Source organism: Mustela nigripes, chromosome 6 (assembly GCF_022355385.1).
Source record: "Mustela nigripes isolate SB6536 chromosome 6, MUSNIG.SB6536, whole genome shotgun sequence".
Taxonomy (NCBI): Eukaryota; Metazoa; Chordata; class Mammalia; order Carnivora; family Mustelidae; genus Mustela; species Mustela nigripes.
The window spans coordinates 45,719,016-46,007,373 of NC_081562.1; the positions used below are offsets into that span (position 1 = coordinate 45,719,016).

At 39.1% G+C, this 288,358-nt stretch overlaps 3 protein-coding genes, 2 long non-coding RNA genes and 2 pseudogenes across 8 annotated transcripts; 4 read left to right on the forward strand and 3 right to left on the reverse strand.

Moving 5' to 3' along the window:
• Nucleotides 1-673: 673 nt before the first annotated feature.
• Nucleotides 674-14,601, reverse strand: THAP2 (THAP domain containing 2). The gene is made up of 3 exons (XM_059402460.1): nucleotides 14,054-14,601; nucleotides 6,735-6,930; nucleotides 674-4,907 (listed from the first exon to the last, which is right to left on the reverse strand). The coding sequence occupies exons 1-3, from the start codon at nucleotides 14,122-14,124 to the stop codon at nucleotides 4,518-4,520; spliced, it is 657 nt and encodes a 218-aa protein (XP_059258443.1). The 5' UTR covers nucleotides 14,125-14,601; the 3' UTR covers nucleotides 674-4,517.
• A 178-nt stretch (nucleotides 14,602-14,779) lies between these two features.
• Nucleotides 14,780-69,443, forward strand: ZFC3H1 (zinc finger C3H1-type containing). Its single transcript, XM_059402459.1, has 35 exons — nucleotides 14,780-15,605; nucleotides 20,607-21,023; nucleotides 29,457-29,521; nucleotides 32,467-32,665; nucleotides 32,906-33,129; nucleotides 34,929-35,052; nucleotides 36,978-37,075; nucleotides 38,464-38,673; nucleotides 38,857-39,021; nucleotides 40,218-40,355; nucleotides 40,963-41,084; nucleotides 41,670-41,819; nucleotides 44,710-44,884; nucleotides 45,176-45,307; nucleotides 45,678-46,220; nucleotides 46,306-46,415; nucleotides 48,406-48,537; nucleotides 48,633-48,754; nucleotides 49,797-49,898; nucleotides 50,202-50,321; nucleotides 51,153-51,336; nucleotides 52,868-53,054; nucleotides 54,634-54,822; nucleotides 55,446-55,683; nucleotides 58,601-58,706; nucleotides 58,790-58,988; nucleotides 59,533-59,627; nucleotides 63,323-63,433; nucleotides 63,708-63,812; nucleotides 63,942-64,107; nucleotides 65,159-65,259; nucleotides 67,376-67,477; nucleotides 68,104-68,143; nucleotides 68,377-68,439; nucleotides 68,569-69,443. Exons 1-35 carry the CDS (start codon nucleotides 15,011-15,013, stop codon nucleotides 68,704-68,706), a joined length of 5,967 nt encoding a protein of 1,988 aa, XP_059258442.1. The 5' UTR covers nucleotides 14,780-15,010; the 3' UTR covers nucleotides 68,707-69,443.
• LOC132020932 (U2 spliceosomal RNA) lies at nucleotides 24,431-24,574 on the reverse strand (annotated as a pseudogene).
• LOC132020940 (U4 spliceosomal RNA) lies at nucleotides 39,181-39,329 on the forward strand (annotated as a pseudogene).
• Nucleotides 69,444-90,314: 20,871 nt separating the features above from the next.
• Nucleotides 90,315-213,656, reverse strand: LGR5 (leucine rich repeat containing G protein-coupled receptor 5). The gene is made up of 18 exons (XM_059402461.1): nucleotides 213,112-213,656; nucleotides 157,109-157,180; nucleotides 144,097-144,168; nucleotides 133,981-134,052; nucleotides 117,643-117,858; nucleotides 115,710-115,781; nucleotides 112,746-112,814; nucleotides 111,320-111,391; nucleotides 107,526-107,597; nucleotides 107,307-107,375; nucleotides 107,095-107,166; nucleotides 103,594-103,659; nucleotides 102,610-102,681; nucleotides 98,533-98,604; nucleotides 97,447-97,572; nucleotides 96,210-96,355; nucleotides 94,556-94,639; nucleotides 90,315-93,004 (listed from the first exon to the last, which is right to left on the reverse strand). The coding sequence occupies exons 1-18, from the start codon at nucleotides 213,321-213,323 to the stop codon at nucleotides 91,917-91,919; spliced, it is 2,724 nt and encodes a 907-aa protein (XP_059258444.1). The 5' UTR covers nucleotides 213,324-213,656; the 3' UTR covers nucleotides 90,315-91,916.
• Nucleotides 114,058-144,359, forward strand: LOC132019416 (uncharacterized). 2 transcript variants are annotated; one of them, XR_009404757.1, is made up of 6 exons: nucleotides 114,058-114,351; nucleotides 114,915-115,014; nucleotides 128,468-128,599; nucleotides 129,511-129,594; nucleotides 130,725-130,770; nucleotides 131,199-132,312. It is a non-coding gene; the product is annotated as an uncharacterized LOC132019416 (long non-coding RNA). The 2 variants fall into 2 exon arrangements; XR_009404756.1 differs by lacking the exons at nucleotides 129,511-129,594; nucleotides 130,725-130,770; nucleotides 131,199-132,312 and adding exons at nucleotides 140,431-140,517; nucleotides 144,099-144,359.
• LOC132019417 (uncharacterized) lies at nucleotides 212,555-222,121 on the forward strand. 3 transcript variants are annotated; one of them, XR_009404759.1, is made up of 5 exons: nucleotides 212,555-212,672; nucleotides 215,310-215,505; nucleotides 220,207-220,402; nucleotides 221,610-221,690; nucleotides 221,957-222,121. It is a non-coding gene; the product is annotated as an uncharacterized LOC132019417 (long non-coding RNA). The 3 variants fall into 3 exon arrangements; XR_009404758.1 differs by lacking the exon at nucleotides 212,555-212,672 and adding an exon at nucleotides 213,719-214,066; XR_009404760.1 differs by lacking the exon at nucleotides 212,555-212,672 and adding an exon at nucleotides 215,032-215,114.
• Nucleotides 222,122-288,358: the final 66,237 nt, after the last annotated feature.

The following is a 288,358-nucleotide window of genomic DNA, read 5'->3' on the forward strand; positions in this document are numbered from 1 at the left end:
GCTTTTGCTCTCTCTGTCAAATAAAGTCTTAAAGAAAAATAAAACTAAAAAATCACATCTTATTTCCTATTTTGTCATTAAAATCATGCTTTGGTAATTGTATTTACAAATAAATCTTCGTGTAAGCCTCTGAATTATTGTTGGGAGAGACAGAATTTTTATAGCCCTGTATATTTGGTTTAGATTGCATAACCAGTATGAAACAGTGCAGTGGCACAGGGTGGCTCAGTCAGTTAGTTGTCCAACTCTTGATTTCGGTTCAGGTCATGATTTCCAGGTCCTCTGCACTCATCGTGTTGGGCTCTGTGCTCCGCACTTGGCCTTCTCCCTCTGCTCTTCACACTCCCACCCTGGCTCGTGCTCTTGTGCTCTCTCTCTCAAATAAATAAATAAAATCTTAAAAAAGAACAGCAAAAGCAACAAAAAAACCCCCGAAAAAACCACTGCAAACAAACTATAATGCATGCTTAGATATAACTTGAGCTATGAAAATAAAAATGGTAATTCCTCTTCTAGTCTTTACATAATCCCTATTCTGTTTACAGTTTGCTTCAATTTAAGGTAAAGGATTTCTACAGAAATATTTTAGTGGGTCCATGTAAGGAAAAGACTTCCACAGAGCTAGTCAGGTGTCTTTTGTTTAAAAAAAAAAAAAAAAAAGTCATGACAGTAATTTCCTTGTAAAAAAATTTTTAATAACATTCTCAGAATACAATAGTAATTGTTTAATATACATTATAAAATGATTAATTTTAGGAAGTTTTCAACTGTCTAAATACCTACAGAATCCCATATTCTGGCATAAAGATGAACTATTTTCTCTATTATACCAACATTAAAATTTACCCGTATTCTAACATTGAGAACTGAGATAATTTACCAACATTATAAAATCTACCTAGAAAAGATCTACAGTGATTTCATAGATGATCTTAACTACATATGTAAAATTTTTTATTTTAATTTTCTGAGACACACGACTTGTCCTACTTTAGTAACATGATTCATATGTTGGATGGGAGTTATAATGTGGAGGGCAAAGCAAAGGATTTGAAGGCTGAAGACCATTGCTCAATCTAGGGATTGCACTTCCTAGATTGCTGGCACTTCTATCCTTTGTGCCTCTTGGCACATTTTAAACATCTAAATAAATAAATAACATTAACAAGGATTTCTTCACTTGTAAATTGGGAGATAATGCTACTTACGGCACAGAATATTTGTAAACAATAAGAGATCAAATGGATGCCATAGTGATTTGTTAACCTTCAGACGCTGAACTAAATTATTTGTAAAAATCTTTTAGCAAAGTTTGTTATTTTATAAAAATATCAAATGTCAAATAAACTTGAGTACTTGGCTGATACAGTATTTAGTTGTATTTTCCTGTTAAAATGATACCATTAACAATTTGTTCAGTGTTCATTTTCAAGTTGAAGTTGAAAAATGTCTTATAACTCATTAAAAGAACACTGTATATAATTCAGGTCAATTCTGATATTCTTCTGTCTCCTTTGGTTAAGTCATAAGAAGAAATCAGTTTTGTTTCAGGGGAAAAGTTTTTTGGAAAAAGGTCTAAAGTTTATATCTTTTAAAATTCCAATTCAACAGCATTTACCAAAGCACTTCACGTAGATTTCTTTAATAGCATTTATCATATTGTATTACAAATATATATTTTTTTCTCAGAAGACTTTTGAGGAACTTAAGGGCAGATAATCATGTCTTCTTTGAGTCATTAGCCCTTGTCTGGTTCTTCATAGAGGTTAGTGCCTAGCAGGCATAGAATGAGTAGCACATAAAATGAACAGAGGATATGTGTTGGGTCCAGCAGAAGAAAAAGAGGTGCTTTATTTTTATCGTAGGTGGTCAAACTGATAAGTTTATCAACAACAGAAAACAGGATTTAAAAAGATTTAGGTTTTTCTCTATGAATGAGACTAGTTTGAAGGTAGACAGATGTATGTTTGTTAATGAAATAATTTGATTCAGGGAGAATTTGGAGCATGTTATCAGGACAGTAACGTGAAAATGACAAGGAGAAAACACCAAAAAAATGTACTTTAATATTACTTAGTGGTAGTTTATTCAGTAGTCTCAAATAATAATGAAGTCTAGTTAACTTTGCTAAAAGCTTGTATTTTATGTCTTATTTTTGTGATTTTTAAAATGTTATATTAAGATATCAAGATACTATTGTAGATGGGAATGAGCCTGCATTAATTAGTATTTTGTTTTATATAGGGTAGAGGTGATGAACCACATGAGAGTTTATACTTGGGAAACACAGTTTAGGTTTAGATGATTATTTGCTCAGCTTATTTTGAGGTATAAAAGCTATGGTCAGTAAGTGAAGAGATATTTGACACCATATTAGAAAAGAAAGATGGAATGACAATTTCAAGGAGCTATGTCCAATATTTGGGAAAAAATGACTTAAGGAGGTTTATAATACTCACAAGAGGATTTTCAAAAATATTTGTTTAAAGTGCCCCAGGATAACCACACAGACTTTTCTTACCTTTGCCTTTGTGAATCTAGTTGCTTGGGAGGCATTTGTTATGAAAAGAAAGGGTGCTGCGGCACCTGGGTGGCTCAGTAGGTTGAGCCTCAGCCTTTGGCTCAGGTCATGAATTCAGGGTCCTGGGATTGAGCCCCACATGGGGCTCTCTGCTCAGCGGGGAGCCTGCTTCCCACCCTCTCTCTGCCTACTTGTGATCTCTCTCTCTCTCTCTGTGTCAAATAAATAGATGAAATCTTAAAAAAAGAAAAAGAAAGAAAGGTTGCTAATATTGTAAAAAGACTACCGATAGGATCCAAGCAAATGTCACCAAAAACAAAACAAAACAAAACAAAACAAACACAACCCAATCCTCCCTCCCCAAAATTCTTTATAAAATAAAACAACCATTACCTTAAAGGAAAAATTTCTAACAATTTTGGTTCAGCATATACATGCTGCTTTCATATGGTAGTGTCAGAAGCTTGAACTAAAACTGAGTAACTTGATTATTGCGCATTAATAATTTTAATGTGATTTGCCCAAAGCTATTTAAAGGAAAGGATTCTTACTAAAATTAAAAATTTATCTGGTGAAATAAGGTGAACTCTTTAATTAGTTCAAGTGGCAACTATCATAGTTCTCATATTCTTTTTTTTTTTAAAGATTTTATTCATTTGACAGAGAGAGAGAAATCACAAGTAGGCAGAGAGGCAGGCAGAGAGAGAGAGAGGAGGAAGCAGGCTCCCCCGTGAGCAGAGAGCCCGACGTGGGGCTTGATCCCAGGACCCTGGAATCATGACCTGAGCTGAAGGCAGAGGCTTTAACCCACTGAGCCACCCAGGTGCCCCCATAGTTCTCATATTCTATTTTTTAAAATAATTAGCATTTTCATAGTTTTATCAGACACATGTATTTTTATAGAAAATACATTTCCCTTCCCTTATGAGACACAGTTGTTCTATTTGACTTGTTAAAAAAGGAGATAAAACAAGCTGATAGGTACAATAAATTGATTCTGTTTTAAGTTATAAGTTGTGAAGATAAAATTTGGTAAGTGCTTTTCTGTGATAAAATCCTAATGTGGACTTTTGGGGTTAAAAAAAAGCTTACGAGTTTTGGTATGTATATTGATACATACAATATTAATGGCGGTAGAGGAGGTTATTACGAACATGGAACTTTGCATCACATTGCCTAATTAGTGGACCAACTTTAAAATTGAAAATGTGGAATTTTTATTATGAGAAAAAAGTAATATAAATATATCTATTTGTTTAACTAAGGTAAAAGCTAGATCACAATGTCTACATTATTTCACAACATACAACTGGCTATCAGTTTTTCTAGTCTCAGTTACTTGAGGCCTTACCTTGCTTGGATGACTCAAGAGCATTTCACATTCAAAATATTATATAATCTGTTTTAAAAGCTAATATTTTCATGAAGGAGGCCATGACTTTTATCACTTTTGTTAGTGAGCAGACACAGAAAGTTTAAATAACAGAATTTTCCTTGTACCTCAGACTTTTTCCTTATAAAATTTCCCAATCACAGTGCCAGTAATAGTTCAATTAATACAAAACCCAGCAGTTTTAAAGTCATATTTAATGTTGGTTAATTCTTACTTACCATCCTATTTAGAATGTAATATCCCAACATTGGTACAGGAAAAAAAAATTTCTATTAGAAATTAAACATTGTCATAGACAGTTCTTTAAAAGTAGTTTTAAAAGACAAAAACACAAAACACCTTGTAAACATACAATTTCCTAGCAAAATTTTTAAGTACATAATTCTCATGTAAGGCACTTCCATTCTTTTTCAAATATAAGTTTCATAGAAAGTTTCATTTTTTTAATAATCAAGTCTTCATAAATTATACAGTAATAATGGTACTTCAAGTAAAACTTTATTAAATACCCAATTTTGGCATAATTTCCTTAAATATTTTTACCTTTGAATAGAATGAAGGATGGGCATCAAGTTCTTTGTGGGCTACTCTTAAAGGAATGTTTTATAGAATTGGTAATGTTTTATCTTGTTGATCAGGTTCAAGAATCTTGAAATCTTCCAAAGGAAGACTGCTTAAGGCAGTTGGTAAAATGTGTTCTGATGTGCCCTTAGGTAATATGTTATTTGCTTCCAGATTCTTCACCAAGCATGTGGCTTTGATCCATCTTCGTGTTGCTCTGCGTTCTTTTTGTAAGCAAGTTTTCATTTTCTTTCTTAAACTTGCTATTTCTTTTTCCAGTTTAATTATCCTCTTTTTTGCCTCCATAGGATTCCTAAAAGCATAACTGTGTTCAAGTAGTACTTGCTGGCTACTAATGTTTGATTTTAAATTAGATGCTCCTGTTGGGGTACAACTGTTGTTTTTCTTCAAAAGATTCCTTGACTTGAGTTTCTAAGCCAAATAAAATTAGAGAGTCGAACATAAATTATGGAATATCACAAATAAGTAAAATTTGTCCAGTTTTTTATAAAAGTAATTAAACTGCTCTTTTAAAAACTGATTTTAAAAGTTTGATAGGAAACATCAGCTGCCCATCTCATGTAGTCATGGATTCAAGTTCCTCAACTTGTTGCATTAGCTCCTGCCACCTTATTTCATTTTATCATTTCTCTTCAGAGGGATACAAACATTGTTTGTATTTTAGGGAGATTTTAAAAATCTTTTGCAATTTTCTCACTAAGGCCAATGTAATGTATTTAGACATTTGGTTGATCTCTGATACTGATTTAATCTCTTTTTTAGGTAAACACTATTCTTTCAATTTGATATTTCAAACCTGGGGTTCTATTTAATAAAAAATTATCCCCAAGTTATCAAGCTCCTGAATAGATTTACCTATTAAATGTTCACAATTAAATCTTCCATTCTAAGATTTAAAATCTGGCCAGGAACTTTATACCCAATTCTGAGGACCCTGAGGACTTTCCCCCCTTTATCTCTTTTACTCAATTGTCCTCAAGTCCCATTAATTCTACCTCCTAAGTATCTCTATCATGAATCCTTTCTTCTCCATCACTCTTTTTTTTTTTTCTTTTTGGTTAAAGTGTGTTTCTTTTTCTTTTTTTTTTTAAACTAACATATGATATATTATTTGTTTCTGTGATTCATCACTCTTACACAATTCACAGTGCTCACCATCACGTCCATTATGCTTAATGCTACTGCCCACATCAGGCCTGTATCATACCTGGCTTGAATATATTAAAAAATTCTTTAATGATGTCTACCTCATTCTGACCCTAATTCATATTCTGCCACCAAAATAATTTCTCTAACAGATTTGATGTTTCTGTAACTGGCTAACTTTCTCTTTGCTTTATTATCTAAAGACAAAAAAATCTTTACATAGCAAACTTACAATACAGGATCTCACCCCATTCTGCCATTCACCATCTTGATTCATACTCCCATATGAAATCACCTTCCATTCCCAGATTATGTCTTAACTTCCTAAATGTGCTTCTTTTATTGATTCAGCAAATAGTATTAAAAACACAGGAATTCATTTTTTGACAAATAAATTTTCCTCTCTGATCAGATTTTTATCTAGATTCCCAACTGGATAAAATATTGTTTTAATACATTCATTATCTACCTTAATTCTCTCCTTCCTTTTACGTATCACTTGCTAACATTTGATTATTTTCCACTTAACCCTCAACCCATTGACTTCTGTTCTCCTCATGTTGTTGTAATTGTCCTATGCAAGGTTAAGAACCCTCTCCTAGGTTCTAAACTCCAAGCTCAACTCCAGCACAAAATCTAAGCTAAACTTCTTAGCTTGATGAAGTTTTCTGTAATGCCCTCCTCTGAACTTATATTCTTTGTTGTAACTCTGGTATTCTCTGTGCTGTTCTTAAAGCTCATCACACACATTTTGAATATTATCTTAAAATCAAGAACAGAATGATGCTAGAAGTATCATTGCTCATGATTTCTCAGTTTTACCATTGGTTCAGTTACTGATAATAACTGGAAGTAATGTAAAATTCCAATATAGTAAAATCAGTTTGGATTGCGGAAAGAATACCGAAGTCAGGAGACCTGAGCTCTAATTGTAGTATGTACCTTTCCTGCACAAGAGAAGTTTTGTGACTTACTTGAGGCCCAGTATTATATATGAATTTTGATATATTCTGAATTGTTCTAATTTGTAAACAAAAAAGAATGGGTACCAAAAATGGTAAAAACGGATAAAAGAAAAGTAATGTTACCTACCATAGACTTTAAATGGGTACAAAAATCAAAAATGGTTGGAACAGCATCCATTTTAAGTCGTCGAGTTTGTCCTGTTAAGTCAAAACAGGAGGCTTCAAAATGCTTTGAACAAAGAAAAGTGTGTTTTCCTGGCACAAAATTTTTGCGCCTAAGCAGGCGAATCCATTCTTTTCTTCTTTTAGGATCCAAAGGAAACCTTTAAAAAAAAGAAAGAAAAGGCAACTCATATTCCAACAATTACACTCTGGTTGCACCTTAATGGTTAAAAGAAATTTTAAAAGATGATGATTTAAAGTGTCTTCCATCTACATAAAAAATTACAATATCCAGACATTGGAACAAAAAGCAATTCATGCTATTTTTTATAAGTTGCAAAAAAATTAATGAAAAACTGACTTGAGTGTTTTTATTTTTCAGGGTTTTAAAGAGATCTTTCTTCTCAACCTGGTTCTTAACATGGGCAGTAAAAATAAACAAGACTATACTGATCTAGATCAAGGTTACATAGAACCATTACGCGCACACGTAATTCCCAGTGCTATGATCTGCTGATGTATGTACATGGTCAAGAAAAATCAAATATCTGCAGATTAAATTTTATCAAGGAAAGCCTAGACACAGTCTTGTATTCCTTCCTCTGTGTTCCTTCACTGTGACACTTACCACATTCTTTTATAATTTTTCCATTTTAATAAATTTCCAGTGAAATAAAAATACAGTGTAAGTTTCTTGAGGACAGGGATCATTGTATCATCTGTTTCTTAGCACAGTGCCTTTCAAACAGTAGGGGCTCAACAAATATTTGCTTAATTGATATAAAAATATATAAATTAACAATTCACTGTATTAATTCCATGTAAACTGCATATATTTTTAAAAAATGAACTCAAGGGGCGCCTGGGTGGCTCAGTGGGTTAAGGCCTCTGCCTTCAGCTCAGGTCATGATCCCAGGGTCCTGGGATCCAGCCCCACATCGGGCTCTCTGCTCAGCGGGGAGCCTGCTTCCTCCTGTCTCTCTGCCTGCCTCTCTGCCTACTGTGATCTCTGTCAAATAAAAAAATAAAATCTTAAAAAAAAAAAAATGAACTCAAGCTATGTAGTACACTATAAAGCATAATTATTTCAAAAAGTAAAATGCTGCTGACAAGGAAAGCAGGAATGTTATTTCTTTCATATTTATTTTAAATACAAAATATACTGGTATGTACAAGTGTATACCTGTTAAGGAAGAGAAAAATATAAGGGACTGCCCCAAAATTCTAGTGGTAAGTATGCTGACTTGAAAACATAAGAAATCAACATTCATAGTTATTAGAGTTGAGCTCTTCTTTAGTTTGATTACTTTATCCTTCACATATTATGAACTAACTCGGATTTAAAAAGAACTATTCAAATCATGTTAAAAGATAATGTGACTCTGAAACCCAAGTGAAGCTTTACCAGGTAAAGCTTTTGCTAGACTACATATAGTAGGTTTGCTCAAATTACCAGTAGTGATGGGCACAAATGAAAAACCAGATTAACTGGTAAGTAACCCCATTTCCTGTCCCTATTACTGTACCTAAACAAACCCTAATCTGAAAATAGTAACATCTGTATGTCACTCTACAGTTCATGTTTTCATATATATAAGTTTTTTCTATTTCACTAGAAACTTCTGGAGGATTTATCTACTCTGCCTAGCCCTTACTTGTTAATAATAATGTATTCTCATTTCAAAGATCTCTGTTCCAATATTTAAGGGTTTGGAAATGTTTCCTGTGGCCTCAGCTAAAAGTCAAGCTTTTTACAAGCACATTTCTCTTTTGGGCCTCAATAAAGATGCAGAACAAATAAGTATCATTGCCATTATCATTGTTATAAGAACCTTCAAATATATGACAACTGTCAGATACTGTTTTTCAACTTTTTTTTTTTAAGATTTTATTTATTTATTTGACAGAGATCACAAGTAGGCAGAGAGGCAGGCAGAGAGACAGGAGGAAGCAGGCTCCCCGCTGAGCAGAGTAGAATCCCAGGACCCTGAGATCATGACCTGAGACGAAGGCAGAGGCTTTAACCCACTGAGCCACCCAGGCGCCTGTTTTTCAACTTTATTTTAGCTCTTTGTAGAAAACTTGTTTTCTTCCTTTGCAGAAACTTTGTTATTTTTTGGATTTATTATTTTTTATTTAATTAACAAAAATGTACTATTTGTTTCAGGGGTATAGGCCTCTGATTCTTCAGTCTTACACAGAATACCCAGCACTCACCACAACATATACCCTCCCCAATGTCTATTAAAAAAAATTTTTTTTTAAAACAGCATTTTTTTTTTAAGATTTTATTTATTAATTTGACAGACAGAGATCACAAGTAGGCAGAGAAGCAGGCAGAGAGAGAGGGAGAAGCAGGCTCCCCGCTGAGCAGAGAGCCCGACGCGGGGCTCGATCCCAGGACCCTGGGATCATGACCTGAGCCGAAGGCAGAGACTTTAACCCACCAAGCCACCCAGGCGCCCCCCCCAAATTTTTTTTTTAAAGTAGGTTCCACGCTCAGTGTGGGGCTTGAGCTCGACCCCAAAATCAAGAGTGGCATGTTCTTTCAATTGAGCCAGCCAGATATCCCTAGCTCTTTTTTTTTTTTTTTTAATTTTATTTATTTATATGACAGAGATCTTAAGTAGGCAGAGAGGCAGGCAGAGAGAGGGAAGCAGGCTCCCTGCTGAGCAGAGAGCCCGATGCGGGGCCCGATCCCAGCACCCTGGGATCACGACGTGAGCTGAAGGCAGAGGCTTAACCCACTGAGCTACCCAGGCGCACCCCTAGCTCTTTTTAAAACTCATTATGAAACCATTGCCTAATTGAACCTTAACCTGAGCCAATTTTCCTTGCTTATTTTAAGATTCAATTTAGGAACCCCATATTCCTAAGGAAATTCCATGGATTAGACTAGATGTTCCTATATCATATAGAATACCATTGTATTCTAATTGTTTACTTTTCTATTTCCACCCCTAGATCATAAGTTTCTCCTGTGTATGAGCTATGGTTTTCACTACTTTATCCTGTGAAGTAAGCACTCAATGAACTTTCTCAGTGAATCAACGAATGAACAAACTAATGAGATTAGTTTGGCATTACTAATGTTTACCTGTGTTGAAATAGAATAAAAATAATCATTTTAATTTGAAGCAATGCTTTTATACAGCCTTTACCTTATATTTTGTTTTTCATGAGTTTGGATTTTTCTCAGCATATTCAACAGGTGAGAGATGTAGCCCATAAACTGAATTTAAGTAATAATAAATCCTCCTATAAATATTAAAAAATTAACATGGTGGTTAACTGATGGATTTGTCTACCAATAATAGAACCAAGCTTTCAGAAACATTAGATGCTTTGGAAAATAATGCTACTTTGCTTGAGTCTTTATTAATAGCTGAATGCCTTTTCTATTCCAAGACTGTCCTAGGTGCAGAAGACATAGTGGTGAACAAAACTGACCTACCTTTATGCTTTAGGGTATCTACTTTTTACATGAGGATATATTGTAATGGGAAGGACAGAGAATCAAATGGCTTGATGCAGTTAGAAAGGATGGCTGAGAACATGGTCTTTGGAGTCAAACCAAGGTGCCAGTCCTGGTTCCCTCAGTGTAATACCTGAGTGACATTAGGCAAACTGTTTAGTTTTAGGGTTCAGTTTTATCAGTTATACAGTGGAGTAATATTTGTACCTAGTAGGATTCCAGGGATTCAATGAGATAATGTAAGTAAATAATTCACCCAGTGCACAGTACACAGTAAATACTAAATAAAGGCTATTTATTAATATAAAAGTAATTACAGATGCCATGAGTGTTATCAAAAGGTAAATATAGGGTGGCAGGGGATCATAAAATAGGAAGAGCTAATCTAGTCAGGAGGTTTTAAGAGAGTAGGCATTAGCTAGAGAAGGTAGGATGGGGGTGGCAAGAGTGTTAACTATCACGGGGACAGTGAAGAGTGTTAGGACATGAAATGATGCTGGAGGGGCTTCTAAGTTAAAGAGTAATTTTGAACTCATCCAAAATGGTTTAAGAAGTCCATTAAAAGGCCTAATTTAAAGAACTGATTAACATAAAATTTTTTAACAAGCTGTTAAGCACAGCCATTATTAAAAATGTACATTTGAAATGAAATGAAGACCAAAGATAATAAATACTGAAACCCATCATTTCATAATTACTTTACTATTATCTATAATAGTAAATAGTATCTGAAAATTATTTGTCTGTTTTGTGTGTGGTACTGCACATTTCTTCCTGATTGTATGATTAGTGATGTCATACTGATAACTTGAAACTAGCCATGGTAGAGAATTGATATTGTGGAAATTGGGCAATTGCTACAGATCAGTGCTTTCCCCTTTCCCTGGAGATCCTGCTGTTAAACCTGTTAAGAACATACCTTTGATTATCACTGAGCCACCCAGGCGCCCCCAAACCATTGATTATAGAAGAGAGGCTAGGAGTGCCATCAATAGAAGCAGTGAATCTGTTCAGAGGCTGTTGTAATAATCCAATTAAGAGGAAATATGGGAGGGGCACCTGGGTGGCTCAGTGGGTTAAGCCTTTGCCTTCTGCTCAGGTCAAGATCTCAGGGTCCTGTTATCCAGCCCACATCTGGGCGTCTGCTCAACGGGGAGCCCACTTTCCCCGCTCCCTCTGCCTGCCTCTCTGCCTACTTGTGATCTCTCTGTCAAATAATTTTATATTAATAAATAGCCTTTATTTAGTATTTACTGTGTACTGAGGCACTGGGGAGTCAAGGGAGGATGACCTCCCACTTTTGGGGTGGATGATGTTTTCATTTACTGAGAAAGGGAATACAGGGGGTGAGATGGTGGTAAGAGCAAATTCATTACTATAAAATTTTGATACATTGAGCCTGAGCAACTGAAGAGAGACTAGGGAAATACTAAGACACCAACGAGTTAAACTGAGACCACAGGAACAGTTGAAATCATTTTGGCAAGAATAATAAGACCTAAGTCAGAGGACTGAGAAGGGAAGAGGCTGGCAGAGAAAACTGAAGACAGGTCAAAGAAGATGAAAATCACAAAATTAGTGTCAAATAATTCAAAAGTAGAGAGTATTTCAAGGAGGAAATGAAGACATGCCATGAAAAGAAATACAAGAGTGATAACTCATAGCAACAGCAGTTTCAGAAGATTATTGGGGGATTTAGACTGGAGTGGGCTAAGAGATAAGAAAAATGGATAGTGAGTTTAGAGAACATAAATTGTACACAGGGATAAAGAAGTTTATCAACATCCTAGGAAAGAATTAGTCAAACATTGTATTTATGAAATAGGAATGTAATTTATTATAATGTTAAGATCTAAGTTTCCATAAAAAGGTTACTTTCATAGGAGGCAAAAGGTCAAGTATGCATGTTACTGTATCACTGTGTATCTCTTAAACATTCAAGATTATTGGTGCCTTCAACTCTTCCCTCTCCCTCATCTTCCATATCAAATGACCATACAGTAGTTTCTACTCAAACATTTCTTAAATCTGTTCACGTCTTTCTATCTCTGTCAGTATCACTCTATTCCAGGTTACTGGTAGATGCTCCCTTCTTTTACTCTAAGTTCCAGTTTTTTCCCTACTAACTCTCACCTCTTCCAATCTAGTGCTGGTTGTGCCAGCAATGAAGTACATAATTTAGCTTAGTTGACACTGTAGGAGAATTTCTCTGTGAAAGAAGTGGTAGATAAATTAATATTGTGTAATAAGCTCATTTTGAACACTTTAAGTAACACCGTAATTCTCCACACTGCTGCCAGAGGGCTTCTTAATATGCAAATCTAATCAAGCTGTTCTTTTAAAAACTTTTGTGTCTTCTCAAATACTCACTGGATAAAAGAGAAAATCAGTAAAGTAGCATACAGGACTAAATCTATGTCATCCTTTAGTATCATCTGAAATTTCACATCCTTTTGAGAAATATTCTTTGACTTTACAAGGCTACAGGCTAGGTATTGAGGTGTCTCTTCTGTGGCACTTAACCATAATTATCCTTCTTTCTCACTACCTACTAAATTCAAGAAGTATAAGAATTTTCCGGGGTTAGGGGGTGGGAGGGCGCCTGTGTGGCTCAGTCGGTTAGGCCCCCAACTCTTGATTTTGACTCAGGTCATGATCTCAGGGAAGCGAGTTCTAACAGCCAGGGGCGCTCCCCACTTGTTGGGATAGGCTCAGTCGTCTTCTCCCTCTGCCCCTGCCCCCGCTCCTGCATGCTCGAGCTCTCTCAAGTAAATCTTAAAAAAAAAAAAAAAAAAAAGAAAAAGAAAAGAAAATTTTCTGGATCGCTGGCACAACGTCAGGCAAATTAGAACCCTGTACACATTTGATGGATGAATGAATGAAGCACTACATTTCCATGAAATACCTGAAAAACAAACATCACAAGGATTTTTTTTTTAAAGTAGCGGTTTTTTATAAGGGATCATTTAGTCATAATTAGGCAAGGAAATAGTTAAGGATATAATTTTTTCCCCACATTCTAAGATCGTACTAAGTTGCTAGATATAGAAAATCAGAACTATTTGCACATAGCTTTTTTTTTTTCAATGCTTCTTTTCTTCAGGCACAGGGCAGGCACTTGCACAGAAGGTAAACATTTACCGAGTACTTACTATATTTCATGCAGTGTTCACAATGTTTTCAAAAGTTCTGATTTGACAGGACTAAAGACTTTTGACTGCTCTTCCAACAAACGGAGGAAAAACGAAACCTAAGTTCTTTTCATTCCTCTATTCTGGGAAGAACAGAAGGCTCATCTTTTGCACTTTCATTACCATCTCTTCATTCCATGGATACCAATGATGACTCAACTCCTCCGCAATAACTGTATGTGACTATCAGAAATCTAAATGCTTCCCATGTCAATTTAGCTAGTGAGAATTTCCTAATATTGATGGGAGCACAGCAGGCTTTTAAGGCGACTGCTGACTTGAACAGGAAGGTTTCGCTTCCTTTTAAGGCATCATTCAGGTCAAGACCCAGCCTAACACAAAAGAATAGAAAATTAAGATGTTCTTTTACTTTTTCTCTAAGGCGTAACCACCATACAGAACTTGGATTTCTTTGACAAAGTGAGTTAACTCTCCCCGAAGAAGAAAAAAATTGGACAGATTTGAGAAATACACACAAAGGGCAGAACTGATGCTTCCTTGCTACTACCTAGGTAGTGAAGTCATTAGAATTAATAGGATCCTCTTATTCCTTCCACACAAGCGACACCCAATCTAGGAACTCCCGTTTCCGTCACCCCCACTCCCTGCCCAGGTTACCTGTGGAAGCTGATGTTAATGTGCTTGTTGTAGGTAGTAGCACAGCCCGCCGCGGCGCAATTGGTCGGCATTTCCCTTTCCCCCTCATTCGGCGCTGCCTTAAGCCTGTTCTGAGGCGCCGGCTGCTACGCTTCCTTCGGGCAAACGCTAGGCAAGCGAGGCAGGGGACGGGCCCACCGAGAGGAGTCGTGAAAGCCGAGTGGGATAAACGGGTTTGTCAATGGGGGGGTGGGGTGGGGGGGTGTCAGTCCTCCCTGTCTCTTTATTAATATGGCGGACTTCAGCCAGCAAAGCAGACAGTCCTGGAACTCCGGTCGCCTACGTTTACCTTCACCAACATGGCGGACACAAGCCGCCCTCTCCCGGCTTCCAAAAAGGGAGTGGGACTACTGCGTCTCTTTGGCAGCGGTCCTCGGAGCAATGAAAAAAGTGTCTCTCCCCCACCCCTCTGTCACTATGAAACTCTTGCGGCCAAGACTAAAAATGGGACCGCCCACCCCGCCACGCACCCAGATATCTCAATCTGGAGTCGGGGGTGGGTGTGAGATAGAGGTTGGAACGACAAACCCGAAGACAGAGGGGGAAAAAAGACTACAAGTCCCACTAAGCATCGCTTTGTCCTAATTATTATCGCGTGAACTGGACGCTTGTTTCCTGCGTGCCGCAGGAAGTGACGTCACGGGCCGAGCCACTTCCAGAGGCCCTTTCTCGCGAGGCGGAAGAGCCCCGATCGCGGAGGAGCAAGGGGGCGCTAGGGAAGGGAACTGGGTTGCGACGGTCCGGCGAGAAAGAGCTGGGGTGCGGGGAAGTTGGGGAGCAAAGCCCGCTAGGTGTCCGAGTAGGGTAAGGCCGCACCGACCGGGTCCGTTAGAAAAGAAGGGAACCGGGGAGGAGAGCAATTGTCGGGCGGATCCCCGGACGGAGGGCTAAGGTTGTGTGGAAGGCGCTGCTCCCGGGATGGCGACCGCAGATATTTCGGCCCCGGCCTCCAGCGGCCTCTCGCCCAAGGAAGAAGGGGAGCTAGAAGATGGGGAAATCAGCGACGACGATAACAACAGCCAGATACGGAGCCGGAGCAGCAGCAGCAGCAGTGGCGGCGGGCTGTTGCCGTATCCGCGGCGAAGGCCTCCTCACCCGGCCCGGGGCGGTGGATCTGGCGGAGGCGGTGGCTCCTCCTCGTCGTCGTCCTCTTCTCAGCAGCAGTTGAGGAATTTCTCACGCTCGCGGCACGCGTCGGAGCGGGGCCACCTCAGGGGACACAGCAGCTACCGACCCAAAGAGCCGTTCCGGTCTCACCCGCCCTCCGTACGGATGCCTTCGAGCTCACTGTCCGAAAGCAGCCCCCGGCCGTCCTTTTGGGAACGGAGCCACATCGCCTTGGACCGTTTCCGCTTTCGAGGCAGGCCTTACCGGGGTGGAAGTCGCTGGAGTCGGGGGCGAGGAGGGGGTGAGCGAGGAGGCAAGCCGGGGGGCAGACCTCCTCTGGGAGGAGCAGGATCCGGATTCAGCAGCAGTCAGAGCTGGCGAGAGCCCTCTCCACCTCGGAAGAGTTGTATCCTTAACGTGGCGGTCCGCCCTGGGTGTGTCACTTACTAAAGTTCCCTTTAGCGTCATTATTAGGTCTATGAGATGAGTAACTTTTCTGAACCATCAGAACCGCTTATTTGTCACTGTGTCAGTATACTTTTAAGTTGTTCTTTGGTAGTCTCCGTGTGTCACACTATATAGACCTGTTTCTTAAGATGTTTTTGTGTGTGTGTGTGTGTGTATTGCTTTTTAACATTAAGGTATTACGGATTGGGGACAGGTTAGTGAGATCAGATTTGCAATAGTACATCGGAAAGCCAGGTTTCAATAGTATTGACTTTCACCGGTACAAGAACTTTGTTTTTAATGTAAGGTTGACTTAGATTGTTAGAAGGAGAGAAAGAAATCATAAACGATTTGGGGAATACTGTTGCTTATACAGTATTGAACTTTGACATTGAAAATTGTGAAGTTCCATTCTACATAATGCTATAGTTTTTATTCGTGATTCTGCTTTTACCTTTCCTGATTAATTTTTACACATGCTGCCTTTTAAAGTGGGGGAGGGGAGAAAGATCCGTATCTTTACCAACTCTGTTGAATTCATACAACCTTCTGCAAAACTTTACCTCCTTCTTTATTTCTTATGTTCAGTTTTTGAACATTTTATAACTCAAATGTAGGTTAGAGAAAGATAAACACTATTTTAATTTCAATACATTGAAAGCCATGGAGTGTATGAAAGGGTGAGATTATGGGGAGGTTGAAAGGAAAATAGCAAAAATATCTGATTTTTGTTGTCTCTAATCCCATTATCTGTAATTCTTAAGTTTACTTAAAATTTATACTGGGGAATCAGTCATCTGAAGGTTTGCTAGGTTATGATGGGTTTTGTAGACCTAGGTTTTATTTCATGATAACTGCATAAAAATCATAAGTACAGTTATTATTGGTTGTAATTTCTATGGTATGTTGATTTTTTAACATATTATGTATGAAACTTAACATGTAATGACATTTGTTTGGGAGACATTCAACATTATTTTTATAGAATACTTAGGATCAAATGGTCTTTTCCAGATGACAGAATAACAAATGGGCAAGAAATGTAAGTTTAGGTACAAAGTGGCAGTTTCTGGTGCTAGTGCCCCGAAAAAACTTAATTTTGCAACCAAAAGTTGGATTAGGAGCACCTAGTATTGTTTCAAAGAAAATCAAGTAGGGATTTAACTTTTAAAAAGGTAAATGATGTTCTTTCAAAAGAAGAACTCTGCCCAAGATATTTTTTTAATGAAGGATTTGTTAGTTGTTGATTCTGATTCTAAAAAGAGGCTGCTTCAGCACATATATATATTTTTAAGAACATAAAAGAGGAAGCTTAGAATTTGTGTTGGAGAGACAGATGTGAGTAAATATAGTTTAATAAATATATAGTTTAATGTAAAAACTTCAAAATGAGATACGTATAAAGTACTCTGGGAGCAGAGTTTTTTCTTCATTTAATCTGTATTAGAGAAGGTGGTGATGAGGGAATTTGCTTAGCTCCTGCCTTTGCCTTCTTTCTGTCCATTCATTCAATACCAGTTCGGTCTTTGCCATATGTATACTTGTTAATTGTTAAGCTTATATGTTTCTTTTAATAAACAGGCGTATGATGTGAAAAAAGTACAGGGATATATCTAATCCGATTTCTGTAGTAACTTAGCAGAAATGAGCTCTCTTGCTCTTTCTTTTCTATAGATGCTGCACTTGAGAAAAGGATGGTTGTTTTAATCCTCTGCTCATTTAATCCATCCTAGAGGTGGTATTCTTTGTAAGAATTTGTGAAGGAAAACATAGTTTTCAGCTACTCTTATATAATGTGAGCTAACAAAATTTGAAATACAAAATTTTATTAATTTAAATTCCTTAATACCAAGACTGTATTCAGGCTTATTCGTATATCCACTGTGCACTTACAATAATGACAGTTTTATTTTATAAATAATTATTTTAAGAAAGAATAAGAGTTGTGGGGCACCTGGCTAGGCCAGTCAGTAGAGGATGTGACTCTTGATCTTGGGGTTGTGAGTTCAAGCCTCATATTGGGGGTGGAGTTTCCAAAAAAAAAAAAAAAGAAAAGAAAAGAAAGAATAAGGGATATACTGTGGTTCATTTCCATAATCTAGAAGTGAAGTAACATGGGTAGTAGTATTTGTTTCTTTGTTTTTTTGTTTTTGACTTATTTTTCTGTAATGATTAAGGTAAGCTAGGTGCAGCTTTAAAGAAATAAAATGAACCACTCAGGACACCTGGGTGGCTCAGTCGGTTAAGCTGCTGCCTTCTGCTCCGGCCGGCCATGATCCCAAGATCCTGGGATCGAGGCCCACATGGAGCCTTCTTGCTCAGTGGGGAGCTGGCTTCTCTCTCTGCCTCTGCCTGCCACTCTGCCTCCTTGTGCTCACTCTCTCTCTGACAAATAAATAAAATCTTAAAAAAAAAACAACCAAAAAACAGATTCCAATGTGGCACTTATTTCCATTATCATTCATTTAAAATTTTTCTTAGTGATAGACACTTTGTCATCCCCTCTTAGCATATGTTTCCTTTGGTTGATTACTGTTTTAAACTTTCTAATATGAGAGGTAACATAATTAGGCCAGTGTCTCTCATCAGTAGAAAGTCATTTTCATCTGCAGTTGGAAAGCGTTTTTTTTTTTTAAACCAGATTTCACTTAGAAATTACATCTTAACTAGTTTAAAATTAAATCTTCTCTAAGTGTTGGTTTCATCCTAGTTGTCCTGTATTAGACAGAAATAGGAGATCTTATTTAGCCTTGACAGAGATTAGTTACAGTTGTAACTCCGTTGCTTTTCCTCATTTATCTGTCTTTTCTGTTAGTGTATTGAATCTTTTCTCTCTACAAATCTTGTCAAAGTCTTCAGTTTTATTTTTTTTAAATCACTGGTTCTGCCTTTCGATGGCTCCATTGAAAAGTGATGTGTAGATGAGGATAATTGCAGAATTTATGTATAAAGTATATAATGGTGAGGGGAGCAAGTAATGCTCTGGCTTCAGATAGAGGTTCATTTGAATTTTAGATTGGGGTCAGTTTGAAGAACAGAAAAACCTAAATATAAAGCTGTGCATAAATTGAACAGGGGAAATGTGAGATTGGAAAGGAAGTACAGGTCAAATGAAGGCATTGTATGCCATTGTAAGTATTTTGGATTCTGTTCTTAATGAGATTTAAACAAGGGGACAGATCTGATCAGATTTGTCTTCTAGATACATTAGTTCAGCAGCAGAGTAGGGGATGGCTTGTGGAAGATAAGACCCAGAATATCTATGATGAGGCCAAACTTCTTGTATTACGTAAAATACAGGAGTGCACTAGAATGCTCAAAAGGAAAAGTGAAAGAGGCTAAATAGTGAGAACACCATTATTATAGGAGTTGGAAAGGAGTCATGTCTTAAAGGAAGATAGAATGTAGGGAAAAAAGAGTGGAGTTAGAAAAGCCAAGAGAGAAGTTGTTTGCAGTGTCCAAAGCTGCGGAGAAGTCAGGTAAAATAGTTTGAAAACATGGTGGATAAACAAACTCAGCTGGCAGAAGCCAGATTCTGTTTGGTTGAAGAATTAAGACAGGTTATGAGAGACTGACTAATACTGTTTCCAGAAACTTGCCTCTGAAGAGCTTAGGTCACAGAATCAGAGGTTTACTAAAACAGTTTTGTTGCAGAACTGGTTTCTTTTTTTTAAAGATTTTTCATTTGTTTATTTGACAGAGATCACAAGTAGACAGAGGCAGGGAGAGAGAGAGAGAGGGAAGCAGGCTCCCTGCTGAGCAGAGAGCCCGATGCGGGACTTGATCTCAGGACCCTGAGATCATGACCTGAGCTGAAGGAAGAGGATTAACCCACTGAGCCACCCAGGTGCCCCATTGTTGCAGAACTGTTAAGATTTTCAGTTGTAATGCTAGTTTAGTTTCTGGAGTTAATGGTGGTGAAAAAAAATTTGGTGGTGATTCCCATTCTTTCTATTAGTCATCAGGGAAATTTTAAAATATCTGAAGGTTGATTGGTACTGTAGGTTGTTAAACAGAGGAACCATCTTTAGGGAACTGTAATGATATCCTAGCCAGTTTCCATAAATGACATATTGTCACATAAAGTACTTGTCTTTAAATCTTGTTAATTTGTAGGCTGGAGAAGTGAGGTGTAACAATTTTTGCCAGTGTGAATTATTTTGAGTAAAAATTATAGTTTGGAATTTTGTAGCCATTTATTTCTAAGGAAAAAGTTATGTTTGATGTATCACTGTGTTAGAGGAGGAAAACATTTTTTGGTAGTATTATTCCCTATCTTCAGAGACAAATTAGTTTATAAGATATACATTTTGAATACTATGGAAGTTACTTTTTTAAAAATAATGTAATTCCCTCGTTTTTTGTTGTGCATATGTTGCATATTAGTATACTTGAGCTTCAAGATTCTTAGGTATTTGGTTTTTAAGAAAATGCTTCCTATTTATAAACTAGTTTTAACTATTAGTTGTCAGTGTTTTTACCTTCTTTTTTTAAATTTGAGACTCGAGAAGAAATGAATTCCTCCTCATTATTTGAAATGTAAATTACCCATATCTGACAAACCATTCTATTTCTCCTCTCTTCCTTTAGAAAGGAATCTTTAAGATACAGCTTATATAGGCTTTCCTGATAACAATAGAAGGAATGCTGCCCTAACCTAATTAGGTGGAATACCTGTAGGTACTGCTGATAATAACTGATACCAGTGATTTTCTAAGTGGATTGTTCTGTATGGTTACTTGTTAAATTTGAAATACAGGCACATGTTACTTGTTAAATTTGAAATACAGGCACATTAAGAAATTGGGCATACAGTAAATGTAATTTAGTAATTAAAAATACTAACTCGTCTTTTTTGAAATACATGCTAAAAGGGAGATAAGTCATCTATAACCTAATGAGTTTTTATTAAATTTACTGGAAAATCTGCAGAAGCTGGTTTCCTTAATATGCTTTTCAGCCAAAAGTTTTGGAAGATCTCCATCAAGAAAACAAAATTATTCATCAAAAAGTGAAAACTGTGGAGAAGAAACTTTTGAAGACTTACTTTTGAAGTATAAGCAAATACAGTTGGAACTAGAATGCATCAATAAAGATGAAAAACTAGCTTTGAGTAGCAAAGAAGAGAACTTGCAGGAAGATGCTAAAACATTGAACTTTGAGGACCAAACAAGCACTGATAATGTCAGTATTACAAAAGACCCAAGTAAAGAAGTAGCTCCTGAGGAGAAAACACAGGTCAAAACTTTTCAGGCATTTGAATTAAAACCACTCAGGCAAAAATTGACTTTACCAGGGGATAAGAACAGGTTGAAAAAAGTTAAAGATGGAACAAAACAGCTTTCCCTGAAATCTGACACTACTGAACCTAGTCAAGGTAATGAAATTAAAATTTTCAGTTAGTACTAAGATTCTTCTTTCTCGACGAGGTAACTAGTTATTTTGGTAGTGTGCTTCATTGAAATGATTTTAATACTTTATCTGTGAATTCTTTTTGCACTTTCTACATTGACATATTCAGTAATGATAGATTTAATTTCAATCTGATCTTTTTGTCCTTCTAATACAATTTTTAACATGTGTATCAGTGGACCTTCATTTCTTAACTTACAAAATGCTTTGGATATTTGTGATGTTAGATTTTTTGGAGGTATCCTTTGTTGGGTAGAAAGTTTTTATCCTTCCTTTTCCTTGTTTGAGATCTTCAGGATGAATGGATGTTGAAGTTTATCACATCTTTTTTCTTCATTGAGAAAAACATCTTATTTTTCCTCTTTAAATGTATTAGTGTAATAGATTGTGTTAGTTAATTTTGTAGTGTTAAGCTACTCTTGTGTATTTAGGATAAATCCAGGTAGTTATTATGTCATTTTTGTACATCATGGATTTGATTTGTTAAATTTTTTCCATTTTTTATGAAGGTATAATTTATATGCAGTAAAATTTACCTTTTTTAGCATGTAGTGCTTTAAGTCTTGATAAATGCAGGCAGTTGGGTAACCATTGCCAGGCACCTCAATTAAGATCTAGAACAGTTTTGTTAACTCTCACAGATTGTCCATGCCCCTTTGTAATCAGTCCCTTCCTCCCTCACCCCACCATATAATTACTGATTGTTTTCATTCTCTATAGTTTTGCCTTTTCCAAAATGTCGTATAAATGGAATCATGCAGTATTATTGCCTTTTGATTCTAGCTTCCTTCATTTAGTTAGCATAATGTATTTGAGATTCATCATGTAGTTGTATATATCACTAGTTCATTATTGCTGAATGTGCCATTGTATAGTTATGGTACAATTTGTTTACCCATTTCCATTTGAGGATATTTGAGTTCTTCCAGTTTGGGGCAGTAAAAAGTCTTCACAAATAAAGATTTGCTATTTAGAATTTTTTTATCTGGGTTAAGAGCCTATAATTTTTATTCCTTTTTCCTTGCCAAGTTCTAGTATAAGGTTATGATGATGGTCAAAATGAGTTGGGGAATGGTTTCTTCTTTATTCTCAAGAATAAAGTTAAGAATTGGTCCTGGATTATTTGGTAGATATTATTGGTAGAAGTGTCTGGGTCTGGATGGAATTTTTTTCTGAGGAGGTTTATACTATTAACTGTTCATGCTTTTTATTTTTGGTTAATACAGTTTAGATAAATTTATTTTTCTAGTAATGTGTCTGATTCCTGTAAGTTGTGAAATTTATTTAAAAAAATTATTATTATTATTTTTTTAAGATTTTGTTTGTTTATCTGACAGACCGAGATCACAAGTAGGCAGAGAGGCAGGCAGAGAGAGAGGAGGAAAGCAGGCTCCTTGAGGAGCAGAGACCCAATGCAGGCCTCGATCCCAGGACTCTGGGATCATGACCTGAGCCGAAGGCAGAGATTTTAACCCACTGAACCACCCAGGTGCCCTTATAAAAAAAATTCTTAAGAATCTCACTTTTTGGGGTGCCTGGGTGGCTCAATTGGTTAAGTGCTTTTGGCTCAGGTCATGATCTCAGGGTCCTGGGTCCCTGCTCAGCAGGGTGTGTTTCTCCCTCTCCCTGTATCCCCACTTCTCTCTCTCTCAAATAAATAAAATCTTTTTTTTTTTTTTAAGATTATTTATTTATTTATTTGACAGAGAGAGATCACAAGTAGGCAGAGAGGCAGGCAGAGAGAGAGGAGGAAGCAGGCTCCCTGCCGAGCAGGGAGCCCGATGCGGGACTCGATCCCAGGACCCTGAGATCATGACCCGAGCGAAGGCAGCGGCTTAACCCACTGAGCCACCCAGGCGCCCCGTCAAATAAATAAAATCTTAAAAAAGAAAAAAGTATCTCACTTTTCTATTATTTGCAGCATTTATAAATTATATCCCCCAGTTTTTAGTTTCCCTAGAAATAAGTACATAGCTTTTAAAACTGGTGGTGCCTGGATGGCTCAGCCCTTAAGCTAATAAGCCTTTGGCTCAGGTCATGATCCTAGGGTCCTGGGATTGACCCCCCCACATTGGGCTGGCTCCCTATTCAGCAGGAGACCTGCTTCTCTATCTCCTCCCCCCCCCCGCTTGTATTCTCATTCTCTCTCTCTCTCAGTTAAATAAAGACATAAAACCTTAAAAAAAACAAAAACAAAAAACTTGTTAGTTTTCAGTCTCTCTCCTATTAAGATTGGTTTGGGTTTTGAAGTTTTTACTTTAGCTGTTTGTGATATATAATTTTTTCCCACACATTTCTAAATATTTCCTAATTTTTGTTTTTCTTTGACCTGTAGACTATTTGGAAGTATGTTTCTTAACTTCCAAACATGAAGCTTCTTTATAGTTTTTGTTACTGGTTTCTAAGTCAACCATACTGTCAGAGAAGGAGCTATTAGAGAAAGAATGAGAATATAGATATTGTCATATTTATTTGAGACTTGCTTTATTGTATGGTTGATTTTTTATAAGTGTTCTTTGTGTGTTCACATCTTTATTCATTTTTTGATCTGATTGATTTATTTCTGAAAGGTTTGTTAACATCAGCCACTATGGTGGTGGATTTATGGTTTTCAGTTTTTGTTTTAAATACTTTCAGGCTGAGGATTGACTCATTATTCTCTAGTTATGTTTCTGACTGAAAGACTTATCTTATGCCAATAGTTAACACCATCTTTCTTTCAATAAGTATAAATGCCTTGAATATTATTTTCCATTCTTTCAGTCTTTCCATATTCTCAAGTCTCAAATGTCAATTGTATATAGTATAGAACTAGATTTCTTTTGTAACTTAGTCTGACAGTCTTTGTCCTTTATTATAATATAGCTCATTTGCATTTATCATTATTACTGATAGTTGGATTTTTTTTGTTTTCTTTTTCTTTCATGCCTCTTTGGTGTTCCCTCCCCTCCCCAATTACAATTTTTTTTTCCTTTTACTGGTTTGGAAGTTAGATATTAAGTTTCTTGTCTCATATTGTTTCCTTTCAGAATTGTAACATGAATTTTTCTTATCAGTGCTTAAAATTAATCAAGGTCTTTATCCTCTCCTGTACAAGGGCCAGTAATTTGCCTATCTTTGCTCATAATTTAACACTTTCTTCGCTCACTTTTCTATGGCTAGAATTTTTATCCTTAAAAGACATCTTTTAGAATTTAGATGTGTCTGCTGGATAGAAAACTTATCTGTTTGCCCTTTCTTTAAAGATAATTTTCTTTTCTTTTTTTTAAAGATTTTATTTATTTATTTGACAGAGAGAAATCACAAGTAGGCAGAGAGGCAGGCAGAGAGAGAGAGAGGAGGAAGCAGGCTCCCTGCTGAGCAGGGAGCCCGATGCGGGACTCGATCCCAGGACCCTGAGATCATGACCTGAGCCGAAGGCAGCGGCTTAACCACTGAGCCACCCAGGCGCCCAAAAGATAATTTTCTAGGGTTGGAATTCTACACTTGATCTTAGCCAAAAGGCCGAGAGGCGATCTAGGTTTGGAATTCTGGATTGGCTAATTATATTCTCAACATATTAAAGATATTTTCTGGCTTCCATTATTGATTTTGGTGAAAAGTCAGCTGTTGGGCTTAATAGTTTCTAATTTGAAGTTAATTTATCTTCTTTCTCTGCTTGCTTTAAAAATCTAATTTTTGTTTCTGATATTCTTTTTTTTTTTTTTTAAAGATTTTATTTATTTATTTGACAGAGATCACAAGTAGACAGAGAGGCAGGCAGAGAGAGAGAGAGGGAAGCAGGCTCCCTGCTGAGCAGAGAGCCTGATGCGGGGCTCAATCCCAGGACCCTGAGATCATGACCTGAGCCGAAGGCAGTGGCTTAACCCACTGAGCCACCCAGGCGCCCCTGTTTCTGATATTCTGTAGTTTATGATGTGTTGATTGTGATTTCTTTTTATTCAGAATAGCTTGCAATTTGTTGTGCTTCTTATTTTCATTGATTCTGAAAGATTGTCATCTTTTAAATGTTTTCTCATTCTCTTTTTTAGAATTATGTATGTATATCAAATCATCTTACTTTATCTTCCATTTCTCTTAATTTCCTTTAAGTTTATATCTCTCTGTAAATCTGCTCCATTCTAAATAATTTCTTCTGATGCATCTCTCAGTTCATGGATTCTCTTTTTAGCTGTGTCTGATTTGTCTTAATTTCACCTATTGAATTTTAAATTCAGTTACAGTTTTTATTTTAGCTTTTTTTTTTTTTCAAATTACTTTGGTCAATTTTAGATTTTTCTGCTTATTTTTTCAAATTTATCTTTATTTCTTTAAGCATGTTAACCATAGGTTTGCTTTAGTTGTTTCTTTCCCTTGTTTGCTAATTTTCAGTAACTCAGTTTTTTATGGGTCTCATTTCTGGTTTCCATTTTTGATACCTTTTCTTGAATGCTTAGTGATTTTTTTTCTTTTCTTTTTCTCTTCCTTTTTTGTTTCTTAAGGTGCTTATTTTAGTTTCAGTTTTTTTTGTGGGAATTTTTTGAGGCCTGGGACAAAGATGAATTTCCAAGAGAGTGGTTGCTTTTGCCACTGCCAGGCTTTATATTTTTGCTCTGGGACCGCTTTATATTTGAAGTTTTCAAGGCCTTCCATGTGTACATTGTATTGCAAACCTGAGTGGTGACTGTTTTTGGTTACATACTCTCAGGAACATGTTTTTTCTTCTTCAGTTTAGCACCATGATTCCAGGTAGGAAATTTCAAAAAGTATAACTCAGTGGGATAGAAAAAAAACACAAATAACTATTATAGAGTATAAGAGTTATGTATGAAAGCCTGCAGTAATACAGGGAAAGGATCAAATATGTCTCCCTGGGTTTAGAAAGTTTTCATAGTGATGGAAATGTTTGATTTGTGGCTCAAAAAATTAGTCTTTTCAACTTGGGAAGTATGAAGGAAACAGATGAGCAGATAAAAAGCACAGAGAACTTTTAAAGGCTAATTGAGATTGATCTGAATTGGGGGCAGTGTGGGATATATGGTATGTTTCTTGGAGGAGTTGGATATAAATTTATAAAAGGGTAGATTGAAATCACATTGCAGAGGGCCTTGAATGTCTTGGCTAGGGAATATAGATTTTCTTAAATGTCAGGTGGGACATCAGATATTTTTAAATAGGAAAATTATGTTATCAGGTATCTGTTTTAGAAATGTAACTGACAGCAGTAAGGAAGAGGAGTTGGAAGAAAACCGAAAAAGCTAAAATTTTATCTCAATAAATTATATTGGTTAGTTTCTTCATATGCATCCTCTCCACCCCCTACTGTATGCTTTCCCCAGTCCTCAGCAAGACTCTCAGCTCTGCCATCAAGCATTTAAACTTTTAAGCATTTTTAGGAAATGCTTTTCCATTTCTTTCAACAACTCTTCTAAACCTTATTATTTTTTTCAGGCTTTTACTCCTATTCCTATTATTCCTATTGTTCAGCCTATGGGTGTACCTCCTATTTCAGGTGATCTGACTCAGCTATCAGTTTCTCACTTTTTTACTGTAAACTTATAACTGTATCGATTTTCACTTCATTTCATTTTTGTTTATGGCCACTTCGTATTAACCTGTATTCCTGGCTCTGACCTCTACCTTCTCTGAAACCTTGCCCCGTCTGTTGTTTATTTTGATTCATCTTTAACCACTTTCTCTTAAGGGGTTCTTAGTATAAACATATTTGCATTTTCCTTCCCAAAATGTAATCACTCTCTTGGATTTCTCCCAGTCTGTAGTCTCCCTTAACCTCTGTCTTTTCAACCAGACTCCTTGAAAAGCTGGTCCAGGCTGACTTTCCACTTTACCTCTCAATCCAACGCCATCTGCTTTTCTGCTCTTCACTGAAACTAGTCAGGGCAGAGTTACTTTGAAGTAATTACAAAATTAATTTTAATTTTCCTTCATTTTTTTATTTCATTCTTCCATTGATTCAGAAATTGAGCACCTTATTTCAGGCTTTGGGAAATCTATCCATGAACAGATTAGTAATTTATGCCTTCATGGGTTTGTGTTTCAGAAAGGGGGGAGAATAAATATGATTAGTAAAAAACAGTTATGGAAAAAAGTATAGCAGGGTAAGTAGAGGGATGGCAGATATAGATTGCAGTATTAATTAGTAATAAGGAGAGGCCTGAATTTGAAGGTGGGATTTTTAAAAAGGCTTTGAAGACCATGAGGGAATAGCCAAATGGATATGCAAGGGAAGAGCTTTCTAGGCACATAATAAATAGCTAGAGTAATGATTTTTTTTTTTTTTTTAAGATTTTATTTATTTATTTGACAGAAAGAGAGAGTGAGAGAGGGAACAAAAGCAGGGGGAGAGGGAGAAGCAGGCTTCTTGCTGAGCAGGGAGCCCGATGCAGCCCTCAGTCCAAGGACTCTGGGATCATGACCTGAGCCAAGGCAGATGCCTAACAACTGAGCCACCCAGGTACCCCTAGAGTATTGATTTTCTCACTTTGGCCCTTGGACCAGCATTACCTGGAAACTTGATACAAATTCAAATGCTGGGGTGCCTGGGTGGCTCAGTTGGTTAAGCATTCCGTTAAGGCTGCCTTGGGCTCATGTCCTGATCCCCGAGTCCGGGGATTAGCCTGTCATCCTTTGTCTACTCAGCCGGAAGTCTGTTTCTCCCTCTGCCCCTGACCCCACTTGTGCTAGCTCGCTCTCATGTGTGCGATCTCTCTTTCTAGCACATGTGCGATCTCTCTCAAATAAATAAAAATTGTTTAAAATTAAAAAAAAAAATGAAAAGAGAAAAATGCAAATGCTCAGGCCCTATCCTAGATCTACTGAATTGGAAACCCTGGAAGTGGGGCCCAAGAATCTGTATTTAACAAGCCTTCTTGTTGATTCTAATACCTGGTAAAGTTTGAGAATCAACAAACTAGAATAACTACTGTTAAGGCAGAAGAGTACCTGCCATATTTGAGGAATAACAGGCCTTGTCCCTAAAGAAAAGAGAGGGGGGTGCTGAGTAGTGGAAGACAAGAAGTCAGAGATGATGGGTTGGGTAGATCACATAGAGGTTCATAAGAACTTGGTTTTTTATTCCAAATGAAATGTGAACTACTGCAGGATCTTGAGCAAAAGAACTGGTATAATTAATTTATATTCTCAAAGGACCATTCAGGCCACAATGTTGAGAATATTCTCTAGGGAGTAGACATATCTACTATATTTAGTGATGTTCTTCTTGATAAATATGAAATTTGGGGGTTTCAATAATACCATACACATCTAGAATTTCTTACAACCTTCTGATTTTCCCTTTTTTTTTTTTTTTTAAAGATTTATTTATTTATTTATTTGAGAGAGAGACAGTGAGAGAGAGCATGAGCGAGGAGAAGGTCAGAGAGGGAAGCAGACTCCCCATGGAGCTGAGAGCCTGATGTGGGACTCGATCCCGGGACTCCGGGATCATGACCTGAGCCGAAAGCAGTCGTCCAACCAACTGAGCCACCCAGGCGTCCCCCTTTTTTTTTTTTTTTTTTTGAAGTTTTCCTTTGTATTTGCTCAACTGTCGAATGCCCTCTGTTCCATTCTCCAAGGGTGTTCTTCATTACATGGTTTTTAACTACCACCTGTGTCCTGATGATTGTCTTTAGCTCAGTTTAGAATTCTGGATAATAATTTTTTTTTTTTTTTAAAGATTTTATTTATTTATTTGACAGAGAGAGATCACAGTAGGCAGAGAGGCAGGCAGAGAGAGAGGAAGGGAAGCAGGCTCCTGCTGAGCAGAGAGCCTGATGCGGGACTCGATCTCAGGACCCTGAGATCATGACCTGAGCCGAAGGCAGCGGCTTAACCCACTGAGCCACCCAGGCGCCCTGGATAATAATTTTAAAAATACAGCATGACTGCAAAAACCAATTTTGATCTTGGAAGTATTGAGTCAGAATTGAAATAACTATATTGTAGAGACCCATAACAGTGGTAGGACAGTGTCTAACTACAAGTTTGGTGAATTAAACAATTACCTGCTTTTATAGACTTTGTGTAAAGTTAGATTTATAGTCTGAAATTTATGGTTTATACTTGTTTTTTAAGGTAGATTTGTGCTCATAAGGTGCTGCCAACTTAATGTAAATTTTGTTATTGAAATAATTACTTTTAATTCTTAGTCCTTTTATCAAAGTACAGTTTTAACTTTTTTAATATTTTGAATCATTTTGCCTGATAACTTTAGAAATGAGGCTGATATGAAAAGTCAGATTGGTCAGATTTTCATTCTAATAGAATTCTTTCCTTCTTAGTGATTCTGAAAACGAGAGACTTCTTAAAATAATTACTACTAAATATCATACAGCATTTTATTTTAAATTGATGATAGCTGTTTTTTGGAGTATTGAAAGTATGCTGTTTTATTTTAAAGGATTAGAAGATAAAGAACAAAATATAACAAGAAGAATTAGTGCCTCAGACATTCTATCTGAAAAGGTAAGATTCTGCTTTCTGGAATTGGGTGTCTCTGTAAGACTGATTCTTATATTGCTTTACTCTGTTCTTTTGAAAGAAGGTTCTGTCTTGCTTTCTACTCATTTCTTTTATGTCATTTCTTTCATCATTACCTCCATTTGGACATAAATCTTTTTTTTTTTTTTTTAAAGATTTTATTTATTTATTTGACAGAGAGAAATCACAAGTAGTCGGAGAGGCAGGCAGAGAGAGAGAGAGAGGAGGAAGCAGAGCAGAGAGCCCGATGCGGGACTCGATCCCAAGACCCTGAGATCATGACCTGAGCCGAAGGCAGCGGCTTAACCCACTGAGCCACCCAGGCGCCCTGGACATAAATCTTAAAGATAAAATTTGGAGAGATGTCCTTCAGTATCTTTGTGCTGGGTTCAGTTAAATTGAATTTAATTGAAGTGTTTTTTATATATATCCATAGATGATCTTTTTTGTTAGTTTTTTGAAACTTTTAATTTTCACCCAGAGAGTTTGTTTTCCTGCTTTTGGGGGATTATCCTGTATGGGAAATCTTTGGAGTTAGACCTTCACCTGCTCTTCGGTTCTAGCTCCTCTTAATAGCTGAGTGTTCTTTGCCACTTTGCCAGCTCTTTGCCTTTGCTTGCCTTGATTTCCTTTTCTACAGAATGAGTGTGGTATCATCTGTTCTCTGGATTGTGGCCAGGTTGAGCAGAATAAAGTACAGAGGCACCTGGCACTGTGTTTGACATGTAGTAGGTCTCAATAGCCCAAGCCTTTTCTTTGTTGAATTAGAGATCTGAAATACCTTCAGTTCCTTCTTTTAAGATTTCAGTTAGTTTTTATGAGTAAATTAAAATGAAGCAAAGAGCCTAGAAGCTTTAGAAAAGAGATGATCCTGAATTTAAGATTGATAATACAACATATACCCATGTACACAAAAACACACACACACATGCATATGTGTCTGCATGTATATATATTTTTTAATGTCCTTAAAATAACTTCATAAATTAGGGAGACATTATTTGGTTTACAAATGAGGGAAGATTTATATGGATAGGTTAAGTGAGTTACCTGAAGTTATGTAGGACTTAAATGTTAGAGCTAGAAGTTAAATGGGGTTCAGTAATCTTGCTGATCAGGTAGCAGCTTTAAGTAGGATATAGTTGTATGACTAAACGAGTAACTTCTTTCTTTTATGCCAAAAGGAGTGGTTGCAAAAAGTAATCAAAGACTTTTAAGTCTCCATGGAACAGTGATGATCTAGCTTTATTTTAAATGCTTTCGATCAGCACTATCCTATTGAATTTTCTACAATAATGGAAATATTCTTTATTTGCACTTTTCAATATGGTAGCTATTAACCACATGTGGCTTTTAAGCACTTGAAATGTGATTAGTGTGGCTGAGGAACTAAATTTCTTATTCAGTTTTAGCTAATTTAAATTTAAATAGCCACATGGGGCTCATTGCCACCATACTGGATAGCACAGTTCTAGAACTACAGGACCAAGTAGTAGAATTTGGTATGTTTAAGTGACTTAGAGTTAAAAAAAGATAATTTTTTTCAACTCGTTTGTTACATATATTTCCCAGCAGTGGAAAGGGTACTTATAGCCTGGTTTGGATAAACTGAAATACTGAAATATGTGGTGGCAATTCAGTTAGGCATTTATAATAGTTCATAGTAGAGTGAAACCAGTAGGAAGTACCCACTGTTTTCTTTATGGTTAAGGTATCTTAAGAAGTTAAGTAATTTAATTGGATATTAGACAAATGTGATTATAATTCATGTGTAAGCAAAGATTATTAGGTAAGTGAGCCTTGATCTTTTTGAGTCTTAGTTTCTTAGTCTCTTCTGATTCCCTCCTTTTTTATACATATGCATAAAAGAAAAACAGTTTTGCATTTAATTTCAAAGGATGGGGAAGCCAGAGGACTCCCAAATATGTCTGTCCCCACTATATCCATGTACTTCAATTAAAAATCTGTGCTTAGGGGCTCCTGGGTGGCTCAGTGTGTTAAGCGTGTGCCTTCAGCTTCAGCTCAGGTCAAGGTCTCAGGTTCCTAGGAACGAGTCCCACATCCCCGCCTCAGGCTCTCTGCTCTGCAGGGAGCCTGCTTCCCCCTCTCCCTCTCCTTGTCTCTCTGCCTACTTGTGAGGTGTCTCTCTCTCTCTCTCTCTGTCAGATAAATAAAATCTTCAAAAAAATTATCTGTGCTTAGTTTACCTGACATTTTAAATTATATTTTAGCTAAAATGTAGAGAATAGATTTTAAAAATTACCTTAAAAAAAGGTAGGGTGAAAAAAATTTAAGATATTTCAGTTGGAAAAAAGCTTCCAAACATTTGTCCTTAACCTGTTTTCCTGTTTTAGCTTCCCTGTAGGAAAGTCTTGGGAGTTCAAAATAGTTTTAGAACATATATTGTTTAAAAGTAAGTAAATCTAAAGAATTATAAAATACATATTTTGTTAAAAAGTTTGCAAATTTCAATCTTGACATTCAGTGTACCTGTTCTCTGTATTACTTGTAAAACAATAAATCACATGTTTATGGAACCACTTCATTCTTCATTCTTGACCTCTTCTGGGTGGATTTCTTTTTGCATTTGCTGTAATCAGATTTTTACTTTCTTGCTTGGGAGGCTCAGTTAAATGCTGATCTCTGACACTTAACTTCCCTTTTGCATCATACTATTCCATCAGTTGTATTCATCCCCTCTAACTCTTTTACATATACACACACCCTCCACAGGTTGATCTGTCTGTATTATAGGGATTGGAGGTGTAGGGCTGTGGTAAATAGTGCAGTTTCCTTATTTTACTTATATTGCTGTTAAGTATTTGCTTTACAACTAAATTCTGATCCTTGGAAAGGTTTGACTTGGTGAGATGTTTAAAGTCAAATAATAAAACTAAACTAAAAAGTTACAACTATTTCTTTTTTCAAAGAAACTTGGTGAAGATGAAGAGGAACTGTCAGAACTACAACTTCGTCTTTTGGCTCTTCAGTCAGCCAGTAAAAAATGGCAACAAAAAGAACAGCAGGTGATGAAGGAAAGCAAAGAAAAGTTGACTAAGACGAAAACTGTACAGCAAAAAGTTAAAACCAGTACGAAAACACATTCAGCCAAAAAAGTTAGCACTACAGGTGATCATTTCTGTCAAATTCTTTTGATTTCATATATCAATACAGTTTTGATTTTAATTCAGAAAGTTTGGAGTTTGGGAACTCTAGGGCCCCGAATGGGGGACAGTCCTATATAAACAGAACTTGGAGGAGCATTTGTATATTTGATTTAATGACAATGAAAATAAATTATAAAGCTCTTCTTTTCTTTTATCTAGAAAGTTCTAATAGATACCAATGTTTCTGTATTTTTATTTAAAGCTAAACAAGCATTAAGGAAGCAGCAAACAAAAGCATGGAAGAAACTACAACAACAAAAAGAACAGGAAAGACAGAAAGAAGAGGATCAGCGGAAACAAGCTGAAGAAGAAGAGAGAAGGAAAAGAGAAGAAGAAATCAGAAAAATTCGAGATCTCTCAAATCAGGAAGAGCAGTACAATCGATTCATGAAATTGGTTGGTGGGAAGAGGAGATCAAGAAGTAAGGTAAAGAGTGTAAAAATATAAAGTCAAAACATTATTCAAATTTTAGTGTCCTTATTATCTTCATAAATACAGTCAACTAAGAAAAACTGTAGAGTTTTTGTGTTCAATAGAACTTGTTAACAACTTTTGGGGGAAAGAGGGAGGTTTGATTATAATTAAGAATGAGTTTTCTGGGGCGCCTGGGTTAAAGTGGGTTAAAGTGGGTTAAAGCCTCTGCCTTCGGCTCAGGTCATGATCCCAGGGTCCTGGATCGAGCCCCACATCGGGTTCTCTGCTCTGTTCTCTGCTTCCTCCTCTCTCTCTGCCTGCCTCTCTGCCTACTTGTGATCTCTGTCTGTCAAATAAAAAAAAAAAGAATGAGTTTTCTATTGTTGTAGATACAAGAAATAGAAGAAATGAAAAATAAAAAGTATGGTTAGCGAAGTCTCCTTATGGCTTTTTCATCTTTCTCTTTAGATGAAAGTAGGATTACTGGGGCGCCTGGGTGGCTTAGTCATTAAGTGGCTGCCTTTGGCACGGGTTGTGATCTCAGGGTTCTGGGATCGAGCCCTGCATCAGGATCCCTGCTTGGCCGGCTTCTCCCTGCTTGGCCCTGCTTCTCCCTCTCCCACTCCCCTGGCTTGTGTTTCTTCTCTTGCTGTGTCTCTCTGTCAAATAAATAAATAAAATCTTTAAAAAAAAAATAGGATTACTAAATTGTAGTGAGGACTTATCTGGAAAATGGCCATACCCTAAGTATAGGGGCAGAATTTCTTTTTTTTCTTTTTTTTTTTTAGCATTTATTTAGTATTGTAGAATTAAAAGTGTGTCACAACTAATTGGTATGGACTATTTTAAAGAAAGTTAAGTCATCATAGCATTAGTGCTTGTGCTTATTTTAGTTACTTATTTAGCATTTGTAAACTTTTACTAAGTAGTGTCATTGATAATGATTGTCATTGTTTATTATGGATGGTGTCAGGCAGTAAACTGGAGATTTAATAATTAATCTTGTGATATATTATCAGTGACAAATTTCAGGATTTTGAGATTTGAAATTATGCTTGTGAATGAACTGTTGAAGAAGAGAGGGATATTAAAAAATAAGAGCTCTTTAATTTTAAGGAGTTAGAAATTAGGTTTGCTTAAGCAAGCAATTTATAATACTTGGAACTTCTAAAGAGTACTTTGTTAGAATCTTTTTAAAGAGAAAAGTATGTATTTGCACATTACTCTTACCAATCTGGATAAGTTTTGTTAGCTATAAACTGTCTCTGAATGAAATGTAAGAAATACAAAAAGAAAACTACACACAGACACATCACCTAAGAGTTTCTAGTTTTCAGCTGTCATCAGTGTATTCATAACTAAGATGTTAATGTATTTTTTTCAAAATACTTTAAAATATAGGGTTTTCTAAAAAAGATTTTTATTCATTAGAGAGAGAGAGAGAGAAAGTAAGGGAAAGGGACAGAGAATCTGAAGCAGACTCTGCACTGAGTACAGAGCCCAGTGCAGCGCTTGATCCCACAATCATGAGATCATGACCTGAAACCAAGAGTCACATGCTCAATCAACGGAGCTACCACGGAGCCTCTAAAATACAGTCTTGACGGCAGAAAACTTGAATTTATTCATCCAGTTTCTCATACAGAGAGGCTCTAAGTGTTCAGGAACTTGGTGTCATCTTATTTTATAGAGGAATATGATTTTTGATGCTGTTACCTAGAGGATAACTGTCCATTGTTTTGTAATTTCTAGCCTAAGAATAGACTAAGACAGAAAATGATTTGAAACTGAAAAATATCTTGTGTTATTAGTCTTCAGATCCTGACCTAAGACGATCCTTAGATAAGCAACCTACTGATAGTGGAGGTGGCATTTATCAGTACGATAACTATGAAGAAGTTGCTATGGATACAGACAGTGAAACCAATTCTCCAGGTATGAGCCCAAATTGGAAACATTCACATATTCACAAGTTTTCATAAATGGACAATGATCATAAAGCTACCCAAAAGCTTGAAAGAAATGTGTAATGAAAGTGATGTTAGTTGGTGAATTGGGTAACCGTAGACATTTAGTGGAGATACTTTGAAAGCAAACTTCAAATATATAATATTAACCTTTCTTTCAGGTGTTTCTTTCTAGATAGCATTTAAATAAAAAGGCAGTGTTTAAAGTCTGCTATTAACTGTTTGTTCTTAAAAATGAAGATTGTGGGAAAGATGAGAACACTGCTTTTAAATAAAAAAAAATTTTTTTTCGTCTCAAGTTATCTTTATATCATAGACAATTTCTGCTTTAGTGGAAAAAAAATCTTCCGTGTTCTTGGGTTCCTTTCTCCTTCCAGTGATGTTACTTTGTAGGAATTTGGAAATGGTAAGTGGTACTACTAGTGGCATCTCGGTAGGGGCTGGTTAGAACTGCTCAGAGCAATGTTCAGTTAGATTGCATATTGTAGGATGTGATTCTTCTTGAGGGCTGGAGACTTGCTTTAGTTGCTATTCAGGGGTGATTCTGTGGGAGACCTATTTTCTCACTAATTAAAACATGTAAAACAAGCAGATAACTGAATGCAGTTGGCATTCTAGGAACTGGAACACTTACTTGAAAGATCATATCATCAGTGTTTTGCTCCCTGTGGTCATATTGTTAGAACAAAACAAAATGAGAATCTTACTTTAGTGTGTCTAGACAGAAACAGAAAAATCTATATGATTTGGGTTATGTTTACCAAAAGTGTTTATTTTTTGGTTACTCTTTAGGCTTATGTTTGTTTCATATTATGTTTTGTTTCAGAATATTATGTTTCGATTTCAGAATTTAACTCTCTTTGGTCAGTATTAAGTTTTCTTGCTTCCAGGTTCTTCAAGATATTTCATTGTATTCCCAAGTATTAACAATATTATTAATACTTTGTTTCTATAAAATAATTTTACATACTATGCTTTCAAAAACTTTTGTAAAAAATTAGTAGAGAATGTACTCTTTACTCACCTTTGTCAAATTATAGCTTTTTGCTATATTCACTACCGGTATTTATTTTTAAGAAGTAAAATGTTCTAAAGGCCAATTGAATTTTCAACTAGTATCATACAGGCACAAGTTAACCATATAAATCATGTGGGTAATGACCATATTGACTTGTGAGACAGCTAGGATAAAGAAGCATTAGTTTTTTTACCTGAGGATTATAGTTACTGGGTAGCAAGAGTAGTTTCCAATCTGCCGTATTTCACTGATTTAAGAAACCACTGAAGGTAAAATGCATGATTATTTTTATCTGCTACCAGGGAAGAGAAAAATGCTAACAGTTTCATTGAGAGGCATTGATTCTAACTATTTCAGAATTATTAAATGTGACAGAGTGTACATTTAATTGATAAATACAGCAGGAAGCAGTTCTTTTCATTCCCGCAATTTGCTTTCTATACAACTTAAGTAGTTCATTTTTTCATTCCACATAAAGGGAGGAATGGAATTACCACATTAGTGGTTTGTTTTTTGTTTGTCCTTTGGTTAGAACACTTCAGCAAATTCAGGAATTTTTTGTTTTATTATTCCTTTAAAAATAGTTTGTAAAAAAGAAAAAAAAAGTATTTTTCTTGTGTTTCTTGTTCTCTTTCCTGAAGATGAGTGGAAGTGGAACAAAATGTTTTAAGGCACTAATTGTCAACTTAAGTTGGAAGGCTGGCTTTCTGATGACAAGGGACACTATTGAATGGGTAGGGAGGTCTCATGGAGGTTAAAGATACTAATTTGCACTCTGTTTAGATAGATGTATTTGTATTTCTTCAGGCATATCATAATCTTAATTTATTCCTTTCAAAGTATATTTGTTTGTAAACTCCTAACATTTTTTACAGCCCCTTCACCGGTGCAGCCACCATTCTTCTCTGAATGTTCCCTGGGGTATTTTTCTCCAGCACCGTCTATTTCTTTGCCTCCACCACCTCAGGTTTCTGTAAGTGTGAATTGATGTGATTTTTAAGAAAATTATTCTGTTGTTTTGTGTCTTTTCTAACTTGTTTTGAAAAACTGGTATGTAACTAAAAGTAGTTAATACTTAAAGAGAGCTTAAAGTAGAATTGTTTACCAAAATTTAGTAGCTCTGAAACCTATAGAATAAATAGTTAATTAAATATTGGCAGGCTGTCCATTTGGAGATTTTTTTCATAGCTAATTTTTAATCTTATGTGTACTTCCTTTCAGTACTTAGCATGTTTCCATTTTACTTCTCAGCTGGTAGCTATTCCAAAAACTTACTCTAAAGCAGAATAAGATTATCTGCTGTTTTGCATTATCTTCTTTGGCATTTGGGCTTAAGTGCATTAGGATACTTTCAGAAATGAATTCTTTTCCTTTTTCCTCTTTTGATGAGTAGTTATTTTTAATTTGAAATTTCATCTAAAGAATGTTACGTTGTATGTAGAAGTTAGTTTCTTTTTCCCCCAGCTTCTTTTTAAGAGTACAGCAGGCCCTCATTTAAAAAAGAAAGAAAGAAAAAAGTAAGTGGGAGAATCATAAAGTAAAAGTTTTGAGGTTATTTCTAGTTGGAAAGAACCTACAGACCAAGTCGGATCTCTCAGTAGGTTAATGGGTTCTTTGTCATTTCACAGTTCCTAGGTGGACATCTGGTGTCCTCCTTGGAAGCTTAAGGTGAGGGGAATCTGAGAGCACAGAATGAAAAAAAACTTTTTTTTCCCCTTCTTGCTTGAAATGTTTCCTTTTGGGAAATGGAAAATAGATGAACTAAATGGCGAGAGAAATTCTGGCAGTTCTTTGGAACAAAAATATATCTGAACTCCGATATTTGTATAAATTTAGTTTTCTTCATAAGTACTTTCTAAGAAACCATTACTCAAACATCTAAGAGATTCTTTTGGATAGTTCTTGAGATACTCTGGACTCTTTCCAGAATTCCTTTGGTGCCTAATTTTTTTTTTTTTAACTTAAATATCTATCATATGTTTTGGTTTTCAGTATCCTCACTTGTTTTCAGGTAATTATCTAGAGAAGAGACCCTGTAAACTTTGATTTCTGTCTTTTGGAAAGCTGAGTGAAAATAAGAAGGGGGATGGAGAAGTTTGTATAATTACCCTGAAGTTCATAAATTAGATGTTTCAAAAAAAATTTTTTTTTTACTTGCAAAAATTACACTTTTTATGGTTGAATATTGAATTTGGTTTAGTTTTAAGATCTACTAAGTGACACTTAGTTCACTTATGCTTACAATTAAAGTAGTAACCTAAAGTTTATCTTTTTTAAATTTAATGTTGCTCCAGAGATAAATATTTGAAATTTATAAAATTTGGCTGTAATTACTATTTTTTTCTCTTTTAAAAAAACTAGTCTATGCCACCTTTGAGCCAGCCTTATGTGGAAGGCTTGTGTGTTTCTCTTGAACCTCTACCTCCTCTACCACCTTTACCACCTCTCCCGCCTGAAGATCCAGAACAGCCTCCAAAACCACCTTTTGCAGATGAGGAAGAGGAGGAAGAAATGCTGCTTAGAGAAGAGCTCCTTAAGTCTCTTGCAAATAAAAGAGCTTTTAAGCCAGAGGTAATTTAGGTGCCTGAACCTCTAGGTGGTGCACTTGAACCTAGTTTTAGCTTTGCTTTTCTCTGGGTTTCATTGGGCCTTTCAGAGTAATGATAAGTCTGAAGCTGATTTACTCAGGACATTTCAAGATGACAGAAATTTCTTTATTTAGTAATGTTTCATATTTCTTTTTTCCTCATTTAGGAAACATCCAGTAACAGTGACCCACCTTCACCTCCAGTTCTGAACAATTCACAGCCTGTGCCAAGAAGCAATCTATCGATAGTCAGTATTAATACAGTATCTCAGCCTAGAATACAGAATCCAAAGTTTCACAGAGGACCTCGTCTTCCACGAACTGTGATCTCGGTAAAAAAAAGCAACATAATTAATTCTGTTAAACAGTTTGTGAGAAATTTTTATGAAATTTTGCTGCTGTCTTATACCCTAACTCCTAGTTCATTTGAATATGTTACATATATTCATATATAAGTAAAAACAATTTTTATTTATTAATAGTGAAATGGCAGCTTGGCGCAGTGGCAGTATCGTAGCCAATGAGGTTTATCCGAGGCGCGATTATTGCTAATTGAAAACTATTAATAGTGAAATGGGAGCAGTTTCTTTGCTTGAAAACTATTAGAGTTAGCGATAATGTTTTGGAGAAGCATTTTCTTTTTGCCTTTTTTTTTTTTTCATTTTTTTCTATATAAATTAATCCACTCAGATTTTCTTTGTTCTAGAGTTACTTTTAGTTTTTATTTCTTTCACCTTTGTTTATGTTTGCTAGTATTTTTTTCAATTATTGATTATATTGTAATGGCAGGATTTATTTACGATGTTTACTGATGTCCATTAAAGAAATTGAAATGACAGTTTCTTTTTACCTTGTTTTTCAATGGTTTTGAAATAAAATAATTGGAGCCAAAGCCAAGTTGAAATCTTGCCTCAGTTAGGTAAACCAGTTTTGGCTACTTACCCTCTCTATATAACCACAAAAGCCCCAAAAAAGTTTTGTCAGTAACTATATAGAATTATTAATTTTTTGTTTGGTTGGTAAGATAGCTAACTTAGGTGGCATTATGGTTCTTTATAGAAAGTTGGAGAAAATAGGGTGCCTGGATGGCTAGTTGGTTAGGCATCCGATTCTTAGTTTCAGCTCAAGTTGTAATCTCAAGGTTGTGGGGTAGAGCGCCTGCTTAAGATTCTTTCTCTGTCTCCCTCTGCCCCCCCTCCCCTGCCCCAGAGTAATTAAAGAAAAAAAAGAAAGTTGGGGAAAATAAAACTTAATGGAAAGGTGATCATAGGAATTTCTAGAAATATAGAAAATATAGAGTATTTTATGTGGTGGGTAAATAACTTATATTGGTGAAGTGTGACTAAGTTAGATATTCAGCATAACCATAAGAAACCATAGACTGTCTCTACTTGGAGTCCATTATTTTTAGGAATTGAAATTCAAGAGATTAAATGACTTGTCCAATGCAACACATCTAGTTGGGGGTAGAACCAAGAAAAAATAGTTACTTTTGTCATCAGAAGAAACAAATATATTATTTTTGCAGCTTCCAAAGCATAAGTCAGTAGTTGTAACACTGAATGATTCAGATGACAGTGAGTCTGATGGAGAGGCTTCCAAGTCAACAAATAGTGTTTTTGGTGGATTGGAGTCCATGATTAAAGAAGCAAGACGAACTGCTGAGGTCAGTGCAATAATGAAAGATTAAAAGGTGATTTATTGATAGTCATTAAAGGTTTCTTTTCCTCCCCCAAAAATTAGACCTTAGAGGTCTAGATTTTTAATATATTGAATTGTGGAAATATTTTAAGTATTTGTGTTATTTAGGACTTTACAGAGTGAAGAATATGCAAATTTAATTAGATTTAACTATCAAAAATCCGTTTTTTTTTTTCCCAACTGACTAGTCCCTTTTTCAAACTAGTAAAAATTGAGTGGATAATTGTCCTCTGTACTAAAGAAATGTATTGCTTTGAAAATTGTATCACATTACCAGAAAACAGTTTTTATTAAACATAAAATCTAAATATAACTTTTACCCCTACTTTTACTATATGTATGTAGGTTACATATGATTTAGTTCAATTATTTTAAAACTGTAAATTTAGTGGATCATACAGTTAAGTTGTTGCTAACAGGCTGCATTGTTTTAAGAAAAGAAATAGAAAATAATTATGAAGTTATTCAGTTATTTCTAACTACATAAATGTGCACCGGGTTGTATTGTGAAGTATAAATCTCAGTGGTTCTTTTGGAAGCTGTTGATCTGGTTGACTTTAACTATTTTCTAGCAAGCTTCAAAACCGAAAGTACCTCCAAAATCTGAAAAAGAAAATGATCCCATGCGAACACCTGAAGCTTTGCCTGAAGAAAAGAAGATTGAATATAGATTGTTAAAGGAAGAGATTGCCAAGTGAGTAGCATTTTTTGTAATTAGCTTTAAAGGTATGTGCTATTTCAGTACTTAACTTAGTCTTTATACAGTTTATTGACATTGGGAGATGAGTGGTGCTGGTTTTATCCAAGATCCAGACTTAATGTTTTTATAACTCACAGAAGGGGGAGCCAGATAATCATTTATAGACTTGAATACAGTGGTGCACTGAGATATAAACAGCTTAGAGAAGAGATGAAAGCTGTTATAAAAGAGAACTACACTAAGTCATTTTTACACTTTAAATATATCATTTTGTCAGTTATACCTCAGTAAAGCTGAAAAAATACTTAGTAGAATCAGCAGTATTCTTTTTTTAAATTAAAGTGTAGTTGACACATAATGTTGCACGAGTTTTAGGTGTACAACATAGTGATTTGACAACTCTATACTCAGGCTACGCAGACTTTCAACTTTGAATGCCAGCTTGGTCATGCATATTGGTCATCATTATTAGTCAATATGATTAATATTTTTATTTTATGAAATAGAATAGAGCTTTGAAGATAAATAATTTTAATTTATTTCTTGGTATAATTCTTCTACCTTTATTGGTTATTTTAGTAGAGAGAAACAGCGTTTGATTAAATCAGATCAGCTGAAGACAAGTTCATCATCCCCAGGAAACTCTGATGTGGAAATTGATGGGATTGGCAGAATAGCAATGGTTACTAAGCAGGTTACAGATGCAGAAGCAAAACTTAAAAAACATAGGTGAGCCTCTTTATCTGATTAAATATTGGTATGTATTTAAATGTTCCTGTATTAGAATGATGTATTTTTGTGGCTGTATGTCATAAAAAGTATACTATATGATTACAGATTCTTTCATACTTGGTAAAACCATAGAAGACTATCATTTTATTGAATTGTATGTTTATATAAAATAATAGTATTAATATTTAAATGAAAATTTCAAGACTTCAAAGGAGATTTGTTTCCCTTCAGATATACACATGGCTTATTCATTGCTAAAAACATGTATGAAACTCTTTGTTTTGGAATTTTCTTTAAAACTTTGACATCTTTTTGAAATACCTTCATTGGAACCATATTGTTGTTATTAAAGGTGGGCTGCTTTGTTGGAGAGAGTCATTACCCAGTCTGTTCAATAATACACATCATCAAATATGGTGTTATGTATGTGTGAATATTAAGTTACAATCCTAAACTTAACACGTTTTGTGAAATCACTGTGTTTTGAGTGGTGTTTCAAAACTTTGAAAACATACAACCTCGGGGCGCCTGGGTGGCTCAGTTGGTTAAAAGCCTCTGTCTTCAGCTCAGGTCATGATCCCAGGGTTCTGGGATCGAGCCCCACGTCTGGCTCTCTGCTCCATCTCCTTCCCCTCCTCTTTCTCTGCCTTCCTCTTTGCCTACTTGTGATCTCTATCAAATAAGTAAAATCTTAAAAAAAAAAAAAAATAGAACCTCACAAGATGAACATAATGAATCCTAGAATTCATTCACATATTTGGGGAAGTTATTTATTCTGTTGAGGTATAATTGACATATATTATTATATTAGTTTCAGGTGTACAACATAATGATACGGTATTTATGTACTGTATGAAATGATCACCACAGTATAGTAACATCTGTCCCCATATATAGTTAAAGATTTTTTTCTTGTGATACGGACCATTAGCATATATTTGATAGAAATGATTATATTTGATTATGGCTATACATCTTTTTCACTCCACCCACCTTGAAATCATGGTTGGTGAAGAACAAAGTGTTAACATCAATACTTGTGAGTTTTCCGCTAGTCCCCCTATAGGTTTACATATGTAAGGTGGGGAGTTTCTGTTCAAGTAAGACGTTCCTTATTCTGTTGTTACTAACTAACTGACTTGTTCTTAAACTTCAAAGTTTGATTGTAAAAGTTGATCACAGTGATGAATTAGCAATGTATAAATAATTTAATGATTTTTAAAATAAGCTTCAAAAGTTCATCTACCCACAGTTAATGGAAAAAGGTAGAAATTTATAACCATCTTGGTACTCTTTATTTTTTTAAATCATGAAAAACAATGTAATTTGAAATGTTTTGGTAAGGCACCATAGATAGCTCAAGGACTTAGTGACTGGAAATTTTTTATAAGTAAACAGAAATATGTTCTGTTTTTCATTTCATTACAAGACATTGGAGATTAAGTATTCTGAACAAAATAAAATACATTTAAAAATAGTCTTTATAAATGTTTTCAGCATTTTATACATCTAAAGTATGCCATTATTTTATGCACTAAGAAAACCTGCTGCTAGCCAAACTATGATACACAGTGATGCTAAGACATTACTGATACTGAAGATCTGAAAAATGTGCTTCATAAATGAAATGCTGTGGTGACTGTAAATCTCCAGTGTTATCAGTATGAAATGATATTGTGTGTGTTTTAAAGGAGATTAAAATACATTCACTTAAGTTCCATTTATTTAGTAGGTTCAATAAAAAGTGAAATAAGGTAGGGGCGCCTGGGGGTGGCTCAGTGGGTTAAGCCTCTCTACCTTTGGCTCAGGTCGTGATCCCAGGATCCTGGGATCGAGCCTCACATCGGCCTCTCTGCTTGGCAGGGAGCCTGCTTCCCTCTCTCTCGCTCTCTGCCTGCCTCTGCCTACTTGTGATCTCTCTCTCCCTCTCTGTCAAATAAATAAAATCTTTAAAAAAAAAAAAAAAAGTTTAAAAAAAAGTGAAAAGGTTTTCAAAAATTTTTTGTCTTTCTGTTCCCCATTCCATCACATATTCTCTGTCTTTATGATTCCTTCTAGATATCAGCTGTTGTGATTGTTGAAATATATCTTCAGGGAAAGAGCCATCATTTTTTTAACTATAATATTTAGTAGTTGAGAAAATGAAAATCTGTATCTATAAATTTATTTTTTGTTCTGTTTTTATTCTCATTTCCAACTTTACATCTGTATATTGTTTAAAAATTTAGACTTCCTTTTCCCCTTGCTTGCCTTGCTTTAGATAAAATGAGTTAGAGATTTGAAGTGTGCTTGATTATGTTAATCAGATGTTTATTTGTGTGTATATTAAGAGCATTATAAATGATGTTAAACATCGCAGTTTTCTGTCCAAAGTCCTCATCTTTTAGGAGTCTTGTATGGTCAGATTCAGTCATATCTAGTAGTGGTTTTTCAACTGTAATTCACATTACTCAGACTTAAATGATTTTTTTTTTTAAGAAAAAGATCAGACTCCTCGTTTTCATAAAATGGAATAATGTTTATTTGAATATCTGTGTGATTAGTGCATATGAAAATAGCCATCCTTTTAATATCAGTATATATGTTTTTAAGATTATCTGAGAGAATGTATGTACACATGCAGTGAGTAGGGGCAGAGGGAGAGGAAGAGAGTCTTAAACAGACTTCTTGCTGAGCACAGAGTCCATCGTGGGCCTCCTATCTTACCACCCAGAGATTATGACCTCAGGAGAAACCAAGAGTTGGATGCCTAACCTACTGTTCCACCCAGGTGCCCTGTCAGTATATTTTGTAAATCAAGCTATTGCTTTGTAAATTTTTTATTCTGATGATGTTAGCCTACTAGTTTAGAAAGACATTAATAAGAGTTTTGTTATTTCTCAATTAGGATTCTCTTGATGAAAGATGAATCTGTTTTAAAGAATCTCGTACAGCAAGAAGCTAAGAAGAAAGAATCTGTTCGAAATGCTGAAACAAAGATTACAAAACTTACAGAACAGCTTCAGGCAACAGAGAAAATTCTCAGTGTCAACAGAATGTTTTTAAAGAAGCTTCAGGAACAAGTAATGTTCTTTTTTTACATTAAGATACTGTTTTTTTTTGTGTTTTTTTTTACCTTAAGATATTGTAGTCTCATGTTTACTCTACATTTTTATGGTCCAGATTTTTTTTAAAACAAAACCTTAAACCAAAGACCTCAAAATGTATAACCTTTGTACTGTTTTCCATTGTGACATAATATTGGCATATTTTTATTTTCAGGTGCATACCCTAAAGCTGCTCTGTGTTTAAGAAGGTATTTCCTCTCTCCTAAGGTTTACATTTACATTTCCAGAAATATCCTGTATTTTCAGATTCACAAAGTTCAGCAACGTGTTACCATTAAGAAAGCTTTGACTCTAAAGTATGGGGAAGAGCTTGCGCGGGCAAAGGCAGTGGCTAGTAAAGAAATAGGAAAACGTAAACTGGAACAGGATCGCCTTGGAGTAAGTTGTTTGTAGGAATATTTTATTTTTGCAAAGGAAAAAGTTTTCATGATACTTCCGAGGGTAAGAGATGTATAAAATAACTCGGGTTTTTTCCTGCATATTCACACAGGCTAAAGCTTTGTTTTTAAATGATGTCCACATTTTTGGAAGCTTTATTTTATAGTTCTTGTTTTGGCTTTGTCTTTTGTTTTTCATAGATTATAGATTAACTGGCATAACTATTGGGGAGTTTTGTCAAACTATTATATTCTTGTCAATGATTTAGTTTTTTAATATTGGCACTGTATTGTAGGGGTAACACATCTTAACCAAAAAATTCTTATGAAATCATAGTGATGTAAAATATGTATATCATTTTTTTCTCCAGCCAAACAAAATGATGAGACTGGACAATTCTCCAGTATCAAGTCCCAGAAAACATTCAGCAGAACTAATTGCTATGGAAAAAAGACGATTACAAAAGCTAGAATATGAATATGCCCTGAAAATTCAGAAACTAAAAGAAGCCCGGGCCCTTAAAGCAAAGGAACAACTAAATATTGCTCCAGTTGTGGAAGAGGAACCTGAATTTTCTTTACCTCAACCGTCACTTCACGATTTGACTCAAGATAAATTAAGTCTGGACACTGAGGAAAATGATGTTGATGATGAGATTTTGTCAGGTTCAAACAGGGAACGAAGAAGATCATTTTTAGAGTCAAATTCTTTTACTAAACCTAACCTTAAGCACACTGATACGCCTAACAAAGAATGCATCAACAAACCTACTAAGAATACAGTAGAAAAACCAGAACTTTTTCTAGGGTTAAAAATCGGTGAATTACAAAAATTATATTCAAAAGCTGATAGCTTAAAACAGTTGATTTTAAAGACCACTACAGGCATTACGGAAAAGACTTTGCATGGTCAGGTAACTGAACATTTCATACGTTTTATAAAGTCTAGGATTTACCCTAGCTGTCTTTGCTTTATGCAATTACTGATTTCTTTTGCAGGAGATTTCTGTGGATGTGGATTTTGTGACAGCACAGAGTAAAACAACAGAAGTGAAGCCGTGTCCTTTTAGACCCTACCATAGTCCTCTTCTAGTTTTTAAGTCCTACAGGTATGAAAGAAAGACTCGACAAGCTTGAATTTCAGGACTGCTCCTTGATCTTAATGACAGTATAATCTTGGCTAGTTCATGATAATGAAAAAAATAATTGGCGTCATGGTGACTGAAAAATGAATTGTCCTTTTAGGGGAAATGAAATTGTCTTATTGTCAGATTTGAACCTTATCAGGAAGTAAGGTTTAGCTCATACTAGGTTTATTCTTACCAAGTTCTAATTTCTGGTTATTGGGGGAATTGTGGAGAGCTCTGAATTATCTCTGGTAGGGATTTTAGGAAAAATGATTAGAGTCAAATAAGAATTATTTTTATTTATTTTTTTATTTTATTTAATTAATTAATTAATTTATTTATTTTAAAGATTTTATTTATTTATTTGACAGAGAGAGAGAGAGATCACAAATAGGTAGAGAGACAGAGAGATGAGGAGAAGCAGGCTCCCCGCTGAGCAGAGAGCCCAATGCGGGACTCGATCCCAGGCCCCTGGGATCATGACCTGAGCCGAAGGTAGAGGCCCAACCCACTGAGCCACCCAGGCGCCCCATTGAATTTTTTTTTTTTTAAAGATTTTATTTATTTATTTGACAGAGAGAAATCACAAGTAGATAGAGAGGCAGGCAGAGAGAGAGAGAGAGAGGGAAGCAGGCTCCCTGCTGAGCAGAGAGCCCGATGCGGGACTCGATCCCAGGACCCTGAGATCATGACCCGAGCCGAAGGCAGCGGCTTACCCCACTGAGCCACCCAGGCGCCCCCAAGTAAGAATTTTTAAGTTTAAAAATAATTTTACCATTATTCTAAGTAATGCTTTGGCCAGCTTCCATAAAATTGATTTTATGGTTGATATGGTTGAATTGATTGATAAAGATGGTGACTTTATTGAGGTTGTCTTTTTAAAAAGATTTCTACTTCCAGAAGGAAGTTGTGAGACTGTAAGTGGGTGGGATAAAATTGTAAAACGCATATCAGGTACTATAGGCTTTTCCCTTAGTTTTTTTGTTGGCTGGTAACGTGCAAGAAATACCAGTGTTGGGGCACCTGAGTGGCTCAGTGTTTTGAGCGTCTGCTTTTAGCTCAGGTTGTGATTCTCAGGGTCCTGGGATCCAGCCCCACATTGGGCTCCCTGCTCAGTGGGGAGCCTGCTTCTCCCTCTCCCTCTGCCTGCAGCTGCTCCCCTGCTTGTATGCTTACTCTTTCTCTCTCTCTGTCAAATAAATAAAATCTTAAAACAAAAAACAAAAAAGCATGGGACCCCATGGGTGGGTGGCTCAGTTGGTTGGACGACTGCCTTCGGCTCAGGTCATGATCCTGGAGTCCCGGGATCGAGTCCTGCATCGGGCTCCCAGCTCCACGGGGAGTCTGCTTCTCTCTCTGACCTTCTCGCTCATACTCTCTCTCACTGTCTCTCTCTCAAATAAATAAATAAAATCTTAAATAAAAAAAAAAAAAAACAACAGAGTGACACCAATATCCCTAAAAATGTAAAAACATCATTTAAAAAAAACAAAAACAAAAAACAAAAAAACCCCAGTGTTATATACCATTTTATTATGTGATACAAAACATTATTTTTAAGGATTTTATTAGGGAGTGAGACAGAGAAAGAGAACACGAGAGAGCACAAGCACAGGGAGGGGCCAAGAGAGAGGGTGAGAATCTCGAGCAGAGGGAACCTGCAGCAGGGCTCAGTTCCACAACCCTGAGATCATGACCTGAGCTGAAACCAAGAGTCAAACACTTAACCAACTGAGCTTTTGAAATACAGGGTTTTTTGTTGTTGTTTTCTGTTTTGGATATTCTGTGTTCTAGACATAAAAAAGTTGTCCCTGTCATTGATATTCTGGTTATTTAGAGTTCACTTTGATATTGTTAGATAAATAGTAAACCGAAAGCTTAGAAATTTTAATTAAGAAAAATGAAAAATTTCCCAATTTTCTAGGGAATGTTTGTCGAGTATAATGTCCTTGTCTACCTTTCTTCTCCTTAGATTTAGTCCATACTATCGAACCAAGGAAAAACTTCCCTTAAGCTCAGTATCATACAGTAATATGATTGAACCGGATCAGTGTTTCTGCCGTTTTGATTTAACAGGAACATGTAATGATGATGATTGTCAGTGGTGAGTAGCTTTTATTTGTGAATATTTTATAATTTGAAAGACAGTTTGGTTTCATATTACACGATGATCTTTTGTGTGTTGTCGTTTTGTTTTAGGCAGCATACACAAGACTATACACTTAGCCGAAAACAGCTATTCCAGGACATTTTGTCGTATAATCTATCTCTGATTGGTTGTTCGGAGACGAGCACTGATGACGAAATTGCTGCTGCAGCAGGTATTGAAAGAGTTTTACTGTTCTCCAAGAGAAAATTTAAATGTAGGCAATTAGATTTGTTTAGTTGTTGAGTCTTTAAGGAGTTGTAATAATAATTCAATACATTCACCTATGGCATTTTATCTAGATTTGCTGTAATACAGTAGTCACTAGCCATATCTTGCTTTTCAAATATAAATTAATTAAAATTTCTTCCTTAGTTGCTGTAGCCACATTTTAGGTGCTTGATAGCTGCTTTTGAGCTCAGTAGCTCATTAGTGGTTAAGTCCTTACCAGTAGGATAGTGCGGATAGAAGATATTCCATTGTTGTGTGAAGTTCTTTGGACAGAACTCATCTTAATAGTTCAGTTTATTTAGAGGAATATAGTAACATACTTGTTAACTATTATTTTTAATATTAATATTTAATTTTAACTATTTTCTTATTTTAATAACTATTATTAAGTAACAATTTTATTATTGCTTTTTAAGTAGAGCCCTATTTTTATTCATTATTGTTTTAATAAATAGAGAAGGATTGGAAATTGTGGTTTCAAATTCTACAAAGAAATAAAAAAGACTTTATACACCTTGATATTATAAAAAGCATAGATTTTTATGGCATTGTAAGTAAATACTGATAAGGTTTTTTTTTAGATTTGTTACCAAATATCCAACCTTAAACTGCAAGTATTTTAGAAGTAAAGGAATTGGTTTTTATTAAATTTAGTGTTTACCGCAACCCAGAGTGATCATGAAGTCACTGAATCTATATAGTCCTTCTCAATTTGGGACTTTAATTTTCACTTGTTTGGTTTGTTTCAGTAAATACTTTTTTTTTTTTGAGCCCAGCTTGGGTGCATGATGTGGTAAGATTTGCCATAGTAGTTAAGGTAATGGAAGCCTTGCCTTTTAGGAGGCATATATGTTTTTGACTGGTAACATAAACTTTATTTTAATTTTTAAATTACTCTTCTCTTTATATTTTTTAATTGGCTTTGTCTCTGTAATCCATGTTTTTTATGCTTTTTATAAATAAAGATAATATTCTTCTAATTTCAGAAAAATATGTTGAGAAACTTTTTGGAGTAAATAAAGATCGAATGTCAATGGACCAGATGGCTGTTCTCCTTGTTAGCAATATCAACGAGAGTAAAGGCCATAGTGAGTCTCTCTCTCTCTCTCTCTGGCGCGCGCGCATACACGCACACACAGACACACACAAGGACCGTGTAGTTTCTTTATGATAGCAAATTTTCTGATGTTATGTTTTCCAAAATAAATACACATGTGTATATATATGTATGTAACATGCTCAAAGAATAGAATAACCATCTTTTTCTGTAGGGCAGAAAATACATCTGTATGTCATTTCTGACTAACAATAATTTTAGCTCATTTTGAGTATTGTTTGGGTACCCTTTTAAAATCTAGTTATATCAGGTAATAATCTCCTATCTACTTTAGCACCTCCATTTACAACCTACAAAGATAAAAGAAAGTGGAAGCCAAAGTTTTGGAGGAAACCTGTTTCAGAGAATAGCTTCAGTAGTGATGAGGAACAGTCTACAGGACCAATTAAGTATGGTAAGAAGTAATTTAAGGCCTTGAATCATTACATTGTGGTGTTCTATCTTTGTCTAACACAGTACTAATTTTTTGGTGTATCTGCTAGCTTGGGCTTTTTGTTTTGTTTTGTTTTGTTTTTTGTTCTGTTTTTGTTTTCTTTTTTTTTTTTTCTTAGAACAGTGACGCCATTTGGCATTTAATGCTGTTCCTCATTGTGCAGGATTGCCCATTGCCTGGCCTGTGTCCTTGAGGGCAGGTGTAGTATTTTATTTTGTTTTTAGTCTGTGCTTTCTAACATGCAGTGGGATCACAGAATGAATAAATAATGAACAAAGTGAATATGAATGAGTTCTGTATTGTCAAGCACATCTTACATTATTGTAAATTTGTGTTACTTATTAAAGTTTGCAAAATTTGTTCACTATTTGTGGATTTGATATCTAATAGATACATGATCCCATGAGCTTTTTACAGTAATATAGTACTTTTTCTTTAAGTATAGTGGAATAAATTATCTTCATAAATGATAATTTTGTTTATTTTACTGTTTAGTGAATGTGAATTATTAGGTGAAGCCACTTACCTTCGAAGTAGGGAGACCATATTTCTGGTTTGCCCAGCAGAATCCTGGTTTATATTTGTTATCCTGGTGTAGTTTTTAATAACACCCCCTTCACTTTTAGAAGTGTCCGTTTGTAAATTATATTACAGTCTACTTTAAAACTATGAGCTGATGTGTTTATTTTGATTCTTTAGATTTTTAGATTATTTTAAAGATGAAGCCAGTTATTGTTTTCCTCGGTCTGTGGATAAGAGAAAGTATAAAGCTAATGATACTTTCCCTTCCAGCCTTCCAGCCAGAGAACCGAATAAATGTTCCAGCTTTAGATACGGTTGTCACTCCAGACGATGTTAGATACTTTACAAATGAGACTGATGACATTGCTAATTTAGAAGCAAGCGTGCTTGAAAATCCTTCTCATGTACAACTTTGGCTCAAGCTTGCATACAAGTACTTGAATCAAAATGAGGGGTAAGTCTACTTCTAAACTTTGTGTCATCTGTTGCACAATTATATTTTTATGTTTGAAGTTTGTTTCATCTATGGTACTCACGTTTCCATCATGGTATCAATGAAGTCTTTGTTTTTGACAAAGCCAGGAGCACTTTATTGTTTAAAAGCTAGTAGAAAAACTCTAAATCTTGACTGGTTTGCGTGGTTCAGTGTGTGAGTAATAAATTATCCCCAGTTTTTAACTCTAGTAGGTTCTTATTTCAAAGTAGGATTAGTTAAAACAGTAAATTCTGATGGTATAAAGATTGATTATTGGTTTTTCTTTTTAAAAGGCAGGTTTTGTTAGTAGCATTTTTTTTTTTTAAGATTTATTTATTCTTGGAGAGAGAGAGGACACATGTGTGCAAGCACACCTGAGGAAGGAGCAGAGGGAGAGGGAGAGAGAGTCCTAAGCAGACTCCGAGCTAAGCACGGAGCCCTACACAAGGCTTGATCTCATGACACCAAGCTCATGACCTGAGCTGAAACCAAGAGTCAGCTACTCAACTGGCTGTGCCACGCAAGTGCCCCAGTAGTGATAGTCTCTTAAAATTATGATAAAATCACAATAGAACAACTTAAATAATATGTTAGTTTTTTTATTTAGAGATTTAAAGCTTGTATAGGAACATTAAATTCTGATGAATTGACTTTTTTTCTGTGGGTGGTATTATATGCCTTCAAATAAGGTAAATAGTAATTTTTCTCACTAACCTATTGCATTTTCTGACTCCTACTTTTTGATAGTATTAGCAGGAATAATCTTTTATTACTAGGAATAACCTTTTATTACTATGATTTAAAATTATAAATTAATCTTTGAAAAAAGGCCTTCTGAATGTCTGTCTGAAAACTTGGTATAAAAGCTTCTTCAGTAAGGCAGCATATAGAATGGTAATATATCACACATACCTGAGTATGGTGCTCGTTTAACTTGCCTTGTGTGTCATTTCCATGTGGGATAAGTTACACTGTTTTCTTTTCTGACTCACTTACTGAGTGAAGGCCAAAAGAACTGTATTATTTTATGAATAGGATCATGAGAAACAATTATCTTCTTCAAGAGATAGCAAGCTTTTGACCGTTGAAAAAACTGTTACATTGAAAGCTTTGATATTTTGTGCTGGCAGTAGCTGGCCTTGAGGGGGAATTGTTTAACTTTTCCCATTCCCAGACAAGTGTAACTCATAAAAGGTATTGCTGAACATGGACATAAAGTGCATTTGAAGTTGATAATCTAGGGTTTTATAACATTGTGTTTTTATCTGGTAAATGCTCACTGAATATCAACTTAAAAAGGAATTGTTAGGTCTGTGGGAAATTAGAACCCTTTGTGGACTGATGTGATTTTAAAATCCTAATCTATTTTTGTCATAGGCGATTCTAGCTCCTCAGTAGGTTCCAGTAGAAACAGAACTTTAAAATGGACTCATTACATAATATCAGCCTGATTTAAGAATATTTTAAAACATTAAAAAAAATGTTCTTGTTTCTTCTTTTATACATATAGGCTTTGTTCAGAGTCCTTGGATTCTGCTTTAAATGTTCTGGCTCGAGCTTTGGAAAACAACAAAGACAATCCAGAGATTTGGTGCCATTACCTCAGATTATTTTCAAAAAGAGGAACCAAGGAAGAGGTGCAGGAAATGTGTGAAACAGCTGTTGAATATGCTCCCGATTATCAGAGTTTTTGGACTGTGAGTAGAAAAGATAACATAGTTCTGTGTGTGTGTATGTGTGTGTTTATAATTCTTTGGATCATCTTAAGTATTGTTATGTAACTTAAGTCATATGCTTAATCTGTACATAGATACAAGAATTTTTCATTGTCGCATAACCTCAAAACCACTCCTGGGTCAGGATTAAATTCAGAATAAACAAGAAGAAAATATTTAGTGAAGAAGCAATTTTTCTTGTTAACTTTAGAACATTTTAAAACATTCTATACTTACTACTCAGAGGCAGTTTTAAAGTTTGGGCGAAAGTTAAGTGAATTGTTTCTTGTAAAGCACATGAAAAGAATTTTTTTTTTAAAGTTTCTTATGTTTATATAACATTTTCATGAATGTTGAGAAACATTTTGTTTTTATTATCTGTTCTCATTACTTATGAAAATAATCTATAATCCATACTAATATTGAACTTGCCAAAATACAAAGATTTGGTGAAAAAAATCGTTTTCTTCTTTATTTTTTTTAAATTTTTTTTTTTTTAAGATTTTATTTATTTATTTGACAGAGATCACAAGCAGACAGAGAGGCAGGCAGAGAGAGAGGGGAGGAAGCAGGCTCCCCGCTGAGCAGAGAGCTCGACGTGGGGCTCGATCCCAGGACTCTGGGATCATGACCTGAGCCGAAGGCAGCGGCTTAACCCACTGAGCCACCCAGGCACCCTTCTTCTTTATTTTCTGAGATAATGGGGTGTTTCCTACCCATGCTTAAACATAAAATTATACTTGTAAAACAAGTATTCATTAATATCTGAATTTTTGCCAGCCAAACTCAACAACCATAAGATTTAGCTAATCTGTTACTGTCAGATCCATCATTTACTTGCTAACTGAAATTCAGAACCAATAGATTTGGATAACATGGTATTCCTTACTGAATGAACTTGCCACTCTCTTACTCTCCTAACTCAGGTATGGAAGTGAAAGGTGCTTGATTTTTTACCTGGAGCCTTGTGCTATAGTTAATGCCAGTGATCCTCGTAAGATTTTATAGGGTATAATGTTTTTCCTCAAAGTTGTTTGGTCTATAAAGGATCTCTTAATTTTTTAGGCTCTTTTGTTTTGCCACATATATTTAATTTGTATATGTTCGTACACCTAAGCAATATAAATTGTATGTGATCATAAACCTGAACTTTAGAAAATCTGTCGTGGTCTTACTGCCATTTATTTGATGATTCAAGGAAAGGAGAGATGAAATTGCTTCAGGGTTATTCTAAGAATACATCTGTATTAGTTTCAATGGAGTCTATTTTCCAACTTGTAGAAAGGGAAATACGGGTTATAGTACTGGAAGATGTGTGTTGTTTTAAGTGGAGCTCTGTGCCCAGCATGGGGTTTGAACTCATGACCCCAAAATCAAGAGTCTCATGCTCTATGGACTGAGGCACCAGACAGATGCCCCAGGAAGATGGGTTTATACATATTTATAATTATCCTTCTTGCAGAAATTGAAGATTTAATAAAACATTTAATGAAATGTGGAAAATCTGTAGCTTTACAGTTTATTTTTATGAAATATAATTATATGAAACCTCTTTGGGCAGTTTCTCCACCTAGAAAGCACCTTTGAAGAAAAGGATTACGTATGTGAAAGAATGGTGGAGTTTCTGATGGGAGCAGCCAAGCGGGAAGCATCAGATATTCTGTCCTTTCAGCTCTTAGAGGCCCTCTTGTTTAGAGTTCAGCTCCACATATTTACTGGAAGATGCCAGAGTGCACTTGCAGTTTTACAGGTAAACATTTGTTACAGCGTTTAGTTACACTTTAAGAGTTTTGTAGAGGTCTAAAACACTATAGGTTAGCATTGTTTAATAAGAACCCAGACTTCAGATTTGAATCCTTGTTTTGCCATTTACTAGTAAGTTGGGTCAGTTTATGACTGTTTTTCATTTGCTTAGTGGAGATAATGCGTTTTTAAGAGTGTTCATGAGGTTTAAATGAAAATAATATATGAAAAGTACCCACCAGAATAAACTTCAATATTTAGACATATGGGAAAATAATCTATACTGAAAATCTCCTCTGAGGGTATCGGGGCCTTTTTTGATTTGTTCGTTTCACTCTTTTCTTTTTATCTTACTAGATTTTGAATGTCAAGACACTTAAAATGTACAAATAAGTTGAATTTTTTTCACAAATTTTATTATAAATCTTAGCACTGTGAAAATCTGGTATTGACATGTCGAGTTTTTTTTTATTAAAAAAATTGTTGACTGTCACTATTTTGACTAAGGTATTTAAGAAGCACTCCAAAGAAGTAGGAAGTTTGCATTCTTCTTTGCCTTCACATTTGAATCTTAGGAGAAATAGGAGTCATTATTTTTAAAAAGACAGATTATTTTTTCATTTTACCTAGAATGCTTTGAAATCAGCTAATAGTGGAATAGTAGCTGAATACCTTAAAACAAGTGATCGATGTTTGGCATGGCTGGCCTACGTACATCTTATTGAATTCAACGTTCTCCCTTCAAAATTTTATGATCCATCTAATGCCAATCCTTCAAGAATCGTTAACACAGAATCATTCGTAATGCCATGGCAAGCAGTTCAAGATGTCAAGACTAATCCTGACATGTTGTTAGCAGTTTTTGAAGGTAAGTGTAAATGTTTAGAAGTTATTTAGAACGTAAGCTTATCCCTTACTGTGAGTCTTCATAATTAAATGAAACAGATCTGTATGTATATATTGCAAGTTGTAGTTTGACACATTATTATGTAAGTGCTTGGAAGATTAAGGATCAAAAAAGAAGATGATTAGGAATTGAGCCATATAAGTTATTAGACATTTGGTATATATGAAAGCCAGGAACTGTGCTACATTACACAATTTTTCTGATTATGGTAAAAAGATACTTGCTAAATATGTAGGTAATAGAGATTCTATATAGGTTTAATGAGTTGATTAAATTAGAGAATGAGGTAGTTTTTTTAAAGCAGTGTATCAAGCTGAACATTTAAAGATTATATCTTTTTTTTTATTTTTTTTTTTTGTCAGATAGAGAGAGCGAGCACAGGCAGACAGAGTGGCAGGCAGAGTCAGAGGGAGAAGCAGGCTCCCTGCGAAGCAAGGAGCCCGATGTGGGACTCGATTCCAGGACGCTGGGATCATGACCTGAGCCGAAGGCAGCTGCCTAACCAACTGAGCCACCCAGGCGTCCCTATATCTTATCTTTTCTAATAACTAGAAAACAGGAAGGTGTAAAGCCTATTTTCTCTTTGTAGGAAGTATATAGCCTATTCAGAAGATAAAATCTATACATTTGATATAATTATTAAATTATGAGATCATGTAACTGTATTGGTATATAGTTTAAATTCTGTGCTTACAGAAGAAGCCAAGATCTGTTATTTATAGAATTATATCGTACAGGTCATAAACTCAAAGGAAAGAGGTTATTGTAGGTTGGCATGATGAAGGAATTCTTCATAGAAGAATTAGGACTTGGAGCTGGACTTTGAAGCTTGACTCTAATGTGACATATATGGCTTGCTTAAAGATGGAATCCTTGTCTTACTTACATCTGTATGTCCCAAGGACCTATAATGTCTGGCAGCATACTAAGTGCTTAGTAAATACGTATTGAATAAACCAGTGAAGAAAGGAAGGAAAAGAAGGATATTCCTGGTAGAGGAGCTAAGTAAACAAAAAGCAACATAGAAATTGGTATAGTGGACTTGAAGGGAGATTAGGAGAAGGGAGAGTCCTTACCAAAGTCAGAGTTTATGCTGGAGAATAGTAGGAATTAAGCTTGTTAAGTAGAATGATACCAGATTTTCAAGAACTTTGTAAGTGTGGTAGACTTGTTGATGGTGGTTCTTGAAGAAAGGGAGAATGCGGGCGCCTGGGTGGCTCAGTGGGTTAAGCCGCTGCCTTCGGCTCAGGTCATGATCTCAGAGTCCTGGGATCGAGTCCCGCATCGGGCTCTCTGCTGAGCAGAGAGCCTGCTTCCCTCTCTCTCTCTCTGCCTGCCTCTCCATCTACTTGTGATTTCTCTCTGTCAAATAAATAAATAAATAATCTTAAAAAAAAAAAAAGAAAGGGAGAATGTGCCGAAGAGGAATGATCGCAAAGGTATGAAAACAGCCAGAAGCTGATGGCCAAAAGTGAAGCACAAAAAAAGTAACCAGGAAAGAGGGACTATTTATTGGAGCTATTTGGAGTTTATCACATAGAGATGTGGGGACTGATTAAATGTCAGGGAAGAAGAGAAGAAATAGTCAAAGATGATTTCAGGGTTTTGAGACTTGGAGAAAGAAAGTGTATGGATAGAACACAAGTAAATTTGGGAAGATTGATTTTGGTAGTAGGAGTAGTATTTGTGGTAATTGGTCATCCAAGTGGAAATGCTTGTTTGCAGAGGAGATAAGTAGACCTTGGACCTTAAGTGGGTGATTATGGATAGAGAAATGATTTGAAAATTACTAACATAGGGAGTTATTGTATTAAAAAATGCTTTACAGTTTTTAATATGCTTTTGCAAGAAATCATTCCATAGTTGAAGCAGTGAGATATTTTCTCTGAGGTGTAACAGGCATTTAAGAATATAGCAGTAAGAAGTTGAAAGAGAGGAGTCAATGAATGAGACCAAGAGGACATGAAGAAGAAGAACATTATCAAATGCTAGTCAAATAAATGGAGAGCTGGGCCTTTAGGTTTATTTAGATGATTTTTATAAGTAAACGTCAGAAGTGCAGTTTCAGAATGACATTCACTTTTAAACTCTAAATCTGGGCAATCTTGATACCACTGAGCAAGGAGAACATGGTGGCAGTTGTTTGAAACAGTGGCCCACTTTCTGAGATGCAGAGTGGGGATTTTACAAGGGGAAAAGAGTGTTTTTTGTTTTTTGTTTTTTTTTAAGATTATTTATTTATTTATTTATTTGACAGAGAGAGAGAGGTCACAGGTAGACAGAGAGGCAGGCAGAGAGAGAGAGGGAAGCAGGCTCCCTGTTGAGCAGAGAGCCCGATGCGGGACTCGATCCCAGGACCCCGAGATCATGACCTGAGCCGAAGGCAGCGGCTTTACCCAGTGAGCCACCCAGGTGCCCGGAAAAGAGTGTTTTGAAGGAGTATTGAAAGATCTAGTTTAAGGGGAGACATTTAAATGGCTGTAGAACAGAAAGCAGGGCCTCTTGAATTGGGTGAAAGAAAGATGAAGAGAAATCATTGATTTTCTTTTTTGAGATCATTTTTAAGGCATTTAGGTAAATGCAGAGACACTTTTTAAGTGAAAATGTTGATCCATGCGAGAGCTTACATAGCATGGTTTTATTACTGGGAATGTGAAGGTAAGAGATGAATTTTAGGGAGTTTGGAGATACCTGAAAATACCTCCTTCAGGTAATAAGTAAGTTCAGTAAAGATAGAGTTCAGTAAAGATAGTAAGATGATAGTCAGGCAAAAGGAAAGGGTAGGCCACCATATTTCATTGGTCTCTTAGAATTGAAATAACATAGTCACATAATTCGTTTTATGTTTTATTTCTGTTATTGTGATGTTTTTCGATAGATGCCGTGAAAGCTTGCACAGATGAGAGCCTTACTGTTGAGGAGAGAGTAGAGGTCTGCGTTCCACTTTACACAAACATGATTGCTCTGCACCAGCTTCTAGAGAGGTAAAACTTAATCGGCAAGCAGTTAACCTTGTGTTAAAAATGATTTTTACTCATGTGTTTAGACCTGCTTTTTTCTTACTAAGGTACGAGGCTGCAGTGGAGCTTTGTAAATGTTTATTGGAAACCTGTCCCATGAACTGCCAATTGTTGGAAGCCCTTGTTGCTTTATATTTGCAAACAAATCAGCATGATAAAGCCAGGGCAGTGTGGCTTACTGCATTTGAAAGAAATCCTCAGAATGCAGAGGTTTTTTATCATATGTGCAAATTCTTCATCTTACAGGTAAAAAGCCTCAATTCTTAAATATTTTTTTTGTGTTTCACATTTTCTTATTCATTCTTCACGATGTTTCAGACATCAGCCTCTCTAGGAAGCTTTTCCTAGTCTTTTTCCCTTTGGAGACTGTGTTAGGTATTCCTTCTGTCTTTGCTAGAAATACTCTGTGCATAGTTCTACCATTGTACTTATTCTGTGGCTTCGTAGTTTTATTTGTAGCTGCTTTATATAATGTAATAACGACTTTGTGAGGGCTAGGACCATGTCTTAATCAGATTGAGAGCCCCCAACAAACCTAGCACCAGCGCTAAACATGTAATAGAAGCTTATTAGACAGTTGTTAGATGTGGCATATTGGGTGCTAAACTGTTTAATGGTTGATTGGATTTAATTGGAGATCAGAATATAGAAGTTATCTCTACCCCCATCTATTAGAGAAACTTAATTTAATCAGTAGGGGGCAGTTAAGGGCTTTTTCCTCCCTTGAAAGATTTAATTAAACATTGTAAGTCACATTAATGTGTATCCTTCATTTCTCTTTTTGAAATAGAATCAAGGAGATAATCTTCTTCCATTTTTGCGGAAATTTATTGCATCCTTCTTTAAACCTGGGTTTGAGAAGTATAGTAACTTGGATCTGTTTCGGTAAGTTTGTTGAACTCTTGGCTTTTTTTTTAAAAGATTTTGTTTATTTATTTGAGAGAGAGACACACAGCGAGAAAGGGAACACAGCAGGGGGAGTGGGAGAGGGAGAAGCAGGCTTCCTGCCAAGAGGGAGCTTGATGTGGGGCTCGATCCTAAGACCCTGGGATCATGACCTGAGCTGAGGGCAGATGCCCAATGACTGAGCCACCCAGGCACCCCTGAACTCTTGATTTTATAGAAGAAAGGGACAGTATAGTTTAGTGGAAAGATTATAGATTTTTTTTTTTTTTTTTTTTTGTGGGAGGATTACATTTAAGACTAATGTAAAAAAAATACTTGAAAACTCTTACAGAACTGTTATGAGGGCAGTAGAACTGAATAAAAACAGAGAAAAGGTGTAATATGCTTTGCATTCTTTGGATTAAAGGCACTGACAAAGGAAGAAGGCTTGTATTAACATCATGGTGACTCATTCTGCTTTTAATTCATTTGTTATTGTTAATTTTAGCACTTAATACTATAGCAATTATCTGAGACAATCTCAAGTAAGTTTTGAAAAAAATGAATTTTAATTTGATTGTTGACCTCAAAGGGATGTAAATAATACACGTTTTACCTTTTTTAAGTCTGAAGAGAACCACTCTAGCCTCTGAAATACAGAGTGAGAAGTTTTCAAGCAGTCTTTTCTGGGCATCATTTTCTCAGTAACTTATGTAAAGCTCTGTGTTTACTGCCTTTGTTTGGTTGTGAGTTCTTACTCTAACCAGAGAACAACAATAAGAGGCCACAGAAAGTCGTAAAGAATTATTTGGGGGTGGGAGGGGGGGTTCTCTTTCCTTCTTCCCATCTTCCTGTAGGCATCAGCGAACTTTTTCACTTAAGGGCCAGATAGTAAATCTTTCAGGCTTGCAAGCCATATGGTCTATCACTGACCATCACCTATGCTGTTTCAGGAAGAAAGTAGCCAGAGACAACATATAAATGAATGAGCATGGCTGTATTCTAATAAAACCTTATTTATTCAAAACAAAACAAAAAAAAAAACCCACAAACCTTATTTATAAAAATAGGCATAGTCTGCTGATTCCAGGTAAAACAGCATCAAAAGGAAAATACTTTATCATTACATACTTTACTTTTTTATGTTAGGAAGAACTAGGAGAAGGAAGGCCCTGGGGCACCTGGGTGACTGTGGCTCAAGTCATGACCCTGGAGGGGATTGAGCCCCGCCTCAGGTTCCCTAAAGTTCCCTGCTCTGTGGGCATTCTGCCTCTCCCTCTGTTCCTCCCCCTGTTCCTCCCCCTGCTGATGCTCTTTCTTGGTGGTTGATTCTCTCTCAAATAAGTAAATAAAATATTTTTTTAAAAATTAAAGAAAAAAAAAAAAAGAATGGCCTAGGCTGAATATCTCCCAAAAATTTTTACTGTAGAAAATAGTACAGATAACATTTTGGTTTTATATATGCAAGTCTAATATTTAGAAATAGTTTTCTTAATTTAGGTGCTCACTCAGCCTACCCCACAGTGTAGCAGTATTACATAAAAACAGAAGTAATTCACATTTTGTTAATTTGGTACTCCATCTACCCTAGAATATTTTACGAACATTCCAGTTTTAGTTTAGATTCGGCAAAAGTTGGAGTCACTGTTTTTTCCTAGACTTGAGTGTTTATGTCTGTCCTTAATGATAACCAGTTTATTGACATAGTGATTTTAGTACTGTTTCTGAAATTCTTTCTGCTCTCTAACATCTTGGTTAATACCTTAAAGTTAATTACAAAAGAACAATTTAAAATACAGATTAATGGAGAAGAATTAAACTGTTCTATAAGAAACTTAGAGATTGTTCAGCTTCCCCATGCTGACTTTGTCCATGTTTAAATTAGAGTGCTTTAATGTCCCAAACTTAGGCACAGGACAGATCCAAAGCTGACCTTTTTACAGACTTTGCTGGTTCTGATCATCCCTTGGGCATGGAGGTAATTGGTTTAGCTTAAAAGATGCTGCCAGTGTCTACTGTGGTAGCTAATCAAAGATCTTCAGATCTTCTGGATGTCAGCTTAATGAAGCAGACTAAATAACTGTCAGTCAGAATTTGGAAATGCGGTGCTTCCATATAATCTTCTCATTGTTTACTAAGTCACTGCTTTATTCAGATTTTCATGGGAATAGTCATAATTCACAGTGTACTAAGAGCTGACAAAAAGAGTCTCTTGTGCTTAGTTTATTTAGACAATACTGAAGACCTTATTCATACAGAGTGTGCTTTTTTTGTTAATTTAGGAAATATTTTTTGAGTCAATTATTGGAAAATGAGAATGGCGATAGGTGAGAGAGTTTTTAGCATTGTCATATTTCTTACTGATACATATTTTTTAAAAAAAATTTATAAATACAGCCAAGGTTTATTAATGGTGCTGGTCAGTGCTCTTACTAGGGTTAAAAAAAATTTTTTTTTCAACTTCATAAGTAGAAACTGTAAAGCAAGATGCTTAGAACCTTGTATGTATTGTAATATTTACCTAGAGTTGGATTCTGTCATTTCCCGTGTAACATTTAGTGTAAGGACAGAGAGGAGGAGAGGTGTATGGGTGTGTCAGTGGTTAAACCTTCTGACTCTGGGTTGTGAGATGGAGTCCTGTGATAAGCTCTACATGTAGGGTAGAGTCTGCTTCTCTCCCTTCCTCTACGGTTCCTCCTTGCCACCTTGCATTCTCTCTCTGTAAATAAATAAATATATCTTTAAAAAAAAGAAAAACTAGATAAGGTAATTTTCATGCATCTCAAGTCATTTCGAATTTTAGTAGATAGCTACAGAAGTTAACTTTGGGATTTTTTTCATTTTACTGAAGTTAGCCTAGGGATGGAGTCCTTCATTGATTAGATTTGAAGTCATCTCTTACATCATTTTGCAGGTGACAAATCTAGTATCTTTAGAAGTTAAGTGATTAGCTCATGATTCCTGCAGATGTTAGTAAATGCTGTACACACAAAATCAGATACATTAGGGAGAAATCTTAATTAGTAAGAGTCAAATAGATTTCTTTACTGATTGACTTCATAGAGCCTTTAATATCCTATTAAATATCCTACTGTGGCTTTTTAAGAGAGGGCTGTAATTTTCAGTATTTCTCAATCTTATTTGATCATGGACCTCTTCTGACAAGTGCCTATGGACCAGTATGTTACAGAATATACTTCGATATCATATCTAAAATGAAAACTATCATGGTATGTATGTGTATGTATGTATTTGAGAAAGATTGTTTTCAGATGTCAAGTTTCATCAAGCTCTTAAAGAACTTTTTTTTTTTTTTTTTGGTGAGAAAGTATAGATGTTGTGGGGAAGTTTTAGAGACATGGTAAACCCATTTGGTGTTCTCTGTTTTTAATTAGATTTAGTTAGATGATTATGGAGTTTGTTTAATTTGGGGGATAGAATAAATTCATTTTTGAAAAGGAGTTACTTATGTAGGTATAAAATAATAGATTGTGTGATGCTAGAGATGTGACCAAAGCAGTATGGTATACATGTGAACACAAAGTCTCAAGACTCAAAATATTTAAAAAACATTTAAGTTGAAGCAGAGGTGTTTTTGTTTTGTTTTGCTTTTGTTTTTCTTAAGTATTAGTAATCCATGTGTGCATAGACATAATTTCAAACAGAGGGGGTTTCTTGTTTTGTTTTGTTTTCAGGTATCTTTTAAATATACCAGGACCACTTGACATTCCAGCCCGTTTATGTAAAGGGAATTTTGATGATGAGATGTTCAACTACCAAGTTCCTTATTTGTGGCTGATTTACTGGTGAGACATTATCTGCTGTGGAGAGAAATACTGCATATTAGACTTGTATTTATTATTTATTACTGAGTTACACTATATTAAAACTAATTTGATCTTAAAGTCATTGAAGCAAAATTGAAGGGATGCTAAGGTTTATACATTATTAAAGAAGAAACCTCAAAAGAAGGATTCCATTGTAGTAATACCTGTAATGTTTAAAATAATACTTTGTCATTCCTTTACCTAATTGAATTGAGCTGTAGACATACAATGTTTTCCTTCATTTTTTAAACAGCCTTTGTCATCCTCTTCAATCAAGTATTAAAGAGACAGTGGAGGCATATGAGGCAGCATTAGGGGTGGCCATGAGATCTGATATAGTGCAGAAGATTTGGATGGAGTAAGTTTAGTTCCTCTTAATAAGAATGGGATTTGGGAATAAAGGGATATGGTGGGGAAAGGGCTGATCAGCTTTCGGAGAAAAACACTGCCTTAATTATTCTAAATTACAATATTTTTCTTTTGGCAGTTATCTTGTCTTTGCCAATAATAGAGCTGCTGGATCCAGAAACAAAGTCCAAGAATTCAAATTTTTTACTGATTTAGTGAATAGATGTTTGGTTACAGTCCCTGCCCGATACCCCATTCCTTTTAGCAGTGCTGATTACTGGTCCAACTATGAATTTCATAATAGGGTAAGAACTTAAACTTTTTTTCTTTTTATATTTGCAAAAGAAAGGGACTTCAAAAATGACAGCCAAACAATTTTTTATATCAAGAGAGCTTTTCTTAGGACCACTTTTGTAGCATCTAATGTTATTCTTGACTATGTTTCCTACTTAGGACTTAAATCTAGGAACAGAACCCTTTAAGTTAAGATAAAATGTGCATATTGATTATTATATTTAAGAACATTTAACGTTAAGTAGAATTGAAGAGATGTTAAGGTTTAAGACATATTAAAGAAGAAAGATCAAAAGAAGTAATTATAGTATCAGTAATGTTTTTCTTGATTAGTTGGAAATTTTACTCAATGAAAAATTCCATAATGTACAGTGTAGCTACTTCTTTTGGTTACTGTTTTGTCAGGTGAATATTAGCTATACACTGAAATTACACAGTTTAGATTTTTAATAGTAGAATATGACTAATGTATTTATAAGGTTATTTTCTTACAGGAAGGGAAGCACAGGTTTGGTTTTGTTTATTTTCAGAGACACTTTTCATTCAGTGCGGTGCAGGCTAAGAGCTCCAATTAAAGCTCCATGTAGACTAAAACATAAATGTGTTTTATTTTCTTTTTTGGTGGGATGGTTTTGTTGCATTTGGGATAACCAATTATGCTTTGTACTTCTATGCCATTCTTTATCCCAGGATCTCAAACCACATTATGGACATTAAGTCATTTACACACGGGCATTCCATGAGCAAGATGTGGCAGGTATTATTAGTCTTATGACTTGCCCAGCTATACAGCAAGTAAAGGTAGACTCAGGAATGTAAACCCGGACTCCTGGCTTCTTGCCAGTGTTCTCAGTCCATGGCTGTCATCACTAGATCATATTACCTAATTCATATTTGGAAAGTCACTAATATAATTAATGGTAGGAACTGTAACTCACAGCATCATACATTGTTATAATTTATACATTCATGTCTTAAAGACCATTTTGGTTTTCTCATTAAAACACATAGGTAATTGGATTTCACATTTTGTTGCATTCATCCCCCCCCCAACCTTTACAGGTTATTTTCTTTTATTTGAGCTGTGTTCCAAAGACTCAGCATTCCAAAACCTTGGAACGGTTTTGCTCAATTATGCCAACTAATTCTGGACTTGCACTGAGGTAAGAAAAAATAAAATTATTTTTGGTCTCAGCCTACTAGTATATAGCTCCTCATATAAAATTATTCTTAAACTTGATAAGATTTGTCTGTTCTTTAGCCTTTTCTCATTGATACATACTACTTCAGTTTCAGAGTTGTTGAGCAATATATACAGCTGTTCATGTAAGAGTATAAATATCTGGTCACTTTAGAAAACTGCAGGTTACGGGCGATTCACAGACCTGTACCCCTGGGGATAAAAATATATGTTTATAAAAATTAAAAAATTTAAAAAAAAAAGAAAAGAAAACTGCAGGTTATAAGGGGCATGTAATTCAAGGAAAGTTCATCTGCATTCACTAAGCACACACTATCTGTCCTTGGCACATGCATTATAAGCAATGATCATGTTTTATATAGCAAAGGAGTGTTACTTAAAAGGTTTATGCAGTGTTCATGGAGATAGCAGCTAACTATTTATATTTTGGTTACTATGACTTGTTTTCATGTAGATCAGTCACGCTCAAGTATTATTATGCATCAGAGTCTCCTGGGATACCCATTTAAAATACAGATACCTGGGGGCACCTGGCTGGCTCAATTGGTAGAGTGTGTGACTCTTGATCCTCAGAGATAAGAGTTTAAGCCCTATGTTGGGCATTGACCCTACTTTAAATGTCAGTTTATTAATTAAATAGAATACAGATTCCTGAGCTTGAACCCTCAAATATATTTGAGAAACACTTATTTAGGGATTTCATACATTGAATTAGAGGGAGATTTCTGAGCATTTCTTTGCTCTGACAGAGTAAACTTACTCTCACCTTCAAGAATTGAGCATTTTAATTCAAAACAGTACCCTCCATGCTAATGCTTTGGCTTCTAATTGTGCAGTCACTACCACTGCATCAGTTGTGTCTTATGTTTCTAAGTTTGTTTTGTGGATCATAAGGTACCTAAAATACAAGTATTTCCTTGTGTTCTATTTACATTCTGCTTAGCATGTATGTGGGAAAATGGTATGAGATTGAAAAAATGGAAAGGCTTAAGGCTATGGCAAGAATAGTGTTTCATAATAAAAATTCTTAGTAAGCATTCCAGTCTGCAGAAGCTAATGTGGAAATTTCTATTACAGAGCATCACCTTTGCGGCCCCTGGGTGGTGGCTTAGTTAAACATCTACCTTTGGCTCAGGTCATGATCTCAGGGTCCTGGGATTGAGCCCTGTGAGCAGGGAGTCTACTTCTTCCTCTCCCTCTGCCCTTCCCCTGGCTCGTGCCCTAGCATGCTCTCTCCCTGTCAAGTAAATAAATAAAATCTTTTTTTTTTTTTAAGATTTTATTTATTTATTTGACAAACAGAGATTACAAGTAGGCAGAGAGGCAGGCAGAGAGAGAGAAGGAAGCAGGCTCCCTGCTGAGCAGAGAGCCCAATGTGGGGCTCGATCCCAGAACTCTGAAATCATGACCTGAGCCGAAGGCGGAAGCTTTAACCCACTAAGCCACCCAGGCGCCCCAATAAATAAAATCGTTAAAAATAAATAAATAAAGCATCACTTTTGGTAAAACATGAAAACCTGAAAATGTCGTATTTTGACTATTATGACTAGGATGGGCATTTAGGAATACAAGTTGTTTAATTGTTGGTTTTGATGGTATAGCTCTCTTTCTGTGTTCTGATAGTTATTTCCTTGTGGTCATTCTTCTCTTTTTCTCCACCCCCCTCCCCAGAATAGAGAACTTAATAATTAGTGTGCTTACATTTTAACCCAAGAAACATTTCATATTTACTCTGTTTAGTAAAGAAAAATACAAGGAAATTGTATTAACATATCAAGTCATTATTTTCAAAAATTTGTGCGGTGGGAAGCACATGGAGTGAATGCTTTAATGGGAATATACGGACCTATTTTAGTTTGTTGAATGTGGCATGGGCCTTGACTGGGCATCTTGATAGTTTGCCTATTCCTGTCCCAGGGCAGTTTTTGTAAGAGGCATTCTACAGTCTCTTTCTGAATGACCTTGAGGGAATTAAACTGTTCAAAACTTAAACCTCAGCAGACATTCTGCTCATAGAGCACATTTGGGGTTCCCTACACTTGCAATGCTTTGTTCATTTTCCTGAATGTACTTTGCAGGCTACTTCAACATGAATGGGAAGAAAGCAATGTTCAGATTCTGAAACTTCAAGCCAAGATGTTTACATATAATATTCCAACATGCCTGGCCACCTGGAAAATGTAATGCAGCAATCATGTACATGTTTTTATAGCTTTTGCTTTTATTTGTAAGGTTTGCTCCAGACAGGTAAATCTGAAATGACATCTGTTTTTTTTTCCTGGACAGATCTCTACTCTAATTTAGATTTATTTTTGGCATTTGCTGAGCTTTTCTCCTGAGAGTAAGGGCATGCTCATTAACAGTTGCTTCTAAAAGCAGAGTGGATGAAGTTTTAATTTTTTTGAAGCAGAACATTTAGATAACAGTATTGTTATCAAACAAATCATTATGCACATTTTAAGACCATCTTTTTTCTTAAATGCGGGGTTTTTCCCCCTCTTATAGTCTGATGTACTCTTTCTTTTAAAGGTATTATTAGTGTCAGGTGTTTTTACTAGTAATTATTTTTCATGAACGTTATCTATGTTCAAAACACTGGTCTGCTTAATTCTTGTAAAGTTGATAAAAATTGTTGAATTTTTCTTTTCACTATAGGTTACCCTCCTTGGAAGTTTAGCCTGTTACTTTCAGGAAGTTTTGTACTCAGATTCCCACAGTCAGTATTCTGCCAGTGGTAGTATCTCATTTCATTCAAAGATATATAAATTTTTCTTTTCCCTTTTCTATATTCCTTTTTTCTTCTTAGAGCCATTGCTGCTGAGATTGTTCTAAAGGGACAAAGAGAGGTAAGCTATGATTGATTTATCAGATGGGTCATTTTATTTTTAAGCTGTTCGGCCCCTTTTGTTGACTTCTCAGTTTGAAAGGATTAAAACAAAAACATTTACATGCTAAGAACCTAAATGTTTGGAAACTTGAAAACCTGTTTTGTATATTATGAGGTCCCAGTTAAATAATTAGGATTATAAAAGTGTTTTTCATGTTTCCTGATGGAATTGTGTATATATCTATCTTATAGGTCCACCGTTTATATCAGAGAGCCTTACAGAAGTTACCTCTTTGTGCATCACTGTGGAAAGATGTAATGCTTTTTATCTTTTATTTCATCTTGAAGTTTTCCTATAAATTTTCTGCATGTGCCATATCCATTGATGTGGTGATGCTCAAAATCTAGCTAAGTCTTACTTCTGTGCTTCCCTGTCTTTTACAGCAACTCTTGTTTGAAGCATCAGAAGGAGGTAAAACTGATAACCTGAGAAAACTAGTTTCCAAGTGCCAAGAGATTGGAGTCAGCCTAAATGAGCTCTTAAATTTAAACAGTTACAAAACAGAAAGCAAGAATCACTGAACACTGGGTGCAGTCAGTTCTAAGTCCTTATAATAATTGCCAAAATTATTTGAATGATCCTTCAAGATTAGGCTGATCCCTGGCTAAGGTCTGCGTAAGGCAGACAAGCATTACTGATCATATCAAGTCCCCTACAATATACTATTCTCAAAACCGGAAGCAATGAACATGACCCTCTTCGGTTGGATAAATGAACTTCCTGTTTGGCCTACTTCTGGGCCCTGCCAGATTCTCATAACATCATGTACGTAAGTATAGTTCCTCAAAGTGACTGACATTTATTTTAATTTTGCTTTGTTTTTGTTTTTATTTTTATTTTTCCCCTTTCTTTACGTTGTGCTATTCCTGATTCACTTGACACTCTCTGATGCCTGAGAGATTCTTGTTTGGGATTTAATTTCCAGGGCTGTGTTTACAGTAAAATGCAGGCAGTCCCTTTTAGTTCTTCTTTAAACCTTTTGAGATTCTTCATTTCAGGATTTAAAACTTAAGCAGTCCATCTTAAGGAAAGTGTAACTGCCATGGCCACAAGTCTGCTAGTTGCACTTGAATGCTCTAACAGGGTTGTTAATTGCCCTTTCTACGTTCTGGACTCCTTGCCGAGACTGTTTAACTTGAAGATTAAAGAAACTATTGCAAATGCCAGTGCATCAGAACCTAAGAGTGGTCAAATATTATGTGCAATTTTTTTGTAAAGAAATTTTAATTTATAATAAAGTTTAACAGTTTAAAGAACAGTTAATATTTGAACTGCTTTGTATTGAAATACTACTTTGTAGTATTAAAATTGTTTATAAACAAAATATTTTTAATATAAGTTAACTTTCTAAAAAATGTTGCTGTCTTTATTCACTTTTCACACTGGTGGGAAAGGGTTGAAGTAGGAAATCTGGATTTTCACTGTAACTATATCCTAACCTGCTTTCCTATAAAAACAGTCTTGTGACTTTTTCATTCATGACAGGATAGGTTCTGTTCTGTTTTAAGGACAGTGAACACATAGATTTGCATTACTATTTCCTCATTCTCAAGACCCAGTGTTTAGAAAGTATTTCCCAATTGTAGTTTGAATGATTTGTTTAGTGACAGGCTTTCTTATATTCACTATCAATGTGACCAAATACAAAGAAGACCTTGCACTTTTTTTTTTCTCATCTCTAGTCCATGGTTTGCACTTGGTAGAAAATTGGTTAATCACACACACACACACACACACACACACACTCTTCCACAAATCTGTTGTTATAGCCACAATTCAGTCTCTTTGAGGCAGAGCAGCAACCCCCTTGAAATAGCAGGCAAATTTGTACATCTTGTACATTTGTATAATGCTTAGTCAAAATAAAACCATGTTTTGAGGCCCCACTGTGTGCCAACCAGATGGTACATATTTGGCGAGTTAGTGCTGTTGGGTGCAGTCAGGAACGAAACCCACTTGTCTAGTGTTTTTCATTAAATCAAAAAGAGGCTGATTGATTTTTCTCTAAAACCAAAGAAAGTTGGGTAGAAGATTATATTCTTCCATTTTATGCATTTAACTATTTAACCTTGAAAGCTTTTCCTGCTCTATTATTTGAAAGCCATTGTTAGGTGATTAGAAAAATTTTTCCAGTCTGTTCCCACATAGGGTAACAGCTTTGATGTTAGTAGCTGAAGTATCTCAATAGTTTTTTGTGTTTTTTTTTTTTTTATTGAGACAGTGCTGATTTTTGAACTTTTATATATTCTTAAACTATCATTTGTTGCATTAACAACTCATCAGCAATAACTTTTACATCTTTTTTAAAAAGAATACTTTACGGGTACCTGGGTGACTCAGTTGGTTAAGCATCTTCCTTCAGCTCAAGTCATGATCTCCAGGTTCTGGGATTGAGCCCTGTGTTGGGCTCCCTGCTCAGTGGGGAGTCTGCTTCTCCCTCTCCCTCTTTTCTTCCCCCCTGCTCATGCTTAGTCTCTTTCTCTGTCTCTGTCTAAAAAAGAAAAAGAAAAAGAAAAGTATACTTTGGGGGCACCTGGGTAGCTCAGTCAGTTGAGTGACCAACTCTTGATTTTGGCGCAGGTCATGATCTCAGGATCATTGTATCAAGCCCTGTGTCAGGCTCTGCCGTGGGCCAATAGCCTGCTTATTATTCTCTTTATCCCTCTCCTTTTGCCCCTCTCTATCTAACTTTCTCTCCCTGGGGGGCGGGAGTGGTGGTGAAGAACGCTTTGGTGCATCACATCTAAGGTCCCCCCATGCAGGCTATACACTATAACAACTCCAGGGGTCACCATCACATACTGTGCTTAGTCATGCAGGCAGAGGACCTAGCATATGTTAGTTGTTATACTTAAAATCAAGAAGCTTGGGGTGCCTGGCTGGCTCAGTCAATAGAGCATGCTTGATCTCAGGGTTGTGAGTTTAATCCCCACTTTGGGGGTGGAATTTACTTTAAAAAATAAAAGTATTTTACATAAATAAATCAAGAAGCTGTTATATAGAAATTCTGTTCCTTTTAAGATACCCTCTTATGTCACCCAACCTGTCATCTTACAAATCCACTTCAACCTCAAAAAAAAAAAAAAAGAAAAAAAGGTAAGCACTTCTTATAGGTGAGGTATATGTATATGTTTTGGTCATCCTTCCATATTCATTTTTATCTGTTTAAGTGCTTTCAACATAAAATAATTAGAATATTAAAACTTGGGGTTAAAGTTGATGAAGGTTCTGTGGTAGGATAAATATATTTAAGATGCTGTATGACTTAAAAAGTCTTTGGGCAGAGAAGTGACATACAGTGAGGACAAGTTAGTCATTGAGGACTGCAGTTCTTTGCACTTCCTTACTCCCACCGGGGGTGGGAGTGGGAGCAAAATACAAAAGAGGGATTTTAGACTTTGGGGTTTTATCTCTGGTAAAGAAAGTGGTGGGGCATATTGCGGTGTATTTTTATGTGTTTTCCTTCATTTTAGAGAACAGCTTAATATTTCTATTTGCCTTTTAACGGAAAGTGGACCTTGTAACATTGTTGTCACTGGATTATCTAAGGCGGTTTGCTTTCAATTAAAGGGCATATAAACCTACATCATAAAGCAAGCAAGAATCTCCAGGTGCAACATCTAAGAGCTAAAGGCACTAAGCAGACAAGCAAAAGGTGATTAAGACTGACAACAAATGTAGGGAGACTTTATTGAAGATTGTAGTTCAAATATTTATTTTTCAAGGTTGTTGAAAATGTAGGAACATGTGGCTATAATACAAAGCAGGGCCACTCTTCTTGCTTAAAGTTGTCATGTGTTCACAGATAAATCACAATTTCCTTAGTCCGCATCCATATCTGTGTGTTCACATCAGTGTGAGGGAAAAATGGGGAAATGCAATTTTAGTAACCTTTTAGATTTGGGTATTATGCCTGCAAATGTATCCTGGCCCCTCAGTACAAATTAACAGTAATTATACAGAGCATTTTGGAATAACAACTGTTAAGAAGGCAGACTTCCAAGGAGCACTTTTGACATCGTTTCTTTTTTGTCCAACGTCACAGTTTCACAGTTGGATCTCTTACCTTTGTCTTCCCAAGCTGTGGTTCCTAATGTAGGTGGTAGACCTGAGCTGGAAAACAGTTTTTCTTTTATTTTTTTAGGCTGTATTCCATTTACCACCAAGAAGTCTTCCTCACTTTCTGCAGGTATTCTTCAGTTGTGCGTTTATTATTTTGGGAGACAGTGGATAGCCATGTAAGGACATTGCTGCCCTGCCTTCATTCCCATGCCCCGCCACCACTCACTCCGCCTTCTCAGTAACAGTTATGCTGCACTTTGTGAGCGACATGACTGAGGTGTCTGCAGTCAGTGTGAAAAGAGTTTCTTTTTTATTTCTCTGGCATCTTTGAGGTAGATGGTAGCTGTGTCTGTCTTTCATGATAGTAAAATGGTTGTAGAATTTGTCTCCACTCTTCATTTCATTCGATCTTCACATGAGGGACCATACAAGTTTTCAGAGACCTCACAGAACAGAATCACATTTTTTTCATTTCAGAATCAATTTGAGGGGCACCTAGGTGGCTCTGTTGTCTGCCTTCTGCTCAAGTCATGGTCCCTGGGTCCTGGGGTTGAGCCCTGTGCTGGGCTCCATGTTCCGCAAGGAGCCTACTTCTCCCTCCCTCTCTGCTCCTCCCTGCCTCTGCCTCGTGCTCTCTCTCAAATAAATAAAATGTTAAAAAAAAAAAAAAAATGCCTGGATGGTGCAGTCCATTTAAGCGTCTGCCTTCAGCTCAGGTCATGATCTCAGTGTCCTGGGACTGAGCCCCGCATCAGGCTCCCTGCTCAGCGGGCAGTTTGCTTCTCCCTCTCACTCTCTCTCTCTGCTCTCCCTGCCCCCCCCCCCCAAATCAATTTGAACTTTGTGCTAGATATACAAAGATGAAAAAAGAGGCCACTAAATCTAACAAGAGTATGTGCTAAGGAAGCATCTTTTTAAAAAAAGATTTGACTTATTTGTGTAAGAGCATGGTGGAAGAGGTGGGGAAGAGGGGGAGGGAGAAGCAGACTCCCCTCTGAGCAAGAAGCCCAATGCTGGGCTCTAGTCCAGGATGAGCTGAAGGCAGATGCTTAACCGCTGAACCCCCAGGTGCCCCAAAACCTGTACCATTTTTTTAAAAACTTTCTAAAAAGCTGCTTCAACTTTGTACTAATTTATTCACAACTGTTTGTTAGACATGACAACAGGTAGGACATGTAAAACTCCATACTAACCACATCTGTCCATTTTGGGGCATGTTGTGCTTTCAAATTCGCATAAACATGCTTATCAGGCCCAATTTAAACAGCCTCGATGTGGGGAGTCTGGAATCAAAACTGCTGCTACTGGTTTCCTTTTTTCTTTTTCTCAACTCCTTCAGTAATGTATGAATGAAATGTTACTCTGAACAAAGACTAGTATCTGCGAATACTGCAGAGCCCGGTTCCAATCCCAGTCAAGGCTACAAAGCTCTGCCATGACTGTCTTTAAGACTCACTGCTGTTTTTCTATCTATAAAAGAACTACCTGGAGATAACCCAGCTTTTAATGGTTTAAACTGATTTTTCCAAATGACACATTTTAGCCCAACACAGGAACTGTTTCAGTCAGCGTGAAACTCAGTAATGCCAGGAATGAAATAGTTCAGCTGGGGAGCAAAAAATTTTACATGAGCTTGGAAGAAATATGTGCTCCCTGGTTTTCTTCAAGAAAGCAGGAGATCTGTACTACTGGAAGCAAATTTAATTGGTCTTAAGTGTTGTGACTTCGATATGAGTGCTGGTGGGCCGGAATTTTTTTCCCTCCCGTTTAAATGTACAACTTACTGCATAGAAGACAGTGGAGAGGGGCACCTGGGTGGCTCTGGGTTAAAGCCTCTGCCTTCGGCTCAGGTCATGATCCCGGGGTCCTGGGATAGAGCCCTGCATTGGGCTCTCTGCTCTGCGGGAGCCTGCTTCTTCCTCTCTCTGCCTGCCTCTCAGCCTACTTGTGATCTCTGTCAAATAAATAAATAGAGTCTTTAAAAAAAAAAAAAAGTGGAGAGAATATTAAGAATGTGTGTCAGCTGTTTCACAAACACCATAGAATAACAAATACTTTACTTTTATGGAAGATGTTAATAAATTTGAGGGGCCACCCAAAATATAGATGAATGCGACTCTTCAAAGGGCCATCTTCTATGAATTAAGTAAAGGCCTAACTCCCCATAAGAAAACTTCGCACAGCTCTTCTAAAAGAAAATGCTGCATTTGCCCTTGGTAATTTAAAAACTTCAGGATTATCAACTGCAGCCAAAATCAAAAGTAGGTTCACAATATTGTTTGGTCAGTCAAGCAAATTAAATCTTGCAGATGTTCTTCTTACCTAGTGATGTAAGCATTATGAAAGAGAATGGTAGCCAGTTGCCTGAGGGAGCTGCACCAATTAGGAAGAGTGAGAGGACTGGGAGCTGTTTCCATTAATGGAGGTAATCAGGACATCTGTTGCCAAGGCCAAAACAAACACTAAACTTAGAACATCATACACTCAAAATTATGACTGCCTGTGGATAGATTTGGCATTTCATATTGGTCAAAATGGAGCTACAAAGAAATAGTTTCGAGAGTATTAACCAATGTGAGTAATGAAAAAAAACACATATCGAAAAGATCTGGATGTGATTTAGCTCTACCATTAACTAGGGGCGTCATCATTGACAGGTCATTTCATTTCTTCTTGTCTGTCTCCACATGTACAAAATATGGAAGTATGTGCATTTACTTCAGGGGTGTTGAGAGATTATATAGTAGAAATTATCTTTTTAAAAACAAGTAATATTTTGAGTTTGGGATCATTATCCAAAATTTTGAGGGCACAGATGCTACAAAATAAGTTTGCCTTTTTGGACGTAATTTCGTTACTGTCCGTTGGAGCATGTGACCATACAAATACTCAAGTATGAGTTAGTTGTCTCTAAGCAACACAATAGAAAGCACTACCATTTAAATTCAGTGGTGTTACTGCCCAAAATAACAGGTTAAAAAAACTATCCATTAGCAAATGGTCTTTACTTCAGGTTAAGTCAGAAGAGATCAATATGAAGATCCTGTCCTTTTCGGTTTTGAGGTTTCTCAGCATGCTAGCGGGCTTTTTTGGTGGTGTAATGGGGGATAAAGACTACTTAATTCAAGACCCTGTTTTCACTTCTTGATCGGTGTAGAACGAGCATTCACTGCTAATTTAAGTATAGTTAGCTAATCTAGCCACCTTCTACTTTTTATTGGAGTTGCCTATGAAGGCCGTGGAACTAGTGACCAGTTTCAGCTTACTTATTCTTGCAGGCCAGGAGTAATAAAGTGACCTAATCAGGCGAGAGTCTGCATGATCCCCAAGCTGGGGGATCCTCCAGGAACATACTTTAAAGAGAAGGGAATGGTCTTTTTTCTTTGACCATAATTTTACCCTCTACTGTAATGAACCCAATCCTGGTGGAAGCTCTGGTCCCAGTAGTGGAAAGAGGAAAAAAAAAATCAGAGAATGTGTAACAGAGGGTAATTGGTAGCATTCACTTTAGGCCATTGATAAATGCACTACCAAATCAAAGCAATGTGATGTAGTGGGGTAATAAAAAGTATGAATCAAAGTAGCCAAGAACAAAATCCAGGACTTTCAATATGTTGCAAATGAGCCTTCTGCGTCAGGACTGACAAAAATGAAAATAACAGCGACTTAAGTAGAAATTTCTTCGGTAAAAATCCAAGGAGATAGGCTGACAGGTGTGGCACTCTATGGTGATAGAATCTTAGACACCTTCCTTCTTGCTGCTTTGTCCTGTGTGATCTCCATTTTCAAGAGGGCTGCCACATGTAATTCTGCTGGTCATTTCCTGCACATGGCCAAAAGGCTGAAATAATAGGGGTTGGAATTAAGCCATGGTCAGCTTCCCAAGCATCCTAGGGCACTGGCAGAGTCAGCCTGGAGAAAGGAGGACCTTTTTCTAATTCACACAAAGGGATCAGCTGGACCCCAAGTTCTGTGGGAAGTTGGGCCTTTTTCTAAACTGGGTAGCAGCACTCCAGGTGGTGGTCTTAATTCAAGATGGCTTTTCCAGTCACAGCCCTTTTGTTCACATTACGTGTAGCAGGAAAGAAAAACAAGAACAAACTTCCTATCTTCAGGGTACTTCCCAGAAGTTGAACATAACCACATCTGCTTCTATCTTATTGTTTAGAACATAGACGCTTGGCCACGTCAAGGGAGGCTGAGATATTCAAGCATAAAGAACAGAATACATATTTGGGGACAGCTAAGCATCTCTGCCACACCACGATGAAAGAGTAAACAGACTATAGGATGAGGTTAGTGACTTTCTAATGGCAAAAACTGTCTAGTGGCAGACCACTAAAATCCCTTCCGGTTCTACAGTCCTACTCTAAAAATCTTCAGTTTGGTATAGAAAAGCAGAAAGTATGTTTCCCAGACTTAGCTGGTCAATGTACGTTCAGGGCATTCAATAAGAACTAATGGTTAACTGAGACCTTACTTCGTTAAGGGCTTGAGGTTTATGAACTTTTTAAAATTCTCACAACCCTATGAAATACTGTTACAATCCCCATTTTATAGATGATAAATAAAGTCAAGGGAGGTTAAATGACTAAGTCACCAACACAGTAAATGACGAGTCCAGGAAGGTAGCTCCTGAGTACGTGCCCTTAACTTGCAATTGAAAGCGATAATGTGAATTTAGTAGGTCCCCTGAGAAGCAGTCTTGGTTGGAGCCTTTGAGGGAATTATTGAGCAGAGATCTTTCTTCTTACTACTAAGCTAGTAGAAAGTAAGCCTGGAGCTGTGATAGCTACCTCAGCACAGCACTGTGAGGGCCCACGGGGAGTGAGGGCCCAGAGGAAGTCTGAGCTGAGGGTGGAAAGAGAGCTATTCGATGTGCCAACAGGATTCACTGTGCCTGAAACTGGATACCCCTGGATTTTTCAGGTATTTAAAACTTCTCATTCTCATTTCCTCCCCCACTCCCCACACCTTTTTAAAATGAACTTCTGAAATTCAGTAGAGGTTCCCTTCCTCTGACAACAGCAGGTTAACCAAATTCAGCTAAGCGCTTGTGAACCTGTTCCTGGAAAACCTAAGTAGCATCACTGATTAAAAACACTGAGGACAGAAAATAGAGTAGGTTCACAGCCACATGAATGAAGCAACTTAAGCAGTAACTTTATGTTGAAGTTGAGGGCTCCGGAAGAATGGAGAGCCGGAGATTTGCATATTTGGAGATGGAGGGACTGAGGGTGAGAAGACAGACTCTTCAGAGAGAAAATTATGTCTTAGTGTGTAAGATCTCGGTACTCCGAATTCAACACCCAGCGACATGATCTTGGGAAAATTCACCTAACTCCTCTAGGCCAACATTTCTTCATTTGTGAGATGAGATTGATACTAGTAGTGATCTTACTTGGCTCATAAAGATAATAAGATCATACAGGTTAAGAGCTTAGAACAGTGCCTAGAACACAAAATAATAGCATTAGCTAGCCAGAGCAGATGTGATTTTAGAGTCAGTTTGAAGAGGAAGCCTCAGCAATGTGGGGTAGGGCAGCAGTGCAGCATAACAAGAAGGCAGCTTGTGTGTATGTGTGTGTTTGTGTGTGTTGGGGGTGGTCTAATTACTTGATAAAACTTCCTGAGAGTAAGGAAGATGTGAAGAGCATATTGGGACAAAGAAAGTGGAATAATGAAGTAAATTACTATTATCTATATTATTATTGTTAGGTTAATTTGGACCTATTTATTTGGCAAAATAAAGTTCTAATGAAGGCTTGGAAACAAAATGGTGCTGACGGATGGGGCTGGGACTTGCAAAGAGATGAAAAGAAAGCACGGCTTTTTCAGTTGGAGATTCCCCAGCATGGGAAAGGTACTAAAGAGATTGCAGTGATCCTCAGTGTGGTTCTAGATCTAGACCATCAGGAACATCTGGGAACTTGTTAGAAATGCAGGATCTCAGGCCCCACCCCAGACCTACTGAACTAGAATCCGTATTTTAATTAGAAACCAAGGTGATTTTATGTATATTAAAATTTGAGAAGCACTGCTCTAGGGTAGAGAGAAATTTACGTATTTTTATCTTTTAAAATACAAAATAAGAAATGTAGTCAAATCATTGGAATATCTATTTAAATATCTGGAATATGGTGGCTGCAAGTTGCATAGTTTTCTTCAGGCTCTGTCATTATGAGGTGTGTACCTACCAGGTTTCAGAAAACAGTACTGACCATGGATGTACATCGTCATCAGTGCTCTTTTCTAGAACTTGCTAAGGAATAATTCTGGCTCCGCTCTCTAGAGTACTTAAATCTTTAAGTATTCTAGAAATTTAAGTGAAAGAGAATTCCTTGTTTATTCACAGGAACATTGTATTAGCGATGTATTGCTATGCAACAAGTTACCCCCAAAGCAAGCAGTTTATAACAACAGACTTTTGTATCATGGTGTCTCTGGATCAGGGGTCCATCAGGACCTAGCTGGGTGGTTAGGTGGTTTGGCTCAGGGTTTCGTAAGAAGTTGGACTGAGCTGTTGGCTGGGGCTGCAGTCAGTCATCTGAGGCCTAACTAGGGCTAAAGGATCTACTTCCAAGCTTGGTCACACAGTTGTTTGCAGGCCTAGGTTTCTTACCACTTGAATGTCTCCATACACTGCCTGAGTGGCTTCATGCATGGCAGCTGGCTTCCCCAGAATGAATGATCCAGGAAAGAGAGTGACCCACAGAGACAGAGACAGACATGGAAGTTGAAGTCTTTTATAACCCAACACTGGAGATGACGTGCCATCACTTCCGCCATATGCTATTGGTACTAAGGAGATTGCAATCTCTTTAGTACCACAGACCAACCTTGGTGCAGTACGGAGGGGATTATCCAAGGGTGTAAATATCAGCAGGTGAAGATCATTGAGGGGCCATCTTGGAGCCTGGCAACTACAGTGGTGAAGGAAGTTCTTCCGTATGAGCAGTGAAACCCATCAGTAGCTCTGGGTACAGCTTACACAACTAGGAGCCTCTGCAGTCTCCATGGATAGGAGAGAGCACAAACAATAAATGACCTGCAGATCTCACACCCATGTTTGAACTACTTCAAGGGCTACTGATTCAAGCACAAATGGATTTTTGTCCTAATTGGACGGGGAAAAGAGGGGTCTATAGAAGCAGAGAACACCTATTCAGTTGAGACAGCCTTTACATTCCAAAAAATCTGGATCCAGAGTGGTCCCAGCAGTTCTTTAATTCATAATTGTATCAAAAAGTGGGGAGGAATGTTTTACCTGAAAATAGCCAAACTGATTCCTCCAAATAGGCCATACTCATCATGCATAATGACCTTCCCACATCAAAGGTTGGCCTTTTTGATCTAGAGCCAAAGAAGCATTGATTGATGAGTATAACCAAATGGAGAAACTTCTGCAACTCCTCTTACCAGCAGGCCAGCATATGAGAAAAAAAAAAAAAATGTCACTTTGGTATCATTTCCCTTTAAAATGAGACTATATCCTTTTGCTTCAGGTGATGCCACCTCCTTCTTAAGCAGCTTTGTGTATCTTTCTGCAATCTCCTACATTGGACCAACCATATGATCAACTCAACTTACTTTATATCCCATTGTCCATAAACTGTAAAAATTAAAAAAAAGCTTTATAGAGGAGCTATTGTCCATCTCCACTAAATTTTGATCAGGATATATGCCTCTAGACACACATGACAAATATTTAAATATTTAAACTTTATTTTTCATTACAAAGGTGTTCAGAAGAAAAACGGGATATTCCAGAGATTGTAGCAGGCAAAATCCACTACGCAATCTTTTTCTAATTATAACAAAGCAACACATCAGGAATTTTTATTTTTCCATTGGACACCTGGGTGGCTTGGTTGGTTAAGCGGCTGCCTTCAGCTCGGGTCATGATCCCAGGATCCTGGGATCAGGCTCCACATCAGACTTCTTGCTTGGCGGGGAGCCTGCTTCTCTGTCTCTCTCTGCCTGCTGCTCTGCCTGCTTCTGCTCTTTCTCTCTGTCAAAAAAAAATTCTCATTATTCTAATTTTTCCATTGGAAAATAAAGTTACGTTAATCAGAAACAATGACAATTTGGTCTACTTTAGATCAAAGGCCCCTCCATAACCCAGAGGGCCAATTCTACTCTTGTTAAGACAAAAGCCTTGGGTAAAAAAATATGAGAGTGTTTTTTTTTCTTCTTTTTTGTGGATCATTTCTTTATTGTGGCTTCCAATAAATCTCTCAGTGGTTAGCAAGTTTTGACCAAAATGTCAAGCAAGGTCTTTTTCTACTGTGGAATGGAGATTTAAACTTTGAGGACTTAATCAGATAGGTATCAGATCAACAGGAGCTGCAAATCCCTCCAATGAAAACAACTTTTCCAATAATGAATATAGCTTTGTGCCCCATTTTACTCTCGATTTTTACAGTTAATCAGAAAATGCACTTTGTTGACAGATGCACTATACTGTGAGTATTTTATTAACCCCATTTTTTAGTGAGTAGTCTTGAAAGTGAAGAAACTTGCCCACTATTAAGCATTAGGGCTGGGACTTGCACCCAGGCCCCCTGGCTTCAGGATCTGAATGCTCACTTTGCTACACCACTCCTCCACGTGGCCACTCAATGCATGGTTCACTAAATAATTGACTTAATGTGTGCTACACAAATTCTTTGTAGACAAATGTTAAACAAAGGATGAAGATGTCTATAAGGTTTTATAAATATTTCTCTTAGTCAATGCATTAGCCAACATTTTCAGTCACTTTTCTTTAATTTGAAATAAATTTTCTCCTGTCTGCCTCTATTACTCCCCCTTTCTCTGCACTCAGGATAGCTACTTTCCTTTTCCTTTTGTTTCCCATTCTCCCTTGCCCTAGCAGTGATCGTTCGATTCCCCCTAAAGACCTAGCTCCCGTGGGCAGTAGCGGGTGGTGGTTCTCAAACGTGAGCTTGTGAGCCTGCATCAGAATCACCTGGAAGGCCAGTTAAGACACAGATGGACGGACTCCAGGCCCAGAGTTTCTCATTCACTTGGTCTGGGGTGAGGCCTGAGAATATTAATTTCAAAGTTCCTAGAGACCATACTTTGAAAATCACTAGTGTAACTATTCAAAGAAATACCTCTGAGACTTATCTTTACTATATATTAGGCAAGTGATCAAACCTTTGTTTGATCAGAACTTTGTGGGGCGCCGGACTGGCTCATCTGGTATAAGCATGGGACTGGATGTCAGGGCTGTAGGTTCAAGCCCTATGTTGAGTGTAGATTACTTATAAAATAAAATTTAAAAAACCCAACGACTTTGTACTACAGTTTCCTCATCTATAAAATGGTGATAACAACAAGACCCATCTCATAGGCTTATCTCCTAATTAAATGAGGTATTATACTTAAAAGTACCAAATGCTGCCTGGCGTAGTCGGGTCTCCAAAAATAGTTAACTATTGTTACAAGCCGGCTTTTCCAGATGTACTCACCCTTAAAACACATTTAATACTAAAATAATAGTTGTTAGCAATTAAAAAAATAAGTATTTCTTGATAATTCTCAGTAGGGAAGTTTTTTTCTTCTGTCATGATCCTGGCCTCTCAGCCTACTTCTCTCAGGAGAGTAGGAGAGATAAATCTTACTGGAAAGTCCAGGAGAGGCATCTGGCCAGCTTGTGTAATCCCTTTCCTCTCTTTTTAAAAAATTTGGAACTAGTCTGTCCAGAGGAACCATCAGTTCTGCTGCTCCCTGAAGTAATAGAAAACCTGTTCTCCATGTGGGGAGGCTGTGGTCACCCAGCGCTGCCTGTATCTGGGAAAAAAATATGGCTAATTCTAGAAAGCTCACTTGCTGAGATTCTTAAGACACATCTGCAATATTAAGTTTATTTTTAAAAACTGTGACAGATTGATCCATATCTGCTTTATTTTTTCTTATTTCTCACTTCCTTAGAACTCAAGCTGAGAGAAAGGGTGCCCTCCTTGGAACTCTTCAAATGCAGTGTGAGGGCTGGGCCTTTAGCTACGTAGTGTTTTGGCCATGGCCCCATTACCAAGGTTCATCGAGACTGTGTCTATAGACAAGTAAATGTTTTTATGCAGGCTGCACTGATGTTAAGCAAGATGGGGTGTTTGAAGGCTGAGGAAAGCCTGGTCTTTTGGAATCATGGCATCACAGAGCCCTCTGGTTTCTGCTTCTGTTCCTGTTGGTCCTGGGACTATTTCCAGAAGCTGTGCTTGCCATAGGGGAACAGCTTTGCAAAGGTGGATAAAACTGCCCAGCTACACATAACTGATACCCTCTCCTGAGGGTACCACACGGTGTTTTTGGTCACAACCCTGCTGATGAAGCCAAAAGGACTGAGTTAAAAGAAATGGTGAAGGCTGGGTTGGGGCTGGTGGGGGATCATATCCTAAGCCCCCTCCTGCCCTTTCCTTCCACATGCAGGGAGTGAGTGGCACGAACAGAACATACTCCTGGCAGCCTTCCATCCTCTCACTGCCTTGTCCTGGAGGGAGGGTAAATGACTTAGCTAGTAGAACTTATGAGATCTCAGTCTTTTCTTCCCTCAGCTAGTGCCCTCAAGAAGGTTCTGCTCTTCCGTGCTTTTATTTCACACCCTCACGTGAGGAGATCGGTGTCGGGCCAGTATGGCCTGTGACTCCGTGGACAAGTCTGAACTAGGCGGGTATTAGGAAGTATTAGGAAGCCTTAGGTATTAGGAAGCCTCCTTGTCTGCAGATGAAAGCCCTGCTGTCTTTCCTCAGCTTTATCAGCAATAAAGGTGATGTTTGACCTTCAGCTGCCTTACTCCTTGTCCTGGTTTTCAACAGGTTCCAAACAAAGGCCAGGAAAAAGGTTTCTATTTATTGAAACTTCCCAAACACCAAACAATAGTTAAGCATTTATGGAGACCTTATGAAGTACCAAACACTTTGTGCAACAGCAATTCCTCAGAGTAAGCTGTGAGGTAGATGTTATTATTATCTCTATTTTAGAGATGAAGAAATGGCTGTATAGAAGAACTAAGGAATATGCTCATGATTAATTAAAGAATATGCCCATCCAGGATGAAGTAATATGCTCCTTTGGCTGGTAAAATGGCAGCACTGGCGCTCAGGGGTGGGACAGTCTGGCCAGGGGCCCTGCCATTCCCTTTGTCCAGACTTCCTATTTGAGAACAGAAAGGCAGTTTAAAAAATATGGTTTAGAGTATTAGGCAAAAAACAAACAAAAAAAACCCCCTCTATGTAATATATATATGTTTTATGTAAATGCAGGCTTCATTTTGGAAGTTATATAAACATAACCAATAAACCAGTGAGTAACCAAATGAAGTGGAAAATAAGGATCTGTGGAAGGGTTGGTGGTTCACTGCTGTATTTCCCCCTGTGTCAGTGGAACCTGGGGAAGGTGGTGGAAGATCTTTGCTAGGAACTTAGGAAAGACAATCCAGCTGTATTTAAAAACATTTTGGATAGCGAAGGTAGGCATTTTAGTTGGGGAGGGCTTGTGTGTGAGAGATGGGAAACTAGCTCAAGTGAAAAAGGAGGTTAATTGAGAGGACTACCATTTCGTGGACATCTAAAAGCAGGACAAAAGGCACAATCAGGCCATCCCGGGAATGGAACTTTCCAGAAAGTCAATCATTTTTTAAAAATTTAATTAATTATTGATCTCAAGGTATAAAATCTAATAGAGTTTTTTTTTAATCTTTTTTTAAAAAAGATTATTTATTTATTTGACAACAAGACAGGGACAGAAGGAACACAAGCAGGTGGAGTGGGAGAGGGTGAAGCAGGCTTTCTGCTGAGCAGGGAGCCGGATATGGGGCTTGATCCCAGGACGCTGGGATCATGACCTGAGCCGAAGGCAGATGCTTAATGACTGAGCCACTTCTTTCCCTTTCTGCTTACTATACCAGTCTTTTGTTTTTCTCTGCAAAGTGCCTTTTTCTTCTTTCCAAAACTTAACCTTACATATGGTTTTGACTTCTTGGGGTGCCAGTGCTAGCCAAAATTCTGTTTGAGCTTTCAGTTCAAGCGCCCATCCCATCATCATCTGACTTAGACTGTCTTAATGTCCTAATTCTAAATTCTTTGGAAAGAGCATCTGATTGATCTGTCTTGAGTCAAGGAGAATGTGATAGGGGTGGTGACTGGGAAGCAATTGCAAACATGGTTCATGGGCTGGACAAGTACCTCCAATCTCTCTCCCTTTGGAAGGAAAATAAAAATTTGTCACATCTATAGAACAGGCCAATCAGGAGCCCCCCAGACTCTCCTAAAAGACCCATCTGCCCATGGCTACCCAAGAGGGAGGTGACTCTGGCTTGTTCCTTAAGTACTGATGGTCAGGGTTTTGAACATGTGACCCTGGCTTTTCCTTATCACTACCATGATTAATTGGGTCAGAAAGGGTTACATGATCCAGAGGCATCATTTCCTTCATCTGGGTAGTGATCTCTGAGATTGCCTAGCCCTCAAAGCTCTGCTCCACAGGGACAACAGTGATCAATCTTTACCTTGTAGAGTAGGAGTGGAAGACACAGAATGAGCCAAGGCAAGGAGAGCAAGTGAGAGTCCTGAAGTGAGACCTAGGGGATGGTGGGGTCTTCTTGGGAGATACTAGGCTGAAGTCATGAATGATCCCAAGTTATAAATAACCAAATTAAAGAGAACTTACAGACTAGAGATGGTCAGTTGGTAACAATAGAAGTAGTTGAAGCACAAAGACTGGGTCACTTTGAAGGTGAGAGATCCATAAATTTAAAGAGTAACAAGAATTTCCATTCCTAGAGCTGAGTTGAAGGTTTCTAGTTCTCCAACACCACACTAAGGTTCTAAAGCCCATTTTTATTGTCCCTGTGCTCCTATGAGATTCCGTTTTTTTAAAAAAAAATATATTTATATATTTGAGAGAGAGAGAGAAATAGTGTGGGTGCACGGAGGGATCAGGGACTGAAGGGGAGGGGAAGAGAAAATCTCAAGCAGACTCCCTGCTGAGTGTGGAGCCCAATGCGAGCCTCACAATCCTGAGATCATGACCCACGCTGAAATCAAGAGTTGAACACTCAACTGACTGAGTCACCCAGGCGCCCCAAGACTCCTGCTTTCCTTAGAGTCACAGGTGTCCTCCCAACTACTCTCTATTCTCCCTCATTACATATGATCGAAAGAGCCTAATTTACCACTATCGCTGACTCTGTCACCTCAGTATTTTCATATGTACAGCTTAGGGCGAAAATACAGGGCAGGAAGAAGAAAGACAAAAAGGGAAGTATAAGGACTTGAACTAACTACAGAGAGAATTTGATATGTGATGCTTCAACTTGGTGACCCATGATCTTCAGGCTGGTACATTCTGGGACTTTGTGCTGTGGCTCTCTGGCTTATTTGGCCTTTACCGGCCCCTCTCACAGGCTTCAAACCTACTTTAACCTTGGGGAGTTGATACTGTTTCATTAGTAGTTTGAGGAAGAATGAGAGACAGTGAAGGGCTGGAGAAATTAAGAGATTTGCCCAGGATTCCATAGCAGGTTTCTAAGAAGGCACTTTAAATCCCATGTCTTTACTCTTCATCGTCACTAAATGAACGGTCTGAATGTCCATCACTCATGACATAGAGCTATGTACTCTAGGTTTCAGGATGTTGATTTAGGATCTCACTGCCTTCCCCCAACAAATTCCTAAGTCTCCAAAATATCCTCTACAGTCCTGACACCAATTCCCATGTGTGGGTTTCTTTCCAACAACCACAATTCAACCCTCCCCCACCCGCTGCCCCCTTGGTTCAGATGCCAGTTGCAAATCCCAGGTGGTTACCTTCTGACAAACTTCCTACAAATGGGATGTTTCAAAGCCACCTCCTAGAGTTCAATTAATTTGCTAGAGCAGTTCATGGGACATAGAGGAACATTTTACCTAGGTTACCAGTTTATTATAAAAGGATATAACTCGGGACGCCTGGGTGGCTCAGTTGGTTAAGCAGCTGCCTTCGGCTCAGGTCATGATCCCGGCGTCCTGGGATCGAGTCCCACATCGGGCTCCTTGCTCCACGGGGAGCCTGCTTCTCCCTCTGACTCTGCCTGCCACTCTGTCTGCCTGTGCTCACTCTTGCTCTCTCTCTCTGACTAAATAAATTAAAAAAAAAAAAAAAAAAAGGATATAACTCAGTAGCAGCCAGATGGAAGAGATACATACAGCAAAATATGGGGAAAGGCACTTCTTCCATGCCTTCTCCATGGGAGCCACTCTCCCCAAATCTCCATGTGTTCACCAACCTGGAAGCTCTCTGAATCCCATCCTTTTGGATTTTCATGGAAGCTTCATTACATAGACACGATTGATTAAATCATTGGCCATTGGTGGTTGAACTCAATCTCTAGTCCCCTCCCCTCCCAGGAGATCAAGGGCAGGGTCAGGGCTTGGGGTAGGGGATAGAAGGGGGTGGGAGGGTGGGGGGAGTACACAGAAAGCTCCAACCCTCTAATCACAGGGTTGGCTCCCCTGGCAATCAGCTTCCATCCTTAGGTGACCTAGGGATCTCCCCAAAGTCATTCATTAACATAGAAACTCACACCTACATGGTTTTCATCACTTGGGAAATTCCAAGGGTTTTAAGAACTCTGTCGGGAATGGGGAACAAGAACAAATACATATTTCTTATTATAAATCATAATACCACACTTTCCAAGAATTCATCTAAAACATTGAGAATTGGTTAGTTAACCATTATTTAATCTAGCTTCTCATTTAATGTAATAGACTTTCTTTGGTACCCAAGACATCTGATGAAGTGAATCTTCCTTAGGTTAAGCCCAATTCTGTCTCCCTGAATAATCTGCCAATTGGTCTTTCTTCTCTAAAAAAGTAATTTGGTTCATCCTGTGACAGCCTTTCAATTGCTATTAAATGAAACCCAAGTTTTAATCATAGCTCCTCATTTTTGATCTTAGGGATTTGCTTCTCACTCTGACTCTCAGTTTATCTACAGAATAGCAAGTCCTGCTTTGCTTATGTCATAGGGCCATTAGGAAAGGGGGAAAAGACAGCAATCATTTATTAAACATCTGCTCCATTCCAGGTGCTGCGATGAGAGATTTAATACACTGAGCTATTAATACTTCCAGTCATATGAGGCTGATGATATTTTCTCATTTGAGTGAGAACAAAGTAGAGGCTAAGAAAAATTAAATATTTTGCCCAATTATAATACAAGTAGTAATAGAAGTAGGATTTGAATGCAGGTTTGACTAGTGGCAAATCCCTGGGCTTAACCATTCTATTTGGACTGCTATGACTTGGTACTTAAGAAAGCACTTAATAAATTTCAATTATTCAGAATTTTCAAGTGTCTTCTTGAGCTTTCTTTTCTCTGGGGGAAACATTCTCAGGCTTTTCTTTTTAAAGATTTTATTTTTAAGTTCTCTCTATACAGTACAATGTGGGGCTCAAACTTACAAGCCCAACCAAGGTCAAAAGTTGCATGCTCTACCTATGGAACTGGCCGGGCACCCCTGTTCTTAATTTGATGAGCTATCATTTCCCTATCCCATATCATTAGATTCCCTGTCCTCATGGATTAGGATGGTTTTTTGTTTTGTTTCCTTTCTTTCTTTTTTGTGAAAACAAGAGGTAGTACTGACTGCAGGTTTTTAACATTCTACTTAAAATGTGGTAAGAAAGGGAATTCATGTCTTAATGTGGCTAGAGTTGGAAAACCCAGGTTGCACAATGCTTCTCCAGCGTATCACATTCATTTTCTTCTAGTTTCTTCATCCAGACAAGCTAAAGCTTTGTTATCACCTCCCCAACAAGCTTCGAGGATCAGACATGCTGGAACTTGGGTTTGAGATGAATGAGTCAGTGTCAAATCTGAGTCCAGCATCTTTAGAAATGTTCATAAAGGGGGTCACTAAAGTGGGGTATGGTTACAGAGCCTGACTTGCAAGGAAATGCCACCCAAACCTAACTATATTTTCGGGCCTCTGAGACCTAAGAAAGAAAATTGTCAGTGTTTAGTGGCTTGGAGGGGAATGGTCTCTTTCATCTACATAGTTCAACTGTAAAATACAATTTCCAAATACTGAAGAGCATGAATGAAGCCAGTGGGATCACAGGGAGCCCCGTCTATTTCTTGGGGACTTATTCTTTTGTTGGCGAAGGGGCCCCTGAGCTACATGTAGTGATAAGATAAAGAAAAAGAGCAAGACACTTATTTTTTTCAGTTGTTGAAGCTTTTCAGGTTCTAAATAAGCAGGCTGTTGCTAATTTTATTACTTTTTACTACCTTGTTTTTCCACTTTTGGCCAAAACAAAATGATGCTTTCTGTTTTGTATGAGAATGATTCTCTCTAGTAACCATTCTAAGAAAAAATTATGTGCAGTAACAGCCACCTAATATATTTGTATATTAAAATGTCATCTAACATGATTTGTTGTGGGCGACATAGGAAGAGGAAAACTAAAGATGATGAGTTTTTCTGATGGAACTAGTTGAATGCTAAAGCAAAGGTAACTCCTTTTTGAATAGTATTTTAGTTTAAAGGTGCCTTTCCAGAGAGAACCTTTCTTAAGCTCTGTGTCGCAAATAACATGCTAGTCACTCCTGCCACGCTCTTCAAGCTTCCTTTCCTCCATTCATGTTTCTGTCACGTATTTCCTTGTGTAGATTTGCTTATTGTCTCTCTCTCCTTCACGAGTGCAAATTCCAGTCCATGTTTTGCATAGAAACCCCCAAGTATAGAACACTGCCTGTATACGAGGCACATGGTATTTGTTGAATGAATGAATGAATCCATTTTGAAAACGTAAAGTTAACCACTTACTCTAGGCTAGCCCACCAGTTTACAGTCTTTTGGTTTTTGTTTTCGTTGTTCTGTCTGTTGAGCTTATTATAGCCTTTCTTCTTCTCACTGTAGGTTTGTTTATTATTGGATGTAATTCCAGCCGTTCTGACTTACTGTAATACAGTGCAGAGCATTGATCAGACACTTAACAAAGCAGTGTTTGCTGTGAGGTGTATTATAACCAGGTTTTGCTAATAAAGGAATAGAGTTTGTGGATTTTTAAAGAAATGCATTAGAGTGGATTTTTTCCCCCTTTAAAAAAGTTACATCACTGACTTGTGCTTTCTTGAGTGGGATAGAAAGAGGTGGGCTGTCAGGACTCGTTCCTAACTTTAGGTACCCAAAAGCAAGTATGTTGAGAAGGAGGACTGAGATTCATTGTTCTAGAAGCAACTTTTGTATCCACTATCTGGGGTCAGAGGAAGGAGATCGTGTTAGAGCCCTTGTTTCAGCTGAAGACAAACCAAGGGCGGCCAGCACAGTAGCATCCTGGGATGCCTGTTAACTCGGTTAGGTTGAAGCATATGGTTCTAGCTGATGAGTGGGTGATGATCTCAGTGCCAGCTACCCTGAGGGTGCTCAGTAAGTATGGGTCCTCTTAACAATAATGCTGGGCCTCCAACCAGACTTGACAGTTTCATTTTGTGACCTGTATGGGGACAGCAGGAATCACTGCTGAAGCTGCGAGGGTTTGGCACAAGATGTTAGGAAAATCATTTCTTTTCTTATGTTTTGGGGGATGGGAGCTGAAGGGGAACAGTGCATTTCTTTGTGCCCTGAGAATTGCATGTCCTTAGAAAACGTTTTGGCCTTGACATGGTCATGAAATATGGTTTAGTTAAAGGAAGAATTTATAGAAAACTCATGTTCATGTTGAATAATTTTAAGATTGATTTGTTATTTATATATTTCTTTCTAGTTGCAGAATTTTTTTTCTTTTTATGTTGCAAAAGAAATAGGTTCTGGCTATGAAATCCAAACCCTCACTGGGGACAATAAACTTTACCAAGTCATTTGCATTGACAAAATGGCTTATTAGTCCTACTTAACACAATCCAGGAGTTGGTAAAGATATTTTGGTTTGTTCTTGTGACGTGTTTACTTCTTATGGTAAGTCCTAAAATATTGAGGTGAAAATACTTGAACAGCAAATGTACTTATACATTAGAAATAAAAAACACTTAGGAGACCATATATTTGCCTGTGGGCTCAAAAAAGAGCTGAAGATACTTTGTTTTATAGTCACACATTTTATTACAAATTTCTTTTATTTTGTACCCAATAGAAAAGCAAGTTTGGAATCTATTTACAAGTACTATACATTTACACATATTATATACAGTTAATGAATTTAAAGAAAATGGGCTGAGAAACACAATATATACGGAAGAATATGCCACTGTACATGGTTTATTATCATGGTCCTTAGTGTTACTGAATCTTTATTGTAGTAATAAATACAGTTCTATATTTACACATCTTATAAAACATCTCATAAATGTATTTTTTTCAATTCCAAGTTAAAACATCTGATCAAAATAAACATGCTTATATAAAAATAAATCTACCTAACAGTCTTTTGATTTGGATGTACTGAAGCTAATGTAGTATATAGAAGATACAAATTAATCCTTTGACCTTTAGTATTTAATAATTTTGCTTCTTAAAATACTTAACACATGTATTACATATGGAATAAGCACAGAAGTCATGTTCCTGACATCACGTGGGTTGGTCCAGAGACAACACAGCTAAAACCAAGCTAAATAAACAGGATATGTTACCAAATCCCTGTTGAGTCCAAAGTGGTTTCAGACACTGTTGCTAGAACTACTAGAGATACACATGTGTGAAGTGATTATGCCTGTGCATTTAATTTATGTCGGTCTGCATTTGATCATTTCCTAAAGATGCACATTGGTTTGAATCGACTGAAAAGACCTCCTGCAAGAAGTGTGCACTCACCTGAAAACAACACAACAACAACAAAACAAACAAACAAAAAAACCCCAAAACCTCCCAGATTGCTCACCATCTTTTCTAGGTATATCCATTGCCAGCAACGGACTTTTCTTCTGAGTGCTGGACAGCAAGGAGTTAACAATGAATTAGACAAAGCAAACTTCACGTCTACATGATTGCCTTCATGCCAATTTAAGAGTTTAAGTTTATTTTCCTTTCAAAATACTTGTAGGCAGTTTTACTTCACTGAAGTGGAACCATCTCATGCTGGTACATAAAAATCTGGCATGTCTAGAAAGGATGTGAATCTAACTAGGAATGCCCTACATTATCCATTCAGGAGGGGACTGGTGACTGGAAGGATCCTTTGTGAGGAAAGGTGAAGGAAGGCTAAAACATCCACATGGTCATTAAAATGAAATCCTACTGGTCACAGCCTCGACTTCATCATGTAGGCCATTTAGAACCCTATTTTCCAAACATTTCACCATTTTTTTAAGGGGTTTTCAGGTTTAAAACCTCTTTTGTAAGTGAGTAGTTCTGCCTCTCTCCCCAAATAATTAGATTGGTGAGTTGAAAAAGAATCCGGTTGAAATCATGGAGAATCTTTTTTTGAACATTTCAAATCTGTTTTTTAAAAATCTGGGCATACCTAAATAGTGTGACTGATCTTTTATATCTGAATGAGTTATACAAGCAGCAGTTAGACTTACTTTTCACTCTCCAGTATCAACAGGTTTTCAGCTTTTTCCACACTGAGAGATACCAAAAACAAAGTTTCCACCAGTCATTCTTAGTTATTGCTCTGATGTTCCCACTCTCATGTTTTTGGGTTTTCAATGTTTAAAAACTTTTTCTCCCACAGGTGATTTAGAGACATGGGACAAATGCCACAGATGAAAGGTGACAGCTTTCGGTCACCGGGTAAGCTGGTGGTGACACGGAATTGGAAGGCAGGTCGTAGGCGATGCTGGCGCTGGTGAAGGTTACCAAGGCTTGGGTTGAGTCACAGGACTGCTTCTCGACATCATCAGAGTTAACAGACATCAGGCTTGGGTTTCTCGATCTGGTCCAGAAGTGGGATTGTTTTCCCAGGCTCCCCAGATCTTCCTTAAAATGGGGATTGAAGAGGATGTAGAGAAGGGGATTGAGGCAGGCAGGAAGCGGGACAATCACCAGGAGGATAAACTTAATTACTTCAGGGCTGATAAAGGTGAGGTTTAGTAAGGAGGAGAAGGACAGGAAGGCCACGGGACAGTAAAGGATACAGTTGGTGAAGAGCAAGAGAGCAATGTGCTTCACCATAGAACAGTCCCACATGTTCTCTAGGTCTCCCTTTTCCAAATTGCAGTAGAGCTTGGTGTAGGCAATGGTCATCACCAGGAAGCAAAGAGAGTTGAGCAAGACAAGCGCAACCATGTAGCCCGTGGTGCTGGGATCGCCAAAGGGCAGGGGGAGGCAGAGCGGGGAGGCGCTGAACTCACTGCCCCCTAGCAGCGGAACTGTGGCGATGGTCAAGGCCAGCACCGCGCAGAGCAGAATGACTGCTTTCAGACAGGAGAAAGGAGTTTTCCTTTCAAATTTTGTAGAGCATCTCACAGAGAAGCCACGCTCCAAGGCCGCCAGAGTGAGCAGGAAAACAGATGATTCCGAAGCAAAAATGGACAAAAACCCGACGACTTGACAACCGACCCCCTGTTCCCACCACGCCCCATGCTGGGCAAAGCTGCCAAAAGTGAACGCATCCACACCCGCCAGCACAGCGCTGGAGACCCCCATGAGCATGTTCACAGCTGCTATTAACCCAATTAACAGTTTTATGGAGGAAATGTACAGAGGGGCTCTGAACACGGTCGAGGTCACCAAGGCATTGCAAGTAAGCGCCAAAATGGCGATGGTCCACACTCCAATTCTGATCAGCCAACTGCCAAACAGGTACTCACAGAGTTTGAAGGGGCCTAGAAGTCCAAGGAAGAAAAAGACTGGGTATCAAATCAGGGTTCACAACTTCTGCCACATTACCTTTTTGTTTCTCTTCTTAGGACGCCGAGAGAAAGGCCAGTCACAGCAAGATTAGCACACAGTTCCCCTGTGGAGTGTTCTACTTTCTTTAACTACTGTGAAAACATGAACAGCAGGTGCTCATATTTTGAACCTAAACACACAGAAACGGAGATGGGGAATTTCAATCACTTGATTATGTTCCCCCAAATACAGTGGAGTTGGGGCCAGGTGAAAAGCCAGATCTCCTGGGCTTTTCATTATGTAGTTTTCCAGAATGCTTCAAAAATGTTCTGGAAGCAGAAAAAGAAAATCCCAGGGAAATACTCCATAATATTAGAAGGGGAAGTATGGGTATGATGAGAGTGCATTTCATGGAAATTTCATCTTAGGTTTGATGTTTGAGAGTAACAGAATCCTACTGCTGAAAATAAAGTATCAACCCTTCTCCGCTGCCTTCCACCCTGCACCCAACTCCCATGCCCCGAGCTGGCCCATCCTGTTGCTGGGAATGGGACAATTACATGAAGTCAGTCTACACCTTTTTACTTGTCTGTATAAACAATTATCTGCTTTAATCAAATAGCTCTTTAGGAAAGAGGAAATTTTATTTTATTTTAAGATTTTATTTATTTGACAGACAGAGATCACAAGTAGGCAGAGAGGCCGGCAGAGAGGGAGAGAAGAGGAAGCCGGCTCGCCGCTGAGCAGAGAGCCACCCAGGTGCCCCGGAAATTTTAAAAAATAAATGATTACATGAAGCAAGACTTCTATGTACTAGTTAAGGCTAGATTGCTGATATCATTTAAAAATTGCCTATATAGGGGCTCCTGGGTGGCTCAGTGGGTTAAAGCTTCTGCCTTCGGCTCAGGTCATGATCCTGGGGTCCTGGGATCAAGCCCTGCATCAGGCTCTCTGCTCAGCGGGGAGCCTGCTTCCCCCTCTCTCTCTGCCTGCTTGTGATCTCTGTCTGTCAAATAAAGGAATAAAATCTTTTAAAAAAATTGCCTATATAAGGGATCTGGGTAGCCCCATTGGTTAACTGGACTCATGGTTTTGGCTCAAGTCATGACCTCAAGGTCATGGGATAGAGCCCTGAGTCATCAACGTCGCTCAGCAGGGAGTCTGCTCGAGAATCTTTCCCTCCCCATCTGTTCCTCGAGAACTCCCCATCCCCCCACCCACAGCCTGTGCATGCTCCCCCACTCAGGTAAATAAAAAATTAAAAATAAATACATAAACACATAAATAAAATCTTTTAAAAAACTGCATGTGCTTGATTGGTTCTTCAGTTTTCATTAATCTTAATCGAGTCTTTCACAGAAACCCTGTCTATGAGGGGGGGACCAACTCTAGAGAATGGACATTTCTATTTTAAAGGTCCCCACAGGGAGGGATATAAGAGCCTCAAAGGCAGCACAGATTTTGCTTTGAAGGGTGACCAGTATGTCACTGATGGCCTCAGAGTCAGCGTGCGTCCGGACAGCCCAATTGTGCACCCTTCTCACCTGGGGAAGGTGAACACTGCACCGAATGAAGGACTTTCAGGTCTTCCTCAACGTCCAGCAGGAAATCTTCAAGATCCCGCTCATCTGCAGGAATGAGAGGCCCTGGAATGAGGTTCTGTCTCTCCTTCCTGGGGATCACATCCCAGGACCACATCCTCAAGACATGAAAGGTCACAAAGGGAACTGAAGCCCAGACGTGCCACTTTTTCTTGAGCTCCGGCTTTCTGGCAATGTATTATAAAGTTGCTTTTGGATGTTCTACTTGAGCCACTATGTGACATAGTATTCCAGATGAAGTGGGGGTGAGGAAGGGTAACCCCAGGCTCCGGGCCATGACACTTTAGCTCTCTTATTCTGTCCTTGTTCCCTGCAGCTCAGGATGGTCCCAAATTGCACTGACCTAAGCTGGAGAGAGGCTGTGGGCCTCTCTTTATCCAATTTTCTAGCTTAGATAGCTAGAGAGCCCAGGTTCTGGGCTGTGTTCTCTGAGCACGAGAAGAAGAGTAAGTTTCTATCTTTACTGGAGATTCTGCTTAACAAAGCACAAATCAAGTTACCGCTTAGTGCTCAGTGTAGCACCTATTTATGAAACAGGAGTTTAGTGACCTAACATACAGAATTACTGCCCGTAAAAAACATGAATTCCCCGAAGAACTTTGTCTTTCTTGTCCATTATGTTCCTCCTGGTCCATAGTAGGCACTAATTTTTTTTTTTTTCCCTGAGTGAATGAGTATAGTAGAAATTAACATGGATGAAGCAGCGAGAGCAAAAACTAAGGGAAAAACAAGAGCCAGATACATGCTGTGACCTCAAACAAAAAAGCCAAAGCTAACATATCAGCTCTTGAAACTCATGTGTGTACATACAGAGATGGTAAGTTAACAGTCAGACAGACAGAATCACACTTGCCTGGGAATCAACAAATCATTAGGGCCCAAAGGAAGAGAAGCCAGTCTGCTTAGACTTTGTGCAAACTTGCAGGGTTGGCAGGGAAAGGCAACTGGGGGCTGCCATGGCGTCTCCTCATTACCACAGGTGTGGTTTCAGGGGCATTGCTGTCAGTTTAAGTAAGGTCTTACTTCAAGGAAAGCCAAGTGCTTTACAGACATTATCTCATTTCACCTTCCTGACAGATACCTCTATGGAGGGCGGGGTGGGAGGAGTGAATGTTTTAGAATTAGTTGGATGAGAATTGGGATTCTTCAGCCCTTCTGCAGACATACGGAAGCATCTAAATGCCTGTACTGGCTACTCCTCTCAGGTCCCAAGACTAAAAGAGGATTTTGTCTTCTGGAGAAAACCACTCAGAAACACGTTTTTTAAAAAAAAGATATCCATAAGGATGAGGCCCTTTTTAAAAGCTTATGGAAATATTAACATCAATATTAAGAATTACCCCCGAGGACAATCTATGCCACGGGGGATTGAATTGTAAATAAAAGTATGAAGGAATCACTTACGGAAAAGATGAACTTTTAGAACGAATCCTAAGGGATATTTCTCTTTCTCTGGGAGTCTTTAAGTAGTGAGATTGATGGCCATCTTGCTGGGGCTGGTTACATAGGGACTTGTCTGGAGTTCAGATGACTTGTTTGATGACTTTTCAAGACCCTTCTAGATACAATATCGTCACTGTGACATAGCAAGTCTTACCTTGAACTTGAAACATTCCAGCATCTTTCTTATGCAGGTCATCTGTACTGCTGTTGTCCTCTTTATTCCATTGATTAGATATTTTATAGACATTCTCACACACTCCAAATGCACAACACTGGTAAGCATAAGGCATTTCTATAACCCTTTAAATGAACGAAATCAAACAAAAAACACATACTTAAAGACACAGGTTGTTGAAGGTAGTGTTCATGTTTTTTCACTCAATAATTCTGTCTTTGGATCTTAGCCTTAATTAAGAAACTAAAGTATTAACTGTGCACAAAGGTGTTCATTACTGTACTATTTATAGTAACAATGGAGTTGCCATGAAATGCTGATAATTGCTGAGGTTGAGTGATGCATATATTATATTATTTTCTCTACTTTCGTGCTTGAAAATTTCCATAATAGGGAAGTTAAAAAAATGACTGCTAGGAAAATTGTAGCACCATTAAAAAGTGCTTATGGTATGACATAATGTAAAGTAATGAAAACATGATGTAAGTTCGTATATGTACCATAGTTCTAATGATTAAAAATACACTGGAAACAAAGTCTAAAAGGAAATAAAATAAAAAGTTGTTTAGGGGGTATTTTTAGATTTTTACTCTCTTTTACTTTCCAAACTCTCTTTTGGGGTTATGGTTTTAAAAGTATATGGAATGTCCTGTGGTTTAAAAAATACATATACATATGTATATACCCATACACATACCTACATGCATATATATGTATATACACACATATATATATATACACACACACATATATATACATATATATGTATATATATACACATATATTTTTAATAGTAATAAGCATAACAGATTTTAAAGAGCATTACTTCCTCAAAGAAATACGAATTTAGTACATTTTATTAGAACATATAACAAGCTAGATAAAATTAAAAACGTAAGCAGTTTTTAACTATAATAATATTATCACGTTATTTAATTACGTGTCCTAGTTTTTCTCATGGATCAATGGTTTTCAAACTCTTCCCGTGAACACTAGGATTCTGGAGGAATCTTTGAGGAAGAAAGGAAATGTGATCAGGAAGACAAAGTCTCCCCCTTCAGGGTTTGTCGTAACAATGCCCTAAGGGTGGGGGACTTGAGGGCATGAAATGCAATTCAAGAGTCCCATGACCTCATAAATTTTGAAAACTACTATAACACGTCTATTATTTCGCATGACCACAAATGTATCTTATTAGTTTTAATGACAAACTCACTTGAGTTCTGGAAAGTTTTCAGATGATATCAAGCTCTGTAAGGCATGATTTCCTGTTAATTTTAAGTGAGTTAAACCATGTAACCCTGTTACAGGAAAAGACGACAGGCGGTTGGAGGATAGGTCCCTGTAAAACATCAAACAACAATTGGCTTTTGGTCTGTGTTTGCAGAAAGCATCGATGTTTAAAAAAAAAAAGGCAACCTTTTAGGTTTAGCTTCTGATCATTTTACGACTTAAAATCAGAATTGCAGCGGAGACTTGTTTCAATCACATCCAAATTGTAATTTCTACATTCAGCTTCATTTTGCCAGGTGGGGACATCAAAAATCAGTGGAAGGAGGTGCTGAAGCTAATTTAAAAAGTGATATTGAATGGATTAAGTTGGGCAGGAGGGGGAAGACGCTGTCGGGTTTATTCTCTTTCCTCCCCTTAACTCTGTCTGACCAGCAAATTCTCCTTTGACAAGGGAGAGGGAGAGGAAGGTGTAAGATGCAGAGGGGAGGTGGCATGGGGTGGGGGACAGGACAGCAAAGTTTTCTCTCAGGATGGCAAATATGAAATGAAAATGCTTGGAACTGAAATGACATCTTATTCTACCCCACCTGATTGCTCAGCTAAAATGGAAAATTTCACCTCAATAACCAGAACCAGCTGTCACCCAGATCTTCAATTACACTTGTCAGCCCCCCGCCACCCCCTGTGGCCATGGAAGGGCGGGGTATGGGGGGGCTCCTCTCTGGTCTGACTCAGCTCCAATGTCCAGAGCACTAACGGCCGGGCAATTCATGCACTTCAGCAAAACCAACATTTTAAAAAAATTTTTTATAAACATATAATATATTTTTATCTCCAGGGGTACAGGTCTGTGAATCGCCAGGTGTACACACTTCACAGCACTCACCATAGCACATACCCTCCCCAATGTCCATAACCCCACCCCCCTCTTCCAACCCCCCTCCCCCCAGCAACCCTCAGTTTGTTTTGTGAGATTAAGAGTCACTTATGAAAACCAACATTTTTGATGAATTTAGGTGGCCCCCCAATTATTTAAAATATGCCATAAACAAGTCACGAAAATACTCACAGCTTTCTTAGAGATGGCAAAGTGGAAAACGCATTGGGATGAATGATGGCAATTTTGTTCCAGGCTAAATTCCTATTAAAAAAATAATAATGAGGCAAGTGAGAAGATTATATATTTAAAAAAAAAAAAGATTGTGTGAAGTTTTACCACATATATTCCTTAAAACTTAACTTCCATTCAGGACATAGCAATAAACTTATCAAATCAGCTTTCAGATAAAGGTATTAGTATTATCTGAAAGGTATTTTTCAGATAAAGGTTGTTTTAAAACAAGTTTGATTTAAAGAGGGAACTTTAAATCAAACTTGTTTTAAAACAATCAAGGAAAAATCATGCAAGTGGATATTTTAGATTTTATTCTCTGCTAAAATGTTGACTAAAACATGACCGTGAAATTTTATAGGGGCACTTCTGAGATGAGCAGAGGTGGAGGAGGAGTTAAGACGCAGGACTTCCGAGGGTCCTCCTCTGACGAACTGGAAGTGGGTAAAATGTCCTGCATATGTAATGAAACTCAAAAATGCTTTCTGTACATTGTCGGGTAGGTCAGGCTGCAAGAGAAACACTGAGAAGTATTAAAGAAAAAATCCCCAGTAAAGGAGATGCAAAATAAACTGCAAAATAAATAAAAAAGCGGCTAATATGTTGAAAATAAAATCCTTTAATAACAAAGAAAACCTACAATCTACGGAGAAATAAGATTAACTCAACACACACACACACACACACACACTGAAATGTAGATGATTCAGCAAGAATAGGACTTCCACATCTCACAAAAGGTGCAATGAACTTAAAATTTGTCCTTTCAGAATACCTGACTAATAAATGTAATGGAAGTATAGACAACTGAGGAAATTGAAAGGAATTTGGGTCACCTTTTCTCTAGCACAGAGGAGTGATTTATTTAGGATACTGGGCCTCCTGAGTTACCTTGGATAAATGGTTTTCACAGAATATTTATATTCTCATTTGAAAGGCTCCCTACACTGGATGAAACTGGAAGTTTTTTATTTTGATCCCTCACAGATCCCAGGACAGAAAACAGTTTTGGCTAACAAGGGGAGGAAATGGCAGGGAAGGAGTGAGGAAGCTCCAAACGGGGATTCAGTAAATTGAGTGAGGAGGCTGTCTCCTCCTGAGCTGCTCCTAACGTCTCTGTCCCTCGAGGGGAGCAGGTCCTACCACCTGTCCAAGTCTCTGGTGGCTTCAGCTGGAACATGGGTGCCCCCCAGTGAGCCTCACAGAGCAAAATATCAGGAATGCAGGCTGAGTCCGGTCATGGGTCCCTATAGCACTTTGGCGAGTTTTCGAGTAAATATGGGAGAATTTGTATGTTCAAAGGACTGTAATTCCTCTCCTGCTTGTACACCTGTGTGCTGGAGTCCTCCCAGCAGCCCCCGAGGAGCCATTTCTGCTCTCCAGCTCTATTCCGTGCCTGGGGCTGACCCTGCAGGTGGCTCCCTCCTGGTCGCAGCTGGATTCCCAGTGGAAGCCCAGGAGAGAGAACTTAGGCACTGGTCCTCCTTCTCTGCTTGGGAATCTTGTCTCTGGTGGCAGCTACACACTTTTTCAACCGCGGCCTCCCTTCTCTGTGTCTCTGTAGCCTCAGCCTTGGCCACATGGTTGGTTTCTGCCTACCCATGCCTCACTTGCTCTCATAACCGTCAGCACAACTCTAAGAGGTGGGTGTTGTCATTAGCCCCATTTTACTGGTGAGGAGTGATGGAGGAGCAGTAAGGAACTTGCTCCAAATCACAGAATCATCTCAGGAGCTGGGATTCGAACTCGAGCTGACTGACATCAGAGTCCCTATCTTTTGCTCAGAACATGTTCGAAATTCTTAAGTAAATAATGAGAGAGCCACTGCACTAGACCCTCAGGGTGGGGGGGATGATAAAATGTTCTTGTCATTTTTGGGTAGGGCAGTGCTGAGGGTTGAGTCCTGCGGCAGGGAGTGTGCAAAATGCATCAGAGTGGCATGGGCTCATGGCAGGAGATCTTGTTCTTATAAGCGCCCAGGCAGGGGGACGTCGAGAGTGGGGAGGAACCCAATGGGCAGCGAGAACACGGGAGCTAACCACCATATGTCAGAGGCCTAGGAACGCGTGTGTGAGAGTCAGGAGGTTGTACTATGAGGTTGGTGTCAGATTTGTTTTTTTTTTTTTAAAGATTTTATTTATTTATTTGATGCAGAGAGAGATCACAAGTAGGCAGAGAGGCAGGCAGAGAGAGAGGAAGGGAAGCAGGCTCCCCGCTGAGCAGACAGCCCCATGCGGGACTCGATCCCAGGACCCTGGGATCATGACCTGAGCTGAAGGCAGAGGCCCTAACCCACTGAGCCACCCAGGCACCCCTGGAGTCAGATTGTGAAGTTCGGTGCTGGGAAGTCTAGTCTCAAACTTGAAGACAATAGGAGACTAACGAGATTCTTGAAGCAGGGAAGCACCATGATTAGATTTCTGTTTGAGAAAGATTCTCTTCAGAGAATGGGATGAGTGAGTGGAGACGGACGGTGGAAAGGTTGGTTAGGACGATGCTGGTGGCAATCCACAGGAGTCATTCCGTGGGCCTGTGGCAGAAGAGTGGATGAACTGGAGGTGGCAGAGTTTGGTGGGTGACAGATGTGAAGTCTAACGGGTCGGAGGAATCAGGGAGACTCAGACATGGAGCCTTCTGGGTCTGTGTCTCATTCTTCTGGTGTCGTTAGAGGTCAGTCTTTCATTTTGTGTGTATATGAAAAAAATATATATAGATATTTCTGGTGAAAACATTTAAGTTCTACTCTCTTAGCAAATTTCAATGACATAATAGAGTATTATCAACTATATCAGCCTTTTACAGGGAAACTGACTTCTGGAAACAGCCAGAACTCCAACTGGGTGAAAAAGTCAGGTAATGAAGTTAGGTAATGTATTTTTGTTTTACATTTACTAAAAAAAAGTAGAAGAACTTCATAAGCTGATACCAAAAATAAGGAAAGGGCAATATATTTAAATTCAGAACAAGGTAGTTTTCAAGGTAAGTTTTTAGGAGGAGATGATTCTTAAGGGTAAATTTAAAATGTTTTGAAGAGTGGTATTATTTTACTATGATATAGTCTCTTAAGTATTAAGAAAAACTTTAAGGAGTGCCTGTGTGGCTCAGTCAGTTAAGCACCAATGCTTGATTCTGGCTCAGGTCATGATCTCAGGGTCGTGGCACTGAGCCCTGCCTCGGGCTCTACGCTCAGTGGGAAGTCTGCTTGAGATTCTTTCTCCCTCTCCCTCTGCCCCTCCCACCCCTCTGTCTCTCAAATAAATAAATAAATCTTAAAAGAAAAGAAAAGAAAAGAAAAACTTTAGGAAAAGAGTAGTATTGAACAACATATACCAGAGTTTAAGCATTACATACTGTCATCATTCATCAAAATTACATTGAAATTTGGTTTCAAGATGAAAAAGATCTGTCACAGAAAACAATCTGTTATCAAGTTTTTTTTTTTTTTAATTTATGGCTGGTATATGGTGTTTTCACTCATAAAATGGAACTAGATACCATATTTACAATTCTTAGTCATCTGATCGACAGAAGCCTTTTTCAGGGCATCTGTGCTCAAACCTTAGTGTATTTGTTAAAATGGCGATCGTCAGGATCCAACTCAGAGATTCTAACTGATGAAGCCCGTGAGGACCCGAAGCCAGCATTCCTTGCAGTGGCCCCCAGAGGATTCGTAAGCTCTCTGAGACACGGACTGAGAACCGCTGACCCAGGAAAAACGAACGGGCAGGAAGTATTGTGCAGTCGTCCCATTTCTGTGTGGAAAACGATCCCTACCCATTCCAGGCTGCTGACAGAAACATGTTTCATAGGCAAGTCAACAGCTTGGCCTCCTTCTTTATCCAAATTCCGTGTCAGAGAGCAGATGGCAAATTTACTACTTTTGAATATATTCCCGAAAATCACCATGAGCGAGAGATTTGCCTTTTCACAGCAAAAACAGGCACACAGGTTCAACAGTACCCGTATACAGCAGAAAGAAAATACCAGGGAAGAGAGTGCTCTGTGCAGGGGAAGACGCTGGGAGGCAGTACTCACAGAGTTCGGAGGCTAAGCAACTGCTGGAAAGTGTCAACTTTAATTTCATAGATTTCATTATGTCGCAGGTCTCTGAAATGACAGAGTTCCAAAGATTGGTTTCAAAGATTAGTCTTCAGAGATCTTGTACAGAGGGATTACCTGCCCTCAATCAAAGGAACACATGAAGTGTGACTACCAAGTGACTGATGAAAAATTTTTTGTTTTGCTTAAAGAAGAACATTCCAATTTATATACTGGAGTGTTGCCTCTCTTTTGAAGCAACAAGTTCCTCTGGGTGGGCGTAAGACTGTATTCCGAATGTCAGCCTCGTTCAGTCACCTGGCTCTGCCTTCCGGGCCCTTCTAGAATTCTCTGAGGGTGTTCAAGACTGTCAAATCCTTACCTTTTAAAAACAGATTTGCCTTTCTTTTTCTCTCTTAATCGCCCAAAGGCATTCAAAGAAAAACGAAGTGGGAAAAGATAGATGGTTAATATCGTTTTGATCAAAACCAAAGTATGACTTTAAAGCAGTAAGACTCATGTTTTGTGGAGGCAATTTTAAGAAAGGAATGTTCAAATGTTTCCTGCCTAAGTGTCATCAACGGCATCTCGAAAATCAAGAACACGGTACCCCCTCTAAGGATGGCTGCTGTGAAACAAACAAACCCCTCCCATATTTACAAGTAACACTCCTCATTGGATATGTAAGTTTAGAAAAATCCCCAAAGCTCCAGTAACACTGAAGTTCTATTAGAACACCAAGTTTGGGGTGGAAAAAGCACAACAAATGCTTCAGTGACAGTACAGTGCATAGTAAAATAATATTATCTATGTTTCCCAGCTCAATAGCCATCGTACACAGTCACACTTTGTGTGTATGAGAAGGGAAAGCACCAAATGTCTCCCCAGTGAACCACGGGGCAAGCAAACCAGTGACCCCTGGAAATGTGAGTTTTGGCTCTTGTTTTTTGTTAAGTGACTTAGAGACTCTGATAGACATACATTTTCTGAAGCTTTTGGCAGACTGAAAAACTGGGTAAATCTTCCAGCAGGTTGTAAGATAGATCTCTGGAAAACAGAAGGTACAAAAGGGAAAATCTGTTACATATTAATCCTAAGGAAACATGCTTTGCTCTCCTTTCCCCTCCAAGATGATATATCTCCCAAAGGCAGACTCTGAATGTTTCCCCAGCCCCGACATGGAGCAGGTATTCGCAGGCATTATTGGATTAAGCATAGATCCAAACATTTACTGAAATGTAGCTGTTGTGCTTCTTTAATTGATTTAAATAATTTACTTAGTGAATTTATTTATATTTTGTTAGTGATGATCTCCAATGTCCTAGCTATTATCTCACTGAAATGAGTACAAATTAAATTAAATAATTGTGCCTCTCTAAGAGCTGCTATATCTCTACAGCTAAGAGAATCATTGTTGGTTCTTTTCTAATCAACTAAAAAAAAAAAAAAACCAACAACAATTCAAAACATAGCACTAACTTTGAAATCAATCACGGCAAGGGGGAAAAAAAATCTAAGAAAGTCTTCAGCCAAAACTCAACAAATTACAGAATAACAAAAACATCTGGACATATTTATAGTATAATATAACTAATCTAAAACAAGCCATGGTAATTTGCAGAAAGCTTAAAAAAAGAAAGCTGGTAGATAAAGTAACATAGATACTTAAAAAAATATCTTGTCTCATGTTTAAAAAGTTATCAGCTAATCAGCTAACAACACACTTTCATGCCTGATTCTAATTCTTAAAACCAGATCACTACTATGCAACTGGAAAATCCATACTGCTTTCTAAGAGGCTTTTAAATTATTTTGTTCTTGTCATTGAGCACTCCATTCTACATTTTTTGAATGAATGGAATTTATATAGAAAGACAGTTCATTTACTACACATATATAATGTCGATGAAGCTGTTTGCAAACACAAATTTGTAGTTTATACTAGAGGCTTGAAAGACTAAACCAAACCAAACCAAACCAAACCAAACCAAAAACGAAAAAACCCCAAACCATACCCCACACCTGGGCACAAATATACCTGGTCAACAAAAATGGTGTGAATTTTTTAAAAAAGAGTGTATGTGAGAAAATGGACATACATATCGTCACAGCTGGTAATAATTTGGTTCACTTGTTCTCACAGACTGCAAGGAGACAAATCCTTCTGTGTACCTCTTAGTAGAAGATACAGAACACCTTCGACACAAAGACAGAGGGGCACTTGTGCCTACTTTCTACCTAGTGATTTTCATTGCTACTTTCTACCTAGTGATTTTCATTTCATTTCATTCTTCAAGCACTTCTTAAATATAGACACCATGTTTACAGCTTTCCCTAAATTATTTCATTGAATGCTTGTGGTCACCTTATGAGTAAGACACTGATTATCATCATACGATGTGAAATAATTTTCTTCAGATCACCAGCTACTTAGTGGGGATATTGGATTCCCAATATCATTCCCATGAAAGTGAAGAACCTGGGGCACAATTTCAACAGTGAAGTTTCCCCATGTAACAGGCACTCCGTGGATGATTCAGTCAAAGGGGGTTGGGGGGTGGGGAGCTCACAGATCTGTGCATCCAGAACATAAATTAGATTGTAGTAGAGCTTGGCACTCCGAGTTCTACTCTCAACTTCAACTGATTCTTCATCTTGGTTGATACACTGGCCAAACATTATGCCTTTTTTCAGTTCTCTCTTTAAAGGAGAAGATACTCATTCTGCTGAACTGGCATGGTGTCGTGAAGAACAAATCGAAGTTAGAGGTTGAAGGGCTTTGAAACTGACAAGCTCCTGTGGTTAATGTATCTGTGTTCTTTCAGACCTTTCAAGTTTCAAATGGAGAAAAGAAGAGCTTGAAGAGAGAGTAATGGTCCAAGGGAAGTGAGAAAGAAGTTGATAAGAGCTAACGCTGCCTGAGAGTTTACAATGTTCCAGGTGTGTGTATAAGCGTTTGACATGTAGTAACTCACTTAATCCTCATGATGATCCTCTGGAGGAAGTGGCTGTATCTCTATTTTATAGATTGGGAGATGGAGCCCCAGAGGGGATAAATAACTTGCTCAAGGTATCTTGCTGGTATATAGGGAGACTAGATTTGAACCAGAAACACAGACCCCCAGAGCCTTTGCTCTTAACCAATTTGCCAGTCAGCCTCCATTTATGCAGTTCTAGCTCTGGCTGGTTTACCATTTTCCATGTCACATATTGGAGACAGATGCAGTTTAAATACTGGCTTCTTATGTACTGGTCACAGCATGTGAAATCCTAGTCATGTCATCAAGCCAGTTTCCTCGAAGAATGAAGATAATTATACCTGGACGTGGTAGGTGGAATTCTAAGATGGTGCCCAAGATTTCTCCCACCTGGTATACATCCACTTTCTTCTGGTTATCCAATCAAACTGCCTGTATTTGAATTTGGACTCTGCTACTTTCTTGCAGCGTGACTTCTAAAAATGTACTTCACTTCCGTAATTCTCAGTTTTCCCATCTGTATCCACACCTCAGAGGGCAATGTAGAGTGAAGAAGAGACTTACTCCATATTCCCCCCCGCCTCTATGCATGAATGACTGACCCCGAGGCTCTCATGGGGTGTTCGTACAACCCCATATACTGAACAACTGAAGTCTGAAGTGGCCAGGGTGCTGGGGATGGAAGGAAGCAGAATTATTGTGGCAGACATTCCCATCCTTCCACTTAACATTCGTAGTGCTGCTTGTAGTTCTGCCATGAGGTGAAGCCTGTCGTGAAAGTACAGGCATTCAACTGACACAGATGTCTCCCATGAGAGAACGGAGCCATGGCCAGAGACTAAGGGTTCATTGATTAAGTTGCCACAATGCATGAGAGGACGATAATACGGTTGGGAGTTGAGGGAGAAGGCTGCAAATGGAAGGTCAAAACAAGGCTCTGCTCTTCAAATCCCTATAAGCTACTTTTCAGAAAGGAAAAGGCAGAGGGAAAAAAAAAAGCTTGAAGTCACTAGAATTCACATATGCAAGCATTTGAACCACTAGTTGGAAACATTACAACATGGCACCTACCAACTATACCAGAAGAAGGGTCACCTTTGTCAAGATCTGTATGGGTCTGATAACTTAATTTTTTGTTTTGGCAACCATATTGGGTTTTTGATTCATTACGTAATTTTTTTCTGCTCTGGAAAGCCTTGAGGGGGGAAACGAAGCTATCTAGGCTTGTTCATATCCTTTTTCTGACAGGAAACGTGTGCCAGTTGAAACTCTAACGGGAGACTGATTGGACCTTGGGAACAAAGGGTGCGCTGCCACCATTACCAGGGTCACATCAGAGAGCCACTTCCCCGGCCCACGGGGGCTAGGGAGCACCGACCTTTTGTAGCCCTACAAGGAAAAAAACTTTCTCCCCTTTTCAAGGATTATTGAAAGAACGCCTGCCATTTCGCTCTTAAATGGAAGTTGCCTGTTTACACAACGTCACTGCCTTCCTGATACGCACAGCACTTGCAGATTAGGTAACTGATCACAGGCGGTTTGAGGAAGAGATGAGATCTGGGCTCCAGTTAAAGTCCTGTTGAAATACAAACCAGACATAATTCTTTTATTCAGGCATCATACAGTACATATTTTTATTCACTGGCTTTAAGATTGGTCAGGCTTCTAGGGCAGTGCGTGTTCTGGGCAAAGTCAAGAGCCTATTCAAGTACTTACAGACTCTCCAGGTTCGCAGTTCCAGTTAAATCAGGAAATACAGTTATTTGTGAGGCACCATTCAGAGTCCTAGAAGGAGGGGTACATGAGTACTATTGGAAGAAGATTCCAGAAAGAGGTCATTTTCGTGCCATTTTCAAAGCACTTTAACTTAAAATATTCATTTGGTTTATACAGGACCCCTGCAAGGGGAAATGGATCTGTAAGAGAAAAACCTACAGTGTCCTTAGTTCAGGTAAATGTTGAAAAGCAGATCTTCCAACAAGCTGGATGGGGTTGTCATAGAAATGTCTGAAAAAAATCCAAACACCACTGTCTTAGTATAAAAGCTCAAGGACAAATGAATACCTGTTCAAAATTCCAACAAATACATTAAATGTATGCAATCTTGATTGTACTCTATTGTATAATATTCCTGGTTACTTGGTAAAACACGAAAGAAATGTTTTGATTCCCGAGGAGACTTTAAAAAAAAAAAAAAAGGATTTTATTTATTTTTTTGTCAGAGAGAGAGATGGGGGCAGGGTGGAGGGATAGCAGGCAGAGGGAAAAGCAGGCTCCTCGCTGAGCAAGGAGCCCAACACGGCACTTCATCCCAGGACTGTGGGATCCTGACCTGAGCCAAAGGCAGATGCCTAACCAACTGAGCCACCCAGGTGCCCCAGGAGGAGACTTCCGGTAAGAAATCCATACTATATAAAAATGAAAATTTTTTTGACAGCAAGGCAGATATAAGATATAAGATATAAGAACAGATACTAAGGAGAAAAGCAAGTGAACAGATTGTAGGTATATCTAAAAAGCTTCCTCTGCCTTCAACATCTGTGGCATATCCATCAAGTGGCAAAAAGGTAATTCAAGGTCCTGGCAATTGCATCATTAAATAAATAAAGAAAGATGAAGTTCTACAGGTACACATGAAGGTTAGATCCTTGAGTCAAATCTTATCATAACATACATGAAGGACTCTTTCCAATTAGTTGAGAGGAAATTTGCTATTTTGCTTTTTTGGTAACATTAGATTTCTAAAAAAGTTAAATACTGCTTTAAATGATGAGGCATTATTAGAACTTAAATATTTTGTTTTACAGATGTTTTCAATGGAATGGTATTTGAACTGTCTGGTCAATGAAGCCCTTCAAATAGTTCTTAGTGGAGAAGACATCCCAGTTCACTGAAATTCAACAAATACTTATTGGTGTTACTGCACTCAAAGTATGAGACTAGGGACTGTGGGGGTTCATAGACTGAGTCATTAAGGAAGCCATCATTACGATCTCTTACATGCCTGACATTATGCTAGATTCTGGGAGTTTGAAGAAGATGGACACAATGTCCCCGCCCTAAAGAAGCTTGGAATCAGTTGGGATAGAACAAGTGAGTGACAGCCTAACACTTTCTGGCTGATAAAGCTCTTTCACGTATGCAGCTCAATGGACCCACTCAACAGCTTGAAAAGCCCCACAGCTTTTAAATTTTAAATTATCCACAGCACAGATACTTAGATACATTTATCTCATTTTGGGGGGAGGTAAGTAAGGCTCTAATACTTTGGTAAATTCAGTAACTCCCAGAGCTTCACTTTTCTAATTTGTTAAACTGGGATAATAAATCTGAGTTGTAGGTTTCATGTACAAATTAAAAGAGCTCATGCTTGTGTAACATCTGGCTGGGATCTGGATTAGATCCATCATCCATAAAAACCCAAGTCCCCTTCTGTCCTCCTGCCCTCTTCCCTTGGATTAGAACACTGATAAGAGAAAGAGCTAGAGCTAGAATATAGGTCTTATGATTAAAAAATGGAGAGTTTTTCCATAATATCACACTGTCCCTTATCTATGTCATATGCCTGTATGTGTGTGTGTGTGTGTGTGTGTGTGTGTGTATATATATATATTATATATATATATATATAAAATTATGTTCACATACATATATGTATACGTAAGTACACTGGGCAGATAGGAATTCCTATGCTTGTGTATGTAAGTTTCACAAATAAAGAGTTATAGGGTTCTCAGGAAATTTTCTTGTGAGGTCAAGAAAAACTTCATGTAATGTCATTGGAAAGGGGCCCTGGGACACAGAATTTCAATAAGCATCGTGAGAGATGGACTTGTAGGAGCAAAGGCAATACAAAGTTTTGTTCTATGAATACAGGTTAGTCAATCTGGGTTATGGCATCGGGTGACTGAGGAGAGCTGTGGAGAACTGGTCAGAAGATGAGGCGAGAGGCAACCCTGCATCTCCGTATGATCCACAGCAAGATGTTGACGAGTTGGATGTTCTGCCTCCACCCTCCCGTGACGGAGGCAGGGGATGAGCCTTCCATCGGCAGGAATGCTGAGGCAGTGGCTAGCAGAGGCGGGTGGCAGTGGGCTTGAGAAGCAGTTACGAGGACGACGGGGACCACAGAGGGAGAAATGGAGGCTGGGTGGCCAGTGGGACAGGGGAAGCATTCACAGAAGCTGGGAACTGGGGATCTGCCAGGGGGTGGCAGGGACTGACGAGAGAGAAACAGGCAGAAGCAAGAGGAGGAGAGTTTCAGGGAGAAAATAGCGAATAGCAATAAAATACTGGACAGAAGCACTTATAAATTTGGGGGGCTGTTAGTCCTTTCTCAAGTGGTATTAGCATATCAAAAGAGTGATTAAAAAAAAAAGAGAGAAAACAAAACCAACCCCAGTCTTGTGGCTCTAAGGAAAAAGAAGCAAAGGCAAAGCAATTTGCCAACTTTTAGTATGTAAATACTCTCTAATGAGGCCTAATGTTTGTTGGCAATAAACTTTAAAACCCTTAGTTTGCCAACATACTGTCAATCTATTTCAGAAACGATGAATGGTATTTTTTTTTTTTTTTTCAGTTGTCAGGGCTGACTGGGATTCCAGCTCATTTGTGACACTACTACACGGTTCCAGAAAGCCTCTTAATCAAGTTGGCACAAGATGAATATCTGCCAAGAAATGCTCTGACGGTCAAGTTCAACAGTTATCCTTACTCTCCTGCAGATTTGAGACCCCTCCTGCAAGACTTCAGGCCAGTACTGTTCTCCCAGTCTGCCAGGTCTTTTATCAAAGAACATCCTAACACCTGTTTTCATCTTCCGGTGCATCTACATGGGATTGGTTTTCTGTTTGTGCTAAATGTGAGACACATAACTCATTAGTTATATGCCTTAGCTGTAACTCTATTGTGCACTTATAGGGTATATAAACCCTCACATACATCTTTTTAGAATATAAGCATGTTTCTAGAATTACAACTGCGCTTGTATATTATGTAAATGTGACTCAATGCTTGGACTTGATAACAAACAGATACAGAAACCTCACATAAAATGGTAAACCCCCCAAACGCCCACCATCAATGGAGGCGATTGCTGTAAAGGACTCCTATTTGATTATAATAATTTATAGGGGCACCCGGGTGGCGCAGTCAGTTCAGCGTCTGACTCTTAGAATCAGCTCAGGTCCTGATCTCAGGGATTTGAGATCAAGCCTTGCATCAGGCTCTGCACTCAGCGCAGAGTTTGCCTGAGTTCCCTTTTCTCTCTTCCTTTGCCCATCCACCCCTGCGTGCGCGCTCTCTCTCTCTCTCCCACTGAAATAAATAAATCTTTAAAAAAAAATTTATATTTCTAGTATACCTAGGTTCAAGTTCTGAGTGACTGTGACTTTAACAATGATTCTCTAAAAAATCAGTTTTATTCCTTAGAAAATAGAGATAGGCAAAAGTATGTCACAAGAGTACTGTGAAGTGAGACAAGGTCTCTGAAGATATGAAGCATGAGGCAATGCACACTTGTAGGTTCTAGAAAAAAAGAATCTTTTATGTCATTTCAGCAGTCAGCTGAAAGCTGGCAAAACATCTCCATATATGGTTCTCTGTAAAGAATCTTAAATTGACAAAGACAAAACTTGGGAATCTATAGGACATTCATTTTATTATATTTAAAAATGCAATACATATTATATCTCAGGATGGAAAAATCAAAAAGAACTATGGCCACTTACATTGTAATAAGGGAAGGATTGCCTACAAATGCTTTCTCAGGTATTGACTTGATATTGTTGCTGTGAAATCCTCTAGAAAGAGAGGGAAACATTTTTAAAGGAAAATAACCTGTAGGGTAACATTATATAATAGTACTCCCCTCCCGTGGCAGTGATCAACATCTTTGATAGCTAGATGGTAAGATTAAATTCCTCTATGCGTTTTGAAGCTTACGTGCTCTTTAGGAGAAAAAGAAATCACAAGCTGGCCTCTTGAAAGAGGAGTAAAAAAATTGAAAAATAACAATTGTGCTTTACGGAAGCTTACAAATTTGATGTTATAAAAAGAAAAGCCATCTGTTAATATCCAATAGAACACCACTGTATAACAACTTGACACAGAGGAAACCATCTTTGGAGAGAGGATTATGGTCACTCCTCCTGACCCCATTTGAAGCGAGGAGAAGAGAAAATGGACTTAAGCTGCTGTAAAGGAGAGATTTACGTAATCTCCTTAGGAGGACAAGATTGCCTGAGCTGAAGGAAGGTACTCAGTGAGTCTGTAATAACAAACTGATTCCCCGCTGTCAGTGCTAACGTTGTCTGAGTGGCGGAATGGGTCCCATGTGGGTCGGTGGCTGGATGAGGTGCCTTACGTCTGCCTGACCATAGACTGTGAGGATTTCCCAGCTAAGCCACAGGTGGGGGCTCCTGAGGGAGACCCCTCCTCAGGTCTTTTGCTTCCAAACAAGCCCTCCTTTAGCTGTGTGTTTCATTTCTCCTGGCTCTATGTTTATTTCCCTTTCCGATTCTTGGAACATTTCTTACATACGTTATTCATATTTTTAGGTACAAAGAAAAGCTAGTTGAATTATAGTATATAAAAGACAATGGATGCAACCTACGAGCTGAAAGTCAGCTTTACTTTAGTACAATTGTGGGTTTTAAAAAAATTAAATATGGTGCACAAGGTATTTAAAGAATATGAAATGATGTGCATGAAAAATCTAGCACGGTACTAGGCACATGCATTTTATTTCTCTAGTCCTAGACTTACACGACCTAGGAAAGTTCTTCAAAATGCTCAGCAAATAAAGGAACTCTGTGACAATTCTATATAAATATATGAAGTGTGTAGATGTTGGGGGGAATATAGCTTAGGAAAGGAGTATGAGTTAGAGAACTATGTAAATTTTTTCAAATATACGTATTTTAGAGAAATCCATTCTAAAGTTAAAAAAGATTATCTAATGTCTGTTGGTGACAGAATAAATTAAAATATATTTCAAGTGTACTTAGCTATTATTTATATTTATACAAACTATTATTATTTATACCAACTTTTAAAATTTTCCAGTTGGTCATACTATGTGCAATAGTCAAACATATTTTAAAGTGACTTCACGAAGAAGAGAGTTCTTCTATTAAATTTGTCCTAAATACTTACAGTTCTTTAAGGTTGGAGAGGGTCCTGATGGCAGTGGGGAATTCATCAAGATTATTATAATTTAAATCTCTGAAAAGAAGTAAATAGTATTTTCAGTTTTTCATTTAAAAATTCCTATATATTACATTTACAGAGAAAGTTAACATCCTATTCCAATGGACCAGGATCACTGATCGAAATTCTTCTTCCTTCTTTTCATGGAGAGAGATTTCTAGGTTTGCTGACCACCATTATTCTGCCAGTATCTGCGTTAACGTGGTCATTAGACTGCTCATGGGAAATGTAAGAGTCAAGTCTCAATGGCACTGAGGTATTTAAAAACAGGGAGGGGGACACAGAGCTGTGTTAATGTCCAAGTAGGAGAGACACTTGGCTAGGTTGTTGGTGGCTTGACCATGTAACTCTTCACCTGAACCTGGCTCACCACCGGGAGAGCTGGCGTGTGGGCGTTCCTCCTGGCTCCTGAATCACATCCCCTCTCTTGTCCCCACCTTCACACTCTGAGGTCTCCCCCTGCTCTTCAGAGTCTCGCCTGAGAGGGCGTCTTGGAGAGTTGCTTTATCTCTGACTCCCGAAGTGTGCCTGCGATTCTCCTAGCCTGAGCTCCAGGATGATGGCCTGCTTCTGGAGAGGCGTGTGTGGTACAGGGTTCCCTCAGGAAGGGCCTCGGGTCTAGAATTTCTTCAGGGTCACAAATAATGATTCAGACCAAGAGTATGCTTACCTCGGTCTGTGAGGCAAAGCTCTACATCATCCTTCATGCCCAGAGATGGCATGGCCGAACCATTTCAACTCATTAATTTCTCTATCTGTTATGACACAAATGGCTTTTCAATTCCATTACTCAGACTAACTCCACCTTAGAGCTACAACTTTGCATGAAAAAGTAATCGCCTCCTAGTCTCAGGGAATGGTAGATGTCCCAGATGACGCAGAAAAACCTTTTGGTCAGGCAATCCGTTGTGGTTAGATCTTCCTCTATGGAGAAGAATTGCTTTTTAATTTTAAGAGAGATAATTTGACCGAGTTAAACATGAATCAAGATTCCTACTTGTCTGGCACAGACCATCCTTAAGCTATACTGCAGGCAGGAAACTCGTGTCTTTTGTGGACATAAATTTTCTTCCTGTTTGTAAATCTCTCCAGATGCTCTGTTTTGATTAAACAGAGGATTGGGTCCTTATAAATTACTTGGGTTTCTAGTGAGGGAAAGGAAGAGGTTGGGAGTAACCAATTTACTGATCCTCTGTAGCCCTGGGCAAAGCGAGGGAAGGATGGAGGACAATGAGACTCACATGAATTTGCCCTGAAACGTTGGACTCCACGGTATTTACATGAAATCCTGGGTTCTCATCTCAGACATGGGAAAAAAAGAAAGGAAGAAAGACTGTTTGCGGAAATACCCTTCAAAGCCAATACTGTTCTTTGTTCCTCTTGTGTTGGAAAGGACTGGAAGGTGCTTTCCGTTACTAAGATCTCAAGCCCAGCCCTGTGTAGATAAGGGAGAAGTTCTAATTCTTCCAAGCACCTCATAAGAATGCTTTGCCTCTGCCATTAAGTTGACTTCAAAGTTCTGCCTGGAGAAATTCGTCTTTGGCATCTCCTCGTAAGTATGATGCCTCCCTTCTCTGAGGAAACCCAGAGTGACTTAAGTAATCCGGGAAGGAGAGCTGGGAGTGCTCACTGACCTGAGCCGCCAGCCACAGACAGCAGTCAGGAAATCCTCACACCCAGACCTGATTAGAAGCTAAACAGTACAAATGCTAAGCTCCAGAGGCAAAGGCATAATGGAGCTCCAAGGCCATAGGAGAGGTGGTCTTTGGTCTCTTTTTCTGTAGAGCCACCCCTGCAGATTCAGTGGCCCTGTGTGGCTTATTGTACTTGAGTATTAAAAATATGGGGGTGAGGGGGGGCCCAGCAGGAACAGCTCCTCTCCTCCAGAACACTCAGGACCCCCACTGCCTGTCACCTCACCCTCAGTCTACCCCTCTCTCTCATCAGGGGCAGTGAAGAGTGGCTCCTCCCCTGAAAGGGCTGGGGCCTGGTAAGGGGGCGGGTGGGGAGTGGGGATGGTGGTGGTGGTGGTGCCGAGAACGTGAGAACTCTTCTCTTCGTGGCTCTGGGAAAGGCTCTAGGCAGTCAGCTGGCTGGACTCGATTTTTATTATAGGTACCAGTTCAGACCTGAGCTTTTGACCTATTTTTTTGGAAGTCGCGTGCACTGGTAAACACGGATTTCAGAATCAAACTAGAGAAGAAGCAAATCTCAGGTATGGTTCTCATGTTGGTAAAATAACTTCAACCCGACTAGGGCTTACAGTGGGATGGTGATGGTTGCTCTCATAGAATGGGTGTAGGAGTAACTGAAACCACGCACGCCGAATGGACCAGTATTTAGATAAACATGTACCCAGTAAATGGTAACTATTAATACTTTTTAGTTTTTGGAATCACTTTGTTGTTTGCTAATGGGATGCCTGTTCATCTCAGACTGGAGAGTGTAGCATTTGCCTGGTCCGTATCCTCTCAATGGGCAGGGGAGGGGGCGGGGGGGGGGGCAGCAGACTAGACTCATGAATAGTGAGCCTGAGTGACAGATTAGAATTGATCCCTGACACAGAGTACACATTCCTAAGCAAACAGTTGCTGCTCAGTAGAGAACATCTCATTTAGCTTATAATGTTTCTAATTTACCACTCTTGTTAGATTAAAATAAAATCTCAGCTTTATTAGCTTGCGTGTGTGTGTGTGTGTGTGTGTGTGTGTGTGTGTGTGTTTAAGATAAAGCCACTGTAAATATCTGTTTAAAGCTCAGGCAATTAACCAACTGAGCCACCCAGGTATCCCCAAAAGCTCAGGCAATTAACCAAACCAAACAGCAAGTTTGACTTTAAGGCTATTTTGATTCCTTCAGAATACTCATGAAAACACTGAAAAAAGGGAAACAAATAAAAGGTCAACTCACAAAGTCTCTAGGCTGTGGAGCCCATCAAAGCATTTCTTTCCCAGGGAGTGAATTCTATTGTTATGGAGATGCCTGCAGGAGAACATTACAGACACAGTCACGAAGGCACGCTGCTCCTGGAAACTTAGGCACAGCATTCTAATTGCTTAAATCCAAAGAAACTTAGAGAAAAGAATGCACTAATTGTATATAAGAAATGTTTTGTTTAACTTTTTTTTCCCCCCCAGTGCTAACTGATCCATCCGCTCTTACTATAGATGGTCCTATACTATAGAATTGAATAGGCAGAGACGGTTTTACTTTTAGGGTTTGAGATATCCGGGAGTGTATCATAATACAGGCAATGTGACTGATAAAAGTAAATTCAGGTTGTTAACCTGGCTTTCGGATGTAGGGGGTTAAGCAGAGATTCTGGTCATCAGTGACCAATGAAGGATGGAGGGAAGGTCCTAGTGAACTACACATTTTCTATTAAAGCTGCTGGCTTACAATGGCTCTGTTCCCAGGGCGGGACCACAGGTTTACAGGCAACCACAACTTTAGCCACAGAGAACAGTGATTAGATTTTTTTGGCTGCCCCAGGAGATTCGTTATCTTGACGTAGTATTAACGAGTATAATTATCCTCTGTGGCTGAATGGTAGGTCAGTTAAGTCCAGGCCCATGGGAACAGCTGTGCACATAACTGAACACTGGACCAAGTCCCAAGGGATTTTTGGAAAATGGCCATAAGGGGAAGACGGTGAAGACAAACAGGTTGCTCTCCGTCAATCCATTCCCTCAAATGGAGGAAAAGTTAATGCACACACCAGCTTCCGGTGGGTCAGTGGCACCCTCTTTGTACCTGTGAGTCAGTACAGGAATTTGTCAATATCACCCGAAACTTCTTATTCTTTAGACTAAGTTTTGTGGGTCTCTTCAAAGATTTTAATCAATCAATCAATCAATCAATTAATTAATTAATTTTATTTGAGAGAGCGTGAGAGTGAGTGATGGGGGAGAAGAAGAGCGGCAAGGAGAAGAGGGGTGGGGGGAAAGAATCTCAAGCAGACTCTGTACAGAGCACTGAGTGCCGAGCCATGCCTGGGGCTTGATCCCACAACCCTGAGATCACGACCTGAGCTGAAACAAAGAGGTGGCCGCCCCACCCATGGAGCCACCCCAGCACTGCAATGAAGGTGTTTATTCTAATGAATCTACGTTGGTTTCATGGGAGATCTTGGTGACATTTATTGATGATCTTGTACATGCTGCCCATGGGGGGAAGAAGCCTTCCTCAGAGTTCCTCTGCAAACCGACCTTCCAGCCTTTCAAGCAGGGTTTCTCTTCCTTTATCCGCCTTGGTTGACCGTTATATTATACACGTGGGGCACAGAACTACAGCCTTAAAGGAGACTGATTATGTTTCAAATTATTACTTGAGAATCATTTTGGTTTACTTCAAATAATGAAATCTCGACCCATTGGGGAAAAAAGCCACACGAATGCACAGGTCCCGCCTGGTCAATGGTTTGTCCTTACTTCTCCTCCCTCGGTAAGGGTTCAAAAAAAATTTATTCAATAGTAAGAAGGGCATATTTCAATTTGACCTGAATTATAAATTATTACCAGAAAGAAGGAATTTTTATTCTCTGGACTTAGTCCAAATTTATTTATTTGAGTTACTGGACTAACTTTGTACAGCCTGGCGATTGCCTAAAAAATAACATGCGGGCGTCCCTGAGACAGAGGCCATAGTTTATCTTGGAGTGCCTCTCAGTGCTTGGCACTTAGCGGGTGCTTGCTGAACGTGGCTGAATTCTACATTCGTGAGTCATTTGAGGGAGAAGTCCAGGGGGTTTTCCTCTCTGAAAATGTCCCCATTCAAGGCTTGAAGAGCCAGCCCTTGTAGCAAGTATAAAAAGAGAGAGAGAAAGAAAATCAATAAAACTTACAGAACTACCAAGCTGGAGAGGTTTCCAAAGGCATAGTCTGGTATGTGGTGTATTTTGTTCAGGGCCAGGGTCATGGCCTGCAGCGCCGATAAACTTCTGAAGGCCTGGACAGGGATTTCTGTCAAGGCATTGTCGTCCAGCCACAAGTGCCTCAGGGAGTGCAGGCCGCTGAAACAGCTCGGGGGAACGTAGCTGATGTGGTTGGCATCCAGACGCCTGGGGAAGCAAACAAGCAAGGATGGTAAAGGGGGCAAAGCCCCAGTAGAAGATCGGCCTTGCAGGAAGACTCTCAGTGTATTGATGAGCAGGAGGGAAACAGGGCTCAGGGCCCTCCGGATGCCCAAGGCATCTGGAACATTCTGTTCTCCTGAGAGGTTTTCCTCACTTGTGAGTTGAACCATGGCTTCTTAGGTCCAGTTAGCTATTAAAATTCCACGGAGCTATGATTCCCTTCCAGGCTTGTGGGTAACACGCCTCCATGCACAGAAGTGGCCTCCCCGGAGGTCTGAAGCCTCAGCGTGATGATATTCAGTTTTCCTGATACCCTTTCTATTCCCCCTCACCCCAAGCCAAATACATGCTTTTGCTTTCTTTTTCTTTTTTTTTTTTTTTAAATATTTTATTTATTTATTTATTTGAGAGAGGGATGGAGAGAGAAAGCACAAGCAGGGGGAGGGGCAGAGGGAGAGGGACAAGCAGTCATCCTCCGCAAAGCCCCCATCGCCCACCGAGGTCTGAATCAGTCATGGGGCTCCAATCCAGGACCCTGAGATCATGACCCGAAGGCAGATGCTTAGCCGACTGAGCCACCCAGGTGCCCCCCACTGCCCCATGCTTTCTCTGGACTGTTCTGAACCTAAAAAACCTACTATTCTACTAATTGGCTCCCTGAGCTCTGGGAAAAGATCTTCTTGGTGTTTGAAAGGAACTGAGTCATTTTTAAAGGCTGTTCGAGATCCGCCTCAGGGAGAGGAGAGGCAGCCCTTCCCCTTTTCTCAGTCCAGTGCAGATAGAAAGCCTAAAAACTGCCAGCTTTCTTGCTCATCCAACCATTTGCATTAGGCAGATAATTTGTTTTCCCTAACATTTTAAACAAATAATAGAATCAGCAGTGTTCCCAGCCTTTGCTCCATATATGTATGTATGTGTGTGTGTATGTATATGTACATACATATTTTTTTCTTTTTTTTTAAAAGTGTGGTAATACATCTAAATGTAGGTGTAGGTAATGAGCTGTTGCAATTTCAGAGCCAGCAGAGGGAGTGCAGTGCATTTATGTCGCCCCTGTCCAACAGAAGCAGCAGCTGCAGTGAGGATGCTTGAACTTTTCTTAGTGGAAACTGCAATTTTCTGTAAGGTGCGTAAATGACCAGAACCACCAGCAGCCAGCTATACTTCCAATGGCCCTCGCTCACTTTTCCAGTCAGTTCTCAAGGCTCGGGCATTTGTTTGTGTTTTCAAAGCTAGGATTAAAAAAAGAAAGAAGAGTTGCATTTTAAGCGTCCACGTATTAGGAAGGATTAGAAAATCACGAGTGATTTTGAAAAATGTTTTAGGAAGTACTGAAGACTAAACAGATCCAGGAAGTACACCAGGGTGATGCAATAATCCCTTTCCAAGCAAATTTAAACAATTTAGAAATAGACTTCTCTGTGGCAGGGAGCTGATCTCTTTGGAAAGCAGCTTCCTCACTTTTGGTCACAATATGTACTTCACCTGTTCCTTGGCTCCTGTTTCTATCGACCGAATGGGGACAAGTGACACCTTCAAGGCCCCAGACCAGACCAGGTTTTGATAATAACTGAGATAAAGTCACCTGGAATGAATTTTAAGAGTTCGGTGTCAGAGCCCACTCACAACTAAATTTTTATGTTGGGGCGCCTGGATGGCTCAGTGGGTTAAGTGTCTGCCTTCTGCTCAGGTCATGATCTCAGAGTCCTGGGATCGAGTCCACACTGGTTCCTTGCTCAGGGGGAGCCTGCCTCGCCCTCTCTTTCTGCCCCTCCCCCTACTTGTGGGCTCTCTCTCTCTCTGACAAATAAATAAAATATTAAAAAAACAAAAACAGTTTTCTGGTTAAGATAAAGAAAATTAAAAAAAAAAAATTCCAGTAAGGCGATGATGATTGTAGGCAGTAGAAACACAGATTCCACCTTGTTATCTCAAGGTTTCATCAATAAAAAGAACTGGAAATGTTTAAGAAAACTCAGGACTACCTCTTCCCCCTTGTTCTGGTGACAAAGTGCTTGGCCCAGGTTCCAATAAGGTATAACTTCATCAGGGGTGAGGAAGTGATGGTTTTCCTCTGACTGGAAGTGAAGTATGTATGTAAACTCTCCTTAATGACAGCACTGATTAAAGAATGAGGACTTTATTTAAATAATACAAATTTCCCCGTTTTCGGTGACATATTATCTGATTATTGCCAGTTGCTTACGTAATAACAAGTGGCTTCTAAGAGTCCTGAAGGTGACTCATCTTAAGTTGGGTACACGTGTTGGGGTAGATTTACAATAAAGGCTCTCTCAGCCCTGAGTGGGAGGCTTGTCGTCTTCTCTACTTAAGTTCCTGCTGATGTCACTGCTGGGTGTTGAAGTGACCTTGGTCTCAGTTTTCAATGTTGATAAACCCATTTCTCAGGATAAATGAATGTATGAAAAAGTAATTTATGATTTATGATTTTGGAATCACTTTTTTTTCCCTAGGAAAGAAGAATGTAATCCACACTGTAATCTTAGGGCAAGTCACTGTCTGAAATGAAATGAGTAAGACAGGGCAATTCAGCCCAGTTCTATCACTTCCTGTCCTGATACACCCAGACCCCCCAGTCAGGTATCCTGAGCGCAGCACTAAAATGTGTCTTTGCTTCAATAGTTCCTTTATCTAAGAAGCTCCCAATAAACTGTACTTCTTCTTAAATGCAGTATTCTTCAGTCCATGTCCACCTGCCTCAGTGGTCCAAACCTAATTCAGAGAGTGGTATATTGTTCACACTCAGAGGCATTATCTGATTTATTCCTAACAGAAGATCGGAAGGCAACACCGGAGTATGGAGTTAATTACCCAGCCACCCTTACAGGTGGTTCCCACAGAACAAGGTTAAGACTGTGGACAAAGCAGCTGGCAGGGGACAAGTTGTCCCTATTCAGTGGGTAAACAAAGAGCTCATATTATGTCAATCCGGTCCTTTGGGGCAGCTGGGCATTTTCTATTCATATGCTTGGAAAATGCAATGTTTAAGTAGGGGTGTGTAAGAAAAACATCACTACAGAGTACACCAAAGACAAAGAAAAGTGCGGGTCTAGAATATTATCAGGAACAACAAAAAAAACTCTGTTATAGGGCTCCACTTTTTAAGGGTTTCTTTGTTATCATTTCTTTTCCATGCCAAGTCACAAAGGGTGTAAGGGTATGTGTGTGTGTGTGTGTGTGTGTGTGTGTGTGTGTGTATGTAGGCAGTTTAGAATCTGAATCAGTGCAGACATCTGGGATGAGAAATCTCAGGTCCAAAGCTCAGTATACAGTAGCTGTGTGACTATAACCAAGTCAACAGACGTCAGACTTCCCACCTGTAAAATGGGAGTAACACCTCTCTATTTTATAAGCTTGCTTTACAACTAAAGGAACGAATACAACCAATTATAAATCACGTTCATGATTTTACATTATTATTACTTGAGGCTGGTTAACAGTTTGTATTCTTTTTTTGACCAGGGAAACCATTCGGGGTGGGGGGAGAGGTAACCTCAAACTGCCTGAGTCAAAACTTGGTTAAAAGGAGTACCGTGTTGTCAGTCAATTTCGGTTCTGAAAAATGCTACTTCTTTCATCCCTCACAACAGAAATAACTAAGAGGTGTCTGCAATTAGACTGACTAGAAGTCACCCTTTCAGCCTCCAGCATCACAACTACATGTGTGTGCGGGTATGCATGTCTGTAATCCAAAGGCAAAGGAGAAGCAGTGACATGGAATAGACAGCACATTCTTAGAGACAATTCTTACCGGTAATCTTGGCATTTAAGTATCTAACCTTAATATCACAGACGTAGCACAAAGCCTACGCACTGTTAGCGGCAGCAAAATAAAGCACTAACAATAGGAGAGGCCCCCTCATCTTTTAGACAAATAAAACCTCTTAATTATGATCTTGAAGAGTTCTGAAAAGTAATTACTTTATGGGACATGGCACCCATCTTTTTTTTTTAATTTAAAAAAATTTTTCTTAATTTTTATAATCATATAATATATTTTTATCCCCAGGGGTACAGGTCTGTGAATCGCCAGGTTTACACACTTCACAGCACTCACCAAAGCACATACCCTCCCCAATGTCCATAATCCCACCCCCCTTCTTCCAACCCCCCTCCCCCCAGCAACCCTCAGTCTGTTTTGTGAGATTAAGAGTCACTTATGGTTTGTCTCCCTCCCAATCCCATCTTGTTTCATTTATTCTTCTCCTACCCCCTTAACCCTCCATGTTGCATCTCCACTTCCTCATATCAGGGAGATCATATGATAGTTGTCTTTTTCCGATTGACTTATTTCGCTAAGCATGATACCCTCTAGTTCCATGCATGTCGTTGCAAATGGCAAGATTTCATTTCTTTTGATGGCTGCATAGTATTCCATTGTGTATATATACCACATCTTCTTGATCCATTCATCTGTTGATGGACATCTAGATTCTTTCCATAGTTTGGCTATTGTGGACATTGCTGCTATAAACATTCGGGTGCACGTGCCCCTTTGGATCACTACGTTTGTATCTTTAGGGTAAATACCCAGTAGTGCAATTGCTGGGTCACAGGGTAGTTCTATTATGAGGAACCTCCATGCTCATGGCACCCATCTTATATTCCTTCTGTTACTTGTAATTTATAGCAAACTGATAGATACAGACTTTACCCTACTTTCTAAGTCTTACAACCACTTACGTCATGAGCATAGGGTAACTGGAAAGTGCACTGAATTAGAAAAATCAAGACACATTCTGAGATTTAGAGGCACACGGATTAATTTCTCTGAGGGTTTGTTTTCATATCTGTAAAGCAGAATCGTAACAGGTCACAGAATTACTATGGGAATTAAATAAGAAAACATATATGCAAGTGTTTTGTAAACAGTAAAGCACTCTATAAGTGATCTGTTATTACTTGAGAAAAACTCTCACATTTAGGAAGTGATATCACTCCCCCTCCCCAACAAAAGTTTCTTTCATTTTCTCTGAAGTTTATTAACTCTTGGCAATTTCAAACCTCTCTAATGGAGATTGACATTTTTTGAGGGGAACATAGGGGCTGACAGGACTGCTGATTTTCTGCGCACTGAAACCCTTTGTATGGAAGTTCAGTAGCTACCCTACATGTTTTGATTAGAGTCCTGGGAAGCCTCCCATCACAGAGAAAAGAAACAGCCACATATTTTGGGTGTTAGGCCAACAAAGGTCCAAAAAGGCCCCAAAGGCTAACATGGTTGAGGAAAACTGTGACATCACTGGGTGCAAGAAGAGAATTCTCATCAAGTAGGAGTCTGGGCAGTGTTACCTAGAGGACTACCAATGATGAGAAATGGTGCTGTCATGACTTTGGGGCATATGCTGGCATAATTCCCTCTCTGGAGGGAGGGCTTGAGGTTGGAGAACTCCATAATGACCAAAGGGATTCTATGGCACAAACTGCTTGGCCAATGGGACCGTCCCTCATGGACCTGGGGATGTCTCTCCTCACCACTGGGAACTTGTCAGGGCCATCCAGGTCACCCTGACAGGCTTTAGGACTTTTGAGTCCAAGATAAGCATCTAGAGTCTGGATAATTGTGCTCAGATCTCTGGGTTATCTCCCTATGAGTCATGTCCCATTCTCCTCCAAATCATCTTCAAAATCTGCATCCAATTGTTTCTCTGGGGTGGGGGGTTGTACAACCTCCTGACTGGGTATCCTGGTAATCTAATAGATAATCTAATTAGATAATCTAATCTAATCTAGCTGTGCTCTAGAAAGATCTCTCTGAGAGCAACACTCCGGAGGACTGCTGGGAAAGTAAGTGACCGGGGCAGTCACAGTCAGCAGGGTGAGAAAAGACGAGAGCCTGAGAGAAGCGTGGAGATGGACAGGAAGGCTCGACACAAGGATCACTAAATAAGTGGGTCCAACAGACTGCGGTGACTTGTCAGCTGTGGCCACAGGGGGAGGCAAGGAACCTACGGTGGTGACTCCATTTTCCATCTTGGGCAAATGGGGACTGGGTTGAATGTTACCTGACATTCTGTAAACTAAAAACAAAATAAAACTGCATGCTCACTGTGACTGCAGTTCTACGATATCATTGTGTCCCATGTGACGAAGACTGAGAAGGTAACGGACAAAAAAAAAATCAATCCTTTATGTCAGGCAATGGTGAAACAAAATACACAAAAAGCAAACTTAGAAAGCTCTCTTTCTATCTCTAAGGATCCTTCCATAATGTCTTCATCTATAAAAGCTTAATTTTATAAGTTTCCTCTTTTAAAAGCATTATTTTGCCAATCTCTTCCATACTCTTGAAAGGAATTTTTGATTTAAAAGTGGCATGACTGCAGGGATTAGAGAAGCTATGAGATCATTCTTGCTATTGTTCTTCCAGAAAAAGGCCCTTTACATATATCTCTTATATGATACCTTGCCAATGTATCACACAGACTTGTATCTTTGTTTGAGAATGTCTTTGATAAGCCATTAACTATAAGGAAGAAAGCGTTAGTCAAAAGATAAGCCATAGATCTTGGCTAATTCCATATCTCAGATGACTATACTGATGTCAATTATTAACATAGATGACTTGAGGGGAAAAAAAAGTCAAAGGTGTGAAGAATGTTGCAGCTGCAGGTATGATACAGTTTATGGGGATTCTTTCAATAAACAGGATTACGAAGCATAGCATTTTCATTACTGTCATTTCTATTTTATATTTGGATGAACACTTTTTCTTTATAAGTGTTAAAGAAATGGCCAACTCACTTGTACATACATTTGCATGTCTTGTATGACCATTTCGAACAAATCATGAATAGTCAGAAGAGCATAATTATTTAGTTCATTTATAAAACTTTAAAAAATGAAAGCATTTTCAATTATTATCCTGCTTTGACTATGAAATGAAACCCACATACTTCCAAGCTTCTATATAATACAATTTGATGATGTATCTGAAGCATTTGTTATGGTGAAATTTTACTGCATGGAAATTTCATTGCAGGGGAACCAGAGGATCACTGGAAATCAAATTCGTCAGATCATTATAATAATACTATTGGGATAGACTTTTTCTATATGAACTCTCATATATTGGATTCATGTTGATTTATATGAATTCTTCATAATCATGAGTCATTTTTATTGTTATTACTGTTATTTAATATTTATGGAGTGACCACAATGTGGGATTCTACCTTTTAATCAAACTTCCCCTCCATATCTTTGGAAGACATGAAGCGTAAGAGTTCACAGAAGCAGCATGATTGTTTATATGAGAATTTCTGCTTCTACCTTTCTGTTCTCCATCTTATTCATTGGTAAACTTAATTTAAACCAGGAAGAAAAATTATTGCTTTAAACTTACCTATGAAAAGGTAAATAAGTTTTCTCATCTCTGCAGTGTGGGGAGACATGAAGTCTATAGGCTCACCAACAGTAATCTAGAACCTAGTCAGTTGGCTTGACCAATGGCTACATGAACCAAACCTGTATCTCTCCAGCATCTTTGGAGAGTGCGAGACTTCAATCAGAAATATATTTTAAAATCAATTTACACGATGTTGCTCAGTTTCTCAGAGGTCATTGCTGCTGTGAATTTTGTAACAGGGAGAGGAGTCATGAGTAATACAAGCATTGACTTCTTCAGTTCCATTTTTCTCCACAGAAAACAAAGACTTTTTTTTTTTTTTTTTTTTTTTTTTTTTTGTCAAGGGCACCATTTGTCTCCCAGGTACCATCTGGGGTTGAAATCTGGGGGTCATTTTTTGAATCTTCCATAGGCTTCAGGCCAATCATTCATCAAGTCCTCTCGATTTATCTTTATCTTCCACACTCTCCACTTCCACTGTCTAGTTAAGTCTCTTATCTCTTAACACCTGCATTACTGCAACAGTCTCTGAGCTGGTCCTTTTGCCTTTGATCTCTTATCTCTTCAATTAATCCTGTAGACTGCTGCCAGATTAGTCTCCCTCAGACTGTGCTCTATGTCATTCCCCTGTTAGGAATCCATGGTTCTGCTACATTACTGTCCCTTCAAGCCCAAACCTCCCATCTGATTTCAAAGCTTACCATCCACCTTATCTAGCCACAGTTTTCTCTTATTTCTCTGTCCCGGTCAAGTTGTCCCTTTTTGGCTCCCTCCCACGGTACTCCTGGGCCATCTCCTACTTCCTGCCAGTCTGAATCTCATCAACCCTACAATACTTACCTTATGGTTCTTCCCTGAAACCTACTCCTTTTTTTTTTTTTTTTTAATTATTATTGCAGTAGAGTTGATCTTTTATATTAGTTTCAGGTGTATGACATAGTGATTCAACAGTTCTACACAGTACTCAATGCTTACCATGGTAAGTTGTAGTCACCGTACCACATTATTACAATATTTCTGACTACATTCCCTATACTGTACTTTTCACTTCTGTCATTTATTTATTTAAAATAAATTTAAAAAAGATTTTATTTATTTATTTGACAGACAGATCACAGGTAGGCAGAGAGGCAGGCAGAGAGAGAAATGGGGAAGCAGGCTCCCCGCTGAGCAGAGAGCCCGATGCAGGGCTCGATCCCAGGACTCTGAGATCATGACCTGAGCTGAAGGCAGCGGCTTAACCCACTGAGCCACCCAGGCACCCCATGCCACTTATTTACTTTAGAGCTGGAAATTTGTCTTTCTTAATCCCTTTCACCTATTTTACCCATCCCTGCCCCCACCAGCCCCTCCCCCACCCCCGGCCCTCTGGCAACCACCAGTTTGCTCTGAACCCTTGAATTCTTAGAGCAGAGTCCTCAGCTAAGACAATGGAAAGCTAAATCTTGCAGATACCAAAAATCCCTGAAGGAACCACTGGGGTCCAACTCTCAGCTCAGGAAGGGCAGGGAGAAGAAGCCAGGTCCAGAGATAAAGAGTTTGGAGCCAGAGAGATCAGTGAATGTGGGTGACAAACCGGAGGAGATGAGCTGATCCTGAGCAGATGTTTGGAACAACACTTACGGTCTGAGGCTTTAGTTCAATAAATTCAATTAAAGTTTCTTGAATGTGTTTTCTGCAGGCCCTGCTCCTGGTGCTGGAGAGCTAACAGCAAACCAGGCAGACATGGAACATGTTTTCTAAACATGTTGATCCAACATTTATGGAGCACGTTTTCTCAAGTGTAGTCAATCAAATCATTGTAATGAGATGTTGGGTGAACGGAAATGTATGGTAGGATGACCTGACCAAAATTTCACTTTTCTTTGAGACCCAGATCTGGGTTTCAAGTTGTTCATGTGATATTTTTACGTAGTCATTCCTTCACAAATATACACGTTCAAGACCAAACTCATTATTTCCCACACTATTTTCCTCAAATGCAGCCCTCTACCTGTGTTTCTTTTCCTTGGGATGGGCTTCATTAAGCACATGGTTATATAAACTGTGATCATCCCTGGCAACTCTCCCTTCTTCATTCTCCATTGCCACTTCATTACCAAATACTGGTAATTTCATCTAAAGATTTCTCAAATCCATTTCCCTTTCACCATCTCCTACTGTCCCAATCCTGACAAAGTTCTCCTTTCTCTCCTAGGCTGTTCCAATAACACAGATCAGATCATGCCCTTTCCTCCTGTGGATTCCCATTGCTTTCACAATGAAGACCAAAATCCTTGACGAGTCCCAAATGGCTTTCAAGGTGTCTGACCCTCGCCCCTCACTGCCTCGCTAAACTGTTCTTACATTTTTTCCACCTCACTCTTCCTGCTTCAGCCACATGGACCTTGTATCTGTTCCCTGATTTACTAGCCCCTCGCCTCCCCCCGCAATCCACAACAAGGTAGCCCATGCATAGTTCCTCTGTCTGAACTGTTCTTCCCTCTTGTCTTTGTCTAATCAACTTTCACCTTTGCAGTAGGGACAAGATACCCTTTTCTTACTTACAGTTTCCTTATCAAGAAAGTGGAGACAAATTCTGCCTCACGGGTGATGAGGGAACAGACAACCGAATGCATAGGGAAACACTACGAAAGGCTGACTGGCCCATCTTTAATAATAGAGTTCTCTTTCCTTCTTCAACTTACTTACTTCTGTCCTGCATCACTACTAGTTTCTTTCTTTTTGTAAAGCTTCACAACATAGGTCTAGAAGGAAGATGTGATTCTGTCAGGCTCCTTTCCTTCATATCAGTGTTATCTGTTGTGTGCCCATTCTCCACAGTGGCTTTGAAGCGGGGGCAAGACAGTGTCACTACGCTAAAATGGGCAGATTTTGGAGTTGAAGAGACCAGAGTTCTTCTTTTTATTTTTTATTTTTTTTAATTTTAAAAGATTTATTTATTTATTTATTTATTTGACAGAGATCACAAGTAGGCAGAGAGGCAGAGAGAGAGGAGAAAGCAGGCTCCCTGCTGAGCAGAGAGCCCGATGCGAGGCTCGATCCCAGGACGCTGGCTGGGATCATGACCTGAGCCAAACGCAGAGGCTTAACCCACTCAGCCACCCAGGTGCCCCGAGACCAGAATTCTTATCCCAGACTCATCTCTAGCCTGACTCCATTACAAGCCATATGACCTTGAGGAAGTCATTGAACCTCTTTGAACTTTTGCCTCCTCCTCGCTAGGGAAGGGATCACTTCAGCTCCTTCCCCAGGAGACTGCTTCGATCCGTGAATGTGGGTGACAAACCAGAGGAGATGAGCTGATCCTGAGCAGATGTTTGGAACAACATCATGAGGATGAGGGGAACATTGCAGGTAAAAGTGCTTCATAAATAGGAGGGGCTGTTGCTTTTATAACCACAGAGGTTTAAATACCCTGAGTGTTTATGATTTTATCCTGGTACATGACATGCTTTTACTGCTTCTTCCGGTGCCTTTTTACAACTCCACACAGACTTCACCTACTCTGGAGAGGGGGACACATTTCGCCCCCTTCACAAGGCACCTTCCCATTGGTGCTATCCCTTTAGCTTCTCCAAAGAGTTTAATCTGCTTCCCAAAGGGAACCTTCGTTTCTCATCACAAGACTGAGAAAAGTGGTATTTGACTTCTCATTGATAACATCTGTGTTCTCGCTTATTTACTGATCTGCTAGGCTGTCCTATACGGGACTTGATCAGGGCACTGGAGGGTAACCTGATGTAAGAAAGCCTCGTGCATGGAGTCTTGCATTAAGTATTCACATTTTTTTCATATATGATTCTGAGGACTGTGCTCCGACTGACTATAAACATTGCATGGCAAGGGCTTTATCTTTAAAAATAGTTTTCATCTCCTGTTTAAGTGGGGGGAGGGAGACAATAAAATTTTCATGGGTGCAGGTTTGCACATGGTTCTATGAAGTGAACGCCCAAGACTGCTACAGCAAAACCCTTGGCCTCTAGAACGTCTAAGTCCACCCCCATCCCAAGACTGACTCGATACGCTGGCATTTGGTGCAAAACTAAATCAAATTTTTATTTATTGGACATGCATTTTTATCGTGTAAGCTTGTCATTTCTCTTTCTGGAGACTGTTTTAGTGGAAGGAATAATGTCACTAATACTAAAACCATTTTTTTTAAACCCCTTTGATCTTTTAAACTTAGCTTCTTGGTTACCTCACTGCTTTTTTTGTCCGCAGACACCACCTTGTCTTTTGTTACTTCCTTCCCATTCTTTATCCAGGGTCTGAAACCGAATAAGCTCCTGGGTATTAGTGGGAGAAAACTGTGGCTGGTTCTAGGCTTGCCTGACTTTTGGCTCAGTGCGGTGAGTGCTCTCTCTTCCCCCTCTTCCTCCTTGTCTCCTCCTCTGGCTTACTCTGTTTTAGGACTGTTATAAGCAAAACCCCACCAAAAAGAGTGGGGGACGTTATTAACATTTCAAAGGGTTCAGGGATGGAGTGGGAAGCCCTGAAGTTAGATCAGGAGATGCCGGGGCAGATCCTTCTCCAGGCAGGAGTTTTTCTTCTTCTGGTGTCTTACACTCTGAAGAAGAACATCAGCTGATTGGAGAGTAGAGACAATACTAAAGATATGTCTCATTCTCTTATTTCCTATATACCAACCCAATTAGTTTCTCTGGTACAAACCTGGAATGAAAACTAACATGTATTAAATGCAATACAGGACAAACATGAATACGACATTCTCTTTGATCATCTTAGACTTGATGACAGGGAGATGAATGAACATCATTAAGGACTGTCCACAAATGAAGCAGTGGTTCCCCCCCCATCCCCCAAGACCGATTTCTTAACTACACATACAAAGGTGTGAGGGCATGGGAGGGTTAAGGTTTGAGTTTCCATCAAATCACTGTAATCTGAACCTGGTCCTCAAATGACTATTATGCCCAAAGTTTCTTGGTGAAATACAACTCATTGTGAATTCTGATTGCATTTCCTATTCCCTTCCAAAAAAAACAGAAAGGAAATTAAGTTATATTTGATTACATTACAAAAAAGCCAACTGGTGTCTGGGCAGTCATTACCATGCCCGAGGGAAATGGCCATACTGTACAGGGGCAAGCTCTGGGCTACTGAGCTCTGGCACGTGGGCTTGACCTCTTGTTCTTTATGCAAGCAATTTGCAAGCATCAGGACAGAGTTACAAGAACACAAAAGTACCTATGTGTTTTCCCGACGAACAAAGCCAAATAATTTTGTTTAGGTAAAAGAAATGAAAACTACATCTCTTGAAACATGAGTCCAATTTGTTTCTTGCTCAGCAATGTTACCAATTTTAGCCTGTCAGGTTTCTTAAACTATCTTTGATGAAGCTTACTCGATACGGTGAAGCAAAGCATACCAAAGATCTACTTGGGTCGTAATCAACCGGTTTTGTAGACCACTTGTTAGTGTCATAGAACAACAAAAATGTTCATTTCTCAAAAAGCAGTGGCCACACCAGTCCCTGGAGGATTCTGCTAAAATGGAGTTTTTGAGTAAGTAAGACTGAGATGGGGCCCACCACTCTGTGGATCTTGGAGATGCCTTCGAATGGGGGGTGGGGGTGGGTAATACACAGTATGTGGCCTCCTATCTTTATTGGCTGCAGTCTGTTGGTAGAATTAATAGGCAGATGTGAGCTATTTCAATTAAACACAAACATTGCAACCCCTGACTTTTAGTGCATGGTCTAAGGACACCATGAGTTCATCCTGGAATGCATAAGGTTATGATTTCAGGTTTGAAAATGGTTCAGGAAGAGTATCTGCCCAACACCTGCAGGAACGTGGGGACACCAGTCTTCCCATTCCTCCTTTAAAAAGCCCTTCACGTTATATAATTGCACCAGTTAGAAAAACACTCGGAGAGTGCAGCCTCAGGAGTCACCACCTGCCCCCCACCCCCCTGTGATTCCTCTTTGCAGTTGGGGTTGAGAAGCTCCCCTTGGAAATGACCAGGCGGCGCCCCCACAGGGCTGATACGCTCACAGCCCAGCGCCCAGTAGAGCGAAGGTATAACACAAGGAAAATGAGCAAGTGAAGAGAACCAGAGTAACTTCCAGAGAAAGAAAGAAGAGGAACCGTGACCAGAAGGGCCGAGGGGTAGGCTAAGGGCTGGACTGCAGCGCAGGAAGAGCCGGGGGTCTGAGTGGAGACCTCCCGGTTGTGGGCAGAAGGCAGGAGATAGCTGTCACCCTCTTTGTTGCTGACATCAACATGGATGCAGCTCGAAGGGCAATGAATGGAGAGCGGATGAGGAATGTTATGTGTGTAATAACCACTCCTCTCAAAACTAGTGCTTTCATTTTCAGATCTGCTTCAAGGAAACAGGAGAGGGACTATTCCACAGTCTGGATCTGGGACAACAGTAGAACTTTAAGGAAAAGGGCTCGCTGTGCCCCCCTCCCTGCAACCTGCAGACCTGGTCGGATACAATACAGTGTCTGTGTGGTTGGTGGCTCTGTCTATGATACTTTTTGCCAAATCTTAATTCTTGTATCATAGCAGCACAAAGAATGTGAGTAGACGTGGCATGGTAGCCCGAACTGCCAATGCTCAACACCTCGCATGGGTCTGTGCGCTCCGGGCAAAGGGACCGCGGGACAGACATCACACAGCCGCCCGATAAAATTCAGCAAGCACTGCGGGCCGAATGGTCTATCTAGATGCGATAACCATCATAATAGAAAGTTAACCCTTGGCTTTTTCACAGGGAACACATACTTATAAAGTTTCAAACACAATTGTTTTTTTGTGAATCAGAAACCATCACGCAAGAGACACCTGGTGAACAGTAAATATGGAAACGGTAAGAAACCAAATCCGGACACCTTTATCAGGGAGGCACCACCCAGTTTGAGCGAACAAAAGATTCCTGGTTTTCTCTTTCTCAAAGAGTTCACTTCTGTGTGTGTTCTGTTTGTGATCTTCTTTCAGCTGATAGTGGCTTTTGGTTACAAACTCTTATCCTTGTATCTTCTGCCTCACAGCTGTTTAAAGTTCCCATTGGCCACTGCCATTATCTCGTTTTTCAGTGCAGCCCCTAGACCCTGTGCCCTTACACAGACGGCCCCACTTGAGAGCGTGTGGCCGCTCTGAGCGCTCCTTTCCTTCAGGGAAATGCTGGTGCAACAAAGGAGGAGTGATACTCGGATGGCTTTAGGGAGCCCTTGAAAATGCAACAGACTGGTCCAGGCCACAAAGGGGCCCTTGTGGGCTTGTTTATCTATAGGCCCGTGAAAACCTAGGAAGTCACTTTGTTTGACTGGACTAAAAAGCTTAAAATGGTCTCAAGCACAGATTTGCTTTCATTAAAAAAAAAAAAAAAAAAGATCAAAGGAGGAAAGTATCATCTTCAACCTCACATTCCTCCTCCTCTTGAATTGCCTCAGTAAAAGGCATTAAGCAAACCATATGTAATTATTAACTGATGGATTCTTTTTTCTGCTTCTTCTTCTTCTTCTTCTTTTTTTTTTTTTTAAAAGGGAGAGGGGAAAGGGCAGAGGGAGAAAGAGAGAATTCTAAGCAGACTCCCTTCTGAGGGTGGAGCCGACATGGGGCTCCATCTCACAACCTTGAGATCGTGACCCGAGCTGAAAATGAGTCCAACGCTCAACTGACTGAATCACCCAGGCGCCCCAATTATTGGAATCTTTTTAATCCTTTTCAGCTAGAGTCTGCAATATTTATTTGGCTTTTTTATGCATTTATCTCCCTCAGCAGTCTAGACCAGAAACCAGTATTTTGCTTGACAGGTGTAAGTAAGATAAAAGCAGAGATTACACAAGCATATATTGGAAATTATGCAACAGACCATAAACACTGATACATTCTGACGAGAGGAAGATTTACTAGCCAACTGCTCGTGGCATAACCTTGACAAATAATCACTGTAAACAATTGCTTATAACCCAAGCTCTAAAACATCCAGATGGTAAGAAAGTTCTTTTTGTGAGAAATAACTGATTTTTATTTATTCAGAGAGTCTAAATCAATGGAGAGTGGAAACTCCTGACAGAAAACTTGTGTATTCAGAATAAGGAACAATAACACCGCCGCTGTGTTATGTCTATGGGTGTGTCTGTGTGTGAATCCGAGGTATGGGTGAGTCTACCTGGAGATTGTTGGTATGTTTGTATGTCTGTTTGGGGATGGGGAAGTTATGCAGGAAGGCTTTAAGACATACCGTTAGATCTCGGTTTATGGATATGAGGACTCCTGATGTCCATAAGGAACTTTAAAAATTAAATCTTTATTCGACCCAGAAAACATTTTACTATAAGGCAGCTCAGATGATCTAAAAATAGAATAAACTGAAGATGCCAAGATGTCTAGACTGTGATACCCCTTTTTCTAGATAAAAAGAGAAAGCATTCTCTCTGATTTGAACTCTGGAATGAAAATATTACATGGGAAGGCAGGGTGAGATCCTAGACATTCTGTCCTGTGATACCAGTATATCTAAGAACTTGTCACTGCAGGTGCTGTGCCTAAGTGTCTGACCCGAGTCAGTGTCCAAACTCCAACACTCATCCCTCCCGCATGTATTGTTTAATGAGGCTCAAAGCATTGTTGCTCTCATGAAAAGTCTCCTTCACAACTTATTTAGGTATGGTCCCCAAACGAGGCACTGATTAAAGTGGCCGCTTGGACATTTCAGTGCCCCTTCCCACACTGATCCTGAGAACATTTGCAAGCAATACTTACAGGGACTGAAGGCTTCGCAAATTCTGCAGAGCTTCCGTTGGTACCTGTCTCAGGTGATTATTCTGCAGCATACTGCCCATGAAAACAAATGAAGAAAAACGTTAAAGAAGGCTCACGATAACGAATAATAATTGGCCATAGCCGTGCCAGGCACTGTTCTAGGCATTGGGGAAACAGCAGAGCATAAGACCAAGTCTTGGCCCTTGGGGAGCTTAACGTTCCTGTGTGGAGTGAATGATAAGTAAAAATTGATGGATGAGTCTTTAACATCAGACAAGTGATAGGTACCATGAACAAAGAACAAAACATGGATTTGGGATGGATGGCTACCAGGGGTGAGATTTTTATTTTAAAGGTGGTCAGGGAAGATCTTTCTTAGGAGGTGAGAATGGAGTCATGGAGCAAATCCTGTGCACATCTGAGAAGAGGGAGGAGTAAGTGCAAAGGCCAGAGCTTGTTTGACTCATTCAAGGAGCATCCAAGGATCATGGGAGAGGAGTGAGTGAGAGCAAGAGTTGAGAGAAACTGAGACCATCTCTTGGAGGACTTGCAGGCCACAATGAGGCTTTTTTTAAGTGTGGTGAGAAACTCCTACTGGAGGGTTTATGTAGGGAAATGATATGCTCTAATTTATGTTTTTATCCTTTTAAAAAATTTGAGTATAGTTGATACACAATGCAACATTAGTTTCAGGGTACAACTTACTGATGTACAAGTTTCTACATTATGCTATGTTCATCACAAGTAGAGGAACCATCTGTTTCCATACATCACGATTATAGTATCATTGACTGTATTCCTTATGCTCTGCTTTTTATTCCTGTGACTTATTCACCCTGTAACTGGAAGCCGCTATCTCCTACCTCCTCTCACTGATTTTGCTAACCATCTCCACCCACCACCTCCCTCTGGCAACCGTCAGTTTTTCTTCTGTATTGATAGGTCTGATTCTGCTTTTTGTTTGTTCATTTTTTCAGATTCCACTTATGAGTGGAATCATGTGGCATTTGTCTATTTCACTTAGCATAATACTCTCTAAGTCCATCCATGTGGTCTCAAATGGCGTGATCTCATCTTTTTTCATGGCTGCATAATATTCATACACATATGCATGCACACAGACATACATTTTCCTTACCCATTCATCTATGGATGGACACTTGGATTGCTTTCATATCTTGCTATTGTAAATAATGCTGCAATAAAGACAGGGATGCATATATCTTTTCAAATTAGTGTTTTTGTTTTCTTTGGGTAAATACCCACTAGTGGGATTATTGGAACATATGGTATTTCTATTATTAATTTTTTGAGGAACCTCCATACTGTTCTTCCTAGAGGCTGTTCTGATTGACATTCCCACCAACAGTGTACAAGGGATCTCCTTTCCCCACACCTTCACCAACACTTGTTTTATGTATGGTTTAAAGGATCCCTCTGATGACTATATAAATTATACAAAATGGAAATATGGCTACAGTAGTAAGCTATTAAAGATCTTTTCTCTTCTTGTGTGTGGTCATATTTTAATAGCAATTAAATTCTTTTGGTGAAGTATTGTGCTTTTGCTCGCCTGGATTCAACAGTTCTCAGAACATGAGGACTACAGAACAGTAACACCTGGTAACAATGAAATAAAAATATATCACTGTTAGTAGGGAAATAGCAAGGGAAAAAATTCCCATTAGATCCCTTGTACTTTGCTAGCTTATTCATAAATGTTTATAACACCATAAGTTCGCAGCCATTCTGCCTATATTTCATGGTCTATGTAAGCCAGAGGCAGAAGACTATTTTAGGAAAGTAGATATTCTACAGAAATATTTCTGCTGAGGAGGTCGCCCGCTTTACATTTGGATCTCTGAAAAAAATGTTCCTGTTTCTCTCCTTCCACCGAAGAAGTTTCTTTTCATGAGATGACTCGCTGGGATCCAACCCCACGTGTATGTCTGACTCTGAACTTGGTGTACGCTCCACTGCACTGCAAGCAGTCTCTTGAGGCATATTGGCTGAATGTCCAGATTCTCGTTGGATAGTGTTTGGAATGATTACAGTATGGGTAAGAGTATGGGTTCTCGAATCGGTCTGCCTTTTCCCTGCCACCAGCAGTGTGGCCTCGGGGAAATCATCCAGTTTCTCCACATCTCAGTAACCAATAATAATACCCACCCGAGGGCTTACTGAGATGATCTGATGAGTAAACGTATAGGGAACAATCCGTGCTGTACGGTAAGCATTCCACCAAGGTCAGCCCTTTTTTGTATGAATTGATAGACTCCTTGTCAAAACTAACAATGTAATGAGATCATATTGGATGTGACATTTTAATTAACCACTAAATAAAATGAGCAAAAATAAAATCTGTGCCAGTGGTTCTCAGACTTCAGTGTTTATCAGAATCCACTGGGAGACTTATTAAAACCCAGAGTGCTGGGCCCACCCTCAAAGTTTCTGGTTCAGTACATCTGGGTAGGAGCCAGAGAATGTGCATTTCTAACCAACTTCAAGGTGATTCTAGTGCTGAAGGGCAAGGTGCCACACACTGAGAATTACCCTAAGCTAGACCAAGTGATTTCTGGTAGAATATTTTCACCTGAACTTGGGGCTACATTGAGCTTGGAGATAAGGCCAAAGTTTTATGTCTTTTAATTTAAAACCATTTAATCTCTTTGACCTTTGGTCAATTATCTGTATAATGGGAATATAATAAGATCATCTGACTGATAAGGTGTTCGAGGATTAAAATATGTAATGTGAGTTCGTATACAAATGAGACACAAAAAATACTTAAGGTCATAAAATTTACACTTTTCTTATCATGTCTGAGATTCTGTTTAAGAAAGAACAGAATTGGGGTGCCTAGGTGGCTCAGTGGGTTAAGCCTCTGCCTTCGGCTCAGGTCATGATTCCAGGGTCCTGGGATCGAGTCCCACATCGGGCTCTCTGCCTGGCAGGCACCTGCTTCCTCCTCTCTCTCTCTCTCTCTCTGCCTACTTGTGATCTCTCTCTGTCAAATAAATAAATAAAATCTTAAAAAAAAAAAGAAGTAAAACATGAGCTTTTAAAAGAAAAAAAAAAAAAAAAAAGAAAGAACAGAGTTATGTCACTTATAGTCCAGTAGTTTGCCAAAAGAATTTCATTACTGAACTTGAATTCAACTAACATTTCATAAATTAAGAGTGTCAAATGTATTGCTTCCTTATGAACAAAGTCAAGTTTTAAGAAGACCTCACACTTCACATACCTGTCAGGGAATTGGGAAAATTGTAGCTTGAATTCCATATTTCATAATTTGCCTGAATATTAAAATTTCACATTTCTCAATTATTTTACACTTCTCCAAGTAGTTTTAATATATATAACATATATTATATATAGTTTTAATATATTATATAAGTTTAACTCCACAGAAACGTTTTCTAAGTCACTCATTAATTGAGTGACACATTTAAATGATGGTAAGACACAGATAATGGACTTAATTGATGTCTAAACTTTGTAGGTAATACATTACTGTACAAAGTGTTTATTGAATAGTCTTTCTATGCTTTGCTAACCAAACAGTGAAACTATTAAAATGTGGACTTCCTAAAAAATTGGAAAATTGGAGTAGAGAATAAGAGATATTCAGGTGGTTTTCCTTCATTAAGTATTTGCAAACTGTCTCCAAAGTTTTATGCATCTTTATACATCTTTATACAAGTTTTAAAACATCTCCGAGGTTTTATACATTCAGAAAACAGAACTTAAGTGAGCTTTGCTGATGCTAATTTTTAAACTACTCCTGAACTACCTCTTGGAAATTTAATTTTTGGATTACTTCTACCAGTAAAATACAAAAATATAATTTTAAAAAATCACTTAAGTCCTGATTCTCTTCCTAAAATAACTTCTGTTTAATTACTTTTAAATGACAAAACATGAGCAAGTTATCTCCATTATAGCCTTATAAGTCTCCAGTGAGTTAATTAGAAAATTCTGTTTCTGTTTAAGATATCCTAGTGGGAGACAAAACAATTAAAGGGTTTATAGCACTATGGAGTGCAATTAAAACAGAAAGCATTCACAACACGGCTGCTGATTTCTTTTGCAAATATTCCTTTATTCAGTGCATTGAATATAAGCAGAAAGCACCATAAACTGGATATGGGTTTAGGCAATTTTAGCTTCATATTTATCATTTGCATACGGGCGAGAAAAGAAAACACTTTCTCTAGAGACAAAGGATGGTTGCATATTTTCTTAATTTCTTTCCCTGATCTTAAAATATCAAAAATTTTAAAAATTAAAAATATTTAAAAATTTAAAATTTATTTTAAAATGTATTTAAAAATCTAAATATATTTAAAGTTTAAAAATTTAAAATATTCACTATTTCCTACAGTATCCCGAGCTTCTTAATAATACAATGTTTGGTTATCTTTTTTGCCAACAGGACTAATTGAGAACAGGTATAGCGCAGCACAGGGAGATGAAATTATATGTTACAAAGGGACTTCATCACAGTTGATGGCTTGATCCTTTGGTATTCCTTCTGCCTAATTGTTTTGTGTTTAGAGATCAAGTAGCCGCTGAGACTCTGTTATAGGTCTACATGCGAACGAAAGAATTTGGGCTCCTTATACTTTTCTCCAGTTAGTTTTACCCATCACCTCCACGGCTTTGGTTCTGGTGCTGGGGGGTAGAATGAGAAGCTGTTCCTTGACTGAATGGCTTACATGATAAAATGAACCTTGGCTGAAGAAAGCCTGGTTCAGAATTCCACTGGACTAGGTATTTTGCAATGCAGAACGAATAACTTACTATTATTCTTTTATGAGGCCAGTATACAGGGGTAATCTTAAATATTAGTGAACTTCCAGAGTTCACAGTAGCAAGATTTCAGATATAACGGAGTCCTAGCCAATGAGAGCTGTTGCTGTCTTAATTTGCTCAGTGGACTAGATTACTCTTCTGTCTGTCTGTCTGTCTCTCTCTCTTTTTTTTGGGGGGGGGGTCAAATTCTCTCCTTTCCCTCTCTATGCTGCTCATGGACCCAGATGGATATAACTTTTATATTACCTTTCTTACCATGCTATACTGTAATCAGTTATTTCTTTCTTCCAATGGCTTTTGGACTTTACAAAACATTTGGAAGAGTTGCCATGAACATAGAAACTGGGTTGTCTTGTTTTGCATTTTACCTCTAGCACTGTGGTCTCAACACTACTGGACCCAATTCTCCCTTTAATCCCAATACTTTATAATGCCTTATCTCTTTTATTTAGATAACATTCATAAAAATATAGCCTATTTACACACATCATTTTTTTTTTTTTTTTTTTTTTTTTTTTAAGATTTTATTTATTTATTTGACAGAAATCACAAGCAGGCAGAGAGACAGGCAGAGAGAGAGGAGGAAGCAGGCTCCCTGCTGAGCAGAGAGCCCGATGCGGGGCTCGATCCCAGGACCCTGGGATCATGACCTGAGCCGAAGGCAGCGGCTTAACCCACTGAGCCACCCAGGCGCCCCTACACACATCATTTTGAAGGAAAAAAATCAATATAAGATACTGCCTTAACTATATTATGAAGGACCAATAAAAGAAATGTATAATAAAGTGATACACGTGTCGTTACACACATGATGTTCGGATTGGAGACATCTTTATGAACGAGTCAGACGTTTGTCTCTCCTTTTAATGAATAAGGTTGGGTGTGAGAGAAACCCCATGATCAGAAGCTATTTTGGACAAGAACAGGGAAATGAGATTAGAGGTCTAGGTACATACTAGAAGAAGAACTAGAGTTAAGATAGATAACAGACTGTACTTATATGAGACAGAAGGAAACAACCTTTATTAAAATAAAGATAACATGCTAAGGCAAATTTTAGACGTCATAAGAGAGAAAATCAGGAAGTGTTATACTCTCGCAGATGAGCATGGATATTTTCACAAATGACTTCCTTATAGAGAAGAGTAGTGTCGAAATAATTCTCCTCCAGGACAAGATAGGGTTGAAGTGAACACTCATCCTCTTAAAGCCCCATCATACGCTAAGGCAAGCATTCATTCCCCAGTACTTCAAGAGGTCCTGGAGAGCATATAGACAACAGTGAATTGAAGCCAAATTGGAAAAAGAAATAGGACAACATTGCCTTCATAGCAGTCGGGTGGTAGACACTGCTGGGTAATGGAAGAGCAAGATTAAAAAAGCATCAGGTCATCCCCAAATAAATAGATCATTATATAATCATGATAGGATTTTTAGGACCACTCTCCAAAAATTTTTAAAGGCCGAAATATAAAGTATTTATTAAGCAACATTTGTTAATGAAATTCAAGAGAGCCTTATCCTGACGTTTCATGTTTCTCTGCTAATTTCATGGCAATTATTTTTAAGAAGTCTGATGCTTCCACAATTATATATCTTTAATTTTAAAAAAGATTTTATTTATTTATTTGATAGAGAGAGAGACACTGAGAGCAGGAACATAATCAGGGGGAGTGGAAGAGGAAGAAGCAAGCTTCTTGCTGAGCATGGAGCCCAACCCAGGTATTGATTGCAAGACCCCAGGATCTCGACCCAAGCCAAAGGCAGATGCTTAACAAGTGAGCCACCCAGGCGCTCCATACTTTTTAACTTTGTGTGTGTGTGTGTGGCTTTGGAAGTAATTCTACTGCACTAACACAATTTTCAACAAAATATGTGGTTAGTTAGACACAATGAGATACCACCTCTCACCAGTCAGAATGGCTAAAATTAACAAGTCAGGAAATGACAGATGCTGACGAGATGTGGAGAAGGGGAACCCTCCTACACTGTTGGTAGGAATGCAAGCTGATGCAGCCACTCTGGAAAACAGCATGGAGTTTCCTCAAAAAGTTGAAAATAGAGCTACCCTATGACCCAGAAATCACACTACTGGGTATTTACCCTAAAGATACAAATGTAGTGATCCGAAGGGGCATGTGCACCCGAATGTTTATAACAGCAATGTTCATAATAGCCAAACTATGGAAAGAGCCTAGATGTCCATCAGGAGATGAATGGATACAGAAGATGTAGTGTATATACACAATGGAATACTATGCAGCCATCAAAAGAAATGAAATCTTGCCATTTGTGACAACATGGATGGAACTAGAGGGTATTATGCTTAGTGAAATAAGTCAATCAGAGAAAGACAATTATCATATGATCTCCCTGATATGAGGAAGTTGAGAGGCTTTGGGGGGTAGGAAAGGAATAAATGAAACAAGATGGGACTGGGAGCGAGACAAGCCATAAGAAACCCTTAATCTCACAAAACAAACCGAGGATTGCCCGGTGGCGGGGGAAGGGGGGTAGGGCGAGGGTGGCTGGGTTATGGACATTGGGGAGGCTATGTGCTATGGTGAGTGCTGTGAAGTGTAAACCTGGCAATTCATAGACCTGTACCCCTGGGCCTAATAATACATTATATGTTAATAAAAAAATAAAAAAATTAAAAAAATATGTAGTTAGAAATCATATAATACCTGAAATAGACAGGATACATAAACTGAATTGTTCAATGATTTTAACAGAATATATTTATTCCATTTAACTTTTCCTGTACAAATCATAAGGCTTATGCAGAACTTCTTGTAAAACCTTTTAGTATTCTTATGCATGAAAATATTATTGATTTGCACTTGTCCTGGAGGGACAGACAGAAGTCAGGTTAGATATGGGAGAATCTTTTATACTAGGCTGAGTAGCACATCACAGGACAATTTACTTCACGTCGGTCATCTGGAAAACAAAGATGTCCCCCCAAATTTCCAAAACACTGTGTGGCAGGCAGAATGACTGCAGTTGAGAACCATTGTTCTCCTACCAAAATACTTTCAGAATATTTGACAATTGAATTTGCTCATTGAATATTAGTGTTTAAGTCAGCAAAGTAAATGGAAGCATGAATTCAATTCCTGGTAGGGGTCTTGCTCCTCCAGATCCCTCTTCACATACACAGCGATCTAGCTAAACTTCCAAGTCCGAAACTGCCATTGCCATGCTTCCAATGTTCCCCTGGTTCCCCAGCGTGCCCAGAACAGGATCATGGCCGTGCATTTTTGACATGACATAAAGGATCTCTGGGACCTTTCTATGTCTTACAGGAAGCCAACTCTAAACTATCAGACCAGACTAAATGTTCCCCATCCTCGGGAGTTTCACAGTGTCCTACAAATATGTCTATCATACTTTTTAGATGAATCAGAGATCTGTTTGTCTTTGTCCTACTATCCTGATCCCACAACCTAGCACTACAAATAAACTCTTCAAGGGCATGGGTCATACTTATTGATCCTTGTATTTTTAGCAATAATCTGTTCAATGCCAAACACACACACACACACACACACACACACCACACACACTTTTTTTCTTTCTCTCTGTAGCTCAATACACCCAAAACACATTTTTTAAGTGAATTAAAATAATTGATTCTAGTATAATTTATTTAACAAGTATCCAAAATGCTTTGTGGCTCATATATCAACACTGAAAAAACATTACCTTACTTGTCTTATCTAAACTTGATTTATTTATGATGCATTTTAAATGGTTCCAAGTATTTTGCTGAGTTCATGGAGATACAGGTGCATGTAAGAGTTCGTGCTACAACTCACAATTTTACCACACAATGAATTCACATTAGTATTCAGTAATATGACTACTTAAAAATATTTCTGCCTAGGAGCGCCTGGTGGCTCAGTGGGTTAAGCCTTTGCCTTCGGCTCAGGTCATGATCTCAGGGTCCTGGAATTGAGCCCCGCATCAGGCTCTCTGCTCAGCAGGGAGCCTGTTTCCTCCTCTCTGCCTGCCTCTCTGTCTACTTGTGATCTCCCTCCCTCTCTCAAATAATTAAATAAAATTTAAAAATATATATTTCTGCCTAATAGCCAAAACAAGTTAAGGGTAAGGGGGACCAAACTCAACCACCCAAGCAGACCAAACGATGGTTTGGCTGTTAAGTTCGATTTTAAGCAAAAGGTTCAATTTAAATAGAACTGCTTTTCTAAGAGCCTAAGTATCCCTTAGGTCAATAAAATGCAATTTCCATTATGGAGAAATATATCAAATGCTTTCTTAGAGTTTATAACTTTTATCTCAAAGAAAGGGAATAAAATCAGAATATTCTCTCAGATAAACTTTTCCTGGTATGACTTTCAACTTATGTTACCTATTTTCTCTAACTAGGTGACTTTTTTTTTTAAAGATTGTATTTATTTATTTGACAGACAGAGATCACAAGTAAGCAGAGAGGCAGGCAGAGAGAGAGAAGAGAGAGAGGAGGAAGCAGGCTCCCTGCTGAGCAGAGAGCCTGATGCGGGGCTTGATCCCAGGACCCTGAGACCATGACCTGAGCCGAAAGCAGAGGCTTTAACCCACTGAGCCCCCCAGGCGCCCCTAACTAGGTGACTTTTTTTTTCCTGCACAGAATAAAGTGAAAGAAAATTGAGCAATGAGAATTAGAAGAAGGAGGTATTCAGTAATAATGAGTTTTCTGATGAACCAGCTGGGAAGTTGGATATTAAATAATAAGAAAACCACTCTTACAAGTCCCGATGAATGAACAATTCTCAATTAAATAACTACTCACTGAATCTGTTACGTACTTGGCTTTTCTCTATTCACAAGTGGAACATAAACTTGGTAGTGTTTTAGCTAATCCTTATTCAGTGCATTAAACGGAAATAAGCTTGACAAATGGTTTGAGGCTGCGGTCTCATTATGTCAGCATCATAATGATTTATTCACTTGGTGATCAAAATGATTCAAGGAAGTGTCCCCAACTTCATTACATAAAAGGAAAGGGAAATACTGTCTTAGAAGTCTGAGTTGATAAGTTGCTTCTTTAGAGGCAATTTTAGATTTTAAATTAGGATAAGAGAGAGGGACTTTTTTCACACACGGACCCAGCCAGGTATAATGCGGTCCTGCAGCACCAATGAAGGTGGACTTGAATTTAAATGAATTAGCCTATGGTTCTGAATAGCTTATTAGAGGGATTCAGTCTTTAGGAGTTAATTAGCATCCACTTGACACTAAAATCTGAAAGAGAACACATAAAAAAGAAATATAATAAATAAGACCCTGTTTACTTACAGAACTTTAAGACTGTAAAGGCCAGCGAATGCTCCATTGGGAATGTATGTCAAAGCGTTTCCGGCAAGACGTCTGCGGGTTTCAAGGGAGAGGAGAGACAGTGAGCAAAGTTCTCTTCATGTGGAATTCATTTAGTTGTTAAGAAATGCGACAGAATTTTGTACAAACCACAAATGCCAAAAACAACTGTGTAAGGAGCCTTTTCTTGTTATATTTTGTGAAAAGCTTCTGTAAATTTCTAATCAAAAGGCTGGCGAAAGAAGTGCCTACCAAGAAATATAATAAATTACCTATTATACCATAAATCGTTTAATAGCTTCGACTATGTAGCTCTCCTTTCTAAAAATTTTCTGACAAATGTTAACATTGTATGATAATCTTCAGAAATTGTAATGTCAAACTGTGATTGCTATATGATTTTTATAATTTTTCTTTCGAAGGCTAAATAAATCAGATAGTCAAACATAAGAGTATTAGCAGCCTAAATAAATCAGATAATCAAACATATAAGAGTATTTATGTTGCCATTATCCCACAAAATACCCAAATTTGTTGCTAAATCTGGCAAAAAAGAATGAGACTATCACAGTCCGTTTTTTCTAAACTCTATCGGAAAAGGGTAAGTACTTTTAATCAATGGTTTAATTGAGCAAAGCCTTTAAAAACTGAAAATAGAGAGTAGTTAGGGTCAAAGACATTAATATGGTTTATGTAGTGGAAAGTTTTGACATCATTAACTGGTAAAATTTAAAGAGTGTATAATATTTTTCTAACTGGGAAACAATCAAGATGAGAATGTACGTAAAAAGATCGACAAGGTGTGGCACTGGAAGCATCTGGTTCAGTACTTTTTTGGCAGTCACATCAAAGCCATAGCCTCAGGTGTTAGATGGAAAATCCAAAATGGAAAATGGAAAATCCAAAAACAGCACAGAGACTCAGAAGAGCACAGGACCTTTTAAGGAGCTAATCACATTGTAGAAGGGTGGGCAAAACCAGCCATCAAGACACTCCCGTGTTTTCTTGACGGAAATGGAGGTGGGAGTAAAAGGGTGGAAAGGCCCACTTGGCCAGAGTTTATTCCTGAGGGGCTGAACAGCTTCGAATTTATATTTTGATATTATCTCCAAATGAGAGGTCATTCAGTTCCACCGAGTCCCACTGACAGGACTGAACTAAGCCATTCAGCATATGACTTCAAATCTGTGTCCTAGGGCTAGTCCGCCTCCACCAACAATGAGCTGTGAGTATCGAAATAAATATTATCTCATAAGCAGAACCTCTGAATAGCATTTTTGGTATGTGTATTAGAAAGCATGATTTTCTCAATCCAAATGAAATTGACAAAATGAAAATGTATCACAATTTTTGTAATCTCAGTTTCACTATTGTTATTATTTTTTTTTTTAATTTAAAAATATGTAACAAGAAACTGCCAAGAAGGTCTGCCTGTTCTGGGTCTGCAGCACCGACTTGCTAGGAGCCGTGAAGTAAGTTTATACTCCTGAGCTTCGTTTTCTCACTAATTACACGGAACAGTAAGATAAAGGAGCTACTCAGGTGCCTTCTAGCTCCTAAGCTCTAGGACTTCTCGGTCTCATCTTGTGTTTGTGTTGGTGCCTATTTTCCTTCTCTCTTGTACTTGTACTTCTCCTGTACTTGTACCTCCCTGTACTCCTCCTGCTTTCCTCATGGTGCCTAAAGATGTCTTTCTCAAACTCTAAATAAGTTTAGTGGCTTGGAACAGAATTAAGAAAAAGAGAGCAGAAAAACAACAGACTGCATTTTCTACTTTAGTAGCAAAATATCACTTTATGAAAAGCTTTTTTTAAATGAAAAATTTTTTAAGTTTTCATTTTAGGAAAGCCTTGTTTCAAAACACGTTTGTGAAACTGGACTGAGGGGAAGACGTGGATGTCTTCCTGCATATGGTCAGACAAGTTTGAAGGCCACTAGCCTAGAGCACAAGAAGACATCCAACAGATGTATGCCAATAATGTATAATTCGGCTAATATTAAACCAGGGTGGTTTCAGAGGTGTTTTGTTTGTTTCCTCTTAAGTTGTCTCACTAGAAAACCTTCTTTAGACTCTCCCAACGACCCTTCCATCTCGTCTTCCACACCGACTCTCTCCCTACACCCACTCACTCTGTGCCGCTGATCGTCTTTGTGAAGCCAACTCTGATTACATCGCGACCCTCTTCAAAATCCTTTACCAGTTTGCATCCAAATGAAAGGAAATGCGAAGTGCTCAGCTCCCTCTCCACAATTTCCTGATCCCTGTTTATGCTGTAGCTCCACGAAACTATGGGGCTTGCTTTTCTGAGACGTGCCGTCCACCATCTCCCTTCCGGCCCTTGGCTCTATCTAAAATGTTCTCTCTCCTCTCCCTTCCTGTCTCTCAAAGCAATTTTATTTCTCATCTCATCCGTCAAAATAGACGGATGGGCAATCTGTCTGTTTTGAACCACTCTGGTAGCACTTTGTGTCTCCTCTGTGGGTTTGCTGACTACCTGTCCTGCCGCACACATTCCCCCACCAAAGTGGGAATTCTTTCTGTTTCTATTATAGGGTCTTGCATAGTGTCTGAAACAGAATATGCTATCCAGCAGTGTCCGGCTAATTATCTGAGTAGAGACCACTAACTGTCCCCAGTACCCATGGCCCCCTCCTTCTAGAATACTTCCCCTATCCAGAGTTTAGTCTCCAGCTAGTGTAGTCTCTAGCTGGGGGACCATATACTCTGCTAAAACTCTGGACTACAGAGACTACACTTCCCGGTCTTCTTTGCATCTGAACACGGTAATGCAACCAACTCTGGCTGTGCAAAGTGAAAGTGTGAGAACTCCCATGTCATCTCCTTTGAAGGACCACTCACTCCCCAGTTTTATCTATTACAGGAAATTCCTGCAGAAGTGGTACTGGTAAGACAGCGCTAATGATTCTGATGTGGAGAATACTTCAAAGAAGACAGAACACGTGCAGCAAAAGAGCCAGAAGGAGCCCGAGCCCCTAGATGACTTTAGGGAGCAGCGCTGTGTCCGTGCGCTGGCGTCCACTTTGGGTGAATTAACAGAATCCGTTACCATCTGCAAGCAAGTCTGGGACTGAAGGATTATTACCTGGCGAGACCAAGAAACCTTCACTGTTGGAGACTTTTCTAGATGCCAGGCTCAAGAAGCCAGGCTTGCAAAACCGTTCCAAACAGCAGCATCCACTCTCCTCTCTTTATCTCCCTTTTCTCCTCTTATCATGAGGTTGCATTTGGCACCCCTGAATGCTCACCACTGCTGCCTGTCGCTGTTTTGAACAGTCACGCTAAAGTCGGAAGACTTTTACTTTACCATTCCTCCAAGCAATCTTTGCAGCTTCGACAAGGATTTATAGAGGGCCTGCTCGGTGTGGGCACTGCTGTCCGTGCAGAGATGCAGCAGTGAGCCTCTGACTGCACGGAGCTCCCTTTCTAATGTGGAGAGATGGTCATTAATGGAAACACAAAGGAAGACCACCACACACACAGACTCTGAAAAATAATCAAGGCGAGGGAATGAGAGCAATGTGGAGGGCAGTGGGCTATTCTTTAAGATCAGATGGGCAGGGAAGCCTGTCTGCTGAGAGGGCATTTCCGCGGAGGCCCTGAGACACGAGGGTATGTATGTGAAGGGAGGAGCCATGCAAGGGCCCTGTGGTGGGAGTGGGCCCGGCGGGATCCGGAAGCTGCATGGAGGCCAGCAGGGCTGGCATGGAATGATGGAGGGAGCAAGCAGCATGGGGGTGAGGGGGCTGTGGAGGGTGAGGAGGAGGGGAGTGTGGAGAGGCATCCAGAGCCACTTCACGCCGGGTGCTGGAGGCCACAGGAAGGGCTCTGGCCAGGAAAAGGGATGCGATCAGACCTGTGTTTTAAAGTAGTCCTTCTGGGGATGCCTGGGTGGCTCAGTCGGTTAAGCATCTGCCTTTGGTTCAGGTCATGATCCCAGGGTCCTGGGACTGCGTCCTGCATTGAGGGGTCCCTGCTTAGCGGGGAGTCTGCTTCTCCCTCTGCCTCTCCCCCCTTCTTGTGCTCGTGTGCTCTCTTGCTCTCTCTCTCTCTCTAACAAATAAAGAAATAAAATCTTTTTTTTTTTTTTAAAGATTTTATTTCTTTATTTGACAGAGAGAGGTCACAAGTAAGCGGAGAGGCAGGCAGAGAGAGAGGAAGGGAAACAGGCTCCCTGCTGAGCAGAGAGCCCGGATGCGGGACTCGATCCCAGGACCCTGAGATCATGACCTGAGCTGAAGGCAGCGGCTTAACCCACTGAGCCACCCAGGTGCCCCAAGAAATAAAATCTTAAAAAAAAAAAAAATAAAGTGGTCTTTCTGATGGGAGCTTTTAAAGGGCAGCACCAGGGGTGACTGGAGCAGCTCAGGTGGGAGATGCTGTGGGGTACAGGTGGCCAGATGTGGTGGGCTCTGGTGCAGAAGAAAGAAAAATCCAACCAGCAACCTACTAGGACTGGGCACCACGGAGGCAGCTTAAGAGAGCAACATCTTACATTTACGGTTATATCACATACAACTTGCAGTCATTCGCCTAGTTCCCCAAAGTACTACGTATAACACTGAAGTAAGGAACAGTGTGTGACTAAGAGCTGCTTATTGAATTCGTGCAGACTCAGGCTTGGTGGATGATCACATAGGACTTAACTAATCAGACTGGGCTGACTAAGAATGGTAAATTTCACCAAAAGTCCCTAACTATCCCTGCTCACGGTCCTAACTTCACGGTGCATTTCAGAGTCCTAGGGCAGAGCTTTCAGACGAATGCCTTTAACTCTTACTGCTGCTCATGTGTCCAGGGTCCTCACATAGCTTCGATGGTCCCTGAGACGTTTGTTGACTTTGGAAATGAAAAGTGAATGTATTTTATTAGTTGAAATTATTGTGAGGGCAGATACTTTCCTTTACATTTTCTTATTTCTCATGCACTGTTTTTCTTTTCTGGGCAAGGACTTTCATAGCCCTTGAGTCTGTATTCAGAACGAACCTGTGGAACCACAAACCTTTGTTATTAGGGGGGTTTGTCTTAAAGGAATTTCTGATGTGCTCTTAGCTATTTGCTGGGCTGGTGGAGGATCTATCTCATTGACAAAAACAACAGTTTAAGGAAATCACTGGATCCTTCTCATTTCTTTACCATGTGGGATGGCTTTAGGAATTCTAAAAATAAATACATATAAACTATGGGGTGGGGTGAAAGGCTTTCAAATGAATACATGAATAATTAGAACTGCACACAAATCTTTCCTGTAACGATCTGAACTAACAAATTTTTTGGCAACTATGCTCCAAACCCCAGAGACCCACATACCATTGGTCTGAGAGGTAGATTTTTTTCCTGTTTCTAAAATTATTTCATGGGAATATCTCTTCCATCATCCTTTTTTCTATAATAAGATACAACTTAAAAAGGAAAACTCTGATATTTTTATATAAAAATGTTTTTATTCTTAAAGATACTACTACATATATAAGACTCATATCATCCTACTATTGTTAGTGTTACTGACTGCCATAAAAAGACAAAAAAATCAAATTATAGTTGACACATGCCTCTTCAACTAAATCATATAAGTAGATATTTTGGTGTTTAACAACCAATTAAAATATCTTTGAGAGTCTACGTTTCTTTGAATCTCTGTAGTAGTTTGAATCTCTAAAATAAAGAAATCCAAAGGATTTTTTTTTTTTTTTGGTAGCCTTATTTTGTAAAAAATGGAGGGACCAGAGCAAAGCAATCGGATGTGATCTCTGATTATTTCTTCTCTCTGGATGTTGGCCTGGACAGGGAGAGGCATCTGGGTAAATGGGGTGTGTACCGGGAGAGGAAGGGGTGCTCGACCCTGCTGTCTGGCTGAGAGCCGCAGGGAAATTACCATGTGGGGAACCATGGTCCAATGTGGGTTTCCCTGGCTGAGTTCCAAAGGCAGAGGAGCATTTGCAGAGCTAAGTGAGAGGGCTTGGCAAGTTCTACCGGGCCTCCTGGGTCAGTTCTTTTGAGAAACTTTTGCCTTGTAATTCTTGGGGTGGGTTGTTTGTTTTACCCCTTCCCTTTTTGATTTTCTTCCTTCTCACCATTAGCATGCAATTAAGCTTATAAAAGTCCCGAAACTTCCCTGGGCCCCATTTCACTTATTCTTTTAAAATGATAAGGTACTTTCACACAAGTTTTTCTGCCCTCCAGCTGTTTTTCTGTCCCACAGACATTTCCTACTTAACTTCTCTTTCCTCCCTCCTCTTCCCTCTACACTGCTGTTTTCTTCTTGTTTATTTTAAGATTTCTTTATTACACACCACTAACATTTTATTTTATTTTATTATGACGGACACAGTGATCACAGGTTTGGATACGAATGCCGAGGCCAAGTAGGAGAGGCGAGAGAAAAAGCGTGGTGAGGGGCTGGACGAGGCAATCTGGTTCTGCACTTGTTAAGTTTTAAAGTATTGGTGGGGTAGGTCAAAATGCCACTTGGCAGATGATTCTCCAAGAGTGGTCCCTAGACTCACAGTATCAGCGTCCCTGAGCATGTGATACAAATGCGAATTCTTGACTTCTCCAGCACTCCGCCCCACTTCTAACCTGCGGAAGCAGCTGTGGTAGGGCTCAGCGATGTGTGGTTTAGCAAGCACTCCAGATGACCCCGATCTCACCAGAAGTCGAGAACCACTCGCCTAGAGTAGTGGTCCTCAAATGTAACATGCATCAAAATCTCCCGAAAAGCTCATTAAATTTCTGACTCACTAGGTTAGAACGGGGCACAGAACTTGCATTTCTAACAAATACACAGGTGGTGCCAATACTGCGGGTCCAGGGAACACACTTTGAGAACCATTGGTCTAACAGTAAAAGACAAAAGAACTCTGAACTAGAAATATTGATTTGGTGACCATCTATCTTAACACAAATAGTCCAACTTTTGGGTTTCTTTCCCAGATGACCGCAGGTGTTTTCTAATGGGTCTGTAGCCTCCTATCAGTTTCCTCTGCTTCTCTAAGTCCCCGGTCTCTTTGGCATACAGAAATCTTTTAAAGTCACAAGTCCCATTATTTCACCAGCTATACACAACCCTCCAATGGCTTTCTATTGCTCTTATTTGAACTCTCTACTTAGCCTGACTGGTTAGAGTCCTTGCCTTTCTCTCCAACTCATCCGGTGTCAGTCCCTCTCCCTCTCACTCAATTTCAGTCACAATGATCTTCTTCCATGTCTACAAACGTGTCACATTCTTTCCCACCTCAGGACCTCCACTCACACTATTCTTTTGCCAGAAACATTCTACTCCAGCTTTTAGGACCACCAACTTCCCTTCATTCTCCTGATCTCAGTTTAGATCTCATCTTCTTAGAGACACTTTCCCTCCTTGTCCTCTCTTGTTATTTATTCTCGACCTGTGTTTGTGTCTGTCATCACTCTCGTTACAATCATCAAATATCACGGCGCTAGTTTCCTCATTTACTATGTCTCTCTGACTAGAGCGGGGACCTGTTGAATGAGCTAGTGAACCACAGTAGGTCCCATGTTCCCAGTGGCTCAGTAAATATGTATTCAATGAATGAACTGAAAGTATCTGAGAAAAGAGACAATAAAATGATGTGCAATAATCTGGGGAATGTCTACATTTTACAGGAGTTGTGAGTAGAGGAGAAAGGATGCTAAAGAGAAAAAGAAGAGGAGCCAGAAAGATAGGGCACATTCAGAACACTGCCCAAAACGTCATAATGAAAGTTATATACACGTGTGCACGCACACGCAAGGACAGATATCTAAATGTCTATCTCCAGCTATACAGACAGACGTTCGGGAGAGAACTAAAATAACTGCCATGAAATAACATGGGAGAAAAAGAGTTTCCAAGAGGCAGTGTTTTTCATCATTTGTCAGATCAATGAAGACAAGAGACCAAACACTGTGACAAAGCCAAAGGGCAGGGAGAGCCTTCATGGGCATGAAGGTGTTTTCACTTTGCTAACACATCCAATATGTGACTTACAGTTTACCAAAGTTCTTTCATCATCATTTCATTTGATCCTGAGGAAAAAAATCTCAGAGGACAGGCAGGACAGAGCTCACCATTTTCAGCAACATGATGAGGAAGTAGAAGTAACAAGCGTAGATTCTGCTCTCGGGAAGTTTGGTGGTATTTCTCATTACAAATTTCATCTGCAATAATCGGTATTACTATTTATATAGAGATTCCTCCAGGCCAACCATAATATGAGCAAATAGTTTCAGGGAACAATAGTAACTTAAAAACAGACCTCCCTAGAGCTTCTCATGTTTCTTTGACGGCTAAATCGAGTATTTGATTCCAATAGCATCAGAATCTGGAAAGATTTTAAAATACTACTCGGAAACAAAGGCCTCCAACTCACACTGTTTAAAATGGTAACAGTTCATTTCCCCCTCTGGTTTAATCAGACACACGAATCTAAGTTTAATGGGGCCTGTAGATGTCAGCATTAGGCACGCTCTGCCTTAGCTCCTATAACATCTGAACACACTCCAAGGGACCAAACGTAGGCTCTTCTGTTTGTCTAAATAGCGAACATTAACGTAAGCCCCTGGTAGAACTGAATCAACAGAACCGAGAGAGACACTGTTGGAGAGAAATACAATTCGTGCTCAGGATGTTCAAATTCGGTAAAGAACTCTTCTGTGCTGATCGTATACATCCATTAAAGCTCACAGTTCGAAACAGCTTTTCTTTCCTAAGTCCTGGATCCCTGGGTTACCACAAAATCAGGCTCAGGAAATAGGAAAGGAAGAGGTCAGAATCTTCTCGAAGGTGTTCTCAGTTTACTAAGAGAGCTCGGTACGTGGATTAGAATCTAGCAAAGTTCTCTCATCATCCTTTCATTAGATTCTCAGAAACATCGCCAAAGGCAGCCAGGGCAGCTCTTACCATTATCCCCTGAGGCCCAGGGAGGTCAAGTGGATTATTAGCTAGTAAACGGCAGGGACGGGACGAGACTCCTGCGCTTGGCATCCAGACACTGCGCTTTTCTCTCTATAAGGCGCGGCCTTACCACACTCAATTATGGTTTTTGTTTTTTGTTTTTTCCAGGAAGAAAAGGCTTTCCTTCCCCTTGCAGCAATAGGACATTTGGCCTATGCTTGTCTGGTCACCAGGTAGATTTAAAAAAATAAGTTAACAGAGGATAAACACGACTTGAATGTGCCAACATACATGGCCCAGGTAGTAAGCATTCCCGCACCTCAGGAGGGAGAGGACACCATTCAAGGTGATGCCTCTTATTCCTTCTAAATATTTGCCTCAGGCAAACACTTTCTCCAGGGCTACAATATACATATATTTCTAAACACTGACTCAGTGAGTACCTGTAGGGCTTTATGGATTCTTAAGAGGATTTTAAAACCTGACACCTTTGTCTAGCTCCAGGGATGGATGAGGGATGAATTATGGCTGTCTACAGTTTGTAACACAGTTAAATGATTAAATCAGGGAAATGATTAAGTGTGGGAGATTTGTGCGAATGGGAAGAGTAACTTGCCTTTATTAGTAATGATTTTTAAAAAATTGAGTTTTGTGGCAGGAGTTTTATTAATATCATTAATAGTATCAGTAGCAACGTCCCATTTTATGGCTATTAAATAAAGCGTAGAGACAAGCTGAATAAACTGAATGAAAATACTCCTAGAATAGTGCTCTACCGTCGTAACAAAAGATATACATACACACACACACAATGACAGACCTCTAAATGTCTGTATCTAGAACATATGGGAAGGAGAAAAAAGAGAGAGAGGGGAAAACAAACCAAAGAGAACAAACTGAGGGTTGCTGGAAGGGAGGTGGGCAGGGGGATGGGTTACATGGGCATTAAGGAGGGCACTTGGGATGAGCACTGAGTATTGTAGATAAGTGATGAATCAATAAATTCTACTCCAGAAATCAATTTTACACTACAGGTTAACTAACTAGAATTTTTTAAAAATTTGGGGGAAAATAATGTCCATCTTTAGCTGTATGACTGTCATTTGCTAGTTCTGATAGTATACTATATGAAACAAATGGTTTAAGTGTATGCATGCTCTTGTAAGATATTCACTAAGGTTTTGCATCTGTTGAGCAATGCTAAATTGGCGATACGTTACATCTGAAAATTCTGATGATATTTCTCCATTGTCAACAATAAGTTATGGTAGTAAATTAATAACCTGAATATCCAATCTCATCCACTGGGTAGACAGCTCTCTCTCTTACTCCCTCTTTTTCATCCCTCCACACATGCACAGACAGGCAAAGATATATGACAGAACTGTCATTACAAAACTTGGTTTAAACAACACTTTCAAGAATTCAACTGTGGAAACCACTGTTCAGGTACTACTAGGGAAAATAAAAGCACAGAAGAACTACGCATAATTCCTAATGCTCCCTCTACTTTCTGAGTGTGGCTTTGAAGGTGAGGTTGAATCTTAGCCTTGACTCTTGTCACTGTATGATCTTGAACCAGTTCCTTAATTTTCTCTGTACTTCATCTTTTTTTTTTTCCTTCGGAATCTTTGAAATGGGAATAATAAGAATATCTATCTATATGGTAGATATGCTAGGAGGATTTGTGGGAAAAAGTGTATAAAACATTTTGAACATGCATGGCACAGACTAAACTATGATTGTTGTCATAATATAATACTATTTTGAAGACCTTATACTCTAGAAGAGAATAAAGAGTTATACGTAGCTAAGTCTAGTAGAAACTATCTGCAGCATAACAGAGGCATAATTGCAATGCTCTACAAAATATTTGCTTTTTTGTTATGGTTTGTTTTGTTTTAAACACACCACCCCCCAAATTAGCCTTGGGAACAAAAGAATAAACCAAGCAGAGTTGATCATTTCTCCAGATTCTATAAATACTATCCCCTTTTGCTGCGAAATGAATAATGATGTCTTCAAAACATCAGTCAGATGCAACACAGAATTATATATGAGAAAGTGGTCTAGCTTTTGAATTATGCTCGGCCAGCTCAGCAGAGGGAATTCCAGAAGAGAATGAAAAACTAGAATGAATAGCCCTTTAAGGGTCTCCTCTATTTCTGAAATTCTATGATTTCACGGTCAAGACGCTTAATGGAGTTTCCAGATATAAATATAAGACAATACAGAAAAATATCTTTTTCAAATGGTAGTTCCCTCCCTCTTTTTTTTTCCCCCTAGACTTTTCTCAATGATCTTTTGAAAAACTGGCCTTGGAACAGAATTAACATTTACCTCCTGAAGAAAGAGGAGTTATTTAGAATGAGTTGGGGTCACTGAGGGAGGAATTCTATTAAACAAAGTCCTTGGGGAAAGACTTTATTGATTCAGTTTGGGGTCTAAAGTGGAGGTGCATGTACACAGAACGGAAGCCTTGTACCATTGCGTAGTGTAAGGAAATGACAGAAGAAAGCATAGCAAATACACACTTTCAAAATGTGGGATTGGGGGTGTACATAGGACCAAGCCTTGTGTATTAATTATGGTGAGGAAGGGAAGATGAAAAGGATGGAAATCAGGAAAAAACCCTAACTGAAAGTTGCTAAAGGTGTCAATAGAAATTTTGGCCAATGTCTACCATGTCTGTTGCTTTTTCCTAAGGCAGCTAACTTGGATGAGAAGCTCATTTTACATGTTTTGCTTTCTCGGTATTCATTTGTTCATCAAAAATGTATTGATTATTATCACATACAAGCCATGACTAAGATAGACAAGGACTCAGCCCTGATCAAGGTTACTTTTTAGCCATGGAAATGGCGAGAGAGAAAAGGGGAAAAGAGGAGCGTGGACAACCCAGAGTGAAAAACTCTGATTGATCAAAACTTGCTGCAGTCTTGTTATCTGAGCTTCCCCAACATATTCCTGGATAACAACCTGGACATATGGACAACTGATTTCAGTGGTTAGACAATAGCATTTGCTAAAAATATAAGGCTATCAAAAATATAGATAAAACCCTAAGGGGAGAAATCTGAGAATGTCATCCTCTTGCAAAGGGAAAAGATTGATGCACTGTAATCTGGGTATGATGGAACATTCTTCCCACTTCCCAGGGTGGATCACGCAGTGCATCAACCATTTAAATTACTCCCCAGATTGGACCCTGACTTTCGGATTTATAAAGGAAGTATTTTCAAAAGAGGTCATTGCCTACACAATTCCTTTAATCAACAGTCAGAAGATGTACTCAAGGGATGGTGCCAAACTCTCTTCATGAGGACTGCGATGGCACATGGCTCCCTTCGTCTCCAACACTCCAAAGGGTAAGAGGAACAAATGAATTTTTAAATACAGATTTTTGGATTATACAGTTCTTTTTCATCTTCTGGAAAGTGATTACGAGACTTAATCAAGACTCCTCTGTGTATCATTAGCTAATTTTAGCTTCTTCCTTTTTAATTTTTTTTACAGGGAGTTTGGAGAGCCCAGTTTGAAGTCCTCTGTGGATTTCATGTTTTTCTGTTCAAGCCTTGAGGGAAGCTAAATTAAGAAGTAGGAAAATAGTAATTAAAAGTGATTAGGACAAGAAGTTTTGGTGCTACGGAATGTGGACTTCATTCTCCCCGTCACAACCCAAACCAAGCGGCAGTTTTTGGTTTTGATTATAGCTTTACTTGCTATTTTAATAAACATGAACCGGTATTCAAACTTTTAATATCCTGCCGCTTAACTATTTCCAAAGAGACATCCAGGCCTCTTAAATTGCCTTTGTTTTAAAATTTTAATTTGTTTGGCTCAAGTCTCACCTTAGAAAGTTGTAGCCTCATGGTCAACTTCTTTATAAGTTGATTTCCAGAATCTTAGGCAATTTCTTTTTTTCTTCCCTCCCAACTAAGTGTTTCCTCATGTGCCAAAATTGTTGGTGCTGACAGCTTTTTTGCCTTGTTTTATCTGGTTCCCACAGTGAGTGTGAGGGGCAAACCCAGGAATGTGCTCAGTGTTGACTGGACGCATCACTACTACGCAATACTTACAACTCCTCTAGGAAGCGGAGGCTGTACAGGGGATTCGGGGGCAGCTGACTGATGTTGTTCATACTGAGGTCTCTGGAGAGGAAAACAGACAGCACGTGAGAAGCAGCGTCCGCCACCACCAGGGAATCTAGCTGTTCCCTCCACACATTTTCAAGCAATACGTTCTTTCACTTGACCAATGAACCGCTGTTTTGCATCTTAAAGATATCCCTTACCGCTCCCAGCTCCCAGCTCCCACCCCAGCCCCAGCCCATCTCGGGCTCTCTGTCAAATGAGAGCCCCTAGGAGGGGCTCCTATGAATTCAGAACGATTTAGACCATTCATGGGCATGATGGCAGTATTTCATGTTGAAAATTATGGAAGTAGGACAGCAAAGGAAACAGACATAACTCAACCCTAGACATAACCCAACTTCAGTTCTTGCTTTGAATTTTGTGACAAAGAGAAATGCCTTCCCCTTGCAACTCTCTGCAAGTCCCACTTCTGGGGGCTGTAAGCACCTTGTAAAAACAAATGTTTGGATTCAAAGAAACTTAAAAAAACAAAACAAAACAAGACAAAAAGCCCATTCCCTCCTTCTAACATGTTCCCTTTGCAGGTTCTCAGATTGCATTAAATAAGTGAAATGAACCATAAAACAAGGGTGTAATGTGATCCCGCTTCGGAGCACACTTCCTGCTGGGCCCGCACAGTAGTTCCTGGCACAGGAAACAACAAGCCACTTCGGGTAGAACTCAATCAATTTTTGTTTTAAGGGAAACTCCGTGTAATGCGATTTTATTCTGTTTTTACTTTTCTATTTCTTGACGGTCTCCCACATAACCCTACAGCGTCACTGATAGATGCCATCTGTATCTCAGAGGACAAAAGACCGGTGGCGGGACAGACTTTCACCAAGACCAGCTAAAACTTTATGTGATAGTCGGCTGAAGACTGACTTAAAACATGACTGCTTGCTCAAACCTGAAGGTTCAGATTCTATTAAAAATTCATTATAATCTCAGATCAGGTGTACATACTTAAAATTTATCTCAAGATAAGACAGTGAGCTTTCTTTTTATTTATTATTTTTAGAACTGACCTAATTGGCATATGACATGGTAGTAATTTTAGGTGTACAACATAATGATGTGATATATATATATATATATATATACATATATATATATATGATTACCACAATAAGGTTAGCTAACATTCATCGCATTTACATTTTTTTCTCTTGTGAAGAGAACTCTTAAGATTTACTCTCCTAGAAACTTTTGGATAAACAATACAGAATTATTAACTATATTCACCCTGCTGTACATTACTTCCCTGGGACTTTTTTATTATATAACTGGAATTTTGTATCTTCTGACCACCTTCCTCTATTTCACCCATGAGCTTTTTAAAAAATCCGGATTATTCCTATTATTTAAGTGGTCACACCCATAGCATCTAACCGGCTGTTGTCAGTATAGAGTGCTTGGTTTCTTTATCAAATATTAACTGTTAATCACTGATGGTTAAGAATGCAGGGATTGATCATTTACTCTTTAAAAAGTGACTGAAAAGTCACTAGCATGAATAGGAAGATTAAAATATTCAGTTAAATATTTCAGAGTATGGTAAAAAGACAATTATGCATTTTAATATCTGCCACTGAACACTTATATAGCTGAGTAACATGCTATATTCTTAAGCTAAAATTAAACGATGTCAAAAATATACACTAAAATTTTTTGGTTTTCCATATATTGAATATCTGGATGGTTTTCTCATGCTCTCTAGGTAACAGTGGCAAATAACTGATCAGCAATTTAAATCTGTTGTGCAGTTACTTCTCTGAAGTAGCAAAGTTGTTTAGTTCAGTTCACTGAACAGACATGTATAAAATTAATCAATGAAGTTTCTGGATTCCTCATAGGGACCATATAATCCGGGCAAAGACTTGGTATTTCTTAGGTACTCACTTATTTTCTCATTGATATCCCACTTATTTCCTAAAAGAATCAAGATGGTTTGCTTTCGGAGCATGTTTATTAGCAACCAAGATCCAACCAGTTTCAACATGAAGACAGCTGATATGGAGAGCACTAAGTTTCCTCTCCTGTTATATTTTTCTGGGTGATGTGCAAAACAGTACAGGACACACATCCCTCTCGTGTATATGCCGAAAGCTCTAAACAGAATGAGGACATTTACATTTAAGGAGATTCATAAACATTCCACATGACTTTAATATTCACTATCCTATCTCAGTTTCCTGGAAGTGAAGCTTATATAAGCCTACACTCTCAGAGTCCCCCCAGAACACTTGTGATGGAGGAACGGTGGAGAGAGCAAAGCACTGTCAGCGTAGAGAGTCTTAGGTTTGAATCCTGACCTCATTCATCAGCTGCATGATCTTGGGAGAAATGATCTCCATGTGGCAGGTTTCCCTATAGTTAAACTAGGGTGTCTCTTCCTTAATAGTTTATGCTATTAAACTCTTACTAGCTGTTTCCAATCAAAAGAGAGCGATTTATTTCTTAAAAAGAGGAATCTCCCTTTCCCAAAAGGAATTAATAACTTCTCTGTGTTACCTGATATTGGGGATCCTCTTAGAAAATGAGCAAATCCTGCTAATCCATTCCTTTACCATCTGTTTTCGAGTAAGTTTGTTTTCTTTTTAAAAGATTTTATCTATCTATCTATCTATCTATCTATCTAAGAGAGAGAGAGAGGGAAAGAGAGAGAGAGAGGGAGGGAGAGGGAGAAAGAATCTGAGGCAGACTCCATGCTGAGTCAGAGCCCAGTGTGGGGCTCAGTCCCACGACGGGGAGAGTATGACCTGAGCTGAAACCAAGAGCTGGATGCTTAATCAACTGAGCTACCCAGGCGCCTCTTATGTTTTCTTTGAGAGAGCTTCTAAGCAATGCATATAAGCCTATAGCAGAAAACAACTTTTCATATCAACCATCTAAGGTAAAATGAAACAGACCTCTAAAATATAAATTCCAAGCAGAGAAGATAAAAAGGAATTTGTCTGTATTCACTTTTTTTCACTCTGTGTTCACCTTTGCATTGATGTTCAAATGGAATAGTGGTCCTCTAGTTTCCCAAACTAAACTATCCATGGTGAAAGACTGATTTTTTAAGATTTTGAATTTGCTGTGGGTTTATAATTTAAAAAAGTAAAATAAAATAAAATAAAATAAAATACTAGAAAAGGGAAATAAAAACACTAGAATGCGTAAAACAGGAGCTCAATATTTTGTTATGTGATCAGTAATTTTTCAATTACTATAAAAGTTTCTAAACTTTACTCTCAAAAATTTTTTTTAAAAAGATTTTATTTATTTATCTGACAGAGAGAGACACAGCAAGAGAGGGAATACAAGCAGGGGAAGTGGGAGAGGGAGAAGCAGGCCTCCTGTTGAGCCGGGAGCCCAATGTGGGGCTTGATCCCAGGACGCTAGAATCAGGACCTGAGCCAAAGGCAGACACTTAAAGACTGAGTCACCAAGGCGCCCCTTTTACTCTCAAATTTTTATCTGTTGTGGATCATAAAAAACAACCATGTCCTGGGAAGGACACTTCCCTGGACTGCTCTTTGATTAGCAATGCTCTTCTTGCCTTTATGTCAATTTTGAGTTAAAAATGATAGAGTAAGAACATTAAAACTCTGTACAAAAATATTCTCTTTCTTACTTAAATTATTTGTAAACATTTATTTTTAGTATTTGGTCCTTCTGACCCCTGGAATGCATATAACTTTAACACCAAATCAGGAGATCGTAAGATAAATTTCCAAACCTGTACATTACTGATTTTTTAAACTATGATTTTAAAAGGTGGCCTCATGTTGCACCACATTTTTGTCTATGACTCAGTTTCCTAACATTTGTGAAACAATGTAATGGATTTCTTTAATTTTTTCATCTTTTGCCAAAATGTTGGAATTAATTTTGAAGAAGTGGTCACTATGGACAAAGATTTCATAAGACATGGAAGATTCATTGTGACAAGATGGTCAAATATGTTTGGCCATTCTTCCCTGTCTCTGACCCTACTCTTGCCGATGCTGTGTTAATGGCCGTGTCTGGAAATCTGTAATAGGGGTTGGAGAGCTCAGTGGGAGCAGATGACTCTATATTGGAATCACCTCAGGACCTTTACGGAATATTGATGTCTGGGTCCCATCCCCAGAGTGCCTGAGTTGGTGGGTCCAGTATGGACATTGGGATGTTTAAAACCTGCCCTAGTGATTGGAATGTTCAAGCAAGGCTTAGAACCACGGCACAGGAGGAACCCTAAATTCCCAGATGAGAGCTTTGAGCTCTACAACTCACTCAGAGTTTAGGAGGCCTAATTGTTTCCTAGGAATAGAGTTCTGTCCAAGCAGACAGTCTCTCTCTCTTGCAAATGTCTTTGTTGTTTGCAACTCTATTGTTTTTCTTCATTTGAGAAATCTGAGTTGAGCATTAATTGTGGGTAGGTCTAGGCACACAATGGAGAATCAATCCAAGTCAGCTTCAACTTTTCCCTTTCCTCCTGTCCCTACGTCCATAAAGATACCCAGTATTAATTCTATAGAACTTTCTTCTGGATCTGGCCTCTCTTCCTTCTTCTTGGCTTCTACGTTTGGTCAAGTCCCTATTACATGAATAACCCTTTTGCTCTTCCTGCTTACTGTGTCTCCTCATACTGTGTCTAGGTCACCTTCTGTACCATGGCCAGACGGGTCACCCCAAAAAGCCCATCTATCTGATCGTCACTCCACTCAGACCAACTGTTAGCCAATAAGAAAGGCAAACCCTCAGGTGTACCCACAGGAAAAGGGGTCTCCTCTGGAGTTGGGCATGATGAATTATAGAAAAGCTCTTTGCACTGAAGCAGCAGAACAAGGTGACTAGTTTGCAAGCAGAGCTTGGCCTGGAGTTCAGTCCCTTCGGAGGAGTCCCTGTGCAGGGCAAACCTCCCAGCTCTAGCCATATGGACCTCCTCCATCTGAACTTTGGCTGGCTCCAGGCCTCTTAGAGGAACAAATACCCAAACTATTTAGGTTCTTCATGATTTGGCCTAATGCATGTTTCCACCTTGATTTTATGTCACTTTCCTCTATGCAATGTGTGGTCCACTTAAATACTTGAAATTCTTGCTGTTCCCCTTTGCATCTGTTTTTCACATGTGATTCTCTTTCCCTAGAATGCATTAGCTTCTCTATTTCCAAATTCCTACTCCTGTGCTCCCCCACCCTCCCCTCACCCCCATTTAAGATCTAGCTTTACGGACCCTTGTGTTCCAGTCTTTTGTCTTTCCAGCTTAGTCTTCTATTTCAATCTCTGGTCCTTTGATACTTCCAGTATTAGAGCTTTGTCTTAGCCTAAGAACCTAGCTTACATCATGCATTGGTCACCTGGATCACTACCTCACCAACACCCTCAACCTCCTGGTCCCTTGTCTTTTGTTTCATTCTCCTGGCAAAATCCCAGCTCTGGAAAAACACCCTAATTCATTTTCTCTGTTCCTAACCCAGGGTACTGAGTGCTACTAGAAAAGAGAAACTCACAAATGTGCCGACTGGGGACTATAAATTCATGGTCTTTGTGGGTTCTCAACACTGCTGCACAATTCTGTTATTTGTGATTGCTCAATGTACTCCCTCAGGAACTGTGGCCAATCTTGACCACTTGCTTCAAACCTCTTAATCAACGACTCCCATCATGCTACATCTTCCTTCTCACTTCATGAAAACAACTGAGATTCTTTAGACCACCACACATGAAATAAACCAAATTCTGGTTCTTTTTTGTCCCCTGCTTACTATACCCATACTTTTCTACTTGCTTAGCCTTGCTGATGGGTCCCATCCTCTTTAGGATGCCATAGCTCATTACTCATGAATAATACCTCCCCTTTTTTTTTTTTGAAGATTTTATTTATTTATTTGACAGAGAGACACACAGCAAGAGAGGGAACACAGCAGGGGGGGTGGGAGAGGGAAAAGCAAGCAAGCTCCTTGCTGAGCAGGGAGCCTGATGGGGCTCTATCCCAGGACCCTGGGATCATGACCTGAGCCAAAGGCAGACACTTAAAGACTGAGACATCTAGGTGCCCCTGAATAATTCCTTCTACTTCCTCTATTTTTTTTTTTAACCTATTCTTCCCCTTCCGTGTACAAACAGAGTCAAGTCTTTTCCTCTACTAAAACTGACAGGAAGCAGGATCTTTCAATCCCATATCTTCCTTTACTTGCTGCTAAGTCTTTCTCAATCCCTTTGGGGTTGTTTATAGTCTACAGTTGCAGCCCCCACTTCCCATTCCCTTTCTAACCCACAATACACAGACTTCCATCCCTACACTCCAATGAAATTGCTCTTGCCAAAGAAACAGGGACTTCCATATTGTCAAATTTAATGAACACAGGACTTAGTGGGCCTCTCTCCTGCATTAGATTTACTCTTCCTGGAAACTCTGTACTCCATTGGTTTCCAAGTCATCATTCTCTCAGGATTCTTTCCATACTTTCCGAACTTTCTACTTTATAGGCTCCTTTGTGGGATTTTATTCTATTTATCCCTTAAATGTCAGTGTCCTCTGGAGTTCTGCCCTTGGCCTAGTGCTCTTCAATCTCTGCCCTTTCTTGGAGACTCTTACTTACTTCCCTGGGTTTAAGTATCTCTTAGATGCCCATAACTCCCCCATCCTAGCCTTAATCCCTCTCTCCTAAATCTTAATCCTTCTCTCCTAAATTTCAGAACCAGAGTTTTAATTTCTGTTTCCTAAACTTGAGACCCATATATCTAATTTCCTAGTCTTAATCCCTCTCCCCTAAATTTCAGAACCATGTATCTAGCTTCCTTCTGCATACGTCCAGTTAGCAATCTTACAGGAATGCACCATGCGTGACCATGCACCATGTTCAAAATGGAAATAATTACTTCCTATTCCCTATTTGTTTCTTTTTCTGTTGTGCCAGTTGCTAGTTAGTGCCATTGACATCTTCCTTCCAGGAAAGCCCAAATCTTAGATACCCTTCAAGTCTTCTTTCTTGCATTTTCTCTGCCTATCTCTTTTTCTCTCTCTTTACTCTTCCCTGCTGCAGGTGTTCACCATCTCTGCCCCAGTCATCCGAAATTGCCTCCCCACTCCCCGGTTGCCTGCTATCAGTCTTTTAGGCCTTATTATTCTTTTAGGCCTACCCTCTAATGGTTAGAGAGATCCATTTAAAAAAATGCAGAATTAGACAAAACACCACCCTACTTAAAACCTCTTCTTCTTTTTTTAAAACTTTATTGTTTATTTATTTACTTGACAGAGAGAGAGCGAGCGAGAGAGAGTGCACAAGCAGGGGGAGCAGCAGGTGGAGGGGTGAGCAAGGAGCCTGATGTGAGACTCGATCCCAGGGATGACCCAAGCCGAAGGCAGATGCCTAATGACTGAGCCACCCACACACCCCAAAAACCTTTCAATGAGTGTCATTTTCCAAATGAAATCCACGCTTTTTACTATGGCACTGCAAACTCCATTGTGCAGTACACAGAAGCTTTACTACTCTGCCATATTGATTTTCATTCATTGTTCCAGACTCAGGTAGGGTGTCATCTCCTCTAGGAAGCCTTCGCCTGGCTGTAAGGTTAGGGTAAGTGATTTGTTCCCTGTCTTCCCATATCACCCCACACATTTAATGGCATCATACTGAAGTGATATGTTTATGTGTCTATCTTCTACAGTAGGCTCTGACTCCTCATGGTCTTTTTTGTTGTTGTTGTTGTTTGTTTGTTTGTTTTACAGTATAATTCTAGTGTGTGAAGGATACTCAATGAATGCTGACTTGAACTCTCTTCTACTGCAGCCTTATAGAAGATACTCAATGAATGCTGACTTGAACTCTCTTCTACTGCAGCCTTCCTATAAGCAAGTAGATGATCTTACCCAATCCATTTTTTTTTTTTAAATCATGTTTCTCATCAAATGGCTACACTGCTTCTAAGTGTGATGCATAAAACTCTTCTACTATGAAACACTATTGGGAACAAAACCCACTTTGGGTATACCACCTCTCACAAAGATTTTTGCTCAGAATTGGGGTTATGGTTTCTCTCTTCAGTCAGCCTTGTCTGCATTCTGTCCTAGAGATTCTTCAAAGATTCTTGTCCATTGAATGTTCCCCGTCTACCCCCATACTCAAGCATCTCTACTTGAGCTGCCGCTAGTGCTTCTTCTTCCCCTCCTCCTCCTTTTTCTTTCTCCCCTTCTTTCCCTCTTTGTTCCTTTTACTTTTCCTTTTCTCCTCTTTCTCTTGCTGAAACACCCTTCCTATCATTTTTATGGATTTGTTGAGGAAGAAATGCTTGCATTAGGTACTTACTCCACCATCTTAAAATCCAGGTATGGTTAATATTTGAGACCTGGTACAGGAATCAGTGAACAAAGAGGCCATTCCTTATAGTGTGACTATAAAGCAAATTAAGAAAACAACCCCCCCAAATGGTTCTTTAATCTCCGCCACAGTTGAAGACAAATATTTTTTTCTTTAGCAGCGTAGTGCAATTCCCATTTCTTCTAAGTACAATCATTTAAAATTTGTCTTGGGAGATCCAGTAGCATTTAGCTTTCTGCCAGATACCTTTGTTAACAATGGATCCAGGCTGGAGCCATTCCAGCACTTTTTAATTGATCACTTTTCAAATATACTTCTAGAGATAAGTCGTCCTGTGAACTTCAAAAGGAAAGGTGCAGGCTGGAGTAGCATTTTATGATAGTATGAATAATGTTATTTCCACATACTTTTCTCATATTATTAACTCCAAAACAATGTGTCTTTGAAGAACATTTTTATTGAAGTGCTATATGGGAAAATGAACAAATCTTAAGTGTCCAGCCCAGTAAATTTCCAGTGTGAACATACCTTCACAAATCAGCACAAAACCAGAAATGGAACATAATCATTGCCTCAGAAGCTCCCTTATGTTCCCTTCTACCCACTTCTCCCCAGAGGGAACCAGTCTGCTGACTTCCAACACCTTATATTAGTTTTGCTTGGTTTCGATCTTTCTATAAATGGAATCGTATAGTGCATAGTTCTTTTTTTTAAAAACACATTTTATTTTTTAGAGCAGTTTTAGGTTCACAGCAAAATTAAGAGGAAGCCATAGAGATTGCCCATATACCTCTTGCCTACCTACGGGTCCAGCCTCCCCTGTTATCCACATTCCCCACCAGAGTGGTATATTTATTATAACTGATGAACCTACTGACGCTTCATGATCACCCAAACTTGGTAATTTACATGAGATACACATGCTGTTGTACAGTCTATGGGTTTGGACAAATGTATTCACCATTATAGCATCAGACAGAGCATTGTCACTACCTACAAATCCTCTGTTTTCCATTTGTTCATCCTTCCACTCCCCATACCCAATCCTGGCAAGCCTAAATCTTCTATTGTTTCCACAGTGTTATATAGTTGAAATCATACATGATGTAGCCTTTTCAGACTGGCTTCTTTCACTTAGTAATACGGAGCAGAGTTTTTTGTGTTTTCCAAGCTTCTTTCGATCACTGTGTTTATAGTTATCCATGTGTTACATTAGCAATAGTTTATTCCTTCTCAATCCAATATACTATCTTGGTTTATTATTATACCACAACTCAGCTATTGATGGACATTTGGATCAGTTTGTGTCTATGATGAGTAGTGTCACTATAAACATTCTATTTTTTAAAGGATTTTATTTATTTATTTGTCAGAGAGACAGAGAGCACAAGCAGGGGGAGTGGCAGGCAGAGGCAGAAGCAGACTTCCCGGTGAGCTGGGAGCTGGATGCTGGACTTGATTGTAGGACCTCCGGTTCGTGACCTAAGCCGAAGGCAGATGCTTAACCGACTGAGCCACCCAGGCATCCCTGTTATAAACCTTCTTAAATATGTCTTTTGTTGAGCATAGATGAAGTATGTGCATATCTGTTAGGTATATATGTGAGTATATACTCATGTATATACATATATATACATATATCTTGTTGGGTATGTATGAGAAATGGTTGCAATTTCTGTTGGGTATATATCTAGGAGTGGAATTGCTAGGTCTTGGGGTATGCATATACTCAGCTTTAATAGATCCTGCCAAGCAGTTTTCTAAAGTGGTTATGTTGGGTCATACTTCCACCAGCAATGGATGAGCATTCCAGTAGTTTCATACCTCTTTTTCTCCATTTATTATCATCAAAATTGGCATTACTTCTCTTTAAAATTTTAGTCATTTTTGCTAAATGTACAATGGCATTTCATGGTGGTTTTAGTTTGCATTTCCTGCATGTCTGGGAGAACCGAATACCTTTTCATGTGACTTTCAGCCATCAGGATACTCTTTTGTGCAAAGCGTCAGAAGAATGTTTTATTTTATTTGATGACCTTCAAGTTAAAAATAAAACTTACAGGTTGTAAGTGAAATGATTTGTTTATATGTAAAGAAAGACTAACAATTTTTTTCATTTCTTTTCTAATACTATTATTCTTCCTGAGGTTTCAACGGTATTCTTTGAAATAGCTGGCAGTGTAATAACTAGGAGACAGTATTCTAGAGGTATCCTGACTTAGTCTGAGTCCTGGTTTTGTTATTTCTAAGCTGAACATACTTGAGCAAGTTATTTAACATCTTTGTGCTTCAGTTACCTAATCTGTGAAACAGCAATAATGATACTATCTGCCTTACAGAATTCTTATGAGAAATAATTGAGCTAACAGACGGAAGGTACTTGAGTAGTATCTGGGATGTTATAAGCACTGCATAGTTTGCTATGATTATTATTATAACATAGAACCTCTTAGTGTTTTTACACACGAAAACTTTTACCCATAGAGATGTAATAGGAGTGGAGAAATGTTTGCTTATTGATATTGGGTTACCTTGAAAAACCTTTTTAAAATTACAGTATAATTTTAAAAATCTTTAGAGATAGCTGGCTTATGTACTTACGTATGGGTCCCTTCGCTTTATTAAATTTTTAATGAAAACTTTGAAAAGACAGAGCCTCAAAGCAAACTCATTTGAACATTTTACATTGTCACCCTGATCCAACAGACATAGTTAATGTGACTGCGTAGTCATGAACCTTATTTACATTCTGTGAAAAACAAGAGAAGAGACAGATGTAGAGGCCACTTTTAGGCACATGGTCTTGAGCGATGGAATGTAGAAGGGACCCACAGCACCCCCCTCACTGAATTACATAGGCCTATCAGGGGACCCTCCTCAAAATACCCAGAGGCCCCCAGTGACCAATGGGCCACTTACAACCAGGCACGGTTACCAGAAAAGGGAGAATTCCATACCTCACCATACTTCCTCACCTTCCCTCTTTTAAAAACAGCCTCCTCCCATGGCCTCCTGGCAGACAACCTCTCTCCTCTGCTGTCCTGCCGTCTGCTCCCTTGCGGTATAGTCAATACACTTCTATCTCCCTTGTCCTGCCTCAGGTGAATCCTTTCACCCAATAGTCAGTAGCACCGCATTTGGGGCCCCCAACTGATCGGACAGACACCCCATTTAGACACCACAATAGATGTAGTTCTCTGTGAGTGGACCACTTATCCAAAAACTCGTGTCCTCGGAACACACCCCAAGTAGATAAGCAAGCAGACAAAACGAAACAAAAACAAAGGGACAAAGGAAGTGATGACAACAAACCAAATCTTTCTACAGCTGTCAAAAGTCGAAGCCCACAGAGTTAGTCATGAACGTTTGCACGTCTCTCAGAGGAAGAGGTCTCAATCAGAAGCGAAATATTCTTTATTTGGGCATTCGTGATGGGGTTTTTGTTTTGCTTTGTTTTGAAATCTACTGCAGTGAATTACCCATGGGAAGCAAACGTGACAAGGTTGAAGACGAGGTGGGAAAGCAGATTTAAGAACCGGAATGTCGGGACGCCTGGGTGTCTCAGACCTCTAAGCATCTGCCGTTGGCTCAGGTCAGGATCTCAGAGTCCTGGGATCGAGCCCCATGTGGAGTGCCCGGCTCAGCAGGGAGTCTGCTTCTCCTTCTCCCTTTGTCTCTCCCCACCGCTGGTGCTCTCTCTCTCTAACAGTTGTCTGTGCCCAATCACAATAACTAGCATTTTTCTCTTTTTACCCCTCTCTCTCTTTCACATACACACATGCATACACACAGACACAATCTAATGAATCTTTGGATAATAACCCATTTTACAGATGAAGAAACAGAGGCACACAGAGATTTAGCTTTTCTAGGATGACGCTAGCAGTAAAGTGGCAGAGCCAAGCATGGTCTGAAGCCGGTCCATTTGACTCTATAGCTTGTGGGATCAGCCCTTTGCATCTGCACTGTATACTGGAATCCATGGTCTAATTCCCTTAGATTCCTTAATCTAATTAACTTCTGGTCCTAATATTTGGTTGACCTTTTTGACTTTTAAGTACCACGTATGTAAGAAGAGACCTCAGGGAAAGTCTCTTCTCTACTGTTCACACCTTTGTGTTGTATCTCTGGCTGCTTTTTACCTCTTCGCCAGCCCCTGGGAGTGACTATTCGAGAACACCTCTCCAGCCCATTGACTCTGCTTTCATTTAGCCTTTGGATATATCTCTTGGGTCCTTCTTGGCTCCAGGGTGTGTAGCCCCTGGCCCATTTCTCTCCCAGTCCCAGATCTCAGAATTCCAGGGGGAACCCTGGGCCTTTCACACATCCGGGGTGAGCGGTCAAGCAATGCGATGAGATCTTAGCGGTCCTCTCTGCCTCCGATCTTTCCCCCTTCCCAGTCCATCTGGAGTCATCTTGATTTTTTTTTTCCCTGAAGGATAAAGGAGCTAATATCTTATATTGTGCTCCATTTTTTCTTTGAACAATAATTCTATTTGTTTGTCTAAACAGTTTACAAAGCTTGTTTATGCCACAAATTCGTCTCTGTGTGAGACAGTTGAATATGGATATGAGTAAAGTCCTACTGAAGACTGTGCTATCCTCACAATAGTAATGTTCATGTGAGTAATAGATTCTGTTTTTCCTTATGCTTAGAAAAAAAAAATCAAACAACCCACTTTGGAATTAGAACAGGGTTTTTCAATCTTGATATTCATTACTGACATTTGGGGTTTGACAGTTCTTTTTGCTGTGGGGGGGCTCTCCTGTGTATTGTAAGGTGCTGGGCAGCGTTCCTGGCTCTACCCACTAGACGCCAGGAACACCATGACTCCGCCAGCTGTAACCACCAAGAACTTGCAGAGACTGCTGGGTGAATTCTATTCTGCACCCTCTCCCCCAATTTGTCTGGAACTTTTAGTGCTCTGTAACTCAGAATGTGACTGATTTGGAGACAGGGTCTTTAAAGTGGCAATTAAGTTAAAATGAGGTCATTACGGTGGATCCTGTTCTGCTATGACTGGTGCCCTGATGAGAAGAGGGCATCTGCACAAAGGGACAGAGGGAAAACCAGGTGAAGACACAGGGAAAAGACGAAGAACCACAAGTCAAGGAGAAAGGCCTCAGAAGAAAACACATATAAACGTTGCCAAATAAATGATCCCTAGGGTCAGAACGCCCCTGGCTGAGAATCACTGAACTATCACACATGAATCACACACAGACTATTCATTTTGCCTTTTGCGATGACAGAAAAAGTCATGTAATGACTTTTTTCTTCAAAAGAGGAAATTCAGAAAAACCTTCCCTCCCTACTCCTCTTTCACATCATAAATGTCTTTTAGCAGATAACTTCATTACTTAATCATTGGACAACAAAAATACGAAAAAGTCAAGTGAAAAGCTGTAAGATACAAGTGTGTATATATATACAATATATATACATACATTGTACATATATCAAATTTTGGACCCATGGTTGTGTCTGATGGTTTCATAATCACTACACTGAAAAGACTCTCAAGGCAATGTTTCAAAGAAAATCTTTCAAAAGCTTTGGTTAAAGGAACTAGATCTATTTTATTTCACCCAGGCAGAAATTCCCGTTGTTATTTATTTATTTATTCTATGCAGTAAGCAAGTTGCCGAAATATCTTGCAACGAACATGGTATGACTAAGGGATCCTTCCTTTCCAACAGAATGAAATCTTTCTCTTCCACCCATATTCCATCTACTGTCCTGGAGCACATGCAAACAATCTGGGCTGATGATCTGAGCCATCATCCTACCTTAGCCCATGGGATCAAAAAGCCTTTGCTGGTCACCCACCATCTGCAAAATGGAGCCCAAGTACTATTATCTAGCTGAGCTATGTGGAAAGGAAAATGGGTTACAGATTTGGGAAAGAGGTCAGGGTCTCAAATGATGGTTCTGTTACCTTGCTATCAGATTGTGTGTGTGTGTGTGTGTGTGTGTTTTCTTTTGTGGCCTTAATTTCTTAATGTTGTATTTTAACACATCTTTCATGCTGCTGTGGTGAGGATTAAATGAGGTAAGCTTGCTGGGCCCTCCTGGGCTCAGTGTCTAGCACTGGAAAGGGCTTCCGGGCTATGGGTTGAAGTCTCCATGGTCCAGTCCTCATCCTCTGGGTTACATTTCCCTCTCTAAACCTTTCCAAATACAGATCTTCCTTTCCTTATCATGGCGTTAATCCTGATAAAGCCATCATAAGTTGAAAATACTGTATACTGTAACTCAAAAATGCATTTAATACACCTAGCCTACTCAACATCACAGCTTGGCCTGGCCTACCTTAAATGTGCTCGGAATACTTACATAGCCTACAGTTGGGCAAAATCATCTCACACGAACCCTATTTTACAACCAAGTGTTGACCATCTCATGTGATTTATTGAATACTGCACTGAAAGTGGGAAACAGAATGGTTGTTGAGTGTATGGGCTGCCGACCCTTGTGATCGCGGGGCTGAATGGCAGGTTGCCACTGCCCAGCATCACAAGGGAGGATTGTACCCCATGTTGCCAGCACAGAAAGGAGCAAAATTCAAAATTCCAAGGGTGGTTTCCACTAAACATGTGTTGCTTTTGCCCCGTCGTAAAGTTGAAAAATCACTACGTCCAACCATTGTAAGTTGGGGACCAACGGTCAACTCTATTCCAGTCATAACAGACTATTTATTTTCCTATTGTGTCCTGAGGTTTTGCTTTTTAGACTGACATGAGCAGTATATGTCCAATGAATTTTCTGTTTAGGCAAAGGCTTTGGAAGAATCTTATCCTGTGTTTTCCTACGCCCGGGCTTTGCCCGGGTTGTGAAGACTAGAGAGTCTTCATGGCAAGGGCCTGACCAAGGCTGGTCCAGGGGAAGCAGCCATCACCTCCTAGTCACCTAGGCCTAGGTCCTACTCAGTGCTCGTTCCTAACCACTCTTCCCTTTCTTGCTTCTGTTCCTGGCCCCCTCCACAGATGCTCCCCATGGAGGCCAAACTTAGCTTTTCAAAACAGAATTAGATAATTCCCTGGCACTGCCTGAAATCTTCCAATGGATTCCTGCTCGCTCTTAGATTAAACCCAAATGCCTTAGCATGGCCGACAGGCCCTGAGCGCCTCACCCCCCCATTCTCATCCTGACTCACTGTCCTTTGGCTCCCTGCACTCGGGATGCAGCTGCCACTGTGAGGTTCCCCCATATCCCAATGACTTTCTTCCTTGGGCCTGTCCTGTCCATTCACCTTCACCACGATGCTCATTGGCACCTCACCCACCCTTCCAAAGGCTGGCTCCTCTTCATTCTTAGATTATCACTGTTTCAGATGTTCCTCTTGGTCTTCCAATCCAGAATAAGTCCTTTCCCACCTTTCCCTGCTCTTCCTCTGGCCCACCCTGTCCTCCTCCCCCACTTCCTACTTCCCCCCACCATTCTTTCCACTTAGAATTGTCTGTGGTCACATCTTTATTTACTTTCCTGTCTTCCTTTCTTGAATGCCATGAAGGCAGGGCGTGTTCAATCACCAGCTTTTAGCACAGCATCTGGGACATGGTTGACAATCAATAAATACTCCTGTTGAGTGACTGACCAGCTGAATGAATGTTTCATTCTCTGGCATTATTCCCTTCCTTTCTTATTTCTGGGAGGATTATTTTTACTAAGTATGTTTTTGTGGGTCTCCGAGGAGAGTACAGCAAGCAGATTAAAGGATACTGGGCCTACTTTGTGTTTCCTATAAACAGTTGGCCACAATGTTTTAAAAATAACTTTTAAAAATAACATTACTATGAATGTTGATCTATTTTATCGAAAAGATATTAATGAACAACGGCTAGGAAAAAATAAAAGGAACTCAGTAAGTCTCGCTAATTTTTGAGTTAGTTACTAGCTGAGTGTGGAAGATGTAGAAACATGATTGCATTTTAAATAGAGCACAGATTGCATTTTTATTTTGCTATCGAGCAGTATGTGAACCTGCATAGACCCACTTCACCCTAAATTGAATTTTTCCTCCCACTAAATGGAAAAATCTTTCTCGTTCTTACCTCAGTGATGTGGGGAATGTGAATGAAATATTTATAAAGCATATTCTGAGATCCTTTGAAGTGCCTACTTAATACTTAATGAACTCCTGTTATTTTTGCAATGCTTTTAAGCATTTTAAACTCAAAACAAAGTAGTCAAAACAGAAATGTAATTCTCCAAAAGAACAAGTGCTACAAGATAGACTGAATTGAATTCAACTACCCAATAGCTTGATTTAAGCATTCCTTTTCTTTAAACTAGAATAACCCTCTGAACCCCACATCAGACTGATGCTTGCATTCAAAAGATGAAAGACAACACGTATCTTCATGTGGCGGCACTTTGCTATTATTCGATGGGAGTCATCTTCTAGCTTATTGTTTGTCTTCCTTTCTCTCTGGGACAGCTAGACCAACTCTAAAGAGACACTATTCCATATCAGATAAACTGTTTTCCCACTCAACCAAGATTCCAGGAGTGGAGTCAGAGTCAACGATTAGAGAAGAGAGACTTTAAAACCGCAGACACTTGATGGTGACCAGATCAAATGCTAAATCAATTTGAGAAAACTGGAAGACTTCATTTTTGCTACCTATCACATGGTTTAGCTATTTACCTTCCCCGGGACCTGTCATAAAGGTAACTGCCTGACTTTCTTAAACATTTGCTGTGGAACATTCATTTGTATGCTCAGAGTGCCTCGAGAGCCAATAAGTCACTGATGAACTTTTAAAACAACCAAAGGCATAATTATTTGTTCTTATGGGTTAATGAGTTGCAAAGCTTAAGGAAATGTAAAAATAAGTATAACACTTTAGACCAAGTGTGATTACCTATATCATTAGAGATGCAAAATGTCAGTATAAGGTACATCAAAGGTATAATTATTAACTTAGAAAAGAAGGAAGGGAAAAAAAATGGGAAAACTTCAAAAAGAGAAAACCCATGCTTGTATTTTTACAATGAATCTTGTCAAAGGCACTGAATCCTACATGGGAATTCAACAAATGGCTATTGACGATTAAGCTAAACAAGCAAAAAGGCAAGGAGTTATACCAGCCGTAAGGAAGTGAGTTCACAAATCTTACTATAAATTCAACAGTAAGAAAGCAAGCTCTAACACTCATGGATACTTGCCATCACCTGTCCCATTGCTCAGTCCAGCTGCCCTGGAGTCGGGGCATGCACAACTGTGTGTGTTTTCTTTCTTTCTTTCTTTCTTTTTTTTTTTTTTTGAAGATTTTATTTATTTATTTGAGAGAGATGGGGAGAGAGAGAGAGAGAGAGAGCGAGCGCATAAGCAGAGGAAGGGGCAGAGAAGGGGGAAGAAGCAGGCTCCCTACTGAGCAGGAAGCCAGATGCAGGGCCAGATGCAGCCACTTCACCAACTGAGCCACCCAGACACCCCAACTGTGTGGTTTTATGTGACAGTCCTTCCTACTATGGCACGTGCAGTTCAGTGTCAAGAGAGGAGGTCATCATTAAAAAGAAAAATTCCCTGGGTAGCTACTAGAATAAAGTATTAGTGATAAGGTAAGAATTTCCTTCATTGATACCATGCTGTGTATTTTAAATTGTGTTTTCTTGAACATGAAGCTTTTTATTTTTTATTTTACTTCTTTAAATTAAAATTAAATTTCTGTTTTATTTTAGGTTGAAGTGATTATATATTTGCACCTAGATACATAGGCATTATACATAGGCACTATATTACATAGGCATAGTGATTATATATTTGCACCTAGATACATAGGCATTATATCATCCATGTTATGTATATAGTTTAAACAACTACAAGCCTTAGAATGAAAAAACAAATACAAAAACAAAGTCACCATACCCCTTCCACCCCTGATTCCCACTTTCCAGAGGCAGCCATTTGTACATCTTAGCCCAGAGTCTCTCAGGGCTCACTCCCTTCAGACTGGAACTTTCCAGTGTTTGACCAGGCTTATTGTTTGTGCTGAAGTTTGGGTGGTGAGGAAATAGTTGTCTGGCTGTGTGAGCTAAGGGAGACATTTAGCTGTTTATAATTAAGACTTTCAATGAATCTCCCTATTTTTAACAGTAGTAGGACCTTCAAAAGTACTCTTTTTTTAGGAATTGGGTTGGTTCTTGACTAACACTATGCGGTTTCTCTGCTAAGTCATTTCACAAATTTTTAACACATCTCCTCTATTATAATTTTTTCTCCTAGTCTTTTTGTCTTTGTGGGTTTACCCTTTCTAAATTACTTTGCTGCCACTCACGATTAACATATGTTTAATCTTCTATGTGTTTCTGACATTTTTCTTAAGGTGAAACCACATGCCCATTATTTAAATATCTACTTGTTTTAGGTATAACGTCTCATTACTCCAACCCATGCCAGCCTGATTAAAAATAGCCACAATATATCATTTACAGGGTATTGCTCCCAGTCACACTTAAGAACTTTAGTCTCCAACAGATTTCCTTCCCCAGTCATTCTGGAAATTCCAGCCTTAGCTGGGATGACTCATCTGCAATGCAAGAACTAGTGTTTGCGACCACATTATGGTAACTGCTGTTGACCCCTTCTTCTGCCCTGAGTTGCCACCACTGTATCAAAATGCTATCAATGACCAGTTAACTGTGCCCTAGGTACTTATCCCAGGCATGTTCCACCTGAAAAGTTCCCAGGGCTATGTTAGTACGGCCATTGCCCAGCTCCTGACCCAAACCTCTGCAGCTAGACACCATTTCTTTTTGATACTTCCTAGGAGGTTCCTCCATGCAAATAAACTCGTCCTCCATCATGCTAGAATCCCAAAGTAGGTGCAAGTTAAGCAATTTACCCAGACTGATTCCACTTAGAAGTCTGTATACCTCTAAGAACATGTCCTTGATTCCTGCAAGTTCAGAAAGCTATCAATGCATTTTCCATTAGTTAGGGAGGGCTTCTTGAAGGAGCTGAGTTTTCAGCAGTGGTTTTCATGTCAGAATAGTAAGGTAAAGTGGTATTTAAAGGGAGTAGGTGCTGGGGTCCCCGGGGAACTCAGTAGTTTAGTGTCTGACTCTTGATTTCAGCTCAGGTCGTGATCTCAGGGTCATGGGCTCGAGCCCTGCGAGAGGCTCTGTGCTCAGTGCAGAGTCTGCTTGAGATTCTTTCTCTCCTCTGCTCCTCCTCCTGCTCTCTCTCTCTCTCCCTCAAATAAATAAATAAATAAACAAATAAAATCTTAAAACAACAAATGGAGTGGCTGGAGTTCCAGTTGGTAGGTTTGGGTAACTTTGATGTCCACTTACTATCTGGCTGGCAGACAAGTGTCTTAATCTCCCCTCATTGATATATGACTCCCATTTGACCTGCATAAAGAGAACGACCCTCCTAAACAAAGGAAAGCTATGTTTTAATCATTGATACATTGGTGATTTTTCTATCCTATTAGCATCTCCAAGCTAAATCTCAAGATCCTAAGGTGGGAGTAAAATGACCAAAGAGGAAATGACGTGTACAGAATAAAAGTCTTCATTTTCTAATAAGATAAAAAATGGTAAAAGTTTCTTAGTCCTATAAACTCCAATACAAAACCAATCTCCCCATGAAATCCCTCCAAGATCTTAGCTGGTTAGGAATTAATCTCTTCTGCCAACAAACCCTCAGAGAACTTTTTATTTCTTAAACTTATGTAACACAGTTAATCACAATGTTCCTAATATCACAGTTCTAAGAAGCACCAACACTTAAATTGAGGCTTTGAGAGACGTAAGGGCTCAATCGAAGGGAGAGGTGAGAGACAGCCGGCATTTCCGGTAGCAGAAGAGGATGCACAAAAGCATAGGGGCATGAGAAAGTAGGCTGTTCTCCAGAAACTGCAGATGGGTCGTCAGGGTTGAATGGAAGTGCTTATGCCGCAATATGACCCAACAAAGGCCCCAAGAGCGTCAAGGGCCAAAGCCAAACCAAGCTGGCTTCATATGCCATGCGCAGAAGCTCAGACCATCCTGGAGGCTCTGAGAACCAATGCAGGACTGGGTTGGAGCGGAGAAATTGTCTTTGGATTTAGTAAATCTCTTCAGTGGTAGCTCTTCTTCTTTTATTTAAAGATGTAAAAAGGGAGTGATGTTTTATTTTGGGGGGATCATGGAGTATATTTTGCTTTCTATTCTCTGTTGAGAGCAAGCATTGAATGTTTTGTCACTTTTGTGCATATTCCTTATTAATTTCGAATTAGACACACTAAGGGGCTTAAATTAGAACAGTTCTTCACACGTTCTTTCCTTTGTGGCCAGGCCATCTTTCTAGCTGCATTTTTAGGAGAATTTACATGTCTGCTAGCCTCGAACTGACTGTAAGAATCTTCCAAACCCTACTTGCAATTCCAATTAGTCATAGATCAAAACATTAATGTGGACAGATTAAAGCAGAAGTCCTCATGCTTTACTTCCTAATATCATCTGTCTTTGCTTTGAAAAGCACACCAATGGAATCTTCTGCATCTGTACACCCCAAAGGCAATTTAATCTTCCTTGGCCAACATTACAGCTTTAAAGTAACTCTATGCTATGATGTATTTTTCCTCCTTTCCCAAGTTGAAGCGTTATATAATTCCCTTTTTTATCAGCCTCTTTCTTGTAAATGGTCAGTCGCCACATTGTTTATAGCTTTTAACACCATCTAAAAGAAACCTTACAAGCTTCAAGTTAAGTAAATTGATTTTCTACATATTGTCATGTGAAATGGAAGATAGGCGAGGACATAATCTAGAGTGTATTAACCTGTGTTGCTTTAAAATATTTTTACTAATCTAGGATTTTCAAAGATTCTGAAAGTAAAGAACACTCATGTATAAACTTTAAATGTGAAAACAATTTCTCCTACTTTACTGGATCTATCTGAGAATAGATAGTCCATACATGTGGGTTTCCTACTTAAATTGAACCTTATCCTTCAAAATGTCCATTTTTTTTTACTGTTAAAATTACATATAGAAGGCTTTAAAATTTTGATTCTATACTGTAATGCCATTTTAAACAAACTAAAACTTTATTTTTTTTTTTAAGATTTTATTTATTTGCTAGAGAGAGATACAGCAAAAGAGGGAACAGCAGAAGGGGAAGGGGGAGTGGGAGAGGGAGAAGCAGGTTGCCGGCTGAGCAGGGAGCCTGATGTGGGGCTCCATTCCAGGACCGTGGGATGACAACCTGGGCCGAAGGCAGACGCTTAACGACTGAGCCACCCAGGTACCCCAGATTAAAACTTTTCTTAATTATTCTTGGTTCCCATCATAAAAACACCAGTCAGTATCCACACAGAAACTTATTTTGAAACTATTCAAAAGTTTCCTCAACTGTAAACCAAATGATGGTAAAGAGGGTTGTTTTATTTGGAGCGACTAGTTTAGGAATTCTTCCTTTGTTATTGATTGGGTTATCCGTTGATAGATCTCACAGTTACCGGTGAAAAGTGAAAGACTTCTTAGTGTTCAGCTTTTTATGTAGTTGCTATTTGTACTCAACATACATTCAGAAACAAAATCATCAACCTTATGAAGATTATACATAAAAAAACCCCAAATGGAGTGTGAAAGAGAGTCAAAGCCTCCTTTTCAAAGAGACTTAAGTGTATGGGATTTGTACAGTAATAGTTGATGCTCAGCGTTCTATTACATTTCCTGGCTCTGTGTAAAGAGGGGAAAGTTGCTGGAAAACTGACCTCTGAGAAAGCGAGTTATTGCTCATCTGCCCTGTATGACCCCAATTCTAATGGCTCCTGATGAACACAAAGTGTATGGAAGAGATATATATACAGAAGATATAGATAACTGTTTCATAATTGAATGCCATATTCTGAACCATACTTCAATTTCATTGAAAAATCCTTTTCTCAAAATTAAGGATGACTTAGGCTAGCACCCCAAATTTACCTCTCTTTTTAAAGCAAATCTTAAAAGTTTTTTAATGAATTAAACAAATAGGACACTGGAAATTAATGAAAACCTTATTCACCTTTCAGTCTCCTTCTGAACAACCCACCTTGTCATATTAATTCATTTAAAGTCCATTCGTCCATCATTCGGCAATTTATTTATTTAATTTTTAAAAACTGAATTATAATTGATGTACAGTATTATATTGGCTTCAGGTGTACAACACAGTAATCCGACAATTACATATATTATGAAATGAATTATGAAATGCATTTCAAGTCCATTCATTCATCATTCAACTAACTAATAATGAACATTCCTGAAAGTGTTGAGTAGATGTTAATTCATAAATACCCAATGAAATTTCCCCCCCAAGTGATAATTCACTCACTCACTCAGTTACTGACTCCACCAACATTTATTGAGAGCCTTCTGTATGCCAAATCCACAGGAAATACTGGGAATGCAAAATCCAACAAGACACGGACACTGTTCAAAATCTGTCAGATGAGATTGTCATCTCTTTGACAGCAGAGATTTAGTGAGAATTCAATACTAAAATATGGCTCCGCTCACATATGAATTATTTATAATTTATAATCTCGTATACGTGGGCTGAAGCTCTGACCTATGGATTCACTGAATACTCTCGGAGAGAGAGAATTTAATCTGAAGCCCCATAAACTGTGTTCCCAGATGTTCCAAGAGAATTCTGCTCTCCACTTGGGATTAGTTTTGCCCTGTCCTTTTTGATCAGACGACGCGCTTCCTACAACCCACTTGTGCTGCCTTATGCACATGCCATGTGTAACACATTCTTTGCTACTGACTGCAATGATTGAAGTCAGATGTTATAAGCACAATTCTTCACGATGTCGTAATGTTGGTGTTGAGAGGAGAGGATCACACTTTTCTGCTCCAGACCCCCCAGGCCTATCTTTTCTGAGGTTTTATTTGTTTAACAGCATTCTTGAGACAAAAGACTCTGCCTATTTCCCATTTTGAAAGAAGATTTCTTACCATACAATCTCAGACAGGACAGGAGGACCTGTGTGGGCAGTTTCACGTGGGAGGTGTGTTTAGATAAAGAAAGCATGGTGGAGCCCATCACCTCCATTGGGACAGTTCTCTTGATGGGCAATTGGCCTATTCATTGGGTATGTGTATGTCAGCACGTTGGCATATGGGACAGCCTCGGGTACCAGAAACGGTACTGACGAAGGGGTTGGAGGCCTTCCATTCTCCACAGACAAGGTGCAGGGAGCTGAGCAAGTTACCCTCTCCGTGCACACTTTCACTTGTCTGTAAGTCGGGGTAACAATAGTTCTGCAGATTAAACCAGAACATAATGGGCATATATGTGTGCATTTTATGATGAGTTGTCCATGGTGTATACAGGATAGCTATTAACCATGAATATTATATATGCTGTAAACATGCCACCATTCATGAAAGAACCAAGACAGTTCATATTACAAGTATGTTAAAATAGGTCATCTTTCCCCCCATGATTCAGAATATACTACATCTTTTAGCAATCATGATACATGACATTTTTTGAGTGCTATTGTTTCTTGAAAGATTTTATTTATAGAGAGAGAGCATGAGAAGGGAAAGGTCCGAGGGAGAAGCAGACTCCTTGCTGAGCAGGGAGCCCCATGTAGGACTTGATCCTGGAACTCCAGGATCATGACCTGAGCCAAAGGCAGTTGCTGAACCAACTGAGCCACCCAGACACCCCTTGAGTGTTATTGTTTTGCAGGTCTGTGATGGGTACTGTGATTACCTCTGTTTTATGGAAGAGAAACTGAGTCACAGAGAAGCTTACTACCTTGCCCAGGATCACTACCTGGTAAACTGTGGAGGATCTGACGATCTGACATGGAGCCTTCACTCTAACAGCTTTACTGAGATATAATTCACACACCATACAAGTCACCCATGAAAAGTGCACGATTCAATTATTTTTTTAGTATATCCACAGTTGTGCAACTATGACCAAAATCTAATTTTAGAATATTTTTCTCAGCCCCAAAAGAAACCCTGTGCCCATGAGCAGTCACTAACCAGTACCGTCCTCCTCTCTTAACCCTGAGCAACTACCAATCTACCTTCTCTCTATATATTTGCTATTCTGGACACTTCCTACACAAAGCTTATTTGTGCTGTAACACATATCAGCACTATTTCTTTTCATTGTCAAGTAATATTCCATTATGTGGATATACCACACTGTATTTCTCCATCTTTTAGTTGACAGACATTTGGGTTGTTCCCATATTTTGGTAGAGCCCTCATTCTCACCAGTTAAAGTAGGCTGCATTATTTATAAATCATCTATTCTACTATTATTAAGGTTTATTTATTAGCTATCCTGCTCATATGTCTTCCAGATAAAAATAAGGTGTTAATTGATCAAACACTTATTGACCAAACATTATATTCCAGACAGGTGTGTCAGAGACCTAAAGGAAATTCCTGGTCTCATTGGGGTTTACTGAATTGGAGGAGAGAGAAACAACCTAAGAATTACAAAAGTGAGGGCTCCTTGGTGGTTCAGTTAAGCCTCTGCCTTTGGCTCAGGTCATGATCCCAGGGTCCTGGCATAGAGCCCTGCATCGGGCTCCCTGCTCTGTGGAGAGCCTGCTTTTCCTTCTCCCTCTGCCTGCCGCTCTGCCTGCTTGTGCTCTCAATCTGTCAAATAAATACATAAAATCTTTAAAAAATTATAGAAATGATACATGCTCTAATAAAGATGTAACCAAGATATTACGGGAGCTCAATGGAGGGGACCCTAGTTCAGCCACGGGTAGCATTTAAAATAATGAGGCAGAAAGACTTTCTTGTGGGGTGCCCTGGTGCTCCAACTGGAGCAGGGGATGAGTAGAGATTATCTAAGTAGAGAAGAATGAGGAAGACAATCTAGAAACAGAGACAGCCCATGCTCTACAAGGGAGCCCAGTGGGTACTATGCATGGTACATGGTACATGCATAATTTGACCATGGAGGATTTGTCATGATTTGTTACAAGATGTTTATGAGGCAGTGGAGGGAGTTGAGCCTCTCTGGAGACAGGAGTGAGTGAAAGATTATAGAGGGATTTATGGGCCATGGAAGGAGTTTGGGCTATATTTCATAGCTCTGTGTTTCCTAAACTACTCAGTCATTATTCTACCATTTAAGGACAGTAGCTGAACTCTTATTTTAAATATCTGCATACATATCTATATATACACACATGTACATATGTATATACATATATAATTTTTGTGTTTACATATGTGTATACATATATACACGTGTATATGCATATGTATATATCTACATATACATACATACATATGCATATATAAGTAGATATATATGTGTTGATGTACCTACAGATATGTAGAGGTATATTAATTGACTTAAACTGCCTAGGTAAGTTTAATAAGAATGGAAGGTTTATATCACTACCTGTAAGTAGAAAATCAGTATCACTTCTCATAAGTAGAAGGAAACTGTTAAAAGTATATACACTGAAAACCAAATGATAATAAATTCTGGTTAGATTCCTACCTATATTTGCCAAGTCAGACTGACCCTGAAAACTCTTCCCTTTGATAAGAATGGAATGTAGTGCGCTTAAAAGAGATGTTGAAGACAAACCAGCCCTCGATGAGACTTTCGCATTGATAAAGCCAGGAGGGTGAAAGAGAATGGAAAAGGGATTAACTTTCCCACCACGTGATGCGTTGTTCTAGATTTCTGACCAAGCGCCAACACTCAGATACTGCTGGGTATGAGTACCCAGGGAGTCACTGAAGAGTTTTGGGGAGAAACATGTGTGATATTAGGATGACATTGCTAGAAAGACCGTCCAGGTGTGGCCTGGAGAAGGAACTGGGGCCAATCAGCCCAGAGGGGGTCATTCCAATAATCCAGGTGAGAAAAGAGTGACAGAAAAACGTGGGTTGTCTTTACTGTACGTGTGTGTGTGATGCTACTCTGGTTATGGGTGACACTTTATTGGGAGCTAGCTTTTAAAAGAGCAGGCAACTGACTACTAGGCTTTCTAGCTGCTGTCGGGAGGGACCGGAGGCTCCTGTGTACAAATCCTTCCTTCATGGCACTGGGCCTTTAATGGTTACCAAGGCAGTTAAGAGGGAACATTTCTTCCTTGGTTTGGGGGAGGGGTGTGGCCAACTGATGTGAGCCCAGAAACCTGCCCTAAGCCCTCATGTGTTTATCCTTTCTGCTTCCACTTCACTGGATTTTCTCAGTTTCTCTGCTTTGACCTCATCCCCAATTCCTGCCCCTTTCGGCTTCTTTGTGTCAGTGTCGCTTTCTGTCAGATCACTGTCAGCGACCCAGGGAAATGGGCAAACAAGGCCAGAGCGTGCTGCTCCCCAACGCGCCGGCGCCTGGGGCACCAAGAGGGCAGCTGGAGTCTGACGGGCCGCACCCAGCACGAAGTGATTCATCCAGTTCTCTGAGGATCAGTCAAGAAGATGGGAGGTGTCATCTTGTTTGTGAAATCCCCTTGAGAGTTCACTGAAGTGAGCAGAAGAAGGTGATGACAAAGTATGAAATGGGGCCAGTTCTAATCCACATTGTGACTGGGCATTTTATAATTGCATAATATTTGAAAATTGCATTCAGATTTTTATCCTATGAGGAAACATTTTGAATATAATCTCTTTGGGAATGTTCTTCTTTGGGCTGAATAAATTTTCCTTGCGCCAAAAACCAATGGCAAGATGCACACAAGACTGACTGGCAAGGAAAACAATGCCGATATTTATTAACATCTGATTTATAATGTATAAGTGGCCATGACATTCCAGAAGTCTAAAGTAATATACATATTGACAAAAGAAAAAAAAAAAAAACTAAAAAAAAAAAAAATCCAAACACCTTTAAAAAGCTTAATTGTATACTTGAACAATGTTATTCTAAACTTTCAGTTCTGGGGTGCTTTTTATAGCTTCTATTTTGGTAGAAAGGGATTTGAGAGAGACACTCCGTAGGCACACTTGTCTGGCAAGGATTTATCTAATTCTCCCCGATAGAAGTATGTGTGGGCCTTCTGAACATGGAAATATGTTAGACGAAGGCTCACCATCTTCTTTTTCTGAGCCACATATTTTAGGCATTCGGCAAAGATGTGGGAGAAAAAAAAAAGTCAGGAAAGAGAAAACTCAACAACATATCCACACACCTAAAAACCAGAGTCTACCACAGAGATCCTTCAAAGTCGTCTTCTATAGTGGGAGGATTTCCTTTAAATCCTTTTCAAAAGCATATGGCTGGCTTTGAAAGCTTAAATGGCATTTGTCAACCATCAGTAAATCTTTAAAATTGTTTCTGCAAATAGGCCAACTCAGTTTCGGCTTTTCCCATTAATCTTTAGGTAAGACCACTGAAGACTTTTTGAGAGCCTAGAGAATGCCTTCATTAAAAGGCTCATTCAAGAGGGAAGGCTTTAGCATTCACCTTGGGTACATAGTCATTTCTCCAGGGTATTCATGGGCTGTTATTTCAACTCTGCAATTGTGCCCCAAACAAGACATTTTTCCCCTGCAAAGCTTTGAGTAGAGACATTCTTTAGTGAATTACTGAAATCTCACCCTTTCTATTTGTCACAGCTTGTTATTTTTTTTTTTTAATCAAGTGTAATCAGTTCAAATAAGACCCTCAGTTTGACAACTTTACAACTGTTACTATTTAAAAGACGCAACATTTTATTTTATTTCTCGAAGTGCACCAGTAGTCCTGCTCAAACTATACCTACCTGTCTTGGGTGATGTCTTGCTTACCAGTTCATTATTTGTAGCAATGGAATACAGAAACAAAGCAGATGCAGTCTGACACATGCACAATATTCAATTATAATTTTTAACTTTCTCAGTGTCTGGTGAAAATTAACCCTCTTATCACACAATAATATAACATAATGTTCCCTGCTCTCTTTAAAAGCAAAAATATTTTAAAAGCACTTGTTATCAATTTTATAGAAATATCGTGGGAATTAATAAGAATTCGGATAAGATCCTAGGCCCTTTTTGGATGTAGTGATGCTATACGAGTTTCAACAATACTTAGGATTTTCATGAGGTCAGGGCATGCCTATCTAGAGATTTCACCCGAGGTTCATCCCTAGAACTTCCAGCATCTCCATGGAAATGATATGAACATAACCAGCAGTTTCTAGTGTTCAGGATTATGGCAACTAAAATTACTGTCCATGTTCTTTTCATGCCAGCTGCCAATTTGGCCTCAATTATATCCCAGTCTTTCAGGTCCAATGGAAAGTATCAATTTTGATCTTTACCATCATTCCAAGATAGTTTCTGAAGGTACTCATGATCACTGAAGTTACCTGCAGATAACACCGTCCTTAGGAAACGACACTATTAATTAACCAACCAACAAACAAACCCACTTTGAATATGCCAAGAAAGACCATGATAATCAGAGACACAGTTGGAAGGACGGCCAGCCAGTCCTGCTGCAGATGTTAACAATGACAACAACGCAGACTCCATAGTATCTTCCGTCCCCAGTCCCCTGGCATTTATCATGCCCTCAACTCTTCAGGCCTTATTCACCCCAAGGGTACTTCCACACCAGCAAAAGCTTGAACAATTCTCTAGTAATTGTACGATTACCTTTACCACCTTTTTAAAAGTAACTTTTCGGGCACCTGGGTGGCTCAGTGGGTTAAGCCGCTGCCTTCGGCTCAGGTCATGATCTCAGGGTCCTGGGATCGAGTCCCGCATCGGGCTCTCTGCTCAGCAGGGAGCCTGCTTCCCTTCCTCTCTCTCTGCCTGCCTCTCTGCCTACTTGTGATCTCTCTCTGTCAAATAAATAAATAAAATCTTTAAAAAAAAAATAAAAGTAACTTTTCATTAATGAAAACTTCAACCTTCTAGAAGCAAGTTAAAACAGTCATCACAGTGAACATTAAGGCAAAGTTCCTATTCGGACATTCTTTGTGTAGTCCTGGGGAAAGAGCAGGACTCAGGCAGACCTCTTCAAATCCTCTCTCTCCACTCTCTCTTTCCAAGGTTTGTGACCTTGGAAAATTCTTCAACTACTTTGATTTCTTTATTTATAGAATAGAAATAACAAATCTCACTGGCTTGGCATCAGCGGTGAATACGATAACATATGGGAAGTCTGGCACATCATAAACGGTGGCTATTTTGGTTGAAAAAAAAAATCTGGTCTACGTTATTTTCTTTTTTGCCTTCCTCATTCTCCAAGTATTCAGACCCTGCCTCACACAATTATTTTGGGTAACTCTCATTATCACTCAGGGTCCACTGCAATGTTCAAATCAGTTCCATTCTCCTTATTTCCAATCAAGACATGTTGCTAATTTCATTTAATAATAGCTCCTGAAAGAACCATGGTCATGTCCCTATTTCCTCAGTTGCCTTAAATTTGGAAAATGTGAAAATGACAACCAGACCTTAGATACCCCCCCAAAACCCTTTTCATTTGCCAGATTTCCTTAGATACTATTCATAAAAGGCCAGAACAGACAGAGGCAATCATTAATCACATATAGATTCTATTTTGATTTTTTCGGTAGGTAACTTAAATGCGAAAAAAGTATCATCATTACTGTATTACTTTCTTTTTATCTCCCAAATAAATGGATGACTTTTATTTAATCTACTACATTTACATTGCATTTTTTCATCATCTTCCCAGTTTAAAGGCATGGATGCAAGATGATTTTTCTCTGTATGATGCCCTCAGTTCCACATCACTTAATACTTTGCTAAGCAAGAAGTCCTGACTTACTGCAAGCTTAGTAAGAGCACCTCAGATTTTTTGAACTCTATCTAATAAAAGGGAATCTTTGCTAAAATGAAGGAATGTTAAGCCCTTCCAGGACTGATATTACAGAAGTAACATAATTTCATAATCCTCCTTGCTCCTTTAATTCTCCTCTTGATTCATAAAGAAAGATTATACCAGGATATTTTGTCGTCATTAAAAAAATACAAACAAAAAACTGTTCTATTCAATGGCTAATCCTCATAGCAGTCTGTCTGTAATTCATGACTTTCTACTTCTACAAAAAGGCACAGGAATCACTCAAGTACACCAACCATCTAGTCAGTGGCAGCTTGCCAGTCTTCCCAGGTGCAGTGTTGGATAAAAAATTATCTCATTCTATTGAGTTCTAACAGTGTGCTAGACATTGTGCAATGGAAAGGTGAACAGAACAGGTGCAACAATTACTGCCTTTCAGGAGTTCATGGTTGAAGACCAACAAAACATCTCTGCTGCTGCTGTTTCACTGACTTATTTTTACTTAGATTTTTTTCTGAGTGGTTAGGAAGTGGCATTTGATAACCTCTGCACTGTGTGAATGACCAGGGACTGCCTGTTTTCTCATTTCCAGCTAATCAGTTTACATTACCTAAAAAGGGAGTTTTGAGGTGAGTTTCTACTAGAAGACTTTTGCCAGGTGTTGAAAGTCAGGAGGCTTACCCGATGGAACAGGAAAATAGAAATATAGGAGGGGAGGAAGTGTATGCAGTTGTGTGGGAGATGAGTTGTGCTAGTGTGGTAGCATTCCGAGGCTCTTCTGTAACTCCCTGAGGAGTCCTGAGAGACAGAGTTTCATGTGAAAGACAGTGGAGGAAAACCAGAGTATAAACATTCTTGGGGACAATAGAAAGGCACAAACATATATATGGGAAAGAAACAGGCTAGAACCTATGGGACAGAAGGCTAGAGCCCGTGGAACAGAAGAGAGAAAAAAGGGAGGAGGAGGAGAATAAAGTCTGAAATAATTTTCAGGATCCTCTGGGGAGGGCTGGACATTCCCAGAGTAGCACTGCTTCAGTGTGGTAAGTCAAGTCCAGTTACTCTCCTAAGAAACGTGGCAGCCTTGCCTGTTCCCTCCCTCTTCTGGACCGAATCTTTCTTGGCCAGATGTAGGGAACGTTATGGTATGCTGTCCAGATGCCCCACCTTCGGGACTGAATCACTCATCTCCTCAAAGAGGGGTCCGGTTGAGTCACTCTGCTGAGCAACTGTAGGGTGCCTCCTTGCTCAAGGTCACACTCAGGAAGGAGGATGGGAGAAGAAGACCTACATCTAATAACCAGTCAGTCTGAGGTACGAAGGGATGCTTCTGGAGGGCCACCCCAAGGTTAGAGCTCCCTAGAGGACTGCCCGAGGACTCTGCTGCAACCTCATCTCAGCTCGACTTCTCCCTCTGGGTAATCCTGCCCCCTTACATCTTGAGGGCATGTCCCAGGAAACTTTCTGTACTCAACTCCCAACTCTGAGCCTGCTTCCCGGGAAAACTTTACTTTTCTAACCTCCAATTCTTTTTCTTTTTTGAACATAGAAATCTCATGCCAATTTTTAATGTGTAAAGAATTTCAAATGAAGTATCACTACTACAATAGATCAAGCAATGATGATACTGAATGTACCTTATTCAAACGACATATGTGTCCTCACATAGCCCAGCTTGCTGAAACTCACTTTAATCTGGACTTAGGACTATTACCCTTGTATCTATTTGGGGGCTCTAATTGGAGCTTCTGTGGTATAATTTTGATTTTTCTTAACTGGTTGTTCATTTTTCTGTCTCTTTCTTCCCTCCTCCAGGATTAGTCTGGAGTCCTACCTCTCCTCTATTTGTTAACCCCTCTTGACAGTCATTATCTTCCTAAAAACACTTGTTAGGTATACTGGATGGTACATATCTCTGAATATGTCCGGTCCCACTAGCTAGATTGTAAACTCTGGTGAGTTGAGGCTGCCATAGTCTCCTTTATATTTCACATGTAGTTCCAAGTTTGTTCTGTGCACTGCTCCTGGTTCTGGGACAAGTATGTAGGAGTACTCTCTCCCCCCAACTTCCTTTTTCTCATCTTCCTTTCCTGTTCTCACTCAACAAATATTTTCTTGGTATTTACTATGTGGCAGGCACTGTGCTAGGTTCAGGGGATTCTACTGTAAACAACACACACATAGTTCCTGTCTTTCTAGAGTCTCACACCAAGATACTTTCATGGAAACAGACAGTAAACTAATTGTAAGGCAAACAATTATCTAATTATCACTGTAGTGTGAAAAAAAATAAGATATTTTGATACAAAAATGATTTATGTAATCTTTGTTAAACTAACACGTAAGTCCACTATATAATAATATATTCTGGCACAGGCTTCTGTTCACTTGGACCAAAGGTGGACATATCAAAGGGCTATGAAGTAACCTCTGAGGATGGGGTGTCTGGGTGGCTCCATTGATTAAGCATCTACCTTTGGTTCAGGTCAGATCCTGGGGTCCTGGGATTGAGCTCTGGCTCAGGATCCCTGCTCAGCAGGGAGTCTGCTTCTCCCTCTCTCTCTCTGCCCCTCCCCCCTCATGTTCTTGTATGCTTTCTTTCTCTATCAAATAAATAAATAAAATCTTTAAAAAAGTAACCTTTCAGATAGTGCTTTGTTTTTACCTACACCAAAAAAAGACACCCAAACACATCTGGCTTAAAAGCCAGACAAGGTCAAGGACTTTTATGTGGCCACTTGAAATATTAGAGATTACATACATATACACAGACACAGATATGCACACATGGACATATATTACATAGACAAAATATAATTCATCTATGCTAAAACTTATTCTAATAACCTTCAGGGACATAAATAAGAAATGTAAGAGATATAATCTTTACCACCACTTTAGAGTGATCAACTAACTTATATTAATAATTCCTTCAGTACTAGGTAAACTGGTCTTGAAGCTACATGGCCAATTCTAGATTTGAAGAGAGGGACTTCAATAATCATCATTGTCATCATCATAGTTAATATTAATTGATTAATTGCTATGTGTTAGATGCTGTCTTGAATACTGTGTAGATTCGAACTGACTTTTATCTTTCCATACAGTTAATACTATCATTGTTCCATTTTATAAATGGGGAAACCAAGGTTTAGAGAGAGGAAGTAATTTTCTCCAAGTCACACAACTAATAAGTGTCCAAGCTAAGATTCTAATGCAAATGTTTCTGGTGCTAAAGTCTGGGTAAAGCTCTTAACTGAGGCTAAGAGACAGAGCCTTCGGAATCTGTGCCAGGCTGCTGCCCAGAGCGGTGCACTGCACAATTCCAAGAGTCGTGTGATCCGGCGAGCTTGATCACCATCGCCCTCTTCAAAAACAGATGCCTGGGGCGCCTGGGTGGCTCAGTGGGTTAAGCCGCTGCCTTCGGCTCAGGTCATGATCTCAGGGTCCTGGGATCGAGTCCCGCATCGGGCTCTCTGCTCGGCAGGGAGCCTGCTTCCCTCCCTCTCTCTCTCTGCCTGCCTCTCCATCTACTTGTGATTTCTCTCTGTCAAATAAATAAATAAAATCTTTAAAAAAAAAAAAAAAAAAAAAACAGATGCCTGGGTTCATGTCCAGGCATGGACATGATCCACCAAATCAGAATCAGGAATGTGGACTTTCAAAGAAAAAAAAAAAAAATCTACATAAGTGATTCTGACTTTGCCCCAAGTCTTGAACTAGAGCTCTTGAACTAGAGTATAAATACATTCAAATGTTTATGGATTTTACCTAAAATCTATTGTTAAGTGCCTAAATGTGCTACAACCATAAAATTGTAACCAAATTTTTAATAAAAAATAATCACAGTTGAAGTCTTTTTAAGCACATTTTTTTATTTGCTGATTTTATACTAATTTGTAAATGCATTATTCTAGTCATGACACAATTAAATACTAAAAATTCAGGCTCCTTACAGCTCATGGCTCTCCCTGTATGACTTCAGCTACATGGGCTAATGATCACTCTGAAGAGTGGTTCACAGATGAGAGAACAAAGGCTATTTGGGACATTTCGGTGAAGTTTTCTGAAGCTTTGGGTAAGAGGTGTTGGATTCGAGGCACTGGGCAATGTTAAGGCATGGTAGATCTTCAGGTAAGGGGTGGTAAACCAAAGCTGACCCAAGAAGACTGAATTGACCAGTGTGCAAAGGGAAAGCCAGTGGGGCAGGAGAAAGAGTGAGGAGAAAATTGCTGTGGTCCAAATGGGACTTCCCTAACGTGAATCTACCGCAAGGAGGATGATTGACAGCCCCCAGGGGGGCCAACAACTCTTGGCCATGGAAGAGGAGATGACGCTTGAGAAGAGCCTTTACGTGGAGATGGGAAAGCAGCCAGCGCAGCCACACAGATGGCTAAGGGCAGAAGTATAGTGGCAGGAAAGCAGGAGCATATCAGGGAAATGGGGTCCCTTCCTATTTACCAGAAGAACAGAAAATTTGAAGGGCAAGTATGGAAACATGAGGCCAAAAATGTAAAATCACTGAATTGTCCAGCCAAGCGGGGCGTTAGCTCGAAGTGAATCTAATACTTCAATCTGCTAATGGAGACACTAGTGATGAAGAGATATTAAATGGCAAGGAGAGGCCAAGTGGAACCGCCTCCAGGATTCTTGTCTTTGGAGCATAGCTGCACGTCGTTGGAGCTGGCTGTGGAGACCCTGTGTGCTGGGCGGTGCATCTGGAGCTTTCCAGGGCCCGGTGCTGCTGAAGCTTTCTGAACCGGGAAGTGACCTGATCGTTATGAAATTTAGGAAGGTCAGTGAGGCAGCAGTGCACGTGTGAGAGGAGAGCGAGGAACGGAGAGTCATTAGGAAGCTCAGTATGTGTGGGCCAGACACAGATAATCCGCTTTATTAGCCCCATTTCACAGATAAGGAAACTGAGCTTTGGACTGTGGCCAAACTCAGGCGTGGCGGGCTCCAAAGCACATGAAGGCGGCAAGTGTGTAGGGCAGGAGGAGGAGCTCCTGGGCAGAGGCTAATGCGGCAGAGTGGTGTGGGAAGACAGTGGACTGAGAGAAGATCCTTCGGATTCGGCAGTAGGAGGTCAGCGGTGGTGTGTTGGAAGAGAGTGATTTCCACTGAATGATGGAATTGGCAGGCAGATCGCAGGAGGAATGAAAGAACGAGTGGGTGGTAACAGAAAGGCAGTCGGGAATGTAGCCGCCTCTTTCCAGAATGTGGCAGTGGAGAGGAAGGAGAAAGAGGGGCAACAGTTTGGGGAAATAGCAGAACAGAGGGAGGAATGCCTCATTCCACCCCCGGAAAGCATTTGTGTAACGTGCATGTGTTCCAGATACTATGCTAGGTAGTGGGGCCCACGATGATGAAGAGATGTAGGAGGGAGGCACAGGATGTCCTGGAAACAACCATCTCTAAACGGAAATCCCTTCTGCAGGTGACCGAATTTAATACATCAAATGATATCAATCTCTCAGATCTCAAACTTCCAGAAGACAATGAAAGGATATGTCCTCCCTTAGCACCCTGCATCGCGCACTCAATAAATTTCGCGGAAGGAATAAACCACGGGTCCCGGAGGAGAGAATAGGAAAACCCAAAAGGAAGGGCAGCTCTGGGGAGAAGGCGGGACAGGTGCCCTTTGAGACATGCGTCCTTGCAGCCATTCTTTTTTTTTTTTTTTTTTTTAAGATTTTATTTATCTATTTGACAGAGAGAGATCACAAGTAGGCAGAGAGGCAGGCAGAGAGAGAGAGAGGGAAGCAGGCTCCCTGCTGAGCAGAGAGAACCCGATGCGGGACTATTCCAGGACCCTGAAACCATGACCCGAGCCGAAGGCAGAGGCTTTAACCCACTGAGCCACCCAGGTGCCCCTCCTTGCAGCCATTCTGATGCTTTCTGGGTTCTCTCTCTTCTAAGCTCTCTCAAGTGCAGGGACTACTGCCTCAGTTCGGCAAATCTGAGAATTTCCTTCCTCATGCTTTCCTGCTCTGCTGCCTCCGCTGATGCTGATGGCCGTCTTCTTCTTTTTTTCTTTAAAGATTTTATTTATTTATTTGACAGAGAAATCACAAGCAGGCAGAGAGGCAGGCAGAGAGAGGGGGGGAAGCAGGCTCCCCGCTGAGCAGAGAGCCTGATGGGGGGCTTTATCCTTCAACCTTGAGATCATGACCTGAGCCAAAGGCAGAGGCTTTAACCCACTGAGCTACCCAGGCGCCCCAGCTGACAGGCTTCTGTAGGACACGCCCATCCCTGTGGTGGAATCCCCGCCCCCTCCACCCCCATCCTTTAAAAGCAGAGCAAACCCAACCCTCTCTGGCAAGTATTTTCAACCCCAGGCAGAGTGAATGGCTTCCTTCTCAGCCTCCACAGGACTTTATACTATCCCTCTAGTAATAATCCCAGCTCACCTTGCCTTGTATTTACTACCTGTCAGGCACTGCTGTAAGTGCTTTGCAAGTAAGAACCCTTGGGAACAACCCTGTGAGAAACATTCTGTTTTACAGTTGGAGAAACTGAAGCCAGAGAGGAGTTAAGTAATTTGCTCAAGGTGGTCAGTGCAGTGCCAGGATTTCAACAGAGAGTGACTGACTCCAGAAGGATGCTCTTCATTACTGTACTGCTTTGGTTTACTTGTCTGTCTCCCTCAACTAGATAGTGTACTCCAGGGAGCAGAGGTTCTTATGTGATTCATCTTTGTTTCTTGGGCTTAGTCTAGTTAATAAGTGCTACGTGTTAGGTGAATAATTTAAAGAATTAATAAATGTGTGCACTTAGGTCTGACCGGCTACCCCTTGTGAACAGAAATTGGAAGACTTTACTGTGAATCAGAGGAGGACAGAGGGAAAAGCTTGCCTTTTGCTTCTTGGCTCCTCATCTAAAGCAGGGAAAACACACACGTCCATACAACGCGATTGCTACTTCTTTTCAGGTTATGATTTGGGGTGCAAATAAATAAGTTCGTAATTATGCTTCAGAGAAAATGAATTCAGTATGCCCAGTAAAACTATAAGCTAGTAAAGTAAAAGGTACACTTGGGAGACTTGAACACACCTGCAGAGCCTCTTGCCACACAGATCTTTGTACCATATTCCTATAGGAAGTCTCCTAGTAATGCTAGGTCTGATCTCCGATGAGGATCCTACCCCCTAGGGGTAACGGTGTTCAGACCTCTAGCATTAGGAGGTACTTAGAGGTCCCCGGCATCATGCTGGATGTTAGAGTTAGAGAATGTACAGAGGAGAATCCAGCCAGTGTCTAGAACATTCTTTCCCTCTCCTTCGGGCCAACGCCAACTTGTCCTTCAAGATACCAGATTAAATAGGGGCGCCTGGGTGGCTCAGTGGGTTAAAGCCTCTGCCTTCGGCTCAGGTCATGATCCCAGAGTCCTGGGATCAAGCCCCACATCAGGCTCTCTGCTCAGCAGGGAGCCTGCTTCCTCCTCTCTCTCTGCCTGCTTCTCTGCCTGCTTCTCTGCCTGCTCGTGATCTTTGTCTGTCAAATAAATAAATAGGGTCTTTAAAAAAAAAAAAAGATACCAGATTAAATAAATGTCAATGGAAGTCTTCCCTGACCACCAAGACTAGGCAGGTTCTCTTAAGGTGCATTTCCATTCTCCATCAGAGTCTTTGCGTAATTCTAAGAACATAAATTTAACTAAGCAGTTACTTAATGTCTCTCTCCCCTGTGAAGGTTATACTGCTATACTCTTAGCATCCAGAACAGAGTCGGCAATAGATAAGCATTAATTTTGTGAAAGAATTAATGCATATGCAGGAACATGATGTTAACACTACTGAGGATTTACTCCCTCAGCCATAGATTGAATTCTTGATTCCTAAATATTGCCTTCTTTTCTAGACCTTATGACAGTTAGCAACAAAATGAAAATAAACTTATTTGCATTTTTAAACCCTTAATGGCCAAGAACTTTAAAACAATGTTAGGGAGTTAAAATGTTTGTTGATGGCAGCTTTCCAAAAAGAGGAGAAAAACATGAGAAAAAGCAAGTCAAATCATTTTGAATAATTTTAAAGGCAGGGTAGAAGACTGGTTTTATTTTTTGGCTTCCTTTGGAATTCTTCTGTAACAACAGTTCTGATATAACCCTGAAGCTTGGTGAGCCCCAACCTCACAGAGAGATCCTTTGAAAAGATCCACTTATTTTATAAGCCACATTAAGTCTGACACGAAATGTACACTTTCGTATCTAGGAACCCCAGCAAAGGAGATTAGTAGCCAAAAAAGCAATTAAGTTTACAGTAGGGTAACAGATACTATATCTAATACAACAACTTGGAAAAGGAAGTAAAGCAAAGGTCATATCAACAAGAAAAAAAAGTAACATTAAATAGCAGGGTTTTGTTTCGTTTTGTTTTTGAAGAAACAAAATCCCATATTCCAAAATCTTTCTATCTCATCTAATAACTACATGTGTTTGGATGTTTGGAAAAAATAAGAGAAGAGGCCGCGGCATTACCGAAGCTGGTAACTGGCCCAAACCCCAGGGAACCAGGCTGTGAAATTCAAGCATCTGGAGCATCGGGTTCCTGATTAACTTTTTCAGTTTGATCTCAGATCCCACTCTAGTAGATGCTGTATTGTAGAATCCCAAGCAGGCTGTGTCTGTGTGTCTTACAGGAGTGGCGGCTTAGGGTTTGAATAAATACATCCAACTACCCCAACTTAAATACAACAACCCGAACGCAGAGCTATTGGAAAAACCAACCATGTTTTAGGACTGCGTAATAATCAAGCCCTTTCACATCAAGGTAAAGGTGTCCCCACCAAAGAACGGGGCTCTGTGACACAGACACCAATTATAAATCACCCCTTGGTGATTCTGTTTAGTTACATAGCATTGTAGACCCCGGGGCTTACAATGGTTGTGCAGCCCATGAAACTATCTTTAGCTGGAGTTCCTCTTCTGTGTCAGTATGCTATTTTGAACTAACAATGCTCTCAGATGAGCCGAAAAGATGTATTTAGCTCCCACCATTACAATTTCTGATCCTCTTTACTTTAGCTCTTTTGAAATAACATGAAAGCTTTGGCTTGCTAATTACTTTTATCCAGCCCATAGAAAAATTAGTTTATCTTCCTGATCAAAGCAAATTAGGCAGATCATGGCTGATTAGAATGCAACAGTAAAATCGCCATACTTTCCCTCCCATCCCCTTTCTCTCAGAAATAGGGCCTGTGTCAAATATGTAGGTATTTCCCACGGCCGGGCCGGACTCTGTTTCCAACAGGGACTGCAGCTTGGACAATGGTTCTTACACAGACACTAAAGTTCTTTAGTTCAGTCATTGTGTTCGAGAAGAACTAGTAACCCCTTAGCTAGCATTTGATGAAACATCTAGATTTACATATTTCCTTAATTGCATTTTTGAATGTGAGCGAGATTTATCAGACTAGAGTTAAATGCCTCTTTTATTCCCCTACCCAAGGCAAAATTCAACTCGATGCTCTAAAAAAAAATTAAATAAATAAATAAATAAAAGTGAGGTGGGGGGTATGTGTGGAATCTTACTTAATTCCGATCTGAATAAATTTGAAGACTTCAATAAAGTGGGGCGAGGGAGTCACATTACCAAACACAGGAAAGATATACCTTTACCTTTCAAAGAGGAAATGTCCATTTCCAAAGATCTGGCTTACTCAGCTCTTGCAAAAAGCCTATTTTGATTTTCATAATGAATGTTATTACTGGTTGCCAGAGTCCCCAGATCAGTTGCTAAAAACCTCCAAAACGGTTGTCCTTAATAATTTCTCGCATAAAATCTCCATCAAATGTAAAAACTGGAAAGTTAGATTTACTCTTCCTTATTTATTTACTATAAATTAACAGTAAATCTTGTATTTAGCTCCATTTAAACCTCCCTCTGCAGCTGCCCATTTGAAAAATAAAATGGTTGCCTTCTTTCACTTCAGTGGGCACAATACAAAACATCCATTGAGCTTTCCCTTTATTGCAGCTGCCAATGCCCAGCCGACTTTTAACAAACCAACCAAGCGGAATCACAATGCAGCTGCAACATTTTATGGTATTTCTGTTGGTTCTCTTTTGAGACTGAAGGTGTTAATTAGGAATCAAAGAACACAACCCTGCCAGCTTTCTTTCACAAACCATACCCTGGTCACTGCAGTTTTCAGAAGAAAATAAATCTAATAAAGGGATAAAAATGTTGTTTGTCACACCAGTAAAGTGTACTTAAGACCCTTTGATCAAAAGCTTTTTATGTCGTCTTGTCAGATGGGCTGGAAATATTGTATTTTTCCCCCTTTCTCTCCCTTCTTCATGCAGACTTCTCGGAATTTTGAATTTAAAGACTGTCTGGTAGGAAAAAAAAATATAAGCCTAGTCATATGCTGGGTTATTACGTATAGGCGGAAGCTGGTCTCCTACAGCAGAGTCATTTTGTTTCTCAGAAAACCGTTCACATTCAACGGTGCGTCATGTTACACATTCACACAAAACTGGGCCTTCTATTAGCATATTTACCGTATTCTAACCACAGGTTCTCGCACATGCCCTTTACATAAACATCTGTCAATACTCCATTTGGGATAGATTATTCATTGCATCAATCTTTTCCAGTCTTATAAGAGGATCCTTTTTTACATACACAGAATTGAATATCGTCATAAGCACAAAACCCAGATATATATACACACACAGGCAAACATCCATATAATGTGAACTTTTTAGATACTGTGTCATTTTTATATAGTTTTTTATGCATCTCGAGTATCGCGCATTCAGATGCAACAGCGTGAAGTCGTTACCTTTAATCTTCGGTCAAAGTTAAAAGCTTAGGGTAAGTTTATGAAGTTAACACTGCTGGGAATTAGTCAAGCCTGCTAGCTTTCTCAGCAAGAGGTTTTGCTGCTAGATGCACACATCATGCCAAAATCCATTAATCCTGCTTGAGAGAGGCAGAAAGAAGGTCTCCTTGTTGATTTAATGTTAATGAAATGAATGGGCTCCTGAGGCTACCTACAGAGGCCCTCTAAACTGCAAAACAAATAAAGTCATTTTAAGTAATGCTCACTGCAGGAGAGTCGACAATGCTCCCAGATTTGCTGTACAAAACGGATGGTGGGGGTGGATGCGTAGACACCTCCCCTTTTTACCATCTTGCGACACCTGTCCTGTACGATACACACAAATGTCAAACTGACAGATTGACAGAGAACTGGAGAGACCTCAGAGCATATGCTCACCTCTCGGACTTTACAGATATGAAAACTGAGGCCGGGAGGGTATGCACATCCTGCCAGAGATCCTACGGCTGGTGGGGATGGGAGAGAGCTAGATCGAGATCAGTGGTCCTCAAAACTTGACCCCACACTGAATTTGCCCTGGGGAGTAAAAAATTCATTCTGATGCCTCGCTTCTTCCCGCAGAGATTCTGACTGAGCTGGTCTGGTGTGGGATCTATGCCTCAAGTTGGTTAATGTTAGGTTCCAGATGGAGCTCATGTGCAGACAATGTGAAAACCATGGACTAGACCTCTAATCTAGCACACTGCTCCTCTGCACCTGCAGTTGGTTCTGTCTCACTGCATCACAATGTTAACTATTTCCCAGCTCCTAGGATGATGCTGGGCGCCTTAGCATCCTAGGGAGAGTAGATACATGTGTTGGGAGATTTTCAGGCTGTTTGCCAAATGAGTTCCATTTCTTCCATGTGTAAATGCAGAGATGTGCTCCCGCCGTGGGTGTGTAGTATGTGCGAGTGTGTGTGCAGACCCCCTGAAGGACGGACATGGACCTGTTGGGTGAACCCACCCCATAGCGGAGACGGTCGCCAGCGTCTGTGTCCTTTTGGCAGCTTGAGCTCAATCCTTGCTTTTTCTCTCTGTCCTGCAGTTGATTTCACCTTTGCTTTTTTATTCTTTTCTCATCTGTCCCTGTTTCCTTTGGGCTGCCGCTTTTCTCTTACCCTCTCACTACCCGGAGAACTGTGCTTTGTCTAAGGAAGATCCTTCTGACTCTTCACTTGAAATTGTGTGACCTTTGCTGCCTTCTCATCCAGCCTGGGTTGGTGACTGTTCCAAACTGCCTAACAGAGAAGAAGCTAGGTTGAGAGATCCCACTTGTCCATTCTAAGCTGCTGGGGAACACTGACGTCATAGACGTCATAGACGTCTGCCTGAATGTTCCTTCAGTTTTGGCTTGAGGGCTGTAAAAATAAATCAGCTTCTTACTTTAGTGATTCAGTGGGCACTCAAGAATTCCAGAATCATCCTGTCACACGCAGTAAGAAATGCAAGTGTTCCGAGAGGGGAGAGTTCCCTTGTCCTTTTCAGACCTGCTCTCTTGACTTCATTGGTCATGGGTGAAGCAGCTTGCCTCTTCTGCAGGGAGGTGTGGAGAATATGGGGAGATGGTGACACAGGGCTCATCTAGCAGAATTAAAAGGCTGTCTGGTCCAATAACCGCCCACCCATCTCTCCTCTCTGCTGGGGATCATTGGGCCTAATTCCAAGGCCCCCAGCTCAAAGACAAGCCTGAGTGGCGCTTTGACCCTCTATTTAACTTTGAATCCCTTCCCCCTCAAAGACTCAAGTCATTGGTAGCTATTATTGTCCAGGAAATAATTTCAGCCTCATTGTCATCACTGACTGCAAAGATCCTTCCTGCGATTGCACTGAACTGCTTCTTTTTAAAGACAGCTGCCGTAATTCCTCACGAAAATTCAACTCTTTTGAAGGTATTTTCAGATAGACCTAAACCTATTCCTTACATGTTTTTTTCCCCCAGAGTTATTTTTTTCAGCTGTTAATACATTGAAAAAATCAAACACATTTTTGTTGTGTTGAAAACATAGTTTTCCGGGGTACATCTCTGGCTCTGAGAAAAGGCTGTTTTCCCTCTGTCCTCTCCGCCCCCAACGCAATCTGTCCTCTCTTGCCTGCTGCTACAGCAAGTCAGCCGCTGAGATTGGGCTTATGAGAGCCTAACTGATTTTTTCCTACATACTCCGGAGAAGTCATGGGGATGGGTGAGATGAAAATGAGAGGAGAAAAACAATTTCAGCCCAGGACCACAAGTTGTGGGCCATTCATTGAATCCTGTCTGAAGAGTGGGCTTTTACCATCAGGCCACGGGCTCACTCTCCGTGACAAAGTGTCTACTCGGTCATCCGTCACCCTGGAGGTCTGTGCAGTGTCTACACAATATTATGCACTCATGTGAAAATATGAGATGTCATTTAATACACAGAAATTTCTATTTGATACCAAGGATCAAAGATGAAAGAATCTTTTAAACTTAAACAGGTGCTGGGTGATACACCACTCATGGGAAGCTGCCCCTTTTTGCTTCCCCTGGTCTTTTACCTAGTAGGTAAAAATTCTTGTTTAATGAACGTTATATAGGGCAATGGATTCAACTATTTTAGGGAACAGCAATAGGAGGCAACTCTGTATTTGAAAAGCACGGGTTTAAGGGCACCTGGGTGGATCAGTTCATTGGGCATCGGACTCTTGACTTCGGTTCAGGTCACGATCTCAGGGTCCTGAGATTGAGCCCCGTGTCAGGCTCTGTGCTCAGTGCAGAGTCTGCTTGAGATTCTCCCTTTCCCTCTGCCCCTCCCGGTGCTCACCCTCTCTCTAAACAAATAAATAAATAAATCTTTTCTTAAAAAAGAAAAGCATGGGTTCAGTGTTTTAACGGCTGTAACTTCATCAGCAACAAAGACCATAGCACGCAACATTTAATTCCCACTCCACACATGAGGCACTATGCAAAGGGCTTTACATGAATGATCTTACCAATCTTCACAACAATCCCGCAAGGGAGGTTATCATAATTATTGACATTTTACACATGAGGAAACTGAGACACAGAGTAACTTGCCAAGGTTACTCGAGATAGGTCTGAGATCTTTGCCAAGCTGTTCTCATTTCTGAAGTAGGGATAATTATAACTTTTACTGCCTGTTATGAGGGGTAAATGAGAAATTGGGGACAAAAAGCACTTTCTGAGTGGTTTTCCCTTTCTAGGGAGTTTACAAACACTGCAGTCTGCCAAGTGTAGAGGCAAGGACCTCTCTGCTTTCAGAATATAAGATTATACCAGCGATTTTATCAGCTTGTCTCCCTTTTTGTTACATATTTGAGGGCCAGAGAAATGGGGCCTTGTATCTTAGATGTAGAAAAGTGCATTTCCCACAGTTTAGGGGAATAGAGAGAGACAAAGGTACTGACTCTCCCTGGAGCTACCCTGGGAAAGGCCAGAGCATGGACAAGAGGGTATTTTAAAATATAGGTTTTAGTGTTGTTTAGGTATGGGATGGCCTATGGATCAGGAGACAACTGTTAGTGAAAAGATAGTGTTTTACTCACATTTCCCAAGAGTCGGGGGCATATCAGGCCATGCAAAGTCACACAAGCTCACATGGGTGAGCACCAGAGTCAGGAGGAAGAAGGAGAGGGAGGAAAGCAAGCATGGGCATGAGCTTTCATGGTGGTTTCCATGTGCAGGAATAGGTAGGGAAAGCAAACTAGGAACTGGCTAGTCGGAATAATTTCAGCAGGCTCGGGGGCACAGGGGCTGTCCAAGAGTGGTCTGGTACCTGGAGCTGGCGTCATTAGGAGAGGCAATATTGCCCTAGAGCACCTCCTAAGAGCCTAATAATGAAGATGGTGGGGGTGTGGGCTTTGGATTGGTTGGTTTGCATATGAAAGGCACACTTGCAGAGAAGTACCCTCTATCTCTAGGAATTTTAGATAGCCCTGATAGGCCCAAGTCTCCCGGGTCCCCAAGTCCCCAAGAGAGCAAAGCATCACAAAAATGCAGAAAATGAAAAACATGATTAATACACAGGGATTCTGAAACACACACACACACACACACACACACAGGGTTTCTGTGTTCTGATCTAAATCCCAGGGAGATTCTTCTTTGGTTCACGAAAACCCATAACTCAAGGAGTATACATAGTCTAGTAATGAAAACAGACAAGCGGACAAATATGGTAGTCAAGTATGGGGAGTTCTAGGACAGAGGTGGGCTCAGCATGATGTGGAAGCATCAAAGACTGGGTTCTAGAGGTGTGGGTCCCAGGAGGCTTTCCAGAAGAAGAGGATGCTTGAACTGAGTATGGAATGATTCCTCCTACAAGTCCAAAAAATGAAAAAGAAGAGAGGCATTCCATGCACACACCAACATACATGAACACCTGGAGGAAGGAAATATGGAAATTGCAGGTGGAGTTCGATATGCTGGAGTTAAGAGAGAGTCAAGGGAGTCAGAGAGTCAAGAGAGGAGGGGCTGAGCGGTAGAGCTGGCAGCAGGGGAGGAATGAAGCAAGAGAAGCTTACTTTGTGGGTCAAACTGAGAATTTAAACTTTATCATGAAAGCCACAGGAAACCACTGAAGGACTGAACAAGAAAGACATGACGCGAGGTGCATCTTAGACAAACAAGCATGGGGGTAGGGAATGTGTGTGCTGAGGGTCTATGTAAACCAAGACAGGAGGCTGCCGCAGCAATCCAGGCAAAAAGCAAGGAGAACATGAACTAAGGCAATTTTAGTGCTCGATGAGAAAGGGAGCACATTCAGGAGACATGAAGACAATCTCAACTTGGTCAAGTTAAGGCCACAAATGAAATTCAAATTATAATGACGGGCCACTGGGTGGATTGAGGCCTCTGCCTTCGGCTCGGGTCATGATCCCAGGGTCCTGGGATCGAGCCCCGCATCAGGCTGTCTGCTCGGCGGGGAGCCTGCTTCCTCCTCTCTCTCTGCCTACTTGTGATCTTTGTCTATCAAATAAATAAATAAAAATCTTTAAAAAAATTATAATGAACACAAGTTTAACTACCATGAACAGACATTTGGGGAATTATTTATTTATTTCTCAAACTAAATCTGGTTGTTTCCTTCTCTTTTGAAGATTTTTAGGTGATACAGAGACACTTTCTCTGTATCTTACAATGGGCTAAAAAAAAAAAAAGATGATACGGTTAAAATCCAGGCACATATATTTATGTATATAGCACACATAAACAACAGGACTCTTTGGCAACACCTAGAAAAGTAACTGGGAACTTTAGAGTTCACTTGAGTGTCTGGCATTGGAGCAAAAAAGTGACAAGAAGGAACACTCAACTGGGGTTCGAACTCTATCTTTGCCAGCCATGTGCTTTCGTGAATGTCATTTACCTCTTAGGAACATGAATTTCATCATCTGTGAAATGAAGGTGTTGGATTAGGTGACCTCCAAGGTCCTTCACATTCTAAATCCCACGGGTGGACATAGCGTTTGACTCATCAGAGACCTCTGCAACCCATCTAAGTGATTCTCATTCTGTTTATTTGGGCAATTAGGCTAATGGTCCAGCAATCATGATTAAATTTCAGTTTTGTACTCTGTAATGTGACCTTAGGTATACAGCTTAGTCCTGCTGGTAACCTGTGCATAAAAGATTATCCTTAGTTCTTTACAGTAGAATGTACTCTACATGCAAATAGCTACTAGCACAAGCTTTGAATTGGTATGATCTTTAACATCAATCTATCAAAATTAGCCTTTCCCTTCCCAATATGCAATTAACTCTGTTTTGAGGCCTTTCTACAGCTAAGGCAAAGGGGGCCTCAAATTACTACCTTCTAGTCATTCAGGACCAGACTGTATCTACCTAACACTTCTTAGGATTGTAAGACCGTGGGGAAGCAGTCTCTAGGCTGGGTGACCAGCAGCTGTAAGGCGGAAGGTGCATTCTTGCTGTCAGTGAATCACATTGCTAGAACTTCTGAGATCTTCAAATGAGATATGCTTACACCCTGGGAGAATCTGGTTTAACTAGGATTTCCTTTGCTACCCGAGCTTGAAGACTCAGTGAAAAAAGATCTTGAACTTCCTCTGTTGCCCAGAGCCCCCAGAGAACAACAGCTGCTGAGGGAAGGGGCTGCTGTGATGCGGGCCTCCCACCAGAGGGAGAGTGATGTGGCTTCCCCAGCTTAAAATGAAAGACCCCAACTTTAGTGCACTTAGAACTGATACTTTAATCCCAAAGACTCTTCTCTCTAAACTTCCCTCCATCTCTAGTTTGAAGCCCTGGGGGAAAGTATCTGAGATAAGGAGAAGGCATGTTTCCAGTCCTCTGATACTATCTAGAAGCCAGGGATGGAGAAGGATTGAGAAAGATGCGGGGCGGGGGGGAGGGGGGGCTAGTAGAGGTCTCACCGTCTGAGTTCTGCCTGTACAGCCTCTTGGCTAGCAGATTTCCTTACTTCCTCTTTCCATGTCTGTTGGCACTTTTTTTTTTCCCCCTAGGCTTTCCTTTATTGGGTAGTTGATACGCCAATGGTCATAGAGTAGTTCTACGGGCAAATGCAGACATGTCTGCTAAGGGTCCCTTCAGGCCAGGAAGTTTGAAGAGAAAATAAGGAAGATGTCTAATTTCTGTCTTCCCTAGAAGATGCCAAACTCAGTCTGTAGATGCATTCGACAAAACTGTGGAACAAGTGTTTATTACCAAAGTCTCAATACGTACACAAAAATAGATGATTTAGGAAGGTGACTTCTTCCATGGAAAATTTTATTTGGTTTTTATAACCAAATAATCCTCACTGTATATGTATACAAAAAGTGAAAGGTTATTTCGTGCTGATAGATTGAAAGACCAGTTGATTATGTAACCGAGTTCCTTCAAGTAAGTGCCTCCCAAGAAAATTTATAACCTGAAAACTTAAGTGCCATGTGGTGTTTTGTATGTTGAACCAATAAACTCATTAAAATAACATTGGGTAAACCCAAACACAGCACAATGAAATTTCTAACACAGCCCACATTAACCAACCAACTTTAAAATAATATCTTTGTTATGTACTAAGGTTAAAAATTCAGCAAATTCTTTATATTTTTTCCACTTGAGATCATGTGTGGTTTTCTACTTTCCTGAGAAGTACACTTTTGCGGCTTTTTTGATCAAAGGCAGGTTATTTTTGCAAATAGACATCTTTTGTAGATGTCCCTGTTCTACTTAATTAAGGTTTCAAGAAAAAAGAAGCACAGAAATATTTAACAGCTTTTCAGTGAAACATAAAAATTCCCAGGTCCTCTTCTGAGTGTCGACTTTGGAAAGGAAGGCACAAATGTAAGGTTAGCCATCTGTGTGTGTGTGTGTGTGTGTGTGTGTGTGTGTGTTTGTGTGTGTGAGGGAGACAAGGAGGAGGAGGAAGGAAATAAAGGAATTTGGCTGCAAAATTGAGTAACAGTTTGAAACACTTGGCTTCCAGTTGTGAAAGATGAGCAACACTGGAGAGAAGGCAGGGCTGACAAGGGACCACTTGAAGAAAGCTTAATCTCAGCTGGCAAGCTGAGGAGGAAGGTCAGCTCAGTGCACGCGTTCTCAGCTGGAGGTGGGCTCCCTTTGCCAGCACGATTGTCTTCTGCATTTCAGCTTCTGAACTAAACCGAAGGTGCCTTCCCGCAGCCAGCTCCTCAGCCTCTCGCCTTGAAAGAGCTGGCTCTCCGCTGCCTCGCCATGTCAAGGTTACATGTCATTTCCACGGAGCGAGTGGCAGAAAGGAAACCGTTGCTTACTGGTATGTCGGTGCCGTGGGTGTTCGTGGGTGGAGGACAGAGACTGCTTTCCTCCCTCCTGCCAGCCACAGTCCTTGTTCGAAGAGGAAACCAAACTCCTTCTGAAGGCAAGGACGATAAAAGGAATACAGAAAAAAATGCGCGTACCTCACAAAGGGGACACTTGAACGTGACTGCTGAGTAATTTTAAATTATTAATGTTAAAACAAAGCTGGAGTTGAGAGTGGTGTTCTAGGGGATTTTAGGGATTTTATCCATGTGTATCTTACATTTTCTAAACATTGATTCTTACTGGATGAGATGCTCTTTACACTGAATATAATTTATAATTGATTCGCTAGCTATGGGTTTTTCATATCATTGACTTCGTAAGGCCATAAATGATGAACACACATTAGATTTCTAGCAGCAAATGAAATAAGACTGATGAAACAAGATGGATGGTTTAGGAAGAGTTTTTCTTCCTAAGAAACATTTTTTAGGGAAACTTTTCTCTGGTGCATCCGGATTTCTAATTTACACAGAAGTCAGTATCACTGCCCTAACTGTTAAACTGTGCACGGTTTACAGACAGCAAAGTAGACAAAACTTTGAAATAATTTCCATTCTGAATCAAATGGTAGTATGGCCTTTATGACTTCAGTTTATCTTATCAGCTTTAAAGGTGAATACAAACTCAAATAAAATCTGCCCATTAAGAAAGTACATGTCTCTTTGACTTGAGAAATAGTTCCAAAGAATTCAGCTGCTTTATTTGACGCATCGATCTGGTCAGAGAAAAAAAGAAAAGAGTTTTATTCTTGACTTGGAAGTTATTAGTCAACTGATCACTTTTTAGAATACTTAGGCAGCTACCACAATTTATCTCTGACTTGGGGGCAAGAAAAATTATTCCTGTGGTAGTAATAAAATGGATATATGAAAAAATATCTACTAAACTTCAAATATCAGCCCTCAGCTATATAATGTTACTCTCACTTTACTGAAAATTTAAAACTGCATTTCCCAGTTAGCTGAAGAAATACTTCTGGTATTAGAGCTTTGTAAATTGTGTTGCTGGAAAAAAAAAATGTGCTGAAATATTTCAGCACCAATTACAATCATGGGGAGGCATAGCTATAAATTAATTAGAAGGCTGATTTTCTTGTGTTTCTGGTAAACTGACTCTGAAGATAATTTCAGAGAGGTCCCCAAACACATCAAGGAATAGAAATATCCTTGAATAAGCAGACAGGCCTGCAAGTTAGGGATGATGATAGTATCTGTGTCACAGATTGCTTGTGGGCCTATGAAGGAGTAAAGTACTTAGCATAATGCCTAGTACTCCGGAGGAACAATATAAATGTCAGCTGTTATTCTAATAAAGTAATTTAGATATGTAAATTCTGGTGCATTTGTTAAAATAAACCCCTCCTTGCATCCTTTAAGCTGCATACAATTTAATTGTATTTCAAGTGGGGCTGGGCCGTACAGAGCTGCAGAGAGCCTTTTGTGGTTCTGTTAAGTGCAGAGGGGCCTCTTTCAGCCACTGGGATTTCAGCTCTCTTCACTTCCACACCGTCACTGTTTACTGAACACCGCTTAAGTGTCAGGCACTGGCATAGGCACTTGGGTTATAAAGTGGACAATTTCCTACCCTGGAGGAGCTCACAGTCTAGTGAGGAGAAGAAACCCTGAAGGGAAGAGAGCTCATCATCACATCCTGGAGTGTTATTCCACTTGACCTTAAAAGGAAGACCCTTTCACAGACGTGGTCCATGCCTCTGCGTCCTCTCAGTGTGAACTGCTGCTTTTCCATTCCCAGTCTTCAACACCGAGAACAGGGGTCATAAATAGATGAAGGTATGAGGAAAGGGTCTGGCTTGTGAAGCAGTTTTAAAACGGCTCTTCTCCTACTGCAGACACCCTGTTAACAGTCTTTTACTATTACCCCTAGACAATGCAATTGCATTGCTTGAAATCAAATGACTAATGTTCTTCTACCTACCAGTTTCAAAGAAGGCATTTTCATTGGGCTTGATCAATGTAATAATAAAAAAAAAATTCACTGGGAGAGGTAGGAGAAAATAAATGCCAGGGATTTCAAGAATGGGCCTGCCTCCCACCTCTGGAGAACAAAGTTAACTTTGAATTATGAAAAATTTTATGAAAAAAATCCACACTACCGTCGATGAAATATCTCCTTTTCCCATAGAAAAAGTTGTTCCCTGGGTGAGACGGAGTGTTGTAGTTGGCGTCTATAACAAGTGAATAAAAATGTGGATTGAAGCTGACAGATACGGGAATAAAAAAGTTGCAGGAGGTTAGAACTCGTGGATCCATTTAACAAATGAAATTCTGCTAAGAGACATCAAAAATAGCGGCAGGACTAGATGATCAGCTTGTTTTCTTTGGTATGTAATATATCAGTTGTGGTTCTGATGAAAGTCTGATTCATCTTTGTGCTATAAAGTGAGACTATATAAAGGAAAACATTGCAACAGGAGTGAAGAGGTTGAATCTCATAGGAAAGAATTTGCCTTCTCATGAAGAATTTAATTTGCCAGAAATATCCACTTGTGGAGTGTTTACGAGGAAATGTACCATTTAGCATTATTCTAAATTTATATAAGTAACTGAACAAAAACAAAAAATTACTCCACAGAACTGCTCAATGCAGAGCTCACTACTGTTTTCCATTTCTATCTTATGGCATGTGATTTGGATTAATTGGAAACATACTTCAGTTCATAGCTAAAATGACTTAAATGTATGAATTTTATAGAAAAAATATAAAAAGTGTTTTACTAAGGTCAGTAGTTATTAGGTATCAGTTATAAAACTACAAATATTCTGCAATGTTTATTATATGACAGCTTTTTGGAGTTAATTGCTTACATGGATACTATTTCTATGCCTTTGACAGATGCCTTGGAAATTAAAAAAATCAAATAGTTCAGTTAAAAAACTTAATTTCGAGAAATCATAGACCAGCTTAGTGTTTTTGAACTTCAAACACATCTAATTGGGAATGGTTCCATTATCAAAACACATTTCATTTAACTACAAAGGTTCTTCTTTTTAATTCCAATTTTCTAATTCGTTTGTGATTGCTATCAGAACTCCTTTACTTTGAAGAAAACGCGTAAGGACAAAAAAAGATTGAAGATCTGATTGAAGATCATATTTCTTTTATGTAAAACTTCATTCTCGTCACACAAACTGTCATACACATATTGATCATATTCAGTAAAATATTTATCTTAAATCTACATCATAAAATTGAATCAGAACCACTGCTTTAAAAAAAAAATATCACTCGGAATAATTTAGTCAATGAGTTTCAGTAATTGCCCCCATTAACAAAAACACTACGTAAACAACGCTGGGAATCCTGGAGAAAAAGAAAGAGCTTCTTTAAAATGAAGGAAAGTCACTGACATCTTTCTATTTTCAACGAATTTTGAAAGCAGTCTGTAGAGCAAACTGCATAAATTCTGCAATCGATCTAAATTTTAAGACTGTTATAAGAACTAAAGCCTTTTGTAACCATTTCTAAACTACAAACATTTTCTTTGATTTAAAATACTTTTCTTTGCTTGCAGGGAAGCAGAAATATATTAAACCATTTCAAAGAAGATTCTAAAAATATTCTTTAATTTTGAAACTGCATCTTAAATGCTTAAAACATATGCATGACACCAGGGCCATACTTAATTGGTTATAATTGGGGGTTTTGATCAGTTTTTATTAATACCAGTTTTGCTAACTATGTGTAAAATTAAATTTTGTTATAAAGTTGCATATGGAAAAGTAAGCAAGCTACACAAAAATTTTTTAAAAAATTCATTCTCCCCGTTCCTTTGGTTCATGTGACATGAATTTGCTTGTGGATAAAATATTCGTGTCTTTAAGCAACAGCAGGGAAAAACTCAGCGTTCATTTAAAAATAAAGTGGCTGTTCTAGATCAATAAACAAAAGTATATTTTCTATACTGAAACTATATTAGGATGTTCATAAGGATTTAGTTTTCTGTCTGGATGCCACACTAACTGGGGGAAAGACACATCTAAGTAGCATAGGGGAAATTATTTTTGAAACCCAATTAGCAAAAAATGTCCATGTTTCATGCATTAAAATAATTTACTCATAATAAGATCATCTGCTTATTTCTGACAGATTGAAATGTATTGAACACTGTAACTAGTTGTTGCTTGCTTTTAGGTCTCAACCTTAGTGTCTCCCTTACTTTAATGCAGAGGGAGCTTTATTAGCCTATTTACTATTTTGTGAAATCAGAGCCCAAAATGACTGGGGGAGAGAGAGAGAGAGAAAGAGAAGATTAAGATTGAGATTTTCCAGTGTTTCCACCATGTATAGTGGTCCAAATACAGATCTACCGGGGAATGCAGTTCAGTAAGAAAAGAGAATCAGTATTAATGTTTAGACTGGCTTAAGATGGTGCTTTTCTGGGGGAACAAAGATTACAAAACTGCACATAAATAGCTCTTACTTTCTATGAAGAGGCTCAGGAAACTTTCTTTACCTACGAGTCTGGCTAGCCAGCTATCAGATGATGGCAAATCCGTTTGCCAAGTGTATCCAGCTGCAACTTGCCATCATCAATCTGTTTGAAGAAAATTAAACGCTTATTCTTCTGTGGGGAGGGAAGGAAGATTAAGAGATAATATTTTGACTCAAATAAATGGTGATCACCTACGACAAACAATTAAAGATAGCAGTCTGTTTTTTTACCCACATCAACCCTGGGCACGGTTTGATGTTCTCGCCAAAGCTTAATGACGGTGTGGCCCCAGCGGTACCCGGCTATAACTTCATGGTCTCTTTCAAGAGCAAAGGGAAGTTATTTTTTAAACTAAGGAAACCAATCCATGCTTATTTATTTGATTATGAGTAAATAAAAATTTCTCTTTCAGGTTAGGAGCATACAAGCTAAGGCAGAAATGGTCAGATAATTCTAGGTGTAACCAAAAGAGGGCACCATCTGCCCTTAATGTCTACACAGAGTTCCTGTGGTTGGGAAGACAAAACCCAAAACTCTCCAAGCCTCTTACCCACCGCCCCATCCCCCTCCCAGAAAGGGCATCCGGTGGCTCCTGACATTTTGTACTCTATAAGGAGATTAAATTCTGAAACCACACCTTATGAGGAACATGGGTTTGGTTATTTACTTCAGGACTGATTTCTACATTTAGCACTGATGGTGCCTGACATGTTAGTAGCGAGAAACAAGTTTTTAACTTTCACTGGGACACTTTTCAGACACTTTGAGATTAATATTTTATAGCACACTGAGAGAATTTCCCATTAGGCCGGAGTACAGGCTGTCATCAAACCGCACGAGAAAGAGATGACAATTAACTTCCCAACACTATCTTAACTCCAAGGAGTTATCTATAATGATAGATAGATAAGGAATGGTGGCAGGAAGATCTCCTCACCTACTGAGGACACAGTTAGATGCATTTGAGGTATGTGGGAAATCATCTGAAACAGCATATGATGCCAACTTTTAGTAACAGAAGCCTAACAAATGTTCACTCTTTCAAGTGGGAGGAAAAAAAGCATCCTGACACCACTCAAATTTATTTTCTGTATTCTTATGACACGTGTATGATTGCAATCCATCCGTGTTTGGGGGGACTGCACACCTCCCTTATAACTAATCAATTTCTTCAGGGCAATGGGGCAGAATAGTTCCAGGCTCTTGAGCGCAGTTGCCAAACTGCTCTCAAAAACTCACTATACAGAAGACCCTATGATTCTTGAAACAATGAGTTTAGCGTTTAAACCAGAGGCTGGGGATGAGCATTTCACTTTGTAGTACAACAGACTGCTGTTGAGGAGGAAGAAATGTGAATTCTTAGAGAATGGTCATTTCCACCACTGTAAACGTATCACTACCACCTGCAATGAGTGCAATTGGAGGAAAACCTGGTGGGGAAATACACAATTTTATAATTTTTTCAAGTAAAGAAAAAAGCACGCCAAATAGTTTTATGGTAGATGAGAAGGAGACTGCCATCTGCTAACACTAAAATCTAGCAGGATCGTGCCCTCTTTTCAACGCAAATATTAAAGCAAATAAATTTTTTTCTTTCTCATGCTGTCCGCAGAAAAAGAATCACTTTCTAGTGGAAGGCCTTATGCACGCCTCTTCATGTTTCTTTTCTCCAGAAAACAACTAAACAGAGGAAAGAACCAGTTCACACAAACATCCCAACTCCCTCCTGCCAAGGTACATCAGAGAAGCCGAAACTGGCATGGCGTGGGCTTGGGGTGGGCTCACTGCGGTGACTCGAATTAAAACTTTAACGGGTCTCCTTGTGACCACCTCGCGACCCCTTTTTCAGAGTGGCTCTGACCCTAGTCTCCCTCTGCCCGAAGGAACCGAGCCGCAGACATTCCATGGGTTTGGGGGAAGTAGTCGCCTTGGTTCCCGAGAATTGGGTTCCTCCTGGGTCACCTCATCCACCCAACACCTGTTATCATCCTTCGGGTCTCAGTTTTCCAGAGACAAAATTACGAAACGAACCCCTGCCTGGTCTTCGCGGTTGGGGCTTTGGGGGTCTTTGGAGGCTGCGGTGGGGGTGAAAAGGGGGAGGATCCCCGAGGGATGACAGAGCTTTGGGTCTCCCCTGGGTTGTCGGCGCTGTTGTTTACTCGCCCGCCGCCTTCAGCCCACTTCCCTTTTCCTCCCCGGGAGGAGGAGATGGTTAAAGATTACACCGTGGCCGCGGGCACTTCAAAGGGCGGCTCGGGCAGCCAAAGGTAAAGATAACTTTCTGGCAGCTCTAATCAGGGTTTGTGGTTGCCACATTTTAATCACTTCATTAAAAGAAAAAAAAAAAAAAAAAAGGAAGAAAGAAGAAAAGAAAAAGGTTACATCACACGTCCCTGCAAGGGATGCAAAGTAAGTTCCTTCGGGGCTGAGCAAGTTGGAGTTCTCCTTTGGGGAAACGTTTGACAGCCCGTATCTTCGTGGAACGCGTCTGGACGCGGAGGGGAGGTTGCAGCAGGGATCAATTGGGCCGCCCGCCCTTACGTTCCAGGCTCAGGGGCGCACATGCCTGCGCTGCAAGCTGATGCCTACACCGGGAGCCCTGCGACCTGCCTAGAGCTGCATCGGGAAGCTGCGACGCACGAGCGCTTTCTGGGGCTTGCACTTGAAGCCGTTTCTCTGCGAGCACCGAAAGTGCGCCCGTGCTCCCCCCGAGACACGTGCATTTCCCCGGGGGCCTAAACACGTCTGTCCAAGATGCCCTCCGCAAACTCGCCCGGTCCCTTCCAGTCCCCCCAGGCTGCTCTCCCCCGATCTGTCCCCTTCCCGGAGCGGAGCGGGGCGCACTTACAGGTAGGAGGTGAAGACGCTGAGGTTGGATGGCAGCTCCGAGAGCCCCAGGTCTGAGCAGTCCACCCTGAGCAGCATCCTGCCGTCGGGCTCGCACTGACAGTGCGCGGGGCACCCCCGCAGCAGCGCGCCGGGCCTGGGCGAACCGCCCACGGCCGCCAGCTGCAACAGGACCGGCAAGGACAGGAGCACGCCGACCCGGGAGGTGTCCATGGTGCCCGGGGAGGGGGCCGGGAGCGAGCCGCGGTCGGAGGGCAGCGTCCGGGTTGCCGCGGGCCTCTGCCGCTTAGCGCGCGCCTGCAGCGCCGGGCACTGGGCTCCTGCCCCACGGCGGGGGCGCCGAGGGGAAGCGCCGCGGGTCCCGGCCGTGCCCGCTGCCGCCACGCGGGCCTCCGGAGCGGCCCTGGCTGCAGCCGCCGCAGGGGCAGAGAGCGTTGCTGCTGCAGGCCGCCTGCTCGGTGTGGAGCAGCATCTCCGCTCGCACGCTTGTTTTTTAAAGCGCTCCAGCCCGAATTGCGCGCCCAGTGACGTCAGCGCAGCCCGGCTTCCCAGGCAACCCCCCCCCCCCCCCCCCCCCCACCGCGCCCAGCCGCGCTTTCCCTCCTCCCGCCCCCTCCCTCCTTTCCCGAGCGCCGGCTGGGAGGCGGCTGGCGGCGAGAGGTGCAGGCAAGTTCTCGGCGCTCGGGCTTGGTGGCCGCGGGGCGGATTCCGGCGCTCAGCACCGTGTGAGGGCTGCGGCACCCCCCCCCTTCCCCTCTGCGTTGTGGCGACCCAGATCCGAGAGCCGAAGGGGACCCGTCTGAGGGACACACACAGCTGCGCAGGGACCGAAGGATGCAGCACGCTTCCTCCAAGCCCACTTCAAATAACGGATGGAATACATGGAGTGATTTGGAGGAGGAAAAAAAAAAAAAAAAGACTAAAATTCAGTCCAGAAAAATAGTTAAAGTTATTAGGTAAGGAAACAGGTATAAACAGGTATTCCCAGGCGAACGATGGGTGGCCTTTTTGATCCTTACCTCACAGCACACTGTCTAGCTCGCTTTTGCCCTAAAATCAAAGTGCCTGGTTAATGGCTAAGTAAATACGGCTCGTGAGCAAGTACTGCAATTCTGCCTTCCTAACTCTTGGCGCGAGAAGACGAAATGGCTATTTTTTTTTTTTTTAAGTGTTTCAGGATCTCCTGGAAAGTCACCTTAAGTAGAACAATGCCAGACAGACAGACAGACAGATGGCCATTTGCTTTTGTTCAGGGAGGGGCCTTTTCTTGCCAAGTGCCCCCAGGGTTCTGTAACTGCAGTGTCCCCCCTCTCCAACCCCGCTCCCCTCCCCCAGTGCCCAGGCGGCAGGCGCCGGGTTCTGGGAAAACTGTTGCGGAGTACCAGGGCAGAATGTGTCTTCTCACGCGCTTCAGCAAGTGCCCTACGGTGAAACTGGGGAAGAAAGAAGGACTTGGGGCTTTCTTGGAGAGAAGGCCTCAGTGGGAACAAATCAAAGTCTCCAGGCCCTGAGAGAGTATCTTAAGGAGATGACAGCCCAAGCCTGTCACATCAACTCACAAAAATGCACAATTTTCTCTCTGGGGGCACAATGCCTCCTTGTTTTATGAAGGTGGAGAACACTTTTGGCTCTCGAGGCCTCTCTTAGTCTTCTTCCACTCGGCCGTTCCCACCGAATTCCCTGTACAAACTTCAGAATTTTACAGTTGGGAAGTTCTTTTTCCTTTTTGTTAGGTATACTTGCCCCCTTCATGGAAGGAGTGATCCCCGCACCTGGCTGATCACCTGTGGAGCTTTTATGGTTAATACAGGTACCTGGACCTGAATCAGTATTCTGATCATGTCCTTTTCTTGGGTGAATCCCATCATTTGCAAGTTTGTGATTCTCTGGATCAGATGGAGGAGTGCAGTGGCTGAGAATTAGAAACTCCATCCTCCTCATTGACCAAATAAAGGAGCTGTGGCCCAGAGATACCGGAAAATTTGACAGTGGCTGCTGAAAACTGTGAGTTAAGCCTGGTTTCTGGACAGGAGGGCAGTGCCCGGTTCTGGACTGTTCTTCACTTATCCCTACGCACATCACATCCCCTACAGTCACTTTGTTCATTTCTACATGACTGTTTCTCCCAGCCATTGCTTCCACATGTAGAGAATGCCTACAAATTGCCTATTTCCCTTCCCACCTTTTTTCTTTCCCCAGATAACTTTGTAAGTGCAACTCAAGATTTATTCTTTTTACGAAACCTCCCGTGACCGCAGTCTGCCTTCATCATCAAGCGACTAATATTTGTAGAACGAGGATCACAAAGCAGCAGTGACCCGAGGGGCAAGTTAGCTCTCTGCGTGGAGCTTGCAGTCTAAAGGAGACTCCCCCAGAAGATGAATCTCACCGAACGGTATGTTGTAAATACCACAAAATTTAGTTGTGAAGTTTTACTTGAAAGCGTATTTGTTTTGTTTTGCCAACCTTATTGGGACAACTTTGGAGGCAGGGAGTAGGCCATTTGTCTTATCTTTACCTGTAGGACTGAAGCTCCTGGTATTGACCCCAAACCTAACAAATATTTACTGACTGATCGATTTATCAACACAGGCATCCAAATATGGTTGTGTCCAGCGTCTGCCTAGAAACTTTTGGCAATACTTTCTTGACTTCAGGGTTGTTGAAAAGAGCATAACACTCTAGCTGTGGAATGAATCAGGCAGAACCAGATTTGAATGTAGGTTCTGCTGGTCTCAGGTTATTTGATCAGAGGCACAGAATGAGCCCACCTGTCTCAGTTACCCTCACTGTAAAAAGGGTGGGGGGTAATCATTCACCTAAGTTGTTCTAAATGTGAAAATGTCTCCAGCTTGGCCTAGAGCAGAGTAGATTTTCATCCTATGTTAGTGCCTTTCCTCTTCAGGAATTAAAGCTTGTTAATAAATTCATGGAGAGTAGAGGGATTTCTGATTCAATAAAATGGGGGAAGACAGCTGTACTCAATGAAGCCAGGTATAGTGAGCATCTGTTATCTATCTATCTATCTATCTATCTATCATCTATCTATCTACCTGTCTATCTTCCTGCCAACGTTTCTCCTCTCTCCTCTTGGTAGGAACACTCCACACTTCTTGGGAACCTTTAAGTGATTCTGATGGGGCTCTCTACTGCATGGCTCTACCTCTCTGCCCCTGGGCAGGTATATGACCCAAGCAAAACAATCTGAATCTGGGAGATCATCAAAGACTCTACAGTGAGAAGATCTCCTCTGGCTTCTTGAATTGTAAGGACAAGGAAAATTAGAGTCAGGCGCACTGTTATTCTGCCGTAGAGAAAACTCCTTGGACTTTATCAGCATTAGTAAAGGAAGAAGCAAAATCCTAGGGTCATCTTTTAAAACACCTGGATCTAAGAGTTTTTCTACTCATCACCTCTAAATTGGTGAACTAATGAATTTTGTTTTGTTTGAGGTGGTGAGTGGGGATTTGTTTGTGATCACTTACAAGCAAGAATGCTCAGTTAAAAACCTGAAGGCACAAGAAGTGTGGATATTTAAGCGTGACCTGATGAATCCCCAAGATCTTGTAGACCTTACAAGATAGAAAAATCATATAAATTGAAAATAGGAATGAGTTGGCTAATTATAATTTTATTGCCTGAATGCATGTATGTTTGTTACTTTAGCAGAGCTAGTAAAAATGAGAATACAGCACATCAGATTCCTTGCACACTAAAAAAAAAAAAAAATTTCCAGTAAGGACACTGACACTGACAGTAGTCTGTTTTGTGGCAAGTATCATTTAATTTGTAAGATCAGGTTCTCAAATTGCATTATAATGACCATCAGCATTGACTCAGCCTTTATACATTCATATCCTCACCGGGTCCTTTTAACAACTTTATGAGATAGATATTATTCTTACATGTTTTAAGGATAGGAAATGCAAGCGGTTTTCCTAATGGAGACCAACAAGTCGGTGATAGAGCTAAAATTCTGACTTGAGTCATTTGACTTTAAGTTCTTTTCCAAATCCCTTGAGAATTCTAAACACTACCACTCCCCACCCTCAAACACACACACACACACACACACACACACACACACACACACAGACTCTTAAGCTGGATAAGATCTTGGGGTTACTGTCATTTCATTGAGAAAGAAATTCACATATTTTTTAAAATTTTTATTTTTTAAAGATTTTATTTTTAAGTAATTTCTATATTGTGTGGACCTTGAACTTACAACCCCAAGATCAAGAGTTGGCATGTTCTGCTGACTTAGCCAGCCAGGGACCCCATCACATATTTTTTTTTAAGGAAAAGTATAGTCTTTTGGATTGCAGTGGAGCCAGCTGGAACAGAGAATGGTGGCTTGTTACGTGAAGAGTAGCGGCAAGTATATATTCAAGCTTTTTCCTCTTAAATATATACATTTCTGTTTTCTCTTGATAACTCACAGGAACACATACTAGTGAGATGTCAAAGCAAACAACAGTACCTTTACTTGTAATAGAGAGTCTAAAACAGATTCATTCAGTATTTTGTGGGGGTGAAATGTTCTTATTTATGACTTTGGAAGGTATGTCAGTGTTAACGAGCTGGTATGTAATGGAAGCTCTCATGCCAGAATTTAAATCACTTATTGCTTCTCAGAGTCTTTGATTCCAAGTTCCTAAAATCGATTCTGGTAAAGCGCAATCTGGTATGTGTCTGCTTTCTGAGTTTGCTAAATGGATGATTTCCTAATTCTTTAATCTTTGATAAAAGTCCACAACTAAAAACATTCATGTACACCACAAGAATTACTAATAAGCTTAGCTGAAGCATGCCAGGATAATTTTAGTTAACAGGTAAGTCAATATTTCTTTTACAAGTATAGTGAAATAGTGTTTACACAACTGGTGGGCTATTATGGACTTATTTAACTTGTTTGAAAGAGTATAGAGCCCATTATTTGCCCTGCTCATTTTACATTCATGATATAATCAGGCTTATGCTGAATTTCTTAACTTCCTTTCAGCAACAAAATCTAATTAATTGAGAAGGGAGGAGGATTTACGAATAAAGATCTATTTTCTTTCCGAATTATTTATTTTGCAAGAAAGCATTAGTTCAGCTAGTTCAGTACTTTGAAATAGCCTGTTACATAAAGTCAATTGGATCTGTCTTTGATATTATCCAACGTAAAGGAGACCTTTAAATATATCCACATGTTCACAACATGCTAAAAGAAAGGACAGTGCTATATGATATTATCAGTTCTTTAGTTCATTTTGATCCTCTTGTCTTATTTCATGTATGATAATGAACATGGTTCTACTGGTATGTGGCAGGCTTCCTGAGAACATATGTCCAACCACACTCACATGTGAACCAGGGGGAGATTTTCTTTTCAAACTAAGAGTAAAACAAATGAGAAAAATATAATAAAATCCTGCAAATTAAATAATCTTACTGCTTATTCACGCATTTATTTAATTCTGCCAAATACTACCTTAGTATCCAGACAAACTCTTCCATATGCCCAATATGATGGATCCTTTACTGGTCTTTTTAGAAGTATACATTTCAGATTTTTAACCATCTACCGTGTCCACATGCTTGTATTTAAAAGGCAGGGCTCAGACAGAATATAGACCTTACTACAAAATGATGAGGTGCTAACAGGCTCCTAGTCCCAAAACTGCTTCCTCCAAGACCTGTTGCTAGAGTATACACAGATCTACAGCCCCTGATCTGCAATTCTGACATCCTAAGAGCTCTGCAAATGGAAAGGTTCTCTGAAACAAATTTGGTGGCACGATCTGAACGGAATAGATGCAAGTCTGTCTTTCTTACATTTCCTGTTACTCTTCCCTCACTTTGCCACAGAAATATTGGAGTCCTTGATTGCAGGGCACGAGCCCAGTTTCCACTGGGAGTTTTATGTAGTATATGGGGTTTAGTTTTTAAATCTTCCAAAATCCTGCATTTGGCAACATCTGTGACCCTGACGTTTTTGGCAAAGGGATTATGGACCTATATATATATATATATATATATATATATATATATATATATATATATATGGAGTATTTATTTTATAAACAATTTTCAGAGGAAAAAGAAAGACAGAAAAGAATGACAGGAAAAAAAAAAAAAAAGACAGTGTGACAACCTGTACCATTAAGAGCGAGACTCAGAGGAGAAAAGAAGTGGCTCAGGTGAGTGAATGGCCCTCACTGAACAAGTTGCCCCTTGCAGAGTACAGGGCAGAACCTCGTGTCTCTGCTCTGGGCACATATTTGGGAAATGCCTAGGAGAAAATATTCTATACACTAGGAGTTAGCTCTCTCAAACACTGGAGAATAAGTATATTTCAGAATGGAATGGGTAAGTATATTTCAGAAAAACAAAAACTGAGATGTTAGGCAGAAATAGTAAAAAGAGGGTGCCTGGGTGTCTCAGTCATTGAGCGTCTGCCTTCGGCTCAGGTCATGATCCCAGGGTCCTGGGTTCGAGGCCCACGTTGGGCTCCCTGCTTGATGGGAAGCCAGCTTCTCCCTTTCCCACTCCCCCTGCTTGTGTTCCCTCTCTCTCTGTCAAATAAATAAATAAAATCTTAAACAAAAAAAAAAAGAAAGAGTAAAAAAGAGAAGAAATTGTAGAACTTACCTAGAAGAACAAATTTATGGATTTGCAGGATTTATAAAGTAAAATAAATACAGAGCATGCTGTTTCCCCAAAATGCTTTATTTTGATAAGTCTGGTGTATTTTAATTGAGTATGCATAGTAGCATTTCACTGCAATTACAATCTCATAAAGCAGGGCAAAATATATTGCACAAACATTGTGGTTCAACTAAATGAGTCATAATAAAACATTGTCCAGATTGCTGCAATTAAAATTTACAGAAACCTTTTGTTGAGTGTTGTTAGGTTTGTGGATTTAATTTTTCTTTAACTAGGACTAACATTTTGATTTTAAGTTTCATAGATTTTTCTTCTTTTGCATAGATTTTAGGCTGGTACTTGGCAGAAAGAAATCTCACTGCACTTTCAAGAAATATGTATTTTCTAGAGGATGATCCCCTTCATTTCCTTACTAACCTTCACTCTCTTTTGTTTACAGTCCCTGTTTTTCCCACTCCTGTTTTCTCCCTAACTTCCGGCCAGGATTGCTGGGAGTGGGTTCTTGGTTGGGTCACCTACGAGAAGGGCAGTGTGGGTTTTGGATTCTCAGAGACCAGTGTTCAAATCTCTGCTTTGTCATTTACAACCTGTGGGACTTGGAGAAGTTTATCTTGAGGCCCAGTTTCTTCTGCAAGGTGAGGACAAAAAAAAAAAAATCTACGAAGTTTGTGGAATTGTTAGTAGAATGGGGGCTAATTCAGTACAGGGCTTTGTATGCAGTAAGCATTTAATGTATGGGAACAATAAAGGACCTTCCATGATTGGAAAGTGAGAGTTTCTGAATTCTTAAGAATTTCCTCCTTAAGAAAGTCTATTCAACTCTATAGAGATGGTAGGATAGAAAGTGGCAAATAGGTCTTTCACCTTTTTTTTTTTCTTTTGCTAATGACATGAGTATTTTGAACATTTACTGTGGTTTCACATGAGAGTAGAACATATCATGGAATTTTAAGTTCACCTTGGTTGGGAATATTTGCTAGTGAAACAGTCTGAGTTACATTTAGCGTACCTCAGTTTTCAGTTTTAGTAAAGCTTCCGTTCCTAGTTTTAATTAGATTGCATTTAATCAAAAGCAACGCTTGCATATGGGATAGATGCCCAGCATTGGGAATGGGGGATAAATACATATGGTGCCCGCTTTCAAGTAATTTACCATTAAGTTGAGAAGACAGACATGGAAAACAGGATGCACAATGTGAAATCCAGGGATGAAAAAAATGCAGTTGGGGTAAAAAGGAGGGGCAACTAAGTCTGCCTTGGAGGAAACCTTCATAGACAAAGGCACCAGGACTTCGTTAAGTGAAGAGCAGAAGGATATCCTAGGGAATTGAATGGGGACAACATGTAATCTTTAGATGATGATTAGAGTGGCTCTAGTTTAGGATGAACACATGTGAGGCTTGGGAGACTAGCATAAGGCAAGGCTGGAGAGATCCACCAAGGCAGGGGGATTATGAGAGAGGGGGTGCTAAATGCCATCTTAGTAAGCTCAGGCTTGATCCTGGCACCACTGGGGGCCCAAGCACCTTGCTGCGTGGAAATGACACTGTCATATTTCATCTTCGCGAAGAGAGAATGATAGTATCTACACAGGGCACTGTTGGAGAAGTCAGAGACGTGTGGGATATATCTGGGGCAGAGTTGGCAGAACTTGGTGATTGTGGTAACTCCAGGGAACACAACAGTGGTAACATCTCTGTGGTTACTAGCCTGGGATATTGGGTAGATGGTGATTATTTACTGCAAAATATCATTACTGTTCTCGAGTCTTTATTAGTGCCAGGTGCTGTGCTAAGTGACTTAAACACATTTTTTTTCTCATTTGTTTCTCTCAACCTGTAGGGTAAATATTACTACCCACTTAAACAAATAAGGAAAATGAGGCTCAGAGAAGTGAAATAACTTTCCAAAGTTACTGGGCCGGTAAGTGGCAGAGTTGACATTGAATTTGTGGCCTGTTGGACTCTGAAGGCATGCTTCCGAGCCCTGGAAAGGGAGCGGGCTTTGAAAAGAATATCTTAAATTTAACTTTGAGTATAAAGTTAAAGTTAAGTTAAAATAATTAAATTAAATAATAATTAATTAAAATTAAATATTTGGGTATAAAGTTAAACTCAAATTTTGAGTTTGCAGTTGAGAAAAGTTGCCCAAATCATGAAAGGTACTGACTGTAACATGTTCCTTTGCAGGTTCAAATCTTCCTTGATGTGGACTCTGATTTCAGCCAGACATAAATTCTTGATCATAGGCTTGATGCAGTAGCCTCTCTGTATTGCTTTCTCCCCATGGTAGAGCAGATACAGGGCTCTAAGTACCAAAAACTCAGGAGCCCCATCGGTGTCCTGACCAATTATGGTGGCAAATATTTTTGGTAATTTTTTTTCTGAAGTTCTTTATTTTACTTGAGCTTTTCCGGTCACACTGTGACTGAAATTTGATGCATTTTGAAGGTACAGTTATACCCTCCTCCCGACTTTTTTTTTTTTTTTAATGGTACTGAGCTTCATAAATTACCCTAGTAATCTGTCTTAATATTTATTCTTATAAAATGTCTTACTTCTTAATCCTTTTTATATTATTGGGCCATAAGATAGTTTTCAAAGGCATTCTATAAATGCTTATTTGATGAGTGGGTTACAAGAGGAATCAAAGATGTGTGGTAAAGAAGTTATTCCTAGAAGGCTTACTCAGGCAGCCGGGTGAGGGGCTCACTAGAGGAAGAAGGTGGTGGATAGACCACTGGCTCAGTATATACTCACTGAGCACTCACATGGGCCAGTATACCAACTAGAATGCAACAAATAGAGACGTTTCCAAGCTGTCTGTTTGGAAGAAAAGTGGCACTATTTGAAAATGGGCAGATCTGGAGAAGTAGAGGCCAGATTTGGATGTGTTGAGCTTGAGTGGGTCAAGACTCAGTTGGGTATTCAGGCTGGTGCTTTAGAGAGAGGGCAGGAGTAGATGTCTTATGTTTGGGAATTCAGTTCATGAGGTGGTCATGGTTGATACTGATATTGAAAGATGAAAGATGATGGATATAAGGGTGGAGACTGATGAAATGATGAAGGAAGAGACCGTAGGTAAATATCTAACATTCTTTGAGCACTAACTACTCGTCAGGAACTCTTCTAAGCATTTTAGAGATATTATCTCATTTAATTCTCACAACAACCCAATGAGAGAGGTACTGTTAACATCCCTGCTTTATAGAAACCCCCATTTCATAGATGAAGAAATCGAGGCCCAAGATCACACAGCTGGAAAGTGTTAGATCTGGGATTGGACTGGAAGCAGGCTGTTGTTAAGCCCTACTTTCTGCTGCTTCCCAGATGGAAGGGAAAGAAAAAACAAATCTGAGGATTAGCAACCCTTAGAGGAGAAGTCATGAAGAGGAGTTGGCAGAAACCAAAAAGGAGCGGTTAAAAGAGGGCATGGGAAGGCAGTCCAGAGAGCTTGTGGCCAGGATGGTGGGGAGGCCCCGTGTCACATACTATGGGCATTTTGTGTCTGTTGAAAGGTACAGCATAGTTGACATGAAGTGGGTGTCAGTGGACTGCTCGGGGTTCATCTCCGTGGTTTGAAACAAGGTTTTCTTCAGTTACTTAACCAGGAAGGATTTTCAGAAGAAACATGTCTATTGAGCAGCTAGTTCCTGGTTGGTTGATAATAGTCTGTAGCTACATTTAAATACTCCTAGTTTTTCAACACGAAGACTAGTTACTAATCAATGGAAGTTTGATATAAGTATACCCTCTAATAATTTTGAATACCTGAAGGAATAATTTATTTGAGGGAGAGAAAAGTCTGAGTCATGTGTTTTGTTGAAAAGAAATGCATTTAATAATTTAGGGCATGAACAGTAAAGAAAACTAAAGCAGGGCTAGGGTCTAACAAAATTATGTCAAATTAAGCACATGCCTGAAGGAAAGTTACACATGAACTTCCAATTATTATTTCAGTGTTTTAATGAATAAATTTGTAATTCCAAAACCACCTCCCTCAAGACTATCCTCTTAATGCAATTCAGTAAGAATTTATTAACCACTGTTATGGACTCAAGTATGCTAGGCATGGAGTGCTATAAACGGGGTGATTATTTATTTGTTGAATAAATATTTATTGAGAACTTACTCTGGGCTTGGCCCTGTGTTTGGCACTGAACATACAATGCAGAGTAGACCAGAAATCTGGCGTCTTGAAGCTAGTGGTCTAGAGGAAGTCACAGACAATGATTAAAAACAGACACACACAGATATTTATTTACAAATTGACCTGAGTGCCGTGAACGGTCTTTTTGGGAAGCAAGATTTCCCAGTGAAAGAATAAAATAAAATCACATGCAAAAATGAGCTACACTCCTCAGAATGGTTTTCATGTCATTAATTTGTTTAGCCGTCCTTCTTCTCATGGATAGATGAAGTGGACACCAAACATGAATACAATTATGCTTCTCGATTCGTGGGGATAGAGTTTTACTTTTCATCTGCTTTTTTTATTTAGGCATTTTTTTTCTTTCTCTCTCTCTTTTTTTAAAAAGATTTAATTTATTTATTTGACAGAGAGAGAGATCACAAGTAGGTAGAGAAGAGGCAGAGAAAGGGGGAAGCAGGCTCCCCACTGAGCAGAGAGCCAGATGCAGGACTTGATCCCTGGACCCCAGGATCATGACCTGAGCTGAAGGCAGAGGCTTGAACCCACTGAGCCACCCAGGCACCCCTCTCTTTCTCTTTATTTTTCCATTGCTCATGATGCTGTATGATTGTGGTGGTGGTTTATTGGTTGCTAGTTCATTCTAGTGGCAAATGGACAAAGAAAAGGGAGCAAGGAATCATATTGATACGTGGGGTTTATACACCTTAATTCTGAGGCTGCTTGAGAGTTGTAAAAGGTATGCTGTCTTCAGTATGGAAATAGGTAGCTATATTGAGTAACTGAACTTCCTTAGATACATATTAAGTTGAAATCTTTCAAGAACAAGAACAGTGTTTGCTACAGTGTTAAAAAATCTCGAGTGACCGAACACTCTAGTGCCTTTTCACCTTGGACAGTTAATTGTGAATTGACACAAATGTTGACCTCCAATGTTGTTTTGTACTGTGGATTTGTCTATATATAAAATATCAGAAAAGGTTATATTTTTCTGTGAAATTCAAAACATTTGACAGCATGCTTTTATTATGTTTCCAAATGCTTTTCAACCTTCACACTGAGAGCCTGTGCTCACAGCCCAAAACAGAATATGTGTCAAAAAGCTGGCAAGTCTTCTTTCAGAGGAATAGGTGTATTAGTTACAAAGGAAAAAAAAAATGTGAATATCACAGACCTTGGAAATGGAGAGAAATCCAAAAGAAGAGACCACTTGGAAAGAAAGAAAAAAAAAAAAGTTTACTTTATTATGAAGTGTAAATGGGAAATAGATTAATATAATTTCTAAAATTAATTTGTCTTTCCTCCAATTTCCTATTGAAATAGGTAAAAATTTTCACTAAAATTCGTTTAAAATGTAGAATTTTTGTTTATTTTACATAATGTGAATAAGATAACATAAATAATTTAAAAGGTGTATGGCAGAAGAGTGTTAAAAAGAGCATGTCCTTAACTGGTCAATTTAGAATGGTGCAAAAAAAATTAATTATAATAATATTTAATTAATATTTCTTACTAGTAGAACATAGAATCTTATGCCAATTTATTGGCCAGAGCTCTAGCATAGCTTTTTTATAAGGATCAGAATTTTTGAAGTACTACAGGATAATAAAAACAGAAACCAAACATGAAAATCCCCCAAAATGTCATTAATAAAGAACTTGTGAGGGAATTTCACATATCCTGTGATTTCTTTCCTTCTTGGCTATTCTGCCAAGGTTCTAGGAAGAAGAACAAGATTGTTTTCATTCTGTTGAAAACTCCACTGAAAGAAGGGAAGCTGCTCCCTGATTTCTAACTTAGGTTCCTCTACATATAATCATTCCAAAAAGGGGCTGCTTGGCGAAGATTCATTGTTACCTCCAAAGAGGAGCAAGAATGTTAATGCTTGGAGGAAAAAGAGTGGGAGTGTATTGCTAAGGCTTAAATTCTAGTTTGATGTATAAACTAAACTTAGTGAGGTACTATAAAAGGAATGTGTTTGCCTAGTGGGTTACATATATTTATGTATGTATATATATACACACACACAAATACAGATGCACACACACACACACACATACACCATACAGATCAGCATACCATCAGGATGCTAAGGGACCAACTGTTAATGCGTGCTATAATATATTTTGTTTCATAAGCAAGTTTTTAAAATTTAAAATTGATCTACATAAGTGCCAAAAGCCTTAAGGCTTTAATTATATTTAGGAGGTTAATTACCATCTTTCCTGGGCCTAGGAAAACTACCCCTTCATCATTTTCACTTATTCAACCAATAGTTACCGAGTGCCTGCTAAGGCAAGATGTTGTTCTTGGTTCTGGAGACACAATAAGCAAACACAACAGACAAAAATTCTTGCCCTTTACATTCCAGAGTATTTACTAGAAAGACAGACAATTAACAAATAAGATAACTAAAACATATACGCTAGCAGGAGGTAATTAGCTAAAAAGAAGCAGGGACAGCGAGCTAGGAAGCCTGTGAGCCAGGAGGGTGAATGCAGCTTGAAGGCAGAATGACCAGGGCAGGACTCCCTGAGAGGTGACATCTGAGCAACTAGCCGAAGGAAGTAGAACAGTGGGATTTGCAGATCGCCGCATGGAGGAACTTTCCAGGCAGAAGAAGCAACAAAGGCCAAGGCCCTTGAGTGGGCAGGAGCATACCTGCGATGTTTGAGGGGCAGCAAGGAGACCAGGGCAGCGAAGTACACTGAGAGGGGACGGGTCATTGCGAGGACTCTGGATTTTACTCGGAGTGAGGTGGAAGCCACGGGAGGGTTTGAGCAGAGGAGCACCTTGGTGTCCTTGACATTTAGAAGGATGATTCTGTCGGTTAGGTGGGGGAATGGATGATTTATGAAGAGGGCTAAGTGAAAAGGCAAGGCTGTTGTAATCCAAGTGATGGCTTGGGCCAGCGTGGCCGCTGGGAGGTGATGACAAGTGACTGGATTACGGGCTGGATTCTGGGTATGTTCTGAGAACAGAGCTGACAGAACTTACTGATGGATTGGATGTGGGGTTTGTGAGGAGGAGGGAGAAATCCAGGAAGAATGTAAGGTTTTTGACCTGAGCAACTGGACGGATTGAGGTTGCCATTGATTGAGATGGGGAGGCTGTGGGAAGAAAAGGTTTGAGGGGACGGAGGAAATTGGAGTTGAATGTGTTAATTTTGAGAGCACATTATATGTCTAAGTGGAAATACTGAATATGTAATTGAATATATTATGTCGGGCATTCAGAGACTCTGGGCTGGAAACTTAAAATTGATAGTAGTCAGAATATAGGAGGTATTACAAACCACAAGGCTTTTTGAGATCTGGCTTGCAGATAGAAAAGAGAAGAGATCCATGGCCTGAGCTTGAAATACTCTCAAATCTACCCTATAACAGGTTGACTGTCAAAGATGGGGCACAGAAACATTATCAGTGAGGAGGAGGAAACTCAAGATAAAGATGCACACTGGGAGCCAAGGGAAGAAGACATTTCAAAGGGGGATGCATGATTAACAGTAAAATATACTCCTAATAGACTTAAGAAAAAGAGGGAGACGTGTCCATTGGGTTCAGCATGGGGCAGGTCATTAATAATTCTAATGAGCAATTTTGATGGAGTGACGGGAACAGAGTCTACTTGGGATGATTCATTTAACCTTTTTGAAATAACAACAGAAATCATTTAATCTGCTGGAAAATATCTGAGATAAATAGCACACTCAAAAATTATTCTCTTTGCAACAGACCAAAAACATACCTAGACAAAAAACAAGTGGCTAAATTTTACTTAGCACCTATCTACCCCAGGCACTGTGCAGAAGTGCTTGAGAGACCTGAATTTATCTCACTTTCACAATAAGTTATGAATTCGGTGCCATTATCTCCATTTTATGTGAGGAAATTGAAGTTTGCAAAGGTTAAGGGGCTTTCTCCAAAGTCATATAACGAGTAAATGATGGAGCTGGAGTGTTGAAAGTATGTTCATATTTCTCTTAAGGTGAACAAGTATTTGTTTCTCCGATATAGCTTGCTTTTAGAAATTAATGGCCTCAAAAAAAAAAAAAAAGAAAAAATTAATGGCCTCATTCTTTAGGAACTAAGTGTCATTCATTCATTTTGGTCATTCTGTGTAATTCACATGCCTTTATTTTCCAAATATGCAGCACTTCTACAATACTGAAAATTTATAGCCAACTGCTTTAATAGTTGTTTTTTTATTTTCTTTGATGCAGAAAATTACTCCAGAATGTTCCAACTTATTGAATTAGATTTACATAGTCAATCATGTTAAGATGTCATTAAAGAGAATGCAGTTTTCTAGAATTATTTTTATAGAAGTGTGCTGTATATAGAAGTTTATTTGGAGGAACTTGATTAAATTTTTGAAAGTACATTCTTAAAATAATGATTCTTAAAATAATGAGTCATCGAGCTTTTATTATGCCTATTTCATGTTCACAAGTGCTCTGCGAGGTGGATGTTGTCATCATATCCATTTGGCAGATGGGGAACCAGAGTTTTGGAGAAGTTGAGTAAATTGCCCGGTCGCAGGGCTGTTAAGTGGTGGAGTAAGGACTGACCCCACGTCCTCTGAAATTACATTCCATGCTCTTTCCACTACAACATGCATACAAATTTAGTTAATTCCAAAGAACGGCTTGAAATATTATCTTTCCTCATCTGTGTAAAATTGATTACCCTCATTTGATGCACCATTGTAACACTAACAGCTGGTGCAACCGGGGCCCGAAATTTTAGGAGGCACGTATACATTTTTTAATTAGACAAATTTTGTTCGGGAAATATGGCAGCGGGTTGATTTCTTTTTTTCTTTATTAGGATTGGTTCTACCCAGCCCTACAGAGGAAACACACAGTATTACTGTTTGGTTGGCTATCCTTTTCATAGTTGCTGATTTTTTTTTTGAGGATGTAGCTGGATTGGGTTTGGTAGAGAACTACCTTGAACACAGAAGTATGCCACGGATTCTGGAGCCTGTTGTGAAATGGGCCAGAGAGTACAGATAGTTTTTCTAGAATGAGTCTTAAACAACTTCCCATCACCCCTGCCGCCTCAGCCTCACACTGCATTCACCACAAAGGTGTTGGTTTCTTTCAATGAGCACGCTCTTCCCACTTCTACTTTTGAGCTTCCTTAGTCAAACTTCCATTTTAGGACCAGAATGGTCTATTAAAAATGCAACTCTGATAACCCACTCGTGTGCTTACAATTCTTCAGTGACTCTCCATTATATTTAATACAAAATACAGCTTCCTTTCTGTAGGCTACAGGGCCCGACATGAGCGTAGGCCTTTGTCCTACTCTCCAGCCTCAGACAGCACCGTCTCCCTCAGTGTATTGTGCTCCAGGCCTTCTTGAAGCTCCTTCAGGTTTTTTTCTAAACTCAAGACTCAAAGAATACTATTTCATCTGCTTAGAACATTCTCTCCTTCATTGTCAGTGTAGATGCTACTGTTTTCGAGATCCTCCTCGACCACCCAATCTGAATTAGACCCCCTGTTATTGTTTCTCTAATTACCTTGTGCTTTCCTCTGAAGTACTTATAATAATTTAGGATTACATTTTATTTGTATGTTTGTTTACTATCACATTCCCCCCCCACCATGAATGCATGCGGCATGAGGCCAGTTTCTACACCCACTTTTTATCCATACTGTCTGGCTTATCGTAGCTATGCAATATAATTTCTTGAATAAATGAATGCCCTTTCGCAAACTTCTCAGCCTGGAGTGCAACAAAAATGGTAAAATTTATTTTTCATTAATAGCCCCTGCACCATGATGATATTACAACTAGAGCAAAGACAGGAAGTACACGTGTTTAGTCAGTAATCATAAAGACGTTTTATGGATAGTTATGCTAACCCTATTTTCCTGTTGGATTTCATTGACCGCCTTAAAAGCAAGTGATAGGGAAAGAGCGCAGAAGGATTGGGTTAGACATCCTATTCTGTTCTGCTATAGCTAGACATTCTCTGTTATGGAGAATATCGTGCAATCAAGAAGCTGGGATATGTATCAGTGTGGGTTCCTTGTAAAGAAATGAATATTCATATCAACTTTTAGTCACTTTGACCGGGGTAAGTAAAGATAAAAGTCAATTATCCTTTATTTTCTCTAAATTTGTAAATATTCTTTTTCTGTCCTCCCAGGAAGCGTGACTGGGAGCAGAGACTTGGTAAAGCTATTGTTTTAGCTCCCTCTGCTGGTGGTGAGTGATGCTTTTGGGGGAAGGCCTGTGGAGAGTGCAAGTATCGCTAAAAGGGTTGGAACTCCTTTACCATTGCTGCGGTGCTCCCTGTGGTAAAGGGAGGAAGCACACGTGCTCTTTTTAAACCAATTTTTAACAGCCATGTTGAGATATAGTTTGCATGGCACAAAACTCACCTGTTTAAAGTGTGTCATTCAGTAGTTTTTTTTTTTTAGCATGTTTGTACAATTGCACAACCATCATCATAATCTACTTTTAAAATATTCACCTCCCCCCAAATAAACCTTCCATCCATTACCCAACACTCTTTGTTTTTCACTCCATTCCCTCCTGCCCCTAGCATCCTAGCAACCACGAACACTTCTTTCTCTATAAATTTACCTATTTTGGACATTTTGTATAGATGGCATCATATTATTATGTGGTCTTTTGCAATTCCTTTTTCCAGTTAGTGTGCTGTTTTGAGGTTCATCGTATTATAGCATGCCTGGGTTACTACTAAATTGCTTTTTATTGCTAAACAATATTCCATTTTGTAGACATACCACATTTCATTGATCTTTTGGTTGATTGGTGGGCATTTAGGTTGTTGTCTGCACTTTTTTTTTTTTTTTTGCAATTATAAATGATGCTACTATGAACATTCGTGTACAAGTAGTTTTCATATGGACACATGTTTTCAATTCTATTGTGCATATACTTAAGAGTAGAATTGCTGGATCGTATCTATATTTAACATTTGAGGAACTGCCAAATTATTTTCCAAAGTGGGTGCTCTGTTTTACATTCTCACATACATGCTCTTTCGGATAGATTTGAGAAGCAGTACTTTATTATTATTATTATTATTTTGAAAAGTAGTACTTTAGCGAAAGAAAACTTAAATGTAATAAAGCGGCTTACCCTTATTCTTCTGTTTTACTCAAGTCCTTTAACTTTGCCTTCATTTGCTTTTTTACTGTTGCTCACTTTATCTCTCTGTCTCCGTTACTACTGTGAAATCCCTTTAGTTTTCTCTCCTGTAAAGATGGGTGATGAAATGATGCCTAAGCTTCCACTCAGCTCAAAAATACTAAGTGAGAATGGAAAACCAAAATATTGTCTTGATTGCTAGCTTCTCAGTGACATTGCTGTAAAACTCCTTCTGGGAAATGGCTTCGAGTGTTGACTCTAGAATCAGACTATGTGAATTTAGATCCTTGGTCTGCCACATTCTCACTGGGCAAAGACTTAATTTTCTTTTCTTTTTTTTCTTTTAAGATTTTATATATTTAAGAGAGAGAGAGAAAACACGCAGAAGTGGTGGGAGGGGCAGAGGGAGAAGGACAAGCAGACGCCCCGCTGAGAAGGGAGCCCCATGTGGGGCCCAATCCCAGGACCCCGAGATCCAGACGCGAGCTGAGATCAGATGCTTCAACGAGTGAACCATCCAGGCACTCTAAAGACTTAATTTTCTAAGTTGTATGTATAAAATGAAAATAATAATAGTGCTAATCTAATGGGACTGCCATGGAGACTAAATGAGACAAAGTGCTTTGTACGTGTGCAGGCAGCTCTCAGTAAAGGCCGGCTGTTCTTCTGAGTCTACCTTACTTCCTCTGAGCTCTTTGGATCTGGAAGTGGAACTACGAGTAGGTTGACGGATGTAGAGATTGCTCCTGGAAAAGGACAGGTGCTCCATTAAGTAAGGGTTCTTCGAGAAAGCAGGAAGAGGAAAAGAATAAACCATCAGGATGGGTGCCGTTGTTTGAACATGTACATACGTGGGATCTTGAGTCTGTATCTGCACCTTTGGAAGCAAAATGCTTAAGCTTGGTGAAAATTTTGTGGCATCAAAGGGCTGAAAAGTAGGATGAAACAAATTTCGAACTTCTTACTAATTTAGCTCCTCTAAAACTTTTTTGGGTCCATTTTTTCCATTTAAGATCTCACTAAAGCAATGAACCCGGTCTACAAAAGATGCTTATGTATGTATATACCTAAAACTTGCATAAACTTTCAGGGTATTCATGAACTGAGGCACCAAAGACCGCAGAAGTCCATGTTAAATAAGTGCTGCATTAAGCATGAAAGATTATTTATGTAGCTCCCCATTAGGCATTGTGAAATTCTTTATTTTTACCTTAAAAAATTCCACTTTCATTTTCCTTAGAGAACTTGGAAGATGAATGTAAAATTATCTGTGCTCGAACCATTAAAATGTTCAATTCATTTTTCCCTATAGTTTTTAAAAAAAAGATTATACTCATCGAATTTAGGGAAAGATAATATGAGCTTAAGCTTAAGAGACCAAAAAAAAAAAAAAAAAAAAAAAAAAAGCAAAAAAAACCCAAAACCAAACTCAGAGAACAATGTCATAGCTCCCAAGTATGTAAAGATTCTTTATTATAACTGTGAGGAGACAAGGCCCCTGTTTGTGAAAGCCTGGAACTTTTTGTACACAGAAGTAGGAGAGGGGAATGGAGAACGTGATGGCCTTTTCTCCAGGCTGTAATGGACAAGGGAGGCAGCCCTGGGGGAGGACTGTAGTCCCTTCTTATATTTTCAGGAGGCTTGAGATCTGTGAATAGTCCAAAATCTTCTAGATTTGGAGCTCTATCAGCTTCTCCAAGACTATGAAGACAGAGGAGGTAGAAAGTGGCTCATACTATGAAGTTCATGCCCTCCTGGCTAAGGAGTTCCCACTTGATCTCTAGAATTTGCAAGATAGAGTTGGGATCAGATGTGAAATGAGGGCAGTTGTTTCATTTTTATGGGGGCGCTCATAATTGAGGATGCTGCCTCAAGATGTCCCCTGAGTTCTGCCCTCTTCATCAGCTACATTCTCTTATCTGCACAATTCCTCTCTGCTTTCTTCCCACCCCCTCAAATACCCATAGGTGTGATGTGAGATATACTCTTCCTGTGCCAATGAGGTCTGGTTGGATTCATGATCTGGAGTTGTACTACAGAGATGAGGTAAAATTTTAGCCCTTCACTCTTACCCAGACATCTAAAATGAAACTCTGAATTCTAAATCAAGAAGCTCAATCTCCAATATGGGAGCCAATCGAAAAAATTGTACTGACATATAGAAATTGGATTTTTTTTATGGCTTCAGATATGTTACATTTACTCTTAGGAACTTGAAGGTTATAAACTGCAACTCCAATTTGCTACTGTGAATAAGATGATAATCAAAGATTTTATTGTGTATTTTTTTTTTTTTCCCGTGAGGGCTCTTTGGACCTGTAATGCAAGAGGCATTTCAAATTTAGGATTACCCTTAAAAAGAAAATGCCATGTATGTTAAATTGTGCACTTAGTTTTTAATGTGGAAGAACACAGTCCAGATTCAATGAATTAACAAAATTCTTCAGCGCTCTAAAGTGTATTTGCAATTAAGACACTCCATTTGCTGTAGGCTGGCTGATTCTTTCTCCTGGAAAGCTTTGTTTCCCTGTGAAACCAAAAATCCTGCCATTGATCTGTGCTCACAAAACCCTGTTGATTTAAACAGGACTCCCAGAGGTGGAACAACAGCAAAACCAAGAGACTCAATTTACTGAGCTTGGGTTACAGGAAACATATTTAATAGCAGACAGTTCCTGTTTTCATTGTTTTCCATCTAAGTTCCTACAAAATCAGATTGTCTTTAAATAGATGCTGCTGCCTTTGGGACAAGGTTCAGTTTCACATCCCTAAAGAAATAAAGAGTTTTGTAAAAATCCACTGTACCTTGGCCTCACGTATAATGAGCCTAAGTCAAGCCTGAAGGATCAAGATGGATATCACGCTAAAACAGTGATAGAATAACACCACCAAAGATGTGAGACATACACTTTTCTAGACTTTTTAATATAGTCCTCAGTAAGCAAGGAGTGGTTTGCTGGTGGATGGACGTGAACAGGGTTTTCAATTGAGAGTAATCTGTTTTGTGTGTTTTAGAAGCATAACAGAGTTTGGTCTTAATGATTTCTGCGGAAAGAAAAGAGGGGAAATAGTTTGAGAAGACTATCAGCTATGATTGTTCCCACCATTTGGAGAGATCCTGGGTTTGGCAGGATTCTTGGAATTTTGCCTTGACAGAGATGAACTCTGACCAAACAGCACAAATGCTAATGCTAATGATGGTGATGATGATGATGATGATGATGGCGGCTAGTTTTTTGTTTTGTTTTGTTTTTAGATTTTATTTATTTGAGATAGAGAGCATGAGAGGGGTGAGGGGCAGAGGGAGAAGTTGACTCCCTGCTAAGCAGAGGGCCCAATGTGGGACTTGATCCTGGGGCTCCAGTATCATGATCTGAGCCAAAGGCAGTTGCTTAACCAACTGAGCCACCCAGGTGCCCATGGCTAGTATTTGTTGAGCACAGTGTATGTCACAGGTCCTTTGCTAAGCACATATATACATATATATATCTATATATCATATAACATATATATCTATATATGATATATATATCATATATATCATACACATATATGATTATAGATATCTATATATGGTATAGATATTATATATATGATATATATGATATCTCATATATAGATATCGATATCTCATATATCACTATCTCATATATTTCATATCAATATAGATATCGATATCTATATATGAGATATCATATATATCATATATATATAATATATACACACATATGTACATATGATCTTATTTAATATAATAACAGTTCATAATGTTTAGACACCTCAACCCTGGATGGCTATGATAGTATGATGGTTAAGGGGAAGTATAGGGTTTTTCTTATTCTTCTAGCACTAATTTAGTGACCTTTAAGTAAGTTACTCTCTGAGTCTTAGTTTCTTAATCTGTGAAATAGCACAATAAAGCTTACCTCCTTGGTTTTTGTGAAGATTAAATAATACAGGCCAACAGCAGAGACAGACAACCATGCGGTTCAAATCCAGTGAGATCCTTGGGATGTAGGTGGAGAGCACTGGGAACAGCTTGCAGGAGGATTGTCTGCTCTGCCACGTCTTTGGGGATGCAGGACTCCCTCCAGGAGTTGTCCTCTCAGTGGAGGCTTGGGTTATGGATGGGAACAAGTCAGGAGAAACGCAGGGGAGATGGTTCTAGATTGGAGGATTTGCATATTCTTGGGGAGTTACTTGTGGCTGTCCAGCTGCAAGGGTGGGGAGTGGGCAGGTTGGGAAAAGTAAGCAGGTCCTTTTTCTGCAGGAGTTTGGAGGACATTCTAGGGGCTTTGAACTTTCTCCTGAGGTCAGAGGGGAGCTGGTGAAGAGTTTTAAGTGGGAGAGTGACAAAATTAGATGTGCTTTCAGTGATATTCACTCTCTTTGAGATGAAAGATACTGGGGGAACAGAGACCCTTTCTTGACCCCACAGTACAGCAAACGTATGACTTTGGCCTTTTTGGTTTTAGGGCTGTTGTCAGGTGACAAGAAGTATCATCAAGCAGGTATATCACTCCTGCTGCTCAGATTTCTGTTTTATCTCTTATGGCGCTGAATAATTTCCTTCTCAAAGTGGGATAATTCAGAGGGTTGAAAAGGGAATTTCTACTTACAGATAAGGTTGTGGCCCATGGTGTGGACCACACAAATACATTTTTTCTTGAGTTGCCTTATTGCCTATACTTAATATTTTAAATATAGCTAAAATGTAGTCTTCAGGTTGAATTTCAACTGCTTTCTTTTTGATTGCAACCATTTACTGAGAGTTGGTTAGGCAGAGGAAACCATTTTCTAATGTTCGTCTAAGTAAAACAAATAGTAAGGAACGTTTGTAGACATTTTGTCTCTTTTTACTCCCAACCTGGCTGGTTGTTATTTGAGTGAAATACACAGTGAAATCCAATTGCCTATATGATTTTTGGGGTGGAGGGAATGGAAGGGTTATCGATGTCTCTGCTTACTCTGAATAGAAAATTGATTCTATTTTATTATCACAATCTTACATTCCCCCAAAAGTCTAAAAAAATCATCTTTAAAACAAAATTAGATGGAAATGCTTTCTGGGGCATATTTTATTAAATGATTAGCAATTACTGTTTTATAAAATGTGTATTAAAATGTCAATACTTTCATAGTTATAAGGTAAAAGTTAGGTAGGACAAAAAAATTTTAAAAGTCACATTGGATTGTTTGGCTTCCTGGGGAAGCAAGTATTAACATATTGAAATCAAGTAAATAGTTATTGAGAACTCCATATGTTCTAGACTTGTGGTAAAATTAGAAAGTTTTAATATACCCACAAATAATAACCTACGCCTACTACCCAAAGGGTAAATAATTATAATTTCATTTCAAGAGAAATTAAATGATACAACTTTTATTGGAAAATTTTAGAATTTCCTAAGAAAGAAAAATATGTATACTGGAAATCAAATATATTTGCTTTGAGTTGCTGGTGAAGTGACTTAGCACTCTTGGAGCATTTTGTGTTTTACTAACATTGTTGTTAAATCCCATCTGGTGTTTGTAAAGTCTTTTACTATCCCCTGCTGGGACAGGCAGACATTGGTTTGCATGACTGTGTGTTCCCAAAATATTTTAAAAAGTATCTGGTGGATTTTTACCAACTGTAGCAGGATAATAGAAGACCACATTTCCATTATGATGCCTTTAGGAATGGAGACAGATGTCATCAGGTCACAAAAGATCCATCAGTTTTACACTGTGTGACATTTGGGGAAGAATGTACATGATTAGTGGTTTTCAAAATTGTTTGGAATTCAACATTCTGTGCAGATATTACTTGAAAAATATTTATAGGTTCTGAGTCAGTGAGATACAATTTATTCCTCCAGGGAATTCATTTGAGAATGTGTGGAATATTGCCTTGAACCTTAGTCATTCTGACATATTTCCTGGAAGTATCATTATTGTCAATAAACAGGTTGTTCTGCCTCCTTGAGTGATTTTTATTGTATGATGATCACCCTAAATTTTGGAAATCAACAGGATCTTTGTAGGGAGAGAAAATAATTCAGTGAGAATTTATTAAATCATGTCTATGTTCTAGGTAGTCTTATAGGGATTGGGAAAAATGAAAAACAATCAGACATGATTCTTATTCTCAGATAACTTATATAGTTTAGGGAAAAAGACAGATGAAAAACAAGGTAAGCTGTTTCAAAAATGGACTATAATAAAGATATTTTACTGACAATGAGAAGGGAATATGAAACTTGATTGGGGGATGAAAAAAAGCACCATAGTGAAAATAGAATGGGCCTTGAAGAATAAGCATAATTTTAATTTTAAGGAGGTGGTAAACGTCATATATGTAAAATAAGTAGTAAAATTTAAAATGTATCATATTCCAAGGTAAATGCATGTAGGAGTCAGAATGTAGGAAAAGAATTAAGCATCAGCCTTCAGTTCAGGTCATGATCCCAGGGTCCTGGGCTCAAGCCCTGCATCAGGCTCCCTGCTCAGTGGGAAACCTGCTTCTCCCTCTACCACTCCCCTTGATTGTGCCCTCTCATTCTCTTTCTCTGTCAAATAAATAAAATCTTAAAAAAAAAAGAAAAGAATTTGTGGACAGACACCTGACTTTTAGTCTTGGCTCTGGAACTAACAGTGTAAGCTTAAACACTGCTTAATTAACATTTTTTTTTGAGTCCTTCTACCATCTTAGGCACTGTTTTAGGTGCTGGAGTTAGAACGCTAACTCTGACCGTCAAGGCATCTAACAACATGCATTTTAGTGGGAGGAGATGGGAAGAATTAAGTGCAAAAAAACCAATAAAAAATGACAACGGCAAGGAGTAATTAGTACTGTGATAAACTGGGTAGCGTGATAGGAAGATGAGAATACATACAACACATACAATAAAAGCTTTCGGATACTAGAGGACACTTTGCAGAATACATCCTCAGGACAAAGCAACAGCCTTCCCTATGCTTATGTCTTCCAGCAATACTGTTTGGTCTTCCAGAAGTACTCTTTCATGGTCTCAGAAGGGTTTGTCTAGCTTTTGCTAAAGCTCTGTGTCATATCACAGACTCCTATTATCTATGTTGGGGTTCTCCCTTTGTCTTAGGGTGACTCAATGTTGGTGTTGTCTTCCAAAACTCAGTACGGGCTTCCTCAACCCTTTAGGACCTTCCCCCTTTCACCCAAGACACCTGTCTAGTGGGGAATGTTCCAGATATTATACTTTTTACTTAGGCTAAATATACCTCAACTCTCCATTGGCCCATCAGTGTCAGGTAACTGTCTATGTTCCAAATTTAGATAATTGAATTCTTATTTGCATTCATTCCTCAAATCCTGCTCTTGAGTAATCATAATCATGTAATTATTAAAAAGATTTTAGGATTAGCTAGTATTGTTTTTCTGTATTTTTTTTTAAATAGTCTCCAACACATACAAGTGCTTAAAACGCCATTTAATCATGAAGTGGATTAACATTCATACTTGAAATTCAACACATTATAAATAAGAAATACAAAAGTTTTCTGGGTAACAGACTTAATTTCATTTATAGGTTCACAAATATACTTGCCTTTGTTCATAGGGTAGAGAAAGGCAGAATGACCATAGAACTCTTGGTGGGTCATTTCAGCCAGGGGAGAAGGAGACACGAGGTGCCCTGAGGGCAGAATGCAGAGCCGTCATAGAGTTCTCAGTGGGGCACCTGGCTCAGCCTCAAGGGAAGAAATTCACAGGTATTTATGTCAATACTAACCTAAATTTTAAAAATAAATTACTTTCCTTTTGTTAAAAATTTTAACATAGTTTTGTGCTTAGATGGAGTAAAGATATGATGTCTATGAAATTAGTAACTGGGACATTTTGTGAAGATAAAAGTATAGATTTAAAAATATTTATAATTGATGAGATCTTATTACAGTATATCTTATATATCTTTTTTTTTTTTTTAATCTTGAGGGGGGAAACGCAGAGCTAGCTAGCTATCTATCTATTTATTTATTTATTTATTTATTTATTTATTTATTTGACAGAGAGAGATCACAAGTAGGCAGAGAGGTAGGCAGAGACAGAGAGGGGGAAGCAGGCTCCCCGCTGAGCAGAGAGAACCCGATATGAGGCTCCATCCCAGGACCCTGGGATCATGACCTGAGCCAAAGGCAGAGGCTTTAACCTGCTGAGCCACTGGGCGCCCCTGTATCTTTTCTTTTAAACTTAGGTCTTAAATAGGACATTATTATTCCTTAATTCTTAATTCTGTTTTTTAAGGAGGCCTGAAACTTCTATAACACCTATTAATCACCTCTTATCAGTGACTTGGCAAATTGACTTCTCTTCTCCCTCCACTGTTTTCATTTACAGTATACCCAAAGATCTTGAGAATCTTTTTGTTGTAGATTCCTCACTGATGTAGTTGTTTGGTAGGAGAGTTAATTTTGCTGTTGGTGTAAGCATCACATCCAGGCACAACTGAGAGCCATGTATTGCTTTCCTCTTGTGAGGGGCAGATACCATGAAAGAATAGGAAATGATTCCTCAGTCTGTTTGACATGCCAGGCTTTAAAGAACATTCGATTGGATAGTGGGTGAAAGCACTTTGAATTTTCCTTCAATTCTTCTGATAAATTTAAAAGATAATCTTAGTTTGCCATTAATTATATTAATAATATCTTTTGAACACTTTCATTTTCAAGTCTTTCATTTTAAAGGGGTAGGATTCATACTCAGAGTCTTGGTAGATATTTATGTAGCATTACAGGCTTTTTTTCTTATTCTCTTTTGTATCTTTAAAAATAAAGATTTTTTTTTTAAAAACATAGATTTTAAAGAACCATTTAAGTAAATAATAAGAGAAATACATTTTGCAAACAGATATTTCAAATAAGTGAAAATTGTATTTGACTGATTAAGGCGTGTGGATTACTGGTGTTACTGGTAAGGGCACAGACTTTGGACTTAAAGACTGTCTTTTTCATTTAGTCCATCACTTGGACTTAAAATCCTTTCTAAGCTTCAGTCTTCTCAACTCTAAAATGTAATAATAACAGGACCTGTTTCATATGGCTATTTTGAGGATTAAATGAAATTTAATATTAAGTCCTTAGCACATTGTAAGCATTCAGTGAATGTCAGCTTCCTCTACTTCTACTGTTTCTATTAGCACTACTACTTTTGTCTGTGTTTTCGGTTTATCACACACAAATGTTGAGCAGAAACTAAAAATTACAGATAATGCAGATCTAGTTTCATTACCATAGTTTTATTTTTATGAGTACTTTAATAAGACCCTCTACTTCCTTTTAGATAACTAGTGACTAAAAGGTATTGAATTATGATTGATAAGGTTGATGAGATTTCTGGAAATAATAAGAGTAAAGTATGAAGGTGATTGGTGAGCAAAGGAAATTTGAGAAGAAAAACACAAAATCAATATAACTCTTGGGTTGACCATGAAAAACGATGAGTCCAACTAAACTAGGAATTCAGAGCCATTGAATTAATACTCTTCATTTTCCCCATTCTAGGTAGATTTTATTTCATCTGTATTCTACTTTATTAAGTCCTTCAAAAATTTTCTGTATTAGGTATAGATGATATATAATGAAGTGTACCATACCTTTTAGAGTCAAATAATTAAATTTTATTTATTTATTTTTTTAAAGATTTTATTTTTAAGTAATCTCTACACCTAATGTGGAGCTCAAACTCACAACTCCAAGATCAAGAGTCACATGTTCTATTGACTGAGTCAACCAGGAGCTTTAATAATTTTAGAAGAAGGTGTATGAAGCAGCAAGTGTAGTGATTTTCTGCTTTGTTCACAGAGGTGTACTGCTTGTATTCATTCAAAGGAAGAAATGAATTCATTATTTATGTAATAAACTATAATTTCCTTAGACAATACAACATAATTCACTATGAAGTGACTTAAAGAAAATGCCCTAAGTAGAGTGCCAAGACCATTCAATGAGTAAGGGGAAATTCTTTTTTTTTTAAACAAATGGTGCTGGGAAAACTGGATATCCACATGCAAAAGAATGAAGTTTGGACCCTCCTGTTACACCATATATAAAAATTAACTTGAAATGGATCAAAGACCTAAGCATAGAGCTAAACCTATAAAACTCATAGAAGAAAATATAGGGCAAAACCTTTATGACATTGGATTGCCAGAGATTTCTTGAATATGACACTAAAGTCCCAGGAGGAAAAAAAAAAGTTAGATTTCATCAAAATTAAAAACTTTTGCTCATCAAAGGATATAATCCTTTACTATTAAAAAATCCAAAGAAGCAGAAATAATAAGTATTGGCAATGATGTAGAGAAATTGGAACCCTGTGCAGTGTGGGTGGGGATGTAAAATGGTACAGTTACTGTGGAAAGCAGTATGGCACTTCCTCAAATAATCAAGCATAGAACTATCATGTGATTTAGCAATTCTATTTCTGTGTATATACCCAAAAGAAATGAAAAACAGGAACTGGTACAGATATTTTTACACCCATGTTAATAGCAACATTATCACAATAGCCAAAAGGTAGAAGCAAACCAAGTGTTCATCAATAGCAGAATGAAGAAGCAAGCCATGATGTATACATGCGATGGAGTATTATTCAGCCATAAAAAGGAAGGAGATTCTGACAGCTGCTTCAACATGAACAGACCTTGAAGAAATTATGCTTAGTGAAATAAGCTGGTCTCAAAGAACAAACATTGTTTGATTCCACTTATATGAGGTACCTAGAACAGTCAAATTCATAGAGATAGAAAACAAAATGTTGGTCACTAGGGACTGGGAGAAGTGGGGCATGGGAGTTATTGTTTAATGGGTACCCAGTTTCAGTTCAGGAAGATGAAAAAATTCTGGATATGGATAGTGGTGACAGTTATACAATAATGTGAATGCACTAATTCCATAGAACTATACACTTAAAAATGGTTAAGATGATAAATTTTCTGTCATGTGTATTTTATCACAAAGAATAATAAATGCTGTAAGTATGTATTTAATGTCTGTTCCATGTATATTCCTGAGCTAGGGGAAGAGACAATTCCATAAGCAATGTAAGACCTGGCTGTTGCTCACAAGGAGCTTAGAAATTTCTCCAAAGTTCTGCCGTAGTTAATAAAGATAATGCCTTGATTCATTTATGTCACAGTCATGTATTGAGTGCTTGCTAGGTATCAGGTGGTGTTTGGTTCTGAGGGAGCTTTAGTTCTTGTGGGAGAGGAGAGAAAGGGAAAGAAATAAGTAAAATAGAGTATGCAGGTGGGAGAGGGGAATAGTACTATGAAAAAAAAAAATAAAGCTGAAAAGGAGAGTAGATTGTACCAGCAGTTGGGGTAGAGAATGTCTACTTCTAAATAAAATGGCAAGGATAAGCCCACCTAGAAGTGATATTTGAGCTAAGACCTGAAGGAGTTGAGAAGAAAAGACATGAGAATGTCTGGCGGGGATGGGGGTTGAAGTATTCCAAACAGATGGGCTCCGATGAGTCTAGAAGTAAGAAGGACTCTACAGTGCACATGATGGGGGGCAGTGAGGAAGGGGAAAAGTCAGGAGGGTATGGCATGCAGGGTGAAGAGTAGCTTGTTTAATATAGAAGATGGGTCTAAGGTCTCTGGGTGTTTGCTCTGTGTGAGACAGAAGGCAGCTACTGGACTGGAGGGTCTTCAGAGAGAAGTGATATGATCTGACTTAGGTTTTAATTGGATCACTCCGTCAGATTAAAAATAAACTGTAGGTGGGTATATTAGTTTCCTATTTGTGCTATAATTGAATTTCTACAAATTTACTAGTTTAAACCAATACAAATTTATTATCTTACGGTTCTGGAGGTCAAAAATCCCAGTGGGTTAATTCAAGGGGTGAGCAGGATTGCATTCCTTTTGGAGACTCTAGGGGATAATCTATTTCCTTGCTGTTTCCAGCTTCAGAGGCCACCTGTATTGCTTGGTTCCTTTCTCCATCTTCAAATTCTTCTCTTTGTTACTCTTTCTCATCTCTTTCCTCCACTTATAAGGACCTTCATTGTTACATTGGGCCCTTAATCCGGGATAATTTTTCTGTCTGAAGGTCTTTAACTTAATCATACCTGCAAGGTCACTTTTGTCATTTAAGATAACATATTCACAGGTTTTGGGTTAAGACATGGACATTTTTGGAGGGACTTTATTTTGCCTACCACAGTCCACCTCTGGCCCCAAAGATTCAGATCTGTCCCACATAAATAATGCATTCTTCCAGTCCCCAAGTCTTGACTAATTACAGCAGCAACTCTCAAAGTCCAGACAATCTCTTCTAAATCTCACTAGCTCAAAAATCACAGATCTCATCACCTAACCAGAGAGTAGAGGCTCTAGGTGTTATCCATTCTAAGGCACAATTCCTGTCCATCTGTGAACCTATGAAACTCAAGAAATAAGTTAGCTGCTCCAAAAGTACAGTGGTGGAATGTATACAGGATAAATGTTGTAAACATTCCCATTCAAAACGAGAGAAAATGTAAGGAAAAAGAAGTCATCAGTCCCAAGTAATTTTGAATCGAGGTGGGCAAACAATAATATGTTTCCAGGCCTTTGGGTTTGTGGCTCCGCCTTTGAAGTCATCCTTACTTTTCCATGAAATGTAGTATGGACTTCTACCTGAGCAGTTTTATCGGTCTGTTTTCTGCTTGTAGAATTTTGGAAGTCTGGAAGCCTTTTTCATGTGTTCTCTGTCTTTTTCAGTCTAAACCGGTTCCACTTTAATAAAATTTCTGAGTCTTGTGCTTCTCTTGTGTATGTTTTGGTATTTATTCCACTGGACAGGAGGGTCTTCCATAGGTCTTTCCTAGATCATCCCATCACAATATTTTGTTGAGGTGGTCCAGGGGGAATCTATGAGTTAGTTACCTGTTTAATCTTTTCCGAATCCTTTTTGTGATCAAATACTCCAGTCTTTTTGACCCTTCCAAGGCACTAGTAATATATATTACCAATATATGAGTAATTATTTGAGGTATGATCTGTATACATAAACTTCATGAATTTTAAGTAAACAGTTTGATGGATTTTAACATGTTTATGCATCCTTGTAACCACGATCTAGATCAAACTATAGAACATTTCACTTCTCCTAACGCGCGTGTGTGTGTGTGTGTGTGTGTGTGTGACTTTTCAGTCAATATCCTCAGCAGCTTCCCAGGAGTAATGACTATTCTAATCTCTACACTGTAGATTAGGCCAGTAAGTTTGTGGAGCTATCATTTTCTGATGGTTAGGATGTGGGATGTGAGGGAAAGAAAATAAAAGATAATCCCAAGGTTTTTGGCCGGAACTACTAGATGTTGCTATTACTGGAGGTGGGGAAGGCTGTGAGGGAAATAGGTTATGAGGCAGGGAGGCTAGAATATCGGGCACTCAATTCTGGACATACCAGTCTAAGATGAACACTAGATGTTCAAGTGGTGGTATTGAGTAAGCAGTTGTTCATGTGCATTTGAAGTTTAGAACTAATGACATAATTTTAGGCATTGTCAGCATTTTGATGGTCTTTTAAGCCCTGAAAGTTGGAGTGATCCATGGTAGAGAAGATGGAGTGCTGCAATAATCCAAGTGAGTGTTAAGAGATCAGGAAGTTGAGAGGAACCAGCAGAGCAGATCAAATAGGAGTAATCTGAGAAGGGGAAAACCGGTGGCATTGCTACCCTGAAAGCCATCTCAAAGTCCTTTTTGCTAAATATTCAACATAAAAATCATTTTTATGGTCCTTAAAAAGTGTATGAACCACTGCATTAGTAATATTTTCTGGAAATACAAATAATGACCTGGCGGCTATTACAAAAGTGGACAAAAATGGTTTCAGCTGTACTTTTGAAGTGACTAAGCATCTATTAACTGATACTCTTTTATGGTGATGGCTTATTTTGGACTTCACTTTGATACTTGGGCTTTGTTGTTCCTTAAAACTGAGCTTTTCTCATAAGAAAATTTGCCTTGGTACGGGGCACCTGGGTGGCTCAGTCAGTTAAGCCTCTGATTCTTGATTTTGGCTCAGGGCATGATCTCAGGGTTGTGAGATCAAGTCCTCAGTCAGGCTCTGTGCTGGAGTATGGAGTCTGCTTGAGATTCCCTCCCTCTCTCTCTCTCTCTGCCCCCCTCTGCCCTTCCACCTGCTTGTGCTTCTCTCTCTCTCTAAATAAATTCTTAAAAAAGAAGAAAAAGAAAAAGAAAATTGACCTTGGTAAACTTCACAGGAAACAGATTACAGAAAAAGGGACCAAGAAAAATATCCCAAATCCATATAATGTTAGGTAGAGGTTGTTAAAAAGCCTTGTAATTCCACGTAAATTCCAACTTTTAGAGAGAACAGGGAGTTTCTCTTTAAATATTACCCTAAAAATTAGGCTTTACTGGAATAACCTCAAAAGATGCACTTGGATAAGCCAGGTCCAGGCTAATTTCCACCCAGATATCCACTAGCATTCAGTCAAGTGATACCCCAGTCATTCAGAGTTTCTTCCAAGCAGAGATTGTCAACTCTACCCACATCATTGCTGACTTTGGTTCTCTAATGAGAATGAATGACTCCTGGAGCTAGGCAGCTACCATGAAATTCTTTTTGATGGGACTGTAAGCAAATTGCAACCATAGACCCTTATGTTACTTAGATAACATTTATGGAACTTCTGAAGCTAATGATGAGAATACCATGTAAGCTAGTCTGATAGTATAAAACTGCAAATGGGAAATTACCCACCATGCATAGTCTTCATCTTAAACATTTTTTAGATATCCCAGAGCTGCTTAACATAGGCATGTGACCTTCATGCCTTCAGGGAGGATTTTTTTTTTTTTTTTTAATTTGACAGATATCACAAGTAGGCAGAGAGGCAGGCAGAGAGAGAGGAAGGGAAACAGGCCTCCTGCTGAGCAGAGAGTCCGAAGTGGGGCTCGATCCCAGGACCCTGGGATCATGACCTGAGCCGAAGGCAGAGATTTTAACCCACTGAGCCACCCAGGCACCCCCAGGGAGGAAATTATATAAAGAATTACTCTCAGCAGATTGATTAATGACTTGTTAGTGATGGCAGTGTAACCTGTTCTAATGGTAGATTTGTCAGCAGCATTTCGAATGGCTGATCATGTGCTGTGGTGGTCTTAATTACAGTTCTTGATTGAGTTGGTTCGCAAATGCTTGCTATTTAATTTAATTTATTTATTATTATTTTTAAATATTTTATTTTATTTTATTTTATTGAGAGAGAGAGAGAAACAGAGAGCATGTGCAGGAGCAGTCGGGTGGAGAGAGAGAGAAAGAGAGCTTCTTAAGCAGACTTAAGCACAGAACCATAGCGGGGCTCCATCTCACGACCCTGAGATCATGACCTGAGCTGAAATCACGAGTTGGGTGCTTAACCAACTGAGCCACCCAGGCTTTCCCATTATTAGTTTTTTAAAAATATTTTATTTATTTATTTAGCAGAGAGAGAGAGAGAGAGATCACAAGTAGGCAGAGAGAGGGGGAAGCAGGCTCCCTGCTGAGCAGAGGACCTGACGTGGGGCTCGATCCCAGGACCCAGAGATCATGACCTGAGCTGAAGGGAGAGGCTTAACTTATTGAGCCACTCAGGCGCCCCACCCATTATTAGTTTTTTAATGCTTGGTATTTTAACTTGGTTTTTGGAGATAGGTGAAAGAAGGCATTAAATTATCTGAAAGAGCTTTCTCTTCTGTTTTTAAATATAATTGAAAACTATCTTTTATTTATTGAGGAGAGTGAAGTGTGGCCAAATTTACAAAGATCTGAGCAGTAAATTAATCAGCATCATATTTAGGTATGATTAACCAATAGATGCCTTTTGTTTTGTACCTTTTTTTCCTTAGTTTTCAGTGTGTGTGTGTGTGTGTGTGTGTGTGCGCGTGTGTGTGGTATGTATGAGTGTTTCCTAAAAAGTGGCTCTGAAAATGTAGAAAGTTACTTTCTTTTATGGAAATATTGAATAAGGAACTAACAAGGATATGTTTTTCCACTTCAAAGATGTGGGTACTCAAAATGAACTTAAAAAAACCCCAACTTAAGTGAATGCTGATTAGATGATCTGGTATTATATTGGTATTATATTTGGTATTGTAGTTCTTGTACTGTTATAATGTTAAAGTGCCCGACTCAAAGTAAATGTCAATAAATGTTTTTTGAATTTAATTGGGGAATGAAGTTGGGCTGGCCAAGAAATCCCATCATTGATCAGTTTCTTTGCTAGTGTGCTTATTAATACATCTATTCATTTATTTTTATAGTTAATATCTGCCATCTATAATAGATTATTCTGGGTCTCATAAAGAAATATGAGGAATATGATGTGGGTTTTGATTTCAAAGGATTTACAATTTCAAGTGGAAGATGATATATATGTGAGAAACTAGAAAAGAATGTAAAAACTTATTACAATGGGAAAAGATACACTGCGTTCTAAGTTTATAAGTTCCAAGCTCTGGAATTTTGGAATCCAAAATTGTGGTAAGTTCAGGGCCACCTGTAAATACTGTGAATATTGTTTATCTTTATTTACCTGTTATAAACACTTTAAAATTATCTAATAAGAATTTTTATTTAATGGGACAACTTAGTTTTAAATTTAACTTTCATAATACAAAGGCTAGAATGTCTAATAAAATTGACATGAAACTCACAAGAGGTTGGCCTATGCTGCCTATTGTCTCATAGTAACTGAGGGTCTCTGAATGAGCTCTGCCTACTTTCTCTTATGGTAAATTATTCTCCAAAACGTTTTAGTATTGGAGATTTTAAACACAGCAATATTTTTTCCAATTGCAGAATTTCTTCTAAATTTCATGCTGAAAATGCACAGTTTTTTAAAAAACTTTATTTTATTTTTTCAGTGTTCCAAGATTCATTGTTTATGCACTACCTCCAGTGCACCATGCAATACGTGCCCTCCTTAATACCCACTACCAGACCCTCCCAGCACCCCCAGCTCAGCCAACATCCTACCCCTCTCCCCTCCAAAATCCTCAGTTTGTTTCTCTGTGGAATCTGAGAAATGCATACTTTTCAAAGTTGAGATATACAAATAAATTGGTGGTTGTTACTATGATCCTCACTGCCTTTGCAGGGTGTTGCCAAGGCTTTGATATAACAGCAACTAAAAAAGCAATAATACCTTCATATTTTATTGTAAAAGATTTAATTCTATTAAAAACATAAGAAATTTTATAATAAATATGATATATGTGTACTTCTATTAATGTTCAGCCTTTGCTATATTGTACTTTAAAACATCACTTGGTTGGGGTGCCTGGGTGGCTCAGTGGGTTAAGCCACTGTCTTTGGCTCAGGTCATGATCTTAGGGTCTTGGGATCAAATCCCACATTGGGCTCTCTGCTCAGTGGGGAACCTGCTTCCCCCTCTCTCTGCCTGCCTTTTTGCCTACTTGTGATCTCTCTCTCTCTTTGTCAACTAAATAAATAAAATCTTAAAAAAAATCATTTGGTTGATTTAATTCTATCAATAGGAAGGCACTACTGACATTCTTTTCCTTCTTCAGGATTTTTTTTTTAACATATTTTTACTTAAAAGAAGCTTATGCACTGAAACTGTGATCCATTGTTTACCTCCTTATTTAGTCCATTATGTTTATTAGAACTTGGTGTAACAAATTCCTGGGTTTGAATCTTAAGTTTGATGTTTACAATAAACAAAGAAGATATTTAAAATAGTTAATAATCTGGAACTCATGGTTCAGCTAGTCTTACAGTTGTTGGATCATGGAGAGGTCCATGGGTCCAAGGGGAGGAGACGGACAACAGTGAGGAAGGTGGTTAGTGGAACGTGGGGTACTTTCATAGTGAATCTCTGGAAATTGTTCAACATTTTAATACCTGACAAGAATCTACTACTGTGTGCTCACTGAATATGAACTCTGTCTATAAATTTAATTTCACTTTCTTCATCTATAAAATAAGTAAAAAATACATACTCATAGAGGCCATGCTGCCTCATAGAGTTTTTGCGAGATTCAAATAGAGTGTTTGTAAAATAGTAACAATAGCTTATGTCAAGCACCATTGGAAGTGCTGTCTTCTCTATAGCATACAGTTCTCACAAGGAGCTTACAAGGTGATTATTATTATTCCCATTAGGACAACTCTTGAGCCAACATGTTTATAATCCACATTTTATACAAGGAGGAAATGAATTCAGAGATTGGATGATGTGCCTGAAATCACATAGCTAGTTAGTTCCTGGGTAGAGATAGGACTCAAACACTGATCCTCATTAAAGATATGAAAGTAAAACTTAATATATGATAGTAAAAATCAGTTTCATTGATCACACACTACATAGTGGTATGGAATTTGTCTGTCAGGATTCCAACCATAAATCACTTTAGTTCCTTTCAGATGGCTGATTAATGCTTACACTCTATCACCCTGGTCAAAGTTGGATGAAGGGAAATGAGAGAACGTAGGGGGTAAAAGCACAATTAAAACTATGTGGATTTGGGAAAATGTGCTCAAATATTGAGTTTAGTTTGGAGCTCAGTGTTATATTGGCAAGAAATTCTGTCTCTCAAAATGAGGTTTTCAATTTCTTTATTAATAAACACACCATGAGACATTGAGTTGCCTAAATGGGAGATATGGTAAAAATGTTCAAGCATCATACTTAATGGAGAAACCTTAGAAGCCTTCTCTTTAAAGTCAATAACAAACAGGGGTATCTGCAATGACCCTTTCTGTTCAACAAAGAACTGGATGTCCTGGCCAATGAAATATGAGAAATAAAAGAAATAAGGGATAAGACCATAAGGGAAGAGACAAAACTCTCAGTACGTGTAGATGATTTAATTATTTATACACAAAACACGAGAGAATCAACAGACAAGCTTTTAAGGTTGAAAAGAGAAAAGACCAATGTGGTTGGCTTGAGCCCGGATCAGTAAGTAACAATCAATGAATTCTTTTACACCAATACACGTTAGAAAATGTAACAGAACATAATATGGTATTTACAGTAGCCAGAAGGAAATCTATAAGTATCTAGAAATTGACTTAAAAATGCGAAAGTTATTATGGAGAACATTCTAAGACATTATTGGAAGACACAAAAGTAGAACTGACTAGGAAGAAATATAATACTTGTGGAGGAAAGATTTAACATTGTAAAGCTGTCAATTCTTTCCCAATTAAAACATAAGTTTAATGAAGCTAAAATAAGGAGCCAAAAGGAAGTGAAATGGGCATGTACAAATCCACACATAGCTAAAACGATTCTTAAAAATAAAAGTGATGTGGGGAAATATCTTTTCAAATACTAAAATATGTTAGCAAGCTGTAGTAATACTATGATGTCAATACTAAAGATTCCAAGTAGATATAAAATAGCATAGACTCTAAAATAAATCCATGTGTATATGGGAATTTGGCGAATTGTTGGTAGGTAATTGAGAAAACGATTTATTTGATAAACAAAAGATTATTTGATAAATAGTATTGTGAAAATTGACAAAATATTTGAAGAAAAAACAGCCCCAAAACTTATACCACAGAATAATACAAAAAGAATAGAGAATAGAGATCTGAAAGTAAAAAGACAAAGCTATAAAGCTTTATAAAAAATATTGGAGAATATCTTTGTAACAATAGAATGGGAGAGTATTTCTTAAATTAGGTGAACAGACCATAAAAAAAAAAAATTGCTGTCATTGATGACATCAAAAATGAAAGATTCCTGATCTGTGGAGGATGCAGTAGAATAGGAGAAGATATTTGGGATGTGAACAACCAAGAAAGGGTTAAACTGTAAGAAAATCCTCCAAATCAACCATAAAAAGCCAGGTCATCCAATGGAAGAATGAGGAAAGACTCTATAGAGACAAATCACAGAGGGGCAACTAAAATAACTAAAAGGCGTATGAAAGGAAGCTCAACTTGGAAAACTGAAAATTGAAACTTTACACATGAGAACGGTAACAATTAGAAAGCTAGATAATAGGTGGTACTGCCAAAGTGTCTAAGAAGCTTCATGCTCCTCTATGTGGCTTCTCTCCAGCAGAATGCTAGTCTTTCCAACATGCCGCTCAGAGCTTGGAGAGAAGGGAGCAGAAGCTGTAGGGTCAGCTAAGGGCTACGTCCTAACTAGCAGAGTTTTGTGTTTGCAGCATTCCACGGGTCCACGCTGTCACAGATCTAACCCAGACACGAGTGGGTGGAGAGGTAGATTGTACTTCTTCATCACAGAGCAGCAAGTCTGTGTTACTGAAGAGCTTGGGAGAAGGGAGATAACTTTGTGTATTTGAAAACCTGTTGCTCATTCATCTTTTTTTATTATGCTTTTTCCATTAAAAAAAAATACTTTCATGCAAGTTTCAGTTGGCTGGAGTACTTTTTAGAGAAATTATTTCACAGGAATCTTTGCCCTTAGATGTAAGTGATCATTTGAAGGCATACAGAAATCCTGGACTACAATCTTTGTCTTTAAAAGCAGCTGGAGCACTTAGTGTGTGGAGATGTCTGTTTCCAAATGTTTTTCTCTTTGTGCATTTTCTCTTATTTGCCTCCTCCCTTCTCCTATTCTGGTTTGGGTATATGTAGTTTTACGTTTCTAAAGCCTTCGGAGTCAGGGATTCCATCAGTGAATGTCCAGGTTTGTTTCTTTCCATGGAAGTTTGACCTGGTGCTCATAATATGGTTGGGCTAATGAAACAAGCTTTCTCAGTAAAAGGAAAACTTATTTTATAATTATTAATGAATTCTGCTTTAGCTTTACACGTTCCATTTCTCTATAGAGTCCCTATTATAAGCAAATTGTATCTCTTGGATTTGTTCTTAATATCTCTTATTTTTTGCATTTTTAAAAAAGATTTTATTTATTCATGAGAGATAGAGAAAGAGAGAGAGAGAGAGAGAGGTAGAGAGAAGCAGGCTCCCCATTGAGCAGGTAGCCCAATGCGGGTCATGGTCCTGGGGTCCTGGGGTCCTGGACCCCAGGACCATGACCCGAGCAAAGGCAAATGCTTAACCATCTGAGCCACCCAGGTGCCTATTTTTTGCGTTTTTGAAACAAATTCACGGATTCAGTTTTTCTATAGTAATCCTTTATAAAATGTCGTGCTTCTATGATAATAATGATTTTGAATAAATCAATATTTGCACCCCTTAGATTATACCTCTTTCATAGACGTAATAGCTTTTCAATTCTTGCTTAGAATACAGATAAAAGATTTTGGTAATGCTTTCTTCTATTTCTTTCAGTAAGTCTGCTTAAAGGGAAATTTTTATCTAGCGTTTCAGATTTGTAGCCCTCATTTTTTTTAAAAACAGCTAAACAATGCCGTAAGTTGAGCAGTCTTTCTCTTTTTGCAAATTCTCACACTGGGGATGCCTGCGTTGATGCTTCTCCAGCATTTGGAGTTACACATTTTGTAGATTCTGTAGATTGTCATTCAAATCTTCCAATCCTAAAAACACAATAATAAAACGTTTGTTTGTTGTTCTGGGCCAAGGGAGGTAGGTGTGGCTCCTTCTCTCTTTCAGGTCTCAGTTTAAGTGCTGTCTCTTCAGCGAGGCTTTTGGTTGACCCTGAAATCTAAAGCGACTGACCCCGATTTTCTTCTTTCAAGGGTTGGCAACAAAACTATGGCCCCCAGGCTAACTCTGGCCTGCTGCCTGGTTTCATAAGGGAAATTTTACTGAAACATTGCCGCACCCATTCACTTATGTATTGCCTATATCTGTTTTTGTAAGGCAAGATCAGAGTGGAGAAGGCCGTAAGGCCTGCCAAACCATTCATTGTCTGGCCCTTAACACAAAGGCTTGCTAACCCCTGCTCTCTTCATTGTCCTGTTTCCTTTGTGCCATGTATCATGTTTAGAATTGTCTTATTATTTCTTTGGCTGTTTATTATCACAGCCCCATAAGGATGAGAGCTCCATGAGGTCTTCAGTCTGCCTTGTGCATCCCTGTACCTCCGGTAATCGGTACAGTGTTTGGAATGGAACAGACCCATAATGTCTGCTGAATATATAAATGAATTAGATAGATATCAAAGTGTTAGATTATTCTACTTATTTCTCTGGGAATTTGGAAGCGTATGGGGGAGAATTAAGTGTATTTTGGCTCAGTCAACATACTGCATTGGAAGTAGGTGACAAGAATAAATATTCTAAATAGGGTCTGAAGCGCAGATTTAGAAGAGAAGGTTGGGCTAGAGTAGCCTGAGAGATAGGAAGAAACCAGTAGAGAGTGTGCCCAAAGGTCAAAGGCAGAAGAATTTCAAGGGCAGGTAGTAATTTCATCAAGTGCATCAATTTCATCAAGTGCATTAGAGAGAGATCAAATAATCAAGACTGGAAAATTGTCCCAGGTTTTTGCAACAGAGAACTTTTGACGTTGGCAAAGGCTCTTTCTGTGGAGCATTTGGGGCTGTATTAGTTTGCTAGGGTAGCTATAACAAAGTACCACACACTTGGTGGCCCCTAAGGACTGAAATTTATCCTCTCATCAAAAAGAAAAAAACAGAAGTCTAGAGGCTAGGAGTCTGAAATCGAGGTGTCGGCAGGGCCATGAAGACACTAGGTCCTCCTTGTCTTTTTCTAGATTTTGGCGCTTGCCAGCAATCCTTGGCGCTCCTTGGCTTGTTGTTGCATGACTCCAGTCTCTGCTTCCATCTGCACAAGGTAGTTTTCCTCACGTTTGTCTCAGTTCCATTGTGTCTTCACATGACATTCTTAGAAGGGTATCAGTTACTGGGCTTCAGGCCCACTCTAATCCAGTATGACCTTTGTAGCATCTTGATTTCATCCTCAAAGACCTGATTTCCTAATGAGGTCACATTCACAGGTATTGGGGCTAAGATTTCAATATATTTGGGGAACACAATGAACTGACCACAAGAGCAGAAGTCAGATTGCTATGTGTTGAGAAGTGAATGCTGCAAGGAAGTAAAGACCATGAGTAAAGTCTTCAAAACACTTGGTAGTGAAGAGAAGAGAAGCAGGGCAGTAATTAGAGAGACACGAGGTTTAAGAAGGTGTTTGAATGGCCAAGGGGAAGATACACTGGAGAAGGGAAGCTAAAAGATGGAAAATGTGAACATAATGAGGAGGTTGAGAAAGCAGCAGAGGTAGACACTGTTACTTCTGCCTCAATATCCCTTCTTCCTCGCTCTGCTTCCCTTCAATTTTAGCTGGGCTCATAATTGTCCACATTAAGGATACATTTCCTAACTTCCTTTGTATCTGGGTGGGTTGGTTTTGTGATTAGATTCTGGCCAATGGGAGGAAGGTTGACATCTTGTGTGTTGACTGGCGTGTATACACGTTGGCTGGAGCTTCAGTAGTTATCTTGGACCATGAGGTGGAAACCACATGTTGAGAATAATAAAGACATGTGTTAAAAAAGGAGCCAAATCTTTGATGATCGTAGAAATGTCATGATAGCCCTGATTTGCTTATGTAGATTCTTAATTTTTGCAAAAGAGAAATAAATTTCTTTTCTGCTGAAGCCACTATCATTTTGTGTTTTCCTTCACTTTCTGCTGAATTTAATTGTGACTGGACATAGGTAAATCTAAGTGTGATGTGTAGATTAGGTTCTGTTCAAGCAGAAGGTAACCTAATTCACAGAGGCAGGAGGGAGGATGGTTTAATGATTGTGGATGTAGATGCGCTGGTAAGTAGATGGTGGGAAGGTTTAAAGAGTTTGTGTTGAAGGCATTGGTTTTCTCTGTAAAATAAAAGTAGAATTTGTTGGGAATAATGGAAGAAATTTTAGTAGAGCAGGTTTAATGGTGATGATTTAGAAGAAGTTATTGTGGGACCCCTGGGTGCCTCAGTTGATAAGTGTCTGCTTTCAGCTCAGGTCATGATCCCTGGGTCTGGGGATGGAGCCCCATGTCTGGCTCCCTGCTTGATGGGGAGCCTGCATCTCCCTATGCCTGCTGCTCCCCCTGCTTATACTTGCTTGCTCTTTCTCTCTCTGACAAATAAATGAATAAAATCTTTAACAAATAAAAGAAGTTATTGTGAGGCATGAGAGAGAGCTGACAAGCAAGGGGACATTGAAGTTAGAGACTATGTAATTAGGAGGGTCAAGTGAATTTCTCTTGTAGTATTCAGTGGGAGAAAGAAGGCTCTTAACAGGTATCCATGATTAGACTTTTGCTTTATGGGAACAAAGAAGGGACAAAGGGGCTTTGCACAAAAACTTTAACCACCTTCTATTTGACACTTCAAACATAGTAGACAGACGGCATGAACGTGCAAAATGAACAATACAGACTTCACTCCAGCTGTAAAAGGAGCCAGTTTGGAAGGTTTGGCCCTTGAGGAAAGCTCCTGAACCTAATGGTGCAGTAGGTGAGGAGGTGGGTAGATGCCATTTCTGAACATGTTGAGAAGTGAAGAAATGTCCTAACGTTTCATGGGCCGTATCATGATCACCATCTTGAGGACAAAGGGAAATAAATCTATCTGGGCAGCTGACTCACTGCTGCTCTAATTTCTACTAACTCTTCTCAGAGTGATGAGGGCCATTGTACAATAGCATGGAACAGGGAGAGAGTGCACCAAGCCCTGCTTTTTAACTTAAAGAAGACTTTGTCAGACCAATATTTTGTCTTGGATCTATCACCGTGGGGAAAAAGTTTATCATTCAGAAAGGAAAAGCCGCATCTCAACAAATAGTGATAGGGTTGGAATGAAATTTGTTACTGGTTTTAGAACTTGGCAGTTTTCAAGATACATTCTGAATATATATGTTACCTCATTTAATCTATAAACAACACTGTAAGGTGGTTTTTATTGTGATGACTTAACTTACAAATGAGGACATTGAGGCTCAGAGAGGTTGATGATTTTTCCAGGACAGGTAATCAGCAAACATTAGAATTGAATTTTGACTCCAGGGCCCCAGAGGGTGCATTTCACCCTGTTCATCCTCAATTTGATGATTACTCCCAGTAAGTAATTAGTCTGGACAGCTCCACTGTGAAATAGGCAAGGTTTTCATTTTCCATAAAGATTCTCCAGGAGTCTGAGGCTTTTTCAAATTATTATTTAAAACTTCAATTTGTAGTTTGTGGTTGTTAATTCAAGACACCATATTCACTTAAAATGGAACCTCTCTTCTCTTGAATTTGCTCTATTTTCTAAAGACTAGAAATCTCAAACTCTTGAAGATTGTACTTGGAGGCACTGTTAAATGAATAAAATAGATTACATTCATGTTGGCCTCTAGAGGTCACAAATGCAACAGAATCTTGTTCCCTTCTCTTTCTCCAAGAGTGTTTTTGACAGCCCACAAACCGCTATGGTTTTGATGCATGTGTGTGGTCACCATAATTCTTATGATTCTAATGATTGCATTACAAGAATAAGTTTGCTTACAAATATATCCAAAACTTTACTTTTTATACCAGCATTTTCTGAGTATTCATAGCTTTGGAGAACAGGAAAAAACAACAGAAGAACTTTTTTTCTGGAACCTCTGCAAACTATTTTTTTTTTTTTTAATGTAGAAAGTGAGGTCATATTATTCTGAGAAGAACCATTGGAATTACTTGCTATCACTTTTGGAATCTGAGTAAATCAGTGTCCCAATGACAAATGAAACACTTATTTTAGAGATATAGGCAATGAAAATATTTGAAAAATAATTCATTTGTGTACAAAAATAAATGAGAAAGTATTGTTAGTTTGTCATTTACATGGAATAGTTAAAATTTAAAATTTATATTGGCTTAAATATTATAATAATATTTTAAGAAACAATAAAATTAGTGGTCAGTAATGCTTTGAATTTTTTAGTATTTGAATTTTATGGTTTTCCTAATAAAAATCTCTGCCACTTACTGGTCATTTATAACCTGCTGGGCATCATGCTAAATATTCTTTAAACATATGATCCCATTTATTTTCACAACAACCCTATGCACAGCTTTTGTTAAATTTAAAAATTGATGCCTTTTATTTGCTTGTTTTTTCTTAGAAAATGTCTCAAACTCTTTCCCACTATATATTAATTTGGAAAAAATTAAGCACAGCTACTTAAAATTTCAAGTAACCACATAAAATGAAAATATTTGTCAGTCAAGTACACGTGTTCACATTGAGAGACAATGAAAAAAAAAACAAAGGATTCCAGGTTGTCAATAATTATATACAGCTATTATTGCTATATCACTACCTAGTTTTTGTTGGTGTTTCTTAGAGATGACTTCATAAAGCCATTTCTCAATATATGGCATGCTATGAATTATACCAATGAACAGTATTTAGCTGTAGCACCCATCAGGAAACAATATTGAAAATTACTCATGGTGTCATTTTTATAGAGGAAAAGGTTAAGACTCGATGGGATGGACAGATAGCATCAGGAGAACCTTCCTCCCCCTTCTGAGCTTGGTTCTGCAGCATGGAAGGAGCATGCCTTGGCTTTGGAGTTAAACAGGGCTGGGTTTAAGTTCCGACTCCATTATTTGGGGCAAGTTATCCTCTCTGAGCCAGATTAATGAAATTACAAGCATGGGGACCGTGTGGCCATTCTTCGTCCTCTTCGCATTACTCTGAAAAGCCAGCATTAACCTGTCAGTGCCACAGGAAAGAAGGAAGGACACAGTGATGAGATGGAGTCTTCCCAACTCCGCATTCTCTTCAGCTCTGCCTCTTGGGCGGTTGGGTTCTATTAATGCTCAGCAGGCTCTACTGTTTAATGAGAGGACTGGAAGAGGAAGAGGGGCACGGGGCCTGCTGGCTCGTACTGGATCAGCTGGCAAGAGCAGTTTGCAATAACATACGTTGGGAATCAAGGGTTTTCGACATTATGCCCTAGGGGTCTCAGGGCAATTCTTCAGACACAAAGGACAGCAAAAGAGAATACGGTTTGTAAGGCAGACAGGCAATACAGGATACAGATTGTGAGGACAGGTTCCACTTACTAGCTCTGGCACCCTTTGCACCTTACTTAAGCTTTCTGTGCCTCAGTTTCTTCATCTTCAACGTGATGATTATTGTAGCCCTTACCTCATGGGCTGTTGTGAGGTTTCTATAAGTTAATACGTAAAATATTAGAATGGAGCCTCAAATGGTGTAAGCGCTGCAAGGTGTTTAAGGCTATTATTAATGATTACAAAATAAAACAACGCCAAGGTGACTGCCTAAGTTAAGAAAGTATAAATTAGACTCGTTAAAAAACATTGTTAATATAGGTTGTTTCCCTCCTCACCTTAAATTTTGATCCTGGTGTGTGGGTGTGAAAAACGGGAAACAATGCATCGTTGAAACCAGAGTGTAAATTCCAGGAGATGAAATAGAGCAGAACCACCATATTTATGGTTTTCACACCAATCCTAAAATGAATCCAGGTTTGCTTTATACTGGCACCTGTTTTGTTTGGTTTGGTTTTAAAGCGTAGGTGGTCCCTAAAAACCAGTATGCCCTTTGCTAAGTGTTTCAAAATGTCTGATGAAGATCCAACATTTGAAAATAAGACCAGACCACGTGATTTTGTTATAAAAAGAGGCTTGATCTGTACAATCTCTGAAAAAGAGCACTAAATCTTGCCAAATCTAATATCATAAAGACACAATGATATGATGTGTCTTTGTCTTTTCTTTTTTCTCACTGCACACTAATTTAAGAAAAAAAGCTTGAAAAATAGAGTAAGAGCTGAATTTAGACTGCCTTTAATTGCATGTGGGTAGATAACTTTCCCTTACATCTAGATGAATTTTCTTCCTCTCTTCTCTTCCCTTCCCTCCTCTTCTCTCTTCTTTATTGAAAGAGAGTGAGAGAGAATGTGCATGTGCAAGCAGGGGAAGGGGCAGAGGAAGAGGGGTATCCAAGCAGGCTTCATGCTCAGCACAGAGCCCAATGCCAGGCTCAATCTCACAACCCTGAGGTCATGACTTGAGCTGAGATCATGATCTAAGCTGAAATCAAGAGCTGGACGTTTAATTGAGTGAGCCACCCAGGCACCCCGAGGTGAGTTTTCATATGGCTATCTACAGTTACCTCAACTTAATAAAATAAAGAAACATTCTCTCTTAAAACTCTCATTTGTGGGGCTCCTGTAGTTCCACTAAGAGCACCATCATTCGCCTACTTTTCCATCTTCGATACCGTTGAGTCATTGTTTTGTTCATAGACTCTTGTTAAATCTACATCTGGAAAAACTGTGAAGTCTCTTTCATTCCTACAGCCAGCTTCACCCTCTGCCACGGTTTGCCCTACAGTTTATGCTTGGCCATGTTGGATACTCGAGGCACTTTATGGTTCTGCATCTCAAATCTAAAATTCTGCAATAAGATTGCTTTAATGTATTCTTTTAGTTACTTCTAGAATCTCAGTTTAATTACAGAAATCAGCATTTCTTTCTAGCAACCCAAGAGACTGTCCTTTCATTTCCAGAGTAGTGTGTGTCCTGGAACATGGGAGATGCTCCATGAATTTGTTGATTGAATGAATGAGCCCCCAAAAGGGTGCAAATTTACTCATGTGCCAAAATGGCCTCACACAAGATGGTTGTTTTTCTTTTTCTTTTAATCAATTTTTATACAAGGTGGTTTCAATTATGAAGTAGTTCTGAGAAACAAAATGTAAACATAATTTAATTGAATTAATGGCTAGGGGGGATTCTAGTTTCAAAAGCATTCATATCTTAGGAAATCTAAGATTTGAAGAGAAGTGTTAGTGAAGACTAAGTTTTTCTAATATGCAGACAGAAATCATTTAGATCTCCAATCAGGTGTTTTTGTTTTGTTTTGTTTTGATTTGATTTTTTTTAATGCAATAAGGAATAAGAGCCCATTCCCCTCCAGTACCCCACCCACCCAAATCTAAGGCAGGAATGGCCAGCCGACTACCAGAGATCTTTGCTCCGCCCTCCACACGTTGAGCTGTTTCTAAGAGCTAGATGTGCAGACAGCCCTTCCAGGTGTTGGCGGTGTGATGTCATTAGTTCTCACCAGTGGATGACAGGGGACACCTCTGGACTAAGAAGGTTAAAAAGTGGTATGCCTTCTCTCTTCTATCTTTCTCGATCTAGCAGCTGACATCAGAGGACTATAAGACTTAAGACTTAAGACTTATAAGACTATAAGTCTTCTAGCAAGTGACAGAGAAACAAGGTGGAAAGATTATTATTTGTTCAGTAGAGGCTAGGGTGTTTAATAGTGAACACAGATTCAACAGAAGACCACAGCGGAATTGAAATAGAGAAGTTTGTGACTCAGAGGTCCTGAGGAGGTACAGAGCACGCATGTCTCAAGGGCCTTGAGGGGAGGTAAAGGCAGGTGCTGGCAAATGAAGCAACGCTTGAAACACTTGCCTTTACTAGGGTCTGTGGATAGAAGGCCTTGGGGTTCTCAGGCTGAGTAAGGCCGGATTGGTCATTTTAAATGAGAAGGATGGGGGAGAGTGCTTATCCTACAGTGGTTGGGGGAATCACCTCAGGAACTCACATTTACTTGTGACACTGGGCTGCTATCTAGGGCATGCACTCGAAGGAGAGGCTAACATCAGCTCAAGTTCTCTGCAGGCTGCTTAGCCATGCAAAATGGATGCCAAGGCAGCTATGTTATGGAGCAGTTGAGCCAAACTTTCAGTAATCATCAATGGAGGAAAACCACCTTCACACCAGCAATATGTGCAATGGACTCTTACTTGAACATGAAATAGAATAGAGAGAAACAGATATAAAGCAACTTAGAGCAATACATTATGTTAGACTACCTGAATTGTGACGTGTATTTGTTATAGCTGTTAGTATTTCTCTGATACATTATCCTATTCCTGTGTGTACATATATTGACACTAAAGTAATATTGCATGTCCTACAGGTTGGCAATGTGTCTCATAAATTTTTGTACCCACCGTAATAATTAATACAGGGCTGAACATACTCTTTTCAATTCATAACATGGATTTTTATGTTTATAAAAACATGGATATCAGATGATTGAAATCATCTTCTATGAAGTATCTCTTGCTGTCTTCTTAATACATGCAACAGTAGTTTGGATGGTAAATCATCTGACTTGATTGTTAGTTGTTATTGTTGTTTTTTAATAACAAATTTTATTAAAGAGTTTCCAGACCAACTTTGACTTTACAAGTTTCCTGACAGTCTTACCTCATAATCTCCAAAGCAGAAATAACAAGCCTTTAAGTTTATAAAAAAAATTTTTTTAAAGATTTTATTTATTTGACAGACTGAGATCACAAGTAGGCAGAGAGGCAGGCAGAGAGAGAGGAGGAAGCAGGCTCCCTGCTGAGCAGAGAGCCTGATGCGGGGCTCGATCCCAGGACCCTGGGATCATGACCTGAGCCGAAGGCAGAGGCTTTAACCCACTGAGCCACCCAGGCGCCCCTATAAAAACATTTTCTATGGTAACTACAAAGTTGTATTGCTCTAAGTTGCTTTATATCTGTTTCTCTCTATTCTACCTTAAACTCTTTGAAATAGGCACTAGAGCAAATGCATCTTTTTATCTCAGTAGCCCAGTAATTCAGCATTGATAAGGCTTGACTTCTGCTCTCAAGGTGCTATCTTTCATCTACTAGTAAGTGAGGAATAGATTTTCAATTCTTAGCTGTGTGTGTTACTTTCTCTCCCTAAACTAAGACTATTGAAGCAGACTCTGATTTGTTACCAAGAGAAAAAATGTCTGAAATATAATGATAAAAAAGTTAAAATGTATTAAAGTCTTGCCCATATGCAAATCTGGGGGAAAAAATCACGTTTTAAAATAGAATGGCTACTACTATTTCTAAAGATGGATTCATAAATGAGAAAAGGTGAGCAGGACACTCACATATTTGAAAAGCCTGGTATTATACCAGATGTTAATTAACTAAAAGAGAAAATTTTTAGAGAGGCAGAATGATAAAATAGAGCATAGCTGGGTTATGTGTCTTTATTCTAAAATGGACTGCCTATATATTATTGGGTAAGTTACTGGTCAGTTAACTTTTCTGATCACGAAACTTTCTTATTTGTGAAATGGGATTGTTGATCACTCATTCTAATATCATTGTTTAATGACTCATTTTGGATGCAGGATGGTTAAAGAATACGATGTTCATTTAAAGTGTTTTGTCTAGTAATTATTTTACTCAAATACATTATTTTTTAAAAAGATTTGTGGTATTTTAAGTATTTATAATCACAATGTTGGGGCTCACTTTCTTGTCTTGTTTTTAAATTACCTTTTAAATAATGTAAATTATTTTACTTATTTTTACTTAAAATTACTTATTTTGATTTGATTTAGCTATACATAAAGGTATATAGAAGAAAGACTAAATTACTATAATCCTTCACCAAAAGAAAGAAACCACTGTTCATATTTTGTCATAGATTCCTTCAGTGTTTTAATTATATATTCTATTGTACTGCCTATAAATATATTCTCTTTTTTCTTTCCTACTTATTTCTTTTTGATTTTAGTAATATTTTTAGAGCATTTTCCCTTGTCATTGATTTGATATTCCTTTGTACAGAAGATCTAGAGTTTATTTAAGTCTTTCTCTGAGATTAGTTTAGTTATATAATTATTTTCACATTTTTAGTTAGAAAAAAACTACTCTAAATAGGTATAATTCCCCTCAGGTTCTGTTTATAAAAGCTGGTCATGAAATATTATAAAGTGCACTTCAAGTAGAAAAGACTAAAATTCCATATTCCTAAGTTAGTTTTCTAAATATGACAAGTCAGGTTGACATTTATCATCATCGATAACTTACATTTTACTCTTAATTACTAGTAAAGCAAAGTAAACTGGAAAAGTCAAATAACATCAGAGCACCTTTTATGAGTCTAGAAACCTTTTAGATAAGTGGTTAGAAGAATTTATGTTTTATTCTTTTAAGAAATTATTAATTGAGGGGCACCTGGGTAGCTCAGTGGGCTAACATCTGCTTTTCAGCACAGGTCATGATTTTGGGTTCCTGGGATTGAGCCCCATGTCTATGGGCTTTCTTGTTCAGGAGGGAGTCTGCTTCTCCCTCTCCCCCTGCTTGTGCTCTCTCACTCTCTCTCAAATAAATAAAATCTTTTTTAAAAAAGAAATTACTAATTGAAGTGGCACTGAGTTACATAAAGTAACAAATGGATTTCTAAACTTTTCTTTCAAAGGCATATCATCGTATTTAGTCACTGTTATTTTTTTATTTCTCACTAAATAATGATGGATAATGATGGATAGAAAGAACCATTTGTAAAAAGTTCCTTTGCATTGACGATATTTCCTACAAATGAATATTTCATTATTTGGATTAAAAAAACTACACATTTCCAAATTTTGTTCTGAAAAAAATTCATCCTGAGTGAAAAGTTATTACTACACATTATTTAAAGAGTTTGAGCACACTTTGGAGCCAGGGTATGGTGTGCTGGAAGAGCATGTTTCCAGAACTCAGAAAATCTTTTTATCTTGGTGGTGTAACTGCTTAGCTGTTTGATGTGAGTCAGTAAACCCCCTTGAGCTTCAGGTTTCATATTGGTAAATGAAAAGATTTGAGAGCATAACCACTCAATTCACTTTCAGCTCTAAAACTTTATGGATCTCTGCTTCTCTTTTTTTAAGATGAGGAAACAGAAACAGGCTGTATCAGAGAATAGATTATGATTCATGATATGATACACTGATTGCAGAAATGGCTTTAATTCTCCATTATCCATACCCAATGTGACCTTGAATTTCTCTTCACCAAAAGGTAGAGTCTATTTCCCTACTCTTTAAACCTGTGTTGGTCTTATAACTTGCTTTGGCTGGTAGAATTTCCAGAAGTGAAGCCATACACAGTTCTGAGCCAGGCCTCACTAGGCCTTGTGAGATTTCACTCTCCCTCACTAAACCTTACCACTGCCTGAGTGTGAGCCTATTGGATGAGTCAGCCCAGTTCTCATAGCCTTGGACCTGACTACAAAAGCAAGAGTGAGTCTAGCTCTGACCAAAAGAACCACCCAATCACCAGCAGAATCCTGAACTAAGTATCATTTAAAGCCATTGAATGATGTACATGTTTGTTACGCAGCATCATTGTGGCAAATAGGTAGCTGGTACATCATCGTCTTAGATCTTTTCCCATATCTTGCATTTGACCTTACTCTTGAGATTTTCAAGTGCAGGAATTTTTTTCCTACTGTTCCAGTATCTCACCCAAAAGCATTTGGTCCTGGAGGCATTTTGCATGATTTTTATGATTGAAGTCATCATTTCTCCCCTCTCTGTCACACCAGAACTGCTCCTTGTGTATTTCTTATCTTGATAAACATAGTATCAAAACTATCTCAGGTTTCTTCCAACCAGAAACAATATTGGAGACATACTTAATACTTCTTTTTCTTCTCCAATGCCTCCTTTTACCCCTTTCATTGCTGTTGTCTAAGTTTTAGCCTTAGCTTCTTGCTTCAGAATAGTTGCATCAGCTTTCTAACTGACTGTTCTTTGCGTATTAACTCTCCCATAGCTAAGGCTGGGAGCCTGGAAACACAAGGGCACATGCTACACTTTCCATAGAGAAATGTATCATTGTTGGAAACCCTCTCAGAAGTACACAAAATCAGCTATATAAAGTATAGAATCCAGGTCAACTGTTTTGTTGAATCTCGTACAATTAAAAAAAAAATCTTTAAAATTTCTGTAGTATAGAAAAGAAAAACCAACCATGACTATATCTAAATAATTGGCTTTGCTAAAATCTTATTTCTTCAGGGGAACTTAAAAGCTTGATGGGAAATTTAATGAACAAATTCATTAATCATTGCACTCAAAGTACTGACTAAAATGCTACTTTTTTTTTATATAAAAGTTTTCATTTATCTTTGCACTGCTTGGCACATACAGACACACTCAGCAAATATTTGTTGTTGTTTCGCTTTATTTTAATCATTAGTGCTTATCTGTTTGAATTTCACAAGGGTGGTGGATTTCACATTGTTGCATTGAATGCTATACTTAGGTTCCATAAATATTTTTACATACCAATGAGCATAATCAAGGCAGGAGATATTTAAACTGACACATGGTTTTTCTTCAATCAGAGCTAGAAACAGTCACTTTATTTTGTGGCTTTTTGAAAAGTACACTTCCGTGTGTGAACATCAGCCTCTGTTTTCAAAGACTGGAACAGCTACAAAATGAAAACAGGGTCTGTGGTTGTTAAGACAGATGCTGGGGTTACAGTAAAAGTAAATAGGATTTTGTGGCTGGCACCTGATTTTTGGTGAAGATCAAAAGGATAGAAAGAAAATCTATTCACTGCTGAGAAAAGGAATCTGGGGTCTTTTGAATCATCATTAAAGCATTGACCAGATGCAGCACTTTTGCTGGCAAAGAGTCTTCTAGTGCAGGGGTTCCCAAATCTGAAATGCCATTTGGGCCACCTGGAGAATGTCTCAGTAAAAGCAACAGATTCCTCAGCTTGACCTTGTAGTGTGGCCCAGTCATCTGCATGCTCCAAAGCTGACCGGGTGATTTCAATAGTCAGGCTGGAGTGTGGAATAGCAAGCTATATCCTGTTTTTTTGAAGGGCAGTGATAGTTTTCCCAGTGCTAATTTTCTGAAGTCTCAAGATAAATTTTTATTTGAGGAAAACAAAGACATTATAGTACTACTTTTCTCAAAAGATATGTAAGAAAAAGGAACTTTTTTTCCTCCCCTGAAACTTACCTTTTTCTTGGGAGTGGGTAGAGTTGTTAAGAAATTATATAGACCTCTGTTATAGAATCTAAAAGTGTCAGAGTCATAGAAACAAAGAGTGAATGGTGGCTACTGAGAGCTGGGAGTGAGGGAAAAAGGGAGAAGTTAGTCAAGAGTACAAACTTCCAGTGATAAGATGAGAAAGCTCTGGGGATCTAATGTATAGCATGGTGGCTATAGTTATTAATATGTACTTGAATTTTGATAAAAGAGTAGATTCTAAATGTCCTTACCACACACACACAAAGGGTAACTATATGAGGTGAAGGGTGTGTTAATAAGCTTGATAATGTATACCTGTATCAAATTATTCTGTTGTCCACCTTAAATATATACAATTTTTGTCAATCATACCTCCAGTAAAGGTGGAAAAAAACATTTTAAAAAACTAAGCTAAGGGGTGCCTGGGTGGCTCAGTGGGTTAAAGCCTCTGCCTTCGGCTCAGGTCATGATCCCAGGGTCCTGGGATCGAGACCCACATCGGGCTCTCTGCTCAACGGGGAGCCTGCTTCCTCTTCTCTCTCTCTCTCTTTGCCTACTTGTGATCTCTGTCTGTCAAATAAATAAATAAAATCTTTAAAAAAAAAAACTAAGCTAAAAAAAAAAAGAAATTAGGTAGTTCATGTCTGCTTATGATGAGTTTTGGTTGTAAACCGTTAAAACCGAATTTCTCCATTTAACCAGAAGAGAAAATCATTTATTTTGCATGATTACAATCCTTACTTCCTTTATTTTGTCATCTGGGCATCTTAGGGGATATTGTGGAAATGCCTTTAAGAAACATTATGCTTATCATTTTATAAGGCTTATTTGCAGTTTATTTTGTACTGGAAGTTAAAAGCTCCCTCTAAGCCAGTAAGTTATCAGCTGTGACAGTTGACTGCAAAAAAGAGAATTCCTGAAAAAGGAAGGAAGATATGAAACCTTCCTGGGAAATGTTGGTCTGAAAACAAGTTCTAAAAACTCAAGAATTTGGGGGCACCTGGGTAGCTCAGTGGGTTAAGGCCTCTGTCTTCCGCTCAGGTCATGGCCCCAGGGTCCTGGAATCGAGCCCCGCATCGGGCTCTCTACTCAGCGGGGAGCCTGCTTCCCCCTCTCTCTGCTGCCTCTGCCTACTTGTGATCTTGGTCTGTCAAATAAATGAAATCTTAAAAAAAAAAAAAGAAAAAAAAAAAAACTCAAGAATATCCCTAGGGATGATGGGTTGACGATGGGTTGAATTTTGTCAAAAGATTGGCTGCCTTGATTTAAAAAAAAAAAAAAAAAAATCAACTGCCGAAGTTTTAGCTAAAGCCACAGAGAACTGTTAGGAATCAACTAGATGGCAGCTCACCTGTCCTGATAAAGCTGTAATATTAAAACACACGTGAGTGGGAGCACACAAAAAAGCAATAGTTCTTCAATATGCCTGTTTCTTCTTGGAGCACTTTTTAAAGGAGCCAATATATACAGGGCCACAGCCTTGGTTTAATGCATCTTTCAATGATGTTTTAGACCAAGAATAAATTCCTAAAAGTCAAGAATAAAAGCTAGAAATGGATGTTGGGTATGAAATCAAGTTGAGTTTTAGTTATTCAGCAAATGCTTCTCTACTGGCAAGTTACTATGGTCCACACCAACAGGTGTGAAACAATGTATTTGCTATTATGACTGATGCAATATCCTTTCTTGGTCCTTTGAAATTTATTTTTATTCATTTAGTTGACAGATTTGAGTACCCAGTATATGCTAGGTGGTAGGGGTACAGGAAGAGAGAGTTTTTTGCTCTCAGAAGGCTTTTGGTTTAGATAAACCAATGGCTAAGTCTGGCCCGTCTTCTGTTTTGTGAATAAAGTTTTATTGGGAGACAGCCACAATTCATTTGTTTACATACGGGTCAGGGCTGCTTTCACAGCTACAGCGACAGAGGGAGCGGTAGTCACAGACTGGGCGGCTTTGGCCCAAACTGCTTTCTGACCCTTCACAGAAAAAGATTGCTCACCCTGGCCTGGGTTCATTCTAAAGCAGGAAATCTAGGATAGAGAAGGTAAAGACACAAAAAAATCAATCCCATATGCTAAAAAACAAAACAAAACACAATGCCATACATACAGTAGATACCGAAAAATCTTTTAGCCGGATAGAAAATATCTTTTGTTGGCTAGCTCGAACTCAAACTGTTTTAACACCACATTAACAAACCCAAGACCACGCACGCACTGGATCCTCACATGACAGATCATCCTCTCTCTAGTTATTACAATCTAGTCTGTGAACACAGACTTAAAATATCAATGACCGCAGACTATAGTGCAAAATCATGGTGTTGATTAGAAGGGTGACAGGTTGAAAAACATGTGATTTAATCAATGCAAATTTTTTAACATGGAAAAATAACTTAAAAGGTAGCCCTTTTGATGCTGGGCTCATAGTGCCTTTGTGGGTTAAGCTGAGAAAGAAGTCTTGGGGAGGAGTAATGGCATGGCAAAGAGGTGCCCACCCCGTTAGTCTTTCTGCTCAGTGGGAGTGGCTGATGTCACAGCGGGATCATTATCCACCTGGAAGATGTTTTAGTTGAAAAAAGCCAAGGTCTCATCTTATCAGACAAAATTAATGGACAGGGCCATGTTGTCACTGCTGTGTCACTAACCTTCTAGTTTAAATATTTCCACTATGGCCCCTGAGTGAGAAAATGAACAACTCTTAATTTCATTGAGTCATCAAAGAATGCAAAATCTCATTTTTTAAAAAATTAAATTAGTTTTATTTGTAATTTGATTTATGATGTCAAACTTGTTGAAACATGAAGTTGTCTGGTTTTCAATAAATAGGGATGACCAATTCAAGCAAATGACTTCACTGGATCCAGGAAAAATCAAGTCAAAATCTCAGCAAAAGGTCTAGAGAAGAGAAATACCATCTTAGTAGAGTAAATTCACTTAAAATGATGAAGCTTTGTGAATTAGGCAAACTATCTGGTTTCAGGACTTTGGCCTTCCATCTGGGTATTATGAGCTCATTGCTATTTCACTGTAAGTTAGCTTCCTGCCTTTGCTTTGTCTTGAAAAAAAAAAAATGTTTTAACATAATCAAACATCCCGATTGATGAAATATATAGCTCTCTTCATTTTCTTCTACTTAAAAAAAGAACTATGATTTTAGGAAATTGGATTTTTTTCTTGGAAGAAAATCTCCATAATGAAATGGTAAACTAATGGTTAAATTAGTAGGTAGTTGAGAAGTACAAATATGTCTAAAAATACTAAGAGGGTTTTCCCCCCTTTTCTTCTTATAAACTTATTCTTATTGGTAGTTCTTTTGAGTTCTTTTTTTTTTTTTTAAAGATATTATTTATTTATTTGACAGACAGAGATCACAAGTAGGCAGAGAGGCAGGCAGAGAGAGGAGGAAGCAGGCTCCCCACTGAGCAGAGAGCCTGATGCCATGTGGGGCTCAATCCCAGGACTCTGGGATCATGACCTGAGCCAAGGCAGAGGCTTTAACCCGCTGAGCCACCCAGGCATCCCTTCTTTTGAGTTCTTATGTCCTTCAGATCTCTGTCTAATATGGTTGGGTTGGCAGCTAGAGTTGCCCCAACTTTCCATCTCTCCTGGGAAAAGGGGAAGGACATTTGTTCTGTTACTCTTTTCCTTCTTTTATAAAGTCTGGGTTATTATAATACCTAACTAGGTTTCTCATGAGGATGAACAACACAGTGCATGTAAAACATTTACCAAATTCCCTGGCATATAGTAAGTGTTAAATAAATATTAATTATTAGTGTTCAAAGTCCAAAATTAAGCATGACAAACATTTCCTTACCCAAGCAGTGATTGTGAATTGGAGGGCATGTGCCCTTTGCCAGAAATCAGAGTTTGTGAGTTTAAATTTCAATATAGGATTCTAAATGTTTAATTCAGGGGAATGCAGCCTATTTTTCTTTCCCTTTTATCCCCTTCTGGTATAAATTTTATTTTATTTTAATTAAAATTCAATTAATTTACATATAGTGTATTATTAGTTTCAGAGGTCGAGTTCAGTGACTCACCAGTTTTATACAAGGCCCAGTGTTCATTACATCATGTGCCCTCCTTAATGCCCACCACCCAGTTACCCCATTTTCCCACCCACCACCCCTCCACCAATCCTCTGTTTGTTTCCTATAGTTAAGAGTCTCTTATGGTTTCCCTCCCTCTCTGATTTCATCTTATTTTATTTTTCCCTCTCTTCCCCTATGATCCTTTGTTTTGTTTCTTAAATTCCACACATGAGTGAAATCATATAATTGGCTTTCTCTGATTGACTTATTTCACTTCGCTTAATACCCTTTACTTCCATCCACCTCACTGCAAATGGTAAGATTTCATTTTTGAGGGTTGAGTAATATTCCATTGTGTGTGTATTATGTGTGTGTGTGTTTGTGTGCACACACCACATCTTCTTTATCCATTCATCTGTTGATGGACATCTGGGCTCCTTCCATAGTTTGGTTATTGTGGACATTGTTGCTATAAGCACAGAAGTGTGCAGGTGTCCCTTGGGATCACTATTTGTATCCTTTGGGTAAATATCTAGTAGTGCAATTGCTTTCAGTTTTAGTTTTTTGAGAAGCCTCCATACTGTTTTCCAGAGTCAGCCTATTTTTCTGAGCTGGAATAATTTCTTCTGAAGTTTCAGATCCCTTCGGTGTGGGTGAGATATGCTTTGTCTTGAGCATATCTGTCTGAGCAGAGAGGAAGTAGAGAGGCCTTATCTTCTTAGGAAAAGAGATGGTGGTTTAGAAGTTCTAACCATTCAAGAAAGTTTTTGCATTATGTCTAGGACACAAGTAACACACGTGATGATAAAGACCGGGTGAGGCTAGGGATGGCTATTGCAATGAGTATGTATATTGTGGATCAGAATGGATATATTATAAAGGGGATATGACACAGTCTGGGAAGGTAGTTGTTCACCTACTGTAACTTGATTTGTTGGCAGTGGAGTGGTTGGATGAGTGGTAACCACCAGGGGGCTCTTTAGAAAAGAGGTTGTATGGTTGAGGATATCAGAAAGGCTACCTCGCTGTGTGCTTTAGGTAAGTTATCTCAGTGAGCATCACACAACTGTACGGGGGGTGGGGGTTAGTTCACAGATGATTAAGTAGAGGTTGCGGGAGGTTAGGCAGTTCTCTTGAGACCTCATTACAAGTAAATGGCAGGACTGGGATGAAAATTCAGTTCTCAGACTCTACAGTTCATGTCCTTGTTATTTTATTTTTTAATTCTAAAATACCACCTACCTTTAAAACAGGATGTGCAGACAAAAAGAAACAAACACACAGAGAGAAAATTCATAGGCTAAATACCTGGTATTTGGGGATTGAGAAGGAGCCTCAAAGAAAAACCCTAAAGCTGAGGGCACAAGAAGCTTAAAGGGGAGACAGAGCCATATTAACCAAAATTGGGATTTGTGAATGGGAAGCAGCCAGAGCCACTGTGCTTTTCATCCTTCTTCTTACTGCATTGGACTGCCTCTCACTTATGGTGGCGTGATGGGAGATACCGTGATGTCCTGGAAAAAGCCCAGACTTCAATGCTGGATAAACTCTGGCTGGAATCTCGGCTACGCAGTTGCTGGCTCTGTGATGGTAGGCAAATCACTTAACCTCTCTTAATCTGTTGAATGGGGATAATCTCACGTATAATTGAAAAGAAAAACTGCAAACAACTGAGTATAATTATAACAGTAATGATTTGTAATCTCCAAAACCCCCTGCTTTATCACAGTGAAACTAATCCTTCCTCATCCCTGATTGTTCTTAGGTCCTAGGAAATAGACTATGAAGTGGAAATTTGCATGTAGGAGATTTGTTTGGAAGTGACCTCAGGAACATCACCTGTAAGAAAGGAAAGAGGGAAACCAGAGGGGGCAGTGAGACAAGTTGATCTGTGATACATTCTTGCAACATTTCTCCATTGATTCCCTTCCTTATTTAAAAGCTGAGATGACACTTCAGAAGTGCCCTGAATTGAGCCTCTGTACCTTTCTCCTCCAGTCATTGAATGCACCTGCCTCCAAGGACAGGGCACGACTTTGGGCAGACACCTATCTTTAGCTAGAGGCTATTCTTCGAAAGGGACTCAGCTGTGAGCTGTCAGCTGGCAGCATCCTTGGCAGCCAGGAGAAGTGCCTCTGCCAACCTTCTTCACTGCTTCCTTCTCCTACCTCAGCCCTTCTGTGTAAGGGATGGAGCATTCAGAATGACTGAGTAATCTTTTGTGAGCCTAGCACATGGTACGCATGTCACATATATCATCCTGTTTAACCCCCAGACAGTTCTCAGAAGTAGGAGGAAACAAAAGTTTATAGAGTAACTTAGCCAGAGGGGCAAGAGCTAGACCCAGGTTTTCAATGCAAAGCAGTTCATGGTCAAAGGCCATGTTTCTCCTGTAACATGGCTACTTCTTCTTTGCCCATCACCCCCCAATTTACCCAAGGTTTCCAATATTACTACTTCTGGTACTCCTTCTGCAGATATCTCAAAAATATGCCTTACCACATAGCTTTTTGGAAATGTATGTATTTTATTTAAAAATACCTGCATCTTTCTTTTCAATATACTGTATTTCATTTGCAGGGAGTTTTACAGTTTAAAAGCTGGTGATCATCAAGGATCTATAAATATCAAGGTGAAGACAAAATAATTTTGTTATGTTCATCAGGAGCTCGTTAATTTAATTTTGAATCTTTTCATCGAAAATCCTTGGAATATGATAAAAATACATTTTTAGATTGGGATTAGTTTCTTAGACCTGGCACGAGTCACTAAATTCTGTCCTCCCTCATTTTCGGTAAGGACCTGGGAAAGCGGTAATGTAACCAAAGAAATTTATTAGACTACAGTCAATTGGAGAGTTTATTATTTTTAATGTTTAATTTTTTAAAGTTTATTATTTTTTAAAATGAGGATATTAAAGTGATGTCAACTTAGTCACAGATAAAAGGTGATTCTCTCTTCTTAATATCGTCTCCCTCTGAATTCTTACAGTAGTTTCTAGCCTAAAACAGATCATAGTTGGTTTTTTTTCCTTTAAAAAGAAGTGCCAAAAGGGGCATGTTTCTTGGTCCAATTTATGCCCTCCAGCACTACTGACAGTTCAATGAATTTTAAACCAATTTCTGGTTCTTTCCTTACTTTCACTGAAATATTTAAGGTATCTTTGAAAAGCTCTTGTGTGTTAGCCCTATAAACTATCTCTAAAATGTATTGCTGTGAATCCAATTTTCATATCAGTGCCTCCCCCCACCCACTCCCCATGAAAAGTAATGTAATTCTCTAGTATTCTTGACTACTAAGTCTCCAAGTCCCAGTTCTACACCTGGCTACCACCTCGACAAATCCTGCATATTACAGAGACACCTCCATAGAATGTTGAGAAGATCTTACTGTTTCTTTGCCTTCATGGAAGAAGCTGTTTTCTTGTTTTGTACATTTCCTCACAAAGAATGGATTTAAGAAACAAAGCCCATCTTTTCAAAGTCAAGGTCATGGTGCTCAGTGGACAAATGTGACAAAAACCTTAGGCAAAGTCTACAGCCATATGCTGCTTTTCCTAACATCTAGGACAATGACAGCACTGAGGATTGGTTTCCGATCAGTATGTGATTTTCTTTGTTAGGTGGTTCACTCATTCCTCACACCTGGAGTAGTCTCCTGTTCAGTCCTTCCTAAAGGTTCTTTTCTGCTAGAGCCCCTTAAAAACTTAGTTCATACAGACTGGCCGCCCAGCAGTGTAGCAATATAACTTCTGCAAGGCTCTCTTTGTTTTTCTGATGCCATTTCTCTTTTTTTTAATGTAATTTAAAACCAATAGTATTGTTTCAGTACCTTACTGGTTAAGCATTTTCCATCAGTTCCTCAAAAAAAGAGAGTTTTTGAGTTTGACCACCCTGATTAGTCAAAATGTTGAAGCACAAAATGATTTAAAGTTTGTATGCTTTAAAGATCAAGTAATTAAAAAATACCCTTTGTTCTTAGTTTTATGTGTAGGAAAATGTTGAGGTTAATTCGCTGACCATGTGGGATAATTTGACTCTCAATCAGTAAATTTAAAAGATCTTTCATAACATAAAAAAGATCCAGCCCTGCCAAGGACAAATGACTGGCACTGAAATTCCTTTGTTAGCTTAAGTCATTGACATGTAAAACAAAAGAAAATTCTTTGGCAGAAAACACAGGAACGTCCAGATGGTTTCTATCTATTTTCTCATTGATTGTATAATTAAAATCCCCTTTAATCATCAGAAAAATTGAGATAGAATGTTTGTAATAGAACAGTACTGTGTTTTGAAGAAATCCTTCTTCTGTGGTAGGTTCACTAGTGATGAAGTACTGGCAGCAACTATTTTGTGAATTTGCCCTATGGAGAAAAAATATCCAGATAGTTCATGAGGGGATAGGATTGCTTATGTGTAGCATTGTTGGTTGTGCCAAATAAGGTCTAACACTGATCCACCAACATGAATATGAAGTAATGGCGATCACCTGCCTTTTAAGTGATATTTCCCTTTACCTGCAATAGAATTTACCACTTTGATGAATTAAGAGGTGGACTAGTTCACTGTGAGGTTGGCTACTAAGGAAAGCACCAATAGTCCAGTTAGTAAACTACTTATAATGCATGTCATCAGCAGTTATGGGATGTAACTTGTTTACCCTAGGAGACCCTGACCGAATTTTGCTAAACTATATTCTGTGAAATCAGGTACCTATTGATCCACCTAAATGATACTGGTCAGCAGAACTACATTCCCACATGTTCCTTCCTTCTACATTCCATCTACTGATCACTTGATTATATGTTATTACTCTCTACCTATAGAATGTACACGGATATGCATGGTTTATACTTGATCTCGGCCAAAAGGCCAAGAAGTGATTATACCCATGGTTTTAGTTGATGGATGACTTCATCTGTTTAGGTTGAGTGACTATTTAGAACTTTATGGTGACCTTACACAACATTCTATCTACATGCTTATATCCATGTCTGTAGCACCTACATCTAAGTCTATTTTCTTGGCTCATAAATGGTGTCAGTAATGGTTTTAAAATGGAAAACAAACAAAAATGAAAAATTCTAGTGATTGGCCAGCAATTACTGTGGATGTTTTTTTGTTTTGTTTTGTTTTACTTGAGGGTTATTTTCAAGGACTTGACTTTGGTCTAAGTAATGAGACAATATTGTCATGTTTTTCAGGATGCTGATGAGACAAAATACAGGAACATAAGATCTCTTTTCCAGCAGTTCGGGGAAAAGGTTACAGAGTAAAGTAATGGTGGACCCAGTACTACAGAGAAAGCAGTACTATTGTTCTAGCTGCTGAGTTCAAAGAGAAAGGGTCTTGAAGAATACGGTGAGGGTTTAGTTTTCTGTGTTTCCTTGTAAGGCTGTCTGATTCCTGATGGGTAATGACTCACAACCAAGAAGCCTAAAGGCACAGGAGGGTAGAGCAGGAAGCAAAGGTTCCAAATAACTGTGATGTTTACTAGGTACTTACTATAAAACAGGGATTTATAAGTGCTAAGGACTTCACATAGATTATCCCGTTTAACATCCCTAACCCCATTCCATGCATGAGGCTGGCAGAGGTTTAGGGAAGTTAGGAGATTTGAAGGATCAGTGAATTCAAATCTGGATATTTTGACTTGAGAGGCAACCTTTTCTGGGCTATTGCACTGTTCTCTTGAAGTCTAAACACTACCCTCATTTCATAATGAAGCAAAGGTGTTCATCACCATTTTAATGAGGACCTTGAGAGATCCATTATCAATGTCAGGGAACATTCTTGCAGCAAACATTACTGGAAGGGAAACTGACATCTGCAGCAGTCTGCTGTTCCTTTCCTCTCCCTGCACTTTGGTTGTTCAAAAAGGAGTGATGGTTGTAGGAAAGATTGGAAAGGGGGTGGGTGGTACTCAGGGTTTGACCTGTCTTGATTCTGCTCAACAGTTGCAAGAATGTTTCCATACCTGCTCTGTATTTCCAAAACAAAGTTTGTTTTTGTGTAGTTTTTTAAAAAAAATATTTTATTCATTTGAGAGAGAGCGAGAGAGAGAGAGACGGACAGAGCACTAGTAGGAGAGGCAGAAGCATAGGGAGAGGAAGAGGCAGACTCTCCGCTGAGCAGGGAGCTTGATGTGGGACTTGATCCTAGGACCCTGAGATCATGACCTGATCCAAAAGCAGATGCTTAACCGACTGTGCCACACAGGCACCCCTCTGTGTATGTTTTGCATGGCTTTGGTTGGCATGTGACTGTATTTTTAGTTGACTGATGACTTCGAGCCCTGTGGTGACACTGCAGTATGACCTATTATTTATGGCTTTGCTTTATTTAATTTTACAGTAATCCAAGGAGGCAGTTTTTATTTTTCTATATCATGAATTTGAAGTCACACATTCTGGCCCCCTCCTGCCCATATTCTACTACTGCTAGGTCAGGATGTCTCTTGCAATGGATGGTGTGTGTGTATCTAGTTTAATTGGCAGTACTATTTTTTTTCTTAGCGGCACAAAAAATATTCGTGCAGCTTTAAAAGGTGATGGTGTTTTGGATGTAATGGGATACAGAATCTCTGGTTTATGGAGGCAACTATGGAGGTTAAATGATTTCTTCTTTTCCTCCAGCTGGGGATTGACAGTGACGTGTGATGGCTAATTGTTGAGAGAATCCGTTTCTCTTTCATCCCGTGCAGAGCTGGTCTACATTTTCCAACCACCCTTGCTGTTACGTGCTGCATGAGACACAGCAATGGACACGTAACTGGAACTGTAGAAACCACGTGTTTTTCTCCACTTTCTCTTTTCCCAGCGACTAGCTGGATGTTCATGGCCACAGTGACCCTGGGAGCCACCTGCTGAAGGTGGCTGAACTTTTACCGATTTGATTCATGCAGGACTATGTGGAGCAGAGCTGTTTCTCTTCCCCACTTTCTCTAATCTACTGATTGGCTTTCCATGTATGAGAGATCAATGTATATTGTGTTAAACCATAGAAATTTGGGGGTTCATCTGTTTCAAATGGATTCTCTTACCTTAGCAAATGCATCAGTAGAACTAGAATTCAGACCTTGTCATTCAAATTCCAAAATCTGTCTTCTTAACTAGCAATTTTTTTTTTAAGATTTTATTTATTTATTTGACAGACAGAGATCATAAGTAGGCAGAGAGGCAGGCAGAGAGAGAGAGAGAGAGAGGGAAGCAAGCTCCCTGCTGAGCAGAGAGCCCGATACACGACTCAATCCTAGGCCCCTGAGGTCATGACCTGAGCCAAAGGCAGGGGCTTAACACACTGAGCTACCCTGGCACCCTTAATTAGCATTTCTTAAAGTTAACAGGTAGTATATTGAATAAAGGTTTTCATGGTGAGAGAAGTTTGGGAAACACTTATTTGAGTAAGTTTTGTGATGTAAGACTTCTTGGAGCCATGTGGGTATGGATTGTGAATCTCTAAAAAGTGTCATATGCAGTTTTGATAGCTCTCTATGACACTGACACTGTACAATTCTAACAACATTGAATCATGTCTCTATAAAATGTGTTACTTTGTACAGGGCTGTATTCTTTCTGAAGGCTGGTGTAATTTCAAATTACACTTATAAAGAAATAATTTTTAATGATTTTCTGGTGGCATATTTTCCAGTCTAGTCAGTGAATTTTGTATCCATTCAAAGGACTTAATTTCCATACACCTTGTTTTGTATGTTATTAAATGATAATTTTTATTACAACTCTTTTGAGGTCGGGGTCTGAGGTTTTGTTGTTCCCCACCGTATTCACAGCTCCTTGGCACAGGACCTAGTGCACAGTAGGCACTCAGAAAATGTGTGCTAATGTAGTTAAAGAGGGAGCATGGTATAGAGCAACAAATGTTGAATTAGGTGTTGAAAAGTATCCTTAGTGTGGGATCGGTGAGCCTTAATGTCCTCATTTATAAAATAAGGATAATGATATTACTCCAATGACTTGAAAGGATTCTGTGATGATCAAATAGAATAATCTAAGTATGAGCACTTTGTAAAACTGTAATGCAACATCTTAGTATTACTATTAGAATTAAATACTTAGTGTTTGGTAGACTTTATTTAAAGCATGTATTTTTAGGCTTTGGTACAGACTTTATACCTGTAGTTAATAAAATGGAATCATATGTCTCTTCCTTATGGAACATGAGGGAAGTTGAAAAAATCAGTAAAACTTATGTGTGCATCTTTGCTTGGCAACTAGAGCCATTCCTGTTTTTTGGGTGTCCCAGAGAGTCACGTGGAAATGCATTCAGCAAGGGTTTGAAAGAAGGCTATAAAGAACTCCAGAAGAGCCAAAAAAAAAAAAGAAAAAAGTTAGTTAAAAACCATATAACGAATAATTTATAAATAAATTAATAATTTATAACCACATAATTTAGATTATTTATCTGGGAAAACTAATTCAAGTTTGGAAACCTTTATTCTTCCTTTGAATTTTGCCATGTCTGTTTGTCTTAGAATGAGCAACACATTAATAATCAAAAACAGATTAGTGTTTGGGCAAGTACCCTTCACATCAACTCCTGATTTCCCTTTGCTTCTATAGAAGAGAGGGCTCATTACTTTCATTGGCATAGACTTCTCATTTTGAAAAGTACTTGGATGCCATGTGTCCTATGGTACTGAGTATAGTCCCTGCTAATGTACTTTGTATATTTGATGTGTTGTCGAGTTTATTTGGACCGTCTCGAAGTGTTAGCAGTGAAATTATCTTAGATTGCTCTCTTTCAAACATTGATCTTTCGTCACTGCTGGATCAGATATTTTTATTGCCAAATGACAGGGCTACATGTGTGAACTGTTTTCAGGCAGCAGTATATGGTACAGCAGCAAGGGAAGGAAATAAAGCCCTTAGGTTCTGGTAATGTACCGAATAGCTTACTCTCTTTTCCAAGAAACAATTCCAGAAAAAAATGTTTTCTCTTGAGCTTAAATGAAAAGCAGATACAACAAAGGCTTTAACTGAGAAATAATAGATTCACTGGCACCAGGTACTGAAGGAATTGCACATTATTTAGACTTCTCAAAAAATTGGCTATGCTTGTTAGCTGGGGGTCCAGAAATTCTCTGGAAATTATTGTCTATGTTAACCATAAAACTACTAAACAGTTTATTATTGTCAAATTAACTTAAAATGGATAACCTTGATCTCTGAGTAATTCCCTTTAGGGAATCGCCTGTGGTAAGAATATGTTTTAGAAGTCTATTGTGAAGCGTTTCAATAAATCAATATGATTGAAGAAAATTTGATATTCCTATGGAAATTTCCATTCTTTCATTGCTTTCCTCCCCCCTCCTAAAGAATCTTGGGACTAACATTTTCTCAGTTTAAAGTATAGTTTATGAATACTGATGGGAAGAATGTTACTGTGGAAATTCATGTGTTTCTCTTAGTCTGCATTATCTATCTTCTTACTCGTCAAGTTTACCTTTAACTTCTGTCAAGGTAAATTAGTTCTGTTATCCAATCAACATATAGTCTATATATTTACTGTGAGGGAGATGTAGGCCCTAAATACTTGGTTAACTTAGTTTTCTGATGGGGCCTTATCAAGTTTGTTGTTGAGATTACATAGAGATTCTATAATATGGACCTTAGTTGTAGGTAAACAACCATCCCTGTTTTCACAGGAATGAGGGGTTTCCTGGGACACAGCACAACTCTCCACAGACTGGAACTGGAACAGTTAGTCATCCCAGTGTGTTAATAATATATACATTAAACATTATATGAAGGATAACTAACCCAACAACCCAACATTAATTATGAAGTATATATCCCCAACAGGTCTTCATTTTCCTAGGACTTGCTTTGTCTTTGAACTTATTCTTTGAAATATTACTTACTTAATTACTGATCATTTTAACAAAGAGATCTTTGGGTGTTTCTGATTTTAGATGATATAAGGTATTTATATTTGCATTTAGATTGACTTTATTATGTTCAAAATATAGAATTTGTTGTAACTTTCCTATACTCTTTCTTAGTTTTAATTTTGTAAGACATAAGAAATTACAGGCCAAGAACTTCATTTAAGAAACATTTCTTAATGGCTTATTTTCTAGCTGCTTATTTTTTATGCTGAGATACTTACTTTTAGAGGTCATTAAGCATATTTCTACTTTTCTATGAATTTGAGCAGAATAATCACAAAGTTCCCCATGTATTGTTTTTGCTGAAAACCAGTCAGTCAAGCTTTACATGTCTGCAAAATAAATATCTTGTCAACACTTCTTACTTCTTTTTATTTTCTTAGAGCTTTGGTTTGTAAAACAAGCCTGGTGTGTGTTGGCTTTCTCGTATAAGACGACTTTGTTCCTTTTGATGAAATGTTGTGATCCAAAGCTCCAAAGAGCTCGAATTATTCAGTATTAGGTATCTTAAGCTTTTTACTAGTGAGACATAACATAAAGGACAAAGAATACCTATTAGATTTCTGAAGAATTTTGAGTTTGAAGGAACAATCTAAGAAAAAGAGTCTCCTTTCCTTTTTTCTTTTTTCTAAGATTTTATCTATTTATTTATTCGGAAGAGAGAACGAGAAAGAGCAGGGAGAGGGAGGTGAGGAGCAGAGGGAGAAGGACAGGCAGACTCCATGCTGAGTGTGGAGCCAGATGCGGGACTGTTGATTCTACAACCCTTAGATCATGACCTGAACCAAAACCAAGAGTTGGATGCTTTAACTGACTGAGCCACCCAAGTGCCCCCAAACACTCTTCCTTCTTAAACTTTAATAAGAAGGGCATTCTTTCAGAACTGCAAAGAGTCAATTTCATTTTAGAAGAGTAAAGCGGGTCTTAATATTGGACAAGGTAACCAAAGCACATTTATTCACTCTGGTAGTAACTAATTGTTGCATTGTAGACGTACCTACATGGTGCATTTACTCCTGCTGATGGAACATAGAATGGCAAATGTGTTGAATGCCCATTTCATTTTTGAAGGAAGTGAGAGGAAATAGAAGGTCAGTTTGAGTCCACTGTCTGGGAACTTTTGGAAATGGAAGTTCTAATATTACATGGCAGGAGCTGCCAATAGGTGGCCATAGTAAGTGATATAATTTGTTGTACCTGTTTTTCCTTTCCTGGTGTACTTATGGACTATTTTGCCATATTGCACATTTTCAGGGCCTCAGAGCTGTCTGTGGTCTCCTACTCCTTCTCATTCTTTACCTCCTTTTCATTCTTTAACAGTGAACAGATCCTTTTATAAAGAAGGGTAAAGAGTTAAAATGCATGTCATGTGTAATATCAGGTGAATCCTGCTTTCAAGAAGAACCATTTCTGGGGCGCCTGGGTGGCTCAGTGGGTTAAAGCCTCTGCCTTCAGCTCAGGTCATGATCCCAGGGTCCTGGGATTGAGCCCCGCATGGGGCTCTCTGCTCAGCAGGGAGCCTGCTTCCTCCCCTCTCTTTGCCTGCCTCTCTGCCTACTTGTGATCTCTGTCTGTCAAATAAATAAATAAACAAAATCTAAAAAAAAAAAAAAAAAAAAAAAAAAAAAAAAAGAAGAACCATTTCTTTGTAGGACTTTCATAGTATCTCTATATCTGTATTTAAAAATTATTTAGTTATTATTTGATTATATTCAAATATTTTAGTATTTTTGGTACTTAGTATATTTAGTATTTTTAATATTCATATTATATTTATACATTTTTTCCATTGGGAAAAGACCATTTTAATTATATCACAAATAGCTTTTCATGACATTATATTTATAGATCTTCTAGATATACAGCTATTCCTTGAGTATGAAATATATATATATACACACAGATGTATGTATATATATCTTTATATCTATCTATTTATAGGTACTATACCATACTATTTATAGTTACTATACATAGATATCTATGTATAGATACGTAGATAACCTTCTATGAGGGAATAAAGCTGGATACTAACTCTTAGCAGTGTTGCATACTGTCTTTCTGTACTCAAAATAATTCAGTTGTCTATGACCCATACCTGACAGCTGCACAAGAAATGCTGTTTGTTTTTGACTTTTGAAGTCTGAATTTGTTTTTCTCTTTGAATGGTAATCAAAAAATCAAGGAATGTGAATTTTTATCCCTAATGACCATCCTTAAGATTTCACTTCTAGGCACCCCCCCCCCTTTTTTTAAACGGTTGATGTTCTTCCCTACCATCCTAAACAATGTATAGCGAGGCATCTATACCCTAAGAAATGTAAATCAGACATTCTGTTTATTCAGAATTAGAACATCTTCTGGGTTTCTCCCTACAGTGAATTATGCCTTAACCTTATGTACTAAATTATTTACTCCCACCTATCAGCAGGTTGGCAAATGGGACTGTGGAGGAACCCTTACGGGTCAATGGTTAGCTGTCCTCTGAACCATTATGAATATACAGTGTGTGGAATTAGGAATATAGTGCCGGAAGAAACTAGATGTCAGGGCTATGCAAACGTAAGATGAGGGTCTAAAAAAGCAATAAGTAAACATTGCCTGTCCTTCTGAAGACATTTTTTTTTTTTTCAGACATACCATTTCAAGGGACAGGGTTAAGGTGAGGGTTAGGATTACAGACTCTAACACTAAAGCAAATGAACCGTCTTTTATTTGTACAGCCCAAGGAAAAGGATTCTGAATCTTTCCCCCTTGTTTTATTCAAATCAATGAACTAGACAGGAGAGCCGTCTAAGAATTCCGGTTGTTCATAATTTCTAGTAGAGAGAAGATCTGAGGAATTGGACATTTGTGAAAGGAAAGCTAGCAAAGGACATGAAAGCAAAGCTTCAGGAAGTGGTCTAGATAGTGAGCTTTGTGATCCAATACGCTCTCAGTCCTTCAGGTCTTCTCAGCTTCTCTTTGAGGCTGTGGAAGAATTTGCTGTACTTCAGTCCTCCCTCCCTCCAGCTTTATATGGGGTATGAATGACAATTAAAAACTACATATATTCAGGTTGAACAACATGGTTTTTTAGAAGGTGTAGAATGTGAAGATTTAATTTATATATACATTGTGAAATGGTTGCCACAATCAAATTAATGAACACACCCATTACCTCCCATAGTCTGTCTTTCTTTCTTTCTTTTTTTCTCTCATGCATGTGGCAAGAATACTTAAGATTTACTCTCCTAACAGATGTTACGTATACCATAATCACCTATGGAATGAGAGAGAATATTTGCAAAACATACATCTGACAAAATATATAAGCCACTCTTACAACTCAATAGCAACAAAACTTCCAAATAAACCAATTAAAAAATGGTCAAAGGACATGAATAGACATTTTTCCAAAGAAGATACACAAATGGCCTACAGGTATAGGAGAAGGTGGTCAACATCACTAATCATCAGGGAAATGCAAATCAAGCCCACAAGGAGACATCACCTCACACCTGTTAAGACGGCTGTTCTCCAAAAGAGAAGAAATAACGAGGATTGATGAGGATGTGGAGAAATGGAAACCCTGGTACCACTATTGGTGGCAATGTAAATTGCGGCAGCCGCTATGGAGACCAATATGGCAATTCCCCAAAATATTAAAAATAGAAATGCCACTTGATCCAGCATTTCTGGGTATCGATCCAAAAGAAATGAAATCGCTATTCTTTGATCATGCCGAGACCCTGCGCTAAGCTTCCGGGATTTGGCTTTTGCTGTCCTTTCTGCCAGGAATGCTCTTTCCCCAAATCCCAGGCTGGGTTTGTCACTCTCTTCATTCCCGTCTCAGCTCAAATGTCTTCTCAGAGAGGCCTTCCCTCGCAGGTGCCACCGTCTGCTTAATATTTTCACTAGAGCATTAGAGACCCCAGAGACTAGAGTCTGAGTTGGCATATCCGTATTCACAAATATTTGTCTCTGCCACTGAACGTGAGTTCTAGAGGCAGCGGCTTTGTCCAGCTTACCGCCACACACCCCTCCTTGTCCACACCAGGAATGAATGATGGAATTCAGAGTAAAGCAAAAAATGTTGTAGAGCTCTTTGACTATAAGAAGGAGATACTTACTTTTCAAGTTAGAAGCACAAAGAATCTACTTCTGGCTTTAACATATATGAATAAGATCAGGTGAGAAATGCAAATTGTTATAATAGACACCTCATGGGGAGTTGTATCAGAATAAAGGCCCAACTGGGGGAAAAAAATGAATCTTAAACTCCCAAAATCTAAATCAGAAGCATACCCTGGACCTGAGGCTTCCTAGGCAGGCAGTCAACATCGTCATCAGCATCACACGAACATATGCTTATTGAACAGTGAGGTGTACTTCTCTTCTGAGGATACCTACAGGCAACAATGCCTGCAAAAGAAAATGAGCAGGAGAAACTGCCTGAAGATTACGGGGACCTCTTGGCTCCAGCCCTCTTCTCAGTCTCATTTTAGTCTCCCCAAGCATATGGCACTAATCTCTCATTACCTCTTGAAAATACTCCTCCCTCTTGATTTCTATTAAAATACTGAAGTTTCCTATTATTTGTCTCCTGAGCTATTTTATTTATTTATTTAGTCTTTATTTATTCGATAGACAGAAAGCACAAGTAGGCAGAGAGGCAGGCAGAGAGAGAGGAAGGGAAGCAGGCTCCCTGCTGAGCAGAAAGCCTGATGAGGGACTTGATCCCAGGACCTAGAGATCATGACCTGAGCGGAAGGCAGAGGCTTAACTCCCTGAGCACACGCTCCCACCTGAGCTTTTTTAAAAACTAGCTCCTCTTCCTCTGTTTTCCCGGTAAAAATTGATGTTCGCTAGAATTCTACCCTTTGTCCTCTTCTCATTCAGTGTCTACTTAGGGGAGGAGACTCATGGTGCTGCTGCTGATTCCTTAACATAATGCTTGTGACATTTCTTTCTTTCAATTCCCAGGCCCAAATTTCCTGCAGTTACAAGATAATCTTTGTATTGATTTTCCTTTAGGCACCTCAAAATTTGTACGTTTCAAACCCAATCTGTTATATATCATTTTTTTCCCTCCTGCTTTTCTCATTTTAGGTTCTAGTCATCTAAGGAGCTGTCTTCTTGTCCCATATCTTGCCAGCTATCGTCTTGTTATTCTCCTCCTCTCTTTTTTCTGGGTCACTGCTCAGTTAAGACTTTCATCATTTCCTACATCGGGTAGTGCAGTAACTAGCATGTCTTCTCTCCTCATGTCCCTGGTGTCACCAATTCGTTTCCTTCTGTAAACTTTCTCCATTTATTCCCCTGGAAATAATGTCCAGTTTCTTTAGGAAGGCATAGAACTACTCCAAAAATCTGGCCCCAGAATATCTTTCTAGCCTCATTTGTCGCTACACTCTCCATACAGCCAGCCCATTAGAGGATCCGGATCCTTTGAACACTCCTTGAGCTTATTTCCTCTGTGCCTTTAATTATGCCCTTCTCTTGGTCTGTGTCCCTTTCCTTGATTTTTCACAAAGAAATCCCATTCACTGTTTGAGACCCCACTTAAAAATCTACGGTGAAGCTTCTCTCTTCCTTTGAGAGCCCATGACTCTTTCTCCATTGATTTCATTCTTTCTCCCTTTCTGGACTATAAACCCATGGAGATCAGCTGCCTTACTTGTCTCTCATTATAGCCCTCATTAGCATGTAGTGTAGTGTCTTGACTATAGAAGACACTCAATAAATATTTCTTAAATAACATATGTTGTATGTTTTAGGTTGAGAGTAAAGAGCTCATTCTAAGTGATAGATGATAAACAATGGAAGATTCACCCTTCTTGAGTTTGCAGGATGTTATTTATAAGCTCTTCATGTTTAGCAAGGTGGTTAAGATCTGGACTATGGAATTTAGCAGATACAGGTTAGGGTACTAGTTATGAAGGATAGACAAGTTACTAACTTCATCTAAGCCTCAACTTATTTACATATAAATTGAGCATAATATTGCTTATCTAATGTAAGATGGTTGTGAAGATTGATGAAATATGAATGAAAGTGCTTAGCACAGTATCTTGTGCATAGTAGGTTTTAATTAAAGCTATTTATGTTTGTTGTTATTCCATGCCTCTAAGTAGTCATGTCCAGTCCTAAGATCTCTTCATATTAAATATTAGCTGGAGAGCAAGCTTTCCATGTAACTCCTTTCTGTGTTTGAAAATAGATTAGATACATCTCATGATATAAAGTCCTTGGTTATATAATTCCTCAGTATGCCTATTGTCACTCTTTTGAAGAAGCAAGACGATAAGTATAAACATTAATTGTGACACAAACAATACTTGTTAATGTTATGAAAACAAAACAAGTGTAACCTGATGTGGATTACAAAGATAACCCACAAAAGTCACAAATGTTGTCCTCTTCACTTTCATTTTGAACAACCATTTGAAGCTAAATTAATTTAGATTGCTGAAATATAATCTTGGCTACAGTTTCTGGCATCTTAAAGCCAAAAGTAAAATCACAGTTTAATTGGCTTCCCTGACTTTGGCAATGGATAGTATGATAGATTTACTTAGGAAATTCTGACATTTTCAAAAGAATCCCGATTTGTTTTTTAGCAGTCTCTTAAAGAAAAAATTTAAACTTGGGAAAGAGCAAGAGAGATAGAGAGGGAGGGAGGGAAGAATGAGAGAAGTATATATTTTGGCTTAGGACAAGTATAATTTTTGGATAAGAATTTGGACTGAGGTGATGTTTGTGAGACGATTTAAGCTTCATGAAAGAAAACTGGCATTATAAGCATAGTGTTATTATCCGCGTATGTGTTTATGTGGCATCTATCAATATGCTGTAAAAAAAATTAGGAAGAGATATTAAATGGATGTTATTGAACAGGAAGGGTAATCAGATGAACATGCTGAGAGCACTGCATCCTGGAGGTTCTAAGGAACTCTCAGTTTTCTAGCCAAGTCCTCCCTTCTGCCCAGGAGTATACCTAAGGTCTGTGAGGGTATTGCTGATTTGGTTTATTTAAAGGTTTCCCACAGGTAAAACCCGTTGGTTGATTTCAGTGTATAATAGTCTTTGCAGGGAAAATTGCTTCCACCTCATGAAAATTCGAGCCCTCTTAGTCATCATCTGTGCATAGCTGCTATTTTTGTACCTCTCTCTTCGGAACACCCCTGTGTTCTTTGTGGACACATTTAACAATTGCTGTTAAAAAGTAATTAGACTTAAAAAAAAAGTAATTAGACTTATTGTGGTGATCATTTCACAATATACACAAATATTGAATCATTGTGTGGTATACCCAAAACTAATATAATGTGTCCATCATATCTCAATAAAAAGTAACATACACAAATGCAAATATTTAAAAGAGTATGGAGATGCACACATGGGAAAGGAAAGCGTTTCCTTTCCTCATCCTCATCGGACCCTGCAGAGAAAGCTTTTTGGTCTTAAGACCCTTTAGGTTCTTAAAAGTTTTTGAAGAACCCAAAGAGTATTTGCTAACCTCTTAATATTCATTGTATTAGAAACTTAAACTAAGAAAGTTATGAAATATTTGTAGTTCATTTAAAAACAATAATAAACCCATCGCATATTCACATTTAAGAATGCCATTTACCAGCAGATGTGTCCACAGAACCTAGCAGTTGCCTACAACATGGTAATTATTCAGTAATTCTTGACAATAAATATTTGCCCTAAAAGCTTTTATTCTAAGGCCCAAGAAGATAATCAAATACAGATTTGCCCAAGAAGAGTATATTTCAAATGACTGTCAGGCTGGAATATGTCTTCCCACATCTTGATTTTTCCTTCAACTCATTGCTGTAACTCCTCCGGTCTCTCTCCAGAACCTCATGTTATTCTCCCCCGGTTAAGCGAATAGCAGCCTTCAAAACAATAATATGAACACTGATTGCGAAAAGCTGATATTCTTTCATTCAGCAAATAGGCATCATGTTCCTCAGACATGAGGCATGGTGCTAAACACTGGAGGTACACAAATGAACAAAACCAACACTACTATTCCACTCCTCCTGTCCTAGTGGAATGAAACCAATGAATAAATACCCAAAATGTTAAAAAATAAATTAAAATGCCACTTAATTACAAATGTTGAAAGAGATTTTCCGTGGTAGTGAGAATAGTGGCTTTGTTCTATGTTTTTTGTAACTCTCTTTAATGTCTGGATTAGCACACGACAGGAGGATTCTCATCTCTCATTCTGTGTTCAAACCATTGCACTATTATCCATCATGTAGCTTCTAGAAAACTTCACTGTACAGTGATGACAAAGGGAAACTGAAAAGGGCCAGTAATATTTTGGTGTTATTACGAAAGGAGTTTTGACCTTGTAGCTCCCCTAAAAGTGTGGGTTCATGGGGGTCCTAGGATGTATTTGGAGCATCGCTGCCTCAGACTAAATAATTTGGGGCCATTTCCAGGTTTGTATTTTCTGATGATCACAATGGTAGTGTAAATTATTGTGCTTATACCTCTTGTTTACTTTCTACCTAACTTTCTATATAACTTCTCCCTACTGTGTAGGCTGTTTCCTAACAAATTTTGGACATTCCTCTTTCCTTCTAGCTACCTGAGTGAACACTTTGGTGGGCTTCTGTGTCCTCACCTCCATCTCTTCTTCTACCTTCTCCTTTCAAAACCTGCCAACTCTACCAGCCTTTAC

Excerpts from the sequence above, each read along its gene's own strand:
- ZFC3H1 (XM_059402459.1), top strand. The coding sequence starts at position 15,011 with ATGGCGACCGCAGATATTTCGGCCCCGGCCTCCAGCGGCCTCTCGCCC. Across the intron at positions 46,416-48,405 it reads CTAGTTTTTAAGTCCTACAG|ATTTAGTCCATACTATCGAA; the intron begins GTATGAAAGAAA and ends TCTTCTCCTTAG. Across the intron at positions 68,144-68,376 it reads TTCTAAAGGGACAAAGAGAG|GTCCACCGTTTATATCAGAG; the intron begins GTAAGCTATGAT and ends TCTATCTTATAG.
- THAP2 (XM_059402460.1), bottom strand. The coding sequence starts at position 14,124 with ATGCCGACCAATTGCGCCGCGGCGGGCTGTGCTACTACCTACAACAAG. Across the intron at positions 6,931-14,053 it reads ATTAACATCAGCTTCCACAG|GTTTCCTTTGGATCCTAAAA; the intron begins GTAACCTGGGCA and ends TTTTTTTTAAAG. Across the intron at positions 4,908-6,734 it reads GTACCCATTTAAAGTCTATG|AAACTCAAGTCAAGGAATCT; the intron begins GTAGGTAACATT and ends TATTTGGCTTAG.
- LGR5 (XM_059402461.1), bottom strand. The coding sequence starts at position 213,323 with ATGGACACCTCCCGGGTCGGCGTGCTCCTGTCCTTGCCGGTCCTGTTG. Across the intron at positions 144,169-157,108 it reads CTCCGCTTCCTAGAGGAGTT|ACGTCTTGCCGGAAACGCTT; the intron begins GTAAGTATTGCG and ends TGAAACCCGCAG. Across the intron at positions 107,598-111,319 it reads AATCCTTCCCTTATTACAAT|ACATTTCTATGACAACCCCA; the intron begins GTAAGTGGCCAT and ends GATTTTTTTCAG.